A 288,358-nucleotide genomic window follows, 5' to 3' on the forward strand; every position below is an offset into this window, starting at 1 on the left:
GGGCCAATCACAACACAAATACGAGTGTTATGCTCAATATCTTTTTCAAGTCATATCTTTGATATCTCTGCAAAAGAGCAATAAGCAATAGTATAATCCCAAAGCTAACAAACGCAAGTTTCAGAGTTAGGGATCAGTAACCCAAAAAACGTATGTTGCGACTTAGCTAAAATAGTCCGATCTATTTTACAATTCGCACTGTTTGTCTGGACGTAAACGTGAAATGCCAAATTTTACGAAGTATTTAGATTCACCGAGGGTGTGTAGTACTTATCAAAGAACCGAGTTCAGCAAGTAACTGAGTCCACATTTCCACCACCCTTCCTGTCGTCATCTTCTTTTCCCTACAACGCATGAAACACGCCTCCCTCCTAAACCAGAAACTTCTTTAAATTCCCCATATTTTATTTTCTTCATATCAATTCATTTTTATGACCACAGCTATCTACAATTTCGCATCAATCTTGATTTGTTAATGCATCTGGAATTTACTAATTCACCCATTAACACAGTAAAGACAATTTTGAAGATTCGGAGGTAAATCGAGTTGGTCACAGAACTGAGGAAGCTAAGGCTTCATTCTTTGTGGTCCATGGAATCTTGCAGGCAATGTAACGCCGCACAGGATTGGAAAGGTATTGAATTGATCAGGACAGATGTGAATAAAAAAATTCTACCTTAATCGTTTTTGCTTCACTCTAGGGGTTGCTGCGATGGGGACATTTCCAATTTGACAAGGTTATGATGAATGACCGCCTCTGAGCAATAAAATACGTTAATCAATCAAAGCGGGCTTACTTTCTTGCGTATGACATTTATCAAAAATCAAAGTATCTAATGCCTCCCCAAATATTTCCAACTAGCATTAAACACATTCGAAACTTGCAAATTATTTCTAACCAATATTTGGCAATGCTTCCTAAGCAACACTACATTAAATTTAATTATTCCCGGAAAAATGTCTAAATCCGCAATATAAATATAGAAAAAAGTGGAATTAAAATCTCATCATGAACCACTAAGTATTATATCAGGTGGCTATCAGCAGAAATGTGTTCCAGTGGCTCAAATGGCTGACGAAAGTCCTTAGCGCCTAAGCGTCTGAAGGAGTGGCATATTCGCAACATGATTTCGCGACAATGATACAATGTTTCAATGTTAGTGGAAGGTCTTTACTCGGCCTCGTAGAATATATTCTAGATACTCTGCAGTTCTTGTGAAATATTGTTTCGCGTATCCAATGTTCGATAAAAAGCTCATGGTATGATATCTACATGTATACATGTATGGATATTTTCTGGTGATATCTACTGATAAAAGATATGACGGACACGCGCTAATATACAGTCATATTTGGGTTTAGTTAGGCAATAAAGTAAATATTATGATTTTTGGAGAAAGCTAAGTATGTTAACATTAGCTTAAGAAAGTGGTGGAATTAATGAATCAGGAATTAGGTGTGAATCTCCTAATAGGCGGTTATGCATAATCCAAAACAAGACAGTAAAGAAAATGTCATGCTACTTTGATAATTACACTTAACATCCGGCAGTATTTTAACTTCCATCTCGTCCATAGTCCGTGTCTCATGTTCTCTGCATCACTGGAAATAATTTCTGATATCTTGGAAATACCTGGGAATAGCTTAAAGAGCATATTCTCTCTCACGCAAAGGCACTATAAATGCATGAATATTTCCTTCAGGGGACATCTACGATCTTTAACGGGTTGCCCACGATATGGGGAGTGACATCCCCGAGGGGTCCGAGTAAATAGCTCTGACCGCCGAGCTGGTAATACAACTGCGTCCTAGGTAGTAGCCTTGAGAAAGCCTCGTGGTGACGAACAAACCGTGAATGACTGGTACACGTCGAGACTCACTGGAAGTCCTGGGAACCGTCGACAGCTCTCTGCCAAGTTGATGAGGTGATGTGAGCCTAACTCCGTCAAGGTGGCAGCCGTGACGGGTATCAGGATGTGGATAATCGCCAGCAAGTGTTACACGAGTCTAAAATATGGACACACATCTACAACTTGTTAAGGAGCCGAAAGAGGACAGCATGCTGTCAGGAATAAGCAATGACCTACAACGAAAGCGAGAATTCCGTTCCCTGTAACGTTCGCGGAACGTCTGGCGAAAGTATTGCGCATACTGCGGTTTCGGGATGGTGTTCAGTCTTCAGGAGGAAACCGGAAAGCGCTAGAACACGACCACCATGAGTCGCCTCCTACAAATTAACATACATCGGATTGAACCCACTCACAGGCTATTAGCACAGTTCTCTGCGATGTAAAAGCTGATCTAGTGCTTATCAACAAATAATAGCGGAAAAAGGATCCAGCTTTGTGGCACCTCGACTTATCTGGTTGCGCTCCCATCTGGGTTCGGCAGGCATTGTACTTCGGGCATTTGCACAAAGCCGAGGGAATGGTTTTGTCTGGATTCGTTGTTTAGCGGTAAAGTTTTTTAGCATTTACGACACAGGTTAGACGCCTTGGAGGACGCCATTTTGGACGCAGAGGGGAAAATCCTAGTAGGAGCTAACTTTGATGCCAGAACCCTTGAATAGGGCATGCCTTACCCCGGTGGACGGATAGCGAGACCACCAGTACATCGCGTTCGAAGTGGTTGATGCTATTTACCGGCGTGTACCAACCCGTCGCTCTCCCTGTGCATCGAGAGATTCGTCAAAGTTGTTGAAACAGGTAAACTCGGATGCTTCAAGGGTTGGTAACGTTGCAGCTGACACGATAGCCTATGTAATTTCTAGGTAATTTCTAAGTTCACGAGCGCGTGGGGAGGCGTGCGCCACAAAAACAAAATACAGATCAGGAGACTTTTCAACGCGAGAAATAAAAAAAATGCTCCCAGCTGGGGGAGCTTAGTCAGCGAATGATGACCCGTGAGGACTTGGCTATAAACTTGTCACTCAGAAAATCGCAATTCTGAGGAAATCTTACATACTTGGTACCCCCTAGATGAACCGCATTGTACAGGTATTATTCCCCAGGCATACCGTAAACATTGATGCCAACAGTCCGGAAGGCCTCGAGGACTGCCCCCTTTTCACTCAGAGAGAGCATGAAGACTCAGTTCTCGCCATGCAAAATGCCTTCCTAGTTTCCGATGGCGTTTCCTTGTAACCTTCCGTCAATGGCCAGACTTGCTGCTTGAGGCGTTCAACATTGGCCTACAGGAAGACATTTTTTCTTGTCGGTGGAAAGTGGTGAGGCTTACGCTAATCAGCAAAGGAAAAAGCGACCCTGAGCTGCCATCTGTATATTGACCGCTGTGTATGCTTCACACGGAAAAGTGCTCGAAAAGATCATGAAGAATCGGCTTGCTTAAGCGTGACTTATCCCCAAGGAAGTTAGGATTCAGAGCATGGAGATCTGCGGTTGATGCTGTTATGGAGACGAGCACACAGCCATCGATCGCAACAGATGGGGCTCCTTGTCTGAAAAGCCTTCAATTCACCTACGCCATCGCTCCATCTCAGGCAGGGTCTGCCTCGTCTTCTTTTTCTACCATAGATATTGCCCTTATAGACTTTCCGGGCTAGATCATCCTCATCCATAAGGATTAAGTGACCCGCCCACCGTAACCTAACGGTCCTAACGGTCATGGCATCGCTCATAGATTTCGTCATTATGTAGGCTATGGACTCGTCCATCCTCATGTAGAGGGCCAAAAATTCTTCGGAGGTTTCTTCTCTCGAACGCGGCCAATAGTTCTCAATTTTTCTTGCTAAGAACTCAAGTCTCCAAGGAATACATGAGGACTGGCAAGATCATTGTCTTGTACAGTAAGAGCTTTGACCCTATGGTGAGACGTTTTGAGCGGAACAGTTTTTGTAAGCTGAAATAGGCTCTGTTGGCTGACAACAACTGTGTGCGAATTTCATCATCATAGCTGTTATCGGTTGTGATTTTCGACCCTAGATAGGGGAAATTATCAACGGTCTCAAAGTTGTAGTCTCCTATCCTTATTCTTCCCGTTTGACCAGTGCGATTTGATGTTGTTGGTTAGTTCGTTTTCGGTGCTGACGTTGCCACCATATATTTTGTTTTGCCTTCATTGATGTGCAGCCCAAGATCTCGCACCGCCTGCTCGATCTAGATGAAGGCAGTTTGTACGTCCCGGGTCGTTCTTTCCATGATGTCGATATCGTCAGTATAGACCAGTAGTTGGGTGGAGCATCGTACCCCTCCCACCTCTTTCTCCAGGGCCAGGTTCAAGAGGACGCATGATAGGGCATCCCTTTGTCATAGACCGTTGTTGATGTCGAATGGTCTTGAGAGTGATCCTGCTGCTTTTATCTGGCCTCGCACATTGGTCAGGGTCAGCCTAGTCAGTCTTATCAATTTCGTCGGGATACCGAATTCTCTCATTAAAGTCAATCAATAGATGGTGCAACTGATGTCCATATTCCAACAGTTTCTCCATCTCTTGCCGCAGAGAGAAAATGTAATCTGAAAATCGTTCGTGTTCAATGTGTCAGCTTTTGGCACCAGACCATCGGGTTTCTTGCAGAGCACAGATATCAATGCGCCTTTTCCGAAGGGCTCTTGCGAGTTCTTCGGTCTTTCCAGTTATGGTACCAACATTTAGCGTCCACACACGTATTTGTTTTGTTCGTTTCGTCTCGAACTAACTTGCATACGTCTTGATGTCGTCCATGCGTCAAAAACCCTTGCCCATTTCTCGACAGATCCGGGGCCCGTCCTGCCGCGTCGACTGAGGTGGGCATCTTAGCATTTTTCCGAGACTTATGACTCAATCCGTTCATCTTGTTTGTAACGACATTGTGTGCATTTTCTTGGTTGGCCCGTCGCGGGACCTATCACCAAGAGAAATCAGGTAGGATTTAGCATAGTGGAATAACTCCAACTATACTCGATTGCTCTTTTCCCTGATTTCAGCATTTTATTTTTGTTTTACTGAGGGTAGTACAAAGTACGTTGCCTCAACTTTTTCACTGTAAGCTAGCCTCACTGACAAGAACTGTATGCCTGGGTATTAGCGGTGCTATCAATACGACATCTGACGCTACTCAATCTGCAACTCTTATATGTATGTACATATGTATTCAAAATACTGCAGTGAGAAAAGTCCTGAGTCTATGAAGAACAGTGGACGTGCAGGGCACAGAGCATTGAATCCAGTTCATGTGATACCTGCTGATTCTCCAATTTCTATACATCTGTTTGGAGCAGAAAAAACTGCGATAGTCTAGAACCATACATGACGGAATATATTGAGATCTTCTACATCGGTAGTTCAAAAACACAACAGGGCTCTGAAACAAGGGTTTAAGGGTTTACCTTTCGGATAAAAACGAACAATATACAATGGTCTTTCCATATATACGATCCTAAGAACGAAAACCTGAGTGATTGACGAGCGATCTGCAATATCAGTCAAGTTATTTCGAGCAGTTGAGCAGTCCGTTCATCATTATCAACGGCGTAACAACTAGTCTCCAGTCTAGACTTGCCTTAGTAACAAACTCTAGATATCCCGGTTTTAACAGAGATCCACCAATTCGATATCCCTAAAAACTGTGTGGAGTCACTTTTTTCTAGGACCAGGTTAACAAGAATATATGACACGGCATCCCCTTGTCTGAGCCTTTTGTTGATGATGAACGCTCTCGAGAGTGAGCCTACTACTTTTATCTGGTCTCGTACATTGGTCGGACCCAGCAGTTACTTGATCAGCTCAAAAATTATTCAGGAATATTAAACCAAATTGAACTCTAAGTCAATTTAATACAGTGAGACTACTCTACTCTACTCTCATTGTGGCGTAGAGAAAAAGATAAAATCTCGAATAACTTGGCAAAAGAGGGATGAATTCTCCCATGCCGGCAACGTAAAAGCAATTAAAGTATCAGTAGCGTTGGGGAATGCTGCTATTGAAAGCTGAAAACAGACTTTCCATTAAGAGAAATGTCAGAAACTAAACCCCAGTAGATACACTAAATCAAATAAATATAATGCAAACTTTGTTCTATCGGAAATCAGGAGGATATGTAAATGTATTGTTTATATTCAGAAAATAAATTGATACTTTTCCATCCTACAACATCCGCTAATGAAAATCCCCCACCCTATACATGAACACCCCTATAATTTGCATGAATCAGCAATTTTAAGTATTTCGCGACAAAAAATGATATGTTTCGTCAGCTTAGAAGTTGATAAAGCGGTTGGAAGGCTGGCCAGTTGGCAGTCAATGTATTTCAGAATGCGATCAACCAGCGTGCTTTAAACCTATGTAGATTACTCAGCATATATTCTACAATGCATCCGGACGCCGTCAATTATATTCGTACGAAAACAAACTTCCACAAAGGCTGTCTCAAGTTTGTTGTCATCAGGGCCATAGAGAGAAAATCGAAACCCGGGTGAAACTTAGGCCAAAAATGAGGCCTAGGGAGAAAACTATGCATATTATCCCTTTGCTTCATTGAAATTTCTATTCCCATCCCTACAGAACCCCCCTCTTACCACACCCCCTCCCCCCTAACTCCCGCCAGGTTTGCTTTTCATCAAACGCAACTGCTTCGACGACATGTCGACCTGATTCCTCACAGGATGCATGTCGCTGGCTCCACTATTTTTCCGCATGAAATTCTGTGGTTAGCTTCGACAACCATCCATTGCGGATATAATATCTTAACCGATAAATTAATGTACATTGGATTCAAATTGGTAAACTTACGCGTTGAACTGAAAAAGTAGATTGTCACGCTGCCCACTTGATCAGGCTAGCCTAGATGTTTCTCGACCACTCAAGATGGTGCATCCCAGGAGACCGTGATCACCCTCTGAATCATTCGTGATTATTGTTTATTGACTAAGGTTTTAACAAAGTACTTAGGACCGTACTAGTATCTCAGCCATCACAAGTCATTTTATGGCCGTAAAAGCCAAGTACATAGTAAACGCTGAGTGTTATCAACGCTACCATGAAAAGCATAAATATTGTCACGTAAACAATTTTCGTTGGGGAGAGTGCCAATACTTATGAAATCTGTTCCACCTGAAAATCGAATTTTACACTTACCCTGCCACGACATTTCCATGCACCTGCCACACTCATAACCACCCATTTATTTTTGGGCAGGTGCGAAAAAAACTCAAACCTAATGAAATAGATTTCACCTAAATTTTGGTACTTGATTTATGATTGTTAAATATAGACAAAGAACATCAATTTTTCGTGTCAGATTATCAAAACAAAATTTTATCGAAAGCTCCCTTTGGCACTCATTCCCCCGCATGACTTTTTGCAATATTTCGCCGTTGATTTATATTATTATTTTCCGCCCATCCGACCGCTCTTATGCCGTTTCATTTATCTTAACCAATCAAAATCGTACCGAGTCGTTATCGAAATGTCCGATTCATAAAATCAATTAAGCAAATTCAAAATGAAAAGATAGGAAAATTCATGCTTATCACACCCAAACATATGTTTCCGCAAAAAAAGTCGAGAGGGTGCCAGGTATACAATCAATTAAGGTGATATGTCTGCAGAAAATTGTTTGTAATGTGGCTGATTGGGTATTTGCCCAAGTTTAAGTAAATGGGTTAATGCAGGTGTAAGTATTGGGAAATTAGAGCGATCACACTAACGTACCCACGTCGTAGTCGTTGCTGGGGGTAAGCTGCTAATCCTAATCTAATCTGAAGAATTTATTGAACTTTTCAAACAACAAACCAAAGTCAATGCGCTGGAGGAAACTGCTTTCCCCACAGTGCAGTAGACAATAATCGCCAGACAGGATAAATTAGCCGTTTAGTGTGGAAAGCGTAATAAAAGTCAGTAATCCGGCAGATTACCATGTTCATGTACATAAGTGTGCATTGCAATTATATCCTATTAGTTGGTTTCTGCTGCCAGAAAATCGATATTCCGCATGTCAGATAGAAATACTATTTTATGACTCCCAAAAGACTATCCTTCTTTCAATACAATTCAAGCCAGCAGATTCACAAAGAAAGATAGCAAAGTGGGTAGGCTATGTCGGCAGATCCTGCTGGGAGATGGTTAAGGGAAGTTGGCAGATCTCCCATTGGGCCCGACACCAGGGGGCATATAAGAGCATACTTCTAAATTGGTAAATATGTGTACACAGCCACGTATTTGTAACTAGGGCGGAAAAGATACCCAAAACACAAACCTAAGATAGAAGAGGAGAGTAAGGGAGCACTTCGATCCCTCATGTGCCATGCGTGGGTCCACACCAGATCTTGAAAAACAAATCAAACACAGGGATTCGCGCGAACCAAACGAAATAAACAACACGCGAACGAAACCGGGAAATTAAATGAAATAAAACAAGTCGGAACCCTGGAAACTGGACGCTTCAGGTACGAAAGGCTTTGTGTATTTCACTTTCGGGTGAACCGTCAACTTTCACCTATTATAACTTTGTTAGTAATAGCGTGATTTGCACCAAACTTGGTGGGCTGTAACCTATATAACTGCGTGGTGCCAAAATGAACATAAAAGGGGTTCGCATTCAATTACTAAAAATTATAGTAGTATACTATTATTAACTTTATTTGAACAGATATCGGTGTGGAAGATATTTCGGAGCCTAGGCACTATATAGTGGCAGCCTCTTGATTTTTTTCAGATTTTTCGGTTGGGTACTTTCTGACAATAGGTCCGTTAAAGAAATGATCACTTTCGACCCCCGCACTCCCCACTTTCGGAAAGTACTAATCGAGACCTTTCATTTGATACCCCACATGACTATATTTGGTGAAAAAAAATGTACACCCCCCTTTGCCTGTATGGGGACCTCTCTTAAATTCGACATAAAAGGATGTAACTCACTGTATGCGTGAGCGCTTACAGTTCCCACATTTTTACCAAATTTGGTGTCAATCGTTACAACAGTCTCCGAGGAAAATGCGTATGACGGACAGCCAGACAACCAAATAGGGCCCTTAAGCTTACCGTGAAATCCAGACCGGACATGTTCGCTGAGTTGTTCTGTTCGCTGTTGTTGTCCGAGGGGATATTTCCAGCATCATGGAAGCAACAGAAGTTAGTGCTACTGCCTAAGGCTGACAAACCTCCAGTTAAGCCAACCTCCTGCAGACCTATTTGTTTTTGGACACTGTGGGGAAAATGCTGCAGCGAGTAATCTATAATAGACTACTCTCCGTTGTCTAGCGACAGGGAGGACTCTTAGACAGTATGGGTGTCCCACAGGGCTCAGTACTGGACCCACTGCTGTGGAACATCATGTACAATTTCTTTTTCTTCAGCCTTTGTCCCGTTCCACTGCAAGTGTGGCCCTGGCAAGGATGATGCCAAACGTGGGAGGGCCACGGCATGTTTCTAGGTTGAGGGTAGTGAGTTCGGTCCTGCTCTATGCAGCTCCAATTTGGGGAAAGGCGTTGCAGGTTACATTTAACACTAACAAACTGAGTTCAGTCTACAGAAAAACAGCCCTAAGGTTGTGCTCGGCATTTAGGACTGTCTCAGAGGATGCAGCATTCGTCATCTCTGAAATGATGCCCATTGACATCTTGGCAGATGAGATGACGAATATATACAATGCAGTCTATCTCTCTTTTATCGCAGACGAAGTACGCTGAAAGGGGGACATCTCTAAATAGATGGCAAGAGCATTGGGGACGCTCGGAAAAGGGTCGGTGGACACACAGGCTCATCCCTGCCATCAAGGAGTGATTGGAGAAACGGCACGGTGAGATTAATTATAATCTTACCCAGTTTCTCACGGGGCATGGAACCTATTCAGGTTTAAACTAGATACTTCACCCGATTGTTCAAACTGCGATGGAGTCCCAGAGGACCCAGAGCATGTATTCTTCCACAGTCCAAAGTTTGTGGAGGAAAGGAAGAACCTAGAGGAGAGTCTTAAAGAGGTACTCGTACTAGAAAAGCTGGTGCGAGGAATGTTAGCATGTCAGGAAAACTGGGATGCAATCAAATGCATGGTCGCATCTATCCAGAGCAAACTGCGAAAGGCAGAAGAGACTAGAAAAACGCGGTTACGTACGCCGCGCAGAGGCGAAAGGGGACGAAGTTATAATGAGCTGACTCCGCCCCGTGATGTAATACCGTATGGTGGTTCCACGGGGCTTGGAGGGAGTCGGGGGTGGTTTTAGTGGGTAAGAATCCCACACGCTGGCTGGCAAGATAAACAGACAATAAACCGATTTTAATAAGGTTTTGTTGTACACAAAACCTTAAAAAGACAGCTCGACCGCGCGCGTGGAGCCGTAAAATTCCGGATCCGAGCACCACGACCGAAAAAAAGATCCACAATGGATCACATCCTCAATCCATGTTTCCCCTGCCTCAGATGTCTTGTGAAGCGCGGCTTCTGAGGTTCCCATCCTTCTTTGACATCGTCAGGCCATGATTTTGGAGGATGTCCCTATTGAAAACGTTTTGCGGGATAAGGAGGAGGAGCAAAAAAGGGAGTCCTCAAACAAATAGAGCGCTTATTCCAATCCATGTTACCAGCGTATAATCATAATATAACCAACGAAAAAATGATATGGCAAAATAAAAATATTAATGAAATATGAAGTAAAAGGAAATATTAAAATAAAATTTCGGCAACAAAAAGAAAATGCAGGTAAATACTCATAACGAAGGAATCAAAGCAAAAGAATACAAAGGATTAAACACGTGTCGACGGACCACTTCGATGGAGCTTCAAAATTTGCGGGCGGGCCTTCGCGGTCAATTTAGCCATTTTTTAGGTCTTTTGGATAGCTCTTCCCTCTAGGTCGTCTCCGGCCACTCAGGATGTTCGTCTATCTATCGTAATCTCCATTAATGATTATAAGATGTTAAATAAGTGGGAGAAAGTTTCTCTCCAATTGGAACGGCCCGCCATTAAGTCGAAGCCGACTATGAGCTCCGTCAGTTCGAAAATTATTTGAAGAAGAGAATATGTAAAATAAAATTCTCTTTGAATCTATTTCCATTGTTTAAAAAGACTCATGACCTTTTCGTCCTGAATATAATTCAGACTCGGTTAGAGATGATGCAGTATCTAATGAGTACCTTCTGCCGTCAATCCCCATATTTGAATAAGATTGACGATTTACGTTATCTAACGAATGGTGCAAGTTATAAAACTAATAATATTGCCTTGAAAAAACAGACAAGAGATGCCTCCTTAGGAGCATGCGAGGACCAACTCCTCACGAAAAGGTGGGCTATAAAAGGTCGTTTGGAGTCAGGAACGCAAAGATGAAACTGTGCGAACTCCGCGAAACCGAATGACCACCTGGATCCAGTCGACGCCATCAACGAACTATTGTAGTTGAAGAAAATGGACGGTCCGACCGAAACTGACGATCTCTCTACACAAGCAGGTCATGCTGGCTACCCCCAGCAGATCAATTTTGAGTACTCGAAGTGAGCCTCAGTTAATTTGTCGGCCTTTCTCCGAGAAGAAGGCATCTACGTGGCATTAATACAGGAGCCTTGGATCGGAGGAGGCGAAATCATCAAAGAGCTCTAAGTTTATGGCCAAAACAACAAAACAGCAATTTATTAAGTTTGATCCTTCTTCTAACTAGCCGGCACACTCACAAACACATAAGCATCAAAGCCTGTTCGACCAGGTTGAACACGTGTTGCAAGCTTAATAGGTATTAGTTATTAGTGCTGTAGCCCTTTGACTGTTTATTCGTTATTGAGTTGACAAAATTAAGCCACGCTATGATGCATGTTAGTGTTTTTTAGTCGTTATCGTAGTTTATGATGATGACCAGGATGCATTAAAAGGTTTAGTATACAAAAAGAGAAGTTCCGAGAAAACAAAAAAAAACAGGACACATTGTAGAATCAAGGGTGGTTGAGGTCCGGAAAACCAAGATTTAGTATTCCTTCGGGTGAAATAAGAGGTTGTCTGCATCCTCCATCCGAAAGGCCCCCAGCCTAAACCAGAAAGCCGGTAGCAACTTGACGCACGAACACATAGAGCCTGGTCGATAATTTGAAGTTATCTGACACCGTGTGGATTAGGTACTTTTTCGCAACTCTACAAACCATTGTGAAACATTGGGGCGCCGAGGAGTAATTATCATCAATGGAAGAGAAAAGAACAAGGATGCAGGAAATGCCGTGCCGCGAAGAAACTGAAACTATATATGTATTTCAATCTGACTCTAGCCTCCTCAAAGAAATATAAAATGGCATCAATCATGCAAACATGTACTCAAAAAGATTTGTTGAAAGTTAAAAAACTTATTATATCGTCCACCCTTAACCCGAAACCGGGCATAGTCCTTAGACTTGAAAATTATGTGGTCGTCAGTTTCTCTAACCATGCAAGTGTTCTATATGTCCAAACCTTTTGAGAAAGACGGGGACGAGAAAACCCCTTGATTTGAGGCACTCCACCGCCCTACCATACGCAGCTGGGCTCTGGAAAGCAAAAATCTGGTGCAAAGGGGTGATTCTGGTCCGGCCCAAGCAATAGCAGTTTTTAGACCAATGCAAGGCATATGCTTTGGGGCAGCTCGGAACTAAACGAAAGAGGTGACTTGACCTTATTATCAAGACAAACCAATCGATGTGTAACAGGGCAGTACACCAACCTTCCATTTTCCAAGCTCGGAAGCTGTGACGGTTGGAAAAAGTTCCGTGATATCACCCTACTAATGACAACGCGACTTTCAGGATGGAAAACTGGAAAGTATCTCACCAGAGATCCTTTTCAGATCACAGTTGGATACTTTTCAATTTATATCTTTCTCTAGATCTGTCCAGCCTTTCCAGAGTTCCCAGGAAGATCGGCTGGAGAAAGTTTGGTCACCTTGTCAAGAAGAAATAATAATTTTGGCCCGACAGACAAACCAGAGTAAAAGGTAGGAGCTCTGTCAAAGGCATTGTGGAATAAAGATCTGTCCAACCTCAGAAAGCTGACTAGTAAGGCCTTCAAAATCTGCTACAGACAGAATTATTGGCAGGCATACAAGGACTGTCCATTTTGAAACTTGTGATTTTTCACTACTGATCATTTTGGGTCAAAGCTGTTGTTCTATTTATGACTCAATCCTTACCAGATAAGAGCTACTAGATTTCGATTTCAGCTGAAATTTAAATGGAAACAAACAGGTTGTGGAATTCGATTAAGTCAATGGTCAATGCCGTCAAACAGTTTACCACCCAAAAAGACCGGTTTTACCATTGTACTCGTATTACAAATATATTTATTCCGCATTCCACAGGTGAGACACCCAACTATGTCAATAAACAATCAATTCAATATTACTGGGAAGCGGCCAGCGGAAATAACATATTTACCTTCAAAAATGCAGTAAACATATTTTCATTACCTGGATATTCAAGTAGCGGAAAAGGTAGATTTATCTTAATAATTAATTCGGTGTGCACTTTAATCTATGACAAATCTATGCGTTTGTCTGTTCATATCTATCCATATTGCTCGATTGGTGTTTTCGACCAAAATCCAAGACCAAAGTTAAAAATTCTGGTGCAACTTTTATCATATCCACACAATTATATAAAGATAGTATTCAAAATATCACCGATCCCGTGACAGCCCAATGAATTCATGTGAAATCAGCACGATTTGTCATACTGCCCGCATTCCCAATCAAACAATAGGATCGCTTATCTGGTGTCAAAAAAACCTATGTCATTGCACGAAAAAGCTGTGCCAGGATAAGAACTGATCTGCAAATTGATACGTTTGCAATCGGGCACAGCGTCTGCACATTGTCATCGGTATTCCCTGCAATGTTAAGGTGTGAATAAGCTATATATCCACGTCTAGCAAACGCCCATAATCCCACGCGTTATCATTTGTTATTAACGAGGCAATTGAAAGTCTAGATGATGACGATAAGACCAAGGCAGTCGAGTGCTTGCTGCTACAATGTATGTTTCATTTCATTATCTCGTGACCACCTTTTTTCGTGTATTTTGATTGTTTATCCGATGTTTTCAGGTTGTTTGTTAACACGATTAAATCATTGCTAGAAAGTAGTTAATAAACTGCAAGGGAGGAGAATATGGCAGGAATTGGCATTTGGGTAACTCGTCCGGAATATGTTGCTATGTACGTCAAATCCGATAGCGTTATGTACTTTTAATTAAGGCTATTCATTTTGGGTGCCTTATAATTGCTCTTGCAATTATTGAAGCAAATTTTTGTAGCTCTTCTTGGTTCGATTTTATCAGATTCTTACCCTGCATAAAAATTCTTAAAAGAAATTTAGCTAATTCATTTTGTATCATAAAGATATTATATATATTCCGCATGTAATCTTATCAATATTGGAAACGGCAACTAATCAAATAATAAAATCGAATGTATTGCAGGAAAAATACTATGAATCACTTTAATAGCGACCATTTCAGTTGTTCTCTCGCTGACTGTAAAACCTGCAAGAAAAGAAAAGAATTCGTTGAAATATTACCATAATTGTTATAGCTTCAATTATAGATAAGACAATATGTATGTAATTTCGGTGGATTGTTGTGTAAACAAAGCATTCTTGAACCTTTGTGGAGATAAAAACGAGAAGCTTAATTGAAGATGAACAGTTCAAATCTGTCAAATTTAAAAAATAAGAAATTCTCAAATCAAGCATTCGATGGGGATTGAATGAGAGGAGCAAAGCAAAAACAGTTCATAGTTTACTGAGTCTACATTAATGTACAATGAGTTCTTGCGCCTCCACCCTCCAAACAATGTAAGGCCGAAAACGCCAACTAATTCTTCTTCTTATTTAATGGCGCGGCTAGCCAAATTGGCCCTTGGCCACCAGGGTAGACTCCTCCAACCATATGGAGACTTCCTCCAGCAATCTGGATCCTTTGATCGCGTCCTCCAGCAGCTTTTTTCCTGGCCTCATCCTTCCACCGTTTGCGTGGTCTTCCCACTGGGCGGCATCCTTCGGATGTGCCTTTGAATATCCTGTTGGGTATTGTTGTCGTTCATCCTTTCTACGTGACCGGCCCACTGCAATTTTCGTAGTTTTACCACCACCGATGGCTGCTGGGTCGTCATAAACCTGGTACATGTCATGGTTGCATCTAATTCGCCAGTCAACTCCATCTTTTACTGGTCCAAGCATTCGACGTAGAACTTTACGTTCGAATGTGTCGATGGACTTTCTAAAGTCTGCGTTCGAGTCCATGTCAGAGCCGTACAGTAGCACAGGCATTATGATTTTGTAAATTCGCAGCTTATTTTTCCTATACATCCTTTTACTTTACTTTTTACATTATCCGTAGGACTGAGTAGTATGATTTGTTGGCCATAATTACTCACCATCCTTACTATCCTTCGCTATGTTTACTCCTGAAATGAAATTGAAGTCACCCATTGTCAGATTTTGTCGCATTCGCGACTGTCTCCTTGATTGGATCAAGAATTTTGTTTTCTTCTCATTAATCCTTAAGCCGACTTCTTGCGCTGCTTCATTTAGTTGTAGGAATACTTCTTGGCGTTTCGAATTAAACGTGCCACGATGCTCATGTCGACAGAGAATCCCAGTATTTGCGAAGATTTGTAGAGCAATGTTCCCGTGGTACCTAACTCCAATTTCCGGATAACATATTCAAGAACTAGGTTGAAAAGCATCATCATCATCATCAACGACGCAACAACCGGTATCCGATTTTCTATCATAAATATTGCCCTTATAGACTTTCCGGGCTTGATCATCCTCATCCATACGAATTAAGTGACCCGCCCACCGTAACCTATTTAGTTGAATTTTATCCACAACCTGACGGTCTTGATATCGATCATAGATTTCATCGTTATGTAGGCTACGGAATCGTTCATCCTCATGTAGGCAAAAATTCTTCGGAGGATTCTTCTCTCGAACGCGGCCAAGAGTTCGCAATTTTTCTTGTTAAGAACCCAAGTCTTCGAGGAATACTGGCAAGATCATTGTCTTGTACAGTAAGAGCTTTGAACCTATGGTGAGACATTTCGAGCGGAACAGTTTTTGTAAGCTGAAATAAGCTCTGTTGGCTGCCAACAACCGTACGCATCGTAGCTGTTATCGGTTGTAATTTTCGACCCTAGATAGGAGAACGGTCTCAAAGTTGTAGTCTCCTATCTTTGTTCTTCCTGTTTGACCAGTACGGTTTGATGTTTTTGGTTGGTTGGTTTTTGGTGCTGACGTTGTCTTGTCTTTATTGATGTGCAGGCCAAAATCTCACGCCGGCTGCTCGATCTGGATGAAGGCAGTTTGTACGTCTCGGGTTGTTCTTCCCATGATGTCGACCATAGGGTGGACTTAAAGATCATCGTACCTCTTGCATTTACTTCAGCATCATGGATCACTTTCTCCATTGCAAGGTTAAAGAGGACGCATGATAGGGCATCCCCTCGTTGTAGACCTTTGTTGATGTAGAATGGTCTTAAGAGTGATCCTACTGCTTTTATCTGATCTCGTACTTTGGTCAGGGTCAGCCTAGTCAGTCTTATCAATTTCGTCGGTGAAATCGATGAAAAGATGGTGCAACTGATGTATTCCAACCGTTTTTATATCGCTTGCCGCAGAGAGAAAATCTTATTTGCCGCTGATTTACCTGGAGTGAAGCCTCTTTGGTATAGGAAAATAATGTTCTGAGCGTATAGGGTTATCCGACCTAGCAAGATAGCGGAGAATATCTTATAGAAGGTACTCAGCAACGTGATACCTCTATAATTGCTGCACTGCGTGATATCTCCCTTTTTATGTATGAGACAGATAATGCCTCTTTGACAGTCGTCAGGCATTGATTCGCAATCCCCCCCCCCCTTGTAGACAAGTTGATAAACCACATGGTGTAATTACTCACCATTGAAAAGCATGGGGCTTTAATCTGCAGTTCGTTTCAAAGCATTGCTTTAGTTCGCCAAGCACCTTTACATGGGATTCAGGCTTAGTCATCGGTAGTCCGGTCATTCGTGCCACTTTTTCTGGTAGGCGAAACCCGTGCATGATACGATATAGTACACTCGTTACAATATAACCCCAAACCCATGAAAGAACTGACAGCCTCTTTGATCCCGAACCTTCTTTACATTCCCTTCGCAACGCCAATAACAATAATAATAACTTAAAAACTTCGGAACAATCTACTCTTTTTTCCAGTGATCATGCCGAGATGAAAAAATTCAAACCCCCTTTTCTCATATATGGGGACTCTCCCCCCCCCCCCTCCCCTTTAAACTCAACGTAGGACGATGTTTCTCACCGCATGCATGGGGATTTACAATCCCCACCTTATCACCACATTTCATGTCAATAGCCGTGTTCCATTCAGCGTTCCCAAAGCCCGCTTCGACGAGCGCGGTGAGATGTCGTTCTATTTGCTTACGATTATTTCATGTGTACTTTCAAATGGCTCGGGTGTGAGGGCATTGCAGGCGTTTAACTAACATGACCTGTTCAAAATACTTTCTGCGAACTTAATTAAATGCAGCAGGAAGTTTTGAGTTGAAATTACAATCACTTCTATGATTTCGTCTCTCCCAGAACTACATAGCGGCCAATTTTCATTTAATATTTTTTTCCCAAGCAAAAGAACTATTACGACCACGAAAACTCAACGGCAGAAATGGGTCGTCACGACCGGAGTGTAATCGAAAAATTTTGAAATCTCTTCCAATATTAACGGCGATCAAAGAGAAAGTCCATGAAAGCTCAGTAAATAATAATTGTGAACGAGTCTATAAAAAGAATAATCCGGCCAAGACTCACCAAAAACAGAGCCCGGTTACGACAGAACTACCTTCCATGCAACTCGGAGCTAAAATAGTTCATTTGTTTGAATTCATCAAAGACAACATCATCAGGACACAGTTCATCAACAAGGAAGAGGCCTAAGAAAAAATCGAAACCTGCTATCCCAATAGTATTACAAGCGACCCAATTAACACCAAGTACTACAGCTACCAACTCCTGACCAAGTGAAAGAATGCAAGATAAAGAAGGGGACTCCTCAGAGAATTAACAGGCGTCTCAAAGAAAAAAGCATTCTGACTAGCCCAACAATGAAACTAAAAGTTCAGAAGAGAGAAAACATGTATCTCAAGGGGAAATGTCGGGTAACGAAACGACACTCAATGGGGAAAAACGATGGATGGACTAAAGTTGTAAGCAACAAGAGAACGAAGAAACCAAAGATGCGAATTCGCCCAGAAGCAATAGTACTTACGCGGCGATACTGAAAATGGACAAAACTGACTTCGATCTAAGAAACCTAGGCAAAAATGTCAGCAAAGTCCGAAGGACCCATAAAGGAGATCTCATGGTTTTATAGTCGCATTATATAATTCCCAAATATCACCCCCCAATATTCACTTCCAAGCCGAACAGCAAACACTTGAAAGTGATGACAGATGCAAAAGTCAATTTTAAGCAACAGATAGAGTATACTTGCGGAAAAGCATCTACCACGACGATCTGTGGAGTAGGTGCGGCACATTCCTTGAATACACGCAGTTTTTCCAAGTCATATGCTCTCCCTGGTTTCGCCAGTCTATTCCAAGCAGATGTCAATGGTTGGGGCATGATCTGAACCCCCAAGCGTAACATAGCCATCCTGACTGATAGCCAAGGGGCCAGCGGCGAGATCCTCCAGACTAGTGGGGCAACGCCGAAATGCGCTGAACAATCTGAGTGGCACCCTCCTTTCGGTTCCGGAACATGGAGAGGGATGAGTGGACTGACGGACTGGCCAGGCGGAGCTCTGCTTTTGGCAGTCCTTCGGCGAATACAGTCTTTGTCCCGCTGGCGACTGTCAAGAGTGGAATCTACTCGCACCGCTGACCTCAGATGGCGAAGGCTCACCACCTGTGCCAAGTCAAGAAGGATTTGGTTACGGACAATAGGTAAACCATTCCTTGGGGACCTCAGAGAGTTATTTAGCTACACGCCACAGCGGGGGTGGGCTCCTTGAAGCGTCCACTGATACCGACCTACCTACCTCCACCATGGGAATGGCTTTAACAGAGATGATGCCAAATGTAGGAGAGCCACAGCATACTTGCAGGCTGCTTATAGACATGGTGGTAAGTTCCATCTTGCTGTATGTAGTCCCAGTTTGGGGACAGGCGCTGCATGATTTAGATAACGCACATAAACTGAGTGCTATCTACAGAGGAGCAGCCCTAAAGGTGTGTTCTGCCTTTAGGTCCATTTCAGATGAGGCCGTGTCCTTTACCTCGGAAATAATTGGCATCTTGGCAAACGAGATGGTGAAAATATATAACGTCAGGTCTATCTCTCCCGATGGGACCAGTCAGAAAATGGTCGTTGTACTTACAGGTTGATCCTATTATCGAGGTTGAATTATAATTTCACCCAGTTTCTCACAGGTCACGGGAGGGTACCGTCAGTACATCTATAGGTTTAAATTGAACACCTCACTTGAGTGAGTCCAAACTACGATGAGTTTCCGGCGGCCTTAGCACACGTATTCTTGCATTGTCCAACATTCGTGGAAAAAAGAAGAAACCCAGAGGCACTTCTAGATGAAATGCTATTACCGGAAAATATTTTCCGGAAAATGTTAGCTTGTCAGGAAGACAATCAACTCCATGGTCGCAACAATCCAATCCATCCAATAATTCCACCCCGTAATGTACCATAATACCTACTGGTGGTACCACGGAGAAAGAGCAGTCGGAGGCGGTTTTAATGAAGAAAAATCCTACACTCTGATGTGTCCAGATTGTTTTCAAGATTTCCAACTCCTTACAAAAAAGGAAATAAACGGTAAACTGGTTTTAACAAGATTTTCTCCTGAAAAACAGCAATAACGACATCTACAAAAAGGCAATATAGACCCAGCGGCCCATCCTAAACAGTTCAAACTACGACTGTCACTAGAAAATGTTTGCATACAGTACAACGATAAATAGAGTGATTGAAGCCCTTTTCAATGGGGAATGAACGAACATTCTGGTAGCTACAGTAAAGAACTGATAGCAGAGAGACGTAATCAACAATCGGCAGCTCTTGACATTAATGAAAAACAGAATATGGAATCGAGTCGTAAATGGATTACAATAACGCACTCACAGGTGACAGTAAACATAAAAATGTACTTTAGGAACTAGAAATACTCACAATCACAACAATCGAGGAATAAGAATGAGACCATCAAAGATCAAAAAGAAGAAACTGAAAAAAGAGAGATTTACAAAATTTCTCGTTCAGAATGCAACACAATATACGTGGAACAGGAAAAAAGGTCAATACATAGAAGAGTCCCATAACCTACCGATGAATTACAGCGCAGAAATTCGGAGGTAACAAAGCGATTTGCAAAAAAAGGGCACAAAAAACATAGGAAAATCTAGTGATGATCAAAAAGATACAAGCCGAAGAAATGTGCGATCAAATTCTGACGGAGTTTGGGGAAAAGCGCTACATGTTTTAAGCAATGCACAGAAACTGAGTACAATTTGCAAAAGAACAGCCTTAAGGGTGTGTTCTGCCTTCAGCGCTGTCTCAGATGATGCAGCGTTCGTCATCTCGGGAATGATGCCGATTGACATCCTGGCAACCGAAATGATGAACATTTATAACACCAAGTACATCTCTCACTTATCGCAGGTGAAAAAAGCCGAAAGAGAGAGATCCATAAGCAGATGGCAACAGCGATGGGACCAGTCAAAAAGCGTCGTTGGACTTACAACTTGATCCCTTCCATCGGGAAGTGGCTGGAGAGAAAGTTAGGGGAGATCGATTATAATCTCACTTAGTTTCTCACCGGCCATGGAGGATACCGTCAATACCTGTACAGGTTTAAATTGGATACCTCGCCTAATTGTCCAAACTGCGACGGGGTCCCAGTATTCTTCCAATGTCCTAGGTTCGTTGAAGAAAGGAGGAACCTAGAGGAAACTCTAGGTGAAGTGTTATGACCGGAAAATTTTGTCCGGAGAATGGTAGCTTGTCAAGACGACTGAGATGCGATCAATTCCATGATCGCAGTAATCCAAGATAAACTGCGAAAAGCAGATGTGAGGAAGGTGCGGTTACGAACCCCGCGGGCAAACGGAAGGAGATCTAGCTAAAGTAAGCTAACTCCGCGCTGTGATGTAATACCTAAAGGTGGTTACACGAGGTAGGGGGGGAGTAGGGGGTGATTTTAGTGGGTAAAAATCAAACAAAACCCTAAAATTATTTCGCTCGAAACGCCTCACCATGGGCTCAGAGCTCTTACTGTACAAGACAATGATCTTGCCAGTCCTCAGGTATTCCTCGGGAACTTGGGTTCTTAGCATTTTTTCTAATTGCGAACTCCCGACCGCATTCGAGATAAGAATCCTCTGAAGAAGTTTTGGCCGGCTAAATAGGTCACAGTGGGTGATCATTTAATCCATATAAGTGAGGATCATCCAACCCTGTATCTATAGTAGAAAAAAAGACGTGGCAGATCCTGCCTTAGATGGAGCGATGGCGTAGGCCAGGACGCGCCATCGGAATGTCTGGAGACACAGACGTATTATTTGATTTATTTGAAACAGAAATCCAGACCTCTCCAGCAAACCCGAATTGATTGCTGCAACATTTCTACTTTATTAATATCAGCAACAGTTACGCCTCAATAATTTTTGCTAACAACATGCATTAGAACCAACTCTTTCGTATCAGAAAATATTATCGGAGAACATTTGCTTAGCTCATGTTCTAATATCGAATAAACAATCTTCACTTTTCTTTTGGTCTGAGATCACGAGTTGAGTCTATTTAGCAAAATAAACATAACAACAGCGATTTATATCACAGCTTGCATGACTTTCTTTTCAAATTATTTGAAATTGCAATTTAAAGCTCATTTGTACTCGATGATAATAATCACTAAAGCTGATATCGGTTCGTAATTTACCATAATCTACCACTTAAATGCCTCAGGAGCGGTTAATCCAGAAGTCTTGAAAAATGGTTCAGTCATATATCACCAACGAAGTAGAGCGAATAATATATTTCCTGGAAATAATATCTCAGGCAAAAAGCCGATTAGATATTTTTGAGCTTTGCATCGTAAAGCTGATACCAAAATAATCTGCACTAAAAAAAACTTTGAAGCCGAATTGCAAGATTTCAAAATAAAACGCACCAAACAAGAGAAAATAAGTAGAAAATAAAGTAGTTATGCAGGGATTATTAGAAAAAACAAAAAAAAACAAAGTGGTTCTGAGTGTTGGCCGACTATAAAAGACAATGAACAACGTCTTGCGGTGGTGGAGACCAAGATGTTACGTTGGACTAGTGGCGTCACACGTTTTGATCACATCCAAAATGAGGATATTCGCGGTCGTTATAGGGTTGCACCGATCGTGGAGAAGTTGCGAGACAGGCGTCCACGATGGTATGGTCACACAAGTCGTGTTAACGAGAATTCACTTGCCAAGATTGGTCTGAACATCGAAGTCGATGGTAAACGACCAAAAGACAGGCCGAAACAACGACGGCTTGATACGCTGGATGGGGATTTAAAAGTTTCGAGATTGCACCCAGATCAGCCATTCGATAGAGCCAAATGACGAAACCGATCACGACGAGCCGACCCTGCTTATGAACGGGAAAAAGGATGAAGAAAAAGAAAACGATTAGAAAAAACAAAGTGAGCACAGTTTATATATATATGTTCACTCCTTCTTATTGTAGATTATAGGACATCAATACAATCTGTTTTTCATACTGACATTCTTTGCCCCATTTGATTTAAGATGGGACCGTGGTTCAATTGAATGAATAATTCAACGAAGTCAATGAACCAGATTCAAACCCTAGGCAACGCGATCGAAAAGCCGACATTCAACGCTTTTGAGCTTTTTAGAAGTGAAGATGTATTTATTTTTCAAATTAAAGAGCAGATAAAATTATAAGGCATTATGGCTATTGCGGGAGTCCAGCGCTCCCTTGTTCAGCATATTTTACATTTTCTGAATAAGTATAGCTCTCAGCGAAGAGGTGCCGAACATTTTTATCCTGATTTGTATCGAAATGTTATAAAAGCACCAAAATAAGAAGTGGCAAAAATTTTATTGTGATCAACCACTAATTAGTTTTCCTATTCAAATTTGCAGCTGCTAAATGTTGGGGAAAAAACCCCAATCACAACGCGCCGCCATCAAAGCTAAGATACGAGTATGTGATTCATGAATGTAAAGTGTGTAATGTTCATGTATTCACTCTCATCGCATACCGTTGATGTAAGTAGGATATCACGGTTAAAAATCTGTGTGGGAATCTCCATGCTTGCTGCTTAAGGGCATTGTTACTTACAGACATCATTACGAAGTCGAACAAAGGAATCTATTCATTTATCTTCATTTTTTCAGCTTCTTGCTTTTGATAAGCTTGAATCTTGCGAAATCTCCAAGGCACTACATTTCTTACCGAAGGTTGATAACCGAACACTAAAAATTGTTCACCAGATATATATTTGCTGAATATCTTGAGATTTTATTCTATTGAGCGTGCGGAAGTTGCAGCATAAACTCAATGAGCTTCAATCGAAAAAATCAGAAAAGACAAAAAATTCAGTAATTTGGGAATATTTACCTGCGCAACTGTTTGCTCTCCAATTGGGATGTCGTCATTTCGTAGATCTACTCTTTTCACCACAGAAGACGGGTCAGCATCGAGAATAATTCTGTCAAAAAAGGGATAGAATTGAAATTTAATTCGTTAAGATATATACGATATTATATATTGCAACATTTATACAGTTTTCTAATAAGAGCGATAGTCTGTAGTAAAATAGAAAGTGAACAGTAATTTTTGCGGCGCGGATTGCTTTTAGTGAAGGTTATACCATATCTTATGCCATTTATAATTTAAACTGTATAACTTCAAGTTGGCTTTTTTACACTGTGAGACCCAATTCGATCAATTTTCAATCGCTTGATACATACACCGTATCAGGTGCTCAAGAATAATACCGACCACTTTAGCAGGTTCGCGTGGACAGCGGATGAAGTGAACGCTCCTACTGCGAAATAACGGCGAGGGCGGGTAGAACATCTTACCACCCCTTTTTGTACCAGAGATTCGTCGACCGTTTCCCGCAATTCGCGCACGTGACTGTGCAGCGGGTCGCAGACCAATATGGAACTGGTGACCGAGAGTCGATGGGGGCAGAGGGGGCGGCAGCAACAACACCACATCGCAATGCAGGCAGCAGTTTCAATACTCGCCGAAGCACTCTCCTTCATCGTCCGTCTGGAATCTCCGCTCCGGGCGAATTCCAAAAAGCACGTATAGAATTCTCGGAAACTGATCCTTTGCATAGACCAGGTATTCCGAAGCTCTATGCATCTCCAGCAACTCCGAGAATTCTATCTCAAATCAATGATGAGATCGCATCTCAACTGTATGCGTATATATCGCTGCTGCAACTACAATCACTTGTGTATTGTGGTGCAGTTACGGCTGTCACATTGCACGGTCAGAAGATTCGCTTTCGCGTTATTGGTTTGAGTGACCAAGGAAATCCACCATGGAAAATTCGTCTGGAACGTCAGCGGGACAAACTAAGGCAGGACATTGCTAGGCTCATTCAAATCAGTACTGGCAATGCCAGCAGACGGGTGAAAAATAAAGTGCAAAGGGTTTACAGGAACCATGCCACCCCCAGTGAAACACCCGTAGTTAAAATTCTGGACACACTAAAGTATACACTGTTGATCATATGGAGGCGGTTACAACGGTATAGCGAAAGTCACTCCAGACATGTTTAGAACACAACCTATGCGAAGAACCAGCGCAGTTTTTTTAGATCACTCAACGAATCCCAACAAAGCGTCCGGAGAGTACACTTTTCGGTGACGGAAGCGAAAGAATATTGGGATGGACTTTTGGGTTACCCGCCCCGCATGCTGAGTGAATCACTGCCGAAGGCACCCGCCATGCCACTATGCGGGTCATAAATTTTGCGGAACCGAAGAGAAAGTTCGCCGAGCGATGAGCAACTCGAAGATCTGAATGGGCCCTGGACTGGATCGGGTGCAGAATTTCTGGTATAAGAAATTTACCAGCATACTTTGTCGGTTGGCACACAGTATAAATTAGGTCATGAATCGCCTGGAGGAATTTCCACCTTTCCTCACTGCGGGAATTACCTACCTTGCCCCATAAAGGACACGTTGTAGGACTCCCCGGATACAAGACTGATTACTTGCTTACCAACCCTATACAAATTCATAACGTCCATTATTAGCGGAAGGGTCAATGCGCACTTCGAGACCAACGATTTGAGTCAAGGGGTTGCAAAGAGCAACTCGTTACCGACTAGGTAGTTGTAGGACAAGCAACTAGAGCCCAAAGAAGCCTCTTTAATTGCTATATCGATTATGCCAAGGCTTTCGATAGCGTCCCGCATACCTGGCTTATCGACGTCCTACATCTGTATCGCATTGATCTGAAACTAATAAAATTTTTGGCTAAAAGTATGGAAGGGTGGCATACCACCTTATCAGTGCATTCATTTGAAGGTGCCAATACCTCAGAGTCTATCCGTATACAGAGAGGCATCTTCCAGGGGGATTCGTTGAGTCCCCTCTAGTTTTGCATAGCACTAAACTCGCTTCCATGGCTACTGAATGATGCCAGCGGAAATGGTTTCACAATAAAATATGGCTTACGTGCTAAGTGCGAGCTGGCACTTGACAGACGTGCTTAGATGACAACAAGTTGTATGCTGGTACTGATGACCATCTTAGAAGTCTGTTCCGAATAGTAGACATGTACAGTCGTGATATTCGGATGGAGTTTGGATTAGACAAGTGCGGAATTCGAGCCATCCGCAAAGGTCATCACGAGCCCCATGCCGGACATAGCATTGGTGACCTCGACATCCAAACTATGACCGAGACAGACAAGTACCTAGAAATTCTGCAAGGAACTCATGCTCGAGTTGGTGATCTGAAGGATGCTCTGCTGTTTGAATTCCTACGACATGTAAAGCTGGTACTGAAATCGCATCTCTCGGGAAAGAATAAAATAGGCGCACTGAACTGGCTTATGCATTCTGAATATTGCCGTGGACGAAAACCGATTTGGAAAACGTCCAGCGATGGATACGGACTACTATGTGGAGCGGATAAACCTGCCCGCAACATCGGAAGTAGGGGCGTGGTTGATGTGGCGGCATAATATCACCGTCAAGTCGACTCGCTACGCGCTTATTTTTACAGCAAAGAGCTAGCGTATCTGGCTAGCTGTTTGTAAAGCAGACTGAGGGCTGACTCCACTTAACTTCAAGGATCGATCTTTCCATCCTCTGAATTTGATGAAGTCAGACCAAGAGCGGATCGACGATAGGAAGTCGAAGGCAATACACAGTAAACACGTGACTTGTCTTTGGCAACCATTTGTCGAACAGATGGCTTTGTGGTGAGGAGCTATTTGCTGAGACGGAGGAGTTCATGTATTGTTAGCTACAGGTATTGTATCTAAACTCCTCACAGCTGATGTCCTTGAACTTTCACACAGTCTGGTTCAAACCATGCAGAAGTACACCATTCTGCATACGTGCTCGATGTTGCGGGGAGTTCTTGATAGATTCTCTCACTAACATACCACCGGCCACCACCACCAGCGCCCTTTTTCTTTTAAATAGGTATGATGGTCCGAGCCTAAATGCTTGGCACTTAATGCTAGTATTAGGTAAAATTCCGCATCAACCGAGATTGTGACAACTCGGAAATAATAATCGGTGGCACAACAATCCATATTGGATCATATTGAAATATGTTAGAGCACTTCATTCAAGGCCGTAAAGTTACACTACAGGATTACAGTACCCTGTAGGAGACAACGAATTGGCTCATAAAGTCATTCACAGCTGAGTCGACTGGTATCCGACGTCAAATCACGATGTAAATCCCACTGCCACCAACGGATGTGTACTACACCCGTGCACTCAAGAAGGGAACAAGTTGTTCCCGAAATATCGATATATGCTGAATAAAATAATCACTACTAGCGACGGAGACGGTGCTACATTTTAATTCCTTAGATCTCCAGATATCTCGGTTTTGAGCCGAGGTCCACCAATTCGATATCCCTGAAAGCTGTCTGGCGTTCTGACCTACACCATCGCTCCATCTGAGCCAGGGTCTGCCACGACTTTTTTTTCTACCGTAGATTGTCCTTATAGGCGTTCCGGGTTGGATCATCCTCATCCATATGAATTAAGTTATCCGCCTACTGCAAACTTTCCAGCTGGATTTTAATCCATAAACAGACGGTGGCATTGCTCATTAATATCATGTAAAAACCCAGGTCTCCGAGGAATACATGAGGACTGGCAAGATCATTGTCTTGTACAGTAAGAGTTTTGTTCCTATGATGAGACGTTTCGAGCGGAAATTTTTGTAAGCTGAAATAGGCTCTGTCCCAATATAAGGCTGATGTAACAGCATTGCAAGAGATGCGTTGGAAAGGGACCGGTTTCCTGGACAAGAGCCACTACACCATATATTATAGTCTCCATCCGGTAAACCATGTGCTCGGAGTAGGTTTCTTAGTCAGCAAAAAAATGAAAGCTACTGTTATCGGCTTTGAAAACATAAGCGAAAAACTATGCACTCTGCGTTTGCGAGACAAATTTAGAAATATAAGCCTCATCAACGTTCACGCCCCTACACAGGAGACTGCTGAGTTGAAGAAGAATACTTTCTACGAGGCAGTTGAGCGGACGCTCGAAGCCTGGTGCAACTGATGACTATTTTCCAACAGTTTTCCATCGATTGCCGCAAAGAGAAAAACTGATATGTTGCTGATTTGCGTAGAGTGAAGCCTCTTTAGTATGGGCCAATAATGTTCTGGGCGTATGGGACTATCCGACCTAGCAAGATAGCGGAGAATATCTTATAATGGTACTCAGCAACGTGATACCTCTATAATTGCTGCACTGGCTGATATCCTTCTTTTTATGTATGGGACAAATAACGCCTTGTTGCCAGACGTCATGCATTGATTCACTGCCCACAGCTTGAACATTAGTTGATGAACCGCTTGGGGTAGTTGGTTGCCCCCATATTTAACCAGTTCGGCTGTAATTCCATCGGCTCCTGGCCACTTATGGCTTTTAAGCCAATGAATTGCACGGACTGATTCTTCTATACTTGGTGGTGGCAGTATTTGCATCGCTCCAATTTGCGCATTCTGTCGGAAATCAGAATTTTCTCTTCGTCTCGGCAGGATGACCACCGAATCCACAGACTTGTTCTCCCAGGCTTCCTTCTCTTCACTTCTCCGCTCGACAGAGTTCGCGTTGAGTCTCCGCGCGTGCCCGCATTCTTTGAGAATACAACATTCCTCAATATGTCTTCCGTTCCGTTGCTAGCTTACATTCATCGTCGAACCAGCCGATCCTTCTTTTCTTGCGGCTGGGGCCAAGTATGTTTGTGGCCGCATCAATGATAACGTTCTTCAGGCGATTATGAAGATCATTTGTTGATGCTTCATCTCCAGGACCTATGTTGACTACAGTTATTGCAGCATCCATTTCCTCTTTATAGGTGTTAGCTCTCAACTGATTGTGAGAGGGGATTCTAGGCGGTGTTGTTATTCGAGCACGGAACATTATAGACGATATAGTGATCCGAGTCTATATTGGCCCCCCTATATGTTCTGACATTCATCAGGGCTGAAAGGTGGTCGCATTCAATCAACACGTGATGAAAGTGGTCCCGTTTGGAGAGATCCAACCATTTCCTGCGACAGTGCTAATTGAATAATCCGCAGTCCGTTATCCTTCGTATCCTCATATAAGCTATGGGAGCCAATGCTTATGTTTTCAAAGCCGATAACAGTAGGTTTCATTTTTTAGCTAACTAAGAAACCTATTCCGAGCACATGGTTTACTGGATGGCCACTATAATATACAGTGTAGTGGCTCTTGTCCAGGAAACCGATCCCTGACTAATCCATTCGTTTTCGTTGCCGGGTTCGTCGTTGGGAAATCCATCCAGTATCTGAGGCTCCTTTTGTGGCTTCGTAACAAGTTATTTTCCGTGTAGAGTGGTCAGCCCTACCCAACCCCTAACCTGAAGGACCAGTTGGTACACGTTTTTACGGACAGGAGACTCGTCTTCATCCTTCTCCGTCTGCAGCTTTTTGTTAAGCAAGAACTCCAAGGTTTGGTAGTAGAGCTGTTGGTGTTGGTTCAGGAGGCGTTTCCCAGGTTTTATGCTCCATCGTGGGTACCAATCCACGTTTCGGCCTGGGACCTATACGACACTTTGGCGTTCATTGCATTACCTATAGTTGTAAGTTCACGTGAATCCTATGATGCTTTGGCGGAAAGAGAGACCACTTGTGCCCATTCTTGGAGTGTAGGTATGAGAACCGACCTCGTTTGAGGGAAGGATGGCTACTGTTTAAGCTTATGCAAACTCCTCGTCTTCCCCTCCTCCTGGAAACCACTTTCGGCCATCCTGCCCTCAATGCAGAACTAATGCAGCGGCTGATTCGTTGCCTATGACCTGGGCGAAACCGCCAGTGCTTATTTGGTAAAAAATTGGCCAAAAAGTGGAAGAAAGTTGCTTTCCAATTGGTGTGGTGCTTCATTTTGTACATAGAAGCGGACTCATGGTTCTCTCGGCAAAACGAACATCCAGCACTAAATACGATGACATACTTTACTCTGATTTGTCCAGAGAAAAACTGATCCCACAACGATGAAACGATGAACTTTGAAAAACTAAATATGGAGAAAGAAAAATTTTCTGCTCTCAACCTTTTATTATTGGGGAACTCTCTGCCCACCAGATAGTCTCATAGAGGACCTAATCAGACCGCGTGATGGTTGGTGGGGTAGGGCGTCAGCCTCTCAATCTCGTTTTGGGTTCGAATTCCAGTCGTTGCGAAATACTATGTTTGCCTCGCTGCTGTGAGTTTATTATTATACTTGCACAATACTAAGTGTGAAGATAATGAAACTGAAGCACAGTCTGAGTGTGAATGCCTAATTCACCACCAAAGAATGAACAGGAGACACTTATCAGTTTTGGGGAGATACTGGATCAAAATCCATTAACCACCAATAATCCCTAAGCTCCCGATGCAACATTACAGCATTCTTCTACTGTTCAAAAGATATTCGATAGGATACTCACCCGCCATCGCAAATCTCATCAAAGGCCAGCATGATGATCTCCAAATTCTCCATGACTGTCTTCTTCTCCACATTCTTCTTGAGGATCAAACTAATTGAATCGTACAAGCAGTTAAGCACCGACAGCAGGATCAACTCGTTCTCGTGGGTACTTCCCATCACGTAGAAGAACAAGTCAACATTACTCTTGTAAACAACGGTCAGACCGTCCAGCATGATAATTTCTGTGTTCGAACGGTGGGTCTTATTGAAGAGATTCTTTTCGAATGTTTTCTGCTCCTTCACTGTTGGCAGGATGTTTTTATCATAGTATTTCGCCAAAAGCCGATTGCCATCATTATCCATGATGCACATGCCTTTGATGATGAATAGTGTGGGTTCCTGGGGAGGGAATCAAACGAAAATTTAGGAGAACATTCATAAATGAATCACAAGTTGCTTTTCGAACTTAAATAATAAATATTTTTAGTAACTTCCGAGGAATTTACGTACCAATGTTGATCCGTCCATTCTCGCGATTTGTCACTAGTATCAATATGACATCTGACGTGTAACGCTTTGACGTTTCACTATTTTCTTCCATTCACAATTGTAATTGTATGTTTTAATACTAATCTACTACTAATATTGGATCTAGTACGCTTACCTTAGGGGAACCAAAATCCAGTTGAGATAAATTAAATCCCACTGAACCTTTTTCAATAAAAAATATTCCAATGGCGTGCTGATTTTGGAATGCGAGAAAACATTATAATTTTCAGACCAGACAATGAATGCAAATGTGTACCTTAAGTGAAAAGTACATTTTTCCACGTTTGGCCGTTAAGGGACTTTACACTCAGTTTTTTTTTACATTTTGCATTTTTGTCTGTAGAGGCAAATTAGTAAATTTTATTCAAGCCAAACAACCGGAATTGTGTTTGTGACACCACATTTTTGCTGATACTTTTTGTGATTGCGTGTCAAATTATTCTTCGATTTGCTTGATTCTTTTTTTCTAGACTTTTCTTAACTACATTTACTGCACTTAACAAAGTTTTACATTCCGAATGGTCATAAATATCTTCTCAAACTTTGAATGCGTTTATCTCGAAACTACGTTTGTCATAGCTTCTCCTCATTTTTCTCAGGAACTACGGAATCGATTTCAATAAATCTTTTATCAAAATGATTGTAATGCTTGTCATTACGACCATAACTAAGATTTCTGAGTTTTGTTGGCATTAAGTCCCTTTTTCGATGTTTCAGGTGAAAAATATCAGGAGGAATTTGAAATTGGATTAAGTCTCACACCAACAATAACCAGATACAATTTCCTTTTTTATTTTTATTTCATTCTTTACCTTTTAAATAAAAAAAGCCTCAAATTAATATGTTGTTCTATTTCCAGAAAATTTACTAATTACGTTCTAAGTGTGGAAAGTGCCCATAAGTATAAATGCACCAAAAGCAAACAAGTACTATTTTATAAAAGATGAATTCCATAATCACCTTGGATCAGGTGGATAAATGGTTCCCGACGAATTTAACGCTAAGGCAAAAATATCGCTATACCTTTGGGCTATTGAGGGAGAATAAAAACGACATAAATGAGGCTTAGTTGCATTTCTACGCAGCACGAAAATGCCTCGCTCGCCCCGCCCCAAAGAACGCAAAAAGGTCTCAAATACCCGACGAAACATTGAAATGCTCAAATAAATACCAAGACTCGCAAAGTGATGCGGCACCTCAGAGACGGCAATCCAGACAGTACCACACAGTGCTGTTGTTGCGGAAAGAGGCCCAATGGAAACGGCTGAAACAGATCAAATGGCTTCGAATATAAGCCGAGTGGGAGTGGACGTTGACGGTTCTTGCGAAATCCGAAGAGGAAAGACTTATTAAGAAATGCGCTGCAGTTGTAAGGCGCATGTGATCTGCAACGTTCTCCAGAAAAACGTCAGCAAAGGAGCTGGAGGAGCCCCTGGATCGAATCTCGTACTACAGGCAGATATGAATAGCAACAGAAAATAGGCGAAAAGCAGGAACAACTGCGCCCGCTGCAGAGAACACCGCAAACACCAAACGGATAGCACATAGTCCTTTGTTGAGGAAACTGGGGGGAAAACGAAAAGCGGAAGAGACATCTGAATGAGACTTTACTCAGGTGCTCTCCAGGGCTCAAAAGAAGAAGGCGAAGAGGGACAAAAAGCAACAACAAGGCGCATCAAACAAACTTCCGTCTAAAATTGAGACGGACAGAAAGGGTGGAGCACCAAAAGAAAAGGTGGGGAAATCAAGGCTCGTTTCACATGTATACGGTTCCATTCGGTTTCCGTTCTATTTATGTACCAAGTGGACATTGAGTTGAAACCGAAAATCCGTTTCACACTTGTCGACAACGACTGAAACTAAACCGAATGAAACCGTATATGTGTGAAACGAGCCGGAGGAAAACTATACGGCTAACTCTGCTTATTAAGTCGACGGAAGGTAAGACCTTTGTGGAAGTCCCGTCGAAATGTGTTATATCATCAAGCCTGAAGATAACGGAGCGGAAGTGTCTTTCATTTGGAAAAAGAAGCGTGGTGGAGTCCTAGTCGAATTAGGTCCGAGGACAACAGATAAAGGTACGTTCTGTGAAGCAATCAAAAGGTTACTGGGAGAAAATACTTTGGTTCCCACCGCTCTCTGGAAAACCCGAGACCTTGACTGCATCACAAAAAGAACGAAGTAAAAGATTCCATCAAGCACGAATGTTCGGTGGTAACCAATTCCCGGATTTGTATCACCTCTGCTAACTCGGGAAGCCAAAAACTCGCTGTGATGAATGTTGCTCAGCAATACGCGAGAAAGCTTTCCTAAGAATGGGAAAATTAGAATTGTTGGGTAATATGTAGGATATTCCGAGAATCCGGGCCACCTAAATCAAATGTTACATATTTTTAGATTACGGGCACACGTCTGTAACCGGCCGCTGGCTTGACACGAGAGCAACATGCCGCAGATGTGGCCAGGTAGGCTATGAAACGATTACCTAAAACGAAAAAGAAAGTTGCCTTTTGTGTAAGGATCGTAGCACATCTAATGAGAGCGTTAGGCACACTGTTGGCTCGGGGTGGTGTCCAGTCTTCAAAACAGAACTGGAAAGAACTAGGACGTGGCTAGCATGATCCACAAATTGCTTCACACATTAGGGTAACCCGGATGAAGTATTATTATTATTTACTTTCGTGTGATCAGTGTGATTCGATGTTGTTGGTTGGTTGGCATTCGATGCTGGCTTTGCCACTGTAAATTTCGTCTTGCCTTCAATGATGTGCAGCCTGCTCGATCTGGATGAAGGCAGTTTGTACGTCTCGGGCTGTTCTTCACATAATGTCGATATCGTCAGCATTTACCTCAACATCACGGATCATTTTTTTCAGGGCCAAGTAAAAGAGGACGCATGATAGAACAACGGCTTGTTTTAGATCATTGTTGATGTCGAATGGTCTTGAGAGTGATCCTACTGCCTTTATCTGGCCTCGCATATTTGGGGCTTAACCTAGTCAGTTTTATTAATTTCGTCGGGATACCAAATTCTCTCATGGTCGTGTACAGTTTTACCCTGACTATGCTATCAAAAGCGGACTTGAAGTCGATTTAAAGATGGTGCAATTAATGTCCATATTCTAACAGCCCACCCAGAAAATCTTATCTGTTGCTGATTTGCCTGGAGTGAAGCCTCTTTGGTATGGGCGAATGATGTTCTGGGCGTATGAGGCTATCCGACCTAGCAAGATAGCGGCGAATATCTTATGTATGGTATTCAGCAACGTGATATCTCTATAATTACTGCACTCTGTGATATCTCTTTTTTTCCTTATACTTTTGAAGTTCACAGACCTGTTAGTTCTCCCAGGCTTCCTTATTCCGTCTGTGAAGTCGCTTCTCCGCTCGCCGGAGTTCGTGATAAGTCTCCGCGCGTGCTTCATCTCCAGGACTGTTAACTGTGGTTATTACAACATCCAATTACTTCTTACAGGTGTTGCGGAGGGCTGTGTTGTGGATGGCTTCAGTGTTAACTCTCACATGATTGTCAGAGGGGATTCTGGGTGGTATTATTATTCGGGCTCGGCTCCCGTCTGGAGAGGCCCACGTATGTTTGTGGACCGCTTTCCGTGCAAACCAGGTACTGCCAACCACCATTTCGTGTGACACTACCAATTAAATAATCCGCAGTCCGTTGACATTTGTATTTTGATATAAACTATGGGAGCCAACGTATCGCCTAAACGTATCCGTCCCTCCATGGCTGTTAAAATCCCCCCCCCCCCCCCTACTTAAGTATGATTTCGATATCATATCTGGGACAGACTTCGAGGGTTCATTCTACTGCCTCATAGAAGGTATCCTTCTCCGACTGTTTCCTGTGTAGGCTTATATTTCTAAATTTGCCTCGCAAGCGCAGAGTGCATAGCCGTTCGCTTATGTCTTCAAAGCCGATAATAGCAGGTTTCATTTTTTGGCTAACTAAGAAACCTACTCCGAGCACATGGTTTACTGGATGACCGCTATAATATATGGTGTAGCAACTCTCCTCCCGGAAACCGGTCCCTGTCCAACGCATTTCTTGAAACTCTATTACATCAGCTCTATATAGGGACAGGGTATCGGCTAACTGCTTGGCAGCTGCATCTCTGTACAGGGAACGCATGTTCCATGAGAAAATGCGCAAATCGTTATTATGTTTTCGTTGCCGGGTTCGTCGTTGTAAAAGCCATCCAGTTCGAGGCTCCTACGTAACCCCCAACCTAGAGTCCTAGAGTCCCGTGGTGTTGGTTCAGCAGGCGCTTCCCAGGTTTTGTGCTCCATCGTGGGTATCAATCCACGTTTCGCCCTGGGACTTATACTACCCTTTGACCAGCCTGTCTAAAATCTGGAAATGCAATTATCTCGGCGCCAAGATCAAGTTCAGACAGTTCTGTGCTAGTATTCCTGTTAATCGAAAGGTACAACCCTTCAATTCTCCGAAGAAGTAAAGTTATTCTAAATTAAAATCTTTGGAAACAACATGCAGAAATAAAGATGAAACGACCTCTCACACCTATGGGCTGTGCAGACGAACTTTTGCCTCGACATGGGGACTCAAGCCTCATGTGGTAATATGGATATACGTTACTATCATTAGGCCGATGTTTGCTTATGCATCCGTAGTGTGGTGAGTTAAGGTGAGGCACAAAAATTTTCACTGTAAACTGTCGCACTGCAAAAACTGTGTGCCTGAGTATTACCGATGTCATGAGCACAACATCCGACGCAGCTCAATTTGCAGCCCCTGAATATATAACATATATTTAAAGCCCTACAATGAGAACAACTCATAGGCTCTGTGGGGAAGCAACGGACTTGAGTACCACATTGGAGAAATTATTGGAAAGAAATTCTTTCAGATTTGTGTAGTAGAACATATGAAGTTATCCTGACACGTAGAAAAAACTGGAACGAACTAGTGGAATACGTGACGGAACATACCTCTGAATAAAAACGATAAGTGGGCTTTTCCTCTGGGACAATATACAATGGGTGGTGGTGGGAAGTGTATACGATCCTAAAGGCAGGGTAATTGGAAAGAACCCATTACTGGCTGAATGCTTAGAAGCACGCAACCTACATTGAGAAAAACCGATAACCTCATTGAGGCTCATGCCATGCAATGAAAACCACACTCAGGATAACCGGTAGTGGATTGTCTGAAAACTACGTGGCCCAGAACAATGGCGGAAAAGTATCAGTAATTCAGTTCTATTAAAGACAACGAAATCAGTTATCTACGTTTTTAGTCCCCTCTAAACAAGGTGGAAATAAAGCGATTCCAATTTCAAATTACTTTAATACTTCCCCATATTCATTAGAAATTGAGATCAATACCTCTACGCAATTACAAATATGACAATTTCTATTTGATGTAAACAATAATATATAAAATCGGTTTATGGGAAATATGGATGCTATTTCAGTAAGCACAGGACGAAGAGGGAACCTCTCAGCAGTAACGGATACGGAGAGCACTTGCGTCTTGAGGAAGAAAGTCGAGGGAAGGAAACTTTTGAAGAAAAAATTAAAAGTAAGGGCCAATATGTTATGTATCTTCAAACGTCTTCATTTAGATTAGGGATATTTATGGTTAAAAAACATTGAGGGGATCTAGATAAAAAAGGGATGTGTTTTCTTTTTCTCATTCTACGGTTTTAAGAGTTTTGCCTGAAAGAAGATTATTCATTTTAATGCGAGGTACTTAACAGATGATATACCTAAATCTCCTCCTTTTTAATCTCTCTAGAATGCCGAGAAAGAGAATGATGATCTTCGTCAGATAATCGAAGAAAAAGACCAACAAATTGAAGATCTTAAAAGAAATGTGAGTTCCTTGAATGACATGATCAACTCTGTGAATGTAGAAAATCTCGGGAGAGGATCTTCGGTGGCCAGCACAAAAATTATGGAGCTTAGCAAGAAAAACCGGCAACTGGTAGCCGAACTTGAAGCTATCAAATCAAAGTATTCAAAATTAGATGCTAAGCATTCTAAACTAGAGAAAGAGTTAAAGCAGAGTACTCCCAAAATTGAATCAAAGGATTCACTCAAGAAGGTAGATTATCCTTAATTTTATTCCGAGGTTTATAATTTTTAAGCTCCCACCCTTGTAGGTTGCATGCTGTAATTCCGCTGGAAAACTAGATCTATTAACAGAGCAACTTACCTCAACAAAACAGAAACTCTTCGATACCCTGAATCAGAACACCGAACTCAAAAGCAGTCTCAAGCTGGCTCAAAAGTGCATCCAACAAGAAATCGGTGAAAACGTGAACCTCTCCATTTTGTCAGCATCAAATTCAACATGGCGAGGACGTGCCCAACAGATAATCTCCCTCCAAAATAAAGTAGCCGAGTTGAAAGAACGCATCGAAATAGCAGCACTAGGTGACGAGCCCATGAAGCAACAACTTAGAAAGTTCGAGGCCGCAAAGAAAGCAGAAATTGATGAATTGAACCAAAAAATCAATGAACTCAGTGCAACTATTGAGGACCAGAAGAAAAAGATTATTGCGTTGAAGACTCGTAATAAAAATCTTTGCGATGATGCCATGAATTATAAACTGAAGACCCTTAATTTGATGGAGAAGTCTGGATGTAGTGACAACTCCCTAACCGCACTTCAGGAGAAAATGAACATCCAGAAGTATCAGTACGAGAGTAAGCTGGAAGATTTGCGGAAGCAAATTGAAAACATTGAGGAACAGGTGAAACAAGCTGAATTCGAGCACTCGCAAACTAAAGCACAAACGCAGAATTTAGAAAATATTATTCAGGATAAAGATCGTGTCATTGACGAGCTCAATGAACTTATCAGACAGTTGGAAGAGGATTTGAAAGCTGTTTGTGGTGACTTTCTGTTTTCATGCCGTGAATTCAAGAAGGTAAGTTGTCCTAGGTCTAGGTCATGTTACCCCTTAACTTCCACCGAATGGTATAAATATATCATACTTCAGTCTCGTTGTCACTACATACATCGATTATCAGCCACCTAATTAGTGTTTCCTGGGTTCAAATTTGTGACGCCAAAATACCGAACAAATATACCGCATCGTATGGACATCTCGTCAGGGTCGGTGTCAACAGCTTAAAGTACCAAAGATTACCCACTATCTACTATGGAAGCGCTGAAAGCAGTGCTCTTTATAAAAATAAGAAAGTGCCAGGACTCAATGATACCCCAGTAGAGGTACACAAACTGATGTTTCACCGTCCGTTGGACCAACTACTTAACTCATTCAACTGCCAGAAAGTCTGCATACCAGCACCTCTATGTTTTTGACACAACTAGGAAGATGCTAGAAAGGCTTATTAGGAATAGGCTTTCTGAAGAGATCCATGTTGCCACGTACTTATTCCCAACGTAGTTCGGCTTTAGAGCTGGGAAATCTGCAGTTGATGCTGAGATCGTGGAGGTGGACATCGTAGATGCGGTTCACCTAATTGAAGCGTATAGCCGTCGATGTCGACGTGTAGTGCTCCTCGTAGCGCATTGTAAAATAGGCTCACACATTCGCCAGACAGTCTAGGAAATGCGCCAAGCTACTACTTGAGAATACTCAGGGATTGTTTGAGATGGCAGTCACTGTTCTATGAGATGCTGGGGAACCATAGGAGAATGGAGAAACGATAAAGACTAGCCCGAGGTACATCTTATACATAGATTTCTGGAACGCTCCCTACAAAAGACTTTGCATATTGGCTGGGCATCCCATGATTATGGAGTAAAAGCTAAATGTGCTTTGAATTGACACTTTACTCTTCTCATAAATGTATGCAGTCCGATAGGCTTTACGTCACGGAGCTGAAAGCTGACTCTCATAGCCAAGGATAGTATTGTAAGCGCCTTGCGCAAATACAGAGATAGGTGTTGTCTGTTCTACCTCAGAACCGGCTGTGGCGGTGATCGTGGGAGTGATAATCGTCTCTCTCATTGTCGAGGAACATAAGACAAGCATAAGGGAGAATATTGAAGACAAATGGTTGCTCATGAACAACAGCGATTTATATTAAAGGAGCGGTAATTCTATTGGGAAAAATGAGCCAAGAAGCACATGAACTGGGCGGCTCATCTCAAACTTGGGGCCGTAGTTGGACCGAAAACTTCTAAGCAAGGATGAAGGTTTTTAGTCTTACATACAAGGTCGGTAAAGCATGATTCCCTAATTGTTCTATAATGGGGTAGCGGACGAAACCGATTACACGTTTTTATGCGAAGCTTCGCTATGTGCTGTAGGATGGTGGGGAGTGCTGATAAATGGGTGCTAAACATCACGTTCGGATTATTTTTCTTGCGAAGAAAATAGGACTCAATTGGCGGAAAGATCGAATGGCTGGAGATTCTTTGAACCGGAAACTTCCCTTCCTCCTCTACCCTCCCGTTTGTGAAAAGGGTTCCTTAGCTTAAAAAAACGGGAAGTGCAGGAAAACTAGCGATTCGAGGCCTATTATCATATGATGAGGAGGTGAACAGTTAGTAGTCCGACGGATTACCGCTGCGAGAGTCTAACACTCAGTGCATAAACGCATTTACCCACCCTACCCCAAAAAAATGTTCTACTAGATTGCAACCCAAAAAAATACTTGAAAAGAAAAAAATGTTCGATGGGTAGGCTCTAAGTAAGTAGACTCCATGCTATCCCCAACTGACCATATTCATATGCCGAACAAAAATTGTCTACTTCTTATGAAGTCACAGCAAACTTTCCAGTTTAATATGTATGTATGTATGGAAACAAAGCTGCTTGCCCTTTCAAAAATATCCCTTAGATTTTTGGTTTGATCATGGGTAAATTCTTAGCTGCTTTTCTTCTTCTTCTTTTTCTTCTTTCTTTTTCTTCGTATTCCTTGGGTGATATGACCGGGGAAATATTATATATGACCCTTCTAATTGCGCCCAGATGGGTCATGCCCTTTTGGGTACTTACCGGTTTTTCGATAGTTTTACTGTTTACCCCACGTTTAGTAGTAAGGAGGATAAGAATAAGCTCTGTTAAAGCTAAGCTCCCCCAGGGAACGTCCTCATCATTCCCTCCCGAGTGATCGTGCCGACAGATATACATATGAACGGAAATCCGTGATAACCTCTTTAATGTAGCCCCTATTGAGCACATGTGATTCATTTCAGTTTCGCTGGATGGGTTTTCAGTGTTGAGTCGGCCGTGAAGTGAATGGATGAATTCCCAGATAACAATTGATCTTGATCTCGAGTATTATTTGTTTGGATACGAACTGTAGACTAACTAATCGACATCATTTGGAGCCGTGATACATGAATCTGGCTCTTGATTGGCAAGTTTAGTAAGTCAATGTTTACATCTGCTCGTTACCATATGGTAAAACACGCCCGATGATTCTGAATAGCCCCTCGCATAGTAGCTCCAATGGTTTTTCGACTCGATCGACCCTGACGAAAGTGGGCGAACTTTTTCAAAAACAAGGGACTCCGTTCGACCAAACCCTGCTTCTCAAGAAGCTCAGTTCGCATGGAATTCCCCCATCTGTTCTCTTCTGGTAGAGGTCTTTCTAAAGTCGTAGAGTGAGTAGGGTTCCCTTCAACATTTCCGTCTCAACGCCTTTTTTTTCTCCGGCCCCCCGGTTCTTTGGTCCATTTCTACTCTCTTTCTTCTTTCCTTACAGGAGTAGCTAACCTGGTTACTCCATTCAAACGATTTGAAATTATTTTCTATTGTTGACTCCCTTGTAGCACATAATCGCCTGTAATCGACATTTTGTCTCTTTGTTGCGCATAGAATAAGTTAGTGCTTAACGTTAGCGAATATTTCTCGTAGGTTTTTTTCCGTGGAATTCTCTTACTCGACACCTGTTTACTACTTGGATGGTCAACCTCATTTTTGTCGGGACTTTAAGCAGCAAACGTCGACTTAATCGTCAATATGGTAACATCCTCAACCAGCCTCGTTCCTTGGTCCTCTTGGCAGTTCAAGCTCATTAATTAATCAGTCATTCTGTAATTTAACAGTAATCGTCCTTGGTGCCCTGGGTAGATTCATTTTAATATCAACATGGTAAAGTCTGATTTGCCAAACCCGGCCCGGAGGAGGAGGGACGAGAGAATACAGATGGGAGAGGAGGGTTCACATCTCTAGCCCCGTTAAAAAATTACACTGGTCCCACTTCGAAAGTGATACGGCGCCCCAAGGAATGGGGCGGCTTTTTTCATTTCAAAGATGCCCCCTCTCCAACGCGCCTTACAAATCTCGGCGAGAATTGTCTTGCAAATATACCTGTGTACTAATGATACCCAGAGCACCCGCTCATATATCTAGAAGGCGATTGCTTCCCAGTAGGCAACTCAACTACTGGTGGAACAACGACATTGCAATTTTGCAAGGAGGCTTTACTAGAATCTTAGTGGAAGACCATTCGGTAGAGTAAAAAGAAATGCACAAACGAAATCCTTGCCGTTATAAACCCTTTGGAGTGGTAATGAAAAGGCTACGAAAATCACCTCCTAGAAAATAATTTTGCCATACATGCATACATGTCAAAAAGCAGCTAGTCACTTGCAAAAATGTTCCCGAATATTAACGGTCCGAAACATTGTCGGGGGTTGCTTCTAGCCGGAGTAGTGCGATCCATTCTGTTCCAGTGTGACCTGCATGGGCGCAGGCCCTTGCAAGCTCTCAGAAACTGATGAATTTGGTTTACTGGCTGATTGCTCTGAAGGTTTGCAGCGCTATTAGAACCACATTCGATGAAGCAGTACTGGCGGCGGCGGGCATGATTCCAGTCGACATTCTGGCGAAAAAAATGAATGTGATGTATCTAGCAAGAAATATGAAGGTCAGAGTCGTATGATCTCTGGCAAAGCAGATGGGACGAGTCTACGAAGAGCTACTGGACACACAGGCTTATTCGCGTCATAAGGGTGTAGCTTGAGCGTCAATATGGAGAGACTAGCAGTTCCTCAAGGGACACAGTGGTTGCTACAAGCAGTATCTGCATCGCTTTCGGCTGGATGATTCACCGAATTTTTCTAGGTGAGAGGAACAATCTGGACTAAACGCTCCGGCCCAGAGAATATAGTTGCGGAGATGCTGAGGTCGAAGGTGAATTAGCCCATGATCTCCTCCGCAATTATAAAAATGCAAAAGGAGTTGCTGAAGGAAGAAAGAAGGAGACAAGCAGAAAGAAGCAGAAGTATGAATGCCTAAATACAAACCCACTCCGCGAAGTAATACCAAAATTATCATTCCACAAGGCTGGGGTTGGAGAGAGCGGGATGATTTTTAGTGGGTACACGCGGCCCACTCTAACTCCGCCGTTCGCAAGGCGAGCTGGAGCTGATGAATCTTCCTAAGATTTTCCAACTTTGTGTACGAACAAAAAAGAACACTACAGTGACGTTAGATTCTATCTGCTTGGGACCCGCTGTTCTGGCAAAATAACAGAATAGGGTTATACAAAAGAGGACAAAAAGTTGAAGCCAAGTACAAGTGTACAATTTCCAATAATTTTGACGCAAGTTACAAATTGTTATTTCCAAAAGCTAAACTTAAAAAAATGTGTTTTTTTTAGAAAACGAGTAAAATTCAGGTAGTACCTTCCTTTCCCTTTGGTTATCTAACTTTGATGCTTGCCTAACAATATTTATTATTATATACTTTAAGGAAGAATTTGTTGCCATCTTAGATGCACTAGAACAGGAAAAACAAGCCTTGATGAAGCACATCTCTGAACTGAACCAACGGACCGATGAAGAACGAGAAAAAGTTGGTAATTTAACTGACCAACTTTCGAAACAAAGAGTTAAATATTGCCGTCTGGAAGCGAAGTATAGTAAGTAACGCAATTTCATGAAAAGCAAATAAGCAACCAACTTTTATTAACATTTTAGAGGAAATGCAGAAGGAGCAAGAGCTTCAACAGGACAAAAAGAAACGCAGTCAAAGAGCAGCAGACTATTCGCGAAGTTTGAGTGGAGGCATTTCGACGTTGATTTTTGAAAATTCGAACGGTTGCCTCATTGATACACCTGTCTCGGGTGATGGATTTGAGTTGCAGATTGAAGACTTGAAAAATAAGTAAACTAAGATTACTCTCACCTCTATTTAACTAGTCTCGTTGAATTGAAGCGAAGTACACAAGATGGTCATTCATACAACCTAAAACCATTATCATTACAATTCATGATATTGAGGTGAGACTACGCTAGGAGCATTTTACTGAAGAGATGATAGCCGGGTCTGGAGTTTTTTCCGGGTCTGAAATATAAATTTCAATGAAGAAATGAGATAATATGGGGTCCTGTTTTGCTGCTAAATTTTTATCCCGAGCCGAATTTTCTGTCTGCAACCCTATTTCCACCATTAATGAAAACAAGGCCGGAGTCTATTATCATCATCATCAACGGCGCAATAACCGGTATCTGGTCTAGGCCTGCTTAATAAGGAACTCCGGACACCTCGGTTTTGCGCCGAGGTCGACCAAATCGATATCCCTGTCTGGCGCCTTAACCTACGACATCGTTCCATCTCAGGCAGGGTCTGCCACGTCTTTTTTTTCTACCATAGATATTGCCCTAATAGACTTTTCGGGTGGGATCATCCTCATCCATACGGATTAAGTGACCCGTCCACCGCAACCTGTTCAGCCATGGTATCGCTCATAGATTTCATCGTTATGTAGGCTACGGAATCGTCTATCCTTATGTAGGAGGCCAACAATTGTGTGGAGCATTCTTCTCTCGAACGCGACCAAGAGTTCGCAATTTTTTGCTAAGAACCCAGGTTTCCGAGGAATACATAAGGACTAGCAAGATCAATGTCTTGTACAGTAAGAGCTTTTTTGCTCGACCTGGATGAAGGCTAGACTGTACATCTCGGGTTGTTCTTCCCATAATGTCAAGATCGTCAGCGTAGGCCAGTAGTTGGGGGGGACTTGAAGAGGGTGGTAGCTCTCGCTTTTACCTCTGCAGAGTCTATCCTATCCTATCGGTAGTCCTATCGGTAATATATATAAATACATACATACAAAGTCAATATTAATATTGACATCTAGTGTAAACATACACTCGCTCTCCCCCTGTTCCTATAGAGGGACATGAAATATTATTATGAAATATAACTACATCTCGTGTACTTCGTCTCATTCAAACTCGGTTTCATACCATTTTTTACATGTCCTGCATAATGTTCTCCTTCGTTTTCTCATTATTAGACTTGAGTTAGCCAACGAACGTATCACATTCCTAGAGGAAAAGTTCGCGCTTGTCACCAACGACTATAAAACTGACACAGAAACTTTCAATGAAATCATAAATTCCTCAAAGAACGCAATTCTGCAAATGATTTTAGAGAATCGTAGATCAAAATGTACCCTCAATGTATCCGACAGTTTGAAGGAGCAGCCCTGTCCACGGGACGATTTCCAGTCAGACTCCCTTGAAGGGTCGAACAACTGTTCACGTATATTCCCACAGGACAAAATTGATCAATGACAGTATTGCTCAGTCAAAAAATTTTACAAAAACACATTTCAAGAAAATCTGGAAAATAAAACAAATCACTTGTGGTACTCTTTGAATATATTTATTTTATTTTGTATAGGAAAATATGATTCGTAATTTACTTATTTTTACGGACAATACAGTAGAAAATTATAAATTACAAAGCTTCAGAATAAACCATGCATTTGTATAAATTTACTTTTTATGTTGAATCTTCCTAAATGATTATATCAAGAAGTGATAAATGGAATAATCGAAATAAAATAGTGAAAATTGTAAAAGGTATCTAAGGCACGATGTTTCGATTGATATCTTCAAATATTGCAGAGGATTTATCACTCCTAGAAATATAGTGAAATATCCATCAAGTTAGATCCTTTATAAATGAATCGGAATAGAGAAGCTACCAAATTGAGCAGTTTTCTTCCTTCCTACTTTTGTATTGTTCAAGAGCAACCTTAGTGATCGTCCATCTGAAAAAAGGGAACAAGCTAGGATGAAAATTTGACGGCACAAAATACAATGTCTATCGCTGTATCAAAGTTGCAGTCCAAAATGTTAAGAACTCATGAAAAAGGCCATGGGTGAGCTGAGTTTGACTTCTAAATGCAGAACTATCAGAAACCCTCAAGGGGACCCCCTCACAACAAGCACCCACTTTAATTAAAAGCGCTCGCCGAACCACTCAAATAAGTCCAAGGTAGAAAGCAACAGAGGAGAGAAGTGATAAATGATATTGCAGTAAGACTTCCAACATAAAAAATATGCAGAAGCTTTAAACAAGCAATACCGGAGCAGAATATCTTGAGCCCAAATCGGATTCGCAAAGGAAACAGAGACGGGAAGCAAGTTCAGAATCAGAAGAGCGCAAAAGAGAGAACTCCCCCCTGAAACTCCAAAAGAGGCATTGTGAAAGGACCTCAACTACCCAAATTTAGTATGTAGATACTTAGGAAAGGAAGTCACACCTTCCATAATGGGTGCATAGATTTTATTATCGATATTACTTTCGTAAGAAGTATTCTGATGACACATAATGACCTTCAACCTATTCTGTTTAGGCTTCAAAAATTGTTGAGGGGCGAAATTAAACAAAGGATGCCAATTGCTCCACTATACGAGGTCCCAAATGCCGCCTTGTGTTTGTTTTTCACGCGTTTTTACCTGCATCATCGCCGGTTCTCTATTATGTCATATAATATATAGTTATAAAACCCTCTTCCCAGTCAACCAGACCGAAGGGCGACCAACCTAAGGATGGGCTGAAGGCAACATTCACAAGCCCAACTGCATGCCGATATCATCCCTACTGAACTGAATGGTGATGTCCAGCAAGGAGCATACAATTTGATGTCGTCAATATGCCATGTTTGAGGCAAGGTGGGATAGCGAATCAAAGAGTCGTCATGGAAGATGCCACACCTAATTGGTGTCTCTCCTGATGTTTGTGAGGATATCGATAGCTTCGTGGTCCAATTCTTCATCACTGTTCTGAGGAGAAGAACGACATTCGGGTTGGTTTTGTACAAGCGGAACACTTGTGGTAACCACAAATGCGATATGGAGTCAAAGGCTGATTTATAATCGATGTAGGCTGTTGAGATATTTTGTTTTTGGTGCACACCTTTCCAGCTACTGTATTGACTATAAGCCGTTCTTTACAGCCTTGTAAGCCTTTTGCGCATCCCTTTTGTTCCCCAGCTATCAATTTATGAGCATCAAGATGTTTTGAGATGTTGGCGCACAGAACTGAAATGAAGACCTTGTAGATGATGGGAAGACAAGTAATTGGCCGACATTTTGAAGGTCAAGAGGCACCCTGTTCCTTGGGGATGAGAGAAGTTATCCCCTTAGTGAAAAATGTTGTAACTAAGTTAGAATCGGCAATCATCTGATTATCAACGGTCTCATAGTTGTATTCTCCTATCCTTATTCTTCCTGTTTGACCAGTGCGGTTTGATGTTGTTGGTTGGTTGGTTTTCGATGCTGACATTGCCACCATATACTTTGTCTTGCCTTCATATGCAGCCCAAGATCTCGCGCCGATTACTGCCTGCTCGATCTGGATGAAGGCAGTTTGTACGTCTCGGGTGGTTCTTCCCATGATGTCGATATCGTCAGCATAGGCCAGTAGTTGGGTGGACTTAAAGAGGATCGTATCTCTTGCATTTACCTCAGGATCATGGGCCAGGTTAAAGAGGACGTTGATAATTTGTCCTATCTAGGGTCGAAAATCACACCTGCTGGAATCACCATTGAATTCTCTAGGATGTTTTCGCAAACAAATCGAGCTACATTCTCCTCTTCTTATCAGTGATCCTACACCAAACCGACAAAATCATTCCCAGACCATTACGATATCACCGCCATGTTTTGCCGTTAAAAATTGATACTTAATGTCTTATCTTGTTTCCCACTGGTCATCTCAAATACAATCTTTAAAAAATTTAAGCTAAAAACAAAAGAGTTTCAAGACAATATTCTGCTGAAGGTCGTAACTGCAGCTCTCCAACTGCGGGACGTGTAGCGACTCCAACTTTTATCTGAAATCAAAAAGCTTTTAATTTTTTGTTATTAACATCTTTCCTAAGAATGTGAATCTAAATGCAGCTGGAAATAAACAAAATCAATTATTTCGATTTTCAGCACTTTTTTTCCCCACTAACAATGCAAAAAAGGCACATTAAAACATGATTTCATCCCAAATGTTGGTCCATATTCTTGATAATTTTGTAAAGAATCATACCTCCAAACTTCATAATGATTACTACTTTATTACTATTTTTTAATACTTTTCGAGCTCGAATTCCCGCGAATGTGGAAAATGTCGTTATGAGAAAAACACGTCTAAAAAAAATTGTTTGAAAAATCCCCTTTCGGATATGAAGTATTTTTACATACACTATTTACATACCGCTACCTGATTTCCTAAGGACATAAAGCGACTACCTCCTGAGCGGTGGACTCTAAGCCTGTCGCTCCCTTCTACTCCCCGAATTAAGATTTGAAATTGCATCGTATTCTGGGACAGCTAGGCTAACGATCTGTACAATAAAAAAAATCTATTTTGAAAACCTCCTAATGTGGTTTCCTCCCTTAACTGACGTTCAGTAAACAAATATAGTCATGTGGGATATCAAATGAAAGGTCTTAATTAGTACTTTTCGAAGCCGATCTAAGTTTAGAGATTTGTTAAAAATGCGGGGAGTGGGAGGGGTGGAAAGTGATGATTTCTTTAACAATGTCGATATCTGTTCAAATTAAGTTAATATTAGTATATTACCATATTTTTGGGAAAATTAAGTACAACCCCCCTTAAGTTTACCTCAGAGTTATAAAAGTTGGTAGTAGTATAAAATATAATATGAAGCATATTATCTCCAAGTTTGATCAAAATCATATTATTAGTAACAAAGGTTCAGTAGCTCAAAGTTGATTTTACCGTGTAAATTTACAACCCGAAGTACTAAATCTGACATGCTAAATGCATATTCTTAACAGACTACATACAAATGGGATAGTTCTACACTCAAATATACTCACACAAGAAGCAAACAAAACCTTTCATACCTGAAGCGCCCAGCTTCCCGTTTCCCGACTTGTTTGGAAATGAATCTGGCATCACAAAACCTACTTGCGAAACGAAACTGCATTCACATTATGCTGCTGGGAGGTTTCTACATTTATTCGACTTGCTGTTTTTTTTTATTTTTTTCTTGGTATTTGAATATAAAAATATTCACATCCTTTTCCTTATATCGAACTGAAAAGGAGATTTTATCATACTTCTTGCGGTAATGGGGATGAAGATGTTGCATTGCACTGGTGGCGTGACACGTTTTGATCACGTCTGAAATGAGAATATCGGCGATCGATATGGGTTTGCGCCGATCGTTTGAAAACTGCGAGAGAGGCGTCTTCGATGGTATGGTCACGTAATTCACGCTTACGAGAATTCACTTACCAATATTGGTCTGTACATTAAAGTCAATGGTAAGCAACCAAAAAGTCGGCCGAAACAACGGTGGTTTGATACGCTGGATGGGGATTTAAAGGCCTCGCAATTACATCCTGATCAGCCATTCGATAAAATAAAATAACGAAACCGATCACGACGAGCCGACCCCGCTTGTGAACGGGACAAAGACTGAAGAAAAAGAAAAAGATATGAGGAGCGATGAGTACACGACAGCTCCGTGTCATATAGTTAAAAATTCCATGGCTCTCTATTTTTTGGAAAGCGATTTAAATAAATCATTGGATGGAAACTCCTTTATAGATAATAGTCAACCTCATATGCTTCACACTCTGAGATTAATATTATTAGCAAATGCCAAGGATGTAGCCCTACATCAAATATAAAAAAAGGCTAGAGAGAATTAGATTCTTCATGAATGGAATTTTAATATTTCACTCGAATGTCAATTATTCTCGTTAATTATTGCGTCAGCATCTTATTTGTATGGCCTAGGCTGCTGTTAATTCGCACGAAATTGATAAGTTTGCTATAACTTTGACACTAATAGTTGAATTTTCATGAAACTTGGCATGTGTATGCACGAGACTGTTCTCTATGTCCGTGCAAAATTTAGTACACCTTACTTAAGGGGAGTTTTTCAGACAATTTCTAAAAGTTGATAATATACTATTAGTAAATTTATTTGAGCAGATACCGGAATGGGATATCTATAGAAGATTAGATTTCACATAAGTGTTTTAAACAAAACCTGCAATTCACTCCAAAACTAATATCAGTTTCGGAAAGTACAAATCGAGACCTTTCATTTGATACCCTACACGACCATATTCTATGAAAAAAATTGTTTGAATCCCCCCTTTGTATTGTATGGGGAGCCCTCCTTTAAACTCCACCCAAATTTATGCCACTCTCTGTATGCGTAGGATTTCATAGTTCCCATCTGCCCACCAAATTTCGTTCGGATCGGTTTAGCCGTTTTGGAGAAAGGTGCGTGTGACAGACAGACATTGAATCGATTTTAATAAGGTTTTGTTTTACACAAAACCTTAAAAAACGAATAAACATGAGAACGTTTTCTTTCACGTACCCATAGAAAGTTGTGAGGCCGCCTCATTTGCCAATCTGAGCGACCAGTATGAGTTTCTTGAAACGCCTTTTGGGTTCAATTCATCATCGTGTATGTACATCAAATCCGTGTTCCAGAACTTCATTGCCTAGATTATAAACGGATAACACCACCAACTTAGAAACAATTTTAAAGCGGCTCAAGTATGGCCCCTCCATACTTGAGTCATATCAAGCCATCGATAAAACAGCGTTCCGCACTGGCCCGCTGCACATTAAATAGCGGCGATTTCGTTAGAAGAAAAAGAATAAATGATCTCACTTACGCGATTACCAACCATTCTGAAAGTCGAAGAATCGTGGAAACAAGTTAGAAACACGATCCACAAAGCGGAACCCTCGATGTCAGCAAGGCAGGTAAGGGGTTCCCTAACAGAGATACTTGGAATGACAGTGTCCAAATGAAAATCCGTGAAAAAAAAACACCTCTACCATACGTTACAGGAGGATACACTGGAAAATTAGCAAATGGACAAGAATGTCACCCGGGAAGCAAAATAAGCGATTTTTTTTCGCAAAAGAATGTAAAAGATGACTGAACTATAGTCTCTCGGAAGGATCGGAGGATCACCTGAATCCCATCCCGAAGGGAAAAAAATCTTTCGACAGTTTCTACATCGACCATTGGGAACTATGGTTCAAACGAGGACCTACATCCATTCATTATGGCTATACCCGACCATATCGACTGACACGGCCGAGATCGTCGACAGATTACGGAAGCAGGCGGTCATTTATGACTAACCAAGCCGAAGTATATTGGGCCTAGGGACAGTTATTAGATCGAGTACGGTGGAAAAGAAAATATAGAACACCTTTTGATAACAAGTATAGTACCGCGAAGCAATGGCCAGGTAGAACGAGTAAATCACACAAACCCTATTATCTTTACCAAGCTATCAGTTAGAGAACTGGTACCAATACCAGTCATATTTTTCGATGAAAAAAATCTGAATGGTCCTGATGGTTTTCAAAGCTACTAGCATAACACCAGAAAGATTACGCTTTGTTTTACGGAGAAAAATGCAATGAAAAGTAGCGATTCAGGGCCTAGAAAACAACCTGGTGCCATTTTTATATGGATTTTTCAGAAGGACAACGCACGAATCCATATCAATCCTGAGACAAAAGCTTGGTTTTTGGTGCTCCCTGAGTCAACTAGAGAACCTATAAGTTATTCTTACACAGCAGTTTTATAAAGACAATCGCATATACATCATACGATATAATGGGATTACAGGATAAGTGACAGAAAATTGATGAACACCCTGTTAGTGACTTTCTCAAAAGTATGAAAATTTGCGATATAATTCTATAATTATTCTTATCACTAGCTTAGTTAATAATAAATGTAAATAACTTCATAAATATGAAACAAGAGCAATGTAAATATCGATTTAAAAAAAATGCGTTAACTTACAAAATTTGGCAAGAATGTACTCTTCCTTTTTCTTTTTCCTAATCATTTTTGCTGAACAAAAACAGTCTGCCATTGCCAAATACAATATTTAGAAAGTGAATTCATAGTAGCCTTATAATTATGAAACGCCCCTTGTAAAGTGCTTCAAAAAAACTAGACAAATGGTATGCCCAGTGCCATAGAGAGAAAATCCGGGTCCTGCGTAGGTAGAAACCCGGACCCGGGGTGGAAGTCCGTTTGGCTTGGGATAAAAGTTATGGTAGCCCAACTGTTATCAATTTTTTCTATTGAAATTTCTATCCCGGGCGCCCCAGAAAACTCCGAGGCCGGGGAATCCCCATTTTCCACCCCGCTCTCGTCAGGCCTGGTTGTGGCAGATGATTCCTCATGTTTTTTTTTCGATTTCTTAATCCTTTAGCTGCCACAGGCATTTTACTTTTAAAATTCTAAGATCCCTGATAGCTAAGGTATTGAAATAAACGCTGAATCGTGGTTAGGACAGCGGAGCAGTTTGGAAGTAATAAATTTCCCAAAGCAAACATTTTGTTTTTCTCTTCCAAAATGTTGCTGTTAACTGAATTTTTCTCGAATTTTAACATACACGCTGTACTAATTCCCTTACAAAAAATGTTTTTCAGTTTTACTGTGATAAAATTTCGTTATCACCATTTTATCTGTAGTACTTTATTTATATTAGTTATAATGGGTTAAATGGAAACCCACTCATTGAAGAAATACCCCGAATACCTGAATGACATAAAATAGGTAAAGACATTTCACAACTATTATGCGTGATAATCCACATGGTTGTTTTTCATTAACTTTGATTCATTGGAATACACCACAACACAACTCCTAACAATGTAATTGGATTTTAATTACTAGATTCCGTAAGAGCAATTGAAAAGGTTAAATTAGTAGAAAAAATTACCAAATTATTCGGCAGCCATTTTAAGTTAACTTACTAAGATCATCGTAACCTGAAACAAGCATAAGTCGGAAGCAATTTCAACAATAAAACACAAAAAAGTTCAATCTTACCATTTCAAGCCAAAGTGAAGGAGATTTTTGCGATTGGTTGCAAGGACGAATTAGGGAAAATCGTAACTTCACTAAAAATATTTTTTTACCCATGAAAAGAGGGCACATATTTATCGTAATACCCATCGGTGGGTTAAATCGTGAATTATATTATCAAAACCGATGGGAAGTAATTATTGGAGGCCAAGTTACAGGGCCTTATATTCTCCCAAACCGATCGACAGATGAATGGTCTTTTTTGCGGGAGATCTTGCTCGATTTGTTAGAAGGAGCAGGATGTGGTTTCACCACAATGGGGCACTTCCACACACAAGGATGTTACATTTGATCTTAACGAAGAATATGATGAACGGAGGATAAGACCTTATAGGCTTATACTGTGGTCTCCAAAATCGCCCGAATTATATCCACTGTGGGGATCCTGGAAAGGAATGGTTTGTAGGGAAACTCACAGGCCGTTAGAAGAAGCCTCTTCTAAGATTGCTAGTGTTACTGCAAACGTATCAAGAAGAAAGTTATCAAAAGCAATATGTAGTGTCCGCAAAAGAGCCTCCCATTGTCTACTAATGCAGGATGCGAATTTTTAAAATTTTTTCTTAAACATCCAGAATACATTTATCTTTGAATTTTCATTCATTATGATATCGGCTAGATTCTTTTTTAACCGTTAAGAACAAATTTCTTAATTTCCATGCAAAAAATTTAGCATTTTTTCCTGATGATTTACTTTTACAGGTTTGTAATTGTCACTAATTGAGTATTTACGATAAAATGATGTAGACATGATTTTATTATAATAGAATGAAAGGAAGATAGAATTTTTCCAAAAAAATAGTGCATTGAGTCCGTCAAATTTCGGAAAAAATGGATTAATCAACAAAATTTTGGAAGAGAAAAACACAATTTTTGCATTTTAAAATTTATTCCTTGCAAACGGCTCGCTTCATTCCTACAAATTGTCATTCATGTTTTAGAGCAAGGTTTAGTTACGATCCTGCGTTTATTTTAACACATAAGGATGATTGAGAATCACCTGGCATACCATTTGTCTGGTTGTTTTGAAACACCCTGTTTAATAAAACGAAAGTAATATAGGGTTGGAGAAAAAGAAATGTCGTATTTTGTCAATAGATGGGGACAGTTAAACATATCTTGTGTTGTATTTATCGCATCAGGTCATACTATACGGCGATTTGACGACAATCTGTGCTACAAGTGTCTCTTTGACAGTGTTGTGATCGTATGCACAGTAGATCTACTATAGGCAGTACCCACACTAAAATGACCCCACTTGCGAATGTGCTTGCAGAAGCTTATCTGTACACATCAGAGACGCTAAACAAGGAAAAGGCATAATCTTCGTCAAATCGTATTGGTAAGAGAGAGATCGGTAATTTTTTGCTATTCTGGTACTACAGCGTGCTCACGCATATAGCAAAAAGTTGTTTCACGTATTCACTTACACATAAGCAAAAACTTGCCGATCTCACCAATACATTGGCAAGTCCGGGCGGTATGTCAAACACAGCTGATCGGATTTTCGTTACATCTCGCTCATGCTCAAGGGCAAAACAATTTGAAATCATGCGTACTCGCACTGATTTCCCCCTTGAGGGGCAAGGGGGAGTGTGGTAGCTGTCTAGTATCTAACTGTGATCGTACGTTTCAGTCTCAAGTTATGGCGCGTCAAAGATGGAGTCCACCAAGCAAGAAATTCGTCATATTTTACGTTTTTACTACCTGAAAGGTAAAAGTGCAACGAAGGCGGCCGGAAAAATTTGTGAAGTTTATGGGACCGATACTGTAACGATTCGCACAGCACAGCGTTGGTTCGACCGATTTCGTTCTGGTGTAGCGGATGTGTTAAGATACACCCCGAACTGATAGGACAATCGTCGTGGAAACCGATTGACGGCCAGGAAGGTTTTGCTGTGTGTTTGGTGGGATTGGAAGGGAATCATCCACTATGAGCTGCTCAACTATGGCCAGACACTCAATTTGGTCCTCTACTGTGAGCAGCTCGACCGTTTGAAGCAGGTGATTGACCAGAAGCGGCCAGAACTGGTCAATAGGAATGGTGATGTGTTCCATCAAGACAACGCTCGGCCTCACACATCTTTAATGACCCGCCGGAGGTTACGGGAGCTCGGATGGGATGTCCCATCGTACCCACCGTATAGACCTGGCACCAAGTGATTACCATCTTTTTCGGTCCATGTAAAACGCTCTTGGTGCTACTAAGTTGGCCTCAAAAGAGGCTTGCGAAAACTGAGTTTTTTGCAAATAAGGAGGGGGGGTTTATAAGGGGGGATAATGAAGTTGCCTGCTAAATGGAAACAAGTTTGCGAACAAGACGGCGCATATTTGATTTAAATCAGATAATTCTAAGTATGTTAAACAGAGCGTCAAATTTCGATCACAAATATGACATTTCTTTTTCCCCAACCCAATACAGGAACTTCTTTTGTTAATCGACTTTAGTCCTTTGCCTAACGCTTTAATTTTTTATTTTAATGTAGAATAATGTAATGAAAAATTGAACTGAATCAACATTAATTCCTAAACCAGTTAGGCTTACAAAATTTCTGTGAACTTGCAGGTGATAGAACTAAAAATGTTGTATTAGTATTGATATTAGTCAAATCCATAACTAGAGTGAGTGGCGGAACTAACCGCAATTATCAAATTCAACGTTATAAAACATATTTTTTTAATTAAATTTAGTTGAAAGCTGTGTTTTAGTAATATGAAAGCATGCTTTAAGAGAAAGAATTTGTACCAATTTAAATATACCTTAACCTCCATTTTTATTAATTCACAAAACATATAGAAATAAAAACATTTGCAATAGCATGTAAAAATAAATCAGAACTCTTCTGTATATAATATAATCGGTATTAGCTAGTGATTTAAGGGATTTAGTAAAAATGAAAAATTAGTAAATATTTCGTTAATATAATAGAGAAATTTACATCATGCTTAGGTTTATATGTTATAAATTCCAATATTTTTAGCAATCTACTTATGATAACTAAATGAATAAGAAATCGTTTGAACAATAATATTACTTGTAACTTATTGAAATATAACAACAAATTGTTAGTTTTTGATTGTAGTGTAGATTAGGAAAATGCTCAATATTACTCAAGTTAGCACATAATACATTTCTCACTCAATATTAATGCACAACTTAATAAGCCAAAAAGGCTTTGCGTTTTCTCAAGCAATGATATCAGTCGTCGGATATTTTATAAACTACTCAATAATTTGGCCAATTACATCATAAGAATCGTTTAGAAATTGACAAAATGACAAAATTAGACATTTGTCTTTTAAAAATTGTTTATTATCCGAGAAGGCACATAAGTTACATATTTTCCTTTTTATACAATAATTGCAAATCTCTAAGTAGAAAACAAAAAAGTTTCAATTCGTTAAATTTAGTTAGATGTAAAAGCAATCGTGTGTTCTTGATTATTCTTAATTATTCCTGATTGATTTTCAAAAATAATAGGAAAGTAGTAAGGTAAATGTAAAACACATTTAAACTTTTGTGATCTCACATATTTTACAGTAGAATGGTAGGTAAGTAGGTAAAACTGGGTTGGAAAGTAGAAAAAGAAAAGAAACAGAGGGGAAAGGAAGCGTTTAAATAAACATAAGGGAAAAATAATAAAAGGATATTGGTGAATTTCATACTATCTAAGAGTTTCATATTCAACATAATAACAATAAACTAATAATTATTTTATTTTGAAAATAAAATTTATAACAAAAATGAAAGAAAGGTACTTAAAAAACATAAAATTATGTTCTCCCTTTCATGTATTTATTATTAATAAATTATACAGTTCATTATTTCATAATAACGTAATACAATATTCTTTTCGTTTAATTTCATTATCTTCACCTCGCATTCTCACTGCTCTTCTATTTAAACTTATCATTTATGTATAAGCTGCTGTTTTTCTCCCTAAATATGCCCTCTAAAACTATTGTGTGGACCATCTTTCAATTAAATGATCCAGTTAGGATCTTGCAGATTGTTCAATTTGAGGACTTTTACAGTTTGGATCTGTCAATGATTTAATTAGGTATTTATAATATGAATTTATTGGTTCTATAATATTTTTCATAGGGAATTGCGAAAAAAAATGCGAAAACTAAATCATAGCTGGCTGAAGGTAATTTGCGGGTAGCATTCCTGTTTTACCAGTTCGTTCTACTTTTCCAGTCATCCAGCCGGCATCGATTGGGTCAATTTCGAAAATCAAATCGCCTTCTTTAAAGCTAACTTCATCCATGTCTTGAGCTTGGTAGTCGTACAAGGCTCGGTAGACGCGCTGTAAAATAGAGAGAAATTAATGTTGAATAGGTTGTTGTTGTTTTACATAATTTCCATGGTGGGGGAGTGTTGATTTATTCGAGTCATACATGAGATTTTATTCACAATTTAAAGAATTCGTCATTCCCACTATGAAATATATGTTCATTTCGCTTTTACATGGATCTGAATACGACAAACGCGATCATAAGCCCAGTCGAGAAAATAAAGCAAATCGGAATACAGGGAGCTGATGCTTCAGTTATAAATGTTTCGTGTTCATCTCTTCCATTCGTATATAACTAAAAACCCAAAATATTCCTTCATATTTGTTTCAAACTACAAGATATACGTACATATTACAGACGACTAGATAGTCGAGATTCGTCGCGGGAATCAGAAAGAAACTATGATAGTCGTTGGATTGACTGAATTACCGATGCTGCAAAATACGAGCATGGAACACTACAACACAGTTTGTTTCACTGGCGGAGCGCATAAATTAACTCTGTGAGTTCATCAAGAAGAGGCGGAATATCCACCAAAATATCAGGGCTGTGATAAGTGGCATTAAGTTGCCCTATATTAGTGCGGTGGAGGAGAAAAACGCTTAGGCGTCCTGTGGCAAAGTCACACGTAGGTGACGCCTGCTCAACATAAGGTAGGTGGGAACGTGGGCAAACCGAGTAGGGACGGAATTAGTGAACCCCTTGATGGCCAGCGAGCGGCCAAGAATAAAAAGGCCTTTTCGTCGAAGAAAGCTGAGTCGGAGAAAGTTCCGCGTAGTTCTTCGACTACCGCCCCAACTTTGGCGAAACTCGAACAATGGACAAAGGTGGGCGCCAAAAAGCGGCAGAAGGAAAACAAGAAAATTCGGCCGGTAGTAATCATTATTTCCAAGAAAGGAGATATGTCTTACGCCGATACCCTTCGGAAAGTCAAAGCCGATCCGAAATTGACAAACCTGGACGGCAGTGTTAGTCGTGTCAAGCGCACGCAGAAGGGGGATCTAAAGCTGAAGCTAAACAAATCCAGCGAGAAGACAGCGGATAGTTTTCGCAGCCAGGTGGAGAAGGTGCTAGGTGAGCAAACTGAAGTAAAAGCTCGAAAGCAACAAATAGTAATCGAGTGTAAAGACCTAGACGACATCACGAGAGGATTTCTGTGAACAATTTAACCTTAGCGCAGTAGAAGAAAGCGCAATAAAGAAAATGAAGAAGGTGTATGGAGGTACACAGACTGCTATCATTACCTTGCCGGTTGAATCAGAGATTAAACTGCTTGCCGCGGGGCAGGTAAAAATAAGCGTGTGCCGACTAAAGAGGAAATATGCCTCGATTTTGGCCGCTTTGCACCAGCATGTACTATGAGAAAAAAGACAAATTTTATTTTTTATTTCGAGGGCCAGTTGTCCTCTTCCTCAGTGAGCTTTTGTCTAAACTGCTTGTCCTTAAATACCTAAATCCAGACTTAATTGTTAGTTAATTTTATTACTTAATTAATCCAAAAAGCAACTGTTGAGGTTTCCTAAATCACTGTTAATCCTTTTTTTTGTGGATGATGTATTAGTGAGCACGCTAGGCCGAGAAGGTGCAGGAAGTGGGGAGATGAGGGTCATCTTATCAAAGACTGCACGGGAGATCTGCGATGCATGTTGTGCAAAGAGAAAAAGGGAGTGGACGACCGGCACGTTGCAGGTGGTGGAAGGTGCCCGGCATTCAGAACGGAGCTGAATCGTAGGGCTAAATGTGGTTGATATAATTTAACCTCAACCACTACGATGTAACTTAAGACTTGCTGTCGCAAAGCATTCGAGAATCGACTGTGTACGTGGCGGTAATATGTGAACCTTACCGAAATTACGATAATACCGCGTGGATGAACCTTATCGAAATTACGGTAATGCTACATAGGTGAAAGGAAAACGCGGAAGCCATTCAAGGAACTATGGCATTCACGGGAGCCGGTTTTATAAGGCCAAAAGTCAACGTGTCCGGATAGCTGAGTGGTTAGAGCACAAGGATATCGAGCGGAAGGTCGCGGTTCAAATCTCACTGGTGGCAGTGGGATTTGTATCGTGGTTTGACGTCGAATACCAGACGACTCAGCTGTGAATGAGTACCTGAGTCAAATCACGGTCATAATCTCGGGCGAGCGCAATGCTGACCACATTGTCTCCTACAGTATACTGTAGTGTATCGTTTCGGTCTTGAATGAAGTGCTCTAACACACTTCGAGGCCCTGATCCAATATGGATTGCTGTGCCAACGATTATTATTATTATAAAAGTCAACGGCGTCCATATCTACAACTGTTATGCTCCTCCTAGTGTAACATTAGTGCAATCTGAGGAGATGCTAGACGACTCGGTGTTGAACGCTAGAGACCACAGCCCCAAAATCATTGAGGCATGCGACTCTACAATGCCGCGACGGAAGTTCCATTACAGTAGGAAACCAAACTACTGGTGGAACCAAGAAATCACGCTGTTGAGAGCATCCTGTCTGCGAGCGAGGGGGCTTTACCAAAGGACCAGAGGGAAGCTAGAACATCGGCAGTCGAGGAAATAATCCCGGGATCTTCGAAGTAGTCTTAAGAAGACTATACGGGAAAGAAGCGGAATTGCTACAAGCGATTGTACTTTGAGGCAAATACGAACTCATAGAGTACAGCGTACAAGGTTGTAATGAACAAGATTCGTTGACAAAAATCACCCCAAGTGATGTATCTGCGACTCTTATTCAAAATAACCGCAATCCTTTTCCCTCAACAGGATGAAAGTGGACCTCAACCAACGGTGCAATAGGATGTCTTCACAATCCGCCGAGGAGGAACTACGAGGGATTTGTGGACGAATTGGGGATAATGAGACTCCGGGATTGGATGGGGTTCCGTCAAAGTCGCATCGTTCATAGGCACATTTGAATCGTGCATGGAGGAAGGAGTGTTTCGCGCCCAGTAGAAAAGGCACATGTTGGTTCTGCTACCGAAGCCCCAAAAACCACCCGCTACACCCTCTTCATATCGTCCTAACTGTGTATGGGCAATATGTTGGAGAGGGTAATATACAACAGGCTGCTTCCCTTCGTGGAGCTAGCGGGTGGCCTATCGGAGCGGCAGTAGGGGTTTCGCAGAGCACGGTCCATTGTCAATGCAATATATAAGATGTGTGGTGGAGGTTGACTTAATCCATAGAACTAAAAGAAGGAATCCACATTGTAAATATAAAGACTTCATTCACATTTAAAGGATAACAAGGAAATCAAAAATGTATTATTCGTTATACAACACGTCCGCTCGTGCCAAGTGCTGATGTGTCGTAGTGGATACAGTGTTTAGAGAGTTTGGCTGTCGTAGCGGAAGGTCGCGGTTCAAATCTTACTGGTGGCAGGGTGCTCCATTGTATGGCTAAGAGTAAACTTCAGGAGAATGAAACAAAGTTCGCTCCTCGACAATGGAAAATGGGCGAAGTTAGGGACTACTCCCAACTACCGGACTACCATATGGACCTAAGAATACAGATGATTAATGAGATCATCAAAAAGCAGCATAGTCAACTGCCAGTCAATAAATCTCAGAAAATGATCGTACTTTCGCTTCCTTATTAATTTCATATCATTTACACCATTTTGATCCAAGGATCCTTGTGATGGACCCAGGTTTCGCCTTTTGTCATTATTTGATTAAGTACTGCTTCCTTATGCAACTTGGAAAATTTGAGAGTGAATGAGTTTCAATTTTGTTTGTACAGGGTGACTGGAGATAGACGATTTTTAAATGAAGAATAATAATAATAATCGTTGGCGCGGCAATCCATGTTGGATCAGGGCCTTGAAGTGTGTTAGAGCACTTCATTCAAGACCTTAACGGTACACTACAGGATTACAATACCCTGACGGAGGCAACGTGGTCAGCATTACGCTCACCCTAAATAAAGAATTAATGTATGTTCCCATTTTAGTGTAAGGGAGATTTATTTATGAAAAATAACATCGTCCAGGTGATATCCATTATGTACGACGCAAGACTAAAGTCCCTCCTCGAAATCCTCCATCACACGGACCATCATTTCTGCATTTCTGCAGGGATGGCACCAATTTCTTGAACGATTGCGTTTTTTAACTCTTCCAAATCTCGCGGTTTGTGGCTAGACACGACTCTTGAGGTCACGCACTGACAAGTCAGGTGATCTGGGAGGCCAAGGAACATCGCCAAATTGTGAATCTGTCCACAAACATGCGTCGAAAAATTGCCATTGAATCATTAGAAGTGTGAGATGTAGCAGCATCCTGTTGGAACCAAACATCTTTTAATTCACCCATCCACTTCTCCTAGCAATGGAAACATGTTCGCCTTATTTTCGAAAATATTTTTAATTTGAATGATCTTTGTAAGATATTCTCACTGTATCATATTTTATTCTTAAAGATATAATTAAGATGGATAAACCTTTAACAATTCTTTCTTTTTGCTAGAAAAATAAAGGATGAACAAACAGAACCTGAAGTTCTTATGATTAAGTCGATTTTATGACTCCATACCCCTCATTTTGAAAAATAATAATCGACTTATTTATATTCAAAATTGAATCGATTTTGGTAAATGAAGACCATCCATAAATTCCTTTGAAAATATGTAGTTCATCTTGTACATCCTATTTAAAAACAAAAAGTTTTCTTGTGAAGTGTGGTCAAATTTCTGGTGATTAATTTCTTCGTTTCGTTAATAGACTCAATGCACAAAGAATATCCATAATTTCGATGCAGATATTGTCAATAACTCCTAAATCCTTGCTTTTTGCCCAAATTGAACTTTTGCTGGTCTCGGTGTATAGTTCAGCTTGACACGCGTTATTAGACCCAAACTAGGGTCCTAGACAATGAATGGACAACCTGAGCTCCTAAACAATATTAAATATGGGGAATTGTAACAACATACCATATTAGCTTTTGATTGATGATTTTGTTGTGGTTGCTGTTGTTGCTGCTGCTGGGTTTGATGAATATGTGAATGCTGATGTCCTTGTCGGATTTGATTTTGTTGTTGATAATATTGATTTTGATTATTTGGTTCAGTTATTGAACCATAAACACCATTTGCCGGATCAATATCAGCAATGGAACCAACCCGTCGAGGATTAGTACTATTGTTAACTAAATGGAACAAAGAAAAAAAGTGGCAATCAAATAAAATTATCTTTCAGGGGGTTAGTAATAGTTCTTCATATTGTCATCATCACTAGATTTTAAATTACAAATTGTAACACGAACGTGTATAATCCATGAATATGAGGAAATATACATAACAGTAACAACAGAACAATAAAGGACATTTTTACTTTTAGCAATAAAATAGCAAGGAGCAACGATGAGAAAACATTGAGCTTCCATAGCAAAGACAAATACAGAAACATTAAAAACTTACCCGCACCGCGATCTGAACTATAAATCAAAGTTGCGCTTTGCCGGGGTGTGCTGGGAATGGATCTAGGGCCGTCTGTTAGGGGATCATAGTCTGCGATTTTTCCAATGCCGCTGTTACCACCCATTACCCCGATACCACTCAAAACACTACCATTACTACCCCCGCCGTTCGTGCTCGGGTTATAATGTGCGCTATTGTTTCCTTGATACATATAATTCGGTTGTGCGTTATTATATACACTGGGATTATTATTATTGTACGAATTCTGTGAAATCTGCGCGTTTGACGTGGGCCGGGCATAGTTTTCGTACTGATCGTAGTATTTCGCAGACGCATCCCTGGCAACTTCACCCCCGGATGGATGATGAGCGTTTTGTAAAATCGAGCTACGCATTTGCATGTAATTATTTTGTTGTTGTTGAACGTGTTGCTGTTGCTGATAGGCCGTTTGCTGCTGTTGTTGTGGCTGTGATGCATAATTTGGTTGTTGTGATGTAGCAGCCGCCGATTGTCGAATTGGTTGCTGTTGTGTTTGCTTCTGATAGGATTGCATTTGCTGCTGTTGCTGATGTACTATTTGTTGATTACTTTGCGGTTGCTGCATCATACCTGAATAACTTTGTGAATTATTTGGTGCAATTACTTGGCCAGCAGGCTGGAGATGTTGATGATGCTGTTGGGAGCTTAATGATGTTGATGTTTGTTGCGAGTGTTGTGGTTGTTGTTGTTGATGCATGTTTGTTTGATGATATTGATGATGGGTATGTGATGTTGCGGATGTAAGCTGTTGTTGCTGAGTTGGCTGATATTGTGATAATTGCTCGGCAGCTAATGCCTCTGAGAAGTACTCAGATTCATTGTCTAGATGGGCAATATTATGTTTTTTAGCTATTGTTCAGAATTTTTACAGTACTCATGACGAAATGAACAGACAACATCGCTCTCATCTTTGGCAAGATAACATAAAACTAACATGATATGCTCTTTATCGTATATATTACTCTAGGAGCAACTCACTTCATGAGTAAACAATTTGAATAAAAGAAAGCTGCCTTCTCTTTAAAGGGTTTTAGTGTTAAGTAAAACTCTTATGGATGATTTACAAAGATGTAAAAACAATGCCTCAACATTTCGCCGTGAGATGAAGGTATTTTGTGAAATGTGCAATAAAAGCGAAGCGCAGCTTATACCAAAAGCCCTCTTTTAACAACACAACAATACAATAGCTTCGAGTTTACATTATTGTTTAAGGATAAACGGACAAAAGTGAATAACACTTAGTTACGATGAATGATATAATACTAATTACTAAGTTATGTTTTACAAAATAACAATAACGCCTTTATCTGAATAGCATGAAGATAGTACATTCGGATTATTCCGAAGTCCCAAGATATGTTTGAAAGTTTTCAAGAAGAAATAAAAAATAAGGTTGATGCAGTGGATAATGCTTCAGGTTAAGGTTGCATAATTTGGCAAGTCCTCACACGACCTCCTCGCGGCAGTGTGTAGGCCTGGACTGGGAGTAGACTCGTCCATCTGATGAGGATCTGTTTGCCTACTAGTTATGTGTTAGGGGATCTGGCGAGAGGTAAGCCGAAGCAATAGCCCAGGGATTATTCTCTCTGCACGGAAGAAGGAGGTAACAGGACCCCAAACCAAGGTGAAACAGCATACGCCGAGGGCTTCGTGGGAGCTTGGTCTTGCGAACTCTGAATACCTTAGGCACCTTCAGTTTCAAATAAGAGGCTTACCCTGGTGGTTTTCCAGGGTGGACATTCTTCCCGGACTACTCGCGGAACCAAGGCATGAACTCAATTAACAAAAATAAAAAGCCGACGAGAGAAGAAGAGATAATAACGCATTAACTGAAAACATCAGCTAGGAGACAGTAGCCGTCAAGAACAGTACAATCGGTGCCAACCGTGACATCGCTGTGCTAAAACCAACCACAGTGACCTCAGGAAGCGAGACAGACAGATTTTCCAGTTTCCAGCTTGGAATTCACTGCCGTCAGCTGAGTATATCGAATGCCAGGCATAGTACCCCTAACCGTCGACGTCGGGGGCAAGAACTGATAAGAATGTCGATCACTGGAAACCAGCTAAGGAGCGAAGGTCCACTGGAGTCCTGTTCAAAAGCCAGTACCAGAAGGCCATGCGTTTTCTCAGCACGATTTCAAAGAATAATAGCGCGATGAAAAGAGCCTTGTTAAATACGAGGAGGTTGTTGAAGAATATAACAGCAAACGCCTGGCAGGCGAGCCGAATGAGAAGCCTACCGCTCTCAAATACAATTGATCCCAAGACGTGGTCGAATAAAAGCACTAGCGGAGCAGAATGTGCAAGGGCTCAGGCTCTAAACAACAACTAGCCGACGAGCCACAAACTGCGAAACTCTTCAGCGATGTCACCAGGAGTCACTTACGTGTAGCAATTCCATAAGCGGCATACTAGCGCCGGTGGTGTGGACCCGCGTTGAGGCCAGGCTGTCGGAAATTATTATCGAGCATCTCCTGTAACATACGGAATCAATCCTCTACTTTGATTCCCCTCAGGCGGTCCGTAGATCCCACGTTATAGCTTGCAAGGACCAATCTTCCAGGGACTTTTTCGGCTTGGGAGTCGCTAACATCAGCTACGTCTGGGAGGGCGTAAAGCTCATAGTTATCCCATACGACGACATTCCCAGGAGACCGGTCGCTCGCATCTGGTTGTAGAAGGTACGCATGGATAAGGGCAAGGAATTCCTGCGCCTTCAAAGCTTCATGACTGGGTAGTTATCAAGGAGGAGGAACCCTAGGCGAACAGCCAACCTTTCTTCCTCCGTATAAACGGAGAGTGCCTGGAGGCACTAAAAAAGGTAGAATTCAAAGTGCGGTTTGCAGTCAAGGGCGGAAAAGTGGATCCAGTCCAGAATTGACGGTCCAATCAGGACTAACGAACCCTCCTAAGAAGACATCGACATCGCACTAGTACAGTAGTGACCGAACCATCAAAGCGCTCCAAAGCAAATGTTTTGATTTATTCCACAGCACAAAAGAAGCTGACACGGATAGACCTAGAACATATATCCCCGTTAGGAAGAATATGCACGCTTTTGTGAGACCGGACTTGAGTTCCAGCGACTTAGTCATGGTTAAACTGGAACAGACGGGGGCAGAGAACGTGCATATTTCCTCGGCTTACATGGATCACGAACGATCAGCTCCCCAAGAGAACTGCAACATTTGACGGTCACCATAGCAGCAAAGAAGGCCAATCTGCTGATAGGTTGCGACGCCAATGCAAGGCATACGGTTGGTGGCAGCTTGGAAATCCAAGAAAGAGACGAGTCATTCTTTGATTTTACTATTAACACAAATCTATCGGTATGCAACAGGCGCAGTAGACCAACCATCCATTTTTCCAGCTCGGAGAATTGTGACCGTTGGGAAGAAATCCTTGATATCACCCTACTAACGCCTTTAAACTTGCGTGCCTTGCTAAATACTACAAAAGCAGCAGGAAAGGGTTCTGCCGTGGCTTGTCGAGATTTACCGGAGCTTTATCACTTTAGGATACGTACTACAGTCTTTGAGACGCGCACGAGTGGTTTTCATACCGAATACGAGCAGGGGTAGGCCGTAAGTCCACGAAGGACTTTCGACCAATTAGCCTAACCCTTTTCGTGTTGAAGCGCGGAAGCGGGGTCAGAGTGCCACCACTATGCCGACGACTTGGTTATATTAGTATCAGGGAGGTTTCCCTCCATTATGTGTGACATCATGGAAAGAGCGTTGGGAAAAATGTGCCTGTGGGCCGCAAGATGCGGATAAACGCATAAACCCAACCAAAACAGAACTGACACTACCAAGGCAAGGTTACCCGAATTCCACCTACCGCGGCTGAATGAACAAAGATTGGTGCTTTCCTCCAACGTAAAGTTTCTGGGTGTAATTCTGGACAGGAAGCTAAATTGGAGATTGAACATAGAGCTGTGCGTTAGCAAGGCCTATATAACCTTCTATCCCTGCAAGGGATTCTTTGCAAAGTGATGAGGTCTCCGGTCGAAGATAGTTCTCTGAATGTACACAGCTGTAGTGCGTCCCATCCTAACGTACGCCTCTATTGTATGGTGGCAGGTCTTGAACAGAAAGTACAATAGAACGAAGGTTAATAGGATTCAAAGAACCGCTATGTGCATCTGCAGTCCTGACTGGCAGATACTCTCAATATATTCCTGCACCTCCTCCCCCTATGCCTCCACATTAAATACGTTGTAGCGTGCAGTGTCGTCAGACTACGTGAGTCCGGATACTGGACAGCGGAACCATACGGCCATAGTTACATCCTCGTGAAATCTGAGCATTCCCCATGGACTACGCCACACATAGACTGAACTTCACAAGAAACTTTACTGTGAACTTTCCAACCAGCGCATAGACGTATTACAAGGCCGACGAATCAAAGATAGTGTGTGGAGTCGATGCGGGAATTTTCTCGAATATACACAGTGTATTCGAGTCGTAGGGTCTCCCAGATTTCGCCAGTGTATTACAAGCAAAAGTACTGGCGATACTAGAAACCTGTCGATGGTTGGGCCATGATTCGATCCCCAAGCGTAATATAGCCATTCTGGCCGACAGCAAAGCAGCTATTAAGGCCTTTGACTCAACGGCGACATCCCCTAGGCTGGTGGGGCAGTACAGAAACACACTGAATAGTCTGGGTGATATGCTCAAGGTTACAGGAGCATAGAAGGGAATGAACGGGCTGATAGACTGGCCAGGTGGGCTCTGCTCTTGACTAGTCCTTCGGCGGGTGCAGTCTGTGTCCCGTTGGCGATTATCAATGATGGAATCAAGGAAGGTTTGGCCCGACTAAAACAAAATCCGATCGCGCCTAAAATAAAACCCGCTCTTGTATCAGACGCCTGCAAATGCTTACAAAATTATGGCGATCTGCACGAGGCACTGGCCTATAGGGGCATACCTTACAATTCGCATTGCCGAAGCTGCGGAGAAGAGGCGGAAACCTTCAGGCACTTCTTTTGCGATTGCCCAGCTCTAGATAGAGTCAGGCTACGGGCACTAGGTAAACCATTCTTAAGAAGCTCAAGACTGATTGCAGGGTGGGAGAGCTGCTTTCCTTTGTGAATGGTGCAGGCGGGCTCTGAAGATCCGAGCCGATTGCACTCTGCCTTTTTGTCCTCATAACAGCAATCATGGTCTTAATTTGTGGCATCAAAACAGCGCACCACAGCGCTGATTAAAGCTCTCTGACTGCAAAGTTTGACTAAAATCTCACGTGGATGAACTGTTTGAAATTTCTACTACCGACATAAATGAATTATTCATTTCTAAACGTTTGCAACTTTCTTTGAACGAAAGAATTCTATCTACAATATGTTCACAAAATTTGCTTCGGTATCAAACTCTTTTTGCTCATATTACTATCACTTTAATCACATTTTAACCGGCGCCACATTTAAATAAAATTATCATAATTCCCCAAACTCACGTGATCGATAAGATATTAACTTGTGCACGACTATTTCGCTAGTTGCGTGGCCAATTTCCCAAAGAGCCCGGAGGTTATTTCGGCTACCGAATTGTTTTTACAAGTCAACAGACTCCAGAGTAATTTCACAGAAAAATGAATAACTTGAGAAAACATTACATGGCGCTAATTAACCAGCATCTGAAGTGGGCTGATATTATCCATGTTTGAAGCTTTCATTCAACCTCTATTTTACCCGAGGCGTTTTACAATTGTATAAATCCAAAGTCTGCTGCTTAAGGGAAAAATAAAATTTTAAATTTCATGAACGGAGAAAGTGACAAACTGGGAAGATTTTTGAACAAGAATTTGATTTATTGCTTGTGGGTAAATGCTTCTAACGATCTAAGGGAGTAGAGATGACTCGGTATAGCAAGCAAAATTAACTGAAGTGTTTATATATAAATTAACTCCGCCAACGACACTTGACTGAAAGTAGAAGATAGATCTGTTGAGAGTCATTTTGCAGTTTAAGTACGCACAATATAAAAAGTCACGACTCCGATAAATATTATCTCCATTAACTGACAAAGTATGTCGTGTGGTATCCAATAAATTTCGTTTTTAGATTTAGATTTCGAAACTTTACGCGGAGCTTACTTCTTGGTATAACAGAGCTCTATATTTGCATTTTAATGAGTGAATTCGCCCCATGAATGTATTGATTTGATACCAATCTCGGCTTAATACATGATTATTTTTATCTATTTTAGGAGATCAATTCGTGTATGCCTTGCGGATTTCACATATCTCCCAAATCTTATGTGGGGTAAATTTTGTCATGGCAACCAAAAAAATATTCGTCGGAAGAGAAACCTAGCCCAGTTTTAGGTAGGACAAATTCATGGAAAAGAAGAGAAATGTTTCACGTATATCCCATCTAGAAACTTTACGAGGTTCATCATTCAAGTAGGCAACTCAATTTCATTACAAACATTAACAACTGTAATTTTTCATTTTTTCTCAGCACCGCCTTTCCTACGGCAACCAAACATTACCATTTCAATTTCGCGAGTACTATCTTCATGTTTTCATCTATTACATTATTGTTAACCATGATACAATCAAAAGAGAAAAGGGAAATATTAAAATTTTTATTTGTACCTCTTGCTTCAACGACTTCAGCCGTTCCTCGTTGCTTTTCCATTGCAGCTTTTTTCTCCAATTCACCATGATAAGCCACATTCGAAATGATTTTTGTATTTTGTTTTATTCTCAACGTTTCGGGATCGTCGGCAACCTAGAATGTAAAAAATGTGCGATATATATAATTAAAGCCTCTACGGTTGTAATATACGATTATTCAATTTGAAAGTCGTCGCTCACCTGTGTGACTTTTCCTTTTTGCTTCTCAAATTCTTCGTGATATTTGACATTTGACTGAATTTTTGTATTTTCTGCTATTCGCTTAAGTTCTGGTGTGTCGGCGATTGCTGTTGCTTTTGCCTTTGGTATATGCCTAAAAGATGAATAGAAATAACATTTAAATAATATTCCACTTGCGCACTTGTGTATTGGGGCTTAAAAATACACTCAAAGTCTTCCCTGCTTGTCGTAAAACGCGACTAAAAGGGATAGAAATTTGTGGGCTAGCAACCTGCAAATTTGGAAACTTTTCTGATACCGAAATGTCAACAATGCCTCGGATAAGGACTGGGCTCACACCAAAGACCTTTGACTATCGAAAACAGACTATAATTGATTTCGCTCCTCGACAACGGTATCGAAAGTCCCCAGAATGCACGCTTTCTCCAATTTGAGTGAGAATTCCAACGATATAAGCTGAACCTTCTGGGCCTAAACGAAGTAAGATGATGGAATTCTGGAGAGTACTCCTCTCCTTCTTGCCACACTAACGGCAATTGGACTCTGGCAACGCTTTATTCAAACATGTGATGGAGGTCGGTGGTCATAATGACAATGGAGTAAGGTTTGTGGATTTCTACTCTGCTCTTTTTCGGGTGCTATTCGGGTCGTCGACCATGTCCCAAAGGGGTGTCACAAGATCTGGTTGACTGCGGAATCGTGGAAGTGGATAGATGAACGGAAAGAATTGATCGCTCTATTGGTCACTGCGAGTGATGGCGGACATGATGCGCTCGAAATTTGATACCTTTGGCGAAATGGTCTTGGATTTAGAAAGAGAGGCAGATAAAGTTGGACTGTAAATAAACACCACCAAAACCAAGCTTTTCAGTTTGATAGGTCACCGCACTCTCTCTAGCTGCATTAACGGGCAGAACATCGAAAGCGTTGATAAATTTGCACATCTAGGAAGCGTAGTTTCCGCAGACGGTGGCACTGAACTGGATGTCGATCGACGCATTAACAGCACTAAATCAGGTTTTGCCGCATTCTCTAAAATCGGAAAATGCAGTTATCTCAACACGAAGGTCAAGTTGAGACTGTTCCATGTTAGTGTTCCTTCTGTGTTGCTATATATCAATATCACCCGAATGCTCCAAGTCTTCGTCAACACTTGTCTGCGTCGGATCGTTGGAGTACGCTGCCCTATTATTATTAAAAACGAAGAATTTAGTCGCCGCATAGGCCTGGCACCCGTGGGTGATGTGATTGGAAGGCGAAAGTGGCATTGAATAGATCACAGATGAATGAGGGAGTGGGGACAATTCTAATGTTGGCTCCACTCTCCACTCTCCCAAGATGGGCGACGAGTGGGTCGTTCCAAGAGTACTTGGTGCAGAAAAGGGGAGGGGTGTAGGCGTCTCGCAAATTTCAGTTAACCACGAACGATGGCGTATAGGTGTAGTTGGTGCGCTATATCCCGCGAAGGGATAAATGGCAACCATACATAAGCATTTCTTATAATGGAATAATTCTGTGTTTCCTGTTATTTTTGTCATCATAAAAGTCACTTTCATCATCATCAACGGCGCAACAACCGGTATCCGGTCTAGGCCTGCCTTAATAAGGAACTCCAGACATCCCGGTTTTGCGCCGAGGTCCACCAATTCGATATCCCTAAAAGCTGTCTGGCGTCCTGGCCCACGCCATCGCTCCATCTTAGGCAGGGTCTGCCTCGTCTTCTTTTCCTACCATAGATATTGCCCTTATAGACTTTCCGGGTGGGATCATCTTCATCCATACGGATTAAGTGACCCGCCCACCGTAACCTATTGAGCCGGATTTTATCCACAACCGGACGGTCATGGTATCGCTCATAGATTTCGTCATTGTGTAGGCTACGGAATCGTCCATCCTCATGTAGGGGGCCAAAAATTCTTCGGAGGATTCTTCTCTCGAACGCGGCCAAGAGTTCGCAATTTTTCTTGCTAAGAACCCAAGTTTCCGAGGAATACATGAGGACTGGCAAGATCATAGTCTTGTACAGTAAGAGCTTTGACCCTATGGTGAGACGTTTCGAGCGGAACAGTCTTTGTAAGCTGAAGTAGGCTCTGTTGGCTGACAACAACCGTGCGCGGATTTCATCATCGTAGTTGTTATCGGTTGTGATTTTCGACCCTAGATAGGAGAAATTGTCAACGGTCTCAAAGTTGTATTCTCCTATCCTTATTCTTGTTCGTGCTTGTGTTTGACCAGTGCGGTTTGATGTTGTTGGTTGATTCGTCTTCGGTGCTGACGTTGCCACCATGTATTTTGTCTTGCCTTCATTGATGTGCAGCCCAAGATCTCGCGCCGCCTGCTCGATCTGGATGAAGGCAGTTTGAACGTCTCGGGTGGTTCTTCCCATGATGTCGATATCGTCAGCATAGGCCAGTAGTCACTTTCCTGAGCCATATTCCTGAAAATGCTATTGAACTTTAAAAACAGAATGGCTTTGCGGATTGTATTTCATTCCAAATCGGCAATACCAATTATCGGGAGTGCAAAATAAAGAAAATTAATTCTGACGACCGGCAAATTTGTATGAATTAACAACCGGAAATACGAATAATCGATGTACGATTTATCGGGATTCCACTATATTTTTATACATGACAGTCTTAATGTTTTTTATTTCTAACGATTTTAAAGAAAAAAAAAATTGACAATCTTCTTTTTCAACCTTTATTCCGTTCAGGAGCCGGGTCGGCTCGTCCTGATTGGTTGCGCCATTTTGCTCTGTTAAAGCCCTAAACTGGATGAAATCGGGATGTTTTCAAATCACCATCCAACGTATTAAGCCACCGTAGTTTCGGTCGGCGTTTTGGCCGTTTACTATCGACTTCTCACGAAATCGTCACCATTTAATGCGCCTCACGCTATTGGTAGCTTGACTAGCAAGACAGCAATCAGAAAATGGCTTTGCAGTCAGTGACGGTGACAACATGTCGACATCATATAGTATTCCCACTACAAAATGTAGGAAGATGAGACAATCGTTTGATGAATCATGTATTCACAAGTACAAAATCAATTTCCGCAAAATCGACCCCGATCGTCACCCTGATTACGTGCTCCAAACCCTTGGCCCCCATGGCACCTGTTGACATCTACGATAATCGATTACCTAAAAGATAACTTGATATGCACAAATGCGTGCGAGCACTTGTGCGTTCCAAGCGCAGTTCGCTATGACTCAAACCAGCCAGTTGGCGTTCCAACTTATAAAGTGCCGTTGCTGGGTTTGGAACGGCGCACAACTTCAGGTTCGGACCCAAGGACATCCGACCATGACAGATTTTTAATGTATTGGTGGCCGGCGAAAATTGCCGAAACAGGAAGGCGACAGGCACCACAATGACACAGTGCAGATCAACTAAAAGGAGACTCCACAGCGTGATAAACAAAATCATCGATACTGGCTTTGTTAAAACCATGTTCACCCGCCCGCTTTTTGCCATGAAAGGACTGGAAGAGGCAGCCCTATCTATGAAAAATTACAAGGCGCCAGGACCCGACGGTATACCGACAAAGATAGAAAAGCTCGTATTCCACAATCGGCCGAAGTGCTCGGCGCATCCAGCGCTTACCTGGAGGGGAGCATTTTTCCATGTCGCTAAAAAGTGACAAGCTGCCGTCTACACACCGACTATTCTGCATGCTTAAAGCAGCCAGGAGAGTGCTTGAAAAGGTCATAAGGAACAGCCTCGCTGACGCAATATGTGCTGCTGGGGACTTACTCAGTCTCGGGTTTAGAGCAGAGAGATCCACAGTAAATGTTGTAATGGAGGTTGTGGATGTCATTTATCGAACTGAGGCATACAGCTGTTGATGTCGACAAGTAGTGTTCTTCGTAAAGCTTAATGTCAGAAACACCTTCAATTTCATACGATGGGCAGATATCCTAGGTACGATAAAGAATTTATTCCATATGCTAAGGTACCCCTTGAAAATATGGCTCCCTGCTATATGAGCCAATGGAAGGGCAGAAGAGGATGGAAATCACGTCAGGAGAAGTACAGAGTTCCATCCCAGGGCCGGATCTCTATAACACTTCCTAAGATAGTCTGTTAATATGACATGACAGAAAAATTGCGCCTGGTTAATTATGCGGATGATATTCTGGCAGTTTTTACACGCACTGTTGAACAGGCGCAAAGCAAACTCGGCATTTTGATGCGGTAAATAAGAGGGCCGATGGCGGCTCATGATTGCAGCCTAGTGCTGGAGAAAACTGAGCCGTTATCTTGACTAACATAAAAAATGAAACTCGGACCTGCATCCCAAATCAATTGGCGAGATGATTATAGAGTCAAGACCAATAGTCAGCTTCTAAGCGGGCATGAAGACTTTCAGTATTAAATGCACAAAATTGGGAAGGCACGATTCCCAGACTGTTTTACAACGAGATAGTGGATGATGATAATGACATCTTTTTTCATGTGAACAGTAGGGTTGGTTTTCGTTAGCAACTTTACACAGATACATGATAGTTCTCTCCAGACAACAGTTGTTAGAAAGATGCTGACGAACGCTGACAAATGGACCCGTTTTGAGCATCATGTTCAAGATCTTATTGCGAAGAAGATTGAGAGCTCGACCGATGGAGGGACCGATGGCAAGGGGTTCTTTAAACTAACAATTCGCTTCCTCCAGTTCCCTCCCTTCGGCGAAAGAAATTCCTTGACTTGTACGCTTTCTGAGGCGGGTATGCGGGAGCATTAGCCTGAAATAATATCTCAAACGATTCCAGGCTAGTTCTTTGATGAAGGGGAGGTGTTTAGTTCAACGCTTGGTGGTTAAAGCACATTCATTTATCCTACAAAAAAAGAGAAAGAATATGGAAAAAATTGGAAATAAAACGTAAAAAAAAACGATGTAAACAGAAAACAAAATTTTAAACCCGGAAATTAGAACCACTTATTCTGATTTTCGACTGCATATGCTCTAACACACTTCAAGGCCCTGATTCGGATTGTCGTGCTAATAATTTTTATTATTCCCTTTACCCCGTGCCGTCGCCACGTATTCGAGGAGGGTGATCAGACCCGAGTCGGCAAGGGACTCATCTGAAGTGGCTCTGCCACGAAGCCTCACCGGAGGTTATCTGGTACCATGGGAACCGGGACAGTCCTCTGGGAGCATATGCTCCAGGAGAATTCCACTTGTATGAATGCTGAGCCTGCACTCAGTGTAAACCAGTACTGCTGTGCCAGTCATGGCGGGGCTCTGATTGTGGTCCCAAAATTAATCCATGTCCGAAGAGGACCGTGGGATTATGCCTTCACCGCAGGTACTCACGTTAAACCCCCAAGACTTTCATTCCCTTTACCCCGTATATTTCTATCGCTGATGAATATCTTCAAAAAATGGCCACTACCGAAAGTTGTGCTGTCGTAACTGGCTCTTAATTTTCAAAGGCTCTTTAATAATTTGTTTTGCTATCAATAGCCCCATCGATGCATATAATTTCTATTCTTCGCATATTTTTTTTGTCAATTAGATATGATACGGTGAGGAAGAGCTTCAACAAAATTCAGCAATGTGAGTGCAAACTTTGTAATTGTACAACGTAAAGCAACACCATTTTACCCAGCACATAATTCATTATAATGATATTTGACTAAGTTAAAGGCCGAAAATATGTAGATGTAAATTTCATGGTGGCTCATAGGTTATATAACTCAAGAATACCGAAACTAAACGGAAAGACATTAAAAACTCATTTTAAGTCCAACTCAAGCTGACTTTAAGTTCAACTTCAAATTAATTTTCGCTTTTCGCTCAAGTGAAAGTTCAAATGAACAATAAGCCATAATTTTTGGAATTATGCAATTTGATGTTTTTCCTGTCATACCCTGCCTACAATGAATAACCACTGCTGGAATGCAACACTTTGAGTAAGTTGTTTTGATTGCATATATATGCGTGCATACGGAAGAAATGGTGTACCTTCTGTCTTTTTGCAGTATAAATCAAGCTCCTCCTTCTAAGGTATATATGAAGAACATAGCGTTTTGCTGGCAATCGTTTTTTCCCAAATATTGACTGCTATTGGGTTTCGTAACCACAATAGTTTTTGTAAACAACCTATCTGTCCTGGCTCTAAGTTCACTGGGAGTAAAACCCATTCCTCTATATATGGCAAGCCATCGGACAATATTTGTTCAATTTTGAGCACTTAAACTTTACATTGTAAGACATGATCGAATAATCAATCTTCACTTAGACCAATATTTATTAAATGTTTAATCGATTTTAATGCAATGGAAAACGTGCACTTATTGACAGAGCTTAAATATTACAAATCATAGTTGGAGCCTCCCCAATTCTCTCTCATTGGATCGGTTCCAGTGGGCAACCGAAAGGCCTAAGCTCAGAACCTTGTGTAAAACGGATTTATCATAGGCTGGGCTCCAAAACTCTTTGAAACGATTCCATAAAACATTCTTACGTAATCGACGGCGCGCATACATTTAAATTTATTAATTGTTTGCCACACTTGAACAATTGAAGCAGAACGGCTGATTGTTTGGAACAAATGCTCATTTGATAACCATTCAGAAGAAGTTTAATTCGAATGTGTCTCCTACATGGTTGCGGCGAATGAGTCTCCTCAATGAATACTTCCGATTCTTGTTTATGGTCATATGTCTAGTTTAGTAGTTGTCACTGGATGTTGACGACATCACCATAATCGCTGCACGCATGTTTCATGTGGGAATGTGTAGCACAATTTATTTTCACTTGTGCAATCGTATTTGGTTGCATGGCGAGTTTAAACAATGCACTTTTTAGGAAATGTGGTAGCAATTCCAAGAATGGGCAGTAAAGTATAATAAAGCACTTAACAAGAGTAGGTGGCTCAGTCGACGAAACTTTCTCAGGTATTTTGCTCTAAAATGCCCATTAAAGGTAGGTAGGAAAATTATCTTTCTTTGTACAACGAAGAATATGAACACCTGCGCCATTGGCACTAAATAGTTTTCATTCATAGAAAATAAATATTAAAATGCGCTTAAAGTTCCCCCCAAGACTGCGTGAGACGTGTATACCCATTCTACACTGTTCTGTGCCATGTGTTCCTGAAGCGACCCAGCTTGAGGTAATGAATTCTACTGAATGGCGTAGCCAGCAATAAAGTTGTGGTCTTGCCTTAATGTGTGACCTATCCTCTGTCACTTCCGTTTTTTGATCAATACGTCCACAGGAAATTGGCTTGTGCACCGAGAACCTTTGAAATTATGTGTGTGTGCCAGTATATCCCCATGACAGGCCACAGACAAATGCTGATGAAGGCTTATAGCTTTTGAGTAACAGTGGTGGTCACTTGACGAAGGCGACATATCGACGCAGAATCTCCTCACTGCACCAATCATGAATCAGCCCTACCAAAATCCTCGTGGCTGATAAACTTTTGAGCGATATTACCGCGCAGGCATATAGGACCTCTACAAAGACAAAGATTAGTGATCCTGTCCCCACTGCACATCCTCCGACAGCAAAATAAGTTAATTTCGCCGTGCGATCTCTGAAAAACAAACAAAGCGCCGAACGCGGACCAAATTCCAAACGAGCTGTCAAAATCCGGTGGAACGGCTATAATAAGAACTATACACCAACTAATGCTGCGAATTTGGGAGGACGACTAACGCAGGAGCATCCACAAAAAGGAAGCTTAATCGCGTTTTCCAAACTAAAGATGGATTTCACCAGCCTGTTCGTCCTATAAAATACTGACGAAAATTCTGGAGAATAGAATAACACCATACCCCGATTGACTCATTGGTAAGTACATGGCGGTTTCATGCTGGGTCGCTCCACAACCGACCAGCCCTTTGCCGTTAAACTAATCCTGCAAAGGTACTATAAAGTACTATAATAATAATATAACGTTGACGTGCACCAAATCTTTGTCAACTTCAACTAGGCATACAACAACATAATGCTGCAATTAGGTATACCATCTATACTACTACGACTGACGAAAATGACTGTGGCAGACTCATAAGTCAGAATTCAGAACAGGTTGACTGATCGATTTGAAACACGTACTGGTTTGAAGCAGAACAGCGGACTGGTGCCGAAGCTCTTATATTTAGCACCCGAATACGATATTCGAGCATTGTATACCAACACTAGCAGGACTCTACTGATTAGGTTGACAATTGTTAGCGGTCGTAGATGATATCAACATCGTATATGTATCGAAAACTGCCCGACGCAGAGGAACTTTTACACTCTTGACACTGCTACAAAATACATTGGACTACGGATTAATGAGGACAAAACGAAAATAATGATGCAATCAAGAAGTAGGAAGCCAGCTCATTCGAGTATCAACGGAGGAGACCTCAACATCGAAATCGTAGACAACTTTATATATCTGCGTAGCAGCCTGTCAAAGGACGACAATGAGACTGACGAAGTCAAGCGACAGATACAGCTAGCGAATAAGACTTTCTCGATCCTTCCTATAATTAACTCGAAGCATGTGCACAGAAACACGAAGTTCCGCGTATACAAAACCCATCATACGACATGGGTGGAAAACCTGGATCCCAACCCTAGCCTCCAAAAATTTGTTAACACATTCGAAAGGAAAGTCCTTCGGCGAATGTTCGAAGCTAGCTGTTGACATCTCGAGTGACATCAAGTAGGACGTGGGAAGGAACAAAACTTCCTAGAAATTAGTCGGTACCTTCGATATTCAACCCATTAATACAAATAGGAAGGGTGTGATAACCAGCCAAACCAGAATGTACCGACTTATCTTCATTCCGATTGTGCTCGCCTCCTTCTCCCAATCCAGACCTATTTGAGCAAGCTCCATGACTCATGGAGAGAACACGAAACTGTCATCAGTGTAGTTAAGGTGTTTAAAGAAAAATGATATTGTCCATTGAACCCCTCCATATTCTACAGTCAAACCGAAATGAAGGATGCCACCAATAACGAGAAAAAAGGATTTGCAACAAAATGCGACTCGTCATATTTTACTCTGATAACAAAGTTTCTCTGAAATGCCTTTCTTACATAGAGGATTCCAGATGTACATTTTAATCGATGCCAGAAAAATTATTTTTCAAAATCATTGCAAACTCTTTGCAGAGCATTTACAATTGCTTGCTTGCTTTGCGTCAAGGCTAACATGGTGTGAGCCTCGCTCGAGAACTTGGAAATTCTCGCAAGAGAGCTACAATAGCCTCCGGGAGGCATCCGTCCTCATTGGGTCATGCCCACATGACTCGAGATCCTTGGGCAAGTTCTTCGCGTGACTAGCGGGTAGTGGTTTTCGCACTGCGTCCCTGGACAGATGCAACAATTCAGTGGTGGTGAGGTTCCGATTCGTTGTCCGGATGCCTAGGTACACTAGATTGTGAACGGCGTGAAATGCTTCCTTTGCTCTCGGGTCTGAGCTCTGGTAGTTCATACGAAGATAAGAAACTTTCTAAATTTGTACTGAGAGCTGAACTTGACGTTTTGAAGACTGTGGCACTTTTCTGCGCATCTTTGGTTACTGGAAAATCAACGGTGAGGATCTTAATCTCTGCATCACGAGGTAAACCGTCAGCAATTATGTTACTTCTTCCAGACACGTGTTGGATGTCAGAACTGAACTCGCGGATAAAGCTCAAGTGGCAAAGTTGGCGAAGGGACACTGTCGGAAGCTCGAAATTGCTTGCATTTCAACCGACTGCGGTAATCTGGTGTACGATGTGTAACCTACGATTGCGAGAATTTACACTTCTCATTGTTGGGTACTAGATCGGGCTCAGGAAGAGCTTGAAAAATGCACTCTAGGCGCTCTAAATGCCTGGATTCAGAGGAAACCGCGACCAGAAAGTCATCTAAATACATGCATACATCTCCAAAAGGTTTGCGTTAAATTGTACAGTCCAAAGGTCAACCTAGTGAACTCTAGGAGTCCGAAAAGTGTGTGATTTGACGAAATGCATTGAAGTCCAAAATCGAGAAAATACGGCAACTTGCGATAGAGTGCGCAAAATCGATAAATGGGGTATCGGTCTTGAATCATCTACCCATTTAGGTCTGTAATCACCACAAGGTCCCCATTCATCATTGGGGACTACGTGGAATGGTAAAGACCAAAAGCTGTCTGAATATGTTATTTACATAGCATGCTGATATCAAGGCCAGATAAAAGAGGGTTTGAGGCTATGTACTTTGTACGTTAGTAAAACAGAAACAAAATGCTGAGATCAGAGAAAGAGGTAAATAAAGTATAGTTGAAGTTGCTCCACTATGCTAAATCTCCCTTGGTGACATGTCCCGCAACAACCCGACCAATAAAACGCATTCAATGTCGTTAAAAACAAAAATGATCGTGTTGAGCCCAGAGCCACGCAGAGATACTAAGGCGTTCATCTTAGTCGACTCAGCAAGACAAGTCCCGGTACTGTCAAGAAATGGGCAGATGAAGCTCACCATTATATCAAGTGATCGCACGATAAACTTCGTTAACGCATACGCGCCACAGACAGGTCAACCTAATGCCGAGAAAGATACCTTGTAGTAATTTCTCGACAGAAGCACATGCATCGCGCCAATGGTTATATCGTCATTGCGGGCGATCTTACTGCTCATATGGGAGATGTCAAGCGAGAGTTTGGAGCACGCAATGAGGATGACAAACATATAATTAAAACTCGAGAAACGACCTTGTACTTGTCAATACATGGTTCATCTAACATCTCATAAGTTGAAAAAAAAGAACTAGGTTTTTTTCCTTATCCTGTAAATATTTTCATTTCTTCCCGCATACAATCGTTTCGGAGACCACGTGACTATATCCCCATAAGACGCCGACATTTTATTACCGTCTAAGAGCAAATCTTCACAAGTACTGCAGGCATTTAGAGTAACTCCATATGTCTGCGCCATTGAAGTTGGGGTAGTAATTAAAGAAAGGAAATCGGGGAAAACAGCAGGACTTAAATACATCGCATCTAAGCTTTGGAAAGTGAAGAACTGGTACCCAATACTACAGCTCAATTTTTTTCTTCAGCGGGTATAAGGGTAGAACACCATCTGATTGGCAAGAAAGCACCGTTCCAATATGGAAAAAGAAGGGTAATCCAGCAGAATGTTCAAATTTCCATCCAATCTGGTTGTTGTCCCATACTATCAAGACTTTTGAACGCATTCTTGATAACCGTATTCACGATCCGATCCAAAAAGTAACATTCGAAGTGTGACGGGCATATCAAAACCGCTCCGTGTCAATGTTCATCAAGGAAGCGTTCTCTCATGATTCCCTCTCTCTTGTTATGGACACTGTCATACGAGGCATCCAATGTCCAGCGCCCTTATACTATACATTGCTTTATGCAGATGATCATTTTCTAGGGTCTCATAGTAAAGCTGATCTAGAGCAACTTGTTCTAAAAATGAAATGAACGACTCGTGCAAGACGGTCTCAGATTGAATCTGAATAAAAGAGAATCCTAATGGTACAGGCACTATCACTATTAGTGGCAGAGACCTACCCGGAATTGTGCGATTTAAATGCACATCTCAGATCATTACTATTAGGTTGTTGCATATGAAATGGCCGATTTGGCAATCATGTGAAGTTAGTTGCGAATTAAACCACCACCAGTTGGCGCTGTTTGTGTCGGATAATGAAGTATAAATACTCCTACATTTAATCACGGAGTCATTTCAGTTTTGACCATCGTTGGGATAACAGGGAATAGAAAGGAAAAAAAGGATGGAAAAAAGCCAAGAACGCATACTTTTTCTGTATGAGTTCAAACTCGGTCATAAGGCAGCGGAGGCGATCAGGAACATTAACAGCGCATTTGGAGCTGATACGGTAAACGAACGAACCACACGGCGGTGGTTCGAAAAATTCCGGTCAGGTGACGTAAACCATCAAAGTAAGCCACGTGGACATCCAGGATCATCAATTGATAACGACGAGCTGCGTTTGCTAGTCGAATCAGTCAGTCTGTGAGAGACATTGCAGAGAAAGTGGACGTATACTATTTGACCGTCTCTTGGCACTTGCAACAACTTGGAAAGGTGAGAAAGCGCGACAAATTGGTTCCGCAAGCCCTTACGAAGCAAAACATGGCGCTTCGAATGGAAATTTGCAGTTCTTTACTCTCCCGCAACAGAAGCGATCCCTTTCTGCACAGAATAGGGACATGTGATGAAAGTCTTGGGGGTTTTACGTGAGTACCTGCCGTGTAGGCATAATCCCACGGTCCTCTTCGGACACGGATTGAATTTGTGACCACAATCAGAGCCCCGCCATGCAAGCACAGCGGTCCTGGTTTATACTGAGTGCAGGCTCAGCATTCATACCAGTGGATGCGAGGCCTATCTAACACCTCTGCCGCAACTAAGGGGTACGGTACCCGAGTTGGACAGCGCAACTCCACGCTTGAACTCCGAGGAGCTCTGCCCGCGATGTAGGCATTACCACAACCACCATGAAACTCCCACTAGGGGGCCAACCGCAAATAACCGGGCCGAGAACACATCCTCCAGGAATTCTCCCGGAGCATATGCTCTCAGAGGGCCGTCCCGGTTCCCATGGTACCAGATAACCTCCGGTGAGGCTTCGTGGCCGAAGCCACTTCAGATGAGTCCCTTGCAGACTCGGGTCTGATCGCCCTCCTCGAGTACGTGGGGACGGAACACCCCAACGGGTTAACTGGAATCAGCCCGAGGCGGAGAAGGACATGTGATGAAAAGTGGATATTACACGACAATCGTCACCAATCAGTACAATGGCTAGATGCTGATGAGTCACCGAAACATATGCCGAAACCGAGCCCCCTTTCGAAGAAGGTAATGGTGACTGTTTGGTGGTCTACAGCTTGAGTTATCCATTATTCTTTTTTGGCACCTGAAGAAACGATAAATGCACAGAAATACTGTGCCCAACTGGAGGAAATGCACCAAAAGTTGAGTATTCAACGATCGAAGTTGGTCAACAGAAATGGTATGATACTCTTTCACGACAAGGCACGACGTCATGTATCTATAGAATAACGGTTCAAAAGTTGAATGAATTGTAGTATGAGACTCTGCCTCATCTACCATATTCATCGGACCTTCCGGCAACCGGCTACCACCTTTTTAAGCATTTGGATCATTTGTGGCGGAATAACAATTGAGGAAAGAAGAGGTCATCAAAATTATCTTCAACGAGTTTATCAACTCTTGAAAATTGGACTTCTACGAAACTGGCATATATGCTCTTGTATCTCGCTGGGAGAAGTATTTTGAATCGACTGGCACCTATTTTGATTAATTAAACAATTTTTTGTAAGCTTTACAGTCGTTCCAAATTTTAGTACCAAATCGGCCATTTCATGTGCAACAACCTAATATCAAAAAATGGTGAACTACGTTATGAAATTGCATCACGCATTAGCGTATCCTTTTTTGTAATCGACGTATCAACGAACGTCTCAAATTCAAAATTAAGCGGAGTGTTGTCCGCACTGTAACTCTATGGTTCCAAATGTTGGCAAACTATAAAAGGCAATCAAAGGTGCCTCGCTGTAAGGTGTCTAATGAGGATTTACGTGAACGATATGGGGTTGCACTAATCGTGCAAAAAATGCGACAGAGGCGTTTTCAATGGTATGGTCACGTAATTCGCGCTAACGAGAGTTCACTTGTCAAAATTGGTTTGACCATCGAAGTCGATGAAAAACGATAAAAAGGCTGGCCGAAACAACGGTGATTGGATGATGATTTGAAAGCCTAACAACTGCATCCAAATCAAACACATGACCTTCTGAAAGGGACAAAGTCTGAAGAAGAAGAAATTGGAACCTTTTTGGTTTCAGATAAAAATTGGAGTTGTTACATGTCCTGCAATTGGAGAACTCTAGTTGTGACCTTGAGCGGAAATTAACGCACAACTTCTCTATTTTTTATTTAAATTATTCAGAAAATTTCGGAAAAATTGTTGAAAATATGACTAATAAGATGTTCAAATTTGATTGAATTCTAATTAATTCTTCACACTGAAAAAATATACGTGGAAACAAGCTTTCTAATGTAGTTTCCCCCTTTTAAGGCAATTAAGGCACCTTCTCCTTTGACCTAATCGGAAATGATCGACTGTCTACACAGTTTAACATCAGAGTCAAGCCGAGTCAAATTTACGAAATGCAAATGATGTTATGCCTGGCGGTTTCCGCATCAAGCTTTGCCCTGAGATTTCTAACAATTTGATGTATTCATCATTATCACTTATTAGCGCGGGGAGTTTCTTATGAAAATGTCAGGGTGATTTTTCTTTGATAGAAGCGTCTTGTAACCAAAACCATTACGAACCTATATGCTGTGAATTATGTGGATATGTAACTTTGAAGGTAGCAAATATACAGTCCCGTTGTCAAATTAAAATGTCAAAGAGGAATAAGAGGAATAATGATGCAACAATAAGGGTTCCTTGACTACGGTGTATGCAAAGGGAGCTAGAAATTGAGTTGCATGTACATAGAGGTAGTTCTCGATTAAATGTTAACAACGGAAGCAATCAAAAGTTGGCATATCTACTTGCTTGCCTTTCATTATGCTTTCGACCAAATAATCATCCACGTGTTTATCTAAGTGCTAACAAGTCTTGTTAGATTGATGAAGGGAACACGTGGTTCCAGAAATATCGGTATTTGCCAGAACAATAAATATCACTAGCGAATAGAAAAAAGCAAGTCTTAATTATTTCAAATAATCCACCTGTTGCCACTTTCGGTGACGCTGTCCCCAGGGCAGAGGTGAGGCAGCGTCTGATGAGTTGTCTTTGCCCTGGACGAAACCGTCAGTCTGTTCTCTTTTTGTCTGTTGAGTGCGATGCCACAAACGAGGGGTGTGGACCTAAAAACATGGGAGTAAGTTGTCCGGTCCAGCATCAGGTATATGTAGACTAAGGAGTCCTCATATCCCAACCAAAAATTTAGCTTTAGCCTAGCTTAGGCTCAAACTAATGGTGATTAAAAACTTGGATATAATTCGCACCCTTCTTGTGTGAAAGGAACGTTTTCCACTTGTTGCCACTTTCGGTCACGGTGCTCCCAGTGCAGAGGTGAGCCAACGTCTGATGAGTTGTCTCTTCCCTGGACGAAATCATCAGTCTTCTTCCTTTTTCAAATAATCAAGTCGATCTCGATTTACATATAAAAACTAATATAATTTGATTCATAATATAAAAACTAATTCAGCGTTCCTTATTGGCACTTAGTAGAGAAGGAGAATCATTCTTTCGAAATTTTCTCCCAGTCAAGATAACACTTATTTCTGAATCACCCCTTCCACATCCAAATGCCTATATCCCTAAATAAGCAATAGACCACCAGATCAACTCTGAAAGTGAATGAAATAATGCATTGTTTCAACTGGCCTTAATAAAACGAAACTATCTCTCATGTGATTGCTTGCCGCGCTCAAGTAACGCGATCTTTATAGAAAGTGATAGTGTAGCAAATGTGCATATATGTTAGATGAACATTACTTTCATTTGACACCGCATAAGTGTCGTTTGAATTGGTATTTAAATTGTAACATGTAATTTCCACATTACACATTACACTCAACAAATAGTTGTGCTACTCGTTGAACTCCATTCTCGGATTACGGCAAAGTTGCATTCGAGTAATTCCAGAGCGAACAGAAAAACACAGAGAAAAGCACAAATGGGAATGAATCGACGACAAATTCGTATCAAGTGACAATAATTATATGCACAAAGTATAATGCAGAAAAAAATTTAAATATCATTTAACTATGAAGTCATTGACATTATTTATGTATGCAGAAACCATCTCGGGGAATTGCTGGCAGATACATAGTGGACTTTAGTCATTTCTTTCACTAAGATGGACACCAAATGGGTATGGTAATGGGATTATATGACTATTTAAGTCTCATGGAGGAAATTAAAACTCAAAATTAAAATTTTGGAAGATGATGGGAAATTCGAATGTAAAATGGAAAACTTTTTAGAGTGGGAACTAAATTTAGATAAAAAAAGAAATCAATTTTAGAGGTCAATTAAGATAAATGTGTTTAACAGAAAGTTATAACAATAATTTCTCGCGATGATAATCTCACCGCGATTTACAGTAAAGATAAACAATATCGTTAAAAATGAATTTAGCTGATTATTTACTAAGAAAATTGGGCTTCAAAACGTAATCAAAATAGGCTGGAAACTTCCATATTATAGATTCAGTTATGTATTTCCTTGATAACTGAACGTACATCATATTTGTAAGATAAAGAACGCCCAAATCTTATTCTGGCCTTATGTTCATTTGCATAAAATCTTATTATATTTACTTTTTTCCAACCGCGGCAACTAACGGAGCAAAAGCTAAAGAAATTAAAAAAAAATTTAAAAGTTGTCTCAACTCAGTCAGAAATGACAAAAAAGTTAATGCAGAAAAAGCAGGAAATGCGACTATGAAGTATTCATAAAGTTTTTATGTATGAACCTATTTATGAGAACTCCAAAGAAAAATAACAAATTTTTTTCTCATACTACGCTAGGTTAAATAAATTCCACTCTTAACGCCACGCCTCTTCAAAGTTCTCACTTCTTACCGGAAGTAATTTGTATCTAGACCCTCGAAATAGCAAATTTTTTCGGCCCCGGTTTAGGTGTCGGTTTGAATAACCGAATCGGGTGATTAGGTTGAATGTGGAATAATTTTGAAGTGGAGTTTGAGCAATATTTATTAACCATTCCAGGATGTTTCTCCGCCATCGCTATCTCGAATTGTGTACAAGATTTGAGTTCAGCTATACTGGTCCGTCCGAATAAACAATTTTTGTAGTTAAAAGCACTATTGACATCGTAGAAAATCTGCTTTTTTCGCCGAAGGAGTTGTTCGGATAGCTTTGGAGATGTTCAAGAAAAGCAATGTTCACAATATTAAAGGAGTTTTGCTGCGAACTATAGTAATGATAGCCAAAGAAAGCACTTCCTGGAGAATATGCTGGATGAGGAAAAACATTCTTTCTTTTTCATGATGAAAAAGACATCTTTCCTATTGATTAGTTCCGGACATCCACCTTTAATTGATCGAACTGCAAACTACATTTACCCAAATAAATTGTTCCCTTGCCTGCTAGTAGCTTATTGTATAATATTCCTTTCCAATGCCACCAAATGCACAGCATAACCTTCTGTAGATGTGAACCATGCTTTGAAGTCATTTATGCAGGCTCACCTCGCCTGCTCCACGACCTTTTCGGTCGACGTTGTGGGTAATTATTCATTTCTCGTCGCCTGTTGCGATTCGTTTTCAAAATAGAATGTATTCGTTGCATTTATTTATATAAAGAATCATTCATAGAAATACGATATGTAAAATTTTTTAGATTTTATCGGTTTACTAACTGCCTGTGTGTCCTACGCACTCTAAAAATGGATACACTGATCGAAGCGAAATTTGGTGGACATTTGGGAACTATGAAATCCAACGCATTTTTTCACCTAATGTATCCGTGCAGGTCAAAGGGTAGTATAAGTCCCAGGACGAAACGTGGATTGCTACCCACAATGGAGCATAAAACCTGGCAAACGCCTGCTGAACCAACACCAACAGCTCTACTACCAAACCCTATCTCCACCTCCAAGTGGTGATCGCTGGGAGTTCTTTCTTCATGAAAAACTGCAAACGGAGAAGGATGAAGGCGAGTCTCCCGTGCCGAAAAATGAAACAAAATGTACCAACTGGTCCTCCAGGTTGGGGGTTGGGCAGGGCTGGCAACCCTGCACGGAAAACCGGAAAACCGGAACGAAATTGATAGACCAGTAGCTTACTCCAAACTACAATTTTATTTTATTATGTATATATATTTCGGGAGCAACTTACTCCCTTAATCAGTACAAAGCTACGATATTACGAAGCCACGAAAGGAACCTCGGACAGGATAGATTCCAGTAAGCCATATATACACGGCCATGAGAGAATTCGGTATCCCAACGAAAATGATAAGACTGACTAGGCTGACCCTGACCAATGTGCGAGGTCAGATAAAAGCAGCAGGATCACTCTCGAGATCATTCAACATCAACAACGGTCTAAGACAAGGGGATGCCCTATCATGCGTTCTCTTCAACCTGGCCTTTGAGAAATTGATTCGCGATGCCGATGTAAGTGCGAGAGACACCATCCTCTTCAAATCCACCCAACTACTGGCCTACGCTGACGATATCGACATCATGGGAAGAACAGCCCGAGATGTACAGTTTACCTTCATCCAAATCAAGCAGGCGGCGCGAGATCTTGGGCTGCATATTAATGAAGGCAGGACGAAGTACATGGTGGCAACGTCAGCGCCAAAACCAAAAGAACGAACAACATCGAATCGCACTGGTCAAATGAAAACAATGAAGATAGGAGACTACAACTTTGAGGACGTTGGAAATTTTTCCTATCTAAAATCTGCGTGCCCTATATCCGGAAACCGACCACCCCGACTCGGACAAGCGGTACAAAAGCCGAAAAAGAGAGAAAGCTAAACAAATGAAACATCGACTAAAATTATTTATTAGAAATAAGAAATACTATAATTTGGAAATAATGAATAATTTGGAAACCAGAAGCTTTGGACTTCCGATGTGGAAACTTTGATGGGTTATTCATGTAAGAATTTTATTTACTGGGTTGAGGGAGATGGTTTACAACTAGCAAAAGCGACCTCGTTGTATATATGGGGTCTTAATACTTGACTTACAATGTCTAAGGATGTATGTACGTCCGAGATTATTACCCTGATTTGACTCAGGTACTCATTCACAGCTGAGTCGACTGGTATCCGACGTCAAATCACGATACAAATTCCAGCAGTGAGATTTGAGCCGCAACCTTCCGTATGACAGCCTTGTGCTCTAACCACTGAGCTATCCGGACACGCTGTATACACCTGTCTGCCCTAAAATAAGATTTTAGATGCTACACACTTCAAGCAAAATGGTTTGCGTTTCTTCATCGCTTTGCACCTCCCGCTCTGTAAACGCACGTAACCCGGCTGCTGATTAGGTCCTTCGACAAAAATCCACTTCAGCTTTGAAGTTGCCTCGACAGAGTGAGCTGTTGTTTTTCTCTGTTTTGCCAAATCCGAATGTCGCCATGGTTTTTTATCCTTTTTTTGGCATTTTTAGTGGACAATCCTCTTCGAAAGCTGGGTTATTTTGATTGATTATAGTAATGGATTTGAAGCGCCTCCTAAAACTCGTAACTTGCATGAAAATCGCTTACAACTGAACCGTGGCGGTCCTTACTGGTTGCCACATAGCTATCCTTGTTCGGTGACGATGATAGCACAGTTGGAGGAGCACTCAGAAAATGTCGAGGAGTGACGTGAAATGTAGCATAACATAGGTGTCAATTGAATATCTGGGAAGTTCATGTGGTGTTTGGGGTTCGATTAGTTTAAATACTTCTAGATGAACTTCAAATCATTACTTTTCCTTGCGACAATCCTTAACAGAGATTTTCTGATTGTTGATTTATTTAACTTAAGCTGTTTCCAGAACGTATCATATCAGACTGTTGGTCTGTAAGCGCTGATCAAGTAGACTACGTACAGAAGGAGCAATGTGATGACGTATACATAGAGTAGGTAGGACATAGCTAACTGACGCGTGTGTCGATGATGCCTGGTCGGTTCCTTGTGGATGTTTGCCGGTCCCATGGATCAGATGCACGACACCAACAACAACAAAATGATGCTCAGAACTCTCCACGCGCAAGTGATTGAAAAACATCGAACATGTGCAATGCTTTCCTTCCACAATACAAATTCAAGCAATGTGCCAGAAGACAAATCGTGCTGATTTAAGTTGTTTTACAATTTCGTTGACCTAATTCCGATAGATATCGGAAGCCTAAATTTTCTTTCCGACAATGCAATTATCGAGTTAGCTGAAAAAGAGCCTCTCGACCACAATGCAGCACCCAAGTAGGAAAGATGTAGTCTTGATCTTTGCTATTATCACAGCGTAAAGTATGATAGTTTCATCGGCAATGAAAAAGAGAGGGGATGGGAGGATAATGCCACAAAGACGTTATTGACGCAAGTAACACAACTGAAGAAGCATATGTTAACTATAACTCGTGGTATCTTAGCGCTGTTTTATTAAATACTAAATGGAAATCAAAACAGGTTTGAAAAATTGCTTCCAGCCGTCAAATGTTAGATATTTCAAGAGCTGCTGGAGCTCAAGTGACGCAGTAAAGAGTGCAGATAATGTACACTCTATTGTTTTCGACTCCTCTCCTGCGGCTCGCCGAGAAACAACTCTTAAATTATGGTCAACATGGACAGGGTAATTTGATGCAAAGCATTAGTCAAAATGAAATTTTCAAATACACAAAGTATCTTGTTCTCCTTCAATTAACAAAAAAAACTATATATTCCTCTACTGCCCTTGACAAAACCATTCTCCATCGTACTTTCTTCTCCACGGATCCACAACTACTAGCATACAAAAAAAAAAACCATGAATGAATTTACAAGTTGTTTCTGTTGATCCAGGTTAGTCAGTTAAGTTGCCAGAGCATAGCATTCAATGACCTAAGATTGAAGCAATAATAAACCAGAGAATTGGAAGTCGGAAACGTCGAAATTACATACACGAGTACGTTGTACAGTAAAGTAAAGCCACACTGTGTCAATGAATACCGAAACCAATTCACCCAACACGAACCGACTAAAGACCGTTGGATGAATTGCAGATTCATACAATCTCTTTTTCGTACGGGTCGACGCTATTTTCAATTGAAATTTACAGACCATATAAGGTCATTTGCAGTAACACATTGTGCATTCTGAGAGAGGGTATACGACTGGTAAATGTTCCAACATTACCCAGCATAACGCACAAAAACCATTATGAAATATAGTTTTGGTTTTCGCGACTTTTAGATTCTATTTATGGATGTAACGTAGAATCTGAGCACATATGTGGTGCTGAGTTTGCGTTGTTGTAGTTTAATTGTTGTTTTGCAAGAGCTAAGAAATTTTGCTCACTATGGTAGGCATACTTCGTCTTCGCAACCATCTAAATAAATATGCGCACACAGCTCTTTTTAGATTTCATTTTTAAATTTAAAAGATTGTTGTAAAATGAGAACTGTGTCATTGTAGCGATCATTGATATGATATCTACGTTTAGAGCTTTGTTTGTTTACAAAGGTTGTAACGTGAGAATGTCCAGTCCGGAATAGATGCACAATTTTCTCATCACTAAATGTTTACGGTGCGATGGCCGAGGTGGTTGAGTGTTGACCTCTAGATCTAGTGCCCCGGGTTCAAATCCGTATTGTGTCCTGATTGCTTGTATTTGTCTTTGGCTTATTCTGCAGCTATAGGCTTATCATATGTACAGCACTGATAATGAACTAAAGCACAATTGATTGGAAGGAAAATAGGAGAACTTTTTCTCCACCAAGAAAATGATTACCGTATGCTAAAAAAAATTGAACAGGAGGCATACCGCACCTTATAAACAACTATACCCAAATGCATTCTACCTACTATAATACCTACAATTGCTGAATTAGCGTTATTCTCTCTTCTGAAGAAAAACATCTTTGACTGCAAAACTATCATTATCAATTCCCTAACGAGCAACAATTAGTCTAAAAACCCCTGGCGTTCACATAAATTTCGTATTGTAGCATAGAAAACGGCAGACAGATTGATATGTGCATATATAAGAAATAGATGAATTTCGAGAAGATTTGCATTTCATTTGCATTTCAATAGTGTAAGCTTCGAGGTACCAATCTGACCTACGCAAAGAATGAAGAAACTGAAGAACCATAAAATCTAGAATTTAGTTCGTTGATGATAATCTTAATTTCATAATTTTTAACTGTTCGTTTCTGAAATTCTATTCAGATGATAATATTTCCATTGTTCGGATAGACCTAATATAAAAACTGTGCATACGCTGACCCCAGCTAAATTGAGATTTCCCATAGGTACGAATTCTTACACTATTTCCACATCAGATCGTAGTTTTGATAAGCACTTGGAGTGACTGGGGTGCCTAAATCGGTCTCTAATCTAGATAACAAAACATGATCATCTGGTGGAGCATAAAACTTTACCCATCAAAAATCTAATGTGTCTAATTTTAGTCATTCCACTTTGATAAGTTTTTAAATTGAATGAAAAAAATGCATTTTGCAAAGGTCTTTGAAATATTTGGTAGAGAGTGCATGAAAACTTAATAGCCGAGCAACACCTGGATTTCTGATCAAATATTATACATATGGGAAACCCAGCAGAAGTTATTCAGTAGTAGAAATCATGGGGTCTAATACACCGCAAACTCTACTGAGATACTGAGTCCCCAGGGAGACGCGAGAAAAGGACCGAAAAGAATTTATTCGCGCGGCTGTCGACGATCACACACTTTCGAACCAGAGCCATAATAGGCAGTCCATACAACACTCGGAATCATAACCAACTATAAGTGCTCCATCAGTCATGATAACTGGTTTGCGGACGAAGATGCCAAACGTCAAATAGAGGAAGCGATCACTTTTACTCAAACTACCCCCATAACCAAGGGTTGCAATAAAATGGACCACTGTGACGGTGAGAAATGTCCTTTTTCTCGTGGCTCGTATAGGTGAATGTGTTTGCGCACGGAGTCTTAAGCTCTCGCAACGGTACACCGTCGCTCTACCAAATAAAAAAATTGCCGTCATCAGAGAACTAGCGTGAAACCGTTTAACACTTCACTTCGGGCTAGCCATCTCGCATTCCCAGCTTAGGGAGCCTTCAAGTCGGGAAATTTTTCTCACCCACAGGAGGGAAATCGTTGACTGAAAGAACCCCTTGTCAATCAGTCCCACCACCAGTCGAGTCCAATCTTCTTACAACAATAAGAACCAGAAAGTAATGCGCAACACGATCCCTTCAGTCAACAATCGTCATCATCTGTCTGATAACAATGTCTGTGTCTACATTAAGTTTTTGATGAATCCTATCCCACCCTCCACAAGAAAAACAAGTCGGAATACCGGAAGCTCGTGCTTCAGGTATAAAGGTTTTGTGTTCATCTTATGTAGGAAATTTCAACGCACATTTCTCTATCCGTATATAACTACAAATTCAACATAATCTTTCATATTTTTCCAAACTACGAAACATACGTACATATTACAGCCATAGATATTCCGCTCACCCTAAACAAACAAACTGTCAATTTCCGAATACTGTACATATATATGCACGTATATAAATGGATCGTACCCATATTTCCGATTTACTTCTTAGATCTATTTGAATTAGGCACTACCCGCAAAGTTCATTAGCACGCATATATTATATACCTACATACACATATGTCTGGTTGACAAATAACTAAAAAACTAAAACAAAATAATTCTCTGCGACCCAATTCAAAAGAACTCATTTCGTTGTGGTATTGACGAATTGATACGTCATGATGACGTCATGCAGGTTGTAGGGTGCACGGAATTCACAAAAAAATGTGGAGTTTCACCCCCTATAACTTTGTTAATAATAGTTGGATTTTCTTCAAACTTGACCAAACTGTGCATTATGTTCTTCATTACACGCATGCCAAATTTTTTACTTCTGGGATGAACATAAGGGGGGTGCCGGGTAAATATCTAAAATGTGGAAATATACTATTATTAACTTTATTTGTGCAGATATCGGAACCGGATATATTTTGAGGCCTAGATTTCGTAGAGATGCACCACTGTGATTTTTTTCAGATTTTTCGGTTAGATAGGTTCTGAGAACGAGACCTGTTACACTTTTTGGGGGTCATATTTTGAGCCCACACTCCCCTATGTTTCACCCTACATCAAATATTGAACCAGTTTCGAAAAGTACTAATTGAGACCTTTCATTTGATACCGCACACGGCTACATTCTGTGAAAAAAAAATTTGCACCCTCCATTCACATGTATGGGGAGCCCCCCCCTTAAACTTAACACAAAATGGCGCCACTTACTGCATGTAAAGGGAACACCAGATTACATACTCTCATCAATTTTCGTGACAATCGGTCCAGCCGTTTCCGAATAAATCGGGTGTGACAGACAGACAGACAGACAGACGGACAGACGGACAGACGGACAGACGGACAGACAGACACCGTCTCGATTCTAGTAAGATTTTGTTTCACACAAAACCTTAAAAATGTGATCGGCTTCGTCCACCACTCATTCGCAGAGCATACAGTCAGGGAATCGTGCTTTCGATTCAGCCAGGGATCTAAATTGCGTTGAGCCGCACAGTCCATCTGTCACTTTGCCAGAAGAGTTGTCATTCATTTAGTGAACGTTGCTGTTATTCACGAGCTACCGTTGAGAACATTATTGAGTCTTGTCCTTCACGCTTGTTGATGATTTACATTCTTTAGCAAGGAGGACAACGGGGATCAATCCCCCGATTACCATCACAGCCGATTCAAAGACAGTATGATAAGCAGAAAATACCCGCAATGTAGCGTCCCCGATTCTGTACTTGTGCAAAGCATTTACCATACATACACCTCCTTGCCAAGGGTATCAGCTCATACCTCCAAACCATAGAGCAGAACGGACTACATTGCACTCATAAGAGGACGTCCCCTGATATGTTAGGTGAAGGACCAATAACAGTCATCATTAGCCGATTTAAGACCAAAACTACTGTTGCAGTCTTGTCCACTGCTGCTTTGATTTCTTTGAACAAATTCACCTTCGAATGAAACGTTAACCCAAGGTAGTTAACCGTTGGTTTTGACTTTATAATCAACTCACCGATCGATATCGGACGAAGAGTCGGGATTCTCTTTATAATTCAAATGAATACTTTGGATTTTTCGTAAAGCTGCAGCCATGAGCAGTCATCATCCGCTTACTCGTAACAATAATATTGGTATATATATAGCCCGCGACTGTTTAATGTGCAATAAGTACCACATCGTCTGCTTGACCGACCAGGCGCGACTATTCTGCCATGTCCAGTCTTAGCAGACTATCTTAGAAAGCGTTCCAGAGGTCCGATCCTAGAATTAATCCCTGTGCTACCCCGACGTAATTTCCATCCTCCTCTAGATTAGATTTGATTACCGTCAGTGTTAATGACTTGCCATGAACTAAGTCCTCTAATTACCTCGGATTGGGATGGTGGATGTACTATAAACTTACTCGCGCAAGGATAAAATAGCGAACCACAGTTCATGTCCTTTGCTAACGATCCATTAGTGAACCACTAAATTCTAAAATCTTCAGCTTCTCCCAAGCCAATTGAAAAGTCCCAAAATCTGGTCGAAGCAGCAATGAATAAATAAGCCTAATTAGGACCTACCGCTCTATAACACTTAGGCTTTAATACCGGAGGAACGAGAAACTTAATCAACCAAATAAGCCGGACCTACCACCAAAGGAAAGAATGCTAAAAAAAGGATAACAACTTGCGGATGCAAATTTTAGGTATCAACTAAAAGCAACGATTCATTGAGTGACTGTAATGGGTAAGTATTTCCATGTGATGTTCACGTTCATCAATTTGGTAAGAAGTCCAGCGATAGCGAGTAGACCATAAACCAAATAAAGTGGTACAGACGGAAAACAAAACACTTTTTTCTTCATGTAGAAATGCCTAACTGAACAGGACCACCTTGCAGAAAACAACTTGGTTCTCCATCCCCTATAAATCCATTACGTCCATTATTAATATGATAGAAGTATGAAAGCGCTCCACGAGAGTAGCAAGAATCTATCCAATGAATTGAAGAGCTGTCACGTTGAATCAATGAGTTGCAAAAAGTATTTAATTATCGACCCGGTAGTTATAGGACAGGGAACTAGAGTCCAAAAAAATTCCTTTAGTTATTATGTTCAGTAGGTCAGAGTCTTTGATACCGTTCCGCCTGCCTGACTAATTGTTCTTCTACATTGGTACCGCATAGAAGGACGGTATACCACCCTATCAGTGCGTTCGTCTGTAGATAAAAACACCTCAAAAGCCACTCGAATGGGGAGAAGACTATTTCATTTTGTATAGTATTGAAACTCCCTTTCATGGCCCTGAACTCAGAATATTATCGCGGACGAAAACCGGTAAACATCCAGCGGCAGATACAGCGTGCTATGTTCAAATATATCATTCCTCGATAAAGCAAAAGGGCTTGCTTCATGATATCTCGAGTTAGGGGGTTGTTGTACAATATCACCGCCAAGTTGATTCACTGTGCGCTCATTTTTACAGTAAAGCGCAGATGCATCCTGCTATTTGCATAGCAAATTACGAGTTGACTCCAGTTAGCTTGAAGGATCCATCCTTTAATAATCCTAGTGGGTTGGCGAATAGAAGACGAAGACCAGCACCGTGAACAAGTGACTTTCTCTGGCAGCCCTCTCGATACTAAGGATCTCATTTCTGAGATGGAAGGATTCACTGGTGACATGTAAGACAGTATGCCTGTCACACCGCCTTATCGAAATCTCATTATCAAAAAGCGGGTCAAGAAAAATTGAAGAATGTATGGTTCCCCATTAGAAATGTTAGGCTACCTAATTCCTGCCACAAACAATTGTAATTGTTCTGCAACTTTCACACAGTTTGAAAAAGTCACTATTCTGCATACATACTTAATGTCCCGGGAATTCTTGATGAATTTTCCAAAAAACCAAACCTATGTATTACCAACCATACAAACAAAGCCTATTTATATTTTTTTCAAGTAGGTATGATTCATCATCATCATCAACGGCGCAACAACCGGTATCCGATCTAGGCCTGTCTTAATAAGGAACTCCAGATATCCCGGTTTTCAGCCGAGGTCCACCAATTCCGTATCCTTAAAGGCTGAAATCTCAGGCAGGGTCTGCCTCGTCTTATTCTTCTACCATAGATATTGCCCTTATAGTCTTTTCAGGTGGGATTATCGTCATCCATACGGATTAAGTGACCCGCCCATTGCAGCCTATTGATTCGGATTTTATCCACAACATGACTGTCATGGTATAGCTCATCGATTTCGTCGTTATGTAGGCTGCGGATGTATGATTGTTCGTGTAAAATCCAATATCAGCTGAAATTGTGATAATTTGAAACGAAAGATAGTATTTGGCAAAAAGCAAAAGCAAATCCTCGAATGTTGTTGAAAACATGAATCCCCGGCAAAGATAATTTTAAAAAATATTAGAATATTAAATATTAAGGAACTCTTTGAAGTTGCGTTTGGAATCCGACTGCAGGCTATGAAGAACTCCCTCATCGTTCTGGACCGGAGCAATTACCGACGATTCCGGGACAAAGCATCAGCACCGCGTCCATTTGGACGTCCGCATGTCGGCCGCGGCCAAGTAGCCTCGTCACGGGTTTTATCGCCGAAACCGCTCCGTTTCACCACCTTAAATTTATCTTCATTTTTCAATGAGTCTGTGTTTCAGTTTCATTATTATTACGCTTAAAGGTATGTGAATGGTGCAATGGTGAAACAAGCAAGGAAACGAATACAAACATCCATGACGATCAGATCCTCAACTAACTAATTGTGCCATCAAGGGCGAAAGTTCGTTTGTAAAACTATTGGGCCACACCTCAGAAGAATCGACTAACGGTAGATGATGCCATAAAGCTATTATTAAAAATTAAGGTACTCTCCGAGGAACTCAAAATTTTGTTGTGGGGCCAAATAGGGATAAGATAATGTCAAAATTACCAGTTACATTCGTATGTCAGGTTTCAGTGCATTAACAATATTGGTATAAATGTAATTAAGTGAAGCCTTAGGATGGCTGGGAGAAAAAATTATCATCGAGGGATCACTGAAGTTAAGCGTCCTTGAAAATGACTAGTCCTTAGATTGGGGACTACTTACAAACATTTTATGTTGAATTGTTTGGCTTTTATTTAATTCAATATAAATTACTATAGATTCAGATACGCAAGAATAGATAAAAATGCACGGATTAGAATAATAAATACAACAGTTCCTATTAATTTTCTGTTTGTATTTATTTTAATTGTGCAAGTGTGCAAGTAAACTGTACGAGTTTTTTTCGATGCAGATCCATAATTTCTTATATAAGAAAATGAGAAAACCTTTCAAACCTGAAGCACTTAGCTTTGCGTTTCTGACTTCTTTGGACTCTCCTTTTTAAAACAGGTGAGTACTCAGTTAATTTACAAGAAAAATTCGCCTGTAAAGTTCGACAAATTTCGCAGGCACTTTTATTTTAATTTTGGAATTATTTCATCAATTGTTAAAAAAGTAACATTGAACGTTCACCAAATGCAATGCACAAGTTATGCTGATAAAATCTCAACTTTGACTCTGGTCCGTCAGATTTTCATAAATTACCACGCTCTGCAGGTAAAAATATTTACACGTCCATTATAAACCAACTGGTAAAGAGATGAACAATGCAAATCAGCAAACACTGATAAGATTCACTTACAAAATCTGAAGTGCTAACCTCGATTGTAGACGTAATAATGGTTACGCAATGAAATTACTAAACTCAAGATGGAAGAATTCTTTCGTACTGAAAAAAGGGAAATTCGCGGTTAGATAGTGACTTTTATTGAACATGTTTGGTTTGATTTAATTTCGCGTATGACTAACCTTTTCGTAGCTAAAAATATGCATTTTATCAATGATTTCAGATAAACATTCCTATCTGTGTTTATTGATTTCTTGATTTTCCGCCAAATGTACATCGTTGGAGACATGAAAATGAATTTTGGGGGACTCGATTAAAAGGAATTTGTGACCTATTATATGTATTACATTTTTTATCAGAATTAGCAATAATTATTACTATCCTATTCGAGCACTATAATCTGAGTGATTATGAACTGCGCCTCTTTCGCACCCTATACACTCGTACTATACTTTAATTATTAAACGCGTACACAGAAGGTGCGTAGATTGAGGTGGTAGAAGCACAACTTCGCCATCTGCATTCCGTGTCCCAAGTTGGAAACCCAAGCCAGTCACGGTTATTTGTGAGAAGATAAATAAAAACTTGGCATTGCCAAAGAGCCGCTGCAAGTGAACTCAGGGAATCATCAATCAATATTTGCTTAATAAATTCACACACTTCCTGGGAGCATGGAGTTATTTGCTCCAATAGAGAAAAGGCACTACAACCAGTTGACGGTGCAATGATGCGCAGCAGTGGTGAAGCGTATGCGGTCGCAACGTCAGCAAAGGCGTCAAAAAACGGATTGATGGAACTGGAGGAAATATTGGACCGCATCCCCTTCCATAGGCAAACGAGGAAAGCAGCGGAAGACGATTGGGGAGCAGAAAAAGCCGCACTCTCCGCTAAGAACGCTGCTTGCGTCAACCGGGCCGCAGATAGCCTACTGCAAAGCGAAAAGAGGACGACGTGCCCGAAGGAGACTTTATCGAAGGAGTTTCCGGGGCACAAAAAAAGAAGGCGAAGAAAGAAAAAAAGAAACAACTGACTCCGCCGCCAGAAATACGTCTGTCCAAAGACAAGGAGGCTGCCAACCAAAAACCAGGAGCAGAAAAGATGAGGAAAAAAAAGGACCTCACCGTCGGCTTACTGAGCAGAGCAGAGAAGGCAAGACATTTGCAGAAGTTCTTAGTGAAATCCGAATGAATGTCCAGAGGTAACCAATGCCCGGGTAGGTATCACCTCTGTAAATGCTCGAGGCCAAAAGTTCGCTGTGGTGGAAGTCCCCTAACAATATGCGAGGAAACTCCTTAGCAGCGGGAGAATCAAAATCGGGTAGGTAGTAAGCAGGGTGCGAATGCGGATAGTCCCCACCAAGTGCTACAGGTGTCAGCAGCAGCTTGCAAGGGATCAGACAGGAGGACACCATGCCGGAGATGCGGCCAAGTGGGTCATCAACCGAAGACCTGCAATGAAAGCGAGAGCTGCGTTCTCTGCAGGGATCGTGGCGCATCTGGTGAGAGCGTCGCACACACTGCGGGCTCGGGACGGTGTCCGATCTTCAGGGCGGAATTGGAGAGTGCTAGGGTGCAAACGGTATGATCCGCTCACCAGTTGCTAGCACAATTCGCAGCGAAAGTAAATGCTGATCTAGTGCTGATTAGCGAGCAATACCGAAACAAGGACCCGTCATGGCATTTCGGCTTATCGAGCACCGCTGCGATCTGGGTTCGGGACGACGTTCGACTTCATGTTCTTGCCGAAGGCCGAGGGAACGGGTTTGTCTGGATCCGGTGTTTAGGGATAACGTCTTTAAGCGTTTACCTGACGCCGATCGAGACGATACCGGACTTTCGACGTCGGCTTGATGCTCTGGAGGACGCTGTTTCGAGCACGGAGGGGCGAATCCTGGTGGGCGGTGATTTTATTGCCAGGGCTCTTGAACGGGGCATGCCTCAGGCAGACTCCAGAGGGAAACGGATTCTGGGAATGGCGGCGAAAATCGGACTCGTAGACTTAAACACCGGATTCACGCCAACGTTTCGGCGGCCAGGCTGTGAAGGAAGCGTTTCTGACATCACTTTTACGTCGCAATCTCAGGCATCATCGGCGGACGGGTGGCGAGTCCTAGAAGACTTTTCGGCAAGTGATCACCAGTCCATCGCATTCGAAGTGATTGACGCTACTTGCCAAGGAGTGCGAAGCTATCTACCGCCGTAAGGGCGAGAACTTAAGAGAGGTGGTTGCCCGTGAAGAACGTCAAGGCACCCTTACCGAGTACCAACTTTCTTGGCAAAATGAACCAAGGGCAGATGGACTACGCGGCTCATCGACAAATTAGATCCGTGGTTGAACCGAACGCACGATGAGATTGATTATTTCCTCACCCAACTTCTGAGTGGGCATGGAGGTTTTCAGTCTTACTTGCACAGCATTAGGGAGGCGCGGTCCCCTAATTGTGTGTTCTGCAATAGAGTGGCGGATAATGCTCAACACACCTTTTACTCTTGTGAGAGGTGGGACGGCTTTCGTCAGCAGCTTTATGCAGACACAGGGGAGCTCTCTCCAGACAACATTGTCAGAGAGATGCTGAAGAGCGCTGGCAGCTGGAATCGTATTGCGCATTATGTTCGGGCTCTTATTATTGCGAAGAAAATTGAATTCGACCGGCGGAGGGATCGGACGATAAGGGGTTCCCTGAACTGACAACTGCCTTCCTCCCCTCCTCTCCCGTTGGTGAAAGAAATTCACTGACTTGAAGGCTCCCAAAGTCGGGAGAGCGGGAGGGCTAGCCCGAAGTAATGTGTCAAACGGTTCCAGGCTAGTTCTCTGATTACAGGGAGGTGTTTAGTTGGTAGTCCGAGAGCGTGCTGTTACGGGAGTAGAACACTCTGTACGTAACCCCATTCACCTACCCTATTCCCAAAAAAAAGTTATTGAGGGAGTAGAACGTCAGCCTCTCAATCTCGCTGCTCTGGAGGCGTTTGTGTTCGTCTCGCTGCTGAGCTATTATTTGCACAGCGTTAAGTGTGATGATACTGAAACAGAAGTACAGTCTGACTGTGTTAATGCCCCATACTCTTCCAAAGAATGAACAGGAACACTACTAAAGAAGAAAGTACAATGATCCACTAGGGGGGCAATGTAAAAAGTAAAATTTTCTTTTTAAAATCAGAACAGTGCAGTGACAGAGTTCAAAAATATTTCATGGTGGTAGAAGTCAGGTCGCTATGTCTCTCTACGAAAAGGATACATTTAAATAATTTTTCGAAGAAACCTCCCTTCTCATGTAGTAATTCTAAGTGCAGAGTATTTCTTTTTTTTTTCACCAGATATAAATATAGCTCTCTTTTCGTGAGTATTATTTTTTTAGCTTTAATAGTCCTCATTTCGTTAAATGGACTTACCTCTATTTCTAAATTGTGTTATGATAGTGTTCTCAATGCTGGTCACCGGCTGCAATGTCGTGAAAAAATACTTTAACCCAATTGTGGCTCTTTGACATGAATCTTCCGTCTGTACTGCATATGTAATCTTCTAGGAAGCCCCACTACTTTCTTCAATATCGAAATCAAAATTTCTATGTTCGAATCCAATTTTCACAAGATTTACGCGATAAAAGTTTCCATCATAAACTTCTGACATTGAATGAATATAATGAAATGAACTTCCTCTCAACGTTGTACTTCTGACCTTTATTTTCAAGCGACTCAAAACCTATTTATTATATATATACATGAACCCAATGTCGCGCGCTAAGCCTAACAGTTTCTTCCTAGCACGAGTATAAAATACTCGTATTACCAATGCTAAAAAAACTTTATTGATTTCTTTAATTAAAGTTTAATGTAACAAGTTTAATGTCCCAAAAATGGTGATAGAAGGAAACTTATCACTAGTGAAAACACCCCGAGGAAGAATAGTTTACGGATTCAGAAATTCTCTACCTAACAGCCAGTTACTTCTTTATGTTATCCGAATTGAGCTAAGAATGTCACTTTAAGATAATAGTTTCTGTGCATTTGGATTCCTCCAGAAATATTTGTTACATAAGTGTATAAACGTAAATTCAAATTACCGCTTGATCTGACAACGTCTTGAATTAGAAATATTCAAAGGGTGCACATTGACAGGTCTCAATGGAAAATTGACAACTAATGATAATGCGGAATTGTCAATTATTCTTGCATAGAAGCGGACTGTTTGTCCACTTTCAAAGTTGTATACATTTTTTTAAGGATTCCCAAGAATACTTCGGAGCAAACGGATAAGCAGCCAATCTTTACCACAAGATACGAAGACTGTAGTTTTACTATCAGTACAAAAGGCAACCAGCCCCGCTTAACTGGAAGCAGTGCGGTCTCATGAGGTTCGCTTACAAAAGCAAATGTTGACGACTCCCTCGTTGAGAAAAAAAATTAGGAAACCTGCCCTGGATTGTATGTTATGTAATTACGCATAGGAAGCTTCTCTATCCTCACTATTATAAGTCTTCGATGGTACGTAGCACTGCACAATGCGATGTTCATAAATATGGGTCGAAATATTGCCTTCAAAATCCTGTTTAAAACAGTTTCCCACATCATAAAATCCCATTGTGACGATTGACGAACCAGAAGGTATTCTATTGCTTATAGAAATCCATTATGAACTATTCCCGCCTAAACAAACGATCGATTCTAATCTCTAGGACATCAGTTTAGTAGACTAATCGAGCAGTTACGAAAAAGAACCAGATTTGACGAAATCTGGTCATATTCCTTTCCAATAACAATGCAAGACCACACACACCTTTGGTGATTCGATGAAAGACACTTTATCCCGAAAAAAACTAGAAGGCTTATGATAAACCAAACAGAGCTGCAAAAACCATGCTAAATATTGGTACATTCGGCTGATGTAAATATACCAGCAAGATTGAAAATGCGCGCCGAAAAAAAACCTGTCAAAACTTCTAGGGAAAGCAAATGAAGTTGGACTAACATAAACAAGGATAAGACGATGGTTATGGCACAGCTGAGACGCCAACTAGACAAAACATTTCACTGAACGATTATAACTCGAAATAGGACAGCTTCACATTTTTAGATGTGTCATTATTTGAATTTTTTCCAAGGGCATGATATAAAATTGAAAAGATCCAAAGGTCCGCTTCTAAACCTGGTGGCTTAGAAGCGGACCCTTGATCATCAGCTTGTCAACTTAGTGACCCCAAGTTCGAATCTCAATTTGCCATGGAAGTTACTGCCTCATTGAAAATAAACTGGAAGAAAAAAAGGCAAAAAGATAGAAACTGTGTAGATATCCTATACTCCAGAGAGGACAGGATCTGTTCTGAAAGTAGTAGAAGTTTTTTTCCACGCGAACGATCGGAAGAGAGGCGGAGGGGGATATTGGGAACGATGGGGAAAATCGATAGTCGGCTCTCGGTAGAGAGCATAACCTTTATACTGTGAACCCCAGTCAAAGTGATAAAACGGGCAAAGTGATTCACGAAATGATAAATAAGGTCTACTGCGATGCTGGCATGGGTAGATTTGGTGTTATTAAGCGGCACAAGTTGTTCCGAAAGTGTAGAAGACGACGAGCGCTCCGGAGGCCCTTCGACCAGCAAGACCGACAAAAATGTACCGCAAGTGAAAAATTTATTGAACAGCGATCATATGATGAGTGTCTGAATGACTTAAGCAACCTTCAAGCCTAAGTTTTTGAGATCTTGTCCGAGGAAGGTGTGTGCGAATGTCGTCAAAGAGGCAAAAAACCAACGGAAAAACGATCTGCCAAGATCTTCTTCATAATTCGAATGAGAACCCCGACTTTTTCGACAATATGATGCCCTAGACGTGGGTGGTTGAGTACGACCCAAAGAGAAAGCTACAAAACTCAGAATGGCACACCCTTTCTTCCTCCGTCTCGCACGAATCAGCAAATGCAAGCAAAAGTCTATGCTCGTCTACTTTTTTGATCGACATGGGGTTATCCACAAGGAGTTCGTACCACCCGGACAAATAGTTAATGCGATCTTTTACGTATAAGTCGTCGCAAAGCTGCGAAACGCATTGTCCGTGTCCATCCAGCCATCACCAATGACTGACGGCAGTACCATGACAACGCGAGCCGCACAGCGTTTCGGGTAGTGGAGTATCTTGCCCAGCACAAGGTGGTAAATCAAAGCCTTATTAAAATCGGCATACTGTCTGTCTGTCTGTCACACGTTGACGGAAACCAAACTGGCAACAAGTTTGGTAGAAAGGTGGGAACTGTGAAATCTCACGCAATGAGTTACATCACATCTACGTCGAATTTAAGGAGGGGTCCTTATACATGCAAATGGGGCGTATATTTTTTTTTTACCAAATATTGTCATGTGGGGTATAAAATGAAAGGTCTCGGTTAATACTTTCCGAAACGTGTTAGTTCTGACATTTGTTGGAAAGGTGGGGAATGCGGGGAGTCGAAAATGATTATTTTTTTCACAGACCCATTCTCAGAAACTACTCAACCCACAAATCTGGAAAATATCACGAGGCTGTCACTATATGGTGCCTAGGCTCCCAAATACCCTCCACACCAATATCTGTTCAAATAAAGTTAATAATAGTATATTACTATAATTTTGAATAACTGACTGCAAATAACGAGGTAGGTTATAACATAGAGCATGATCCTACAAAATTTGATGGAAATCACATTATTACTAACAAAGTTATAATAGCCTCAAAGCACAAAGCACAAATTCAAAACTTTGAATGTCAGTATCACGCGAAAGATGATTTTCTCACAAAATATGTGCTTATATTACGTGCTAGGTACTAATAGGAAAAATGGCCACTCAAATGTTTTTTATAAAAGTAAATACACAAAACCTGAAGCGTCCAGCTTCCGGTTTCTCAACTTGTTTCTATTCCCGAGAATAAAATCGACGCTCAACGGGAAGGTCGTGACGAGGAAGCGAAACAGCATTCCGATCTAGTCATTCCTAAAGACGTACAAAAACCAGAAAACTCGTTGGTAGCAGTGTGTCAATGCGCAAGGGTGCGACTTTAAAAAATTGTGATCGTTTGTACTGTTCTCATGAACAATTATTTTTTTTTTTTCTTAAATGAGTTCTCTTGCTTTTACAACAGACCATGAGTATATGTACATAGAACAAACGTATTCCATTTTATTTTGTAACTGCACACCTCCAGGGGGGTATTTGGAATACTTTCTTCACCATCGTTGGCAAAGAATTTCGATGACGACATCGAGGCTGATGATAATTTATTCTTTAGCCTGACGTCTAGTAATGTTGGGTGAAGATTGCGCTTCAACTCACATAAGTTAGGCAAATGATGGTGGATGGTTTAATGTCAAAAGCTGGCTTTGGTCTCACAATTGTGGTAACAGACCCCCTGAGGAACCAATCACTCAGGCGTTCTCATTGCCAGTAATGTTAGAATGCTTTGTAATCCACATCAAGAATGATACCTACATTCGAAAAAATTTAAGCAGCAACTGATTTCAGCTTCATTTCAACTGACATATGGCCATTTAGTGCTGATAAAGCGATTGCCCATCAGAGTAATTTGGAATGATGCTACGACACCAATTTTGTTACAGGCATTCTTCTGCTACCAAATGAATGATGTATATATTTCCGTCTGGAATATGATCCGAGGGGCCAAACCAATTCCACAATCCATTCTGAAAACACCCCCAAGCCTAATCTTCACGACTAACCCATGAATGAAGATGATTAAATCTTTAGTACCCGTGGTCATCTCACAACCATTCTTTTCTTTCAATGATTTGGACCGAGTATATCTTCTCAAAGACAAATCAAATTATATGATTCTTGAGTATCAGGGCTGATCAATTTTTCCCCAACATTTCCAAAGGGATAAATGATCGTAGGTGTATCCACTATAAACGGTTTTTTATTTTAACTCCAAATGACTGGAAGATATCTTCGAGAACGCAGGACGATGTAGTTCCCTCTTTTCAAAAGTTTGTTTCTGCCATCGATTACCAGAAAGCATATCAAATGAAAGAAGAAATTCTTCCTGTGTGCAGCCCCGGAGAAAACCTACCTCATTTGGGATCCGACCACGTTACGGATCTTCTCCATTCCGACATACATGACATGATATGACTTTCGATATCGATTACTTCCAAGTCTCCCGAGGAAAATGTAATACATGCGTATGCCAAATAGACATACGAGGTGTGGCTGTGGTGTGGATTTTTTATTTACCAAAGTTTTTATTTTTTTCAAACATCAATGTTATCCGTTTTGAGAATGAAGGGGGTCCTAAGTCCGCATCAACTTAATGCAGGACCGGACCAATTGAGGAGCAACTTACTCCTTCTTTTCTGGTCCACGGACCCCTCGCAGGGCTTGCACCCAAACTTTTTTAAAAAAAGTCAAGCGACGACGGCTTTACGGTTTCTTACCAGGGTTACGACATTGTTTTATATTTAGCAGCCACTATGAGAATACCCTATGTGATAGAACCCAAACTGGATTAAGGATTACTAGTGCCTGGTGCAGGAAGGCGGGTTTCGTATCAATCCAACCAAAAACCACCATAGTATCACTCACCAGGAAAAGTATTAGCTTGATCACCTGAGAGCCATAAGGTTACATGACATGGAGGTGAAAGAGAAACAGAGGTCAAATATTTGGGAATTGCATGTCGGAAAGCTAAAAGGACTGTGTTGACTTGTAGATACGTAGCAGGAAATGATGTAGTTGCATCCCGAAGATATTACTTGGGATATACACTGCAATAATAAGGCTAATGATTACCAAGAGGGCGGAAATCTGGGCAGAAAGAACAGAAACCAGCACACAAGCCAAGGAGTTACCCAAACTCCAAAGACTAGCTTGCGTGTGTATGAGTGGAGAAAAGAGGACATGCCCAACGACATCCCTGGAGGTCTTTCTGGGATTAACCCCTCTCCATCTGCACATACAGATGCAGACAAGGAGGGCAATCTTCAGGATGACTAGGAGTATCAGTGAGGCGGGGAGCTGCCTAAATCGTAGGAAGGTTGATATTCTTTCTAGGCGGTACTCCGACTTATTGATACCAAGAGATAACATGACAACGATATAAGTTGAAAAAAGAGAACTATGTTTTTTTACTTATCCTGTAAATATTTTTATTTACCGAGGATGCTCAGCGGGCATTGCCTAACTTGATCTGCAATTCTGTCCCTACTAGCTTGCGTGTGATGCGTGTCCCTACTATGTTAAACATTTTAGTAATCTTGCTCCTCGTTTGTTGATTCCTACGTCTTCACTCCTACATTTAGATATGTAGTTCTTATGAATAATTTACTAGAATATTTGACCTAATCGAAGGGGAAACAAGAAGAACACTAAAGAATCTTTTGAAATCTAAGTCGACTTGGTCCCATTTAAATCCAAATGGGAGTTGAAGTCGTCAAAAAATCACCTTCTATTGCTTTGGAAGATCTCATCCCCCTTCGTCTTTTCTTGAAACAATGAGAAGAGATTGGAAATACTTAATATAGCCAACTGACGTTTAATAGATTTATAGGAATCATAAAATTGTAAAAATTCAATTCAATATAAAAAGAAATATTGCAGTTGTTAATGTTATTAATTAATGATTCAGGTGTGAAGGCGGGATATGACAAAAGGAGGACGCGGATCTTTTGTGAGCTGTTAAAATGCGTATGTTGTCAATGCTAAAAAGTGAAGCCTAAGGACTAAATCGGATTTCGACGAGATTTCTCAGAAGGTAATGTATTTTGAAGTAGTTTCCATAAGGTAAAAAAAGATTTATTGTTACAGTATGTTTATCAACTGGCGCAGTCTATTGAAGATAGGCAGCATTATCAAAACGATCCTCTCATCTACATTCTGTGATGCTGCTCTCAAGTAATGTATTTTTTTATCTGAAGTAATACTTTAAGGATTTTATAATATCATTTAAATATATACTCTGCAAATAATTAATTTATAGTACCAATATTGTCACTTGAAAATCCATTTCCACACTTTCAGTACACTAACTACTACTGATCTACTGATCTTAAAATTCCTTAAATCTTATCTGCATAACCAACATGTGCGTAGAAAGCCGACACAATAAATATAGAAGTTGTTTCCATTATACGACCTTAACCCTTATTTTACATACTTACGCTTGCGCATAAAGTATATATGTCATTCAAATCTCACACTGAAACGAATTCGTTACAAATTACCCAGCGCTATCAGTCGGGACTTATGAACGCTTACTGAGCCGACAACGGCCTTATCTATTACGTAAAGGAAAAAATTGTCAATTACTGTTTATCAGAGCTCATACGCATATCATACTTTTCACTACTTTTATAAGCTCTTCATTAATCATACAGACTCGACAAAACGGTGCTATTGATCTTAATTCACAAATTTTTAATTGTAAATTTGCCTTCATAAATGGAGAATATTACTCAGATAAGATATATTCGGTATTAGATACAATGCTCTTAAAACATTTGGAATTAAACGGGAAATGCAAAGAAGCACTCGATTATTTTCTCATAAATAAGATTTATGCTATGCACTACTTCAAGTATTAACATTTATAATTTCCCAAAAATTCGTTGACTTTCTAATTTATTTTGAACGGATTTATAAATATTTAAAAATTATTATATAACTCAATTGACAGGAGAGGTTCATGTAATAAAATGATAACCCCACTATCACCAGTCAGGTTTTTCGTATCTTTTTACCACGCTCTCCCCAACGAGTTACACCGCAATAAGCAGAGTTAATCGTTAGGTTAGTATGCACGTACGTTACCTAGTGCACTATGTATTAATTGACGGTAGTGGAGCAATAAAGATTAAAGTGTGCTCCAATTTCTCTTGATAAGGTCGGTAGTATCTAATAAAAGAGAGAGAGCAGTTAGGGCAGGCTGGCACTAGTTGCTGATAAGCAATTATCATGGGGGATAATAATTGGAAACGATTTTACGCTTGGTTACATAGAGCATCTAATATTTTTTCTGTACTTGCGATTTGTTGTCGATTGTATCTAAAACAACGCAGATTGTAACTTTTTATAGATAATTCTAAGAACTTGACGGTGGAACATGTTTTTTCTTTCAGTTGTGATGTAATCAATCTGCGGACAACATGGAATTCGTGGAACCTTCTATTACAATTAAAGATTGAGTAACTGAATTATTACCGTCCTTTTTATGGTTAGCGAAGTAGGAAGTGAGGCATCGCCTCCGCCATAGCTGTAATCCGATAAACAATCGTGAATCATTTTACATTTATGAATATTTAGTTTTTCTAGTCTTGCGTGCTTTGCGGTAAACTCATCTAAACTGCAGTCATTGAACGATTTATTCCACGAAAACTTGTTACTTTCAATATTATACATTCATACATTTTTTTCTTTTTTACAATACAATTTGTACAAGTTGAGAATTTAAAATATATTAAATATTTATTGGGTTGGAAGCTAAAGTATTGCGGATTATTTGCGTAACTATTTTTTGGCAAAATAACAAAGTTGTTTGTAAACTACTGCTTCAGCTAATATTGCGAATTCAACAGCAACTGCTCATACAGAATTTCTAAAACACAATTGATAAATTAAAACGCAAATTACCCATTCCATATTTTCGAAAAAGAGTTGGATAATAATAGTCTCCGGGGTAATTGGAAAGGGGAGGAAATCTTTTCTGTAAGTCTAACAATCTACTAGTAGTAGTAGACGAGCTGTTCTAAACAAGTCGAAATATCGGAAGCTAGACGCTCCGGATATAAAGGCTCGGTGCTCATCTTGTATGACGAATTTTCTATATGCATTTTTCCATTCGTACATAGTTAAAAATTCCAAATATTCCTTGATATATCGAACTGTCCCGTTCATATGTGTTCACTTTGCCATATACATATGATGATGATGTCATACATGGCTTGGATTGGGACAAATTCACGTGAAATACAAAATGCTGTCCTTTTATAACTTTGTTATGAATAGTTGTGTTTCCGTCAAACTTTCTACAATTGTGTATTATCTTATCAGTTTTATTCTATTCTAATTTTGTACCTTTAAAAAGAACTTAAGGGGGTTTTCGAGTAAACTCCTAAAATATGGTTATATAGTATGGTATTATTAACTTTATTTGAGCAAATATCGGAATGCGATGTGTTTTGAGGTTTAGATTTTAGGTTCTCAGAACGCGAACTGATGCACATTTCAGGGCATACATTTTGACCCCCCGCTCCCCTGTGTTTCACCCAATATCAGAAATAAGGCCAGTTTAAAAACGTACGTATAATCAAGCCCTTAAACTTGATACCCCACACGACCATATTCTATCGAAAAAAAATGTACACAACCCTATCACATGTATAAGGTGCCCTTGGACTCAACAGAAAATGGTGCCACTTGCTACATGTAAAGAAATTCACAGAGCACACCCTCTTACCAAATTTCGTAGCAATAGCTGTTTCCGAATAAATCGGGTGTGACAGACAGACAGTGAATCGATTCTAATAAGATTTTGTTTGTTATTCGCCCAATGAACTTCAAATCAATAATCAATCCTCTGGGAAATGAATCAAAATCAAATTACATTTGGGCTTTAGATGCTCGAAATTGGATTGAAACTTACTGTGAAAATCAGACACGGAATAAGGATACCGGAAAGGATACGAATTGACCCACTGATGATCGAATTTGAATTGGAATAGATAACATGAAATCCAGAAGTTAGTATGAAGGTACGGCAATGTAAGATCGGTATTCTGGAATGCTCTGAAACAAAAATAACATTTACAGGCAATCAGATGAATGACAAATGTATTCTCTATTTCAGTGGAGCCTATTCAACCACGGTCACGAGGCTGTGGTTCTCAAGAATTGAGGCCCAGTTCCGATGACACAGAATCACCAGCGTCAAGTTTGACAAGCTAATGAACAAGTGCAACGTGTCGCTGCTAAGCCAAGTCGCCCGCATTTAAGCACGGTGTGGTGAAAATGAGAATCTCCACGGCTTCTGGTCGTACAGACGAAGAGCCCACCAGAGCTTACTCCACGGCCTCGAACTCGGCAATCAAACACCGTCTCAACTCGTACGACAAATGCAAGCCGCACCAAGGAAAAAAGTATCTGACACTGTCCGCAAAACATTGTGGCTTCAACGCCTCCCGACAAATACGCAGGCAATTCTGCTGGCAACACAAACCCCAGATTAATTAGGCGCCGCCATCGACCACATCGAAAATATAGATACGTCAGAAACCTGAAAAAAATGAAAAATCCTACTGACTCTCTGGCAGAAGAAGTTGCAGAGTTGTGCTCCGCTATTGAAAAAAAATGCCCAGAAAACGTAATGCATGCCCTATGCACTCGGCTCGGGGACCCGCTCGATATTAGAACTGTCATCAATCCCGTGGGGAAACGGCCACCGATCTTTTGGCGCAGCAGCAAAACAATGTGGATCGCCATACATGTTTTTCAGCGAATGGGAAACGAGCTCGGTCGCTGATAGTTTGTAATCGCAAAGTTGTCGCGGCCGATATTAGGCGCCGATTTCGTTTGAAATGGCGGCCTTTTGGTGGACCTACGGAATGCCCGTTTGCCGATCCAGCAACCGAATCGGGCTCAAAAGGCAACGTAGAAAAATTAGCGCTTCGATATCTACCGTCGCGACGGCAACATCCAGTTTCCACGTCATATTGAAAGAATTCCTGGTGGTCAAAAACCCGGTACTTTGCAAACGAAACAGTTACGACATTAAGCACCACATAATAATCACAGGCGCCCATGTTTACGATCGTCGCCGCCGCTTGCCTCCAAATAAGCTGGCTCGTCGACAATTAGAGTTTTTAATGCAAAGAGGTTGCTGTCGCCCGTCGTCCAGCCCCTGGATGAGGGCTCTTCATCTGGCGGTCCTGTGGAAATTATTGACGCCTTAACGCCACCCTTCCTGACCTTTACCCGCTCCGTCACATTCGGGACATCGCCGCAGAATTACATGAGAAGGAGATATTTTTTAAACTGGGCCTCGTTCAGACTTTTTGTCAGATCCTCCCTCCCTCAAAACCGGAGTTTTTTTATGAACAATAAATTTCTACCACCGATATTTAAAGGACACGACTCAATTGCAAGCAGCGTTGACCCAATATTTGAAGAACCCAAAGAAAGGCAACAAAACCTAGATCGACTGGAATCGAAAATCAGAAGTCTTCCAGGCCTGCAGAGATTCCCTTGCAGACGCCACAAAAAAAATTCAATCCATGCTATCTTGATTCCGGATGCGAGATTTAAACACTTTCACTTCGGGATAGTGGGGACCACAGGGATACTAGTACTGTCTAACGATAGAAAATAGGACCACGCGGTGGCCCGAAGCTGTCCCTTTGCGAGACCAATCGGCTCAATCGGTCGCAAAAGCGTTTTATAATCACCGGATTTCGTGTTTTAACTCACCTTAGATGATTACTACGGACCAGGGCACGCAATTTGAATCAGCCAGTTTCAGGATACTCGTTATGTTGCAAAAGAAATACTCTGCTTGAGTGGATTCACTTCTGACAATCTTGCTGGAATTGCGCAGCAACTACAGCGCACAGTTGTAGGTAGCCAACAGAGCTTATTTCAGATTACAAAAACCGTTCGGCCTGAAATGTTTCACCATTGGACCAAAGCCCTTACTGTGCAAGACAATAATTTGGCCAATCCTCATGTAATCCTGGAAGATTGCTTTAGATGGAACGATGGTCAAGTCCCCAGACAGCTTATGGACATCGAAGTGGTGGACATCGGTGCAAAACAGGGACTCCTGGAGTTCCTTATTAAAACAGGTCTAGACCGGATACCTTTTGTTGTGCCGTTGATGAAGATGACGATTAGTGACATCAAATCTAGGTTGGTTCAATACTGGAAAACCCGGTGAAGCCATAAATAGAAATCCTGTAATTCCATACAATCCGGATGCGGAGTAAAACAGTATTCCAACTTTAATGAAGTAGAGGGAGTCATACATAAACTAAGGCCGAACAAAGCGCTTGGAATCGGAAAGATTTTGGAAAAATCTTAAGATATATACATAAGCAAGCACCCAAGTGACTTCAGTCAGAAATTGTATTATATATCCGCAGTATTCATAAATAACATAAAAAAAATTGGTATAAGATATATGTCAATTGAATCATGAATAAATGTTGAGAATGTGATTTTCATTTTTGACGATAAACACCAAAGGAATACACTTGCTGGGGATGTTTATTTATTTGCGTTGAGAAAGATGTAAACAAAAATCGGTGCCTTTTGAAAAGTTGTAAACAATTCCGAATACAGAAGTAGATAACTTTTCCGGTAGAAACGGATTTTAACATGTTACTGACTACGATGACTAATAAAGCAACAATTTTTAAACAACATTCGACTTTACTTGACTTTTTCTTATCAACATAGTCTCCTTTAAAAGTGATACATTCATTCCAATGCTTATCAAACATTTCAATGCCGTTTTTTGTAAAAAGATTTATCTTTGGACCCGAAATACGCTACAGTTTTGGCAATCCCTTCGTCATTGGAGCCAAATCTCTTTCCGCATAGCATACTGTAAACAGAGAGTAGCTTCTGGAACGTACATTGAAGATTATGGAAGATGGCGAGGAAATTCAAAACACAATTCATGTAATTTAGCCATTGTTACAATCAACTTCACTGTTTTAGTTGGAAACAATGAAGTATCTTGGTGAAGGGTATACTCTTCTTCATTCTTCAGAAATTTTGATTCATTAACGAACGGTATTTGGGGATGAACCATTCTTTCAAACCCACGTGTGGGGCTGACCCAACACTTTCCTCTTGAAGAGAATAAAATGATGCGAGGAAACCAGAGCCCCCATCGGCGCCCTTGAACTTCCATCTCAGCAGAAAGCAATCAATAAGGATGCTTTTACGAGAAGACCGGTGCCTCACTGTTGACGAAATTGTTAAGGCAACATTGGATAATCAATGGTTAACTCAAATATCTGAGGGCAATGGTCTGTTCTTCTAACGAAGCCGTAACGTTGCCTAGTTGTGTAGTTACTCATGTCATGAGACATGGGTTCATCTCCGTACATCTGAGCGGAGAGGGTGCATCTACCGAAGAAAACAACAAGTCGAGAAACTGGAAGCTGGACGCTTCAAGTATGAAAAGTTTTGTGTATTTCTTTTATAAAACCATTTGAGTGGACATTTGTCCCATTAATAACTAGCACGTAATATATGCATATATTATGTGAGAATATCCACTTTCGCGCGATACTGACATTCAAAGTCCTGAATTTACGCAGACACGACACCTTTGAACTATTATAACTTTGTTAGTAATAGTGTGATTTCCACCAAACTTGGAAGGATCATCCTCTATGTTATAGCCTACATTACTGCTCGTGATTTTATGATGAGCTGAAGGGAGGTTTTGCAGTCAATTACTGAAAATTATAATAATATTATTAACTTAATTTTTTTGGTATATTAATATTATTAACTTGAACAGATATCGGTATGGAGGGCATTCCGGAGCCTACACCCTAAATAGTGGTAGTCTCTTGATTTTTTTCCCGATTTTTCGGTTGGGTAGTTTTTGAGAATGGATCCGTGAAAGGATTGATCAATTTCAACCCTCCCCATTCCCCACCTTTCCAACGAATGTCAAAACCAAGGCCGGCTTATGAAAGTACTAACCGATACCTTTCATTTGATTTACCACATGACTATATTTGATGAAAAAAAAATTACACCCCCATTTTGCATGCATGGGACCCCTCTTATGTTCAACGCAGAATGATGCCTGCGCGTCCACAGTTCTCACCTTTCCACCAAATTTGATGCCAATAGCTATAACTGTTTGCCAGAAAAATGCGTGTGCCAGACAGAGCGGCCGAAAACATACTTTCCCAAAGCGTATTCGAAAACAATGTCGATGCTGCAATTGTATCCGAACAATACGAGAATCTGCATAGCGCAGTATGGATAGCAGACAAAAACAGGCGGCAATATGGGCCTGCAGAAGTCAAGCTATAGAAGATCCGAAAAAATCATCCAGAGGACGGATTCACACTTGCCAAGATAGGAGGCATGTATATCTATAGCTGTTACGCAGCACCGAGCCTCACATTAGAGGAATTCACAACATTGCTCACAACAATCCTAAAGTAATAGTCGGTGACTTCAACGCATGTTCAGAAGAATGGGGTAGCAGAGAAACCATCGGAAGAGGACGAATATTGCTGGGGACATTCTCGTATTTGAACATTGGTACTTGCCAACTCTGGGGGAGCCAGGACATTTCGGAAGGGAGAATTTGAATCGATGGTAGAACTCACCTTCGTCAGTGATGCTCTAATCAAAGACTTGCAGTGGCGTGTCAGCGAGGAGTACACGCACAGCGATCATCAGGCCATCGTCTTCCAAACCTCGCAAAGGAATATTATAAAACCATTAAAAAGAATAACGATGGGCTTGGTAACCAAGAAATTTGACGCAGAAATGTTCAAGAAGGTGGTGGAAAGTAATGCGATGCCTCTATGCTTCAACCTAGCGCTTTCCGAAGACGAAATCGTAATTTCTGGTGGAATTCTGAAATTGAGGAATGCCGGAAAAAGTGCCGCATAGCAAGGAGACGCTCCCAGCGCAGAAGAAACCAACTTGAATTCGAGGAGCTACACGTTCAATACAAAAATGCGAGGAAAAATTGGAAGTACTGAAGCTGACTCATCTCATATCATCACTAAAAGGCAAGCGCTCCCCACGAATTACTTGTCACGAGTTGTTGCAGAAAATAGTGAATACTCTGTTCCCAGCAGATGTGAACTGTTCGAGTCTTCCTCCAGTACATGTAAATCCCGACGAACTTCCGATAGGGGTAAATGAGGTTTTAACGCAGCGAAAGAGTTGACTGAAAAAAAGATCCCAGGACCGAATGGAATCCCTAATATTGCCCTGAAAGTACCACCACCAATCAACATACAAGAATACAAGAAGGCAAATGCTGCGCAGTAACAACCCTCGACGTAAAAAATGGATTCAATACTGGAAAATGGCGAAAAATGATTGAGGCACTCGTCAAGCTACAGGCCCCAAAATACATTGTTGCTGAGTTTCTCCTTGGGAGAAGACTTTACTGTGACTCGGACCATGGGCCAAAAATATTCCCGACAACTTGCGGGATGCCACAGCGTTCGATCCTAGGTCCCTTACTGTGGCTAATTATGTATGATGAAGTGTTCACGCTACGCCTTCCGGACAACGTGACAACCATTGGCTTCGCCGATCATATCGGAACAACAGTAGTTGCAAAACATCAAGACAACAAGACGAGATCGAAATCTACGCAAGTGAAGCGATATGGGAGATCAATTCCTGGTTGAGAGATTCCGGCCTATCAGTTGCTGAACGTTAAAGAGAAATAGTTCCCATCAGCAAGGGAAGAAAGCACACAATCGTGAAAATCAAAGTTGGCAAACAAACAATTTATTGCCAACCATCGCCCAAATACTTGGGAGTAATGATTGACAGAAAGTTCAACTTCAAAAAACACATTGAGTTCGCTGCAACTAAAGCATCTTCCATCGCTGCAACGATTTCGAGTATACTACCGAACATTGGTAGGCCAAGACAAAGTGGACGTGTTCTGCTTTCTAAGGTAGTCAACTCCGTGTTACTGTACGCAGGTCCAGTCTGGGCAACTGTCCTGGATAACAAGTCAAACTGCAGAAAAGTGGGAATAGCGTATCGGCTAAGAGAAGCAGCATATACACTAGCAGGGATGCTTCCCGGCCGGCGACTCTACGACAAAACATATGCAGTTGGGTAGTCTAGGGTTGGACATACCGCATCATTCCGCATATTCGGAGATGGTTACAACGAAGTCACGTGGCTGAGAATGCGGAGCATGTCATATTTGACTGCCCCAGGTTTACCTCGCACCGAACAAGAATGGAAGCGGTCACAGACAGGCACCCAACACCCGAAGATATTATGGTGTTCATGCTGGAGTCAATAGATGCTTGGAACCAGGTTTTAAACAACCTGAAAGCTTGCAGCTTAGGCAGAAAGAATCACGACGAATACAAGAAATGGAGAGAACCATAATGAGCCCGCAGTTAAAAGCACATCCATGCCCGCGACTCAATACTTTATAGGAGTTCCGTGGGGAAAGTGGAATGAGAAGGAGGAGCCAGGAGTAGGTTTTGAAACTTCCCACCTTCCATCTTATAAAAGAACAATAATATTTGATTGATGCTCGCATATTTTCCGTTTCAAAACAAATAACAGTCGAACACTGGCCATTTTTTTCATTTCAAAGTTACACAAGTGACAAGCAAAAAAACAGATACAAACATCCATAACGCACAAAGATTCAAACTCGAAATATGAGATAGAGGGACTGACTTTCAACCAACTCTGGCCTAAGCCAATCCTGTTTTTTCTTCTGTTCTGACAACCCTTCAATAACGCCGCATCAAAATAATGTATGTATGTAATTCGCTCCTTGTTTTATCCACTACATTCTCTGTAAAAAAACATGAACCCCTTTCTGAATCATTGAGTATTTTTTGAGATGTTTTAATTCATGAGTGCAAGAAACATATTACACCTGTGATTAATTTTAAACATGTTTCTATTTGTTTATGCTCATAACACATCACCTACTGAATATACTCACGTTGGAGTTTCAATGTAAACAACATCCTTCGGGCCATACTAACTATCTATTTTTATCCAAGATAAATTAAACTTTCTTGTGTCTACGCTTTCACATTTTTTCTAATCATTCGATCATGAATTGGTCCAGGAAAATTATGGGAAAGCTGAATAAACAGCAAGAAATTTATATGTACTCTTAGACCATACATGCAGGGGGAAAAGCCGGTAGTGATCCAAACAATAAATTAATTATGAAATATTAAATTTAATAAAGAAGTCACGTACATGTATTAGCTGAAAATGGCGCGGGAAAGCTATTCATAATTTTACAGATATTCGAAGTGTATTTTTTCCATTGCTTATAACAATTATTAATGGAAAAATGTTAATTTGTTAAACTAGTGATTCATACTGTAAACATGTACGTTCGAAAGTTTTACGTGAGTTGAATACGAAGAAGCATATTCGAAGAAATTATGAATATGAAAATCAAAAGTTTGATTTGAATAATTGAGTTCTTATAAGGCAACTTGATATGTGACCTTTAATGAATAAAATATGGGGATACAATGGGAATGAAAGTAAATTGAAAAATCCCTGATAATTCTCAACAATTTTGTTCTGTTCTCTCTATTTCAATTAAATTCTCTTGCCAAAAACGGTTCATACGGCGACTTGTGGCTGGAGGTCACTTCAACCTTTTAAAGTTTTGCCTTGAAAATATTTCAGGACACATCCTTGATTTCAATAATGTGAAACCTAAGATTGCCACTGCTAAAAACCAGGTGTATTCTTGTCACCAAATGATCAGGAAAAATGGAATATGATCATTCTATTTCTGGATGGTTTTCTAACAGAACGGTACTTTGTATCCATGATGGTGTGATAGACAAACAGAAGATATCGAATCGGTTGTAATAAGGTTGTTTTACACAAACCCTTAAAAAAGGGCAATTAGAAGAAACTCGTCAGACTACCATGTCAAGAGGAGGTTCATCTCAGGCCAAACGTTCAGGATAAAGCTTCGCAAATAAAGGAATTTGTTCAGACTATCATGCCAAACAGGAACCCATTCCCGGACCCTCTTCACCACAAGGATTGGAAAGGAACATGGATAGTGCCCGAATCGCACTAACGCATTTAATGAATAGGGAATGGACTGAATGGAGGCAGTGTTCCTCCCGCTTGTGTTATTCAGATAAATAAACTATGTAAGTTCATGAATGTTGGGTAGAATACCAGTGTCCGGTCACCAAAATCCGTACACGTAAAGTCAGCAGAAACAGGAAAACTAACAAAAAAAAATTCGGCAAAAATGAACATGAGAAGAGAGGAAGGTCTACACCTTATATCCGTTGGAAAGCTAATCTAGCGATAGAGTGAGCCTTATTAGGAAAATGAAATAAATTCAATGAAAGAATACCGGATTGCTTCCGTCGAGATTTCGCGTTAAAGCAAGCTAAAGTTCTCACTTTCTCACTTCGAAAGGAAACGGTGATCAAAGGATGCAGGGACCTAGACCTACCAGTCAATACGGCTGACAGGCAAGACAATCTCAAAAATATCGAGGCAGTCCAAGGCAAAAGATACATCCAGTAACACCTTAACAGAGTGATGTGGGGAAAGATGTTAATCAAGAATTCCCGGTAGCTGATTTTGTAAAAGCAAAAATCAGCGACATCCATATCTACAACTGTTATGCTCCTTCTAGTGCAACAGTAGCGTAATACAAGGGGATGCTGGGCAGTTGAATATTGAACGGTAAAGAGTGCAGTTCCAAAATACTTGTTGACGATTTCAATGCGCCGGCCATGAGTAAGGAAGTTGGTTGATGAAAGACCAGGAAGCGAACCGACTCGAATCATTTGCGGATTTAGACAAGATTGGAATCGTGACCACTTTTTCGACATTGGGAGACAGTGGCACCGGACAACGGAAGGCATTCCCACAGCAAGAGGGCCAGAGTGCAAGGTTGGTCCATTGAGGATACTGGTGGCTTTCGAAATAAATGATGACTCCGCACAACACGTACCGAGCGAAGAAATTAAATGGAGGTCGCATCATCTGAAAGAAGATTCGATATAACCGAGCTATACGGAGAAGCAAAGGGGAGCTAAAGGAAACTGTATTTTCAGACAAATATGAACCTACAATCCTACAAAGAACGAGATAGGAAGGACAAAATTGTCTCTAGTGATCGGTCTACAGTATTATTTGAGATAATAACAGCCTCAAAGACGCGAAGATGAACACCGGAAATTCGTCTTGGAACACGTTGTAGAACACTCCGAGGTGTGGCGACGCAACAGCTGGCACTGTCGTTAATTCGATGATAAATCTGACGACAGCTTGGGAGCTTTCATGCTCTAGAGGCGCCGAGATGTGACAAGCCTTCCATGCATTGGTAGACGGCGGAAATTGTCGAACTCCGGAAGGGCTGCCATAAGCTCCGCCGTTTGATACAATGTTTAAACGACCGGAAGGAGGCACACAGCACAATGACAGAGTACAGATCACCTAAATTCAACGCGATAATTTGTTTATCTCGCTGATTGCAAAAAAATAGGGATAAGTGGACATTTGGTTATAAAGTAGTAACTGGAAAAATCGGAATTCTCAGATACGCCGCTCACTTAACGTCGCACAGATGGATCGCATTGTGCGGACACTATTCCCTGCATGCCCCGCGCGGGTTGATGACAGTAGCGCGGAAGGCGTCGAAGATTGCCCACTTTTCTCTATAAGAGTTAGGCGTCCGGATCTGATAGTATCTCGGCAAAGACATACTAAAGATTGCCTATTTTTATTTGCGAGATCGCATCAGTCTCTAGAAGATCAAAGTAATATAGAGATCACATCTGGGATAGGACCGATCCTAGGGCTGAACCTCTGGGATGTTTCTTACGATACTCTTATAAGGGTAGACATGCGAAGCGTCGCGCCAGTTATGCATATGATGTTGCGGACTTGTTGACGCACTGTTGAACAAGCACGGAGCAGACTTAGTATATTAATGCATCGGGTAAAACGATGAATAACTGCTTATGATTTCAGTCTTGCGCCGGAAAAAAAACCGAAAACGTCATCCTGACTAAACGGAGAATCCCGACCCTGTGCCCCATATCGTTTGACGAATCAATCGAGTCAAAACCAACCGTCAAGTACTTTAGATTGGCGTTCAACTCAAGATGATCTTTTTCGAGCAAATCAAAGCAGTAGCAGACAAGACTGCAGCTGGAGGGTCTGGCAAGAAAGTGTATCGGAAACGCCTTGCGCGAGTACTGCGACGGTGAGCTTTGCAGGTGGCATTTCTCTACTACACTCACTGAATGGTGATAACAGGAGTGATGCCTGTAGCCCGTTTTGCTAAGGAGTGCGAAGCCATATACAAGCGCATGGGAGAAGTGCCAAGCCAGGTAGTTGCTCGTGAAGAACGGCACCGTACACTAAATAAGTGACAACTCTCCTGGCAAAACGAGATAAGAGGCTGATAGACGGCATGACTCATTGACAAGTTATGTGCATGGTTGAATTGAAAACATAGTGAGGCTATTTACTTACCCAAATCTCCAGTCGGCATGGAGATTTTCAGTGTTACCTGCGCAAGACTGGGACGCTAACCACACCTTTTTTTCTTGTGGAAGTTGGAATGGGATTCGTCAACAGCTTTATTCGAACACATGGGAGCTTCCTCCAGACAGCATTGTCAGTGAGATTCTGAGGAACGTTCACAGATGGAGCCGTGTTGCACATTACCTTGGGGTTCTTGTTGGGAAGAAAATTGAGGTTGACCGGGTCCGGATGAACTAACAACTCCCTTCGTCTTCTTCCCTCCCGTTAGTGAAAGGAAGTCCCTGTTTTTAAGGGTCACTAAACCGGCAGAACTGGAGGACCAGCCCGAAGTAATGTATCAAACGATTCCAAGCTATTTCGTTTATGCCGAGTTGGTTGATCGACGGCATGCCGTTGCAGGAGTCCAACACTATGGGCATGCAATGTATTTATCAGCGTATATCAGCGAGATAGTATGAAATTCTTTTAGCGATTGAGATTAATTTTCTCTGCAAGTGATGCAACTGCCGATTTCCGAGAAGCCAGCAGAAAAAAATTACACAACAACTGGCACTAACGGTGGCACAATTCGTTACAAGCCGAGACAATTCTTATGAGACACGATAAATAGAGCAAGTAGAACTGAATCATCATACCGTGACAGCGTTACTGCGACTTTACAGGCGATCCCGCAGGGATATGTACACAGCAGATTGGAGATAGTTTTAGTGTATATGAACCCTGCAGACTGCTATAACCTGACGCAGTAACATCTTTGTAGAATCTTCAAAAATGGTATTAATATATTCATCACACAAAATAGAAAGCCTGTAATACGATAAACTAATAGAGAGATACAAGCGAGAAACAGATAGATCTCATAGAAGCAAGAGGGGAAAAATTGTTTTAAAACAAAATAAACGCCTCTACCACCAAACTTAGAAGGGAAATAACCATGAAGAAACTCAGTATTTAATATTCGTCACCGAGGTTTCTATAATGTAAATAATATCAGTCCAAGAAGAAACAGCTTGATTAAACCACTTCATGTTCTATTAAAGCACTTAAGTGAAATAATGGAATTTATTAGTTAAGGCGACCGGAAAGGCGCATTTAGCTAAACTTCTGTTCTAATGAAAACACCAGGAGGCTGACGGTTGAAATCATCTGGATAAGTCACTGCGATAAAAGTTGCTGTTCTGAAGATTGTAGATCACTCAGCCTCAAATATTCAGGAAATAGTATGGATTTATAAAATTATGTCACACCTAAACTTATAATCAAAGAATGATATGGATTCGTCCTCTCAATTTGTGCCCCAAAAATTAAACGGAACTTCTATTAAACTCGTATAAGTTACGGAGCGCCCCACAGGCATGGCTAGCACAATGAAAATTATAGAAAGATGAAAGGCATTTGAACGCTAAAATCTGCATCACTGATCACCATATCCTACAATTAAAGATCGAAAAATGTAGATCACAATACCAAGATTAATGAGCAAAATTCAAACCTGTCTGATAATATATTGTGTCTCATATAAAGAACATCCAGCAAGACTAAAAACTATTCAAAGTATCTAAAGATCTACTAAAACAAATGTACCTTTTCGCAATGACTTACTAATTAGTAAAGCCACGCCAAATTTTCAGTGTTTACGTCAGGAACGCCTGAGGGACCGGTGAGCAACTCACGTGTTTCCAGGCAGGTTTTAGATTGATGAAAAGTATCAATTTTTTTATATAATATGTTGCCTTTCCAAACCACAAGATACATATCCCCAATCAATGTTTCACCTTCAAATTATTTAATATATGAGTTGCTTTTAAAAATAATCAGACTAGCATAATGCCACTGCTGCACCTATGAATGCCCATGACGGTAAGTATACACTCATGTGTGTGGCATGCATGGATTTATGTACAAAGTATCATATCATGTAACCCATGACCACTCTCTCTCACACAATAGGCGAAAAAGGGCTTGTTCAGCGGAAATTTCGAAATTTCCAACATTGGTCTACAATCGTTTAACATTTAAATGCCAAAAAATCGTACACATAAAACCAATTTAGGGAAAAAAATTTAACATTGAAAGAGTTCATCGTGACGTATATAAATGTTAAGACACAATTTCAGTTTATATTGAATTTGGGCCTTAAAGCCGAATAGCGATTATACCACTTGAATGAAATGCTATCTTTGAAAGATTAATGCCGCCCATGGTTTTACAGTTTATTTTCTACTTTTCCATTTTAGTGTCGAAATTTATTTAGGTTTAAAGTATCTACAGCGGCAACAAAAGTACCAAACTTATCGGTCGCTAATCAAGTTTGTATTCGATGTGTGTCTAATTTAATTTGGTTTTGGCATCGTCTTCTTTGATAATTTCGTCAAGCGTTGCTTGGGGAGGTGTTATGCAACCACTTCAAATTAGGCTCAATTTATTGCTTTCACTGCTTCATGCATGAAGTCCAAATTTTGATAAAGACACTCCACTTTGTTTATGAGGACAACACTTGACCCTGAAATGTCCGAAATTTTTGCATTCAAAATGGGAAGACGTAAATCAATCTTAAAACCTTATAAATTTCTGCGAAAATTTAACGGCATGAATTGAATAAAATATACACAATGAATCGCAAAATTTTACCAAATTTCGAGGGATTTTAATTGAATTCTGTCGTAATCAGTTATTCATACGCAGTAAAACCAACATGACCTCTGAGTTCAATCATAGCTTGTCTGAATTTAAATTTTGTTCAGGACTCTTAACCCATGGAGCTGAGCAGATAATACACTATAAACTAGCAAATAACTCATAAGAAGCCCTCAATGTCCACGACATTTGCGACAATCATCACTTCGATGATAACCCAAAAGGGTCAGTAAACCCTGGCGCATTCGCACAGGCCTTAAGTCAGAAAAGAGTACGAATCTTTACTACTCACCACTCAATATCGGTTATAATTTCTTACTCTTATCTACTATCTCACCTTAAATTAGTATTTTATAATACCCTCCTACTTTGCAACCAACGCCAAATCTGCTTTGAAGGAATCTGTTGGGGTTCCAACTATAAATAGATTCAGGGTCAGACTCATTCAGAGATACAAACTTCTAAAATTAAATTGACAGTGCAATGACCGATTTGGCTGAGCGTAAACGTTTCAAATCACAATGAAAGTAAAAAGCACAAAACTTTCTACAAACAAACTTTTGAAATCCGCCTCGCTATAATTGATCATCCCTAAAAGAATTGCGATTCAACATCCTTGTGCCTCTCCCGGAACCAAGCGCCTAGTCTACCAAGACCGTTAGTGAATGGCTACGGATATATACTGAGGAGTGAAAAAACACCTTCCCTCATCCAGGGTGTTATGCAAACCGTGCCCATTGGATAGTTTGCAGTTGGGACTAACTGGCTGTTTTCGAACGGAGCGTAAATGCTACAAAGGACTACGGCACGGCGGAGGTCCTGAGTCCACTTTGGTCTATTGAGAAGACCACAACCAACAAAAGCCGATGCTCAAATAGCAGCAAAAGTACGTCTAAGGTCATTATATCAGACGTCAGGAAGGAGACAGGCCTCAATAGCGCCAGTGCTAAATAGTATCTGAAGGAAGGCCTGAAACCAGAAGAAGCCCTTAAAAAGGCTTAGGCCAGTCCGAAGCCTTCCACATTGGAGCAAAGAAAGCGGGGAGCAGCGAGGATAAGCCCGCAAGAGGGGAGTGCTCCTAAGAAATCCTAACTGAAGAGAGGGGAAACTCCACGTAGATCAGAAATGAAAACAGGAGCCAGAAGGCCCGGGCGATCAGGGGCATTCGACTGGCATTGCTGCCGAAAATATTACCGAAGCAAATACTCACTCGTGAGAAGAAGGAATTATTATAATATATCGAAGACCTTATCGTCAAGGGATGTGCTCGTGTTCACCAACTTCGACCAGGTCTTATACTGATTGACTGCGCGAAGAAGTAAACGTCCGAATGGCTTAGAATAATAGTCTGTAAATTGCCAGACTGAAAGTGAACAAAATTGCCGATATGTACTGGAGATGATATACCAGGGACACATGTGGTTACAGGCACCTCCCTAAAGCATCATTACTAGAGACGACGGAACTTATGGGCCTCCTAATTGCTCAAAATAATGATCTCCATACATGCAGGGCAAAGGCAAATTCCTCACGATCGGAGTAGATAACCGATCCCTGGAGGCAATCAAACTGCAAAACTGCCTTATCTACTATAGACTTGGCAACCTTCTTGTGAATGTGCACAAAGAAAACCCGAGAAAAGTTAGAGATCGGGTGGAAAACCTACTAAGATTCTCGAAGGAATCGCGGAAACGGTAGAGAATAAAAGGGCAGGACAAAGCAGGGAAGTAGACTTGCTGCCCAATAGGGAGAAGATGGGCAATCTATACTTGGATCTTCTAGGGCTGTAGGGCGGACAGCGATATGCAGGAAAGCACCATGTCGGAGGAAGAGGATGGCACTCCAACAGAACTTGGAGAAGAACTCCAAACTTGAATAAAGTCAGTGGTCAGCACTAAGATAGCCCAGGTAAACATCCATCATACAAAAGCTGCATCTGTAGTGATTGCAAGGGCAACTTCCAAAGACAACACTGGAACAGTGCTGGCTCAACAACCCTGGGTGTACAGGGGGAGATTCATGGTCTGCAAGGAAGAAGTATGCAGATAATTTAGGACTTCTCTTGCAAAAAGCCAAGAGCTTGCATCATTCTTAAACGCAATTTATAATATATCTGTCTGTTAGATTTCCTGATTGGAGAACTTGTAGCTGTCCAAGTTTCACTGAAGGCGGTTGTAGCATCGGGCTACTTCCCAGGAGATGATATTCAGCCACCACGGAAGTTAGTACCTAGAATGGTGAAGTCCTGCGAGGACAATACGCTACCACTTCCCCTCGGCTGCGAAGCCATCGCTCACCATGAAGAGGACACCACCGGAGTTAGTACCCAGAATAGTGAAGTCCTGCGAGGAAAATACGCTACCACTTCCCCTCGGCTGCGAAGCCATCGCTCACCATGAAGAGGCCAGCGCCTTGATTTTATCTTTAGCAGTAAGTTAGTAATATACAACATAGGAAACATCCGTAACCAGTACTAGACAAGTGGTAACTGGACATATTTGGAGGAACTAGGCGAATTGTAGGATATGAATGAGTCCTCTATGTCGGACCACAGAATAATCAAATTTGACATTGAAAGCAACTCCGGAATTGAAAGAGTAGGAAGATATCCCAGGAAAAGAGATTGGGACTCCTATAGAAGGCACCTCAGCAATAACATAGCGCGAGCTGGAAATGAAAACAGTGGTGGAAGACATCGCCAAAGCCATCATTGATTCGTATGAGGCTAGCTGCCTAGTTTGAGGCACCCCAGCCATCAAGGGATGTACCCGAACCTAGTCAGAATGAGAACAGAGGTGTGAAAACTCTTCAACCGGGTAAAACAAACCGAGGACTGGCCTAGGTACAAAAACGTATAGACGGCGTATAGACTAAGCAAAGCAATAGCGAAAGACAGAGCAATATTTTCTTTCTGAAGAAGAAAGTTGGGACAATTACCGAAAACCGTTGGACATTTGCTTCTCAGAACTCATTTTCCAGGGCACCCAACAGTGCCCAACAGTGGGCAGAAAGAGAAAAAAAGAAAACTTGAAACTAGGAAAAGAGATATATTCGGAAGCTAAGGTAAGATGAGCATTTAAACAACAGAAATCATCCGGAGTATATGGTATTTTCCCAGCAATACTCCAAAGACGGATAAGAATTACTAGTACCTGGTGCAGCAAGGCGGGGATCCGTGTAAATCCAGCTAAAGCGCGAAGCCTAAGCTTAATTACCCGAGAGCCATTAGGTTACATGGCATAGAAGTGAAACGTGAAGCAGAGGTCAAATACATTAGAATCCCGATAATTCGTATATCGGTTATTCGTATTTCCGGCCAATTCGTACAAATTTGCCAGTCCCCAGAGTTAATTTTCTTTACTTTGCACTCCCGATAATTGGTAATCCTGATATACCATACCAAATCGTCAGTCTCTTGACTATACGAAATATCGGGATTCTACTGTATTTGGGAATTATACTAAAAATGTCGGAAAGCTACGAGGGCTTACACTTACACACTTACAGGTCGACAGCATGAACAAAATAGGGATACGCCCCGAAGATACTACGCTGGATCGACACTGCAGTAGCCACCCCAATGACCTATGGGCAGTAATCTGAGCAGAAAGAATTGAACTCAGCAGAACAGGTTGGGAATACACAAACTTCAAAGAGTGGATTGCATAAGTTTCAATGGGGCAACGCGGACATACCCAACCGCATCCCTTGTGGAATTAACTGCTCTTCATCCTCATTCTGATCGTGATGAGTGATCTGAAACAATACCTTGCTCAGGCATGTGATGAGAAAACATGATAATGGTGGGAGGTTTGTGGATTTCTACAATTTCCACCGCCTCTGGATGGCATATTGTTCGAACAAAGAGTCTGCCATGAGGTCAGTGGGGTTTCAACTAATCGATTCCATACGAGCAATCAGATTAACGACTTTGCGATCAGCAGTAGATTTAGGAGTTTCCTTCTGGATCTGTGTAACAAAAGAAGCGTTGACATCGGGCTCGAAACGGATCACCATCTAATGGTCGCTTACCTTCGCTTGTGTGTTGCGTCCGCCACTACTCGCACTACGAACTCCGAGCTCCAAGTTCAATATAGACCACTTATATGATGATATGTGTTGCGTCCGCCACTACTCGCACTACGAGTTCCGAGCCTCAAGTTCAATATAGACCGCTTATATGATCCAGCTGTCGCTCGAAGTGGCAGAGCTATTTTACGAATCGGATAACAGATACAATCAGTATTGTGAGAATATCGACGAGCACTGGATCGCCATTAAAAATGCTTTTTTCTCGGGTGCTACACAGGTCGTCAGCCACGTCCCGAAGGGGTGTGAAAAGATCTGGTTGACTGCGGAATCGTGAAAGCGAATCCATGAACGGAAAGGTGTGACGAGCTCGAAGTACGATATGGAGCGAAATCTCGAAAAGTTCAACAACAAACGGGAATTTGCTATTGCGGAAGCGGAAGATGCCGCAATGATTTCATAAGTTTATACTGCATCATGCAAATCTTTCGACGGTCTTGTCAAGGACGCTAACGGTTGACTCTTCATCCACCATGGCAAGCAATTGAAGAGACGGAAAGAACATCCGGTTAAGTTCCTCCTCTTATCGATGAAATGACTAATCACCATAACATGCGGATACGGACTGCTCCCCCAAGCCAATGCCGTCAATGCACTCAAATGGGAGTAGCGCGGTCTCCCCGCAGAGTTATTTATTGCTGCCTCTGCAATTTCTGCAGATCTGATACTTCCATTCTTATGGAAATCTCGGGAATCCGAGACCTTTCCCATAGAGTGAAAGAATGGGACGATCGTTAAGATTCCAAAGAAAAGGACCCGTTTTGAGTGATAATTGGAGTGATATCCGCGTGCTGCCAGCCGTTACATCATCGTTGCGCCTGCTCTTTCTAGAAAAGTTTCGATTGTGTGAACGCTGATGACATATGATTGCTTGCTCACCGCGTCATGGACCTTGGCTAAATGGGTCCGAATTTGAAAAGAGAGGCAGGTAGAGCTGGATTGAAGATAGGCACCAACAAAATCAAGGTCTCACTCTGAACGATCAACGTACTCTCTCTCATTACTGTACAAAGCAACGAAAGCATTAATCAATTTATATATCTAGGAAGTTTGCTGGCTACGCCTTGCGGTGGGATTCATTCTTCCAAGATGGCGAACGAGTAGGTCGCCATAAGGGTACTTGGCGCAAAACAGCAGAGAAGGAGTGCTGGCGTCTTGGGAAGTCGTGGGGGAGCTGAAGCGTATTTCAGGTAACCGCGACCAATGGCACGTAGGTGTAATTGACGCGCAATACACCACCAAATGGTAAATGGCATCATATATATATGTTATACAGCAAAACCATCATGTCCGATATGAACGACAATTAAATCACGCTTGAACTCTATACCACACAATAGCAGGAGGAGTGGAGAGTGTGTAAAACAAAACCTTATTAAAATCGGTTTACTGTCTGTCTGTCCATCACACGCATTTTTCTCGGAGACTGTAGCAGTGATTGACACCAAATTTGGTGGAAAGGTGGGAACTGTGAACGCTCACGCATATAGTGAGATACATCCTGTTACGTCGAATATAAGGGGAGGTAAATTTTTATTTCACCAAATGAGGGTATCAAATCAAAGGTCTCGGCTAGTACTTTCCGAAGCTGGTCTTAGTTTTGACATTTGTTGTCATTTATTTAAGGGGGCCATTCTCAGAAAAAAATTAAGAGGCTGTCACTATATGGTGACTAGGCTCCGAAATACCTTCCATACTGATATCCCTTCAAATAAAGGTAATAATAGTATAGTTTTCAGAAATTGGCCCCAGAACCCCCTCAAGTTCATTCTAGCGGCAATGTAGGCTATATCATAGAGCGTGATCCTACCAAGTTTGGTGGAAATCGCCCTATTACTAACAAAGTGCCACTTCTTTGGAAATTCAAGATTTTGAATGTCAATATCACCCGAAAGTGGATATTCTCACCATAATATATGCATATATTATGTGTTACGTACAAATGGGACAAATTCACACTCAAATATCTTTATAAAGGAAATACACAAAGCCTTTCATACCTGAAGCGTCTGGCTTCCGGTTCCCCGACTTGTTGTTTGTTGCTCTAACTTTCTCCAAACCGAATGCTCAGCTGTTTAAGTGAAGCCTGTTTCTCGAGTTCCGCGTTTTTTATCATAGACGTGAAGGAGAAGCAACGTGTTTGCGTGAAATTCTGCGATCAATTGGCAAATTGTTCACGGAAACTTTTCAAATGCTGAAGCAAGCCTTTGATGATGAAGTGATGTTCTATCAACGGAAGATGACCCTCGTTCAGGAAGGCCTTCAACCTCAACTGACGACTTTTATGTGACCAAATTGAATGCCCTTGTGCGACATCTTATTTTGAGTCATGTCAGCAGATTTTGACCCAAAAATTGGAGATGAGAAGGGTTGCAGTTAAGTTCATTCCACGACTGATGACAGAGGATCAAGAGGAAGTTTGTCAGGAGCCAAAAGTTCAATGACAACTATTCCCCATCCCCCCTACTCTCCTGACATGGTTCCGTCTGACTTCTAGCTGTTCCAAAAACTCAAGTACCCAATGAAACGGTAGCAAGTTTCAAATGATAGAGGAAATCAAGGAAAAGCTGAATACCATCCACGAAGCAAATTTTTCCAGATGCATGGAACAGTGGAAACACCGATAGGAGAAGAGTATTCGTTCCCAAGGGGTGTATTTTGAAAGGAATAAATTAGAACAATTGTAAATAATTGTAATGAAGAGTTATTGAGGAAGTTCTGGAACTTTTTGATGAGACCTCGTATGTCCATACGAACGGTGGAACTTTCAGATATTTGGAGCAGCAATGAACTTTGGCTTTAATATATTCGAATGGTATATTCATTTTGCTGACAAAAATTTATACATGTATGTAAATCAGAATAAACCATGAACTTATCATTCTATTTCTAGCAAAGCTAACACCAATAAAGTAGAACTCTTTAACAGCTTCAACGTAGGAAAACGTGGTCGATGCAAAATTGTGTACAATTTTATAGTTTCCTCAAGTCATATTTCTCTGAGCAGATCAGATTAGAGAAAAAAACATGGAAATATCAATAAATCAATTTCCATATAACTATTGTGCACAAGCAATATATATGCACATAATAGTTATGTGGACATTTTATTTATTTCATTTTTGTTCAGAATTCCCACCAAGTGAAACGCCAACAACCTGGGAGAGATGTGCACTGAATATGTCTGCGGCTATATCGATTGAACTTAATTACATCCATCACCATGTTTAGTGGTATTTCGGTTTATTGTAGAGAATATTAGGTGAATTTATAGTCAATTTCAAGGTACCTCCAAATGCATGTTTTCAAAATTCGCATCGCATCAAGCTTTGATGCTGCTGGACCAGAGGAGGTCTAGGAGAGAGAGGTAGGCAGGCTCTTCTGAGAAATGCATACTCAACTAGAAAGTCCCTGAAAGAAAGAAATCAAAATGCTAATCTTGAGAGATCGTTTCAAAACTCGTTTGTCAATCGAGAAACCACCGAAGATATCTCATTTTCAACTAAGCACACTACAAAGCCAAGAAAGCATATGATTCAAGCCGGGGGATCAAATGCTAATTCTTTCATTAATAATCGTTCATTTGGTATGGATGTGAGCAAGCCCGAAGACTGCATCAAGACGAACGACGCACTCGAGTACAACTTAATCCGCGGCCTGTGGCAGTGCGCTTTCGATTTATAGCACAAGGCCAGCCTTTTTGTATTATTTGCCGTTTTTGTGGTAGTTATTGTTGTTGTTGGACTTTGCTTTTGCTGCTTTGCGATGTTTTTATTCCTCTTTCGTAGCTCATATTCGATCGATCGATTACACTTCTACGCTACTACTGCTCTCCACGGCACTCTCAAAGTTTGACCCCCTTTCTATGAAAAATGTGTCTATATGATATCAAACCATTTGCCATGTCGTCGTCATCGTCTTATTACTAAAGTTCAATTTCTTGGACTGATTTTCGGTGTACTTTTCGTATATTTTCTTTGTTTTCCAACGGTCAACGGTTTCTAATTATTTACACTACCGACAGTACTACAGTTAATAGAGCGCTATGGATTCATTGTAGACCCATTGCAAAAAGGAGGAGAAATTTGCTGTGTCAATAGAACGAACAAAAAATCAAAGAATCTACTTTTTTTCGTTTCTTCAGGTAGATCAGTTAGATTGGAAGGTGAGAATCGAAATGAACGGTAACAAAGTCCAGATTAATGCGGCAATTGTGCCACGGTGGGCTTAATTAAAGTGATTAAACTTACGCTTCGCAATACGGCAGCTTGTTGAATCCCTTGTATGTCTTCATGTTTAGTGCCATGCCGCATTCGTGGCATTTGAAACATGTTTTGTGCCATATCTGAAAGAAGACGAAAAGAAAATAAATTACAGTGAATAAGAGTAAAATTAGATGCAGATACACGAATTTTAGGAAGATTTATATAATTGATAAAAGCAGAGTTCAAATCGGTGGGGCATACGGAAATGTTAACACAAAACGTTCTGGTTCATGACAACTAATCACAACTGCCGGAGCTGTGAATTTGTTAATTACTGTTTTCATCGGCTCCGGATGGAATGAAGGAACAAGTAAAGATTTGAAGAAGCAAGGTCAGGAGAGTATGGGGTTGGACCTAAGACCTAAGTGTCAAGCTAAGTCGCAATTTTTCTCGAGTGTGAGTCAAACGGTGCAAGCCCCAACGTTGTCATAGTGTAATATGACACTACCTTCACTAAGGGTTGACTGTTTTCCTTCAACGCTGTTTCGAGACATAGAAAACTTCCACCGTTAGGGTTTCGTCCGTGGAAACAGTTTCCACTTAACAATCCTTGGAATATCCCATCAAACAGTCAATAAGACCTTACAACCATGGAATCCTTCGCTTGATGTTGATGGCGGTGTTACGTTTTTCTTCCTGCAAACGATTCTGCTGCATTTAACATTTTCATAAAGAACCCACTTGTCCTCTCCAGTGATCAAATAGGAGAGAAAACCACCTAATTTTTGGATATTCAGATGTCAAACGTAATTATTCAGCTGGTCTTCCTTGTTTTCGAAAGATAACTTATAGAGAACCCAAAAAATAAATTACAAAGCATAACCCAACCTCTCTGATGCTTCGACAACAGAATTAACTCCTCCTTCAAACACAATAAAAATCTTCGATATTCGTTTTTCCATCACGAAAACGTTAGAACTAATGCTGACATAACAGTTACAACGTACATAGTCGCCATAAATTTCACACAAAATTTCAACAAGCATCTGTCGCTCTGTATCTGACCCACCAACCGCAACCTATTGAGCCGCATTTTATCCACAACCAAACGGTTCTGGTATCACTCATAAATTTCATTGTTATATAGGATACGGAATCGTCCATCATGTAGGAGGCCAAATATTCTTCGGAAGATTCTTCTCTCGAACGCGGCCAAAAGTTCACAATTTTTCTTGCTAAGAACCCAAGCCTCCAAGGAATACATGAGATCTGTACGGTAAGAGCTTTGAACTTATGTGAACCATTTCGAGCGTAACCTGAAATAGGCTCTGTTGGCAGTCAACAACCGTGCGCGTCATATTGAAAAGGATTTATATCAGCTTCACGGATCACTCCTTCCAGAATCAGCCCAAAAAGGCTGCAAGATAGGACATCCATCCTTGTCCTAGTCCGTTGTGGATGGTGAACGATCTCGAGAATGATCCTTCCGTTTCTGCCTGGCGTCGCACATTGGTCAGGATCAGCCTAGTCAGTCGTATCAATTTAGTCGAGATACCGAATTCTCTCATGGCTGTGTACAGTACAGTTTGACCCTGGCTATCCTAGGCGGCCTTGAAGTCGATCAGGAGATGGTGTAACCGAAGTCCATATTCCAACAGTTTCTCGATCGCTTACCACAGAGAAAAAAATCTGATGTTGCTAATTTGCCTTTAATATGAGCCGATGATGTTCCGGGCTTGTCTGTCTATGATTCCTGCGCTGCCTGATATCCTTTTTTCTAAGGTTTGAATTAGGAGGTAGTTAGAGAGAGCTACTTCACAATATTTTGGGTCGGTGAATTCGTTGTTGCTATTATCGCTCTGACCTCCTTGCCTTCTTTATTTATTTTGAGGAGGCACTTGATTCTAGGCAGAGATGAGTTAGGCATTTTCAGTTCGACTGCTTCTTTAATAATGAGTTTACATTCAGCCAGAGCCTTTTCCACTCTTTTAACAGTCTGGCAGAGGGTCCTGATGACGTGAAATTTACTGATAAAAAAACCTTAACCTATAAAAAAATTCAAATTGTAAACGAAATTTCAGAAGATAAAACATCTAAGAAGGGGACAGTTGGTCCCCGAAATACGTGGTTGTATACATTGCCAAATACTGTCAATAAAAAGGAAAATATTCTCAAAGGCAAATCTTTCACTCTTTTCTAAGGTTTTGTGTAAAGCAAAAAAAATCGGTTTACTGTCTGTCAAACGTACTTTTCTTAGAAACGGGTACATCGATTTTCACCAATTTGGTGGGAAGGTGGGAATTGTGAACGCTCGCACATACAGGGAATAACATTATAATATGTGGATCTTAAGGGGCGATCTCCATACATTCAAAAGGGAAGTGTAAATTTTTTCCACCAAATATAGTCATGTGGGATTTCAAATGAAAGATTTCAATTAGTACTTTTCAATTTCTTTCACGGACCCGTTTTCAGAACCTAGTCAACCGAAAAATTGAAGCTGCCACTTTACCGTGCCTAGGCTCCAAAATAACCTCGATGCTGATATCTGTTTAAATAAAGTTAATAGTATAATATATTATAATAATTTTTGATAATTTATTGTCAAACCTTCTCAAGTTTACCTTAAAATTATGAAGCAGTAACATAGTTTATAATGTAAGGCATGATCCTATCAAATGGTGGAAATCCCACTATTACTAACAAATTTATAATAGGTCAAAATTGTAGCTTCAGTGCAAATTCAAAGACTGAGTGTCAGTATCACACTAAAATAAATATTCTTCTTAATATATGCGTATACATTACGTGCAATGGGGCAAATGTTCAACCAACAAAATTGTTTATATAAGAAATACATTCATTCAAGATTGAAACTATAGATTAACGCGCCTACCTTAGCGATCTCTTTCAAAAAAAAGCCTATCATGACGCGATGAGGCTAGCAGGTAGTAAAGAATCGCCTTTAAATGTGATAAATATTGCGGTTTGCGAAAATTCAATAAAAAAAACTGGCTTACACCATCGTTACATTTGCGGCAAGGTCTACTATGTATTCTTTTTCTACCATAAATACAGATTTCCCGGGCTGGATTACTTTCATTCATACATATGATCGCGATTTTTAGGCAACAGAATCGTACATTCTCCATTAGGGAACCAAACATTTTTCGGAGGATTCTCCTCTGGAATGCGACTAAGAGCTCGTAATCTTATAATACTTGTCAGGGAACTTAAAAATTTGATAAATACATGAGAAAATATTGTCTTATTCATAGTATAGCCATAAGTTCTGTCAGTCGATGCATATAGCGAGAAATGCTAGACCGCCGAAACTGGTATACACTGCGCACGGAGAGTACCTAACCAAACCCCACTTCCGTCAGACGATGAAGTTCGGTAACTACGAAAAAAGAATCACGATTATTGCGTTGCATCAATGTGGGAATACACCGAAAAAAATTCATAGTTTGTTAAAAAAGTTGCCGGTAAACGAACGATTCGTTTTTAGAACATTAGGTCGATACCGCGAAACAGCTGATGTGGTTGACAGGTCCGCGCTCCGTACGTCGCCCGAATGTTGTCTCTGCAAGCAGAAACGAATGTCGGCGGAAATGGGCGTTTCAACTCGAAGTATTATTCGTATTTTACGAAAAGATCTCGGTCTCGGTGCGTATCGGCGGTGCGTTGGCCATACTGAAGGAAATACAGCGAACTCGGTGGGCTGCTCTTTTGCAACGATTTCCCGGTAAAAAATATCACAAAATTATATTTTCTGATGAAAAAATGTTTATCATCTAGAAAAAGTTCAACCGACAAAATGATCGAGTATTGTTATTAAACCAAAGAAAATGCTCCGCGAGTCCAACGTCGTCACCGTCCGACTGCTGCCATGGTATGGTGGGGCGCCCCATATCACGGAGTAATTGATATTCATTTCTGCGAGGCCGGCGACAAAACCAATGCGAGCGTGTACGAAAAAATGTTAGAGTATGTAGTCGAGCCATTGGGTGAATTTCTATTCGCTGGAAAGCCGTGGTGCTTCCAGCAGGACTCGGCCCCGCTCACAAAGCCAAGATAATTCAGCAGTGGTTAGCGGCCCATGTTCCTGACTTCATAACCGCGGATGAATGGGCCCCAGGCAGCCCTCAGGGAATTCTCTGGACTACAGCGTTTGGGTTAAATTAGAGGAGACTACCTGCGATGGAACCTACACCGATTCGTAGAGTTTGAAGCCCAGCATCGTGCGTGCAGCTCGATAAATGCCGCTTCATAACCTACGTGAAGCGATCGATGCATGGCCTCACAGATCTTGGGCCTGTATAACTGCTAGCGGCGGCCATTTTGGATATTTTTTTTTGTTTGAAAGCTCTATGTTTGATTTGGCTTATTACTTCGTGAGAAATAAAGATTTGTTTGACTGACGGAAGCTATGACTATACTAGGTATAGTAGGAGGTTCGACGGTATGGTGAGACGTGTAGAGCTTCTATATAGGAAATATCTCGAACGATTAAAAGTTGTAGTCTACTATATTCATTATTTTCAAGTAACCAATGCGATTTGTGTACATTGTTATTAATGTACAAACAATTTGAATGAAGGCGGTTTGCACGTCTTGGGTTGTCCTTCCCAGAATGTGCATATTATCAGCATAGGTTAACAGTTGGGTGGATTTAAAAAGAACTTCGAGGTAGTGGACCATTTTTCTTATTTTTCTTCCATACTTGGTAACTGCAGCATTTGTTCATTGCCTTCAGTTGGCAAAACCTCCTACTCATCGATATTCTAGTATTGAGCAGTTCATCAGAATGCTCAAGCCATCGTTCGAATATGCCTATGCAATCGACTTCCCTCTTTGCCTCAGCAGGCAAACGATTGCTTTCGTTGTTTCGCGAATTTACAGATGTGATGGTTTTCCCCATCTTACTTCTCCTATTTGTGAAGTCGCCTACCCCTGCCCGTCCCCGCATTTTTTTATATTGCTGCATTGCCCGCTTATAAAGATTTTTTCACTAAGTTGACAGGTATATGCTCTAACAAGGTTGAGCGATGACTTTGAGTTAGCACTTCATCAGTTTATAATAGTTGAGAGTGGTCCCATCTAGAATCGTTTATCTAATATTTTCAAAACAGATAACGTCAGGTTTCATTTATATGACTGACTAAGCGATCTACTCCGAACACATAGTTTACTGGATATGCAAGTATTTAGTCGCTATTCTCCAAGAACATATCGCAGTTTCCTTGCCAAATCTATCGTGGCATATCAAGCCGAGTCTAAAAATCCTCTTGTGACTTCATGACAGACGGTGTTTTCTGGGAAGGATCGTCGAGCCCTATAACTACACAGTTTTTCTCGACTTTAGATGCGAGAGACTCCCTCTTATTCTCCTCCATTTGTAATTTTTTGTTAAGAATACTGTTGGCGATCTCCTCGTAGAAGTTAAGGTAAGATTTGACAGCAGAGATATTGGTGTTGGTTCAACAAAAGATTCCCCGATTTTGTGCTCCATCTTGGGTATCAATCTGCCCTTTCGCCCCCAAACCTATACTACCCTTTCATGTCCAATCTAATGTACTTCAAATATACATCTTATACACAACAGAGTCTACATTGACTACCATTATACGAGCGATGTTTGATTTATAAACATTTCAGGGCGAAGTGGCAAATGAAAGTCGACCCAGGAAATTGTTCAAACATATCTTTTTGACAATTAGGTGGTCCAATTACGATCGACTAAAAAAAATATTTAAAAATCAAAAACGAAAAGCGGTTTGATATGATAATGATTCAGACCCTATACGACCTCCCCGCGGTGTCCGCTGGAAGCTGCCTTAGGACGGGCGAAGAATGTCCAGCGCTGAACAACGAATAGGTTTATCGAGGCAACGAGAATGTTTTTGCATAGCGATCATGCTTTATTAGCAAGCGGATCTGGCGAGGAATGACCCGAAGCAACAACTCCGCGACCTTCTTCTCAGCATTATAAAAGCAAATCAAAGTCGAAAAGCATACGCCAAGAACTGCATGGCTAAAGGGGAACTTGGTTTCTAGAATGTTGACCCTAAGCATCTTAGGCATCTTCGGTTTTAATTGATACTGGCGGTGGCTAGCCAGACCGGGTGATGTCTCACTGGTGGCAGAAGGATTTGTATCCTGACTGGATGTTGGATAACAGTCGACTCAGCTGTGAACGAGTACCTGAGTCAAATCACACACAATTACCAATGGATGTTGACCACATTCAGGGTATCGTAATCTCGTAGTGTACCGTTAGGGTTTTCAATTAAGTGTTCTAATCCGTTTCAAGGCGCTGTTCCAATTGAATTGTCGCGTCAAGGATTATTATTATTATTTTTTTTTCTTTAATATCATATGCTGAATACATGTAAAATATGTAATCCAAGGCGGAGTCTGACAAAATTGTCGCCGATACTATTTATTGTTGTTTTGGGTGTCCTGCTTCATGCTGCCTTGTCATAGAGGATTTCAATGGACTATGACATCTTTCCTCAAACGCCAGGACTGTTTGCTTTCTCACCAAGTCATGGACCTTGACCAAATGACACTGAAATGGGAAAATATGCAGAATCGTACTGAAGACAAACACCAACAAAGCGAAGGTCCTGAGCTTGACGGGTCATTGTCTTCTTTCTATTTGCATTCATGGACAAAACATCAAAGGCATCAATAGTTATATCCACTTTGGCGGCATGGTTTTTGGTGATAGTGGCACCGAAGGTGATGTTACTCCGCGCATCAACAGCGCTAGATCCACCTTCGCTGTTTTGTCTCAAAGCTGGAGACGCAGATCGCTTAACATCAAAATCCAGTTAAGGTTATTCCCGTGCCAATATTCTCCCGATGCTGTTACATAAGAGCAGCACATGGAAAGTAACTGTCACTGTTATGCGAAGGCTTCAAGCCTTCCCATGTAGCATGGGGATATTTAGTCCGCCACAATCTTGAACGAAAGACTCCATTAGTCCAAGGGGCAGACACCGATAAATGTGTTAATGGCGGAAGTGGTAGTGGGATTTAAGAAAGGGCGACAAATCCATTGTTGGGAATCGACTATGCCAGAATGGCCGATCGCTCAAGAAAACTTGAATCGGCGAACCGAACCGTTGGCGCCTAGATGTGATTGACGCGCTGTGCCCCATTTAGGGGATGCCTGTTTACCTTCATATTTCGATAGCCAGACATTATAACGGAAAAATATATCTGTATCTAAAAGATGACCGCAACGATTTCATCGGAAAAATAACGAAAATATGATGAATAATCTAACTTTCTGATATTATGAATTTAAAAGCTGTAGAATACGATAACTGACGAAATTGCCTCTTCCCATTCAGAGTCTGCTCCGAAAGATACATAACAGAATTCCAAAACAAAGCTAAATAGTAACAGTTGTGTCGCTCTTTATATGAATAACCATCTGTGACCAACAAAGCTTCTTTTCCCTTCTTTATAGAGAAATTATTATATTATTTCCTCACCGTAGTAACTTTAAACCGGAAAAAACCTAAATTTTCAGTCATTACGCCAAATTTTCCTACAACCATTCAAAAATTTCAATTCATTAACAACTTCGAAACGTTAATTTAAATAAAATGCGCAATTTTTTCTACATTCTTCAACTTCTGCCAATCCATACTAACGAAGTGGTTTCTCATAATCTTATCAGGCTCTCCACGGTTACTTTGCAAAGAAATTCTGGCAAAAGCATTGTAAATTGATTTAACGTTATTTCAGCAGCTTTACGTAGACTTATATTGTGTTTGATACCGGTCTAAGGTAAATATTTATTACCGGTTTTTAACACGTCTATTTCCCCCCCAGCGAACCTTGTGGAAGAGCTCACCATGTCTCCTGAGTGTGTAATAGTATGGCAGAATGGATAGTATCTATTTTCGTGAAACGTGCAACTTTTATACGGTTTGCGGTAAACTATTGAACAGTCAGTCAAGAAAAGAAGGGGCTTGAGCGATTACACGGTTTTTAAGGGACCTTGGTTCAGTAATTTTGTAGTGTTATATAATATCCCAGCGAATTCTTTAAATTACAAATACTATCAAAGGTTTCTTAATTATGCTATTTTTTTAATTGTCTGAATTTTGATGTCGATTTGGTAAATATGCCTAAAATGCACCAAAAAAAATATTTCTAAAAAAAATACCATCTAAATTTATTGCAGAGATTTGTTGTATCTTATTTTGATAAATTCTTAATTTTTGCATTTGCGAAAGGGAAATTAATCTTATCTCAATAAAAATGGGTTTGCAGAAAAGTTAGATTGACCATGATTCTGTAGTATCTACATATAGTAGTACGCCGCAGATACTTCTTCCACAAACTGTTGAATCGTTGATGGACTCACTGCAGCAGATGCGATCGATAGATACACCATTCCCTTGCACTGCATAGAATGAAAGTATTCTACTAAAGTCGCTATTGGCCAACTTTCGCCAACATCAAAGCTTTCAACGGAAGCAGCAGAAATGTAGGTTCGAGCGATTATAAAATTCTTTGTGCTCAAATACACCATTCCAAAAGTACACTCTTAAAGAAAGCAATTCCAAGTGAACCCTTGCTCCTCAGCTCCATTGTTTGTAATTACTCTTCCATAGATGAATAACTGTTATTTTTATACAAATTTGAAACATTGAGCATGGTGTTTATCGCCTTTTCATTATATCTATTTTTAGCTAAATTGCGTTTAGCCTAAATTTTACGTTAACAAAACGAAAGATTCATTATGATAATTTACAATGAAACCTTTGACCGCAGTTGGGAGAATGTGAAGAAGATTAAATCGCACAAAAGATGCTGCTGTATTTTTTACTGGAGAGATATAATAGGTCACCTAGTTGCAGACTAAATAATAAAAAGTGTAAGTAGACATGAAAAAATATTTAAACTATTTATTTATTGTTCTCTTCTTATCGTATAAGGTGACTAAAAAAGATAGCAATTTGTGGACTAGCAAGCTGCATATTTCGAAACGACACTGGGTCGTCATCAACGCCTCGGATAAGGACCCCATGCCGAAAACTTTTGGATATCAAAAACGGACTATAATTGGTTTCTGAAATGTGAATACGCTCGTCGACAACAGTAGTGAGCAACCCCAGAATGCGCTCCAACTCGAGCGGGAATTTCAACGGTAGAAGCTGCACTAAGCGAAGATGGTGGGACTCTCTTGACCTGGGAGCCGATTTGTGACAGGCTCCTTTACCTGCAAGATTCGGGTCCAGGTTAAGGAGCATCACCACATAGTGGAAAAGGATGTTTTCTACAAGCAATTACAGTCTGTTACATAAGAGCGTGGTCACTGTTAAATAATAACAACAATTGATTTTTCGAAAATTCGCTAATTTATTGATAATTTGGTCGTCAATACTCAATGCAAATACCTCAGTAGCAAGTCCAATCTCCTGCATTGTTAATTATGGCCTGACACCGTCGGGGCATACTTTCCACTAGTTTTTCTGCATATTCTACCGGAAAAGACCTCCAAATTTTCCGAATTTGTCGAGAAAGTTGATCTAAATTACATGGCTTGCATCTGCGAAGCTGCATTTTCATCAGAGCCCACACATTTTCTATGGGATTTGCATCCGGTGACTGAGATGACCACTCTAAAGTGACAACTCCGTTTTGCGCCTTTCACTCGCTACACGCTCGACTCCGATGTTTCGGATCGTTGTCCTCTTGAAGGATCCAGCTTTCATTTTTCTTGATATATCATTGCTTAGCAGATGGTAACAAAGCCTTTTGATATATTTTATTCATTTTTTCGGCATTTAAATTCTCGGTAAATAAGAACAAAGTACCGAAACCTTTGTTTGAGAAGCACCCCCAAACATGGACCTTGACGGGGTGTTTAACAGTCCGTTGAAGCATCCTACTGGTGGAGGTTGTCCAGGCGTGTTTGATGCTCGAAAATGCCCAGAAGGAGGATTCATCAGAAAAAATTACGTTACTCCAATCGCGGTCCAAGTTTTCCTTCGCCCATTCCACTCCTTTTTCAACGTGTTTTGCACTCAACATTGGTTTTTCCAAAGTACTGCGATATTTCAGTTTATTGGCAAGCAAGTACCTGCGAATCGTTCCGTAAGATATGTCAACACCTTTTGCTTTCAATTTCACAGCAGCTCCACGTAAAGTCAAAGTTGGATCTTTCGAGAACAATGCGAGAATCTTTTTTTCGTCTTTTTTTGAGACTTTGCTTGCACTTCCACGATCAGGAAAATCATCAACGTTACCGACCTTTTTTTAGCGATTTATCCACTTGCTAACGAACTGCTTCGACTTTCCCATATATTTCGCAGCAGCAGTTTGCGTTACTGTGGGTTCTTTTTCATGCAAACAGAAAAATTGCCTCAAAACGAGAGGCGTAAACAGCACTCATTTCGGAAAACCACTCAATTGAAGACTAAATTTGACAGAGAGCTGACTTTTTACAAAAAGCATGAAGGACTGAGGTGCCCTCTATGTCATAGAAAAAGAAACAGGACGCTCTGATTTTTTATCTACGTGTAACAGTGACCACGCTCTTATGTAACAGACTGTACGCGCAGTTCAGAAGAGGTTTCCTAAAGCTGATATGGAGATCGTTATGGGTGATCTGAATGCCAAGATGGATTCTAACAACACCTTGCTCAGACATGCTATCGGGAAGCACGTATGGTTTGTTGATTTCTACACCTTCCACGCCTCGTACGAGCAATCAAATCGATCACTTCGCCATCAGTAGTAGATTTAGGGGTTGTCTCTTGGATGTGCGTAACAAGAGAGACGCTGACATCGGCGCCAAAATGTATTGTCATCTGATGGTCACTTACGGTCGCTTGCATGTTGCGTTCGCCACTTCTCGCAGGGGTGGAGAGCTGCGACCCTCTAAGTTCAAGATGGACCGCTTGTATGATTCAAATGTCACTCGATTGTGGGGAGCTATTGTACTGGACGGCAGATGTACTGAGCAATTTGCCTGACAAAATCGATGAGCTTTGGGCCGCCATCAAAATGCTCTTTTTCCGAGTGCTACACAGGTCGTCGGCCACGTCCCGAAAGGACGTCAAAAGATCTGGCCGACGACGAAATGGTGAAAGCGAACTGTTGAAAGCAAGAGATTGAATATTCTATTGAACGCTGCGGGTAATGACGGACGTGACGCGCTCGAGTTAGTAATGTGCACCACGACAAAAGAGAATTTGCCATTGTGCTAGCTAGGGAAGTGGAAGATACCGCAGATCAAACTGATTTCGCATGTGTATTCCGCATCACGAAAGAGCTTGAATGTGGTCGCCAATCTCTTGATGGTCCTGTGAAGGACATTAACGATCGACTCCCCATCAACGACAATAAGCAACTGAAGAGGTGAAAGAACACTTCCCATGGTTCTTCACCATTTCGCATCCGATGAAGTTTCGCCTCTTGTGGAAATGGCTGGTCATCGTAACGTGTTGTTCCTCCAAATAGAAGAGAAGTCAATCCGGCCATCAATGCGCGGTCTACGGAAATCTTGGGTATCAGAGATCTTTTCCAAATAGGGAGAGAAAGGGATGGTCTTTGAAATTATAAAGAAGGGCACCCGTTTTAAGTGTGATAATTGGAGGGATATCTGCTTGCTCCCTACCGTTGCAAAAATAATAGCCAAAATAATCCTGGAACTCATCAAAAAAACATCTCGAAAGCTTGAACGACAGAAAGCAGACTGATTTCCACTCCGAATCCTCCTGCATTGAACACGTCAACATCCTGTGGATAATTTTGAAACAGTGCGGAGAGTCTAGATCTTCGCTTCACTTGCTCTTCATTCATTTCGAGAAAGCGAGAAGATAGCGTGAACATGCAGTGTACCTGGCGTGCTGTACGTAGGAGGGGCACTCCGAAGAAACTATCAAAGCGAAATATGATGGCGCAAAACGTCACATACTGTATCGAGGTAAAATCTCAGAGAAATTCCGAGGTGGATATTACTTCTTCTTCTTATCAGTGATGTTCTTCATGCTGCCTTATTCGGTGACCTGGAGGAATTCAATGGAGGATGAGATTTTTCCTCAAACATCTACGCTGATGACATCTGCTTGCTCTCTCACCAGGTCATGGGCCTTGGCCAATGGCTCTGGATTTAGAAAGAGAAGCAAATAGAGTTGGACTTAAGAAAATTGAATACAAACTCAATACTGAAAATTCAAATCAATTTTTGAAAATTTTAACACAACATATAATTTGCAAAAAAATAATAACTTTGACTTATTATAACTTTGTTAGTAATAGTGCGATTTCCACCAAACTTGATAGGATCATGCTCCATATTATAACCTACATTACTGCTAGGATTAACTTAAGGGGGGTTTTGCAGCCAATTACTAAAAAATATAGTAACATACAATTATTAACTTTATTTGAAAGGATATCGGTATGTAAGGCATTTCGGAGCCTAGGCACCATACAATGGCAGCCTTGTAATTTTTTTTTCAGATTTTTCGGTTGGATAGTCTCTAAGAATGGGTCCGTTAAAGAAATGATAACCCCATCGGCCGCACTCCCCAACTTTGCAACAAATGTCAAAACTACCGGCTTCGGAAAGCACTAATGAAACCTTTCATTTGATACACCACATGACTGTGTTTGGTGAAATAACCCCCCTTTGAATGTATGGGGATCCCCCCTTTTAAATTCGGCGTAGAATAGTGTAACTCACTATATGCGTGAGCGTTGGCAGTTCCCACCTTAGTGGGAAGGTGGGTTTGGTGTTAATCGCTATATCCGTCTCCAATAAAAATGCGTGTGACGAATAGACAGACAGACCAGTAAACCAATTTTAACAAGGTTTTGTTTTAGACAAAACCTTAAAAACGATCTGGAAACCAATCGACACTACAGGGGCCAAGCTTATGATCGGGAGAAGTGGAAAACCCTACTAAATAAGCCGACCTCAGTACCAAGGTGGAAGAAAAAAAATAAAAAAATAAAGGCCTTTGAACCATTGAGATTTTTAGAGCAATGTCCCCGATAGTACCTCAAAAATCAAATACAATACAACAAGAGCTAATCCCAACAGCAAGCAAATTTGCTACACCCAATAGATTTTTGCCTTAGTTAAGTTGGTGGCAAAGGTTCGTGGCATCATCCTCAATAGCATATTAAAAATCAAGTGACCAGAAGGGTAGCTCCTTGTGATATTACTGGAAAATCAAAATGCTAAAGGTTTGGCGGAAACTGTGAGGCACATACGAATAGGAGGCATTTATAGATAAATATCAAAATAAATATTTGAAAAAAGGAAATATCCTGTATTTTCTATCTGGGATTAGTGGGTGCTAAGCAATCGAGTATAAGGTTAAAATGATAAATTGACCGACTTCTAAACAATGCGCTATTGCCTCAGATAATTGAAAATCAAAAGGAATCATAGTGATTTATTGAATGATCAAATATTATTGTTGGCTTCCTCAGTAATAAGTGCGTATTGCTAAACCAAAACATTAAGAAAAATAAATAATCATCGCGATTACTCTTCTTCGAAACAAATATAAATATTCACGTCAATCTTTGATTTTACCATTTTTTTCCCAGAAACACAAGAGACTACCAAACATTCCATAAATGTTTTCATTTTATCGAGATCTCATCAGTATAATCACAATAGACCGCGGTACCTTTAGAGCCATGAAATTAAACACAATCTCATAAATCTTTTATGAAATTAAAGCAATATATCCACCGGATCCGCACCATACTTTTTATAGGTAAAACTTTCCGGCCTGAGATTTTGTGACAACATATCTCGCACTTTCACTATCCAAACCCATGAAAGCCAATGAAGATATTTTTTATACATTTCTTTTGCCCACGTATATTTACCAACAAGATCTTAAAGATTCTTTGTGATAAATATATTTAAAAGGTATACATGTGAGCGGCTGGAATGCTTAGTGGCTTGATTGGTAAATCTGAACACGTATCTTGTGCGTATGTAAATTGAAATGAATTTCTAGGCGTCCTATTATTACGAGCATATTGTTGTCGGAGCTGCCGAAGCCCACATATTGATATCAATCGTTTATGCACGGCATTTATTCAAATTTCAAGCAAGGAAATTGTACGATACTGGGCTAACAGGTTACACACACCTCTTTTCATGTAAATACATTTTTTATCTGAAGTGGTACACTTGCACGCGCTTAATCGAAAATTTGGGATCAGCAGATTTGGCAATGTTCTGTAGAAAAAGATTTGCACCTCATTCTCATTGAAGACACTAAAGGAGAACGATAAAATGTAAATTTGTTAAGAATAAATAGAACATAATGAAGGAACAATGAGAAGGAAAAATCCTTCTTGTTGGTAAAACTCCCTCGTGCATATTTGACTAAATATTGACAAGAAAAAGATGGAGAGACTCAAAAATAGGATTCGAATCTATAAAGTATAATAAATGTACTCGACTTTGCTTATAAATCTACCGCTCTATCAAAATAATGTCAGCTCCTCTGACATACTCCAACTTGACAGTCTTAGATATTTAAATCTCTTATCTGAAGCGAATTTATCTGAATCTAAACAAATTTCTGGGAAATTCCGCAAAGATTCGTATTCAATTATAAAGCATTCACTGCTTCAAGTGGATTTTACCTGTTTTGAAAAACATCGTGTGGAACTCCACGGCGCCGGCCTACATTATTTTGATGTGACCTTGCTCCTAATAGAAAATCTGCATATTCGAGTAAAAAAAATTTGACATTGGAAAATGTTGCAATCTTAATGTGAAATTGTTTTAAATAATAAATACCGCACTAAGCAAGTGCGTACTTTCAATGCGCTTTTCGATGTCAAGTAGTGCATTTGCGTCATAATTGTTACACCTCAATCAAATTGTAAGCACTCTTGAATGTCTCAAAAATTATTCCAGCTCAATGAATAAGATATCTCAAAGGCCGCTATTGTGTCTACATTTCGAGAGGACACGAAAAGCCAATAGACTATCGACAATCATTGCTTTACCCAAATTGAAAAACAATTTTTTCCATCTGAAAACACTTCAGTTAAAAAAATACGCACATTTTGGGGAACCCCTTTCCCCAATAAATTGCTGTTCAAATAAAAAATAGATCTCCATTTATAAATCACAGCTTTTATTGTATTTTCACTTTTATAACACAAACCGACCGCCGCTTGTCGAACGCCTTCAGTCTCGACAAGGAGACCCACTTAGGTCCGCCTAGGATGTCGAGCGTAAACGGGTGCTCGTCTCGTTCCGGGACTCTAAAAGGGCTCTCGTATGGTGGTTACAGCTGCCTTCAAGGAGCGTCCACCCTAATGAGTACCTGTGTACACGTCTCGAGGTCCCTGGGGGTGTTGACTTCTGCTGTCGCGTACCGAGACGGTGGAGTTGGTCGCAGCTTCGAAATCGCGTCTCTAAGACACACCATTCCAGAGTCGCTTAGCCCTGCTCTGATATCCAGTCGGCGGGTAGGCGCAGATTCTCCCCATACACCATCTCCGCGGGGATAGCCGCAAACTCCTCTCGTTGGATTGTACGGAGGCCGAGAAGGACGAAAATACTGCGAACATGATGGACCATTGCGAGCCATTAAGGCGGCCTTCAGCGTCCGATGGCAACGTTCCAGCATACCAATGGACCCTGGATGAAACCAAGGAGCTTGTTTAACTCCACGAAAAAAATAGAAAAATAGAATTGCATTCTTTAGTCCGTGATGATTACGACTGGAACACCAACACCGTAATGTCAAAAAGAGGTATTGCTTCAGATCACCGCGTAAACCTGTCGATGATTGCCAGGCAATACTTGTATCCATGCGAGTCCCGCAAAGGATGATGTCGAGATGGATGATGTGGAAGCGCTTGGTTGACCTAGGGAAAACTCCTATTTCCTTTCGTATGTGCTTGTTGACCTTGTACTTCTGGCACGCGATGCACTATCTGGTTCACGTCCTTGTTAATGGAGAAGAGAAGAGCCAGAAGTATTTTTCGGTCACTAATCGGTTCGCTGTCCTGACGCCCGGGTACGCAAGATCTTGTATTGTGTAAAATACTTCCCTCCGAAAATCGGCGGGACTGAATGGCCTGGGTCCCTTATTTGAGGTCTCGCAGAGCAAATAAAGAGTTCGAGCCGAAAATAGGAAACTCCTTGAACTTGTATTTGGAGTTTGCCTTCAGGCCCTGAAACTCTGCGTCGTGTTTTTGTGCCTCGACGATTGCCGTGTAATCGGCCGCGGCGGGGACTGTGACCTACGAGATTCGACACAAAGCGTCTGCAACAACATTGTTTTCCAGACACGTGTTGGATATCAGAAGTAAGCTGGCTGATATAACTAAAGTGCCGAAGTTGGCGAAAGGACGCTTTGTCGGGCTTTTGTCTAAGCGTGAAAGTAAGGGGCTTGTGATCCGTGAATACGATGAGCAGCCTGCCCTCGAGGAAGAAACGGAAGTATTTTATGTAGCTCACGATCGTAGGCGCTGTAGTTGCGTTGAGCTGTTTTGAAAAGAAGCTCAACGGAAGAGCAGCGCCTACTGATATCTGAGGCATAGACGAACACAGCTAGGCGTGTATCAACAAGCTGTCTCAAACGCATGGGTGGCCTCAGCAAACCACACAACCTTGCGGGAGTCTTTGGTTTTGGACCCAGACAAGTAGGCGTTAAGGATCGCTTGATGATGAGCGGCCTTAGGCAAGAAACGACAATGGAAGTTTAACATGTCCAAAAACCTTTGCAGATCCTTCACCGTGGTTGGCAGGGGAAATCGCCTCAACCTTATCTGGGTCGGGTTGGATACCGCCAGGGATTATTAAGTGGCCGAGAAATTTTACCTGTCACTGGAGGAATCTACACTTTTCAAGACGTTTAAAAATGTAATGAGCGTAAGGGGGAGATCCATTCTCGGAGGAATCATAACCGTGGAAGATCGCTCTTCCTCGTCCAACACCTCCTTAGCGAACATACTCAGCCTCGACGTCAATCTGGCTTCTAGATATGACAATGACGGCAATATGGTCCTCTGGCCTGAGCCGCCGTGCTAGAAGTTCCCTAATGAGTGTCGCCTGTCGCTTGATAGGCGGAGTTCTCGAAGGTTGCCGAAGTCCAACGCTGCTTTGTTCGCGCCCCCCCGTAGGGTCGACGCCCAGGCCCTAGCTCCAGAGGCTTCTGGAAGGAATCATCTACGAGGTTAAGACTCAAAGACAAACACAATAAACAACTAGCACTTATGGTATACTACCAAGGATATGGCAGGAAACTCTACGTTACAAGGTGGGCCCTAACCGGGAACGTGCGAGCGTGTACGGAAATATGTTAGCGGATGTAGCCGAGCCATTGAGTGCATCTCTATTCGCTGGAGAGCCGTGGTGTTTCCAGCAGGAGTCGGCCCCCGCTCACAAAGCCAAAATAATTCAGCAGTGGTTAGCGGCGACTTTATAACCGCGGATGAATGAGCCTCAGGCAGGCCAGATTTGAATCCCCTGGACTACAGCCTTTGGACTAAGTTAGAGAAGACTGCCTGCGATCGAACTTACACCGATTTGGAGAGTTTAAAGGCCAGCATCGTGCGTGCAGCTCGAGAAATGCCGCTTCATACCGTGCGTGAAGCGATCAATGCATGGTCTCACAGATTTCGGACCTGTATATTTTGAATAATTTTTTTTTGTTTGAAAGCTCTATGTTTCCCTTTTCTAATGATGTATTTTTCCATTGATTTGGTTTATTACTTCGTGAGAAATAAAGATTTGCCTGACTGACACAACTTATGGCTATACTATGTATCGCCCTCTATGATTCTGAGTGTTGGCCGAATATAAAAGACAATCAACGGCGCTTCGCGGTAATGGAGACGAAAATGTTGCATTGAACTAGTGGCGTAATACGCCCTGATCATATTCGATTTGAGGATATCCGCAGTTGATCTGGGTTTGAATCGATCGTATGACCGTACCGATGGTATAGTCAGGTAATTCACGGTAACGAGAAGTCACTTGTCAAGATTGGTTTGAACATCGAAGTCGATGGGAAACGACCAAATGACGGTCGAAACAATGGTGCCTTGATACGCTCGATGCCGACTGCATTCACATCGAGCCTTCGACAAAGCCAATTGACGCTATCGATCAAAACGCGCCGTCTCCGCTTCTGAACGGAACAAAGGCTCAAGAAGAAGAAAGAAGACGGCTTTGCGATTCATATGAAACTGCACAGGATTCCCAGAACTTAGACGAAAATACAATGGGAAGGTTTTTTTATAGAAGAATCTGCAAACTCTCTGCCTCTGCAAGATGTTATCAGATTCGCAAAAGCCTCGAATAGGCGATTTTATAGAATAGTACGAAGGGCCTAATAAAAGGTCTGAGTGCTTGTAGCAGCGGTTCCTTTCGTTAAATCACCCTAACTTAACCATCAGGGAAAACTGGGGGAAAAGAACTGCATAATATTAGCGATGTTAAAAATGAGGGTTATCCACAAACTTTAGTGGATAAAAATCACGTGCATCGGCACAAATGATTCATTTCTTTCGAATTGAAATAATAAAAACTTGTTGTTTCTTTTTCGTTGGTGTGGATATTTATTCTTGCAAATATCGATATTTCGGGAACCACTTGTTCCCTTCATCAGTGCTAACAAGGTTGACCCTGACCAATGTGCGAGGCCAGATAAAAGCAGCAGGATCACTTTCAAGACCATTCAACATCAACAACGATCTACGACAAGGGGATGCCTTATCATGCTTCCCCTTTAACCTGGCTCTCGAGAAAGTGATCAGTGATGCTGAGGTAAATGCAAGAGGTACGATCCTCTTTAAGTCCACCCAACTACTGGCCTACGCTAACGATATCGACATTTTGGGAAGAACGACCCGAAACGTACAAACTGTCTTCATCCATATCGAAAACTAACCAATCAACAACATCAAACTACACTGGTCAAACGGGAAGAATAAAGATAGGAGAATACAACTTTGAGACCGTTGATAATTTCTCCTATCTAGGGTCGAAAATCACAAGCGATAACAGCTACGATGATGAAATCTGCGCACGGTTGTTGTCAGCCAACAGGGCCTATTTCAGCTTACAAAAACTGTTCCGCTCGAAACGTCTCACCTTAGGGTCAAAGCTCTTTCTGTACAAGACAAGGATCTTGCCAGTCCTCATGTATTCCTCGGAGACTTGGGTTCTTAGCAAGAATTGCGAACTCTTGGCCGCGTTCAAGAGAAGAATCCTCCGAAGAATTTTTAGCCCCCTATATGAGGATGGACCCTACATAACGACGAAATCTATGAGCGATACCATGACCGTCAGATTGTGGATAAAATCCGGCTCAATAGGTTACGGTGGGCGGGTCACTTAATCCGTATGGATGAGGATGATCCAGCCCGGAAAGTCTATAAGAGCAATATCTATGGTAGGAATAGAATACGAAGCAGGCCCTGCCGGAGATGGAGCGATGGAGTAGGTCAGGACGCCAGACAGCTTTTAGGGATATCGAATTGGTGAACCTCGGCGCAAAACCGGAATGTCAGTTGCTCCTTAATGCAGGCCTAGACCGGATACCGGATGTTGCGCCGTTGATGATGATAAAATTTAGATAAAATAATTCAAGGCATTTTAATTGAAGCGTCGAGATACTGATGAAATAGTCCCGAGATTTGCAAAACAAAACCTTCATGGAAATAATAAACCGCACACTTCTAATGCAATAGAATATCTGACTACATTATAAACTTTTTTTGAGGATATGAGGTTAAACGCCAAATCGTGAGTGAAATTGTAATTAAAGCTTCGTCATCTACAATGTGACTGGCAAGTGGATTTAGTGTGTGCATGTCATTACGAAATCACCGCCCCTAATGCTGCACCACTCGCTCCATTATCCAAATTGAATTTACGATCTGAATTGACATGTTTCCTCAGTTCGAATACTAAGTTCACTTTAGGTTGTAAAATGTGCAATTGAACGGGACCCGCATTCGAGAGTGATCCAAGGAGAGTGGATATGTGTAATTTAATAGTAATCAGCGTCACTTTGTTATGAAATTAGAAGCCAACCGCCGTTGTCTGCCGCTTTTAGCAGAGAGTCTAACACACAAGCCAAGGTTGCAACCGTATTTTTAGGGGGTAGGCATTGCCTGGGTGAATGTACGTACGTTTGAAAGGCATAGAGGCGATAGAGGATGTAAATGGATTATTGACCTCCAGGGGACAACGTTAAGTTGTGAATTTCACTCGACAGTTTCAACGTTGCTGCTGAGCCTCTAATCAGTTGATTTTCTGCTGGATTTTATCTCCTTGGGATATGTCTAAAATGCACATAGTTCGCTCAGCTCCAACATCATCCTGCATTGACCATAAGTGTCTCCGCAGCTTCTAACCAACATTCTAAATTTGGTCTGGCGGCGGATAAACAAAAATAAAACTGGTACCGGTCTGGAGCGAATGCCATTTCTATGACACTCTCGCTTATTCGTTCAGGGCCGCATTCCTCGAAACTGTATGAATCATTGAACACCAGCCCAAGAATCGCACAACAAGAATGCATGTGACTTCAGCATCGCCATTTCAGGTCAAACGAAGTGAAGATGGAAGCGCTGACTTGCTCCCATGACGGCAGCTTCAATTTCAATACTCCACTGATTCGATCATTCAGCGCAATTATTCAATTACTCATCGTTGTTTGTATTGACTCCATGTTAACTTTCAGTTGGGTTTATTATAACAAGTGTGGGGTCGTTAGAAATTGCTTTTGGTTGCAAAAAAAAACTGCAATCAGAAAGACCATGTTATGTGATTTTGACCAACTGATTGCATGTCAATGGAGACGGGGTGGCATCGTGGTGGGAACACGTAAGAAGTGATACATTTCTAACGAAAGTATCTGGAGGTAAACTGAGATTGCCAACCTGATATGCAAAACATCAAAGTTTTTGCTTGCGCAAGTTTGAATATTTCTCGGTAATTATCTCAAAACTGGTTCTGATGAGGAGAAGCATTTGAAAGGCATGAATTCCTCGAAACCAACTTCTACATCGAACAGATATCTCTACGCCAATAATATCTATCACTTGCCGGGGATATTTTCACGATTGCCAAATTAAGAACCCCATCCCCATCTGTACTACAGAACAAACTAATTTATCCGTTGCTCATAAAAACAATATCATCAAAGGCAATCAAAAAAGAGTTGCAATCCAATTGAACTTGGTCCCATTGCCCAACTGTGTTAAATTCCACATGACCCGTGTCGAGTATGCTCTCTGGCAGCAACATTCCAGCGTAATTCGTTGTGTTTGCAACTGAACTAATTAGAATCAGGAAATCCGAGTGCCATTAATTTTTTCAACATGTCTTTCTTCCTACGGAGCTACAAACTGGCGGTTAGTGCGGTTTGAAATGAATGAGAAAAGAGTGGGTTTTCGGCATTATATTTCGTCACCTACTTCAGGAAAAATTTTAAGTTGGGGAGAAAGAAGTTGTTCTAGCTGATGGGTTTGTTGTTTGGAGCGAAGACATGTTAAAGTAAAAGTCCTATTAATTAGTGTCGTAATCTCGTAATATAGCAATTTGTTACAACTAACGCCAGGTGACTAGAATATCCAACTTCAATCTATAAATCGTTTCTTCTTCTTCAGCCTTTGTCCCGTTCACAAGCGGGGTCGGCTCGTCGTGATCGGCTTCGCCATTTGGCTCTATCTAATGCCTGATCTGCGTGCATTCTCGAGGCTTTTAAATTCCCATCCCCCCGTATCAAGCCACAGTTGTTTAGGTCTACCTTTTGGTCGTTTACCATCGACTTCGATGTTCAGACCAATCTTGGCAAGTGAATTCTCGTTTGCACGAATTGCGTGACCATCGGATATCCTCATTTCGGATGTGATCTAAACGTGTCACGCCACTAGCCCAACGTAGCATCTTCGTCTCCATTACCGCAAGACACCGTTCATTGTCTTTTATAGTCGGCCAACATTCAGAACCATAAAGAGCGACTGGACGGACGATATTGCGGTAAATTTTAGATTTGAGACGTTCGTTGATACGTCGATCACAAAGAACACCAGTTGTGGAACGCCACTTCATCCAGGTTGCGTTAATACGTGAAGCAATTTCATAACGCAGTTCTCCATTGGCTGATAGCGTTGACCCGAGGTATTTAAATCGCTCAGTTCTGTGCAGATCACTGCCGTTGACAGTGCCTGTTTCATGGGGATCGGTCATCAAAAATTCAGTTTTGTTTCAATTCAATCTGAGACTGTGTTGCATCATTCCATTTTTGAACAAGTTGCTCGAAATCATTTTTGATATCAGATGCTAAGAAAACATCATTTGCATAAAGCAGTGTGTAGGGCACTGGACGTTGGATATCCCGTGTGACGGTGTCCATAACAAGAACAAAGAGGAGTGGTGAGAGGGCGCTTCATTGATGAACACCAACAGAGACACGAAGCGGTTTTGATACACCCGCCATACTTCGAAATTTACTTTTCGGATCGTGGTAGAGCAATTGAACCACGAGTTCTTCTGGCATTAAGTGTTGTCATAAAGCATACCAGATGAGTTCGTGTGGTACACGGTCAAACGCTTTCTCTAGATCCAGAAAGGCAATGTAAAGAGGGCGATGCTTCTCACGGTGTTTCTCCATGAGTAACCGCGCAGCGTGTATTGCGTCAGTAGTTCCGCAGTTCTTGACAAATCCGGCTTGATTCACGGTTATTTCAACGATTTCGCGAATACGGTTGTCAAGAATGCGTTCAAAAATCTTCATGGTATGGGAAAGTAACCATATCGGACGGTAATTTGAATAATCTGCTGGACTACCTTTCTTTTTCCATTTTCTAACAGTGGTACTTTCTTGCCAGTCAGATGGTGTTCTACCTTCTTGAATAACCCGATTAAAGAATTCACTGAGCCACAGTGTTGGGTCCCAGCTCTTCGCTTTCCAGAGCTCAGATGCGATGTCGTCAGGTCCTGTTGCTTTCCCCGATTTCATTTGTTTTATTGCCTCCTCGACTTCAGTTGCGCTGACTGATGGAACTCCTCCAAATGTCGGCAATGATTGTGGAAGTGGAGGATGAGCAAATTCTTCAGTTGAAATCTGCTCGAAGTATTCTCGCCATCTATCCGTTGCGGCTCGACGGTTGGTAAGCAAAGTACCGTTCTTGTCATTAACGCAACAGAAGTGTTCGATATCCTGTGATCTCTCTCGCCATCCCGAGTGTCAGTTTATCTGAAATGGTTCGCTCAGGTGACAGCGACCGCTTTCTTTGCTTCCCGGTTGGCATTCTTATAAATTTGCCAATTAGCAGGCGTTTTATCGTAGAGAAATTTTTGGTAGAGGCGTTTCTTTTCACGGATCTTCATTTCAACATCATCATTCCAAAGCCAAGTATCTCGGTTGATGCACCGCTTACCCGGCTTGGTGACCCCGAGGGTTGCAGAGGCCACTTTGTGGATCGTGTCTTTCATTTGGTTCCATGGTTCTTCCACATTCGTAATGGTCGGCAATCGTATGAGTGAGACCGTCTCTTCTTTCTTCTCACCAAATCGCCACCATTTAATGCGCGACGGGTCAGTGCGTTCCTCACGCTGTTTTATCGGTGACCTAATTCACAGAACGGCAATCAACGGCGGATGTTGAGGTGCGATGGTCTTATAGGGAACGACTTTGCAATCAGTGATAATGGTAAAATGTTGGCGTTTTATGAGAATATAGTCGATTTGCGTTTTACTGTTCCCACTATAAAATGTAGGAAGATGAGACAATCGTTTGATGAACCATGTATTCATAAGTACAAGGTCATGAGTGTCCGGAAAATCGATTATACGCTCGCCAACCTCATTGCGCACCCCGAACCCCTTTCCCCCATGGCACCTGTTACCGTCTGCCTTTTCACCCACATGACCATTAAAGTCGCCGGCAATGATTATATAATCGTCAGCAGGCATGTGACAAGTCTTTTCATCGAGAAGTTGCCAGAAGGCATCTTTCTCGGCATCAGGTCGACCTGTCTGTGGTGCATACGCGGTGAAGAAGTCGCAGAGCGCAGATATCAATGCGCCTTTTCCGAAGGGCTCTTGTGAGTTCCTCGGTCTTTCCAGTTTGGGTACCAACATTTAGCGGGCAGACACGTATTTGTTTTGTTCATTGTGTGCGGACTAACTTGCATACGTCCTGATGCCGTCCATGCGTCAAGAACCCTTGCCCATTTCTCGACAGGGCTGGGGCCCGTCTTGCCGCGTCGACTGAGGTGGACGTCCTAGCATTACTCCGAAACTTATGACTCTATCCGATCATCATGTTTGTAACGACATTGTATGCATTTTTTGGTCGGCCTGTCACGGTGCCTGTCACCAAGAGAGATCAGGTAGGATTTAGCATAGTGGAATAACTCCAACTATACTCTATTTATCTCTTTCCCTGATCTCAGCATTTTATTTTTGTTTTACTGAGGATAGTACAGAGTACGTTGCCTCAAACCCTCCTCCTTTACCTGGGCTTGGGACCAGCATACTATGTTAATAGCATAGTAGAGTGAGTAGATAGAGTACGATTCCCGAGATAGCAGTGTGGTGCAGCAGGGTTCGAAATATATTTCGAATGCTGTTAATTCAACTGACTGATGCCACCACCGGTGTTCTCCGTGGCGGAATAGGCCTTGATTTTTGAAATGTAAAAAAAAAATAATAATTCACGTTAAAAAGGGAGTTGACAATGAATTTTCAGTGAAGCTATAAGAATTATTGAAAATTGTCCTTAACATTAAGAGAGTCTCGCTAATTATTCCTTAACTTTATATTAATGAATTTATTTAAGCTGTGATTTCTAAAATGTCCAGGCTCCGAATCGAAAGCAGTTGCTAGCCAATATCTGAAGAATCTAGAACGTATAAAGATCAAAAGCGGAATGTCAGCCTTTCGGGTTTTTCCTTCGAGTTAGAAATTTGAATACATATCAACGAATGGAGTATATGAAAAATGAACGTTCTGGGTTCTTGGGCAATTAATTCAATTACCAAGATCTCCCTCTGAAAGTTCCATGAAAATATCAACTTCTATCTAAGCTATACCCGATAATGAAAATCCCACATGCTAAAAGATATACCATCACTCCTCCGTCATCAATCCAACGTAATAAAGGCGGAGCTATCATCTTTCAAGCGTCATATAACGGTGAAAATCTATTCAGGCGCAACCCGCTTAAGGCTTCGAGTAAAGCCCACAATTTTGCACCCCAGCCCAATTTTTCCTCTTACGACCTTGCTACCATCCAATCAAATCATAATTTAACTTCATGCAAAGCCTGCTGCCTTCACATCATATCAAAGCTCCAGATTATATAATACGAGGAACCGAACAGCAAAGCACAGCGGGAGCGATCATGACCTACAAAGAAGTTCCTACCAACAATGCAAACATTCCGGTGACCAAGATAACTGGTGGTCAAAGGGTAGTATAGGTCCCAGGGTGAAACATGGATTGATACCCACGATGCAGCATAAAACCTGGAAAACGTCTGCTGCACCAACACCAACAGCTCTACTACCAAACCCTATCTCCACCTCCACGTGATGACCGCTGGGGGCTCTTTCTTAACGAGCTGCAGACGGAGAAGGGTTAAGGCGAGTCTCCCGCGCCTAAAAACGGGACAAATTGTACCATCTGGTCCTCCAGGTTGAGGGTTGGGTAGGGCTGAAAACCCCACACGGAAACCAATTTGTTACGAAGCCACAACAGGAAGTACCTGCTTTGCGCGGAAAAAGGTCCCCCAACATACGGGACCACTTTCAACCAAATTGACCACGTGTTTATCGAACGCCGCCACCTCTCAGCTTTGATGATCACTATCTTGTTGGCATTGCGCTGCGAGCTCGAATAACAACACCACCCAGGACCCCCTTTGATAATCAGGTGAGTGTTAACACTGAAGCCATCCACAACACAGCCCTCCGCAACACCTATAAGAGGGAAATGGATGCCGCAATAACCGCAGTCAACAGAAATCCTGGAGATAAAGCATCAACAAACGATCTTCACAATCACCTGAAGAACGTTATCATAAATACGGTCACAAACATACTTGGTCCCAGCCGCAAAAGGAGTCAGAAAGGCTAGTTTGACGATGAATGTAAGCTAGGAACGGAACGGAAGAATGCTGCATACCGAGTAATGCTGCATTCTCAAAGAAAACGGGCACGCGCGGAGACTTATCACGAACTCTTGCGAGCGGAGAAGCGACTTCACAGACGGAAAAAGAAAGCCAGGAAGAACCAACAGGTCTGTGAACTCCAAAAGTACAGAGACCAAACGCGCAAGGCGCGGAAGTTTTACCAACAAGTCAGCAGGATGAAGCCTTACACACCTCGATATTCATCCTACCGAGACAAAGAGGAAAATCTGATTTTCGACAATATTTTGGTAAACTACTGAACAACCAAAACATGGGCGAGTTGCAGGTCCCGCCAACTGAAGACGACGGACAAATACTGCCACCACCAAGCATAGAAGAAACAGTCCGTGCAATTCATCGGCTTCAAAATCATAAGTCGCCAGGAGCCGATGGAATTACAGCCGAATTGGTTAAATATGGAGGCGACTAATTACACCAAATGGTTCATCAATTTGTGCTCAAGGTGTGGGACAGCGAATCAATGCCTGACGATTGGCAACGAAGCATTATATGTCTGATACGTAAAAAGGGAGATATCACACAGTGCAGCAATTATAGAGGTATTACGTTGCTAAGTACCATCTATAAGATATCCTCCTCTATCTTGCTAGGCCGGATAGCCCCATACGCCCAGGACATCATTGACCCATACCAAAGAGGCTTCACTCCAGGCAAATCAGCAGCAGATCAGATTTTCTCTCTGCGGCAAGCTATGGAAAAACTTTTGGAATATGGACATCAGTTGCACCATCTTTTCATCGACTTCAAGGCCACCTATGACAGCATAGCTTGGGTAAAACTGTACTGTACGCGGTCATGAGATCCCGACGAAATTGATAAGACTGACTAGGCTGATCCTGAACAATGTGCGAGATCAGATAAAAGCAGCAGGATCACTCTCAAGACCATTCGACATCAACAACGGTCTACGACAAGGGGATGCCCTATCATGCGTCCTCTTCAACCTGGCTCTGGAGAAAGCGATCCGTGATGCTGAGGTAAATGCAAGAGGTACGATCCTCTTTAAGTCCACCCAACTACTGGCCTATGCTGACGAAATCGACATAATGGGAAGAACCACCCGAGACGTCAAACTGCCTTCATCCAGATCGAGCAGGCGGCAATTGACGCGAGATCTTGGGCTGTACATCAATGAAGGGAAGACAAAATATATGGTGGCAACGCCAGCACCGAAAACTAACCAATCAACAACATCAAACTACACTGGTCAAACGGGAAGAATAAAGATAGGAGACTACAACTTTGAGGCCGTTGATAATTTCTCCTATCTAGGGTCGAAAATCACAAGCGATAACAGCTACGGTGATGAAATCTGCGCACGGTTGTTGTCAGCCAACAGGGCCTATTTCAGCTTAGAAAAACTGTTCCGCTCGAAACGTCTCACCTTAGGGTCAAAGCTCTTTCTGTACAAGACAATGATCTTGCCAGTCCTCATGTATTCCTCGGAGACTTGGGTTCTTAGCAAGAAAAATTGCGAACTCTTGGCCGCGTTCGAGAGAAGAATCCTCCGAAGAATTTTTGGCCCCCTACATGAGGATGGACGATTCCGTAGCCTATGTAACGACGAAATCTATGAACGATACCATGACCGTCCGGTTGTGGATAAAATGCGGCTCAATAGGTTACAGTGGGCGGGTCACTTAATCCGTATGGATGAGAATGATCCCACCCAGAAAGTCTATAAGGGCAACATCTATGGTAGAAAGAAAAGACGAGGCAGACCCTGCCTGAGATGAAGCGATGGCGTAGGCCAGGACGCCAGATAGCATTTAGGGATATCGAAATGGTGGACCTCGGCGCAAAACCGGGATGTCTGGAGTTCTTTATTAAGGCAGGCCTAGATCGGATACCGGTTGTTGCGCCGTTGATGATGATACCATCAGATCCCTGTAATTCCTGAAGACATTCCGAAAACGGCAATATGCACAACTTACGGACCCTCGAGTTCATTAAGATGACTTTTGAACTGTGCAACGCGGCGCAAACCTTTCAAATATTCATCCACTTTGTGCTGCTAAACCTCAACTTCTGTTTCGTGTATTTGGATGATTTTCTGGTCGGGTCTTCCTCTGAGTCGGAGCATTTAGAACACCTCGAGTACATTTCTCAACATCTTCAGGCTGGTCTAGTGCTTGAAAGTTGAAAAATGCAGATTCCTACAATCGCAGGTGAGATTCCTCGGCCACCTGATTACCCCCGAAGGCATCCAACCGGACCCAATCAAGATGCAAGCGATTTCGAGCTGTCCACCCCCGAAAACTATTAAGGATATCAGAAGGCTTGTTGTCTGGACCGAAAACCAAAGGCTGCCATCTAATTGTGTGGTTCCAAGGGCTATCCAGGCGTTTGAGACCACCAACCAACAGCTACACTTCTGGGATTCGCTCGGCAAGATGCACCCCTAGCCGTATTCGTCGATGTCTCAGTCATTGCCGTAGGCGCTACTCTTCATCAAAAAGTGAACCAAATCTGGCAGCCGTTTTCCAAACAGCTCAATCTCGACCAACGCGACTACAGCACTTATGATCGTGATTAGATACTTCCGGTATTCCCTTGAAGGCAGGCTATGCACATTGTTCGCGGACAATAGACCACTGACTTTTGCTTCAAAACAAAATCCGGACAAAGCGTGTCTGAAAAAGATAACGTGGTTGCTGATGCTTTGTCACGTGTTGCAGAGGTCGAAATTCCCGTCACCACTGCGGAACTGGTATACGGGGAGAACTTTAGACTCCCCAGCGAGCCTGTTCTCGACATCAGGTCGGGACTCAACGTTACCGGCCTGCTACGTCTGCTCAAGGACGCAATGCCAAAGCTGAAGCCACCACCAACCACGCGAAAATCGTGTCTGACGTGCCCAGGGATCTCGGCTCCTGTACACATGTTCTAATTAGGGTGGACGCTCCTCGAAAGCCGCTGCAGCCACCTTATGAGGGGCCCTTCGAAGTCCTCGAGCGAGGTCATTATAGCTTTTTCGTCGGGGGCAACGAATCTGATTGACTCGACTAAAGCCCTTCGTCCAGCAGGAGAACGCAAACATTACGACAGATACGCGATGCGTCCGTTTTGACTTGCAGCAGCGGAGTTGAAGCAGCCGTGCGTCTAGTTCCTCGCTGGAAACCCCCTTTGGTTTCAACTAAGGGTTGAATTTCCACTGTACATACTCTGAATAAGCTGGATCTTTATATATCCCAGGTTAGTTTAGGAGTCGGCAAGCTGTTTTAATTCGGAACGCTTGAATTTCACAGCATCAGTATAAGATAAGATCGACTGGGTTGTATTAAGCACAAGTCTATTCAGAGCGTTGAGAACAGTACTTGCGCTTAAATCGCCTATTAAAGCCCTTTCAGAGAGTGATCTTTGGCTCCCTTCAACACCCAGGGCACACCCGTTAATTGTGGTTGCTAATGAATTGGCAGAGCAACTATAACGTCCTAATATTTTTCATACATACATTTCAAAAATACACAACATTTATAAATGTCTACTAAAATGTGTATCATCAACGTTTATCAAAACCCTGAAGGAAACGTGCTAAGAAGGAATATAAAAAGGAAGGAGACAAGTCCAGCGTTGTTAGTATCAAAATAGCAAAACTTTATATACAACTAATTAGTATTATGGGCTTTTTGGCAGTAGTCTGCTTCGAAAGAACGCTCCAATTGGTAGACATCCGAAGAACTTAAAATTAAGGACGTAGTTCCGCCGTGGATCAAGATATCGTCAGTCGGAAAGATATTCTGTATGGTATCTTTCCGGAATTCGGAATGATAAGCATTTGGGGCAAATTGTTGTGGTAATTTTCAGTGCACGATGATTCAGAACTAGCATCGCGTCCAGGATGAACTCCAAAAGAATTATTCAATAAATGCTGAGGGTTTTCAACGCCAAGCTCTCTTCGCCTTCACATTCCGTGTAAAGTTTGCTGGATCATGTCCCAGCGGCCTCCCTCGCACCGATTGATTACTCTTTCCGCAACGTCTGTCACATTATCTCGAAAGATTAGAAGAAATAGTGCAAGTCAGCTCGTCGGAATTGATGTTCGCGGCAGACTCGTTTTCCTAGCGCATTCCGGACCAGATGCTAGTCAAGGGTATAGACCTTAACGAGTGAATTCCCCTCGATGCCCACAGTAACCCCCAAAGATACCGATAGCCAGCCCAGCGCAGAGCTGGCACTGCTAGACAATTCCCTGCGCTAAACAATTCGGTTCAACATCTTGGCATCGCCTCCATTCCATGGCATCGCTGAAGTATGTCATTGCGAGCCCGCGACGTTGGAAACTGCTTTGACGGCGAGCAAAACCTGGTTGACCTTGGCGTTACAGAAATTTTTCTTACAATCGATTGTCTTGGGCTCGAAGCAACCACATTGCAATGCGACCTGGGAACAGGTCAATATTTACGTTTACCACTTGTTTTTGACGTTTGGAAGGTACCCCCTGCCTTCCAGCAGGAACGAATTCCGGTTTCCTTGGTCGGGACTGGAAGTGCAAAGGACTCACGACCGGGGTCGGCAGACAACCAGTTGCAAGACGAAAACAAGGCAGTCCAGGGCCGCACTCGTCTCGGATGATGTGCGAAAGTGGGTAGCGGCGACGCATTTGGAGTTTCACCTACACACGGTCGCCATCCCACAGGTTCGCTGGCTGCACCGGCCCCCGCAGATCGACCCAGCCGTCCGCGGAGGCACTCAAGCGGGCCGGACCCAGTCCAGAGGAGCCTCCCCGCGGGCAGCAGATGCACGGCCCGACTCCGCGACGGACCTACCAATTGGAACTCGCCCGAGCAGACCCCCCAGCCGCAGTTCGGGGAAATGCAGGAAATGCACAAACCTTGTCCAGACACTTGAGCTCCTCGATCGGGTAGACCACCTTGCTGCACCGCGCGCACGTTTTATTCATCGCTGCTGCAGATTTCCACGCTCAACTCCGTGAACTTCGGGACACACACCACAACTCAATTTTTCCACACTGCCCTGGGCAATTTTCACAAAACACCGCACTCGCCGCTGCCGACTGCTTCCTGTTGTTTTCCACTGAATTCCGATTTCGACTCGCCGGGAGTGAATGCAAGCGAAGTGTTTGGCGTCGGAAGGGAAAAACCGAAATTTCTGAACAATTTGCACGGATCAGCGCGAGCGGACGGACGAAAACGAGCCAACGGCAGGCGCAGGACAATGACGGCGGATAAACAAAGTCCCACGTTTGAAAGCTCGAGAACGAATGAGGCGAGCGGCTCGGAACAGGAAAGAAAGAGATCAACAAGGCGGACGACACTGGAAAGTGGAATGCGACTGGAGCTGGAACTGGAGAGTTTTGTTCCGCTGGAGAATGGAAATGCGATGGAATGGATGTGGCGGGAAACTAATTTTAATTTTTTTAATAACAAAGGTCTACTTCTTGGTATTTCTTTAGAAGTCTTCGTTAGAAGTAATTTAATTATGGAAATATGTCGCGGTTGCTTGATTTGCGTTTTTATTTAGCGAACTTTGATTGGTTTGGCTGTTGGAAATTAGCGAGAAAATTTAATTTTCGTTTGGTTCATTTTCTATTTACTTATTCAATCATATATTGACTCACAGAGCAACAAGACAATTTTTTACAAATAGTATAATATTAGATAATAAAAGCTGACCAATTTTAGCCCCTTAGGGATCTACAGTGTCCCAAAAAAAGTATTGGTCTGATTACATTTTTCGTGATTAATATAGAATTTTCACAACTAAATAAATAAACAATGTTCAGTTCATATCCTTAATTTTTCTCTATTGTCTATTCTTTAGAAGTAAAATGAAAAATAAGCACTTCACTCCATTGTTATAAAGAAACACATGAAAACATAAAATAAACATCAGAACTATACACCAAAAAAAGTACATTGCGCTATGCTCTATTTTCGTTATTAATGATAGCTTGCAACCGACTTGGCGGTACCGCTCAGAGGTCGTCAACGACATTTTAAGGTCGTTTACGATACGGGGTGTAACGTCCCCGAGGTGCCGGAGTAAGTAGTTCTGACCCCCCGTACACAGGGAATCCCCGGAGCCGTCGACAGCTCTGTGTCGACGTCGATAGGGTGATGCGAGCCTAGCTCTGCCATGGTAGTAGTTGTGACGTGTATCAGGAGCCAACCCCTTCGGGGCCCTGGTCGGGTAGTGTGCATTGAACTGGTGTTAGTATAATAGATCACATTGCTCCGAGCAAACGCTGATTCGTCCGTGAATTCCGGGATCAGATAAGCGTAGGTCAAGCCTCAGAGAACTGGAGTAGGGGCTATGTCCCCGAGGGTACACCCGTTTCTGACTATTGCGGCCCGCTCTCTTGCACACGATGACCTGGTGAGTTTTCCATGGAGAATAAACCAAAACTAACAAAAAAACGACGAAATATCAGGAAAGGAGGAAGAACTGAGTGCGTTTATGCGCAGCACAAAAATGCGTCGTTCACCGCAGCGATAAGTGAAAGAGGCAGCGAGGGATGACATACCCGATGTCGGTGTCACATCGGGTATCGGGACGCCCAAATAAAGAGGAAGCCTTATCAAGTGGCGCAGCTGACGGTACGGGGAGGGCAACTACAATACCCTGTAGTGGCCCTGTTCTGAAAAAAAAGCCAGTCAGAATCGCTAGTCCTGAGCAAGTGGATTCGGACACGAAACGAGCGGAAGTACAATCGACCGTGAGGTAGTGAAGCGTATGCGGTCGGCATCGTTCCTCCAGAGGAACGTCAGCAAAGGCGTCAAAAACGGGCTGATGGAAGCAGTGGCGAAGCGTATGCAGCCGGCAATGTTCCTCTAGAGGAACGTCAACAAAGGCCCCGAAAACGGGCTGATGGAACTATTGGATCGCATCTCCCTGGAGTCGACCGTCCTAGCTGGAGCCGAAGAGGAAAGGCAGTGGTGAAGCGTATACGGTCGGCAACGATCCTCCAGAGAAACGTCAGCAAATGCGTCAAAAGCGGGCTGATGGAAGCAGTGGCGAAGCGTATGCAGCCGGCAACGTTCCTCTTGAGGAACATCAGCAGAGGCCCCGAAAACGGGCTGATGGAACTATTGGATCGCATCTCCCTGGAGTCGACCGTCCTAGCTGGAGCCGAAGAGGAAAGACTCATCAGGAAATGCGCGGCAGTGGTGAAGCGTATGCAATCGGCAACGTTCCTCCAGAGGAACGTCAGCAAATGCGTTAAAAACGGCCAGATGGAACTGGAGGAACTATTTGGATCGTATCTCCTTCTACAGGCGAACGTGGAGAGCAGCGGAAGCTGATTGGAAATCAGAAACAGCCGCATTCCCCGCAGAGAACGCTTCTTGCACCAAACAGACCGCAGCAGGACCCATTTACTGTGGTGGAGTCCTGAACCTTTTTGGAGTTTCCTAGAGTAGTCAAAACTTTGTATTTAGTGCTAGGTGTTTCGGGTCGTTATGTTAACTAAAAATGTAATCTGGAGATAGACCCATACTTCCACGCTTTTGTGAAGATAACATTTTTTGGAAATAATAATATAGGCTTTGTGGTATATATTCCCATCGAAAATGCGAAAGTCACTCATAAAACTCCATACCAGCTCCCACTCGAACACCTTGTCACGGTGGGCGAGCTTGTGGTAGTTTACTAATACACTAAGGGTGCCCAAAAACACATGAAGATGGAAACAAAAGATTATAACTCTCCAAATGGTAAGAAGTAGCAGAATCCATCCGCCACTTTGAGAAATCAAGTTGTGGCAAAGGCACGGATTTTGAAGCCCTCACCTAATTCATGTTCCCCACGCAGAAATCTGAGGAAGACAGGCTCTCCACTTCAATGGAAAGTCTACACCCGGTGCCTACGGCGCGGTCAGCCAAAAAGGATAGTACAGCAACTCTCTTAATTAGAGGAACTGGAAACCTGACTACGGCCATTTCGGTGACACTGTTGCCTAACTCTTCTAAAATACTGAAAAAATGAAAGCTGGTAATGTGGACGTAACTGGTCTAAAGCCGGTATATGGAAACGATCCATGCAGCCCGGAGTCCGTGAACCTGGGTAGGCTTCTAGCCAACAACAACGGAAGGCACTGCGAAAGACGACGAAGTTTCTTGGGAATAAGGACATGGACGTTGCTACACAACCAAGTGTGGCGATATCCAGAGAAATCGGACGCAAGAAAGCGGAACATTCGGCGGAAGGTGAGGACAAGCTGGTAACCCCGGTGAGATCCACACTGAACGCAGGAGTCTTTTCAGTTAGCCCACTAACTGAAATTAGACTGCACTTATGGTTACAAACATAAGAGTTAATCAAATCAACCTACAGCATACCAAACTTCTTCCTATCTACTGGCGACAAGCCTGGCAAAGTTGCAGGACTGTCCTTATATATTTCTGGTTCAAGAGCCATGGCTTCGTTTTAACAGAACCTGTGGTATTAGATCAGTCAAGTGGATTAGGATCTTCTTCGATGAAAGAGCCTCGAGACCAAGGACCTGCGTTCTGAAGCCAAAATTATTAGAGGCAACCATTCTGAGACAATTCTATTCCCAGGACCTTACTGCATAGTAGTCATAGTTGCGTCTGCCTACTTAGCCTATGAATCGTTTTGCCTTCCGCCGCCACAATAACTAAGGGATCTGGTAGTGTACGCAGAGCCAAGTGGTCTTGAAATTTTAATAAGTTGTGATGCGAACGCTCAACATATTTATTGGGGCAGTAGCAAATACAATCTTAGAGGAGGGAAGCTGTTCTGATGACCGCGAACGTAGGGTGTGCTTCTACGTTCGTGGGGCCAAGAAGAGGCGAAGTAATCGACCTAACAATTTGCACTTTGAAGCTGTTGGAGCTGATTAGAAACTGCTTGCTAAATGCTAGATGAAGTCTCACTCTCACCGTTACCTAGAATTTAGTCTGACTATTGCAAACAAGCAGCCTGTAATACAGAGACGGAATCCTAGGTAAACAGATTAGAAAAAGTTATATGAACTTCTTGGCGATAAAGTTGAGGACTCCTTTGGCAATAGAAGATCAATTGAAAACTCTGAATCACACACTTTTGGAGTGCTTTGAAGAGGCTTGTCCTATTTCCCAAGGCCAACGTGGTAAAACGGTTCCATGGTAGAACCGAGAACTGCAGAGACTCAGGAAATCAACCAAACGACTTCTAAATCGTGCTTGCAAAAGCCATAAAGATGAAGACTGGCTAAACTTCCAGAACTCACAGCGTGAATATAAGAAGCTCGTAAAACGTTCAAAACGACTAACACGAAGGTGTTGCAAGGGGAATTGGGACAATGCGAGAGCGGTTGTTACCAATGAAAAAGCGAGAACTGTTATGCTATCATTTGAACACTTCAAAGCACTTGGCATGAATGACATCTACCCAGTGATGCTAAAGGAGGCTATAGAGCACTTAGAGCAACTTCTAAGAAATATTTTTGGAGGATGTCTTACTCTGGGCTACGTGCCTTCCTCTTGGCAGAAGGTGAAGGTAGTCTTCATACCAAAGCCTGGAAAAGATGACTATTCAAATCCAAAGAATTTCAGGCAAATTCACTTAACATCATTTTCGCTGAAATATCTAGAGAGACTGGTTGAGCATCACAAATGAAATGAAAACCAACATGCTTACCAACGTGGAAAGTCCTATGAGCCTACTCTTCATTCTTTGGTTTCAGAGATGATGTAACTGTGGAGGGTGAGTACGCGATGGGGGTGTTCGTGGGCATTGAAGGGGCTTTTGACTGTGGGCTACGCTATGCTTACGCAGAGATTGTTGTGTACTGAAGTGGCTGTTGATCGCTACCTAACACCAGGAGCGACCGCCCTCAAAGAGGTGGGCTATCGACACTTCTGTAGAGTATGCTGATCAACTCACTACTATGCAAACTGCAAAATCTGCCAATAAACATTCAAGCTTGTGCGGATGACGTGGCTGTGCTGGCTATTGGTCAAGATATCGGAATGGTGTGTGGAAATACATAACGCACCGTTAATTTGATTGACAGCTGGTGTCTCAGGCATGGACTTTCACTAAACCCAAATAAAACCACAATGGTATTATTTACAAAAAGGAGGAAACTGAATGGTCTTTACCTTCCAGAGATGAGGGTACAACCCTTTAACTCTCCGAAGAAGTGAAATATCTGGGAGTTATTCTAGGCAAGAAGCTTCTTTGGAACAAACATGTAAAGATAAAGATGAAACGAGCTCTCAGAGCTTATGGGCTGTGTAGGCTGACATTTGCCTCGGCATAGGGGCTTAAGCCTCAAGGTAGGAATGTGAATATATGTTGCTATTATTAGGCCGAAGTTCGCTTATTCATCTGTAGTGTGGTGGATAGGGTGAAACAAAAGAGTTTTCGTTGTAAACTGGACACATTGCAAAGAACTGTATGCCTGGATATCACCGGTGCCATGAGCACGACACGCGGCGCAGCTCCGAATGCATTACTCAATTTGCAACCCTTGGATTTATTTATTCAGGTCTACGGGGAAACAATGGACGTGGGGGCACAGAGCATTGGAAGAGTCATTGGGAAAACTGAATCTAGTTTTCGCAATGCCTTCCGATCCTCGGATCCCCATGCATCTGTTTGGTAGAAGATATGATGTTATCCTGAAACGAAGAGAAAACTGGGACGAACCAGACGAATGCGTGTCAGGATATGCTAACGTCTTCTACACCGATGGCTCAAAAACAGAAAATGGTTCTGAAGCCGGAGTCTACCTCTCGAATAAAAATAAGAAGTGAGTTTTTCCTTTGGGACAATACACAACGGTCTTTCAGACTGAAGTGTATGCGATCCTGCAACCTGGATGATTGACGAGCGGTTGAAGGGTAGGCGCATCGCAATCTGTAACGATAATCAGGCTGCATTGAGTAGTACTTTGATCACTTCAAAAATCGTTCTGCAATGTAGAAACCGTTTGAACTCTGTTTCTAGATTCAATACGGTTGAATTACTCTGGGTACCCGGTCATTGTGATGTAGAGGGGAAATGAAATCTCAGATGCCTTAGCAAAAGAGGTTTCAACTTGCCCCATACCCGGACCGGAACCAGCAATTGGGGTATCGGTAGCATTGGCTGATGCTGCTATCAAAAACTGGGAACAAGCTTCCCATAATGACAGGTGGATCCTTAATGCTGCTAGACACACCAAACTGTTTCCTGTCAGAACCAAACAAACATACTGCAAAGTTCATCCTGTTGAAAAGCAGGAAGACTTGCAGAAGTATTGTGGGCGTTCTGACTGGCCATAATTCATTTGTTCAGAATAGAAATTATCCAAGTTGATACGTGTCCATCCTGTAATGAGGAAGTGGAATCCACGGAACATTTTCTATATGAATGCTTGCCTATGAACGCATCAGATATCAGATTTTTGGTGCTGATGTGCTCCATTAACGGAAATCCCGCGATATACTATATAAACGAATCCGGGATATTCCGTTAGACGGGGGAATCGAGTACAATGGACCACTAACGTCGGGGTGTTCAGAGGCTTTGCCTTTCATCATCATCAACGGCGCAACAACCGGTATCCGGTCTAGGCCTGCCTTAATAAGGAACTCCAGACATCCCGGTTTTGCGCCGAGGTCCACCAATTCGATATCCCTAAAAGCTGTCTGGCGTCCTGACCCACGCCATCGCTCCATCTTAGGCAGGGTCTGCCTCGTCTTCTTTTTCTACCATAGATATTGCCCTTATAGACTTTCCGGGCGGGACCATCCTCATCCATACGGATTAAGTGACCCGCCCACCGTAACCTATTGAGCCGGATTTTATCCACAACCGGACGGTCATGGTATCGCTCATAGATTTCGTCATTGTGTAGGCTACGGAATCGTCCATCCTCATGTAAGGGGCCAAAAATTCTTCGGAGGATTCTTCTCTCGAACGCGGCCAAGAGTTCGCAATTTTTCTTGCTAAGAACTCAAGTTTCGAGGAATACATGAGGACTGGCAAGATCATAGTCTTATACAGTAAGAACTTTGACCCTATGGTGAGACGTTTCGAGCGGAACAGTCTTTGTAAGCTGAAATAGGCTCTGTTGGCTGACAACAACCGTGCGCGGATTTCTTCATCGTAGTTGTTATCGGTTGTGATTTTCGACCCTAGATAGGAGAAATTGTCAACGGTCTCAAAGTTGTATTCTCCTATCCTTATTCTTCTTCGTGTTTGTGTTTGACCAGTGCGGTTTGATGTTGTTGGTTGATTCGTCTTCGGTGCTGACGTTGCCACCATATATTTTGTCTTGCCTTCATTGATGTGCAGCCCAAGATCTCGCGCCGCCTGCTCGATCTGGATGAAGGCAGTTTGTACATCTCGGGTCGTTCTTCCCATGATGTCGATATCGTCAGCATAGGCCAGTTGTTGGGTGGACTTGAAGAGGATCGTACCTCTTGCATTTACCTCAGCATCACGGATCACTTTCTCGAGGGCCAGGTTAAAGAGGACGCATGATAGCGCATCCCCTTGTCGTAGACCGTTGTTGATGTCGACTGGTTTTGAGAGTGATCCTGCTGCTTTTACCTGGCCTCGCACATTGGTCAGGGTCAGCCTAGTCAGTCTTATTAATTTCGTCGGGATACCGAATTCTCTCATGGCCGTGTACAGTTTTACCCTGGCTATGCTATCATAGGCGGCTTTAAAGTTGATGAACAGATGGTGCAACTGTTGTCCATATTCCAACAGTTTTTCCATCGCTTGCCGCAGAGAGAAAATCTGATCTGTTGCTGATTTGCCTGGAGTGAAGCCTCTTTGGTATGGGCCAATGATGTTCTGGGCGTATGGGGCTATCCGGCCTAGTAAGATAGTGGAGAATATCTTATAGATGGTACTCAGCAACGTGATACCTCTATAATTGCTGCACTGTGTGATATCTCCCTTTTTATGTATGAGACAGATAATGCCTCGTTGCCAATCGTCAGGCATTGATTCGCTGTTCCATACCTTGAGCACAAGTTGATGAACCACTTGGTGTAACTGGTCGCCTCCATATTTAACCAATTCGGCTGTAATTCCATCGGCTCCTGGCGACTTATGATTTTTTAGCCGATGAATTGCACGGACTGTTTCTCCTAAACTTGGTGGTGGCAGTATTTGTCCGTCGTCTTCAGTTGGCGCTACCTCCAACTCGCCGATGTTCTGGTTGTTCAGTAGCTCATCAAAGTACTCAACCCATCGCTCTAATATGCCCATTCTGTCGGAAATCAGATTTCCCTCTTTGTCTCGGCAGGATGAGCATCGAGGTGTATAAGGTTTCACCCTGCTGACTTGTTGGTAAAACTTCCGTGCCTGGTGCGGTTGCTCCCTGTACTTTTCTAGTTCATAGACTTGTTGGTTCTCCCAGGCTTCCTTTTTCCGTTTGTGAAGTCGCTTCTCCGCTCGACGGAGTTCGTGATAAGTCTCTGCGCGTGCCCGCGTTTTTTGAGGATGCAACATTACTCGGTATGCGGCATTCTTCCGTGCCGTTGCTAGCTTACATTCATCGTCAAACCAGCCGTTCCGACTCCTTTTGCGGCTGGGGCCAAGTGTGTTTGTGGCCGTATCCATGATAACGTTCTTCAGGTGATTGTGAAGATCATTTGTTGATACTTCATCTCCAGGTCCTCTGTTGACTGCGGTTATTGCGGCATCGATTTCCCTCTTATAGGTGTCGCGGAGGGTTGTGTTGTGGATGGCTTCAGTGTTCACTCTCACCTGATTGTCAGAGGGGATTCTAGGTGGTATTGTTATTCGAGCTCGGAGCACCATGCCAACGAGATAGTGATCCGAGTCTATATTGGCCCCCCTATATGTTCTGACATTCATCAAGGCTGAGAGGTGGCGGCGTTCGATCAACACGTGGTCAATTTGGTTGAAAGTGGTCCCGTCTGGAGAGGCCCACGTATGTTTGTGGACCGCTTTCCGCGCAAACCAGGTACTTCCAACAATCATTTCGTGTGACACTGCTAATTGAATAGTCCGCAGTCCGTTATCATTTGTTTTTTCGTGTAAGCTATGGGAGCCAACGTATCGCCTGAATACTGGCTCCTTCCCTACTTGGCTGTTAAAATCCCCAAGTATGATTTTGATATCATATCTGGGACAGGCTTCGAGGGCTCTTTCTACTGCCTCGTAGAAGGTATCCTTCTCCGACTCTGCAGTCTCCTCTGTAGGGGCGTGAACGTTTATGAGGCTTATATTTCTAAACTTGCCTCGCAAACGCAGAGTGCATAGCCGTTCGCTTATACTTTCAAAGCCGATAACAGCAGGTTTCATTTTTCGGCTGACTAAGAAACCTACTCCGAGCACATGGTTTACTGGATGACCGCTATAATATATGGTGTAGTGGCTCTTCTCCAGGAAACCGGTCCCTGTCCATCGCAACTCTTGCAACGCTGTTATATCAGCCCTATATTGGGACAGGGTATCGGCTAGCTGCTGGTCAGCTTCATCTCTGTACAGGGAGCGCACGTTCCATGAGAAAATGCGCAAATCTTTATTCCGTGTTCGTTGCCGGGTCCGTCGTTTTAAAATCCGTCCTGTCTGAGGCTCCTGTTGTGGCTTCGTAACGAGTTGTTTTCCGTGTAGGGTTGTCAGCCCTACCCAACCCCCAACCTGGAGGACCAGTTGGCACAATATATCCCGTTTTTAGGCGCGGGAGACTCGCCTTCATCCTTCTCCGTCTGCAGCTTTTCGTTAAGAAAGAGCTCCCAGCGGTCACCACGTGGAGGCGGAGATAGGGTTTGGTAGTAGAGTTGTTGGTATTGGTTCAGCAGGCATTTCCCAGGTTTTATGCTCCATCGTGGGTACCAATCCACGTTTCGCCCTGGGACCTATACTACACTTTACCTTTCCCCCACCTCAAACACACACACACACAACCCATACCAACAGTGATCCCCCTCCTTATTTTACTGTGGGATTTAGATTTATTGAATTTGCTATCATCTGTGGAAATGACTTTCTCCTAAAAAACTTCAAGGGATGAACCCTATACATTTTGCAAACTCAAACCTCTTTTTCTTGTTAATTTTGCTAAGGTATGGTTTCCTGCGAGTTGTACGTCCAGCACATCCAGCCTCACGATGAACATTCTGTATAGCAATCAGTTTCTAGGGGCAGTTACCTGAATCCATGTTTAATAATCGCGTCGCGTCTTCTTTCAGAATTTCGAAACTTTCCCAAGGGTCCAAGGTTGTCATTCGGTTTGCATGATGCGAGACCTCAAGATTTTCCCGTTGTATGGTATGGCTTTCTTCGACTATGTTCGCTGCAAGCGATGATCTTATGCACGCTTCCTTGATGCGCTCGTTGAATCTCGGCGTTATCAGGCGTTTAGTCTGTCCTATGTATATCTTATTACAGTCGCTGCACATTATTCGGTAGATGTCGCTTTTTCCCTTTGCTGCTAAAGGATTCTTGGCGATTCCCAGTAAATTCCGCAAGGGCGACGATCGACTTGAGCCTACAACTTCCAGTTGAAGCTTTTTTATCCGATTCCTGATGTTGTTGAATAGGTAGCAATAGGGGATACTTATCCGTCTTGTGATGGCTTTGTGTAGTGTTGTATAGGCATGCTTATTATATTGCTTGATTTTCCTTAGTGTCAAGCTTCCGGTTTCCCAACTTATCTTTAAGATGCCCTCTAGCGTGGCAGCAGAAAAACACGTTTTTTAGAAATGGGTGTGGTGGGTGGAAAAATTACTATGCACGCTCAAGATATTAATATTCGTAATTGTCTCGTATTTGTATTTGTATCTTTATCCATATTTGTATCTTTATCCATAAAATAGTTATCGTTCCGATGCTTGTAGTTCTTCTAAATAAAAATAAAGCTAGGTAGCTTAAGGTAGCTTAAGTACTGAGGAAGAGAGTAAGTAGCTTTCGAAATACGTATTTACTAACTATTAAAATATATTGTAGTAGGAGCAAGCTACCTAGTTTTATTTTTATCTTTATCCAGTTCTTCACAAAAAAATTTTAAAAAAAAAGCCAAAAAAAGGCCTTTACACGGGATGACCCCCTGAAATATTTCGATTCAACGCTATCAGCCAATGGAGAACTGCGGTGCGCCCCTCACAAAGGGAAATACAAAACCTCTTATACCTGAAGCTTGCAGTATTTACGGGCAGACCGACGGTCAACTTAGCCAATTTTCTTTTTTTGGGATAGCTCTTTCCCCTAGGTCGTCTCCGGCCACTCAGGATGGTAGTCTCATCATCGGCAACAGGATGTTTCATTACATTATTGCTGAAAAATTTCCAACAAGATTTTTACAAAACAATATAGAAACACATCAAAAAATGCAGTACTATTTTTTTACACAAATATTGTAAATATTTTAAATTTATTTTTTGACAACTCACTCCTGGCATTACTATTATTTTAATCGACTCAATAACAAGCACTTTTCGAAGTAAATGAAATTAGCACACCAAGTGCCAAGGTAAATAATTATAACGGAAGTTTTGTTAACGCCTTCTGTCTATACAACAGTTTCTTAAGAAGACAGCAGAAGAATGGAGGCAACAAGAAATATTAAACATATAAAGCTATATCCCGTAGTAGCATTACTATATTTTGGCTGCAACTGTACATAAAACATGTGGGTAAAATTAGCTTAAATAAAAGGTACTGTGTAGTACGTGTTTTTCATACACAATGTTTATCCATAAGATCTACATACAGTCGGCTCAGGATCACTATGCACAGAGTTCAGTTCAGACCGTTCGAATTATCCACCCCTTCATTGTTTGGAATCCGGAGCTAATCTTCCAGCAACAATTTCCCAAATAAAACAACAGCCCAGCCATCAGCTGTTGCAAAGCTCGCATTTCCAACCAACACAACCCACTTTCAACCCTCTCAGCACTCAGTTCACCACGAATGCAACGAACCCACCACCCACTGAAATAAGGGTGGAAAGCTCCTCCAATTATTACCCTAATGTCGGACTTTTACGAGACAGGGAGTTCCGTGTGCGAGTGAATTTTCCTTCCTTAGAAATCGTGAAAATTCAACATCTCGGTCCAGACAAAACGGGAAAATTCAAAAAGTTCCTTTGTGTGCAAGCGAAACTGAAGAATTCGCAAAGATCTCACCCCCGCATCGAGATTCGCGGATATCATTTGAGATTGTTCGGGTACAGACAAGGGAGTTTGCGAGTGCACGACAAAGTCCAGCCGCGTCGGCATAGGCGAGAGTTGGAATTCCACCCCGGGGCCACTCGCGAGACCGTCCAAATCCATATCCGCGGTCCGCAATGAGAACTTCTGTGCGGCCGTAGTTGTTGTTGTAGCTTAATCGGTTTAATCGAAAGTATCGCGAATCATGAGCTGAAAATTGCAGTCATCTCCACAGACACGGGCTCCGCTAAAATTAGAATGTCGCAAGTATCGTTCCAATCGTGGCGTTCGTCTACGGCGAGGGATCTCTAGTCGCCAACAAGTGGATTCAGTGCGTGAGTCGATGCGCGTCCCGCTCTATGAGGAAGGGCACGCTCCTGAAACTCTCTAGTGGAAGATCGCCGCAGGACGACAAGTCCTAGCCGAGGCCTGGCTGCTTGGGAAGTCGCCGTTCCCGTGTTCCGGCCGTTGCTCCGTCGCGTCCAGAGGCCAATTGTCCGCCCACACTGTCCACGCTGACCATTGTTCAACGAGACTTGAGCTGTGCGAAGATTCCCAGTGTTCCGTGCAAAACAATCATTTGGAGTTAATTTAATAAAATTAGTAACAATAAAACTCCAGCTCGCCGTCGCGTCATCAGTGGGAACGGTAGCTGCGCCGCATCGGTGGCCAGTTGGGGGTTGTTTCGCGCCGTGGTACGTCGGCCAGTGTCGTCGTGTTTCCGGCCACGGTTGCAGGAAGTACCGTCGCGTCTTGCTACCGGTACGGCTTCAGACCGCCATTGGGACAGAGTTGGAAAAATTGCAAAAGGGCGAGTGCGAATCTGAGTGTCCTCCGCAGCCAGGAGTCGCCAAGTGCGGAGTGCCAGCCGACGTGAAGGGAGCCCATGTCAGTCGGTCGTGGAAAAATCAATACTCCTTGAATACCGGCATTCTATTTTCATCGGCTTTGTCGTAAACTTGTAGATTTATTCGTTGGTGAGTGAACGAAGGGACGAATCAGAATGAAAACAATTTTAGCTGGGAACGACGCAGCGGTCCCCTCCCCGGACTCACTTGTGTGAAACCAATGGATTCGAGAACATCACGGGAAACTTTAAACAGCGTTGCTGCTCTGGTGAAGGATGCGTCCTGCGCTCCTTAATTTTATATAAGCAATAATCGGTGGATTCTGCTTTAAACCGGAGTCCCCGCAACTCTTCTGTGAATCAAATCTCCAGTTCAGTTCGCACAGTTCCTTGTTTTTCGAATTCTCCTTAGAATAGTTGGGATAAAGTGAAAATTCCAGTGTCCCCGCAACTCCATAGTGTCAGTGCGTAAACATCCATCGAATGTCCTTTTGGCTCGGGCGTGTATTTTAGCATTTGTGCATTTCGTTTGAAGATATAAAAAAAATAACCCAGCATTGTCCTTAGAATAGTGAATTTAGCAAATAATGTTTACCAGTGAAATATTCGAACAAGTTTCCTAAAGGATTCCAGAAGGGAATAGAATTTCCACGCCCAAAATCGTCGAGCAAGCCGAGCAGACATCAAGGAATAATTTGAAAACCATTGTTGTGCCCGTCATCATGCAAACTCTACGCAAGAAAACGAGTCCTTGCAAATGTAAGTTGAATATCTCTTCCTTTTCGTGTCCTTGTTTGTTGTTGCTCCTGTTTTTTACCTTTCGTGGCGTGTTCTCGCTGGAGTGCTGCTTGTTGTTGTGGCGAGCGCCTTTTAAAGCTGCACACGAACTTTCCATTGATTAAAGTTCTCTGCCTTGATATGATCTCATCCTTCCTATCCCCTTTCACGGTGACATTATTGCACAGGATTTTCTCGGCAAGTCGGAATGTGCCATGGGAAACTCCCATGCTGCAGCCGCACACATTACACATCGTGGGCAGATGAAGGATGCTTTGCGTGTTTTCATGATTTTCTTATGTTTTATTATAATGAGGTCATTCTTGGATCGGTTTGTCAGCAACGAGGTCTATTTACGGTCGCCCTTGTCTGTTGTATGCATAAATAGATGCTTGAACGCGGAATGGATTCAATTTTCTGCGGGAAATGATGTCAACTCATTAAGGTGAGTTTTCTATTATTGTATGAGCAGCATCCTGGCGAGTTCGTCGATGCACTCTCGGATATCCGGTTCGTTAAATATTCCTTTTTGTGTATTGATTGGTTCGCAGGACTACTCGTCTACTCGTTCTCCCTGTATTCGTGTATGTATGTTCCCTTTTCTATTGCAATGTTCATCACAATAATAATAGCTCGCTTGATTGAGGATGTTGAACATCCTGGACCAGCGTTTTTATTCGTTTTTTAGTGAGTCATCTCGTCTCAATAAGGATGTTCACTACCCTCTTCCCTTTTTAAGTATATCAATCTAGTTGGTAATCGTATTGCAAGGCATTTTAACTTTTTTTAAACATACTGTCTTCACTAATCAAGAAGGTATGTAGGCAGGTATCAGTGGCCGCCCCGAGGAACCCAATTAGCGCTGTGGTGCGCCGTTTTGATCCCATAAGCTCCTAAGACCGTGACTGCTGTTATAGAAGCAAGGATTCAGAGTCGAGCCGGTTCAGATCTTCAGAACCAACTCGAAGCATTCACGAGAAAAGTAGCTCTCCTACCCTGCAACTAAAAATTGTCTACCTAGTGTCCATAGCCTGAATTTAGCTAGAGCTGGGCAATCGCAATAGCGCCTGAGAGTTTCCCCCTCTTCTTCGCAGCTTCGGCAATGCGATTTGTAAGGTATGAGGAGTCTAGCGGCATGATCCCCTATAGGCGAGTGTCTCGTACAGACCGTCGTAATCTTGTATGCGTTTGCACGCGTCTGGCACAAGAGCTCTCGCGATCAGGTTTTGTTAAAAGCGGGAGCCAAATCCTTCTTGACTTGGCGCAGGTGGTAAACCTTCGCCATGTGAGTTCAGCGATTGCTAAGTAGTGCGAGTAGACTTCACCCTTGACTACCCCACCCTTGCCAGCGGGGCACAGATTGTACCCGTCGAAGGGCTGCCAAGAGCAGAGCCCCACCTGGCGAATCCGTCATCCTCCTCTATGTTCTTATGACCAGGAACCTAGAGGAGGGTGACCTTGAGCATGCCACCCAGACTGTTCAGCGTATTTCTGCACTGTCCCATTCGCTTGGCTGGGGGTCAAAATGGCTATGTTACGCTTGGGCTCGGATCATGCCCAAGCCATCAACAAGGTTGCAGTATCGCCAGTACTTCCGCTTGAAAACACTGGCGAAACCTAGGGGAACATACAACTCGGATACACTGTGTGAATTGGAGAAAACTCCCGCACCGACTCCACAGACCATCTTTGATGCGTCGGTGAAGAATACTGTCTCATAGCCTTGCAACACGCCGCCAGGTTTCCACCCTGCCCGGGTTGGAAAGTCCCAAAGCAAAGTTTCTCGTGAAGTTCAGCTTGCGTATCGTTCATGGGAAATTACCAGATTTCCCGAGGTATTTCATCTAGGATGTTACTATGGCCGTGGGGCTTCAGGTACTCATTCGCAGCTTAGTCGACTGGTATCCGACGTCAAATCACGATACAAATACCACACCACCAGTGAGATTTGAACCGCGACATTCCATACGAGAGCCTTGCGCTCTAACCACTCAGCGTTAGTACTAGTATTAGGTAAAATTCGACATTAGCCCAGATTATGCCAAAACGGCAAATAACCCTGGTTGTGAAAGCAGAACTGATGGATAGCTTCAGTGTGGATGCCTGTAGGTCACCGCAGTGCCCCTGGGAGTAAGTGAGCCAAGTGCCTATTGTGGTATTGCAAATTACTCACAGGAGAAGCCATCACGACACGTGGCAGTCAATTTAAGGTTCAATACGGATTACCAGTGGGAGTCGTCTGACTTCGTGATTGGGTCTTGCTCCCATAATTGACAGCATGGCATTGAAATTGCTAATCGTGGGGCGGTTCGACGTCTAAGTGATGATGATGACTAGAAGCGAGCATGGCTCAGGCTGCGCAGTAGTTTCGGCAGAATCTACTTCAGCAAGTTCACGTAGGCTGTGAATGAAATGGACTGAGGAAATGAACTTCTTTGTCATTCACTCCTACTACGGAATCACAACGACCAACAATACCCGCACGTGACTCTGCAGCGGTTTTCACACCAGCATCGTTTTATTACTCGTAGCGGCACAATCCCGCCCATCATCAGGGAGCGTGTTCGACCTGAGGTCATCGCGGAAATTGACGGAAAGTGTCGTTGAGAGCAGAACCGGCGGCATCAACAACACCTCGGCGCAACAGGTTCAGTACTCATCGAAATTCTCTTCTTCATCGCCACTGAGTTTAGGACTAATTCTAAAGAGCGTGTATAGAATTTTCTGAGATGCATCCGCATGATGGTCCTGGGGGTTTACCATGAGTAACTGCCATATGGGCATAATCCCACGGTCCTCTTCGGGCGCAAATTGACTTGGAGACCACAATCAGGGGTTCGCCGTGAATAATGCAACTCCCCCTTGGAGCCCAGGAGTAGCTCTAACCGCGATTTTAGCAAACCATCATCATGAAACAACCACAAGACCGTCAATTGCAAATATCGGGCCGAGAGCACATCTTCCAGGAATTCTCCTAGAGCAAATGCTCTCAGAGGACCATCCCGGACATCCCCCTCCTCCCACCAGATGAATCTGTTGCAGATTCGGGTCTTATTGCGCTTCTCGAGTAGGCAGGGACGGCACTCCCCAACAACGGCTTGAATACGTGGATACTACAGTTATGTCTCTGTGGTTTAACGTAAGTATCTGTCTAGTAGACTTAATCTCACGGTCTTCTTAAGACACGGATCGATTTTGTAACCATAATCAGAGCTCCGCTGAGACAAGCAAAACGGTACCAGTCTATACATACTGAGTGGCTCAGTCTATTCATACTGGTGATGCAAGACATACCTAAATTTCTACCAAACTATGGAGTATGGCACCCGTGTTGAAACGCCACCACGTTTAAGGCCCGAAGGTCTCTGTTCGCTTGAATGTAACCACAACCCCCATAGAGCTCCCACTAGGGGGCTAACCGCCACAACCGAACTGAACACACATGAGAAAGGCATTCCCCTGAAACATGTGAATTCAGGGGCTATTCCGGCTCCCATGATACTAGTATAGTCCTGGTAAGGTTTCGTGACCTGCTGCCACTTCAGACGGCTCCTCGTGCAGACTTGGGTCTGATCGCCCTAATAAGCCTTTGGAGCATTCGCCTACCGCATCACGGCTAGCAAACTAAAGTGAATACACCAATATGTAGGTTCTCTTCGATCACATGCTTTTGGTTTGACCTCATCGCTACCTCTGAGCACCGTCTCGATACTACAAAAGCATTCGCTTGTGTATTATGGTACAGTTGCGGGTACCAGGCTATCCTTCCAGAAGATCCACTTCATGTTACTGGATTGAGAGAACGAAGATCTTCCATGATAAACTCGTTTGGAACATCGGTGCGACTGATTCAGGCAGAATATTGTTATGGTGGCTCAAATTAACACTGAGAATGCCAGCAGACGGGTGAGAAATAACGTGCAAAATAGCTACCGAAACTATGCTATTCTCAGTGGAATACCTAAACAGAAACTTTCTATTGGATGAAGTCGATTACGACGGCATGGTGAAAGTTAAACCAGACTTTGAAAGGATCCACCATGCTAATATTTCAGGCATAAATTTGCGGATATTACCGAAAAGGAGGTTTGACAAGCTATTAAAAGCCCAAAGGACAGGATGGACCTTATCTTGGATCAGGTGCAAAATTTCTGGTACAGCAAGTTCACAGTCGGTAGGCACATAATATAAATCAAGTCGTTTGTCGGAGAGAGGAATTTCCACCTTTCTTCATTGCAAGAATGCAGAGCCCCGCAGGCACAAGACCGATTACTTGCTGACCAACCCTCTACAAGCTAATAACGTCCAGTATCAATGGAAGGGTTAGTGGGTACCTTGAAACTAAGAACACTAACAACAGTTGGATCAATGGGTTACAAAGCATAACTCATTATTGGCAGTTTTAAGATAGGCAATGGGCAGCAAAGGAAATCTGTTTAGTGACCATATTGGATATACCAGTTTTTTCGCAGTTAAATTTTTGATGAAAGTCATTGAATGGAGGCATATCTCCTAGTCTGAGGGCAATAACCCCTCGCTCTGTATGGTGTTAAACCTCTTTTCATGGCTATTAAAGAGGACATGGTTTCGGAATAAAATATGGCCTACATGCAAACCTGACGAAAAGGGATGGATATGCGGGGTCCCCCGGGCCTCGGGGGCCGGAACAGAAATTTCAATGAATACTAGGGGGCTCGGATAATTTCCACGCCCGACCCGAATAATTTTACCCCGAGCCCTGTTTTCTGCATAATTTTCTTTCCAGGCCCGAATCTTTTCTCTACGATTTTGCCTACGTGCTAAATGTTGTAGTTAGAAGACATGAAGTTGTATGCTGATAATAAAGATCATCTTAGAAGTCTATTGTGCATAGTTGACATATTTAGAAGTGATATTTGAATGGATTTTGATTTAAACAAATATCGAATCCAAGCTATCCGTCATCATGTCATTACGAAGGGGATGGCAGGCATAAAATTGGTGACCTATACATCCAAATTATGACTGAGTCAGACTTCTACAAGTACCTAGAATATCTGGAAGTTATTCATGCTCGAGTTGGTGATTTGAAGGCTATTCTGTTAGAATTCCTGTAACGTCTGAAGCTGGTGCTGAAATCGCACCTCTTGTGGAAGAACAAAGTAGCGCATTGTGTTCGCCATGATGAAAGGTGCTACTACCACTCTTAGAATATTCACTTTCGCGTGATACTGCCATTCAAAGTCTTAAAATTTGCACAGAAGCGGCAACTTTGACCTATTATAACTTTGTTAGTAATGGTGCAATTTTCACCAAACTTCGCCAGATCATATTCTATGTTATAGCCTATACTGCGATAATTTCATGATTCTAGGATGAACGTAAGCTATATTTTGCAGTTAATTACTAAAAATTATAGTATTATTAACTTTATTTAAACAAATATCAGATAACAGATATGTCCGGATAGCTGAGCGGTTAGAGCACAAGGCTGTTGTACGGAAGGCTGCGGTTCCAATCTCACTGGTGGCAGTGGGATTCGTATCGTGATTTGACATCGAACACCATCGTTTCTCTCTCCGTATAGACGCACTATTCTACAATGACTCATAAGGTGTTGATGCGGTCAGTGTTAGATTTATCGGTGATGGTAATTGGCTTTTGTCATGGTGCTACCGCGTGCTTCGCAGAGTTTTTCGCGATATCGCAGCTGGGACTTGCTATGGTTGCTTCGCGATATTTCTGTAACTAACTAGATCCTTTGACGCCCCTTTGGAGCGTGGCAGACGACTTGAATACTCTCAGGTAAAAGAGTGGAGTGCCACTTCATCCAGGTTGCGTCAATGCGTGAAGCAATTTCATTACACAGTTCTACATTGGCTGATAGCATTGATCCGAGATATTTAAATCGCTCAGTTCTGGGTAGGTTACTGCCATTGACAGAACTGAGCGATTTAGTCAATGTTATCAGGTAATGGAGAGCTGCGTTATGCTCCTCACATAGAGAAACACAAAACCTTTTATACCTGAAGTGTCAAGCTTTCGGTTTCCCGACTTGTTTTTTTCTCCGGTGGTGGAGATCTTCCAAAGACACTGGTACACATGTTCCAGAGTGTGGGATTTTTACCTACTAAAACCACCCCCTAACTCATGTCCTCTTCCCTGTGGAACCACCACAAAGTATTTCATCGCGGGGTGGACATGGCTCTAGCCTCTCCCTTCACCCATCGATTGCATTCGCAACCGCACCTTTCTGGCCTCCTCTACCTCTCTTAATCTGGACTGAATCCGCCCTACCATGTCGTTCACTGCATTTCAGCTCTCTTGGCATGCAAACATTTTTCCAATTATATTTTCCGGTGATAGTGTTCCTCCCAATGTCTCCTCTAGATTCTTACTTTCCTCAATGAATATAGGACATTGGAAGAAAATATGCTCCGGGTCCTCCGGAATACCGTTAAAGCTGGGACAGTTGGGTGAGCTGTCCAGTTTAAACCTATAGAGATATTTACGGTAACCGGCATGTTCCATGAGAAACTGCGGGTGATCATAGTTTATCTCACCATGCGTTCTCTGCGTCCACACCTTGATGCTGGGAATCAATCCGTGGGTCCATCGACCCTTTTTCGCCTGTTCTCACCGTTGCTGCCTCCTGCTTAGCGATTCCTCCCTTTCGGGGTTTTTCATTTGCCGATTAGAGGAAGAATCGGCTCCATTATAGATACGTGTTATCTCATCGGCGAAAATGTAGAGCGGCATCATTCCGGTTACTGCATAGGCCGCTTCGTCCGAGATGGTTCTATAACCACAGCACACTCTTAGGGCGGTCTTTCTATACTCCGCGCTCATCTTTTGAGCATTGCATGCGGTATGCAATGCAGTTGACTAAATTGACGCTGCTTAAACCAGTGTAGAACTCACCACTCTAGCTATAAGCAGTCTACGGGTGCATCGCGGACCTCCAGCATTTGGCATCATCCTTGCTAGGGCCATGCTAACATTGGACGCCTTGGTGCAAACATTTTCTTAGTGCTGCTTGAAATTCAGCCTCGCATCTATCATCACTGCAAGGTAATTAATTGCTGGCTTTGAAGTGATAGTGTGCTTCCCCATTCTGATACGCGCAAGGTTTCCTTACGCTGCTTCGTGATAAGCACCGCCTCTCCGCCGTGAGTGCAATACCTGCATCTTTCAGCCATTTCTTTATAGCAGTGATTGCTTCGGATGAATACAGTTCCACATCCGCCAGATCCTTTGCAACAACAACCACCGCTATGTCACCGGCGTAGCCCACTATTGTTATTTCGCTAGCAACTAGGACATTGAAGACATCATTATACATGATGTTCCACAATAGCGGTCCCAGCACAGAGTCCTGTGCAACACCGGCGGAGACAATGTATTCTTTGGTTCCATTGACTGTGTCGTATCAGAGCCTTTTATCTGTTAAGTGGCTGTCGACTAGTGCAGTTAAGTAACTTGGTACACCAATCACCGCCAATGACCTCCTTATAAGGTTTCAATTGGCAGAGTTGAACGTATTTTGCACGCCAAGGGTAACCAAAGCGCAATACTTGCTAGTGCCACCTGTGCATCTCATTTTCAGCTAAATCAATGACTAGTTTGGTGGCGCCGTCCGTTGATTTAGCCGTACGGGAGCCGAATTGTCGACTTGATAAGCCTCCCAGACTTTCTACAGCCGGGAGCAATCTGTTGTAGATTATTATCTCCAACATTTTCCCCATAGTGCCCCATAGGTTTAGGCAACAACATTAACCTTTGTTTTTTACATGTCTCAGGAAAGATCCCATCCGCCAAGCATGCTTCAGACAACTCTACGAATATGTCTGGCCTTGACTTGAAGGCCAGCTTAAGGACTTTGTTTTGTATGCCGTCGAAGCCTGGCGTATGTCTGGTCCGATGGCACGCCGACCGAAGATATGACAATTCACTATTCCTGTATGGCTTGGTCGCCGCATGCCCACAAGGCTGCTCCACCAGTTGGATCGGCTATTCATACATTATTGTCAGCGTTTCGCTTATTATAGCCACTTGCACCTCTGATTCATGGGTGGTCTGCGCGAGTAGATCGTTTGCGCGACGCTACAGTGATGAAGGTTGATTTGGACCAACTTAATTTTCTCGCTGCACTGAGCGCCTTTTTGAACTTCCGACAATACGCACGTTGTCCTTCCTTTCCATCAAATAACATGCATTTGGGATCCTTGTTACAATCCCGAGCAATTTGACCTGTTTCGCCACAACGTCTGCATCGGCTAGACCTATCAACCTCACTTGAGTGTGCACAAGATGTCCCAGATGTCCGTACGAGAGACACTTGAAGCATCTCTTCAATGAGATTTGCTCTCTAAGGCAACAAACGCAATACGAACCTTCCCGGCATCCAGCAGCTTGCGCGTTGTTTCTGCTGGCGGCCGGATGTCTGTCTGTCCGTCACACACATTTTCCTCGGAGACCGTTATAGCGATTGACACCAAATTTGCTGGAAAGCTGGGAACTGTGAACGCTCACGCATACAGTGAGTTACATACTTTTATGTTGGATTTAAGGGCGGTCCCCATATATGTAAAAGGGGTGTGTACATTTTTTTTCACCAAATATAGTGATGTGGGGTATCAAATTAAAGGTCTCTGTTAGTACTTTCTAAAGCCTGTCTTAGTTTTTACATTTGTTGGAAAGGTGGGGAGGGCGGGGGTCGAAAGGGATCATTTCTTTAGCGGACCCATTTTCAGAAACTACCCAACCGGCTGCCACTATATGGTACCTAGGCTCCATACCGATATCCTTTCAAATAAAGTTAATTATAGTATATTACTATCATTTTTAGTAATTGGCAGCAAAATCCAACTTCAGTTCATCCTACGGCCACGAAATTTTGAAGTAATGTAAACTATAACAGAGTGCATAGTTCTACCAAGTTTAGTGGGCCGCACTATTACTAACAAAGTTATAATAGGTCAAAGTAGTCGTTTCTTTGCAAATTCAAGACTATAAATGTCAATATCACCCGAAAGTGGATGCTCTCACATAATATACGCAATACACAAAACCTTTCATATCTAAAACGCCCAGCTTCCGGTTTCGTGAGTTGTTTAATATTGAAAACTAATGACATGAGGTGAACGCAGAGTTTTTCTACTAAGTGGATATCCTCACTAACTTTTTGTTTACTTTATCCAAACCTAGTTAGTCGATCAAACCCACTTTCCATTCTTAATGAAACGGGTCCCGTCAATAAAAATGTGCATCCAACGCCATCTAACGGTAACTAGAAGAATGGATTCCAGTAATTACCTCAGAAGACCTTCCATAAATTCTTGTTCAAAACAAATGGTGGCGAATTTCGGGTGTCATCTGCAAAGTAGTTCTTGTTTTTCCGCAGTGAGGACGCCGTAGTTTAACGGTAGTTTTTCGCTATTATTTGATAAATATGTGTAGTTGCTGAAATTCAATATTTATGCCGCCTCGTAGTTGTTTATACGCTGAAAATGAACACGGGTTAGGAGGAATTAAGCCGCATTCATCCGTTCCTTCCTAATAATGTCCTCAATTTTGTGTTTACTTTAGATCGCAACGATCCTGGCCGCTTCTTCGGCGATGGCGTCACATTCAAGGCCAAGTTGATTGGCATTCTCGAGGTAGGCGAAGCACGCGGCGACCGAATGTGCCAGGAGGCGCTTCAGGATTTGAAAATGGCGATCAGGGCGGCCGGCGAACACAAGCAGAGAATCACGATCCATGTTACAATCGACGGGTTGCGATTGCGCGACGAGAAAACGAGTGACTCTCTCTACCACCACCCCGTCCATAAGATATCCTTTATCGCGCAGGATATGACGGACTCGCGGGCATTTGGGTATATATTCGGTTCGCCGGACAGCGGGCATAGGTTCTTTGGAATAAAGACTGATAAGGCAGCGAGTCAGGTGAGAGGTTTTGTTTGTTTGCTGGTCTAATGGCTGTGACCGATTATCAATTATTTTACAGGTGGTTCTGGCGATGAGAGATCTGTTCCAGGTGGTGTTTGAGCTGAAGAAAAAGGAGATCGAAATGGCACGGCAGCAGATTCAGAGCAAGATCATCCACGAACACCAGCCCATCACGTTGAATGTTAAGAGCACCGGCACGGACCCATTAAATAGCGGCTACAATAAGAGTTCCAGTGAAACCACCAAGGCTAATGCAAAGGAGGTAACTTTTAAATGTTTGAATAGAATTGGAAAAATATTGGACGAGGTTTTGTGCAAGGTTTACAAATGATGGGAAAGTGCATCGTTGCAAATAGTGCTGAGTTCAAAGTGTTCCTCGAAAATTAAAGCGTTCGAAATTAAATGCTACTTTGTATCATGAAGCTGTAGTGACCGGTGACCATAATACCAGTTTAAATGGTGGTGAAGCCTTGTATGTTGGCTTAATCAGGCCAGTTATGTGCATCGAATTTGCATAAAACTTTTTGGTTACTTTAGCAATGTATTTGTCGTTGTGGTAATTTTCAACAGTATTCTTGCGGGTGCGACTGTTTAACCTTTGAAAATAATAATCCTTGTACGCCTATCCCTATTCTAACCGAGGGTGCGAGTGTCTCCACTCTGCCGGAGATCGGCATCTTAAAAAATGCTGTTGCGCCAGGTTGTAACCGCGCACCCCATTTTCTGTCTGTTTCTATACTGGCGGGGCCACTATGAAGTATGATAATGATGAGGGCGACATAGCTTCCCGAGTGCATTGGTAGATTTATAGGGTCACTGCTGTTGCAACTATCACGGTACAAGTCCCCTCTGTTTCCAGTATGTCTTCATCTATGATCCCGCCTTTCCTCCTTATGTACTTGGCTTTGAAATGGCAATTGCTAGTCTCTATTATGTTCTCGCCCAAAAACACTGGAACGTCTCCAATCTAATTGGCAAACTTAGAAAAATGCGAACCAGGAAGCAAGGAAGGCAATCGCTATTACTTGAGCGGTAGATTACAACGATCTGTATGATAAACTGGACACTGGGGACGGCGGGAGAGATATGTATCGACTTATCAAGAATTGACACCAACCTACACAGGATATCGGATTTCAACGAAACAATTTGCTCGTTCTCCAGTTTTACCAGCAATTCCAACCTATCAGCGCCACTCAAGGAGGCAATCCAACGAATGGAATCGGGGATAGCTGCTTTACCCGACGACATCGTATTTAAGCTCTAGAAAGTGAAGAGCTGGGATCCAATAATGTGGCTCAGTGAGTTTTTCAACCAGTTAGTGGGGAAGGTAGAACACCATATGTCGGGCAAGAAAGCCCCGCCATTCTCATACGGAAAAAAGGCATTTCAGCAGAATGTGAAAATTATCGTCCGATCCGGCTGCTGTCCCATTCGATAAAGATTTTTGAAGGGATTTTTGACAACCGTATTGGCAACCACGTTCAAATAACAGTGAATCGAGGAAGGTTGGTTCAGAATTGTGGAGCTACTGGCGCAATACACGCTGTGCGATCACTCATGAAGAATAGGATCGTCCTCTTTACATTACATTTTTGGACCTGGAGACTTGCTCGTGGGCTATATAAACTTATGTAGTATGCTCTGCGGCAACACCTACGTCAGAGAAATTCGTGCACGGGTTTAAATTTATTGCTCTACTATGATCCAAAAAGTAGAGTGCGAAGTGTAACGGGCATATCAAAACCGCTGTGTCTCTCTCGATGTTCATTAAGGAAGCACGCTCTTGTTATGGAGGTTGTCGCACAGGACATCTAACGTCCAATGCCTTATACACTGCTTTATGCAGATATCTTCCTGGCGTCTCATTGCAAAGCTGACATCGAGCAACTTATTCAAAAATGGAATGGTCGCCTCATGTAACACGGCCTCAGATAGAATCTAAATAAAACAGGAATTTTGACGACCTATTCCAATGTCCGGATAGCTCAGTGGTTAGAGCACTAGGCTGTCATACGGAAGGTCACGGTTCAAATCTCACTGGTGGCAGTGGAATTTGCATCGTGATTTGACGTCGGATACCAGTCGACTCAGCTGTGAATGAGTACCTGAGTCAAATCAGGGTAATAATCTCGGGCGAGCGCAATGCTGACCACATTGCCTCCTAGTGTACCGTTACGGTCTTGAATGAAGTGCTCTAACACACTTCAAGGCCCTGATCCAATATGGATTGTTGCGCCAACGATTATTATTATTATTATTCCAATGTAAAAAGCACAATCACTGACAGTGACCTGCCCAGAACTTAGCGATCTAAATATTTCGGATCAATGCACAACACATCAACAACTTGGATGAAGTGTGGTTTCACAATTGGCGTACAACGACTCAAACCTAAAATTTATCGTAGTGTCGTCCGCCCTCTGTGGTTCTGAGTATTGGCAGACTATAAAAAACAATGAACCGCGCCTCGTAGTAATTGAGATGATGTGCTAGACCAGTGGCGTAATATGCCATGATCACATTCGAAATGAGGATATCCGCGATCGATATAGGCGTCTTCGATGGTATGGTCATGCAATTCGCGCTGACAAGAACTTATTTGCCAAGATTGGTCCATGGTAGACGACCAAAAGGCCGGTCGAAACAGCGATGGCTTGATACGCTCGATGCTGATTTGAGAGCCTCGCGACTCTACCCAGATCACATTTTTCACGAGGCAAAGTGGCGCAACCAATCAAGACGAGCTGACCCCGCTTCGCTAAACGGGACAAAGGCTGAAGAAGAAGATGGCATTATAAAATCTCGGCCCATTGCAATTAACTTCGGTATACCGAAAAATTTCATTCTGGGCCCAGACTATTTTTACTCTTTATCAACGAAGTTCTCTCTCTTTTCAAGGCCCTGATTCAATATCGATTGTTGGGCCAATGATTATTATTGTTATTGAAATACGGCACCTCAGAGACTTTCCTCAGTTTTCGTTGTACACCCTCTCAATTTCCTGAGTTTTATCGACTCGCACTTTCTTCGGTAAAGTTTAGCCCACCCATTCAAAGCAAAACTTACGCCTTACGATGATTCAGTTGTTTGATGAGTTTCTTTTTAAGCTTTTCACATTGCTGCACACTGTAGCCTTATGGATTGTTGTTGGCCGAGCCTTCTTGGAGTTCGGAAGGTTAGAGAACCGCTGTCTTTTCGGTTTGCTTTAAAGGTGCGGCCTAACCTACCCTGCGCGATGTGGCGCGGCCACAAGCTGCACTGCCGGTCAAAATATCTTTATATGATTTTGTAGGCAGCAATACACACTTGAGCGGCGCTACGCGCGGCGACAATCAGCTAAGCAACGTGGTAGCATTGCGTGTCATTTCCATATAATTAAGTAAAAAGCTACGATTTTTCAGTTTTGGTTTATATTCACCCGTTAGTTTGCTGACACACTAGGGCAATATAGACATGTCGCGTCGCGGTAGTTGTGCTGAATGTCATGTCAGGTTGCGTAGCTTAAATGGGTTCGTACCTTTAGCTGCAGATGATCTTTTCCCTTCGGCCTTTTTATAGCCCGAGGGTTATGGTTTGCCCGGAGACAAATTTTTACTCGTCGATATGGCTATGGTCTCAACAGGTGCCCTGATTGACCTCAGGGTCAGTAATGCTATTAGGGAAAAGTTTCCGAATTGGATCGGTTATCAATTGAGTAAGTAGTGAATTTGAAGCTAGACTCAGGTCCTCCCATCGATCTGGGCATGTTTACTCTAAAGAGGGAGTGGATAGGGAGTGTATGTAGAGGAAATAGGTTTCTTCTTTCTTGTCCTGTTAGAGAATTGTTGTGATCTTATCTTACTGCCTTGCTTTGTGAGCGAGTCACTATCAAACAACCGCCCGCCCTAGCCTCACCCTCAGCACGCGGTTGTCATCGGATAATCTACTAAAGGCATTTGCATTGCCTACTGAAGATCCCGGCTTAAATCATACTACGACAATTTTTGTTGCAGCCTTAACATTCTGCTGATCTTGTCCTTCGCTTTTAACTATCCGCTTAGCGGCTTGTGGTCCCTTACAATCTTGAAGGATTTTACCCCATTTCATAGCCAGAAGTTCTCGCTCCATCCAGCTGTAATTTTTCACGGTCGCATTACGTGCCCTAGTAGCATACGCAATCGGTCTCCGCGACAGCAACCCTGGGAACACTGTATTCACTTTGGTTTGCTGGCCGGGATGCAGTAGGCGAATATTTCAAAGGCCCATTAGGGAAATCGGACCTAAGTCTGTACCGGGACTCATATGAAGTGGCAGTACGTCACGAAACCTTACCAGGGTTGTACTCATACCAAGGGAACCGGACAGCCCCTGAATTCATATGTCTCAGGAGAATCTCTGCTTCACGTGCGTTCAGCTCGGTTATAGCGGTTGACCTCCTAGTGGGAGTTTCACGAGGGCTGTGGTTACGTTCAAGCGAAACGAGACGGGTGTCGTACTCCTTAGTAGAGACTTACGTAGGTCTAGCATCCACCAGTATGAATAAACTGAGTCATGCACTCAGTATAGACTGGTACTGCTGTGCTCGTCTCAGCGGGGCTCTGATTATTGTCAAAAAGTCAATCCGTGCCTTAAGAATATTGGGGAATTAAGTCTACCGAGACAGGTACTCACGTTAAACCACAGAGACGTAACTTTCCTTGGGTCCAATACTATGACCCTACGGGCCCAATGCTATGACGCCTTCTAATATTTTGTTTATACCAGCCATTTCCATATCTGTACCGTTTTTTCCCACACTCTCTTCGTCAATATTTTCTACTGAATCCAACTAACTTCACCAACGAAGCTCGCTAATTTCGTTATCATCTTCTCAAACATTTTCAATTCTGTTTCTACAGATCACAAATTTTTTCGACCATTTCGACCCTTTGGCCTTGGATGCCCCTCCCTTGGATAGCCACTTGCTGGTCGACTTTCCCCGCTACTGCCAAAACACCGGAAGCACAACCAACATATTATGGCCCTCCCTATTATTCCATCATATCTGGAACTCTCTTCATCTTTACCACTTGCAAATTTCTCGTAAGCAGTGCCGAATTAAACATAGGGAAGGTTACAAGAACCCAAAGACTCTTTCTTCTCCATATAACCCACTAGTGCTAACCACATCTAATATGTCCTCACTGATAACACTGATTCCTTAATTAAATTACATGTCGCCCCTCTACCCCGTCTACAAGTAGTAACACTCATTCTCAGACCCTGGAGTGCGAACTTCAATGACAATCATCCAACTTCATCTTTTAAAATTCTTTTCTCAGAATTCCACGTTCTTTTTCTCACTTTCAAGGGCGGCGAATATTCGTTTCTTTTTAGCTCCAATTTCGCTAGATACTTTGGAAAGCAATTGGACGAGGCATGATCCCGCGCAACACAGAAATCACAGTAGTGTCCACTTTCGTCGCGATTTGGTTCGGAAAAATGAACCGTCCCCCTTATCTGCTGGGGATACCCCAAATTCCGTTGTTGAGTACAACGCGCCACCGTGTGCTCATACCTTTTCCATGGGGTGCAAAAAGGATTAACATTCCTCGTCCGAAATTCCCTCGCGCGAGTCGGGGGACTTCCTGCTCTACTAACCGATGCTGATTCAATCCCCTGTTGCCTGTGGTATCTGTCTACCCGGATCATTCCATGATTGGTACTGCGTTCGCGGAGCAAACTGCAGCCCGGATGAATTGTTGCCTCGCCGGGTGCCTGTCGCTTAAAAACAGATGGCCACCAATGTTTTTGTTCTGACCCGGTGTCATCGTATCCCAAAAATCTTTCGATCCATGCCCCATGCCCCTCTTTGAAAAACGCCGCTTTTGACTTCACCGCACTAAACGTCAATAAATGTCTGCCAATTAATTATGACCGCTTCCTATTCAAAAGCACTTCGCAGTCATACAGTCCTTTTCGAAATCTTTCTTTAAACCCTCATCCTCTTCAGGATATTTTCCGCTAATTACAGCCTGCGTCCGTAGAAAAGATAGATCATTCGCTGGGAATATTCCATCAACGGCGTGCTAATAGTTGAGTAACCGAGTCACCACACCTTTTGACACGTTATAACCTTTAACTGGATTGACCGCCAGAAGTTTTCAACGGGATTGAAGAAGCGGATCTCCCCTTCTAACATCATTTCCCGAGATGAGGTTAGAAATTCAATCTTTACCAGGTGAAAAATCGTCGAGGCAGACACGTCCAACATTCAAGGAGGTCACTTAAATCTCTCCCGGGTTGAAGTAAGGAACCAACATAAGGAACGAACATGGACATGTCTTTTTCCTGAGTGATTTCTAGCCCTATTCTAGCCATTATGACCTGAAGAAGAGGAGGGCTCCTCGGGGTCAGCTAACTTGACCTATAGGTTTTAACCATAACCGAACGATCCAATCATTCTCAGATATTCGGAACGTGATGGGGTCTCTAAACAGAGTTCAAAGACCTGTACATCAACGAAATTTAATCTCCTGACGCAGAGCTCATAGATTATATTTTAGAATTTCATGAATCAGTGCATAACAGCTCGAGATTCTAGTATTCATAAAAACTTTTCGCCTTTCTGGAAGATTTTTGTGATTAAAACAAAATTTTCAATTTTCCAAGGTTATTCATATATTTTCTTAGGCTTTATAAAAACGTTTTCTCGAAAATGATTTCGATATTTTCACATCTATCTGTTTTTCTTAGATGTCCCCCGAATCTGTGGCTGACTTGGTAGACCTAGAGCAAGAATTGAGTTCGATTCAACGAGGAATTACCCAAATGGAACGTATTACCCCCAACGAGCCATCAGCAACAACGAAAAGTGTAACTGAGGAGGATCCGTTTGGCGATTCTTTCACGGCGTTTCCTGTAACAGCTCAATCTAAAGGGCTTCGACAGCGAAACTTTTAATATTTTTCTCAATATTTACAGACGTATCAGCTTCTGCCACCCCCTGAATCGACAAGGTCCCGACATGCGAAAGGCAACAAACCCCTGGATAATACTCTGCAAGAAAATCCCAGTGGATCAAATTCAAATACTCAACATTTACAAGGTTTGGTAGGTGGTGTCAACGCATCTGGTTCATCTGCAATTACTTCCACTGATAGTTGGCTTGAAAAACAAGTTGATTTGTCATCTGTGAATTTTGATGCTCCGAAATCTCTAGAGATATCATCCGCGACTGTAGGTACCACTTCCGCTCCGAAACCGAATGCAACCGATGATATAACGCCACAAAAATCTAACGAAGATCAAAATAAATCGATACCTGGATCAACATCAACGAAAACTGCTACTCAGCAAGCAGCATCCGCAGCGCCGTTTATAGATGCATTTACAGATTTGGACCCATTGGGGACAGGCAAAAGTAAGCCCTACATAGATAAGAAGTACTTTTTCCATGAACTAAAGAATCCACCAAAGAAGGTGCTTAAAGATCTATCTCACAAGGATACATTTACAGCTACATTCCAAGAGAATGAACATGATCAAGATGTGTTTGATGTCATTCAGGATTCATTTGACCCATCCGGAAACGTGGACCATAGGTCGGGAGAATACGCCACAAAATCTCTCCCGGAGAAAAGTTTATTTCCAAAAGATGTCAATCCAATACACAGTGACAAACTTTTTAATATAGACCTCGACAGGTCCAGGGTGGAGGAACCGGTCATGATAAAGCGAGACACAGACCCGTTTTCTCCGACACGAAAGAAGAGCGATCCATTCCAAGAAGGTGATATCTTTACAAAGCTTGATCCGTTCGAATTTGAATTTAGCGGTAATAAGCAGACAATTTTACCTGAAACAAAAATAGTTTCGGAGGAAACGGTGAAGCCTAAAAAGGACATGAACATGTTTAACGGGCCTTTACAAGTGAATCTGCCGCCTGAAGGCTGGAACTCATCAAACATGGTTCAGAAGAAAATTGAACGTCAAACAAGCGAGTCACCTACATCTGGGAACCGTAACAGACCCAGTGTATTCAAGCAGAACACTGTTGACGTCATAAGCAGCATCAGTTCGAAGAAAATGCCTCATTTATTTGGCCAAAAGTTTTCGAAACGCGATTCGAACAGCATAAATATGCGTAGATTGCAGGAGAGCGATTCCTTAAGTGAAAATGAGGCTGCCCCTGAACCACCGCCGCGACCTGACTCCGCATCGCACATCGAGCCCCCACCTTTGCCCCCGAAAAAGCAATTTTCGGACATTGTTATTCGTCCGAGGATAACATCATCTTCGGCGATTCCTCCCCCAACGAGGTATGACTATGTTACTGCGAAAATCAAATCCTCAAGTCAACAAAACTCTGAGGCTCCGCCGATACCATTACCTTCGAGAAAAGTTGGAAGGACTGATTCTACTTTCCCTGGACCTGGTAGGCCAGGACGGAAACCCGGTGAAGAAGACGACTACCTGACGCCGATAACGTCGAATCCAGATGTGCCACCTCTCTTACCGCCACCACAAACTAAAGGACGTGGCCGAAGGTATGAATACCTTGACAATAAGACTGAACATGAAACGACAGCACGGAGCAGTGCGTCGCGTAATGAGCCCATACTACCTGATATTACACTCAGCCAGTTGCTCACGCTTGGCATTGATGAACTGGCAGCGAAACTCAATGTGCCGACATCTAAACTGAGCACGATGACACTTGTCGAACTAACAAGTTATTTGTCAAATTTCATAGAGAACTCGAAGCGGGCTCAGGAAGAAGCGAAGCGTGTTGAAGAGCCATCCGTTTTCAAGGTTAATTTCGATCAAAACCCTGATGCCACGTTCGTTGCAAAGTTCGATGATAATTTTGGAGAGGAGAGTGGAGCGCCGTTTGTAGCTAATTTCGCAGATTTTGAAACAAAGTCATCAGCAACCACGACGACAATAACAAGCGCTGCTCATCAAGTTCCGTCTGCAGATCGCTATGCAGTATTTAGGGAAATTATAGAACAAGAAAAACAAAGTGAAGATACAGAACATGTAGACTCGTCCGGGCAGGAAGATGAAATGGCAGGTGACATGCCTGCCGCAAACGAAATAACTCAAGTGCAACCAGACAATGGAGAGCCAAGCAATATAGTTCCTGTAACGAAAATCGATACAAAGATCACCGAAGCAATATCCCAAGCCAAAGATAGATACGCCGCCTTACGTGATATAATCCTAGTGGAAGACTTGTTCGAAAAACCTGTTCGGCAGGTGGATAGTTCGCAAAGTTCGACTTTATTGGAAGATGGTGAACGGGAACCTGATGTATTTGAGGACGCGGAGAGCGATAGAACTAGAAACGAACAAACCAGTCCTGAGAATAATATTTCTGGAGATGGGATGGAATCGGTGGAAGTGGGTTCCAAAGCATCTGAGAAGAGTAAACCAGATACTTCCTTCATGCATACTTTAACAGTGTCTAATACGGATGACCTGGAAATTGATGAATACATGCATCGCGCTATTTCAAATCTGTCATTGGAAAGTCGGGAGCGGCTCACTCCAGGGATGAACAAATCGCCAACCGTTACAGAGACTGGCACATCCCCGAAACCACCCTCACAAGCAAGCAAATCTCCCATTGCGTCACTAGCGCATGAAATAAAGTCGCAGTTTAATGATATGTCCACGTCTCCGATTCCTTTGCAAAAATCCCCAGCATCTAAATCTCCCGTGAACAAGTCTCCGCATTCGAAATCTCCTCTAAATAAGTCACCTATCCCGCAAGCAGTAACTAATCTTATGGAATCGAAAAAACGACCGGAATCGGGATCACTGAGTGATGTTATATGTGGTTCATCCCCGGAAGCTGATCGTGGATCGGGGACAGAGCATGCAAAGATGATACCTACAACGACCGAGCCGGCGTCAGGTGCTACTGAATCATGGGCTATATTTGAGAAAGCCGCTGATAAACAACAGTCTTCGAATGGGGGACCAACTGCAAAGTCACCTAAGATTCCCACGAGTAAGGATTTACCTGAGTCACCTTGTTCTTCTGATGGCAAGGACGAATGGAAGGGTGAGCAATATGTAAAGAAATGGCCAAAGGGCCAAACTTCATCGTCTTCACGAGATTTAAGCCCGTGGGATGACGAGACTTCCGATTATAAGAAACGACCACCAGATCGGACAGACAGGCACGGTTATTACATGCGTCATGCTCGTCGTATGAACTCATGTGATGATGACTACGAGTGAGTTTTGTATTCATTGTCTTTAATATTCGGTTTAAAATGTTATAATATTTCAGCTATGATGAAGAGGTTTCGAAAAGGCGAGAGAGGAGGGTTAAGAGTCACACGAGCCGAAGTAAGGAGAATTTTGAACCAGGTAAGTTGGTGCTGGTTTCATGAGTGCAAACTAAAATAATTAATTGCATTATCGCTTTTAGATTCTCAAAATTGGTATCATGCTAGTAGTCACCATCACTGGTCGCCACCTGAAGAAGATGACGCTCGAGCCCGGGGATTCGATCGCAACCTATTCGAATGCGGAACATACGGTCCTCTACTAAGGGACCATAAAATGGCACCACCTATGTCATCATACGATCGTCGCTATGAGAAACGCAAGTATTATCGGGAATATTGTCGCCCTGATTATGAGTTTGAATCTTACGGTGAATCGCCTGATGTAAAAGAACGTAAAATGATGTATTACGGCGAAAAGGGCAGAAGGGATTACGAAAATATGTACGAGGAATGCTTTGGGCGTGATGGTCGAGGATCAAAATCAAGAGATTTCTTCTATGATCGGGATCGGAAAAGTTTTGACCGTGATAGTGTGGAATCTTATGATAGTGCGAGTCGTCGGCAACGAAGCTTTGGAAGTGGTGACGTCTACGGAAGTTTAGATAGTCGTGAAGAGTTCAGAGAACGCTATATGGGAGGTGGTGAGAAGACTCGATCGCTGAGAAAGAGTATAAAAATGCGTAGCAACGAAGATTACGAGCCAGATTCTGAGAATGGTGATCATGTTCGCCGTGGTCCCACTGATACAAGAAGTCTGCAGAGACCTAGTCAGAATGCGAGAATTCGAAAAAGCAGTGGATCAAGTCACTGGGATGGCGAAGGTAATGAGTAGATTTGTCTATGTTCTGGAAAAGACTTGCCTGAAATGCTAACACCGTTAATGTTTAGATACTGTTCCAGCCCCAGTTCCTCAAGTTTCTAGTCAAAAGGGTTGGAAACGTCCGTCCAGTGCTTCAGAATCAGAACGACGTCTTGCCGAAAATCGACGCGTTCTTTGTCATACGTTATCAGGATCTGATGGCGAGAAGGATAGACGGTAAGTTATTTTTTCATTAGTTTGAATATTCACAATGAGATTGTGCGTTGCAAATCAGGTAGATCGCGATACATTTGTAACCTTGTCCTTGTTGAGTAAGTAACGCTCATTTAGATTGCAAAATATTTTGGAAGCTAAGATTTGATACAGCAATAAGCCGTGAAGATAAAAAGTAGCCGAGAAAAGGAAATGTTTAAACTCACTTAAATGGGGCATAATCTATATTTGAATAATTGATTGATTGAGGTACGAAGGAAGAGCGGAGGAAGGTTGCTAGGAATTTGCTTAAGACTATGATCGCGGAAAACATAATGGTATTAGGAAAGGTAAGATTAGCTAAAAATCAGCATTGGTGCAACAATGGGAGACCGCGATGTATCAAGTGGAACCCGAGTTTATATACGGTTGCTATTCAACTCTAAATTGGAACGTAGCACGTCAGCTATGCCTACACCTCTCCAACGCAAGAATATATAGTTGTTGGGAGACTAGCACATACTGTGCTCGTGCATAGAGAAGAAGTAAAGTAATTGACCTAACAATCTGCACTTTAATGGTGTTAGGTCTTACTGTCGGATCATCGATACCTAGAATTCATTCTAACTATTGTAGACGAACGTGAAAGTGTGCTCCTTAGGCGACTAGGACTCTTTGGCGCTAGAAGATGAATATGAAACTTTGAATCGTACACTTTAAGAGTGCTATAAAGTGGCTTGTCCTCCTTTCCGAGGCAAAGGCGATAAAACGGTTCCTCGGTGAAATGGAAAACTGCAAAAACTCAGCAAATCAACCAGATGATTTTCGGATCCAGCTTTTAAAAGCAATAAGAATGAAGGCTGGTTAAATTTCCGGAATTCATAGCGTGAATATAAGAGGCTCGTTAAGTGTTCGAAACGAGACTCCTTTATAGCGTGTTGTGAGGAACTGTAAGGCGAAAGAAAAACTTCAAAGCGGTGTAGCGCGGCTTCCGGAAAGCATCAGTCCTCACCAGAACGTAGGGTCATACTTCAAGTTCTGCATTGGTGTGGCGGAGGTGGCTTTAATTTGAGCACGGCCTCTTGCAGTAAGCGCAACAATCCGGTCTCTCTTGTCGATGACCGCTGGCAGCAAACTCTTCGCGAACGGCTGTACGGAGGCCAAGCAGAACGAAAGGCAAGGCCTTGGCCCAGGGCGGCTCGTCATGCGTCAAATGGCTGCCGTAAGTGTCCGATGCGGATCATATGAAGTTGTCCGCTGAATTCCAGGAATTTCCCGAGCTCCGAGAAAAGAATGGATTCAAATTGCATTCCCTGGTCTATGATGATGACGGCGGGAACACAAAGCATGGAATCCATTCTCGATAGAGGGCTTCAACACATGACTGTGCTGTTATGTTCTTCAAAGGCATTACCTCAGGCTATCGTGTAAACTGATCAATGATCGTGAGTCAATAATTGTAGTCGTGCGAGTCTCACAAAGTGAAGCGCCTTGTCGACCTAGGGAATACATCTACTTCCTTCCTAGCATGTCCAGTGAGTTTGGTATGCGATGCACTCTCTGGACCAAGACTTTACGTCCTTGTTCATGGAGTCCTTAAAAGGGATGAGTTGGCGGTTCCAACAAACCCTTCAACACGTAACTGTTGTAAGGGGAACTGAAACAATGCGATAGTGGTTGTTATCAATGACAAAGTGAGAGCTGCCATACTGCCCTTTGAACACTTCAAACCACCTGGCATGGATGGCATTTATCCAGCAATGCTAAACGAGGGTATAGAGCACCTAGAGCAACTGCTAAGAAATATTTTTGAAGGATGTTCTACTTTGAGCCTGCCTCTTGGCTTCAGGAAGATGACTATTCAAACCCAAAGAACTTCAGACAGATTAGCTTAACATCATTCTTGCTGAAAGGTTTAGAGAGTTTGGTTCAGCGTCATATTTTTGGGAAGGCGCTAAGGTCGCACCCGCTCTGGGTCTTTTCTGCATTTTTTGGTTTCAAAGATAGAGGACGCAACTCTGGAAGACGAGTATGCGATGGAGGTGTCATGTTCAAAACTTGAAAACGTCATGCCGCGACGATACTTTAATTAAATGGAACTACGATATGTTAACGCAGAGATTGCTTTGTGCTGAAGTGGGTGCTGACCGTTATCTAGCAGCAGAAGCAACGAAAGGCTGCCCTCAAGGTATGCTATCACGTGTGCTACTCCATATAAGTATATTGATCGACATTAAACTATGTGCTTAGATTTATGTGCAAACAACGTACGTGGTGCACAGAGCTTTGGAAGAGTTATTGAGAATTAAATTCAGTTCTTATAAGCCATCCGATTCTCGGGTCTCTTTTCATCTGTTCGATAGAAGTTATGAAGTTATCATGATGTGTATAGAAAACCGGTAAGTCCCAGAGGAATGCGTGGTGGGATATACGGGAGCTTTCTACACGGATGGCTCAAAAGCAATAGGGTTCTCCAGTCCGGAATCTACTTCTCAACTAAAAACGGGAAGTGAGCTTCGCTTTTGAGACAATATGCACCGGGTTGTCAGGCTGAAGTGTATACAATCCTTAGGGCGACGACCTGGGTAATTGACGAGTGGTTGAAGGGCAGTCGCATCGCAATTTGCAGTGGTAGCCAGGCCGCACTTAGGGCGTTGGATGTGCGGCGACGTTCCGAGGTAGATGGTTAGCCCCGATCATTGATTTGACATACTGCAGCTCCTCTTTGTTGAAAGAGATAGTTGGAAGGTTGAAAGGTTGGCTTTAGAAGGTGCTTTCGAAGGAAATTTTCGTTACAGCTTTAGAAGGAGGTAACGGTTCGGCGGAAATAGTAATGGAAATGGTGATTCAATTGTGTGAGCATATAAAGAAGGCAACAAAAAGCGAACTATTGGTGTATCCAGGAAATTTCGATCTTGAGATTATTGTGTCCGAAGAAGACACTTTGTAAAAGGCAAGAGGGAAGTCGGAACAATGGGGTCTGGAGGAGGAATACCGATGCTAGTACGAACCTATGGGGTGCTATGGGATTGTAATAACAAGATACCCTTAGATGGACAAGTCCCCTGATTGTCACGAATGTGCTGCTACACCTGTAGATCCGGAGCATCCTGCATTCCATTGTTCGAGGAGGAGAACTCTCAAAGTTGAGATCGAACCCCACAACCTTGTACAGGAAATGAGTTGTTAGTGTTAGAGTTACGATCCAAAAGGAATTCCAAGAACTGGAAGGAAAAGCGCGTCGGACGCGTTAAGCGTGCTGGCATGGACCAGAGGTCTCCCCGCGAGGTAATTCTTCACGGTCGTCCCGTGAAGGATTTCCATGACTTTCCATCTAAAAAAAAGATGCATTTCGAGATTTTATATAAACCAGTGAAAAGGGACCTATCGCTGTTAATGAAAGCGTCGAGCCACATCTACTTAGCTGCCATCGTCGGCAGAAACAAACTCTTCCAAAATTACAAATCATCAGGAAGAGTGCGATGATCGATAAAACTTCGAATTTTAATTTTGTTGATGTTTATCTTTAGTCTGGCTCTACGTGCCCTCACCATATCTAGAGCCATGTGGCGAAGGCCCATTACTGGTTGAGGCAGCAGTCGAGGTGTTGGAGAAAAGGTGACATTGTTGATTGCATCCTTCCCTTCGGGCAGTATGAAGTATGTACTCGATAATCAGAAAAAAAGTATCGGCGGGATTCTTTTCGATTTCAAATTCCTTTCAGATTTTACCTCGATGCTGATAATAGTTACTCATTTCTTTTTCCGGAATGCTGTTCTTGCGTAGAGCATTTCAAATGCACTCCCCATTGATGATATCGAAAGCCTTCTAGAAATCAAAGAAAAGTAAGTGGAGCAGGGTCAGTAGTCAGGGGTACAGCTGGATCTAGAGTGGAAATTAATTTTCTCTCGGTCGATTAAGATTTCCGTGTTCCAGGACTTTAATTAGTGTCTTTTCGGCGCGGGAAGCACCCAAATATCCCTTTGGTTGTCACACTCAAGACGGATGGGAATCTTAAGTCATCCCCTTTTTCAGCTTACTGGAACGGATTTCAGATTCTCAGACGCGGGCAAAAGGACAACTTCACAGGAAAACCGCGAAGGCCGGCGGCTTTATTTCGCCTGAGCGAGTTCATGGCAAAAATAATTTTGCTTCTGTTTGGAGTAGTCCATATCCATATAGAGTTCCAGCCGCAAATGGTGAAATTTCGTCAGATATTATACGATTGAGAATCTTGGTGAAGCGCTCCTTCCACTTTCCACGGTTAACCTGCTTCACAGGATCATCGAAACACTAACGCCCTATCGTGTTTATATCCATTCAGGATAACCCTTGCTAATATTGGTCTAAACAGTGAAGTCGTTTTTCCCCTCACAAGAGGTCGTGGTAAACTTCCGCCCGTATCTCACCAGGCGTGTTCCTTCGTGCGGATAGGGGAATGCTCGTCGGATGTGATATATGAATGCACACGTCGGCATCCGGGGATATGTGTGTATAGCAAGAAATAAAACCGAACATAGAGAAGAAAAAAAGTTACAATCCATGGTTTCGGAAACCTAGTGCCGGGGGTTGTGGGGAGACTCAATATCCAACGCCCGTAGTGCCTCAGTAATGGAAACCTTGGCTACTGTGATTTCTAATGTTACAAATGCACGGGAGGGACTTGAACGGGTTCCCTCGACGGAACCGTTAAGAATAAGTGTGATTCTTCACAGATCTCCACCCATACGGGCCAAAGACCCTGCGATTGAACGAGCCATACCATCAGTGAGGCATGTGTTGCGGGTGGGCACGCAAAGCAAGAAATGTTGATGTCTAAACACCCGTGCGATGTGAGATACACCAACCAATCGGGGCTACCTTTATCACATCGGGTAACAAAATCATAGAGCCCTATGAATTCGGTAAGGAGAGGGCCATGCTAAGAGGCATCAGGTTGACGTACGGTAAGGTCCAAGATGAAAGAGGAGTGAAGGCGTTGGGCGAGTAAGTGAGTTCAAGTGATTCCCATTCAAAACAAGAGAGAGAAACTAGAAACGAGGCTGTGCGAACAGTTAAGCAAACAACAGCAGCGAAATCGTAAGATAAAAATAGGTGACCAGCTTCCAAGCCGCAATTTTGGAGATGACGAGTGGACTTCACGAGAAGGATGTGGAAACCTGGAGAAAATTGGCACCTCGAAAAGCAGAGAATGGGCGAAGATAAGCCCGGAGGTCATCATTTGCAAACGAGGTGGAAGGGCTTCTTAGGAGAGTGAAAGGAGACTCCGAACCCACTGATTTGGGAGGTAATGTTAGCCGATTTAGACGGTTCTTGAAAGAGGAACTTATGTTGGAATTCAAAAATCCAAGCACGTAATTTGGACAAATTCTTGAGGCAAATTAGAAATTCCTTAGGATAGAAGCGGGAATATAGAGCTAAAAGAAAAGTTTGAATGAAAGTTGGAAGTGGAACGCAATCCACGATCATCAGCTTACCTCTAGAGATAGCAATCAAATTGATGGTTGCGGGAAGAGTAGGAATAGGCCGGGTTATGTGTCGGCTTAGAGAGAAGCTGGCAATGATGCAGTGCATTAGATGTCTTGACTTCCATCACATTGGGAAGGCTTGCTCTCTTTCGAATGACGGAGTGGAAGGCCATATCATATAAGGACTGGGAAACTGACCCAAATTCTTGGAAGGAAGACGTGGACCATTGGGACATTGCAGGTGTCCGGAATGCAAGAGAACTCTTAAAGCTAATCGTAGATGAGGTTGTTATAAATAAAGGTCAATCACCCTCAAACGGTGCAGAATCTACTCTCGCTATTAATACGTGGGAAAAATGTGGCCGTTTGGGGGATTGCGGAGAAGAAGGCCTCCAGGAAATAATGGAACATTCGGAGGATTGATTCATCAGAGTAAAAATTAAAAAGTTTCATATTTAGTTGCTGTTCCTTCCAGCGCCTCCCTTGCCAAATGTCGGCATCTCATAACTGTCGGAGGAAGGAGTCTGGAGCCTTCAGCGGAAACGACCTACATATACCCTGTTTTATCTAGCAGAATTGTTTGGAAACCCACTGAAGACTATACCAGGCAATTTGTGCATGGGAATCAAGGGCGAATCGAGCTCGAAAGAAAGATTCCGCAGAATGATTGGTGGATGGTGAATGTTTTCGAAGGGGACACGTTTTCCGCTGTGTTCAAGACCTTTATATCATCGGCCAAAGAACAGGTCATCTAGATCGTCGAATGGCCAGAAGGTCACTGCTCCCAAATAGGCAACCCAATTACTCGATGAACAACGGAATTGCAACTTTGCGTACTGCATGTTTTCGGGCAAGGACGCTTTATCAAAGGGTTGGGGGAAAGACCGGTAGCGTCAGATGAAGTAACTAACTATTAAAGGTTAAAAGAAGTTTAGACGAACAAAAAATTGTTCCAAATAGTTGTTGACATTAGACCTCATAAATGGGCGCTGGCTGATATAGAGAACTACCTCTCAGAGAGGATTCTCTGGTAAGGTACGAATGTTGGCACCAAAGAGTACATCATTACAGCGGAGGTCTAACCACAGGGCTGCCATGTATAATGGAGCGCCTATTTTTCTCGTGTCAGAAGAGGCTACGGTTGTCTGCTTTGCCGATCTGGAGGTCTACACGACGGAGACAGTGATAGAAGTAACGAAAAATGTTACCGAATGTTGGAGGGCCGAAACCCTAGGGATTGCTTCTAACCGGACTCGTGCGATCCATTCTGCTTTATGCGTCGCCTGTGTGGGCAGAGGCACTTGTATCAGATAAATTTGGATTACCGGCTGATGGCTCTGAGAGTTTGCAGAACCTCTTAGAACCATATCCGATGAGGTAGTGCTGGTAGTGACGGCCATGACCCCAGTCGGCATTCTGGCGCAACAAATGAGTTTTCTGTATCATGCAATACGTATGGAGGGGAACATAGACTAACTAACTCTGCGTGGCCTGCAGCAATTGGCAGTCTCAGGATTTCATACAAATTCTCAATTCGATATTATCGTAGTTCCCATATTCTGTGTTGAAATTCGCAGCAGATTCGTTCAAATAAATGTCGCAGGCGTTAACAATTTGATCGTTGTAAGGAGAATTCATTCTTTTTTTTGTAATTTTAGGTTTCGGCGACGGTCTCGTACACGAGGTAAAGATGAACCACCTCGACAGCAACAGACTTTTGGTACATACCGTCACCCTCCACCGCCACCTTCACATCACGACGAAATCTATGATTATATGGACTACGATGAATACGGAATGCCAGTTGACGAAGATAAATTTGAACGATTAAATCGTCGACGGCAAGACATGCATCAGCGAATGATGGAAGCAGATCACTCACAGCGCCGGAAAAAAGGTGAGAAGTTCAATTTTGATAACGATATGGACGATACTATGGTGACACCAAAATATGGGGGCGGTGTTAAGAAAGATGCATCATTTTATTCGGAAAAGGATCAACGACATACACATAAATTTGATGTTTTCGATGAAACTCCACCGCCACCAATACCAAAAGGAGGCAAATGTGGTCGCCGCGCTTTCGATTTTGATGATTTTGAAGAAACTCCGCGTTCGAACGCGAGTAGTAGTAAATTCAACTTTGAGGAGCATGGCTTTGAAAGTGATTTCAATTCACCGCCCCCATCATCGACGGGCGTTTCGTCGGCTGCCACAAAATCTTCGTTCCGGTTTTCAAATGATTTCTCTGAGAAAGAGCACAAACAAAATGCAAGCCTCGGTAATTTTGAATCGGAAATTAATCAACCAACACCAATGCAGAAACTTCGGTTCGACGATAATATAACAATTTCAAAATTTGACAATGATCAATCAGCACCAATATCCTCGGTAGGCGCTTTCGAGGATGATTTCTCTAAAGCAGAATTTGTTTTAGAGAATGAGGACCGTTGGACATCGGAACTACCAAAGAGAAATAATAATTCTCGTTTCTTACCAAAACAACGTCAGCAACAAGATCAAATAAAAAAATCAGAATCGGTTAATATATTCGGTCGTAAATCGGAAGATCCTTTTGAAGATGATGATTTTTTCAAGTCGTCATCTTCACCACCATCGGGCGAGAAAGATCCAAATAAGAATGATGCAAGTGGTGCTAATGGTGGCGATAAGAAAATGCAACAATCCACAGACAATGGCTTTAATTGGGATAGTAACTTTGCTAAATTCGATGAAAATATGTGATTTGTTGAAAATGTAGATAATTCAAGCGAATCTAGAATGAAATTTTCAATTGCAATGGATTTATGGTCAAACGATAAAATACCATTCACACCACTTACGTCATCGTCGTTACATTCAAATTTTGTGCTAACACGCCAATTTAGTTTAGTGAAATTCGTTATGAAAAGTTTTCTGTTACGATATCAGATACGATATAAAGTTCTGTAAATGTTTCTTAGGATATAGACGTATTTATAAGGTTTTACTTTATATTGATATTTATTTACAACCTAATTTATTTAATATTTTAATTAAGCACAAAATAATATATTTGGTGCATGTATTTAGAATGATTTAAGGTAAGTGATTTGTATCTATGTACATCTTACTTTGTATCTAATTCCGGGGCTTAGACAAGTTGGATAGAAGGTACCTTTTCGCAGTCACGAAAATTAAGGCGGATAATTTCAAATTGCGGGTCGAATAGTGCTTGCTTTGTTAGTCAATTCATTAAGTGTTCGTGATAAATCGTCTAATTGAAAAAGGGTATCAGAACTACCGATGCCAAGGAGTAATGAGAGGCTAAGACATCATTTGAACGCATAGTTTTGCAAGTCGACATATAAAAAACGTTAGGAATGAATACCAAATTCAAATTTCGGCAAAGTTGGCACGTATTGGATTGGGCCCTCGTGGAGCTCTTATCTTACCGATGAATTCTCGTTCAAAGTGCAAACAGTATGTATCTGATGAATATTAGCAGGTGTAAGGCATTTATCTAATACCATTGCGATGTGACTCTCCTAAGTAAGGTACAGGTTGCATTTCTTCCTGAAAATAATTAAATCTGGCGACCCAGTCTCGCATTATTCGTTCAAGCGTCTCAATACATGTGATTTGAATCGTCATTCGTGATATACTCGTATTTGGGTGTTGTCTCTATCTAAAGAACTTAACTTGCATGTGGTTTATTACTGTAATCCGTTTTTATTTCTCTGATTAAGATTCAAAATTCCAAAATTGTAGATTCTTTTCCAAAAAATGTATAATGCAATATTGTTGAAAAAGGCAATTTCGCCGGATGATTTAGTAATTGAAAATTTGTATGAAACAATTGGGCAATTTATATAATATATAATTTCTGTGAACTCCCAGCTGATGCATAACTGTGTTTCATATCATTATGATTTTTCGATGTTTATCCTGTTCTCTGAATGTTTTTCGTTTATTTGGTTTGCCGGAAAAGTTATTAGATATAACTTCGTGAAGGGCTGTTTAGACCAAAACTAGCAAACGAATTTTAACCCTTGTTATGATTTCTTCTACTCTTTTTCGATTCTTCTGCATTTTGTAGTTCTAGGACGACCCATTCGTTGGACTTATTACAAGGTTTGCTATCTACTCATGATCCATAAGAAGAACTGCGTTATTTAAGAAAAGTATTTGAAAATATTTTTCAAGGTCGATGCTGAAACATTTGTTTTAAGTGACCTGACAACGTTGAAGGCTGCCGGTGTTATTTTTTCTTTCGTTGGTAATGTTGATTCTTAAGTTATCGTGGCTCGATCGAGGCTGGATGCCATGGATGAACCTTTTTTTAGGTTCTTGATTCCAATTCTTTATTACTTATTACTACTGGTTTGCTAAGTAATTAAAAATAAAAATAAAAAATAAGAAGTTAATTTTAACACGCGCCTGTCTGCTGTCAAGGCTGGAGGCAGAAGAGGCTGATTCGTCTCCATGCGGTTCTTTCTGCCCCCAACCAACGACACGTTCTTACCGCTAGCTCTCCACTCCCGTGGCGAGTTCTAAAGGCGTGGAGAGTTCCCCGCGCCATCTATCCGTCGTGTCCGCAACATTCGAAATATGCTGCGTCACACTTTCACCATACAGTATACTGCTGCAAATAGTCTTAGCTCCACTCTTATTGTTGATCACTTTTCAGGAACCCGTGGACCAAATTTAATGAAATTTACAGAATATTGAAATCGTTAAGGAAGAAGTATGTTGTTAAGCTGGACGTGAGTCCTGCTTGACGGATACGTTCTTGTGCCGACGTGGGGAGAATTGATAGGGCTATGATGTTAGTCGTCATTACTGAAACACGGGTGCTTTCATAGGCAATACGGTGCGTCGATGGTCTCGCACGACCTGTTGACGTAGTCCGAGTAGATCGTCCCGAGGTAGAGTAAGGAGGGACTGCTTGAGAAACATTCTCCGATGACGGTTGCAGGTCGGCTTCCGCGAACGCTGGCTTGAGTCTCTCGGTAGACATGTTAACTCGGCGTCCGTTCACGTCGACTTCGTAAAGGATGTCCGACAGACGCTGAAGGACTTTATGTGGTCCTGAGTAGCGGCGACAGAGGCTTCCGTGCGGCATCCACGCAGAAAGACGGTGAGTGCATGTATTAAGCTTTTTATTCACGAAGGTTCTTTGTCGATTTCGGTGGGTCGTCGGTACTGCGCGACAACGAGGAATTCTCCCTGGGAGCGATGGGGTAGTTCCGTAGAGGATCTCCGCGCATGAAGCGTCCAGGTCCTCCTTGCAGGTAGTAGGAAGTCCCAAAAGGACGGTGGGCAGTATGTCTGGCCAGCCAGGGTTTTGTCCGTGGCACATAAATGCGGCCTTAAGGGGCGTAAACATCCAAGAGACACATTGGAGACGATCTCGTTGTCTGAACCGCAGCGTTTGCGTATCAGCTTCAGGAATGTGGTGTTGTCATGAAGCAGGTTCCGTAGTTCCAGGGATTGCTCATGGGGCAACTTATCTTCGCTGACGAAGGCAGGCATTTCGTTGGTTTCGATACGGGAGAGTGCATCTGCTTCGTTGCTTTAGTCAGGAATGAATCGAAAGTCCGTTGTAAACTGAGATATGTAGCTGAGGTGTCGCTGTTGTCGCGGCGAAGGTTTGTCAGCTGACTGAGCAAACGCGTATCTCTGGTCTATTTACACAAAGAACTCAAACTCCTCTAGATAGTGACGGAAGTGAGGGACGCCGCTATAAATCGCCAACAACTCGCGGTTGTACTCGCATTATTTTGCTTCCGGGGGGAAGAGTTTATTCTTATAAAAAGCTAACAGCAGCTACTGTTAATTTTGTTGTTGCTCCTGGACTGCGCCGACTGCGACATCAGAGGCGTTGGCCTGGAAATGCACGAGTAGTACGGCGTCGATTAGGCTGTTTTTGCATCGTTCGAAGGCATTCTCGGCTTCCACGCGATGACGGTTTTGTCTCCCTTCTTGGTCTTTGCGCAGTATTTGTTAAGCGGGGCTTGGAGGGTAGCGGTGTTGTGGACGTCGATAAAAGTTAATGGTCCCGAGGAATCATCGGAGGTCCCTGGCGGTGGCCGGTTTCTTGAATTTGCGGATTGTATCTACCCGAGACGTAGGTGCCAAGGAACCTTTTTTGCTAATAACATGCCCGAGATACTCCAGCTCGTTCACACCGAAAACACAGGAAACGTTGATGACGATGCTAAACTTCGTGAGACGTTGGAAAATCAGGCGCAAATATTCCATGTGCTCTTGGTTCGACCCTGATGCAACCAATAAGTCGTGCATATAGCAAAAGGAACAGTCCAGTCCTTGCAAGACTTCGTCCATACAACGTTGAAAGGTTTGCGTGGCGTTAGGGGGACTGAAGGTCATCGCCGTATACTTAAACAGACCGGGCGGTGTAGTGACCGCCGTTTTGGGACACCGCTTTTGGCGACGGGTATTTGATGGAAGTAAAGGCCTGGAAGTCGATTTTGGAAAACAGAATCGATATGTCGCATTGGGTATTTGTCCGGGGTGGTCATGCCGTTGAGGCGGCGGTATTTTCCGCGCGGGCGACAGGAACCGTCTTTCTTTGGCACGAGGTGTAGAGGACTTGCCCAGGGACTTTTGGAAGGTCTGAAGCAACCATTGGCTATTATGAACTGGAACTCCTCTTTCGAAACTTTCAACTTTCCAGGGTTAAGCTTGCGAGGGCGATCTGATACCGGTTGGCTGACGGTCTTGATGCAGTGCCGTGTGTTGTGAGTAGGGACAGCTGTGCTTAACACAGGGTTCGTAAGCCCTGGGAAATTCTTCAATTACGCTGAGTATGGGGGGTTCCTGCTGACAGTTGATACAGTCTGGTGGACAAGTTGACCGATCTTACCGAATGCGGAGGCGTGTGTGGCAAGGTCCAAGAGTTTCTAGCTTTTTATTTCGACGAGGATAGGGTGCGACATTTTGGCGTTGCAAAACTGCCAGCGGAACGAACCCGTGAGGCCTAGCGGAAGGGTGAGGATTTTACGATTTTACATTCTGATGCGGGTTCCGTTGGCTGCAAACAACTTCTACGAGGACGACTTCTGGGCATTACGTCCGAAGGAGGCTCGAACGATGGAAACATCTGGGTCATAGACCTCCAGGCGATTCCTCAAGGAGCCACCCACCGTGGGTGGCCCCGTCCCCACGTGACGCCAAACCGTCTATGAAAATCGCAAACTTGGTTGCAAATCACAATTTCATGCTAGGGGAGCACTTGCCGTGAGGAGCCGCACGTGCTATAATTTGACGAGCTGCCCTGGCGAGAACGCGCGCTGATGCGGCTCAGTTCCAACCGGCGTCTCTAAAATGTCCGCCACGTGGCCAGAATTGACATATCTAACTCGGCTGCAACTCTGTCGAATCTCGCTGCGTCGCTCGTAATACGGTTGTTTCGGAATTGCGCCGCGACGTGTATGAGCCACAGATCTACCTTGCTTTACCAAAAGGGGGGTAGCTTGACCGTACTTGCATTTACCTCAGCGGCTATGGCGCTTGAGGCAGCGGAGGCCTGGCCTTCTTCGGCGTCGTATAAATGCAAATCGTTATCTTAGCGGGGTCAACAATCTGCTCTCGTTTTTAGGTATGGCATACGTCAATGATGAAAAATTCAGTACATGAAAACAAGCAAGAACAACGGGTTTATTTAAGCGAAAAGGAATTCAACAAGTTTAACGAATTGTACGTTAGGTGTTAATGCGCTATGGCTGCTTCAGTTCCACTGGTCGATACGTGCGACGTTGACAAACATCTCGCGCATCTGGTGCTGAGCAAGGCAACCTCTGGTCGGCACAGTATCAAATGAAAGGTCTCGGTTAGTACTTTTCGAAGCGAGTTTTGACGTTTGTTATAAAGCCGGAGAATGCGGGGGTCGGAAGTGATGATTTCTTTAATGGACCCATTTTCAGAAACTACCCAATCGAAAAATTTGAAAACAATCACGAAGCTGCTTCTATACGGTTCTCAGGCCTCAAAATAATCACCTGTTTGGGAGTCTTCTAATAGGGCGCAGATCGCACCCAAGTCCAGCCCAGTATTAAACTCGGCGCGCTTAATTCTTGGGAGCGATGGAGTCCTGGCCCTTTATCCTTCGCTGTCGAGTAAAGCTGTGGAAAGGATAAAAAGTGAAAAAAAGTTAAGGTCTTACCAATTACTTTGGAAATTCCAGCGGTTTCAATAAATGAACAAAAACTCCTCTCTTCTTTCACTGACACTTTATTGATCTTTTAATACTATACTAATTTTGCTTTTATTACACCAACTTTCTAACTAGCCCAGATACTCGACCGCTCGTTTAATCTCGATTACTCCGTAGACTCCTAAAACTGCTAAAAACAACTCCAATAAACTCCGAACTCCAATAAAACTGAATTTATTCCGGAAACCCATTTCCGCCTCGCTGCAGCTTAAATACCCTCGGTCACCAAGTCAATTCGCAACAACCCGGAACTTACATTATTGCTCAGGTCAAGAAGCTTTGTTTGTAAGTTCCAATCAAACAAAAAACAGTATACACAACAGTCAGCCGATAGGCGATGTCGCCAGAATATAGTCATGTGCTATGGTGCCGGTGACGACATAGCTCAGTAGCAAGCCGGAACACGGAATCGCTTGCAAGTTGCACATTAGCACATGTGCATGTTGCACATTAGCACATGGACAAGGTGACTATTGTTTGTTGTGAAATTTGACCATTCAGCAACGTACGCTGACCTTGCAGCAGTCACTGCCGGTGATTGCTGACTATGTTGATGCGGACTTAGGTGATCGATAGCTTGTGGGAAATCGCTCAAACACTCCATTTTGATATCTGCTCAAATTAAGTTAATAATAGTATATACTATGTTTTTGGGAAATTGACTAGAAGCTTCCCTTAAGTTTATCCTAGAGTTATCAAAATTTGCAGTAATATAGATTATGAAGCATGATATCCCCAGGTTTGATCAAAATCGTACTATTACTGATAAAGTTACAGTAGCTCAAAGTTATTTTTCCGTGTAAATTTACTGCAACCCAAAATACTAAATATCAATGTCACACTAAAGTGAGTCGTTTGATATGCTACACATACATATTCCGGGGTACGTCCAAATGGGATAGTTTTACACTACATGGTTTTAACGGATAGGTGAATACTAGTACTTCGCGCAAATTGGTCTACATATCGGAACCATTTCTCAGGATGCTCCATGGCCAGCTTTTTTAATGCTTGCACAATGCTGGCAATGATTCGTTCAACTTGCCGGTTTCCACGCGCTACTCCGACGGTGGTTAGTACATGTAGTACGTTTTTCAGGTCGTAAAATTCTTTAAACGCTTCCGAGATAAAAGCTGCTTTATGATCACTGATCAACCGTCGGAGGTTTCCAAAGCTCCTTTGGATCTCAGCAAATTTCCCCGAAACTTCGTTGGTAGACAACGTTTTCATTGAAAACGATCAAGTGAATTTCGAAAATGCATCCACAACGGCAATAATGTAGCGATACGTCTTGTGGCATTCATTGGTCCCAAATTGTCTATGTGAAGAGAATCTAATGGCTAATCACCCTTATCTAGACGAGGCGGCATACCTTCTTGCCTTCCAGGTTTGCAAGTGTCCAGAATACACCGCACACAGTTCTGGATGCAGCTATCCATCTTCTTCCTTAGATTTTTGATATGGTATTCGTTCTCGACTTGAAATAGAGTCTTGAACTCCAACGTAACTCTGCTCGTACACCGCTCGAAGTACTTCTGATTCTATCACTCTTGGTACATATAGCAACTCTCTTCCATTGACCGCCTTAAACAGCAATGACCTCTTTAACAAGTAGTCATCGCAATCGGATAGAATTCCAGCACTTTTATAACAGCTCCGAAAATCGAATCCTTTTCCTGTGTTTGCTCTATGGCCACGAAAGCCTCTTGCATCAAGTATATTACTTCAGGTGTTTCGGCGATATCCTAAACGGCCTCTTCCAATGGGCTACCCTGCTTGGGCGTTGGCCAAGCTCGCGCACTAGCTCCTGGATTTTTAATTAGAGGACCGTGGTTGCTCTCGTTCCGGGCTGCCGAAACTTAACTTCGGAACGATGGGGTAATCAAAAACTACTGGAACAGAAAAGGCTAAAAGGTTAGGAATTATACTTACGTAGATTGACTTGGATTTAGTTAAAAAAAAACACTCGCGTTTCCACTTCTACAAACCTTTTATTTCTACAACACAATATTCTACTTTTTTTCTTTTTTACAATTTCACTAATTAATTCTATAAGTGAGTTCAAGATATTATCGCGCGAAATAAAGTGTTCCCGGTTAGAACACTTTATTTCTGTTCAGAGGCTTTTTGACTACTAAAAATTAAGGGGGGGGGTGAGGTCAAATCGTACAAAAAAAGCCATGTTTTTGTGATTTTTTTTCTAACGACACAGTTAAAATTTATTTACTCAACCAATGGTACATTAAAGTATGACATTCGAAGAATGTTTCATCAAATTTTTACAAAGAAATATTAAAAAATACGGCAATGGCAGCAATTGTTCGGACGTGTCTCGAAAAAAAGTTGAATTGCGGTGCCCCTCATAACTTGGTGCTGGATCATCTGAAATCAAAAAATCAAAGTTCATTCGTTAGATAATAGTTTTCCCCAGGTAACGCTGTCGAGTTTTTTTTTTTCCCAAATTCCTTCGGCGACATTGATTGGTGTGGTAGTTGGATGAGAGGTGCTTGTAGTTTCTATTGCTGCGACTGGAATTTGTTGTATCGTCGGATTTTTCACTTCTGCCATGGACCGTTCTCCTCGGTTCTCATGGCATGATGTGGTTGGCGTGATCGTTTGGTGAGTTGGGTTGATGAGGGCTATGGTGCTTTTTGTCAGTGACGAACTGAACAGAGCGACGAGCCGGTCGTACCGACTCATCATTTCCTTGAGGGAGGTCCTCAGTTCTTGGACCTGCCTCCGTAGAGTGGCGACTTCGTCCTCGTCGTCGTCCGACTCGCGAGCCACGTCCGACTCGCTCTCTTCTGGGGCGGATTCCCGACTGCCTTCGGGACTAGATGGGGTTTCGCCTTCGCTATCTTCGTAGGGGTGAACCCTTTTGGGTTCAGGATCCATCCCGTGGGGCGACAGTGACCTGTCGACCACCTGGCGCTTGGACATTGCGGAACACAATAACACTTCGTTCACTAACTGGTTTACTCGCGGAGCACTTTAATGAACACGTCCGATCCGCTCGGACGCTTGACACCGACTGTCGTGCTTCGCTTCGTAACGGGACACACAAACTATTACACTTTCTTGAACGTTCCTTTGTGAACGAGAAGAATCAAATTTCAGTTAATTTAAAACAATAATACTACACTTTTATTTTCCCGAACGTTCCTTCGTAAACGAGAAAAACAAACCACGCTCTGCTACCATGTTAAGCAAAATGAGGTGGTGGTAAAAAAAGACGGCAAGACTTTGACGTACTACACATCTTTTATTACTATTGCTGTATAGAGTGCTGGTTCAAGCTTATATATAAGTACATATGTTACAATATTCAGTAGTAGAAAGAAGTGAGACATCTAGTGTATGCATGTAGAACTTTTAGATCATTAATTTTCTTATATATCCCAATCGGTTCAATATCAGATTTATAAGTTAATTTTAATGTGGATTTTATCAGATACCAATTGTCCGGCTCTGATAAATTTATAATGGCATCTTTAGCCTCACTTTGTATTTTCTCGTAAAATATAATCTGCGTTGCCTCCTTTCTTAACTCCTCATCAACTAAAGTATATAAATAATATTCCACAGTACTCACAAAATTTTTACGTCTCCTTTTCCGTGAAGGTACTTGAATACCTTGTCTCCTTCAGGACTCGAACCCTGATCGTCACGTGGTGGTTGACTTGCTGAATCTGCTGTTGATAATTTTGCTCCCGTAAATTTACCTCTGCCAAAAAGTTGGCCATCCGCTCAATCTGTGCATTTATTTCTAATAGCTGCTGCTGTAACTCTCCTATCTGTTGTTCCATTCTTCCACTTTCCTCGATTTCTTGGATCTACCAATCTCTCGAATCGCCGATTTCTTCTCTCGTTCACTCACTTTACTTTTACTTTGCACTTTTTGCTTTATTTGACACCCAATTCTTCTAAAATTCTGGATATCTTGTTTTGGACTATGCAATGCCACTTTTTCACTGATTTTATTTAAAATACTGGTGTTTTTGGTTTTAGCTGACTCACCAATTTTCGAGGTCAGAAGGGAATCTTCTTAAGATTTTGCTTTGGGCAATGCAATTCTCGTTTTATTATTTTCCTGAGTTCCCTGAAGGTATCAGGGTTCAGTTCTATGAGGCGTTTGTGGAGGTGGTTAGTGTAAAGAGTTAAAATTCTGTCGCGGATTGGCCTGTCAAGGGAAAGGATTTCTTCACGGGAAGGAGAGGATTGCGGAGAGTATCTATTTCTAAATAGCCCTCCGCTTTGGGTACGTTTGTATTTGATATCCTCAAGGGTATCATTGGGGAGAGAAATTAGGTTGCGGTAGTTAAGGGAATGAGAAGGTATCAGTTCATCATATACTTGCTGAATTGCTTCAGTGTATTTGACGAATTGTCCAATCTACAGTATCGTTGGAAACTGTTTCATTGGAAGGGAGGAGGAGAGGATCAAGTTTGGATTTAAGTATACGATTAATGAGTTTCCAGTTCGCCTTCTGGAAGTCAGGGACTACAGTTGTAGAGGGTCGGGCTGCTCTATTGGGGAGTGAAATCTCTAGGACCACGGCATCGTGGCCACTGATACCGGGGACTGTTTCTAGGAAAGGATAAGTATTGGGATTGGGTTTGAGGGTAAGATTGCTGCTGATTAGGAAGTGATCAAGGGTTCTTGTTCGACCGTACATCGAACCATGACGGGTGCATGGCGTTGAGGCCTCCACCAATAATTACGAGCCAGACCTTGTTTGCTCTCGGTTGTGTTGCACAGAAGAATAGGATAGAACGAATGTCGTGGGTATCAAAGGATTGATCGGGACAGTAGACAGCAGCAACGAAAACCAGGGAAGATTGGGTTTCAAAGGAAATAAGGGTAACTCCAACAGATTTGATAGAGCTATTGGGTGGAGGGAACAATTGTTTGGCAAGGAATTTGTTGGAAATAAGGATGGCCGTTCCACCACAGGTGTCTCGGCCTTGAGGGTTGGACTGAGAACGGTCAGTTCTGAAAAGGTTGAAATTTAGGAAAATGGGACTATGCTTATAGTGCAGCCTGGTTTCACACAGGAGCACTATGTGGGGATTATGCTCGCCAAGAAATAGTTCTAATTGGTGCCTGCGGGCACGGCCGATTATCAAGTTGATGTTCAACTCAATGACCTTAACGTCCATTGTTGGACGTTTGATTTGCTCGAAGCGCACCAAGGTATGCTGAATGGCCTTGATGCTAGCGATCTGTTGCTCTGAGAACGAGGAGTCGAAGTTGACCAGCCACAGATCTAGCTGGAAGTTCATGGTCTTCGCCCAAGTTATGACGAAGGGCTTGACGCTCATTACGCTGGATGCTCCTTGCGCCTTCAGTTCTTCCATAATCTCAACTGGTGAGAAGGAAGCGTCGAGACCTCTGAGGATGAGGCTTGTCGTTTTTTCTGAGTGAAGGGTGTAGGTGAAGAACTTGTTCTTGTTCTCCACCAGGATTTTCTTTGCTGTAGAATAGTTCTCAGGCGTTTTGGTAAGGATTTGGTGTGAGTTACCTGATTTTTTAATCAGGTAATTGTTGGATAGGTCCCTCCAACGAGGTAATGGTCGCCCGAAGCCCCAGAATTAGTTTCTCCTGGGACTTGTTCTTGTCTAAGGCCTCCGTCAGCTTCCTCAGGAGGCGTTTGTTTTGTTTTCTTAAGGAAACCACATCCCGGATTTCTTCAGCGGAGATCGGGGCATTCTTCATCGTTTTGTCGGAGCCCTGCGAGAAATCGGACTCGCAGTCCGACGATGCTGTTGTGTCCTTCCGTTCAGAGAGGGCGTCTTTCGGGAGAGGGCTAGTATTATTTTTTCTCCGCTTGTTCCCCTTCACAAGCGTGAATTCGCCCTCGGACGGGTGCGGCGTAACTGTATTCCTCCTATTCGCCTGATAGGCACCTTTTGTGCACTTTTTCCGGAACACTTTTGTTTTTCTACTTGTTTTTGAACTTTTCCCTGACCTCGGCTTAATTTTGCCGGGCAGTAACACGGAGTGGGATTCTGGTGTATCCCACTTCACTCGCACACACGGATCTTTGTTCTTGCTCGCATACACAATATCATCACTCTACGACTTAGAGAGAGAGAGAGGTTGGCAGATCATGTTTCCTTTTTTTGCAAATTTGGAAAAGGAATGAAGTACAGAATAATGCTGACTATGCGCCTAGCATTGTTGGGTATAGCATTTCGGTCACATTGTGGATCAACGTGTTGTGGTCTACCGTGGGAATATGTGTAACTAGCATCACCACGTCGTTCGCTTCAAATGTGCTGAAGTCTTTGTCGATATCCACTAGTTTTTCTTGAAATAGTCGACAGTTTTCCTGGAGCCACTCTTCTTTCTGTAGTTTCGCTGCGAATTCTCGATGAGCTCCGCCAAGCACCGTTGTTCCTCAAGAACCTTCGATGTTTCCATTTCATAGTGTAATCGGTGTCCGGAATTTGCACAGTCCCCCAAACAAAATGAAAACGAGTTTTAATTGATGCTGGAGTCGCAGAAACGAGGAGTCGCAGTCAGACATGCCAATTGGGATAAATATTCCAATTTTCGATGCTGGTTGGATCCTTCTCAACGAACCAATGATCGACGGCAATCTTGTATTGCAGTCGATATAGTGGCTTCAGCTTATTGTAACTGGGTTAAACTTGTTGTTTGATTGGAAATTCCAAATATCACACAACCGCTCCAGTTGGTGATATGGCGGAAAAGGATTCTGATATCCTCAATGGCTGTGGAGGAATATCAGATCTTGGGGAAAGCTAGGGGTTGAAGAGCAATTATCAAAACGCACGGTTACTGATTGACTGCAATGTTTATTTGAATACATTGCTAAATATTACGAATATTACTGTGAGGATAGGTGTTTAATAAATATGAATGCAGTTAAATGAGCTTAAAACCTATTGAAAATTACTTTCTTTTTGGTTTTGGTATACTTCTAATTGTGATGTTTTAGTTGCTTATATAATTTATTATATCATTATTAAGCATTTATTTGCTAATTGATGGATATAAACTTAAATCAATTAAATCTAATTGTGCAATCATTAATTCAGTTTATTTTCGGTTCATGCAAAGCAAACAGTTGACTATTATAAATTCGTTTATATTTTTTGCTAATTATTTATAATAACCATGCACGAGCAGCAGTTGGCTGTAGACTTCAATAAATTCATAATATATCAAAATAGTTGGCAAAGGCCTACTACTCTTTTTAATCGGCCTCGTGGCGAGTTCGAATATGCCACGCAGAACACCGGTGGTGGCATCTGTCAGTCGAATTAACAACATTCGAAACAAATTTCGAATGTTGCTAACCCTGCTGCGCCACAATGTAATTATTTGAACAGTTGCTTGTATATATCGATACTATCTCTTCACTATTTATTGATAAAGCAATGTAATATCTAATTTATTCATTGCCACTTTCGCCTTCTAATCAATTCGTCCACTGGTATCTGACCCGTATGCCGACGTAGTTCTTCATGTTAGAAATTGTTTCTAGTCAAAGTACTTGATGATACGTTATAGAACGCTAATTACGTGTTCGGTACGGTTTTTAAATGTAATGCTATTCTTTAAGTCACCTATGTTTGACCCTTCCGTGTTTACACATTGGTTTGAAAGTGTTCTTGTACACAACACAATAACATTTGTTTATTATTATAAATTTTCTTGCTGGCGGCAAATCGACACCTGCTGTTGCGCTACGAATTGATGACACGGAAGAAAGTCATGTCGAGGCCAAATATACCATTTGGTAAGTAACATGCTGATGTAATGGCGGAAAAGAATCTCGCGATGTCCAAACAGGCTATTGGCTTAGCATGTGATGTAACGACGGAAGAGGTTAAATGCGCAGGCAGACTGGGTTTCATGGGGCTAGCTCCAAAGAGGCGGCTGCTGGAGAAAATCCGGCGAAATCGCTTAAACATCAGGAAACCGGCTCAGCGATTCTACATGTAATGCTCTACTTCAAAATCACCGCCAAACATCACCCATCTTAAGGCTGCCAGTTGTAAATTCTTCTTCTTTATTGTTTGCTGAAATGCATTGCAATTGGTAACTAACTTGAAATGAATCTCCAGTAAGTAGTGTCTGAATTTTTTGAAGGCCAAATAAACTGCCTTGACTGCCAGGTACTACCTGTGAACGTTCTCATGAGTATTGGCGTTTTTTGCACTACTTCAATAGTACACGGGGTGTAACTGCTGATCTTCACTTCCCTGGGACAGCGCAGCTCAAAATCATCTAGCTGAGGCGTGCGTATACAGTTCCGTTTCGGCTCCTCGTTGATAAATTTGTAAAATAGGGCGACTGGTAATGGCAGCTTTCGACTGTGCTACTGAATTAATTTGCGACGACTCCATGCGAAATGGCACCCGCTTCTTTAAAAGGTTTGACAATGGACGGGCAATAGACTCCCCGCCTTGTTTTCACTAATGACGGAAATCATTTCTATGATGCAATCTAACAAAACTCTCAAAGGCCACTGTTTCACTGTATTTTTCAAATTATCAGCATTTTAAATTTCAATCAAATTCAAATGTGCTGAAAAGTTTTACTGTGTTCCTTTCTGCACATATAATTCCGCGAACCCCGGTGAGGGTTTTTTTCGATGTCCCGAAAGCAAATATTGGTAAGAAGCGCATCGCCAACGCCCGACTGTTTCCAGTTTCTTTGGAGTCAGGTTGAAATTTTGGGGATCATTTCAATGTGAGTTAACATTTTTTAAACTTTAATTCCAAAGTTAATTGATAATATATGATTGCGTTAGAATTTTGTGTCACTATTATTCAAATTCAAATCAAGTCACAAGGGAAGAGATACGGCAGAATATTGAACTGGCCCAAGTTTCGAATCCCGCTCAGTGTAAATCCTTTTTTTTACGGCCTGGGCCCAGGTAAAAATGTCAGAATTTGCTATATAGCTTGTCACCATTACTACCGAGACGTAAGGTAAATTGAAGGATTGTCCTTTCACCTAACAATTATTCACTTTTCTGTTAAAAACTGATTGATTACAAACAGTAAAGCATACGCTTTCACGTAGATAAGATTCAAATTGCTCGGGGTCTATTACAGGTATCCAATTAACCCCAGGAAGGACGTATAGCTTTCGTATTTGTCGGCAACGGAATTTTTATTATGACCCGGATGACCTGCTCGCTTGGCTTGACGGCTCCACCTTCACCCAATATCCCAAAGTGTCAACCTGGCGCTGTAAGCATCGGTACTTTTTCCACTTGATCCGGAGCCCCTGCTTCGTACATACCGCACGCAGTTTAAGCGGCGTAATCTCTCTTCATCCTTGATTACAATGACAACATCATCCACGTAGGTTATCACGAGCCCTTCGTGGACGAATGAATATAAGTTGATGAGCCGCAAGAACACAGTGGGCGAGTTACAAAATCCGAATGGCGTCTACATGAATCCAAAATGCCCCTCGTTTTTGATAAAACCCATATATCCAATACTTGCTTTGTCGACCGCTACATGGAAGAATCCGTTTTCCAAATCTATCACAATTTATCGAAGACATCCTAGTGGCATATCATCTTTCTTCTTTACGATAACTACTCTACTAGTGTACGGCGCTGTTGATGGTCGAATTACTTCATCCGCCATTCGTTGGCATGTTCATTGAAGTCTTGCCTACTGGCGGGATGTACAATTGCATTTTATCTTTCAGCTCGATATGCATCTTAAACAGTAACTCCACTCCAATTTGCGCTCGTATGATTCGATTAACTCTTGCACGTCATTTTGATATTCTCGCGAACTGACTCTAGCGATAAATCGTTGTCTTCCAACGTAATAATGGACGTAACAACTATTTCGTCACACAACAGGTTTTTAATTCGACTTTGCCCTTTCCAATTATTATGCCAATCATGTTATCAATACTCATGGCTTCATCAGGCACGGTATAGAACCATACTGGCGTCTTTACTTTATCAACGGATAGTGTCAACCTGGAACTCGACCATGAAAAGTCTTCTATGTAGTGGCGGATGGCATATAGTGTTTAAACGGCCGAGAGACGATATGCACTATAAAGACAGGGTACGGATCAGTTAAAAGGAGATTCAGTAGCGTTTAGTATTGTTTACTGTCATTTTGGTTTGATTGGATTTCAATCGCCAAACTTTCGCAATTGATAATCGCGAATCCTGCCGCGCCACAAGCGTAATATTGTTGTTGCGCCGGCAGAGGCGAATTCACCACGGCGATGCGCTCATGGTTCGTGCCTCCTGTGTTTTTCTTTTCATTTAAATAAAATCAAACAAAACAAATTCTATGTCCACTTTTTCTTTGATACGAAATAAAGTTGCCGCACCTGCGAACTAATCGAGAGTGAGTTAGTCCGTTGTCATGTCTGGCCTCAGCCTCCACCAGTCAGACCGTCAGCTGTGTCCGCCGTTCAATGCGTCGGCAGAGGCGAATTCACTACGACGATGCGCTCGTTCGTGCCTTCAATGTGTCGCTGTAATGTAATGCAAAATGTAATCTTTATAAATTAAATTCATTATTAAAGTATGGTGTTGCATCACCTTAGCACCAACACGGCCGCCATGGCTGTCAACCAGCCAAACTCCCCTATGTGTACCAAACGTTTTAGCTGGCTCTGATTTTCACTTGGTTTTGAACTGGGCGCATTGGCGATTAGCTCGCGACGCGATGGTGGAGACGACTACGGCGATGGTGAAGACTGCGCTGGGCTGCGGACCTATATTAGGTTTCCCCTGTGTCGCTGCAGGTCCGGAACGATGAAGCCCTCACACTCAGGCTCTGTCTGCTTTGATTTAGGATATGCGCACTTGACAAGCACTCGTCGTTTGGAAATTAAAATTCGGGGTCACCACTTTAGGTATTCACCTATTATTTCTATTTCAATTCAAATACTATTAATTTTATTTCAATTTAAATACTATTAATTCTATTTCAACTTTAAATTTTTGTATAAGGAAACGTATTTTGGACTGTTCGCGGTCACAGCTGGAGGCAGAAGACCAATTCGTCTCTATGCGGTCCTTGTGCCCCCAAAGAACGGCATATTCTCACCGCTAGCTCTCCACTCCCGTGGCGAGTTCTAAAAACGTGGAGAGTTTCGGTGCGCCATCTATCCGCTCGTATTCGTAACATTCGAAATACATTTCGAATGCGGCGAATCCTGCCGCGCCACAGGAGCCCAATGGCATGGTGACCCTGCGGCAGCCCAACCTAACCTAATTATCAAATATAACGGGGGGAACCCTGAACACATGGGAGGATTGACCCTTTCTCGGAGAGGTTTAGAGAGAAAAAGACCTCAGTTCAAAAGATTATAATAATTAGTGAGTTATTATTCAAAATTCTTTTCTTTTTTCCTTATATAAGTTAAAAAACCATCACAAAATTAATTTATTGGAACAATTAATGTGTCCTTACAATTCGGGAGTTCACTACAGACTAACTACAAATTGAATTTCAAATCTAAAAGAAGATCTTCGCGCTATTCGATTATGCATTTCTGCATTTTACGTAATTACCTCGATGACCTGCTGATGCATTTCCATAACATATCAATGACCGCGCCCGCAATACTTGTATCTGCTTATATAGGTGCTCGTGTAGTTTTTTTCTGCTGCTTATTGATTTCTTGTATTCTGACGTTTTTATATATAGCTTACAAACGTCGTTTTTTCTCTTAAAGCTAGTAGTAGAGTAATGATTTTTGTTGCCGCTTAACTCTACACATTTGGCTAGGTCACAACGGTCTTATTTTTGTTTTTTGTTTGACATCGATTTTACAGAGGAGTTTTTAACTTTATTAAATAATTTGTGTGACTGTGACTGTTTGCTCGTTAGAGGCAGAAGAGAGTCTCTCACTTCATGTGTTTCTTTTCTGCCCCTAACTCATGGCACACTTTTCTCTCCGGTCCTCCACTCCCGTGGCGAGCTCCGCAAAGTGGATAGATCCGCGCCATCTATTCGTTCGCATTCGCGCCACAAGTTGATGAAAATTATCTTGTGCCAATTTTATTTCAAAATAATTGTGCCTCTGCCCATCCAATCCTTCGGAAACAAAATAGTGTTCCTGTATGGCGTTCAGCGCATCAATCTGCTTCTGGTTCCGAACCCTTTCTATCTAGGAAGGTGGTAAAAACAAAGTTGTTTTTACCAAAATGGACTATCAAACGTTGTCCGAACCTTTCTTCTTTCTTGCTGCAGCTATCACTAGCTTTCATTTCTCTTCTAATCTAATGAAGTTACACCCGACGGTGGAGAATGGAGAAATTGCCTCCTACCTATCCGAACTCGTGGCATATTTTTTCCTAGAAATAGGACCCGACATCACCATGACAGCCAGAACTGCTTGTTAAATATCTCCTGGAATAGTTAATACAATATATATTATTTCCCCTAAACCCATCGCACAATATCTTTATCAGCAGATTTGTAGAAAAAAAACGAAAATTACACTAACGCAAATTCACTATTGCGACATTCCCAAAATTACAAAGACACACCAGCAATAACACTGCAGTACGTCCACCCCCATCGAGAGTCATTTTAAAAGTGTTGGAGTTTAGTTCAGCTGTTCATCAGCCGTCAGTCGGTTAACCGGTCTCGGTTCCGCTTATTTTGTGCCCAATGCATTTTCTGTCGATCACCGATCATACAATATTTAAACATTGTATTCTCATGCGCCCAAGCGAGTCGCTTTATCACATGTTTTTCAGTCAACAGAGGCTTCGTCATTGTGTTGCGCCATTTCAGATAATGAGTACAAAGATGGGTTCGGATAGTTTCCTAGGATGTATCTAAACCTTTTTCCATTCATTTTGCTTGTCCTTGCCGCAGTGTTAAAGCAGGATTCCGCGAAAACAGATTCACTATTATTTTTTCATCTTTTTTGTTCACTTTTCTTATCGAGCCACGTTCTGGTAAATCATTGACATTTTAAGTCACTTTATATCGCTGTATCCACTTCTGTGGATATTTTTATAGAGAATTTTACTCTAAGTTTATCGGTTAGTTTGGTTATTGTGTTTAATTCCTCGGATACCGCGTATTTGGCTTTGCCGGTTATCCGGGTTTTCACAACCTTTGTGTTCTACTGGTGTGAGTTCGTTTAATAGTCAAACTGACTCAATGAAGGATTCTGTTTCCTCTGGGTTTCCGTCAAAGTATTTGACTAAAGCTGTGGCTGTTTTAATGTCGAAAACCATGTTCCCTAATTGTTGTTTGTCTAATAGTGAAAGTATTTCTGCAGAAAGTTGCTGTATTTCTTTGTAAACTCTCTTTATTAGAGTTGCTGTTTTAACGTCTGTTCGTATATTCTGTTCAGTCGACTTTGCGTCTATTAGTGTTTGTTCAATTAATTCGCGTTTTTCGCGTATAGTTTTTTCATTATAAGGACGATTTACAATTTTCCGTAGATTTATTAGTGTAATTTGAAGTTTCTCTTTTAGAGATTCTAATTTGTCCATTTAGAAAAAGCAAAGAATAACATTTTCAGACATCTTCCTTTATATTGTTATATTGTTGGCTAGTTGGCCAGTATTTTCTACGTTCTTTCAATCGTGTGGTACAAATACTAACATTATTTGGAACAAAAAAAAATCATTTTTTATTTATTACTACTACTATTAATACATTTATTAAACTAATACTAATTGGGAACAAACATTTTTTTTTTTATAATTTTACTGATTAACGTTATTATATATTTTTTTTAAGTGCATTTTTTTTTAAGTAATTTATTTCTTTTTTAACACTGATTATAAGATATTTATATTTGTTCTTCTCCTCTGGTGTGGCTGCAATTTGCTCTAAACGTTTGTATTTTGTGAACTGCCGCGGGAGTTCTCTTCTTCGTCCTCCTTTAGCGCTGACAGATACGTTATTTGGTTGTCGTTTCGTTCGTTTCCTATATTCCTCTATTGTAAGGCGTCGAGGTTCCGCAAGTTTGTGATCAACCGCAGTTGTCGGGGTTGATTCTGACGGCTTCCAGCGCGGTGGTTGCTCTCCAACTTTGTATAGCGCTATGCCTCCGGTGTTTCGCTCTGGTTTTTTGAGCAATCGCCAGGATTTCTGGTAAAGCTGGTCGAACTTTTTTCCAATGTCGTTCATTTGCCGTCAGTTTTAGAGGCACGACCTCGATCTTCAAACTTGCACAATAGTAGAAACGATAGTAGGCAGAAGTCTTTAGACTGTCACGTATGTAAGAAGTCTTTAGACTGTCACGGTCGCCATGTGATGTTGCCACCTTATGTGATGTTGCCAGTCCACTTGATAGTTCCTCTTTAACTTACTTTTCTTTTAAATGCAATGAGTTTATGGATAGTCGGAGCAGCTAAATGCCAAACTCCAGACTAACCGGCTATGGGAGCAGCAATTGCCTGAACTCCACAATAATTTAACCACGTTGTGTGAATTTTGGGAGCAGCAATTGCCTGGACTCCACAGAATAAAACACGTTGTGATTATGTTTGATAGTTCTAACGAACTATATATTTTCAATTCATATTTCCTATTTTATACAAATTTTACCTATACTTAGTAGGCCTGTACATATGAATTTACAGTATTTTAGAGAAAATATTACGTAGTAGGCAATGATAATGTGGATAAGTTTACAGTATTTTACATTCTTATATATTTAGCAGCCGCTGATTGCGACATTTTGGGACCTTTCGGGTGGATGCAAAGGAACACAGCCTCGAAGCGCGACGCGTACTTAGCACTCATGGCGTTTAACGTGATTCTCTTTCAAAAGATCAACGACAACTGAATCTTTGTTGACAATGCATCAAGGACAAAGCTTCCCTCTATCGGCTCGCGAAGGAATTAAAGCGAAATCTTCCATTACCTGTCGGTGAAGTCGACCACACTCTTACTTGACAGACTGTAATTTGACATTTTATTTCATTTCAAACATTGTTTTGATCGAGACAATGAAATGTGTTTTACTATTATCGATTTTTTTTTAAACAAAATCAAAGAGTTTTGGGGAACCGTTTCCCCAATTAAATGAAAGATGAATTGCTTCAACATTTAACACAATCTTTATTAAAATGATCTTAAATAACTTAATGTAATAATAACTAGTTTCCCCAAGCCAGATATATATAGAATTTATCAATACTAAGCATCCAAAATTTAATTTGATTTGTCTTCAAGCTGAACTAAGTTGGTCGACGGACGAGAAATAAAGTGATGACAAATGTCATTCTTGACATTTGCCACTCCAGTCCCATGTCAGGCCGTCAGTTGTTTTTACGGCCATTGAATACAGTGGTAGAGGCAAATTCACACGGGCGCTCAGGTTCGCGCCTCCGATATGCCGCCACAGAGCTAAAAAGCTCATTATCAATAGTTTTTTAGTTTAGTCAACAGGACTGCTTGTACCTTAGCTTCACTAGATACGATTAAAGATAAAATCCAGCAATTTCTGAGTGGATCTCCGGCACTATTTATAGTTATTCCTTAAGGAAATGTGTAATGTGTGTGGCTATATCAACTTCGAGCATTTTGTTTCTTGTGGTTAGTTCATGTGGAACCCATTGATTGAGTTTTTCCACTTTTCCAATTTCTTTGAGGGGTCGACTAATGGTTGATTTTGATACATTGAAGGTCTCAGCAAGACATTTTAAAGTTATCGATATATTCCGCTCAACTTCTGCTCGCAGTTCGTCGTCATCAACACTGCTACCTTGTTGACCACGTGAACTCGAAACTTATTTTGAATTTTACCAAACACGTCTGGTTAGCAGGGAAGCACTTTTAAGTCCGGCAGGAAATCAGATATTTAGTATGAAACTGACTGATAGCAACCAACAGCCAATAGATTAATACTGTTTAGTCTGATAGAGGTAGTATTGTATGCTGGAATCGCTTACTTACAAGTATAGCAACACTACCTCCAGTGGAATGCTTTCTATCGCTCTTATGTATCACATATAGTGGATGAGATAACTTATTGGACTCTTTCAGCCAAGTTTCATTTATTATGCATATATCGATTTTGCTATCAGACAATAAAGAAACGGTTTCAATTTCCTTGTTCCGAATGTTTTGAGCATTCCATACAATTACGTTAATTTGATCAATACTAGACATATACGAATTTTTGTAACAATCTCAACTAAAGTGCTACATGGTATTGTCCTTCTTTCTATAATACAATTTCTGAGCTTCCTTATAAACTCAGTAGCTAAAGCAAGAAGGTCACTTGGACAGAATGGTTGGTTTCTTGTCCAAGCTAGGTGTATTTTCGTGCTATTTTTTTTGCAGTGTTCAATGTTTTAGCCTCGCTACACCTCATCCTACTGGTGGTGTAACTAGCGCTGTTGATAGTAGTGGTGGGAAATATGACTCTTTTTCGGTGAGTCGACTCATTTTGATTCATTCACTTAGCTGAGTCAGCTCAAAAAAGTGCCTCAAAAGAGTTATCATTATTTTCATCAAATATACAAGGCTGGATGCGCAGGGGTTATATACAAGTTAATACATTTCTATCTTTGCTCCAGTAAACGCACTCCTGAAGTCAGCACTTATCTGTAATTCACACCATAAACTCAAGAAGCGCATTCTTCAATTGCCAGAGTAATATTTGTCAATTCTAGCTACATACAATCATGTGATCCACATCCATACTCCAAAGACTATAAAATTCAAGCGAATTTGCCTAGAAATCTTTTCCGACGATTGAATTTCCTGAGCATCAAATTTACCTAAAAGGCAATATTTATTTGAGGAACGAATTATTTAATGCACACCTGTGCAGTTCCGCTGAGTAGAAACATTTTAATTTACCAGCGAAATTGTAATTAGTTGCATTCAAACCGTGAATAAAAACGATTCAAAGATTCCACTACTTACATAGCTCCTGTTTGGGAGTCATCTAATAGGGCTCAGATCGCACCCAAGTCCAGCCCAGTATTAAACTCGGCGCGCTTGATTCTTGGGAGTGATGGAGTCCTGGCCTTTTATTCCTCGCTGTCGAGTAAAGCTGTGGAAAGGATAAAAAGTGACAAAGTTAAGGTCTTACCAATTGTTTTGGAAGTTCCAGCGGTTTCAATAAATGAACAAACACTCCTCTCTTCTTTCACTAACACTTTATTGATCTTTTAATACTATACTAATTTTGTTTTATTACACCAACTTTCTAACTAGCCTAGATACTCGACCGCTCGTTGAATCTCGATTACTCCATTACTCCGTAGACTCCTAAAACTGCTAAAAACAACTCCAATAAACTCCGAACTCCGATAAAACTCAATAAAACTCCAATCTATTTCCGCCTCGCTGCAGTTTGGTATTGTTTGTTGTGAAATTTGACCATTCAGCAACGCACGCTGACCTTGCAGCAATCACTGCCGGTGATTGCTGACGATGTTGATGCGGACTTAGGCGATCGATGGCTTGTGGGAAATCGCTCAAACAACTCCTGTTTACCGCAATAACATGCATGTATTACATATTATCTCATCTTGTTCACTAAAACGTGATAATCCCATGCGCAAAATTGATTTGTCGTTGTAATTACGTTTTCAACTTGCTAAAATGTCGCTCATATGTAATATTAGGTGTCGAATCTGTAATGGTTAGAGTGGAAATAGGAGGATCAGGTCGATCATCCTGAGTGGCCGATAGCGACCTAGAGGGTAGAGCTATCCCAGAAATCTAAACAAATTGGCTAAGTTGACCGTGAAGGTCCGCCCACAAAGATTGAAGCTCCATCAAAGTGCTCGGTCGACACGTTCTTGCACACCTCTGTGCTTGCCAGGTTCGGGAATGTGGGGGGGTCTTTTGAGCGCTTTGATCCCTCACGCTTCATTACTACAAAACAACGTGTCTATTCCGATGCGTGGGTCCGCATCGGATTCCAAAATAGACATTAATAAGGACTTCGCGACGGCCTATCGAATGATAATCAGAACGCGAACTAAAATTGGAAAATAGAAAAGAAAAAAAAAACGGCTCGACCGCGCGAGTAACGAATAGCGAGCTTGCGCTATTCAAAACGATAAATTTTTAGAAAGTCTCTTCCGCGAGACTTATTATTCGAAATGCCACTTTATTAGTTTAAAAGCACTTTATTGTTAACATTGAGTAACACTGGTATTCTTACTTAATACTATATCCCGGAACTAAATATAACTGAAAATTAACCCGACTTGACTTTTACTATAAGAACTCACAAAACCGTGAAGTGGACTAGTCACGTCCGAGGTATGAAGACCAAAGAACCAAAACTAATACTGTCTAATGTTGGGGTGAGTTCTACATTTATAGTGTTCCGGACAAAGGATGCAAAATGCTGATAATGCATTTTGTATATTTTGTAATACGATATTTTAATCACGCGATGATCTTCATTCGATCTAGTTTGTTTATATTATGTAGATCGAATGAATTCATTTATTGTTCGAGTGATGATAAAGTAGTGATGACTCATTGTATTAAAGATACGAATTGGAAATTGGAAAAGATAAGGTTATGAGTCATATGATATTAAACGGATCGATGTTTACATTAGTTGAGGGATGTTTACATATGAACTTAGGTTAGTGTTTACATTGGTTGAGGATGTTTATATATGTACTTATATTACTGATGATATGGACTGATGTCATCATCTGGACTGTTGGTGAAGATGACCTTGGGGTTAGGTACAAGTGTACTAGGTGTACTTATGTTAATGGGTGTAAGGTCCTGTGTAACTCGCGCGTGGAGCCGTAAGTCTTCGGACCCGAGTGCCGCGATCAAGGAGGGGAAAATTCACGACGGATCACAGTCCCAATTATTGCCTCTTCTACCTCAGATTTTGAATGAGGCGCGACCCCTGAGGTTCCCACCCTTCCTTGACATCCTCAGGTCAGTTTATCATTTTGAGGATGTCCCTATTTAGAAGTTCCGCGGGAGAAAGGAGGAAAAGAGAGGGAGGAAGTCCTCAAATTACAATAGAATTACTCAACCGTAATTATATTATCATTCAAACAAAAGAGAATGAAAACAAATTTATAAACATAAATAATAAAAATAAAAATAAAAAAAAATAGTTAAATTAAATGCAAGAATTATATAGAAGGAGAAAACAAAAAAATATGTATTGAAAACAAAAAGAAAATAGAAAAAAAGACTTATCCAGGTCGTCACTCCGACCTCAGGATGATTCTGGTGTACAAATTCTAAAATATTTTATAAAAACAATTATAAGAATTTGTAATGATTTGAGTGGAAATAGGAAGATCAGGTCGATCATCCTGAGTGGTCGATAACGACCTAGAGGGCAGAGCTATCCCAGAAATTATAATTTGTTGTTTGTGGCAAATCGACACTTGCTGTTGTGTTGCGAAGTGATGACACGGAAGAGAGTCATGTCGAGGCCAAATACACCATTTGGTAGGTAACATGCTGATGCAATGACGGAAAAGAATCTCGCTATGTCCAAACAGGCCATTTGCATAGCATGTGATGTAACGACGGAAGAATGCGCAAGCAGATTTGTTTTCATTGGACTGGCTCGAAAGATGCGGCTGCTGGAGAAAATTTGGCCAAATCGCTTAAACACCTCTTATGTTGTTGTTTATACGGTGGGATTATTGTGGTACATAAATGAATGGAGGAAGGATACATATAGGGGACGGTGGTGTTATTGGTCGATGGAGTAGACGAGGCCCGGGCGATGTCTATCGTATGGTTGTCTGGCGGGCGCGAGCTTGAACGAACATCGGGCTCCGCAGTTAATGCAGGATGGGTTTTCTTCCAGCTTCTTCGGGCATTGTTGTGAATCGTGTGGGGTGTTGCATTTAACGCAACGGTAACGGAGGCATGCAGTTCGATGCTGCATGCCCAATGCGCTGGCAGTTTTGGCATTGCGTGATCTCGTGTAGTTGAACTGCCTCAAATTTGACGATGCAGTGAAACATCGCCCTGGCTTTCGTGAGAGTGGATTGCTGAAATTTCAGCAAAAAGGTTACTAGGAAAAGGTGGAGGGGTTTTGCGTTTCGTCGGGATGAGCTGGTCTCGTATTGACGGGCGCTGATGGCTTCGGGGATGCCGAGGCAAAGTAGCTCCTTGAGAATTTCCTCATGGGAGTACGTGAAATCTAGTCTCCGTAGGACTAGGTTGATGGATTTGAGGCGGGACGGAGTATACGTAAAGAAGGGGTGGTTACCTTTTTTGAGTATACTATATAGATTCATAATCTGCCTGGGATGTGGCGAGGACGTGGGTGGCGTGGACTGAGGTTTTCTTCAGCGAAATGTTGTTTGGGATGGTGGACAGGATTTTGGTGGTAATGGTTTTCGTGGTTGTGGGGTTTGCCCGGATTATTAGCGGAGGGAATTTTTCCTCAATCACCTTTTGTGTGTTTGATCTGGATATTTGAGCAGCTTCTGTTGTGGTTGTTGTTATCGGGGTGTGGGTGGTTGGTTGTTCTAGCTGTCGGGCTGGATGTTCAGCGACTTTCGTTGATCCTGTAGTTGGTTGAGATGAGGGTGTAGCTGCTGTTGTTGGGGCTGATTTCTGTTGTAAAGTTGGTTTAGAATTTTGCACTTCTGCCATGAACCGTTCTCCTCGGTTCTCATGGCATGGTGTAGTCGACGTGTTGGGTTGGTGAGGGCGATGGTGGATTCGGTTAATGACGAGCTGAATAGCGAGTTGTACCGACTCATTTCCTTCAGGGAGATCCTCATCTCTTGGACCTGTCTCCGTAGAGGGGCGACTTAGTCTTCATCTTCGTTGGAGGTTTCGCGAGCCATGTCGGAATGGCTGTCTTCGGGGGCTGATTCCCGACTGCCTTCGGCAACTCCTTGATTGCCTCAGGAATTCGTAGTGAACTAAAAATGCCACATTATTTCGTGTTATTTTGTAGAGCCATTTTCGAACTCGGTAATTCTACTAGTGTAAGATTACTTAATTCATTTTCTACTACACTTCTTTAATATTAATTACGGGTTTAATAAATTTTCTATTTTTACGCTTTGAATAAAGCCTATGCATAAGGTAGAGAGGAATGGAATAGGAAAAAAAGAAAGGAAATACATGTGTAAGCTGTAGATCCACAAAATCACCGGTTCTAAGTCACTGTGTTCGTTCTAAATCGGTTTGTTGGTTCTCGATGTTCACTCGATGTAACAATGCGATGACCCGGTTCGAGTTTCCTTTCCGTTATTCTATTAGGTTCCGATATTCACTCGAAATCAATATAATAACCTTTCATCGAAAACACGAAACACTTTTACTTAAATCGGATCTTTAGAACTTAGAGCCGACCGTCACGAATACTGACTGCGCCAATAATAACCAAAAAATGACTGACGGTTTCGTCCAGGGCAGAGGCAACTCTTCAAACGCTGCCTCACCTCTGCCCTGAGAGCAGCGTGACCGAAAGTGCCAAAACGCTCTCTTATATCATCTCAAAAACACGACAAGGTTGCGAATTATATTGGACTAAACCGTCAGTTGTTTTAGTCTAAGCTAGACTAAAGCTGGGTAGTTGTTTAGGATATGCGGGATCCACATCCACATGATGGTTGTCCGGACCAAATGAGGAGCAACTTAGTCCCACGTTTTATAGTCTATGAATCCCTAGTTTGGGGCATAGCACCCAAGCACTTGCAAGTTTGTCGTGTATTCAACTGTATTTCAAGAGATTCTAACAGCAACTGCATACAATTTCGAAATCCTAATTCCGGTTATTTATTATTTGTAAACTTTTTAAATTTCAAATAAAAATAAAAGAAAATTATTCAGCATTTAAGAAATTGGAAATGGAGATTGGCACAGATCTGGGGTAATGTTTCGCTAACGTTATTAAGGATCTCGATGGTATTCTAAGGAAACAAACGATAAATTTTTGAAAGATATTCTGTTAACAAAATCAGGGAAAATATACTAGAGTCCTAAACTTAAGGGTGTGACAGCCTAAAAAAGGAGACTGCTGCAGTGATTCCGGCCTGCTCCGTGGATGAAACTTAAAAAAAAAAGTTCTCGTTAAACTAGAAGGTATTGTTCGTACAATGACCTACAGTCCAAAAAAAATCAAAAATTGACAAAATGGCGGCGTTTTTAAAAAAAAACTGGAATTTTATCCAATATTTTGGTTGTTTTTGGCCTGTCAAAGTTCGATTTTCGGTCAAATAAAAAAACTGGTAGGTCACGGTATGGAGAACTATGATACATGCATAAAATGAGAAAACGCCGTTTGAAGGTAAAATAATCGTTTTCACTGTTATAAATGGATTAAAATCATATTTACAGCTAATCTGCTATTCCAGGCCCATATAATTCACTTTCCTCTTCTTCAAAAAATGCTTCTTGAGCTGAACAAGCTCTTCTTCGAGATGATCGACCCTCTTTTGAAGAAGCCCGATGGCGATGATCATCGATTCGTTGTCTCGTCTCGCCCTCAAGAGCCGCATAATCTCTTGCTACAGGTGCAGCTATAACTCCCATTACATTAAATATTTTCAAAATTGATGAATAACCGTCATTAAATATTGAAGTTAGAAAATTATTTGACAATTCGATAGTTTTAAGGCCATTGTGAAGGTGCTTTGGTGAAAAGTGCCAAAGTAAATCGTTGTAGCTTTCATTATTGCTTTGAGGATTACTGCCTTTACATCTATCAAGCAATTCATATCGAGATAAGCCTTCATAAATAGGTTTTAGAGCTTCTTTAACTTTTGGATCCAGTTAAAATTTTAGTATGCTATTTTTTGAAGTATACTCCATCGAAATACATATGAATAAATCGGTTCTTTAAGGTTTTGTTTCACACAAAATCGGTTTAATGTCTATCTGTCCGTCTGTCACACCCGATTTACTCGGAAACTGCTGAACCGACTGTCAAGAAATGTGGTGAGAATATGTAGCCTATGTGCTCCTTTACATGCAGCGAGTGGCGGGATGTTGTATTAAGTTTGAAAGGGTAGAAAGGCCCCATGCGAAAGGAGGGTGTACAGTTTTTTTCACAGAATATGGTCATGTCGGGTATCAAATGAAGGGCTCGAATAGTACTTTCTTAAACTGGTCTTATTTCTGATATTGGATATAACATGGGGGAGATGGCGCTCAAAATGTGTGTCCCAAAAAGTGAAACAGGTCTCATTTTTAGAACCTATCCAATCGAAAAATCTGAAAAAAATCACAGCAATGTACCTATATGAAATCGAGGTTTCAAAATACATCCCATTCTGATATCTGCACAAATAAAGTTAATAATAGTATATTATTATGTTTTAGAAATTTACCAGAAAACTCCCCTTAAGTTCATTTCAGAAATACAAAATTGACAACAGCATAGGCGATAATATAGGACAGAATTCTGAACAGTTTGAAAGCAATCCAACTATGATATTATTAACAAAGTTATAGAAGGTCAAAGTTTTGCATTTCAAATAAATTTATTGCACTCTAAGATGTGTATGACGTCATTGTCATATAAAGTTAACGTACATGAACGGCGGGTTCATGGGGACATTTTAGTTTTGTGGCTTTTTTTTAGTTATTTGACTTCAGTGTTCCGTAACTATTCGGTAAAAAAGACTGGGTAGAAAAGACAAGCTCTCGAGCTATCACTCTTCATTTATATGTATATTCTAAGACAAAGGATGCAAAATGCTGATAATGCATTTTGCATATTCAGTAATTTGATATCTATGTTCGATTCTGCAATTCTGCTTACTAACATATGCAGTTTTGTTTATCGTTCTGATCGATTTGGATTGATGATTCATACTAAGCTTGAGATAAGGTGATGAGTCATTCTATGAAAGCTAAGATTCTAGTATGAGTTATGTTTACATCGATATGGAGGATGTTTACATTTGTATTGAGTTTCAATGTGATTTTAATATTCTAATATTATGATGAATATTAATATGCTCTGATATCGTTAATGGGTTTGACATGTTCAAGGTTAGTATTGATATTGGGTGTAACTCGGGTAGTAGCCAATATAATAGACATATGTGCACCTGGCTGCTGGCGGTTTTTAATTTACGTATACGCTTTTGTGCACGGAGTAAAGTGGAAATGCCCGAAGGTACGTTAGATCAATGTATCAATGCGGTAATAGACAATGTTTGATTATTTAAAATGAACCCAATATTTATGTTGTTGATATATATGTATGTAAGTTTCGAGATCAGAAACTTAACCACGAGATTGATTGAGGTTATAAAATCAAACAACGTAAGATGTAGTTTCTGAAAACTAAATTTACAATTATTTACGGAATCTTACTTTATAAACATAACAATTTATCACCTACCTAAATCAATATGTTTGGGAGTATCAAAATATGGCACAGGTCATCCCAAGTCCAGCCTAGTATTTTACTAGGCGCGCTTATTCCTTTGGGAATTACGATCTCCTGTCCCTTGCTGCTGAGTTTAGATGATTACTGTGGAAATAATTGTTCACTCTAACACCGGGGGGAGCTTCGTTTTTGATGAAGGAAACAACACTCTTATGCACATTTACCACTTTTTATTAACTTTTATTTATGCTTACGTGCTAGCAAAGCCCTATAATTTAATTAACCTACTTTGGTCTTTATCCAATTTTATTTGTTTTAATTAAATTAATGCACGGAAAGCAAATAATCTAATTTCGGTATAATCCACAAGGAAATAATATTTTAGTATTTAAGAAACAGCAAAGAGATAAAACTTAATTCACGATTTTACTTTATGTATTTTTGAAACAGCAAAAGAGATATTTGAAATTCACGATCGCGCTGAAGTGTTCCGTGCCGCGGTTGGATCAGAAGAGACCGACTTATTTCCATGCGGTCCTTACTGTCCCAACCAACGGCATTTTTTTACCGCTGGCTCTCCACTCCCCCGGTGCGTTCTGAAAACGCGTGAGTGGAGAGTTTCCGCGTTCAGCGCCATCTACCCGTCCGCATCCGCAACATCCGAAATAAATTTCGAATGCTGCAGATCCTGCCGCACCACATCACTCCGCCCCCAGACGAAACCTAGGGGTTTCGGCGACGGATCCCCGAACTTCGTTCGCCGTTAATCCACAAAGCGGACACGACGTTGCCTCGGGGCGCACACGGGTTTCAGCCTGGACAAAGAGACCGCCTTTTTGTGACCACCGATCTCGAGCTGGAAGAAATGTTCTCCCCGCTCGAGAACGCGGTACGGGCCCTCATATGGAGGCTGCAGCGGCTTCCGGACGGCATCCGTCCTGATCAGCACGTGCGTGCATGTGTCCAGTTCCTTGGGCGAACAAGCAGGTATGGACGAGTGTCGAGTGGGTGGTGGCGCTTTGATGCGTCGGAGATTGTCCCTCAGCAGACGCACCAACCCCGACTCCGTGAGACCCGATCTCTTGTCGAAGACCGGATCGCTTGGGAGTCTTGGGTTCTCCCCGTAAACCAGCTCCGCGGGGCTGGCAGCAAATTCCTCTCGGCGGGTTGTACGAAGGCCGAGAAGGACGAGAGGCAAGACTTGAGTCCAGGACGGGTCGTCGCGTGCCATAATGGCGGCTTTCAGCGTCCGGTGCCAACGTTCTAGCATCCCATTGGACTGCGGGTGGTATGCAGTAGTCCGCTGGCGTTTAAAACCCAGGAGTTTGCCTAACTCGGAGAAAAGGGTGGACTCAAATTGCATTCCCTGGTCAGTGATGATCACTGCAGGGACGCCAAAGCGAGGTATCCACTCTCGGCAGAGGGCTTCGGCACAAGATTGCGCCGTAATGTCCTTCAGAAGTATTGCCTCAGGCCACCGCGTGAACCTGTCGATGATTGTGAGGCAATACTTGTAACCGTGCGAGTCTCGCAAAGGCCCTATTATGTCGAGGTGTATGGTGTGGAAACGCTTGGTAGTGCGGGGGAATGAGCCCACTTCTTTCCTTACATGCCTGGAGACTTTACACTTCTGGCATGCGATGCACTCTCTGGCCCAGGAATTGATATCCTTGTTCATGGAGGGCCAGAAGTATTTTCCGGTGACTAACCGGTTTGTTGTCCTGATGCCGGGGTGCGCCAAGTCGTGAACTGCGTGGAACACTTCCTTGCGAAATGTGGCCGGAATGTATGGCCGAGGTCCCTTTTCCGAGTCTTCGCAGCAGAGCGAGAGGTTTGAGCCGAAGATGGGCAACTCCCGAAATTTGTATTTGGGGTTGGACTTGAGGCTCTGAAGTGCTGCGTCATCCACTTGCGCCTTGGCAATAGCCGAGAAATCGAGTGAGGCGGGGATGTTAACTTCGGAGACACGAGACAAAGCGTCAGCAACAATGTTGTCCTTCCCGGACACGTGCTGGATGTCTGACGTGAACTGGCTTATGAAGCTCAGGTGTCGAAGCTGACGAGGGGACGCTTTGTCGGGCTTCTGTTTCAAAGCGAACGTGAGAGGCTTATGGTCCGTGAACACTGTGAACGGCCTGCCTTCTAGGGAGAAACGGAAGTATTTGATGGACAGGTATGCGGCGAGCAGTTCGCGATCGTAGGTGCTGTAGTTCCGTTGAGCGGGATTCAACTGCTTCGAGAAGAAGCTCAACGGCTGCCAAACTTGGTCCACCTTTTGGTGAAGGGCAGCACCTACTGCGATGTCAGAGGCATCAACAAAAACGGCTAGGGGTGCATCTTGATGAGGAAATGCCAAAAGTGTAGCATCAGCCAGTTGCTGTCTGGATTTATTGAACGCGCAGACAGCCTCTTCAGACCACACAATCTCTCGCGTGTCTTTTGTTTTGGGGCCAGACAAGTACGCGTTCAAAACGGACTGGTGATGGGCGGCCTTGGGCAGGAAACGACGGTAAAAGTTTAGCATGCCCAAGAACCTCCTCAACTCCCTCACTGTTTTTGGACGCGGGAAGCTTGTGATTGCTTGCACCTTGTCTGGGTCGGGCTGTATTCCTTCAGAGGAAATGGAGTGGCCGAGGAATCTCACCTGTTTTTGAAGGAATTTGCACTTCTCAACGTTTAAGACTAAACCGGCCTCAAGGAGACGTTGAAAAATGCACTCGAGATGGGCTAAGTGCTCAGACTCAGTAGAAGAAGCGACCAAAACATCATCCAAATAGACGAAACAGAAATCGAGGTTTCGCAGGACTGAGTGAATGAACCTTTGAAAGGTTTGCGCCGCATTGCACAATCCGAAAGTCATTCGGGTGAACTCGAAGAGTCCAAAGGGTGTGCATATTGCCGTCTTTGGAATGTCTTCAGGAGCTACTGGGATTTGGTGGTATGCCTTGGCTAAGTCCAAGGTCGAAAAGATGCGGCAATTCGCGAGGTGATGCGCAAAGTCGTGGATGAGTGGAATCGGATATCGGTCAGGAACAGTCTGTGCGTTTAGCCTTCTGTAATCCCCACAGGGACGCCATTCGCCATTTGGCTTAGGGACCATATGTAAAGGGGAAGACCAACAGCTGTTTGAGGGCCTGCAGATACCCTGTTGAACAAGTTGTTCAAATTCTTTCCGCGCGATAGCCAGTTTCTGGGGTGGTAGAGGACGCACCTTTGAGAAAATCGGGGAACCAGTAGTATTTATGTGGTGCTGCACATTGTGCTTTACTGGTTTCGAGAGACTACATTCGGTAGTTATCTGGCTGAACTTTTGGAGGAGTGTCCGAACACGAGAGTCGGAGATGTCTTCCAAAAGAACGGAAAGGTTATTGTCAGCGTGAGATACCATTTGGCCCGACGAATTTAGTTTGGTTGTGGGGTCTATAAGGGACTTATGTTGCAAGTCCACCAGCAACCCATAGTGACACAAGAAGTCTGCGCCTAATATGGGGAAGCTGACATCCGCCAGGATGAAACGCCACGGAAACGTCCTACGCAAGCCAAGACTCACGTCCACTTGCCTGTACCCGTATGTATTGATGCGGGAGGAATTTGCTGCCGCCAGTTTGAGGGGTTGTGGATATAGTCGATGATGCTGGGGTACGGGAAGAACCGAAACCTCCGCACCCGTATCGACGAGGTAGTTGCGCCTGCTGAGGGGGTCGAAAATAGTTAGGCGACGTGGCGCTGCGCTCTGGGTGGCCGTCGCCAAGACCCCCCGCGGACCTAGTTTTTTGTGGTAGGCGCGAATTTGCAAGGTAGCGTACATCTTGTCGCTTTATCTCCGAAGTTACGATGATACCAGCAAATACCCTGGTCCGCAGGCTATCTTGACGACCTGCTACCCGAACGCCCTTTTCGTGTGGCAGACCGTGAGCGAGCTCGCGGCCTGGCACTCGAACGCTGAGCGTCCAACGTCGCCCGCATCTCGGCCACGCTGGCAGTTAAGGCCGCGATCTCGCGCCGTAAGTCGCCGACCTCATCCGACGGTGGTTGAACGGCCGCTATGGTTGGGCGAACGTACACCTCCTGTACTTGATCGGCCGTTGCTGCCAGTTCCTCCAAGGAACCGGAGACGCAGGCTAGGATCGCCTGGGTGCCCTCCGGGAGCCGACGCAGCCAGAGCGACTTGATCAGGTCGTCGCCGATCTTGCTCCCACCCAATTGCCTCATTTCACGAAGCAATTGGCTGGGAGTTCGATCGCCCAACGTTAAACCCGCCAGCAAGTGGTCTAATTTTGCCGACTCGCTTGCCGACAGGCGCCTGATCAACTCGCTCTTGAGCTGAGCATACGATGCCGACTTCACTACGTCGGACACCAGAAGTATGGACTCTTCGTCCAGACCGACCACCGCGTAGTTGAAACGGGTCGCGTCCGATGTGATGCCGGACATTTGGAACTGTGCTTCCAAATGCACGAACCACAGCTCGGGGTTTCGACGCCAAAACGGAGGAACGCGTACGGCGAGGGCGGTCACTTGTGGATCCGATGGGCCTGCCGCGTCTTTATTTTCAAACGACATTTTTCCTACCGAGAAGTACGAGATTGTGATGCAGACGCGGTGAGTTTATACTGAAACGCGGTGAAATTTACACAGACACGGCAGGCCGTACCCACAAATGCACGCACGAACCGAGAAAAACGACGACCGAAGCGGACGCTCTCCAGCGCAGACCAAAAACACCGGGAAAACAGAGAACCCGCGATTCGAAACACCTCAACGCCGTCTCTTGCAGCGGCTTTAATTTTATTGATTTTCCCTTTTTTTTTTTTTTATATTTATAATATTTAAATTAATTTGTTGTAACAATGTATGCACGAAATCACTTAATTTAGCAAATGACTTAATTGTCCGCTGTGGTGGCGGTGGCTACGGCGTCTGCAGCGGCTACGACGTCTGCGGTGGCAACGATGGTGGCTATGTCTGAAGAAGACGAGGAAGACGATGATGATGATGATGAAAGTGTTGGCGGTCAGGTTGTTAGAGATGTCACGACTGCTGCTGATGTAGAATTCTGTTGCTCTGGATACTTCGGCGGCTTCCAAAAGTGTAGTTCCTGTGGAAGAGACCGACTTATTTCCATGCGGTCCTTACTGTCCCAACCAACGGCATTTTTTTACCGCTGGCTCTCCACTCCCCCGGTGCGTTCTGAAAACGCGTGAGTGGAGAGTTTCCGCGTTCAGCGCCATCTACCCGTCCGCATCCGCAACATCCGAAATAAATTTCGAATGCTGCAGATCCTGCCGCACCACACTACTCCTAATACTATTCACTCTGCAATTCCTCTGCTACTCCACCTATTAACTCACTCCTCTGCAACTCAATTACTCCCCAGCTACTCCAACTACTAACTCACGTGATCAATAAAAAAACTCCAATGATTTCCGCCTCGCTGCAACTTAAGTAGCCTCAGTCGCCAAGACCACTTGCAGCAATCCGGAACTTAAACAATTGTCCAGGTCACGTATTGTCGCTCAAACACAATAAAATTAATTTTCCAAAGTTATCAACAATCAAATCAATCTTATGAGTGAGGCTGTACTCCTTTTATGTATCTATTGAAATATTTCTCAATACTTATGTTTATTTCTTTTCCTCAATTATTCTTTTACAAACGTCATTCACTGTTTTATTTAAATAAACACATTATCCTTACTATTCGAAACGCGGACGTCTGCGTGCGCCGCCGGTCGTGGTGCAAGAGAGCGATTTTCTTTTTTCGGTTGCGGACCAACAGAATTTTCACCGTTGGTTCGCCGCCCTCGTGGCGAGTTCGAATCAGCCACGGAGAGCACCGGCGGCGTCATCTACCTGTTCGCATTAACAACATTCGAAATAAATTTGGAATGTTGTTAACCCTGCTGCGCCACACTCCCTTCTCCGCTGAGAAGTGCGACTAAGTTTTTGCGCTAGCATTTAAACTTACATGTACATATGAGTATCTTAGAGTTTAGAAGAATATTGCGGAATATGTTGTATTCTTAGCTATGTATGAATGAAAAATCAAATCAAATCAAAAGTCCACAAAAAAAATCAGCATTTTATGATTAGAAGAGCGCCCTCTGGTGTTTCTCGAATTTGACATAGGACATACAACTAAAATTAATAACACTGGAGGTTATGAAAAAAATATATTTTATTGATCTTTATGATCCTAATACTAGTACAGTTCCAGCTAGACTGATTATTTCTAATACTTAATGCTGTCTTAACACCTACGATGCTCGCTCCATTGTTTACTTTTCCCATGATCTATTGTTTTGTGCATCTGTTATGCAGATGCACCTGCAATATTGTTATGCTGTTAAATTCAATAATGTAACCTGTCAATAAATTTTACATTTGTGTTACCAAAGGTTTGATTTAATATCTGGATTGTACAGTTATTGATGTTGATTAAATAGTTACCATTTAGGTGTATGTCTCTGTCGTCACAATAATTAACAATATTAGTTTGTTTAAGATTCTTACAGATTATAGTGTTATCATCAACCTTCACAATTTCTGTTCCAGTATTTTCTACAAGTACGCAATTATTTCTTGTAATACAATTACTCAAAGGTTTCAACTCCCTTTCATAATTCAAGTTTTCATCATAAACATATTTTGTTCCATTTATTTCTATAAAATACTGATCTTCTAACATTGCTTGTATCATAAATTATTCGTAGTGGGTAACGATGTAATTAATTTGTACTCTTCAATTTTGTAAGAATTTGGAATTTTAAGGGCCAAAATTATTGTGTTTTCCTTATACTTCAGTAGTCCGGTTCGTACGTACGTTTTTGAGTTTATAAAAGTCCAGTTTAGTCGTCAAAATTTCGGTTGCTGTTAGCATACTAGGGTGAATCAATCCATGTTTCATCATTGCTATGTTGTCAATAATCTGATTTAACTTCTCTTCCAAAATTCGGAGTTTTAAAATTTGGTCTGTTTTCAGTTGGTTTTTTACTAATAATTTTTCGTTTTCTGTGAGTTGTTGAAAGGTTTTACTAATTGCGTTTCGGTCTGACTCTATCAAATTTGTAAGGTATTTAATCGAGTTATTAAAATGAGAATTGAGTTCAATTTGTTTATTAAGGCTTTGAATTGCGTTTTCAGAATTCTCTTCTATTAGCTGGATATGTTCTGCTATTTCCTGTCTATCGTCATCATTCATGGTCCCAAAAAGCCATTTGTAAACGGTGCCTACCGCATTAAATAACCCTCGTTTCATCCTTTGATTGGGATGAGGTTCAATAGCACTAATTTTTGCGTATATGTTCGCCAGTTCCCTACTTATCAATGTATCGTTTTCTATCCTTAGCCTGCTAATGTTGTCTTTTAGTGAGTCTGCTGTCTGTTTGATTTCGTCAGTATTAATCACGTGTAAAATTGTTTTAGTGTCCTTAATTATTTCCGTCTGTCCCATGTAAATTGTGGTAAATCCATTACGCGTTTGAATTTCTGTTACTGTCAGGGTTGCGTCTATCTGTGGTGTTGCTAATAGTAGAAGTTGTAGTGCAACTACCCAAACTGAGGTCATCACTTTGAGTTGCGTTATTCTTCTCGAAAGATCCTTGTAGTTCGTAGATGGTCGAAAATGTTGTTTGAGTAAATTTCTAGCCGACTCCCAGTTTTCCGGACGATTATTTAACAAGAGTTCCTTTGCCGCTCCTGTAATTTTTATGTTATAAATTGCCTGCCAGGCTTCTTCCCGTGATTCCTCATCGATAGCACTAAGATGACCACCAACGGTTGTTAAAGACTGCGTCAGCTGCTTCCTGTCTCCCGCAAACTCTTTTATGTAGGCAATTTGTTTTATTATTGTTTCTGTTCGATTTGGCCGTTGCAGATTAGCTAAATTCTTCAAAGCTGCTATCAATCGTTGCGCTAATACGTTATCCATTTCGGCTTGAATGATGCGTCGATGGTAAATAGCTAGTCTGTCTCTACGTTGAGTTTTGAGGTGAGTCTATTTCCCTGTACTTTTATATTAGGTTTTTTTTTTTTTCTTGCTAGGATTCCAAACCAGCCTCAAAGACGGATTTATGCTTGTTACTCCGCCTCCTAGCTTTGTATTTATTTCAGTTAATATATATTTTTTTTTTTTTTTTAATTGATTAAACGAATCGCGACGCTTGATTTTTTTAGTTAAAACAACTTTGTTTCTAAAAAATTGCGCCGGTTCTTGAACGAATTTAAAGCACGTAACTTCGTGTATCACTGGATCCTGCTCGATACATGGATCCTACCGACTGCGCCACTAAAATTAATAACACTGGAGGTTATTAATAAAAATATATTTTATTGATCTTTATGATCCTAATACTAGTACAGTTCCAGCTAGACTGATTATTTCTAATACTTAATGCTATCTTAACACCTACGATGCTCGCTCCATTGTTTACTTTTCCCATTATCTATTGTTTTGTGCATCTGTTATGCAGATGCACCTGCAATATTGTTATGCTGTTAAATTCAATAATGTTTATGATTCTATTAAAATGATTCATGTTCACAATGTTTGGCTTAATAATTCTCATGGGAATTAACTGTGAATGGAAGATAAGCTTGGCGACCCAAGCGGATATTTAACCTTTATAACATTCTAAATAAATTTCGAATGTTGTTAACCCTGCTGCGTTACACTCCCTTCTTCGCGGAGAAGTGCGACTAAGTTTTTGCGCTAGCATTTAAACTTACATGTACATATGTGTACCTTAGAGTTTAGAAGAATATTGCGGAATATTTTGTATTCTTAGCTATGTACGAATGAAAAATCAAATCAAGTCGAAAATTCACAAAAAACTCAGCATTTTATGATTAGGAGAGCTGGGGGGGGGGGGGAGTATTGAAATAAATAAGGCTGAGGAACCAAAAAGTATGAAAAATACATACGTGCATCTACTTTGAAGTTTTTCTCCTTTTGTAAGCAGCCTTCGGTGTTTCTCGAATTTGGCATAGGACATACATACGAGGGCTCCATTTTCTCGCGTATCTGTTCTCCATTTGGGCAATCTGTTGTCCGAAACAGCTCCAGAATTTTCCGGGAAAAACCTCAGGTGAGAGTGGGGAAAATGAACTGACATATTGCAACCTAAAGCCTTGTAAGATTTAAGTAACTCATCAATTCGTTGTTGGTAGCCGTTTGATTTTTTGTTTGCAAGAAAATTGCGCCAAATAAAGATGAAAAATTCGCAGGCTCTTTTCTTGACAAACTGTTGAATCTGAGGTCCTACAAATACGCCTTCTTTGATTTTGGCATCACTTATATGCGGAAATTGTTGCTTGAGGTATAAGAATCCTTTACCTTTCTTATTTAGAGCCTCAACAAATTGTTTAAAAAGGCTCAGCTTAATGTAAACTGGAGGTATAATGATTTTCCTTTTATATACTCGTACTAAGGCGTCAAAAGCGATGTTTTAATACCAGTAATATCATTCACGCGCAAAGGCTAGTCTTTTCGGACATAATGTTGATGTTTAGCACGGCTGTTCACGCAATCCAGGTAATATTGCTACTACTTTGAAGTCAGCACAAATACTCCATTGATGATGATTGTAATTAATTTTTTCCAGAATTGTTTTCAGATTCTCGTATGTTTCTTTCATATGAGTTCTGTAGGCAACAGGGATCGATGGTAAATCATTTCCATTATTGAGTACAACCGCTTTCAAACTAGGTTTTGAAGAATCAATGAAAAGTCTTCAGTTTTCAGATACATATGGTATTTTTAGTTCAGACATTAGTCCTGTAATGTAAATTGAATTGAATTGTGATTCGCTGCTGCGTCGGCGACGACCGTGGCTGCGGCGGCGAGCGTACGGGTCGTGTTCACGGGGTCACCACTTTGTAGAAATCACTTATTTCTGCAATGATACATTATTTAATAGTTATTTACACAATGAAATCAACTATAAAAAACTGTACTATAAAAAATTCAATTTCTAAGTGTTAAAATGATTACCCGTGCGCACTTGCCGGTGGTTGGAACAGAAGAGACCGGCTTATCTCCATGCGGTCTTTTCCTGTCCCAACCAACGGCACCTTTTCACCGCTAGTCCTCCACATCCGTGGCGAGCTCTAAATAGTGAAGAGTTCGGCGCGCCATCTATCTGCTTGCATTCGCAACATTCGAAATAAATTTCGAATGCTGCGAATCCTGCCGTGCCACATCCTTTCTTGTTTTTTCAAACTGGGCATTTCTTTTTTTGCCTTTTTTGACAGATTTTTGTAATTTTCTTTTCTTTGATAATCTTTCTTTCCAATTATGTATATTTTTGGAGTTTCTTGCCTGGTATTCTTCAGTTGAAATTGGCCTGGGGCCTGGAAGTTCGATCCTTTAGCTCCTGCTCAAGACTCATCTAAAGTATACTTCTCTATTTTACCTTTTCTTTGATTGAAAGAGCTGAAAAGTTCATTATCAATGAAGTACCTTAGCTAATAAGCCAACGGTACAACGGTGCGATTATTTATTATTTGTGCATTTTTTAAATCTAAAATAAAAGTAAAAGAAGAAGAAAGAATTTGACAAAAAAGTATCTTACGCCACTGCTGACCTGTTCACGGTTACAAAATTTCTGCATTTGTGCAACCCGAGTGGAGAAGAAGAAGAGGGAAAAGCTATCCCAAAAACCTAAAAAAATGGCGAAATTGACCGTGAAGTTCCGCCCGCAAATACTGAAGCTTCATCAGAGCGCTCAGTCAACACGTGCCTGCACGCCTCTCTGCTAGCCAGGCTCGGGAATGTGGGGTACTCAACGGCGCTCGGGAAACAAATTCCCAAAGGCGCCCATTTGCCTTTAATAGCATAGAATTGATCTGAACAAAAATATTAGAGACCAATCTCCAAGTCACTATTGTTCCGCTTTCGTCGGACTGTTTGCGTATTTTTCACCATCCCAACTTTCAGATCTTATCCAAAAACGATTCCAACTGGAGGCTCTCGTCCTTGGTTCGCCTCACGCCGTTGCTTACGGGCACCTTTTCCCTCCTCCTCCCTCATTTTCTTTGTTTACCACTCACGACTCCTTGTCAAACGAAACACAAGACACCCTTGTATCTGGCTGGCGCATTACCTAAATTCTTCTTTCCCGAAACGAATAATATACTTAAGGCCAGAATTCAAAGGTTTCTCAACCATTCCAAATCTCTAATTTTCCCTCGGACATACTTTTGAAGGGCCCAACTCTTAGAACGACCAAATTGTTATTTACGATTGTGAAAATGGAGCTCAGTCGTGAACAGTGAATTCGAAGAAATACGGGGTTGACCTGATACATTTCACGCACACACAACACAGCAATTCATAGTCAGACAAAAGTGCATCTGGAGTGAATTATGTGGCTTGCATGCGGGGGTTCCATGCAGATAAACCAGTCAGTGGTCATGCAACGTTATAACAAGCATTTTTCGCTACTTCTACATTTGGGGTCTCTCTGTCTGCTTCACAAACTTCACGCAAACTTGGCACATATCTCTGACTAGCTCGGACAATTTAAACCGACAATTTCCGATACTTTTTTTTTTTGACGTAACCTACAGTCTGCAAAATTCGTTTTCGAACACCTCAATTCGGACATTCTCAGTTTTCTATCTCACATTATTTAATATTTCTAAAATAAAAGTCTCTAATTATTATATATTGATAAAGGAATGTTTATTCAAAAAAAAAAAATCCAAAGATAGAAACTCGAACTTTACTATTATACTTATTTTTATTCATTAGTCAAAACAGCGTGCACTTTCTATGACGGTTGAAGTAGAAGAGATCGGTTGGTTTTCCAACCAACAGAACTTGCTCACCGCTCTTGGGGCGAGTTCGAATAAGCCACAGAGAGCGCCGGCGGCGTCATCTATCCGCTCGCATTAGCAACATTCGAAATAAATTTCGAATGTTGTTAACCCTGCTGCGCCTCACTTTTCCAGGGTTTTCACATCCGTGCGATTATGAAGATATCTACATGGTTCATGAAAAAAATTACTTGCTATTCTTTGCTTTCTGATTTTGGTGAAGATTTTGAGGCATTGACGAATACGGCTAGGGGTGCATTTTGCTGAGGGAATGCCAAAAGTGTAGCATTTACCAGCTGTTGCTTGGTGGTCTCAAACGCCTCAGCAGCCTCTGGGAACCAAACAATTAAACGGGAGTTTTTGGCTTTCGGTACAGACAAAAAGACGTTAAGGGTCGACTGATGGTGGGCGGCCCTGGGCAAGAAACCACGATAGAAGTTTAACGTGTCCAAGAACCTTCTGAGATCCTTAACAGTTGTTGGAAGCGAGAAGCTCGAAATTGCTTGCACCTTGACTGGGTCCCGTTGGATGCCTTCAGGGGTAATCAGGTGACTGAGGAATCTCATCTGCGACTGTAGAAATTTGCAGTTTTCATTTCGTAGCACAGAGCGGGTGACATGCACAGTGTAAAAGTCATCCTAGTGAACTCGAAGAGTCCAAAAGGTGTGCATATTGCCGTTTTCTGAATGTCTTCTGGAGCTACAAGGATTTGATAGTATGCCTTGACTAAGTCCGAGGTTGAGAAAATACGGCAGTTTGCGATAGAGTGCGGAAAATCGTGGATGAGTGGGATGGGATATCGACATGGAATCGCATTTAGAAGTCTGAAGTCACCACAAGGTCTCCATTCACCATTGGATTTAGGGACTATGTGAAGTGGCGAAGACGGTCTGCGGATCGACGAAGAATTTGCTGCCGTGAGTTTTTATGATTGCGCTATTAAATTATTATGCTGGGATATGGGAAGTTGCATCGCCTCAAGAGTGGTGTTGGATTTCGTTGCCGAAGGCCCCGACGACCCACTAGCCGATCGCCCATTTTGGGAGGCGGATTTAGACCTTGGTCTAGTCGTACTCTCCGAAGGTAATACACCGATGGCCTCTGCCAAATCAGAGACGGTGGCTGTTAATGCTGCCACCATCTGCTGCAGCTGAGCCGCCTGGCCTAAGTTGTCGCGGGACACTTCATCAACTATGGGTCGGGCGTGGATCTCATGATTTTTGTCCGCGATGACGGCTAACGTATCCATAGACCCCGAATCCACACATGTCAGATTGGCCTGTGTGCTCTCTGGAAGTCTCTGCAGCCAGAAAGATTGTAGTAGTTCAGCGCGACTTTGTCATCACCCAACTGCTTCGCAGTAGTTGGCTTAGCGCACGGTCACCTAGCGTTAGCTCTGTTAATAAGTGGTTAAGTTTAGCTGATGGACTTACTGACAGGCGTTTTACGAGCTGCTCCTTTAATTGTCTATAAGAGGAGTTCTTCAGGACGTCGGAGACAATCTCAACTGCCTCCTCGACTAGCCCGACCAGCGCGTAATTAAAACGAACGGCATCCGCAATGACGCCGGCCAAAGTCAACTGGCCCTTGAGTTGGAGGAACCATGCCAGGCTCCTACGCCAAAATGACGACACCCTCACGGCCGCGGTAGTTACTGGGGACATCGTTTGCGGAAACGAACAATCGAAGAGAGAAAACGCGCAAGTGAAATGAGCGGAATTTTAGAACAAAGATAAGAGCGGAGGAGAAGAAAACGGTCTTGCGCCGTCTCATGTGGCGTTCTCTTTTTTTATGCTAACTAAAAGAGGCAGTGCCGACTCTTGCGGCTTGGCGTTTTCTTACTTTACAAAAGGAATTTACAAAAATTTTTCTAATTGAATAATAATAAAAATAATATGAAATCTGCAACTCTAGCCGTAAACTCGTATGTCACTCTCTCCCTCACTCCTGTAGATAAATACGTCGCGGATACTTACGTACTTTTGTCAGCACTTCTACGAGTCCACTCGAAGAAGTCACTTCCCATCGCTTCCAATTCTTCGACCATATTTTGAAGAGTTACTGACTTTTTTTGTTCACTTTTTACCAATCGGGATCCTCTGTTAATGCTTCTTCCTCCGTAATTTCGTTGGATAAGTGAATCCACAAGCTAATGATTGGTATTTCTCTAAGTTGTAGCACTTTTTATATGATTTTATTTGGGCAGCCGGCCCAGTTGAAATAATAACACAATTTAATTATATCAATAACACTTTATTAAATAACTTCACAATCTTCAATGACAATCTGAAGTAGTGAATAACTAACTGAACTGAATTGAATAACCCGATGACGATTGAACAACTGACCTACTGGCCAACAGTCCTGTCTGGAATTCTTCTTCATATACGAGTATTCTTGCTTGATTCTGTTCATTAGTTTCTTATCAATTTATTCCCACGATCAGAAGATCGATTGAATTTGAGCGGATGCGATTAAGATAAACAAATGCAGATACGAAATGCGCTTTGGTTGCAATTTGGGATATTAATGTCTGGAGAGGCCGGATCGTTTATATAAGGTTTTTAATTAAGAATATGATGGTGATTTGATCAGCTCCAGACTTTTCATCAAAGTAGGAAGATAATAACTCCAATGATAACGGATTATTATCTTTGGGAAAGGTTTGAGGAAAAAATAAATTTATTACAATTTTATCGTATCGATGTTTATTCTCTCTCTACTCTTTATTACTACTTTACAAGGTATTTATGCATTCAATTTCAATTCTAAAATTACTGCATGGGAATCAAAATGTGCATATTTTACAAATTAGTGCATGGGAATTAAAAAATGCATATTTCCAATATTCCAAAGTAGATCAATAATCTTTTTACTCAAATCGATACATATTTTTTCATATCAGTTGATGTGTTTCGTGAATGAACTTTCTCTTTTGCTTGCTTATGGTCAGTCATCTGAAAGTTTTTTCATGAATGTCGGCGGTAGTTCAGTGCGTCGGCAGAGACAAATTCACCACGGCGATGCATTCGTAGTTCATGCTGAAACGGTGCGGGTTCAGTGGAGCAACCCGACCACGTGATTCCGTCAATGGAGTCATTGGGCTTAGTTGGCCCTTTTTGTGAAGCGTCCGCTTGTATTTCGAAGACCTTTTGCTTCGACAGGGGGACTCACTTGGACCCACCCCGAACGTTGAACTTTAAGGAGTGCCTCCGTCGCTCCAGGACTCTAAAGGGGCTCTCGTACGATGCTTGCAGCGGCCTCTGAGCAGCGTCCATTCGAATGAGGACCTGCGAGCATGTCTCGAGGTTCCTGGTTGTGTCCACTTAGGGTGTGGCGTGTTGAGAAGATAGAGTCGGCCGCAGCTTCGAAACCGTGTCCCTGAGCAGGCGCAGTATGCCGGAGTCCCTTAACCCTGTTCTGATGTCTAGCAGAGGGTCGGCGGCGAGTCGCAGATGCACCCCGTACACCATCCCCGCGGGGCTGGCCGTGAACTCCTCTCGGTGAGTTGTACGAATGCCGAGGAGGACGAAAGGCAAGAACTGCGACCACGACGAATCGTTGCGAGCCATTAAGGCGGCTTTAGTGTCCGGTGCCAACGTTCTAGCATCCAATTGGACTGCGGATGGTATGCAGTACTCCTGTGCCGCTTGAAATCAAGGAGATTGCCTAACTCCTAGAAAATAGTAAATTCCAACTGCATTCCCTGGCCCGTGATGATTACTACTGTCGACAGAGGACCTAGGCACATGATTATCCCGTAATGTCAGCCAGAGGTATTGCTTCAGGCCATCGCATAAACCCGTTGATGATTGTGAGATAATACTTGTATTTGCGCGAGTTTCGCAAGGGGAAAATGATGTCGTGGTGGATGGTGTGAGAGCGCTTGGTTGATCGAGGGAATACGCCTACTCCTTTTCTTACGTGCTTGTTGATTTTGAACTTCTATCACGCAATGCACTGTCTCGCCCAAGAAATTACGTTTAAGTTTGGTCCTTTTCTGTGGGACCACTTTCACAGGTTGGGTCGGTACATTTAAGAAGCTACTTTCGTTGATATTCCCGATTTGGTGTTCTGGCAATTGCGTTTCCTCCAAAATAGCTTTCAAATTAGCGAAAAGGTCATCAACCTTTGCTCTGGAAAATCCTTTCGTTGCAAGCTGGTTGATTGTGGCTTCCGCAATGATATGTTGGGATGGCGGCCCTTGAAGCTGTAATAGCAATCCCTGGTCGCTTTACCAGCTTCCCATATTCGTAAGCCAAGTTACGAATATCATTTATGGATAGACCATAATTCATTTGCGCACATTTCACAATGTACGACACCAGTTCGTTTTCCTCAGGCGAATCAAATATCTAAATCGGAAGAAATGACCAATTAAACATGGACGGATTATACAAGAACGAAGAAAAAAGAGATTGTAGTTTATAATTAGGAAAATCACCGGCTTTCCACCAAGAAATGTCATGATAAAGTGGAGGGAATCAACTTCTTTCAATCTTTCATTAGCCAAACGAAGTGAAATCGGATGATCAGCTTTCACCAATTTAATTGCTGCCCAAAATAACAAAAACGTGACGCACAATCAAAACTTTTAGCTTGGAAAATTTCACTTGTTTCTCGCACAGCAAAACAGCTTGCATTTTATCCCGTGTGTTTTCTATTACAGACAAGAAGAGGGAGGGAACACGCTCGCCGGCATCGTGCCAGGTCGCCAGTTGTGTCGGTGGCAATTCAGTGTGTCTGGTGGAGGTGAATTCACCGCCGGCAATGCAGTCGATGGTTTTTGCCTCCGATGTGCCGCCACAGTACAATTAGTCAATTAAGTTTTTTTTAACCTAGGATTCCCTTTTTTGCCTTTTTTAGGAGATCTATGTACTTTGCTCCATTTATTAATTTTTACAATTATTTCAATTTTATCCTTTGTAATGAACTTAAAATGGATAGGAGGATCAGATGATCAACCTAAGTGGCCGACAACGACCCAGAGGGCAGAGCTATCCCGAAAACCTAAAAAAAAATTGGCGAAATTGACCGTGAAGGTCCACCCGCAAAGATTGAAGCTTCATCGAAGTGCTCGATCGACACGTTCTTGCACGCCTCTGTGCTAGCCAGGCTCGGGAATATGAGGGGGGGGGGGGGGAGGAGAGGGGTTTGAGCGCTTTGATCCCTCACGCTTCCTTCCTACCAAATCAACGTGTTGTCTATTTTAAAATCCGGTGCCGGCCCACGTATTGGATTAGACGCGTTAATTTTGTAGTAATGAATTTATTTTCCATAATTTAGACATTGGAACAATAAACTAAATATGCAATAACGGTGGGAAATGATGTATTTGATTATTTTAAAAATAGTCAAAAATGGTGATCGGGATATTCACCAAACTAGGCGTATGTTCTACAGTCTTTACCCTCATAGCATTACATCTGAGTGTTTGGGAGTATCAAAATATGGCACAGGTCATTCCAAGTCCAGCCTAGTATTTTACTAGGCGCGCTTATTCCTTTGGGAATGACGATCTCCTGTCCCTCGCTGCTGCGCAGCTACTCCAACTACTAACTCACGCGATCAATAAAAAACTCCAATGATTTCCGCCTCGCTGCAACTTAAATAGCTTCAGTCACCAAAACCACTTGCAGCAATCTGGAACTTAAACAATTGTCCAGGTCAAATATTGTTTGTTGTTTGGTTAATCCAATCAAGTTTCATGAATATTAAGTTACAATATATACATATATTTTATTTGATTAGCAAATTCCATTTTGTAATTAACCTGACGGTTGACGGGAGACTCCGTAATATTTTTCTCTCCTTTTTTTACATCGCTCTGCCGCTTACTTATCGAGAGCGCTCTCCACTTGTGTGGCGAGTACTAAAAAATGTGTGGAGAGCGCCGGTGGCGTCATCTGACCGCTCACATTCGCAACATTCGAAATAAATACATAGTTTGATAGCAAGCCGAAACACGGAATCGCTTGCAAAGTTGTACATTTGCACATGGACAAGGTTACTAATGTTTGTTGTGTAATTTGAGCATTCTGCGACGTACGCTGTCCTTGTAGCAATTACTGCCGGTGATTGCTAACGATGTTGACGCGGACTTAGGCGGTCGATGGCTTGTAGGAAATCGCTCAAACACTACTGATGCACGAAATTAGTTTGAATTTAAGGATTTTCAGATCTGCACGAATTTGCCTCTAAAGAATGACAAATGAAATTTCTTTCTTGCATTTCGAATTATATTTGTTTTCTCAAAATGATAAGGTTTGTTATGATTCAACTGTAAAATTACGCATAAATGAATGCGGCAAGTTTTGGTGAAAAACACTAGCAACTCGTGAACGGTTGTGAACTGATTGTCAATTTCAATTATTTTTTTACCATTTTTTCTAACCAGATATCAAGGCCTACTCCACCACGGAGAACACCGGTGGTGGCATCTGTCAGTCGAATTAACAACATTCGAAATAAATTTCGGATGTTGTTAACCTTCCTTCGCCACAACATCATTACGAAGGTAAATAGCAATCCCTCTTTGGAAAGAGAAAAGAGGCGCTAAGTGCTAACCAAGGAGCTGGCAGCTGACCTTAGTTTGACTTAATGCAAAATAGTCATGCGTCATAATTCTATTAGAAAGTAAGTAGGAATAAAAATAGACTACAACGACAAATGCATAGAATGACTGCAACGTACTCAGATTGTGTATGCTGCGGCCACCTATGGGGCTGCATCGGTCAAAAAGAACAAGTAGTAAATTCATGTTGAAAAACCTTGCAATCGTCTTGTGATTGCATTTTTCGAGGAAATACGATGTGGATGAATTTTCGAATATTGGTTAGTGTTTCATTGTATACTTCTTATAAGTATGATTTTTCCAAAAAACTTAAAATTTGGGTTGTTAATTTTATTTATCGGCTTATCAGCTCTGACTAATGTTCGGCACAAATCAAAGTAAAATGGTGACTCAGTATTTGATGTTGCAGCAAAGGAAGAAGCTGTGATCAATGTTCTATTGTGAAGACTCCATCAGCCAGTCCAATTTTCGAACTAAAATTTCGTTCATTTTAAGTATTACTTTTTAGTGAATTTATTTATACTTGAGTTTTGAAATTCAATATATTTAACTTCCAAAGATGAGTATTAAGTATTTATTTATTTTGAATTTAAGTCACGAGCGAACCGAAGTGTATAGCGCCGCGGTTGGAAACAGAAGAGACCGACTTATTTCCATGCGGTCCTTACTGTCCCAACCAACGGCATTTTTTTACCGCTGGTTCTCCACTCCCCTGGTGCGTTCTGAAAACGAGTGAGTGGAGAGTTTCTGAGTTCAGCGCCATCTACCCGTCCGCATCCGCAACATCCGAAATAAATTTCGAATGCTGCAGATCCTGCCGCGCCACATCACTCCGCCCCCAGACGAAACCTGGGGGGTTTCGGCGACGGATCCCCGAACTTCGTTCGCCGTTAATCCACAAAGCGGACACGACGTTGCTTCGGGGCGCACACGGGTTTCAGCCTGGACAAAGAGACCGCCTTTTTGTGACCACCGATCTCGAGCTGGAAGAAATGTTCTCCCCTCTCGAGAACGCGGTACGGGCCCTCATATGGAGGCTGCAGCGGCTTCCGGACGGCATCCGTCCTGATCAGCACGTGCGTGCACGTGTCCAGTTCCTTGGGCAAACAAGCAGGTATGGACGAGTGTCGAGTGGGTGGTGGCGCTTTGATGCGTCGGAGATTGTCCCTCAGCAGACGCACCAACCCCGACTCCGTGAGACCCGATCTCTTGTCGAAGACCGGATCGCTTGGGAGTCTTGGGTTCTCCCCGTAAACCAGCTCCGCGGGGCTGGCAGCAAATTCCTCTCGGCGGGTTGTACGAAGGCCGAGAAGGACGAGAGGCAAGACTTGAGTCCAGGACGGGTCGTCGCGTGCCATAATGGCGGCTTTCAGCGTCCGGTGCCAACGTTCTAGCATCCCATTGGACTGCGGGTGGTATGCAGTAGTCCGCTGGCGTTTAAAACCCAGGAGTTTGCCTAACTCGGAGAAAAGGGTGGACTCAAATTGCATTCCCTGGTCAGTGATGATCACTGCAGGGACGCCAAAGCGAGGTATCCACTCTCGGCAGAGGGCTTCGGCACAAGATTGCGCCGTAATGTCCTTCAGAAGTATTGCCTCAGGCCACCGCGTGAACCTGTCGATGATTGTGAGGCAATACTTGTAACCGTGCGAGTCTCGCAAAGGCCCTATTATGTCGAGGTGTATGGTGTGGAAACGCTTGGTAGTGCGGGGGAATGAGCCCACTTCTTTCCTTACATGCCTGGAGACTTTACACTTCTGGCATGCGATGCACTCTCTGGCCCAGGAATTGATATCCTTGTTCATGGAGGGCCAGAAGTATTTTCCGGTGACTAACCGGTTTGTTGTCCTGATGCCGGGGTGCGCCAAGTCGTGAACTGCGTGGAACACTTCCTTGCGAAATGTGGCCGGAATGTATGGCCGAGGTCCCTTTTCCGAGTCTTCGCAGCAGAGCGAGAGGTTTGAGCCGAAGATGGGCAACTCCCGAAATTTGTATTTGGGGTTGGACTTGAGGCTCTGAAGGGCTGCGTCATCCACTTGCGCCTTGGCAATAGCCGAGAAATCGAGTGAGGCGGGGATGTTAACTTCGGAGACACGAGACAAAGCGTCAGCAACAATGTTGTCCTTCCCGGACACGTGCTGGATGTCTGACGTGAACTGGCTTATGAAGCTCAGGTGTCGAAGCTGACGAGGGGACGCTTTGTCGGGCTTCTGTTTCAAAGCGAACGTGAGAGGCTTATGGTCCGTGAACACTGTGAACGGCCTGCCTTCTAGGGAGAAACGGAAGTATTTGATGGACAGGTATGCGGCGAGCAGTTCGCGATCGTAGGTGCTGTAGTTCCGTTGAGCGGGATTCAACTGCTTCGAGAAGAAGCTCAACGGCTGCCAAACTTGGTCCACCTTTTGGTGAAGGGCAGCACCTACTGCGATGTCAGAGGCATCAACAAAAACGGCTAGGGGTGCATCTTGATGAGGAAATGCCAAAAGTGTAGCGTCAGCCAGTTGCTGTCTGGATTTATTGAACGCGCAGACAGCCTCTTCAGACCACACAATCTCTCGTGTGTCTTTTGTTTTGGGGCCAGACAAGTACGCGTTCAAAACGGACTGGTGATGGGCGGCCTTGGGCAGGAAACGACGGTAAAAGTTTAGCATGCCCAAGAACCTCCTCAACTCCCTCACTGTTTTTGGACGCGGGAAGCTTGTGATTGCTTGCACCTTGTCTGGGTCGGGCTGTATTCCTTCAGAGGAAATGGAGTGGCCGAGGAATCTCACCTGTTTTTGAAGGAATTTGCACTTCTCAACGTTTAAGACTAAACCGGCCTCAAGGAGACGTTGAAAAATGCACTCGAGATGGGCTAAGTGCTCAGACTCAGTAGAAGAAGCGACCAAAACATCATCCAAATAGACGAAACAGAAATCGAGGTTTCGCAGGACTGAGTGAATGAACCTTTGAAAGGTTTGCGCCGCATTGCACAATCCGAAAGTCATTCGGGTGAACTCGAAGAGTCCAAAGGGTGTGCATATTGCCGTCTTTGGAATGTCTTCAGGAGCTACTGGGATTTGGTGGTATGCCTTGGCTAAGTCCAAGGTCGAAAAGATGCGGCAATTCGCGAGGTGATGCGCAAAGTCGTGGATGAGTGGAATCGGATATCGGTCAGGAACAGTCTGTGCGTTTAGCCTTCTGTAATCCCCACAGGGACGCCATTCGCCATTTGGCTTAGGGACCATATGTAAAGGGGAAGACCAACAGCTGTTTGAGGGCCTGCAGATACCCTGTTGAACAAGTTGTTCAAATTCTTTCCGCGCGATAGCCAGTTTCTGGGGTGGTAGAGGACGCACCTTTGAGAAAATCGGGGAACCAGTAGTATTTATGTGGTGCTGCACATTGTGCTTTACTGGTTTCGAGAGACTACACTCGGTAGTTATCTGGCTGAACTTTTGGAGGAGTGTCCGAACACGAGAGTCGGAGATGTCTTCCAAAAGAACGGAAAGGTTATTGTCAGCGTGAGATACCATTTGGCCCGACGAATTTAGTTTGGTTGTGGGGTCTATAAGGGACTTATGTTGCAAGTCCACCAGCAACCCATAGTGACACAAGAAGTCTGCGCCTAATATGGGGAAGCTGACATCCGCCAGGATGAAACGCCACGGAAACGTCCTACGCAAGCCAAGACTCACGTCCACTTGCCTGTACCCGTATGTATTGATGCGGGAGGAATTTGCTGCCGCCAGTTTGAGGGGTTGTGGGTATAGTCGATGATGCTGGGGTACGGGAAGAACCGAAACCTCCGCACCCGTGTCGACGAGGTAGTTGCGCCTGCTGAGGGGGTCGAAAATAGTTAGGCGACGTGGCGCTGCGCTCTGGGTGGCCGTCGCCAAGACCCCCCGCGGACCTAGTTTTTTGCGGTAGGCGCGAATTTGCAAGGTAGCGTACATCTTGTCGCTTTATCTCCGAACTTACGATGATACCAGCAAATACCCTGGTCCGCAGGCTGTCTTGACGACCTGCTACCCGAACGCCCTTTTCGTGTGGCAGACCGTGAGCGAGCTCGCGGCCTGGCACTCGAACGCTGAGCGTCCAACGTCGCCCGCATCTCGGCCACGCTGGCAGTTAAGGCCGCGATCTCGCGCCGTAAGTCGCTGACCTCATCCGACGGTGGTTGAACGGCCGCTATGGTTGGGCGAACGTACACCTCCTGTACCTGATCGGCCGTTGCTGCTAGTTCCTCCAAGGAACCGGAGACGCAGGCTAGGATCGCCTGGGTGCCCTCCGGGAGCCGACGCAGCCAGAGCGACCTGATCAGGTCGTCGCCAATCTTGCTCCCACCCAATTGCCTCATTTCGCGAAGCAATTGGCTGGGAGTTCGATCACCCAACGTTAAACCCGCCAGCAAGTGATCTAATTTTGCCGACTCGCTTGCCGACAGGCGCCTGATCAACTCGCTCTTGAGCTGCACGTACGATGCCGACTTCACTACGTCGGACACCAGAAGTATGGACTCTTCGTCCAGGCAGACCACCGCGTAGTTGAAACGGGTCGCGTCCGATGTGATGTCGGACATTTGGAACTGCGCTTCCAAATGCACGAACCACAGCTCGGGGTTCCGCCGCCAAAACGGAGGAACGCGTACGGCGAGGGCGGTCACTTGTGGGTCCGATGGGCCTGCCGCGTCTTTATTGTCAAACGACATTTTTCCTACCGAGAAGTACGAGATTGTGATGCAGACGCGGTGAGTTTATACTGAAACGCGGTGAAATTTACACCGACACGGCAGGCCGTACCCACAAATGCACGCACGAACCGAGAAAAACGACGACCGAAGCGGACGCTCTCCAGCGCAGACCAAAAACACCAAGAAAACGGAGAACTCGCGATGCTAAACACCTCAACGCCGTCTCTTGCAGCGGCTTTAATTTTATTATCACTTTTTAACTTTTTAATATAATGAACAATTAGTGCGAATAGTGCACAACTAATGCTACAATTGAATTTGGATATAAAATGATTACAGAGATGAGATAATATGAGATAATGAGATAATAATATATATAATAATTTCAAGCCGAGCTGGGGTCCTCCTCGACGGCGGCGCTGGTTCAAATTCGTCGGGCTGTAGCTGCGGCGTTGGCGGTGCTGGGGACGTCCGTTTGCTGCTGTTGTTGAAGAAGGTTGCGTGTTCAAATCACGTCGGGGTCACCACTTAAGTATTACTTTTTAGTGAATTTATTTATACTTGAGTTTTGAAATTCAATATATTTAACTTCCAAAGATGAGTATTAAGTATTTATTTATTTTGAATTTAAGTCACGAGCGAACCGAAGTGTATAGCGCCGCGGTTGGAAACAGAAGAGACCGACTTATTTCCATGCGGTCCTTACTGTCCCAACCAACGGCATTTTTTTACCGCTGGTTCTCCACTCCCCTGGTGCGTTCTGAAAACGAGTGAGTGGAGAGTTTCTGAGTTCAGCGCCATCTACCCGTCCGCATCCGCAACATCCGAAATAAATTTCGAATGCTGCAGATCCTGCCGCGCCACACATTCTTTATTTTGCATTTTCTATTATAGTTCGACCGGGGTCATTCCATGGATATTTTTAGCATATGTAGAAACTGTACCACACTTATCTCTTCTAATCGCGGAATCTCTCGGTAACTATGCTTGACTGAAACCAAGAATTGCTTCTTTTTTGCTGCTGAAATATCGACTTTTCTGCCCATACTGTCAATTACACGATTTTACTACAACTTGAAGAAAACGCATATTCTCTAAGTCATTTACCATTGTGGCGGCAATTCAGTGTTCTTCAGTACAGATCCTCCCGCTTTATCGATTTTTGAAACTTTTCTTTGAATGGGATTCTACATTATGTACCTGCCGTCTAGTCCCCCTGTCAGGCTTTCAGCTGTGTCGGAGGCAGTTCAGTGTCGGCAGAGGCGAATTCACAGCAGTGATGCGCTCGTGGTTCGTGCTTCCGATGTGCTGCTACATCATGAAAACTGTTAAAATATATTGATTTAATTATTAATCATCAGAAAAAAAAATTACTATGCTAACTAGATATTCCAAAAGTTTAAAAGGAAAGTAACGGAGGTTGACCATGTCTTTCCGAAAACATCTAAGTGTAGCTCCACTGAAGTGTCTCGTTGAGACTTGCTTGCAGGTTCTGTAGTAGCCAGACGCGGGAATAGTGTTGGGGGAAGGGGGGCGGGATGTCTTTGGACTTTTCAGTCCTTGTAGTCTAGTCTGTAGTCCTTGGTCTGGTCTACTAGGTTGAAGTAAAGTAATGCCTTCAGTGGTTTTTAAAGATACCACTTTGGAGGGATAGGAGAGGTCACTTTAAATACAGATGTCAATACCTTCCCCAGAAATCCTCTTTTGTAGATGCCTCATAGGCATTCGGTCCAGTCTGCATTATTAAGCAGGAGCAATGCTCTCAATGTATCTTGTAGAAAACCATTACACTAGATGATGAGTTAGTTAATTTCACTAAAAAAATTAACGTGTCTATTCTGAGGCGTGGGTCCGCACCGGATTTCAAAATAGACAACACAAGGAATTCGCGACGGCCCAACGAATAACAACCAGAACGCGAGCTAAAATTGAAACATAAAAAACTCGACCGCGCGCGTGGAGCCGTAAGTCTCCGGACCCGGGTGCCGCGATCGAGAGTGAAGATCCACGACGGATCGCAATCCCGATCAACACGTTCCGCACAAAGTCTATAAGGCCGTTCCCGGTGCCAATTAAAGACAAACTTCTTTTTCTTCAACACGTTCCGCATGAAATCTATAAGGCTGTTCCCGGTGCTAATCGAAGACAAAACTTCTTTTCTTCAACTCGTTCCGCACAAAGTCTATCCCCTCCTCCACTATTTTCTATCTCCTCCGCTAGTCCAGCTGTTCCCAAGCATCGCTTCCCTTGCCGCTACGTTGCCTTGAACTCTGTTAAGTTCATGTTGCGGATGCGGCAAATCATTCCCCTCTGCCAAGATTGATTCGCCCGAATGCATTCAATAATGTGCAATCTGCGGCGAACATTAGGGTAATTGCATTATATGGGAATGTTTACTTTCCCATGCAATGAAGATGTGTTCAACTTCAGGTGTGATTATTAAGAATTACAAGACAAACAGTTGATAAGATTGTGGGAAGATTTTGTTGGAAAGGATCCCACTATGTACTGTTAAAAGTAGCAACACTAGGATAGGGAACTTGACACGCAACCTACATACACCAAGAATCACTTTGGTTACAATCGAATTTCTCACGGTTTTCAATGGTTCGAATAGACAGCCCATGTCCCACAAACAGTGGCATACTTTGAATTGCACAAGCAGTGACAGACTTTAAATTGTTTGAAGACAAGATGCTTAACCAACTTATGGCAGCGGGCTGTTTGACTTAACGCTTCATTATCCAAACACATATTCCCTGTCATGTCAAGAACGGAATCTATATATATCCTGATGGTCCTTCAGCGAAGTTTCAAGGGTAAAGTTAACCTGCAATCTCAAATTACCTCGGATAACTTTGACTTGACGAAGCTTTTCGGTGGTGTATCCAGAAAAAAGCCTCCAGTAATTTTTCAACCAGCAGTTGTTTCGCAAAACGGATTTTTCACCGTTGGTTTTCCACTCTCGTTGCGAGTTCGAATATGCCACGGAGAGCGTCGGTAGTGGCATCTGTCCGTCGCATTAACAACACTTTACCGGCGAAATATTATGTTTTTTGTAACAGAATCAGCTGTCCAGTTTTTACGTTCGAAGCCTCGTGTTACGATGAGAGTCCAACGTTGCATCACCTCGGTACCAACCCGGTTACCCAGGCTGTCAACTAACAGAATTAGCCTAACAGGTTTACCAGTCGTGAACACCGGCTGCGCTAGTTAAAATATGGAACCGGATGGCATGAGGGAGAACACGGTACGGGCCTTCGTATGGAGGCTGCAGCAGCTTCCGGACGGCATCCGTCCTAACCAGGACGTGCGTGCACGAGTCCAGCTCCTTGGAAGCGCAGTCAGGTGCGGACGAGTGTCGGGTGGGAGGTGTGGCTTTAATTCGGTGAAGGTTGTCCCTCAGCAGGGGCAGCAAGCCCGGATTTGTAAGACTCGATCTCCTGTCGAAGACCGGATCACCTGGGAGTCTTGGGTTCTCCTCGTATATCAGCTCCGCGGGGCTAGCAGCAAATTCCTCTCGGCGGGTTGTTCGTAGGCAAATAGGACGAGTGGTAAGACTTGAGTCCAGGACGGATCATCGTGGGCCATAATGGCGGCTTTCAGCGTCCGGTGCCAATGTTCTAGCATCCGATTGGATTGCGGGTGGTATGCCGCAGTCCACTGGCGTTTGAATCCCAGGAGTTTGCCTAACTCCGAGAAAAGGGTGGACTTCAGGGGGTCATCCCGTGTGAAAGCCGTTTTTTTTGCCTTTTTTTGGAAAATTATTTTGGAGGACTGGATAAAAATAGAAACTTGATTTTTTCACCATATGTTTATTGATATCTCTTGATTGATAGCTTGAGATCGTGGCTAGTTTTCGGAATACGTGTCAATTTATGCACCCATCTCCAAAAAAAGGTGTTTTTCTGCTGTCACGCTGGAGGACGCTGTGTTCATCTGAGGAAAAAAAACTAAACGGCATTTTAATGTGGACAATATTCCACGGTCCGGTTTTTTTACGGCTTTTTTTATGAATGAAAAAAACCGACCCGTCCGATTGCAATTATCCTAGTTTGCGGACCGTAGAAATATTTATTAAAGAAGTCGTGAAAATTTTAAAGAATTTGGTTGGATAGATTTTGAGCTATGGTGGCAGCCGATTTTCAAGATGCAATTTCGAGAAAAACGCATTTGAAAATTTAAATGTGATTATCAACAGTAAAATTTTAACTCACCATTAATCTGCTATACCTGGTCCATAGAGAGCACCCTCCGTTTCTTCAAAAAAGTCTTGTAAGGCCGATTGTTGCTCTCTGGTTTCAATTCTGGCTCTTTTAGAGAGGTCAGTCGATCGTCGTTCGGACCGCCAAATTCGCGCTTCATTACGGCGGTCGGCATAAATCTGACATATGTGACCAACTTGACATCCCATTATCACTAGGATTTTGAGAATGCCATTGAAAATAATTACAGCCAGAAAAGTGGCTATTTCTACGACCTTGGCCCAAGGAGAGCATCGGTGGTGTCATCTGTCGGTTGCATTAACAACGTTCGAAATAAATTTTGAATGTTGCTAACCCTGCTGCGCCACACCCGGACGCTAGCAGTTTAGCGCGATGAGGGCCCGGGTTCTTGGTTCTCAAATATTATCTTCCTGTCATGACATAGATTTTCTCACGTGTCTTATATCCGTCTCGATTTCAAATAGAATCAATAGAATCGAATTAGTAATGGATATAGGTAATAAGATTTACCTATATCCATAAATCCAGATAAAATGAACTTAATATTCCAATTTCTTACAAAAAAGAGGCCGAATTCGCCTGATACCTCCTAACAAGTGAGGGGACACAATCACAAAGAAAAAAACCTAACGTGCGCGGGATGGCCGGGGAACGGTTAGCTCTGAGCTGACTGATGGCCGGTTCTTTATGAGCCTGTTCCTTGGGACCAGTCTCCTTTGTATATGAGGGCCCATATGAAGTGCTGAACAGAGGCGAGCACTTCTTTAGGCGGCAGGTCAGCATGGCGCTTTCCTTCATTGATTCCAACATATGCAAGATGGTACCGACAGAACACTCGCCGCCGTCCACTAACGACACTGTGATTTTAGGAACCCAAACTACTACTCCGTGCCAGATTCTCGTCAAGTTGTCAAGGCAGATTCCGGATTAAGTAATTCAGACGTAGCCAGTGGAAATTAAGCAGCAACTGAAGAGAAAACGCGGACCGAACGCATCGAGGTTTGGCAACAAATCATCAAAGAAATAGAGAAATACCGCGACAGAGACAACTGTTTGCCATGAGGATTCCCCACGAATACATCGTCAACAGCAAACACAACTCCAACATCAGCAGCATCTTTACCATTGCCAGCAGCACTCGTTTGTGGAGGATTAAAGGCAGGAAACGGAAACTGTCACAATCCCCGCCATCCACTGGAGTTTTGCACAGTAACAATAGCGGCAGTGCTCTACATACGGCGGTGAATCCACCGTCGATTGTGCTCCAGCAGCAACAAATTTATAAGCAGAAACAACAATATCAGCAAGTTAAGTTTTAGTGTTTTTCACTTTACTCACGAAATATTCGCACGGGTAAAAGCTTATTTATTTTTTTCAACTTTTGGGTTTCTAACAAGGAAAAACGTGTCCCTCACTTTGAGAGTCGAAGCAGAAGAGACCGGTTGATTTTTCCCGAGGCCCGTTTGATCCAACCAACGGAACTTTCATCGCTGGCTTTCCCCTCTCATGGCGAGTTCGAATAAACCACAGAGAGTACCGGCGGCGTCATCTATGTTGTTAACCCTGCTGCGCCACAAAGTCATTCAAGGGACTTGTAGATTTCCATTTAGTGCAGGCTAATAAGGGTTTTGAGGCACTCGGAGTGCTCCTACAATATTTTGTCTACGACATCACAACGAACTTTTAGGCCTTTCATAACAACAGCAAAAGATCGGTAGACAATTGTAACGCAATAGCGACTAACGCATCAAGGAAATTTAAATCATTTATGAGTCATGAAAACTCAATTACAAACATTCATATTTTTTTAAAAATTCAATGCAGAAAAACTTTTATTTAACTCTTTTTCATCGATCACTCTACATAGTTTTACTTCCACGATTTCCAAGAGATGGGTCAATCACAACATTATCGTCATTGTTCTGTAATAGTTTCGATGCGGGCGTACTGGTATTCGTAGTAGATTGCTTAAATCTATGTCGGTTTCCAGTAATCTTGGTTTTTTTTGTTATTGATAGATGTTTGGGAACATCATGAGTTCCTTTTTAAGATTTTGTATGAAACGAAACCTTATTAGAATCGAGTCGATGTCCGTCTTTTTTTTTCATTGTTGGAAAGTGGAAAGGTTCAAAACCTACTGCTGGCTCCTGCGATGCAGTTATGTGAGACTCCTATTCACTAAAACCACCTCCTTCTTCCACTCTCCCCACGGGGCTGCTATAAAGCATTTCATCGCGGGGCTGGGTCAATTCTTAACTGCGGCTCATTATTGTTCTCTCCCGTTCTTGTTTTCTTCGCAGTTCCCTATGCCTTAGCTGTTGAAGAAGCAATTTCAGCTCAATTAAAACTTGATTCCAAGCCTTCGTTGACGTCAACATAAACTTCATTATATTGTTTGGGAAGTCTCCTAATAGAGTGTGGTTCGCACCCAAGTCCAGCCAAGTATCCAACTTGGCGCGCTTATCCCTTGGGAGCGATGGAGTCCTGCTTCTTTTATCCCTCGCTGTCAAGTGAGGCTGTGGAAAGAACTAAGTTAGGGTCTTACCAAATTGTTTCTGAAGTTCCAGCGACTCCAACAAAAACACAAACACTCTTTTCGGGTTTCTTGAATACTTTATTTAATTTATCACCAACTTTCTACCTATCCTAGCTATTGTTCCAAACTTAAATAACCAAAAAATCTCCGCTCCAAGAGAACTCCAACTCGAATCCAACAGAACTTCCGACCCGACCCGACTCCAACGCGTTTGACTTCCCCACGACTAGACTTCCACACGTATGACTCCAACCACGGCTCCACTCCAACACACCTGACTCCCATACGTTTCCGTGTTGCTGCAGTTTAAATACGTAAAGTCCATTAGCAGCAACCCGGAACTTAAGTTTGTTTGAAAAAGTCCAATCAAAACAAAAACTGCACAAACACAACAGTCAACCGTTGGCCGATGTCGTCAGAATATTCCCATATGTTATGGTGCTGCTGACGACATCGTTCAGTAGCAAGCCGGAACACGGAATCGCTTGCATTTTGCACATTAGCACATGTGCATGTTGTACGTTAGCACATGGGCAAGGTTGCTGTTGTTTATTGTGATATTTGATCAGTCAGCAACGTACGCTGACCTTGCAGCAATCACTACCGATGATTGCTGACGCTGTTGATGTGGACTTACGCGATCGATTGCTTGTGGAAAATCGCTTAAACAATATTTTCAGGTGTTAAACGCCTGTCTGCGATCGCCTCCAGCCTAGTTCGGTGCGCTATAAACCTTGGGCACTCAAATACAACATGCCCCGTATTCTTAGCCAGATTGCCACATCTTGGGCAGCATCGTGACTCATCGTGTCCAAATCGATGTAGATAAGCCCGATAACCTCCATGTCCACTTAAAAACTGTGTTAGCTCGTAGCTTCGTTCCCCGTGGCTCCTTTCAATCCTCCTTGGAATGATACGGTAGGTCCAGCGGCCAGTTTGCGCCTCTTTCCATCTCTTTTGTCATTTTGCAATGGATTCCCGCCGTGCTAGTTACCGTCGTAGTACAATAGACTCCCCGATTGCATACATTTTGTTGTAGAGACGCCGACCTTCATCCGCCAAAATACCTATGGGGATTGCTATATATACTGCTTCTCCTGATGTTGTTCGATAAGCACTGCATACCCGGAGTGTACTTAGTCGATACGCCATTCCTAGTTTTCCACAGTTTGATTTGTTTTCCAGAACAGTTGTCCAAACTGGAGCTGTGCAGATTAGCACGGAACTAACTACCCTTGAAATAAAACGATGTCGACTTTGTCTTGGTCCACCAATGTTCGATAGTATCATCGAGATCGTTACAGCGATGGAAGACGCTTTAGTTGCGGCGCACTCAATGTGTTTTTTAAAGTTGAGCCTTTTGTCAATCATTACTCCCAAATATTTAAGCGACTGTTGGGAGTAAATTGTTTGTTCACCATCTTTAATTTTCACGGTTGTGTCCTTCCTTCGTTTGCTGATTAGCACTAGTTCTGTTTTATGTTCAGCAAGTGATAGACCGGACTTTTTCAAGCAGGATTTGATCTACCATATCGCTTCATTTGCATAGATCTCGATCTCTTCTAAGCCTTTTGCAACTACTGTTACCCCGATATCGTCCGCAAAGCCAATGGTTGTCACGCCGTTAGGAAGACGTAGCGTCAACACTCCATCGTACATAATTAACCACAGTAAGGGACCTAAGACAGACCCCTGTAGTACGCCGCACGGCATCGGGAGTATTGCAAACCAGGCCAGTCACCATATTGATTGCATCGACGGTTGATCTCCCTTTACGAAACCCGAATTGCTTGTCGTAATCGGTGGGGAGCGTTTGCCTTTCAGTGATGACATTACCGACGTGTAGGCGCTACCCCATGGATCAGAGTCAGCTTCAGTACACATCCGCTTCAAATGTTCGGATTTGCTCTTCATGATAGCTACTTACAATTTTTTCTTCGTATTTTTGTATTGCATATGTAGTTCAACGAATTCAGGTTGATTTCTTCTGCGCTGGGAGCATCTTTCTGAATTCCATCAGAAATTGAGATTTCGTCTTCGGAAAGCGCTACGCTGAGGCATAGAGGCATCGCATGCCCGCTGCAATTACCGCTACCTGTAAAACTTTCTTGTGCCCTTCCCTATAATAATGTGTCATAAAAAGTGTCTCCTTCAACATTTCTGCATCGAATTTGTTAGTTACCTAGCTCATCGTTATTCTTTTTAGTGGCTTCATATAATTCCCATGCGAGATTTGCAAGAAGATAGTCTGATGATCGCTGTGTGTGCACTCTTCGCTGACATGCCACTGCAAGTCTTTAAATAAGGGTATCACTTACGAAACTGTTTGTCACACCCGATTTATTCGGAAATGACTGGACTTGTTGTTGCAAAAATCGGTGAGAGCGTGTTGTTCCCTTTATATATAGCGAGTGATGCCATTTTGTGTTAAATTTAAGGGGGACTATACATGTGAATGGAGGGGGGGGGGACGCAAATGAAAGGGCTAAATTAGTACTTTTCGAAACTGGTCCCATATTTTATATTGGGTGAAACGTAGGAGAGTGAGGGCTCAAAATATGACCCCCGAGAAGTGTAACAGGTCTGGCTTTCAGAACTATCCAACTGAAAAATCCGCAAAAAGTCAGAGTGGTGTATCTAAACGAAATCTAGACCTCGAAATACATCCCGTTCCGATATCTGCATAAATAAAGTTGATAATAGTATATTAGCATATTTTAGAAATTTAACCGGAAATCCCCTTTAAGTTCAGGTTAGCACCACACTTGCACTTGCATAAGGGATAACGCAATGCATAATTTTGGAAAATTTGAAGGAAATCCTACTATCATTAACAAAGTTATAGAAGGTGAAACTTTTACATTTTGTGTGAATTTCTTGCGTTCTAAAACGTATATGACGTCATCATAACATATCAATTCGTCAATACTACAACAAAGTGAGCTCACGTGAATGGGACTTAGGCTAATGACTTAGTCGTGTCTGGCCAGTCCGCCCCGATTAGAGAGGTTTTTCCATTTTATGATCTTTTGTTGCACTTTTGTCAAATAACAATTCGGTACGTGGTTTTTTTCCGCGCAGATTAAATTTTATTTTTGATTTTCTTTCGTTTGCGGTCAGCAGTCGACTGTTAGCCTTCGCTTCTTGGATGAATTGAACGTTATAAGTATGCGAATCTAAAGGCAAAATAACCCCAAACAGTTTTGTACGACGTGGAACGTCTCTGATTGATTGATAACCAATATATTCGTGCACTGCGGTGATGCAAGGGATATAAATTTAAGTGATATTACCTTCAAATGTAATATCACATCATCATCACCGAGTCCGATCTGAATATAGCAACATCCCCTTAGCATCACAAAATTACCGCATCAGTACCCAGTAGGGAAGTGATGGTGATATTACTTTTGTGATAAGTAATGTTTTGTAATGTCCGTGCCGGTGTGACATCACATTACAAAACATCACTGACGGGTGCAACACATTGTGTTGTACTCGAAATTTCCGAAGAACCGTCAAAGAAACAAACAACATTTAGATAAGACAACGGTGTAATGACTGATGATCATCGTTTAATTTTTAAAATCATTAATTTCTGATAACTTCAATTTGTGTTAGCGAAGTAACATTTGGATCAGACTTTGCCGCGAGAATTATAGTTTTAATTGTACTGTTTTTTTTCTAAAAAAAGAAACAAACTTAAATTTCTTACGAGTCTATTCCGAAGCCCTTCCGCTATCACAATCCAATCTGGTAGTTCTAGGGCGAGCCAGTCGTCGGCCATCTTGGGATAGTGGATTTCATTGCATGGCATAGCTAGTAATGAAGTTGCCTCCATTAGAATGTGACCTATTCATTGCCATTTCTGAATCTCTAGTACGTACGCTTACGTTCTTCTTCGTGCGATGTTATTGCCGACCAGCATCACAGAGAAACCCAACTTGATGTTGGTGTTAAGGTAGTTGCATTTCCAGATTTTGGATAAAATAGCAAAAGTGGATTTAGGCCTGTTAATGTGTCGAAAAACTTAAATTTCACAGATAACGAGCACAATTCGTCTATTTGTTTCGTGATTGGCTTTTATCAACGGGCCTGCATTAATTTCGGCCCAAGTGTAAATATATATTGAAATATTATTATCTCCTTTTTATAATTTGCCTTAGATTATATGGATTATATGGAAAACTCCTATAAATTCAATGATTCTATAACCAAAGTGTATTGAGAATTACATCTTCACTGCTCGTAGTTGACAACTCAGTTGTGTGCAGCGATTGTATTCAATCCTCTCTTTTGTTTTATTTATGAACTCTGATTACCATAAATCGATTGCTATAGAAATTACGTGTTTCAAGGAGTAGTCTGCTCCTCCTTCGCTCCAGAATTCGTACTTGCTTCATAGCAGGCTCGCCTTATATTCAGGAGTCATTCGGTTGAGGCGGGCAGCTCTTCAAGTTCTGCAGGCTGGTGTTCCGTAAATAACAACGTCAAGTTAGAATGAGTTCTCGTTTCAATGAAGCACTCTAAAGGGGCCCTCGTCTGGTGGTTGCAGCGTCCTTATCTGGGCATCCACCCTGATAAGGACCTGATCACACTTCTCGAGATTCCTAGAGGTGTTGACCTCCAATGCCGCTTGCCGGAACGGTGGAGTCGGCTGCATCTTCAAAACCGCGTCCTTGACCAGACGCAGCATTTATTTATTAATATGATTTTATTTCCAATCGTCAAACTCAACTCTAACAACTCAACTGCTCGTTACATGTCTTTTTCGTGTCGCTCTCTGGATTTTTACCAACATTCGATCCAGCGGGGCTCCAATTGATGTTGCTTCTCTGGCCAATTTTAAATGGGGGCTATATGCCTTTAAGTTTTGTTTTGCTTGTTGCGCGTAGAGACCGGAGATTGTGATATTCAGGGCCTGTAGTTCCATGCGTTTCTTGACCTCCCGGGTTATACTACGATTAGATTTTATATGGATTTGATGGGATTTTGGTATTATATTATTATAAAATCTCCGTCTTTTTTATAAGAAAGTACATCCAGTATAAATCGGCTTCTGTTGCTCAACTCATAGAGTCTAATTCACTACCCTAAACACTTGTTCAAACGAGAATTATGAACCATTCAATTGAATGATAAGAAATAAGTGCATCCGAAGCGTCATAAATCAATAATGAAATGTATGAAGTATCAAATGCACATCTGTTTGAATATTCAAGGATAAGGAACATCATAATATACCACAGAACATATCTTTACATTCCAAATAAGGTAAATGCATTTTAAGAAAAGAATATGAGCGAACAAAAAAGAAGAAAACTAAGACATTATTGTAATTAACTTGTAGCGACCGGGTAATTAAAAGTTTTGCACTTTAATTTTACATAGTGGCAATCTAATCTCCATTTCCAATCCTACCCAAAAAACACCCCATACCATATACGACGATGCCACAACAATGGCTTCCTAGATAATGATAGCAATAAGAACTGGAAGAATCATTGAGAATGTAATTAATCGAACGCATCAAATCATATCATCATTCATCATATGATATGAACGTCTCAAGCGTTCGCAGCACATTAAAATCGCTCGAAAGCTTTCCAAATGACCAAGCACACACCGGACCGATTCGCAACCGATTCACATTTAGAGGCCACGCCCACAAAATATCAAAACATTTTGATGTTCGTGCAACCATTGATGCAACCGTTGCCCCAACCTGAGTTTGTATGGAAAATTTCTCCACAGACGTGCAACCGACAACTTGGTCACCAACTTGGTTTGCCGTTTGTGGGCGCTTTTAGAGCGGCCTTCAGCGTCCGTTTCCAAAGTTACAGCATACCATTGGACTGTGGATGGTATGCAGTAGTCCTATGCCGTTTAAAGTCAATGAGCTCTCCTAACTCCGCAAAAAGAGTAGATTCGAATTGTATTCCCTGGTCCGTGATGATAACGACTGGAACACCAAAGCGTGGAATCCACTCTCGACAGAAGGCCTCGTCACATGATTGTGCCGTAATGTCAGGCAAAGGTATTGCTTTAGGCCACCGCGTAAATCTGTCGATGATTGTAAGGCAATACTTGAATCCGTGCGAATCTCGCAAAGGGCCGATGATGTCGAGATGGATGTTGGGATGGTGTGAAAGCGCTTGGTTGATCGAGGGAACACACCTACTTCTTTTCAAACTTGCTTGTTGATCTTGCATTTCTGGCACGCGATACACTGTCTGGCGCAAGAATTTACGTCCTCGTTCATGGACGGATAGAAATATTTTTCAGTGACTAACCAGTTCATCGTCCTGATGCCTGGGTGCGCAACATCATGTATACCGGGGAATACTTCCCTGCGAACATCGGCCGAAATAAATGGCCTGGGCCCTTATTTGACGTCTCACAGAGTAAATAAGAGTTTCAGTCGAAAATAGAAAACTCATTGAATTTATATTTGGAATTTACCTTCATGCTCTGCCGATAATGCTCTGCCGCATAATCGACCGCGGCGGGAACTGTGTCCTCCGAAATTCGAGACAAAGCGTCTGCAACATTTTCTTTACCAAACATATGTTGGATATCAGAACTAATTGGCTGATATAACTCAAGTGCTTAAGTTGGCGAGGGCATATTTTGCCGGGCTTTTGTCTAAACGCGAATGTAAGCGGCTTGTGGTCTGTGAACGGCCTACCCTCAAGGGAGAAGCGGAAGTATTTTATAGCGAGGTGCGCGGCGAGTAGTTCACGATTGTAGGCGCTGTAGTTGCATTGAGCTGTTTTGAAAAGAAGCCCAATGGTTACCAGATTTGATTCACCCGTTGGTGAAGAGAGGTGCCTATCGCTGTATCTGAGGCATCGACAAACATAGCTAGGGAAGCATCTGGCTGAGAAAATGCCAGTAATGTTGCATCAACAAGCTGTTGTTTGACCGACTCAAACGCATGGACGGCCTAAACAAACCATGTAACCTTCTGATATTAGGACAAGTCGATGACTTGCAAAAAATCGGTTATTATCATTTCCCGCTAGAACTTTTTCGTGAAAAACTGTTAAAATAACTGCACGGGTTGGGGAATGAAACTGTATTTGCGAAAAAAACTGTTGGGAGTCGCCACTTTAGGGGATCTATTTTATCCAATAATCAAAGAGCACTGTTTTTTTCTACATTTACTTTGATTTTATAATACCAAAATTTCTATTCAAGATATAATTACTCAATATCACAATTTTCTATTCAATTAACTAAACAAAGTTAGCACTTGGCCTCCTCACTGGTCGGCGGACAAGAAAAGAGTGTTTGGAGATTTGATCAGTAGGTGGGTCCGCTTCAAACTCTTTTACTTGATCAAAGTGATAAGATAATATTACCTGTTCGAGAAGGTTTGAGGAAGATAAATTTTCATATAAAAGCTATGCTGATATGCATGTTTCACTAATGGGTTATGATAAATTGTGATTCCCGAAGTATCACTTTTTTTTTGTATATTAACCGGTTAGTAGCACACCTTGCCTATGGTCAGTCATGAGAAAGTTTTTTCATGCATAGATTAAAATATTTTATGTGACTAATGATATTCCTCGTTAAATTTGTTGATAGTTTTTTAATTACACGAATTTCATTACACATCCTAATTAATTTAAAGCTAATCATATTTGCTATATCTTAGCAATATCGGCTGTTAAGATAAATCTTAACAGTGTTTATAAATTCGTTGACAATTTTGTGGACAAATGTCATACCTGACATTTGTCCTCCAGCCGATGCTAGGCCATCTGTTGGACTTACTGCAGCCATTATTACAGCGGCGGAGGCGAATCAACAATGGCGCCCAAGTTCACGCCTCCGATGCACCGCCACAAGCCAAAGGATTCAAAATGCTGCCGATGCATTTCTTCATTAATCTGAACTTTTTCTAGATTCGATTTATGCACACTATGCAGTTTTATCCTTTGTTCGAATGATGAGTCGTACAGATAAGTCGATGAGTCGTCCTGTAATTCTATCGATATTGTTTACATAGTTGGAAGATGTTTACATTAATATTGTGTTGCAAAGGTATATTATGTTACATACGAGGGTTGTTCAATAAGTCTTTAGAATAAAATGTAAAAACAATTTTTTTGAGTAAAATCTCCTTGGAGCTCTATTCACTTGGTCAATCGTTTTTCTAGTTTTTTTTTAATCCTTCAGAAAAGTGTGTTTTCGGAAGTTCCTCAAAATAAGCACTTACAGAGGCAATGACGTCTTCGTTGTCCGTAAATCTCTGTCCACCGAGCCACTTTTTCAAGTTTGGAAATAAGAAAAAGTCACTGGGGGCTAAATCTGGTGAATACGGTGGGTATTCGACCAATTCAAAGTTTAATTCTTCAATTTTAGCCATTGAAACGAAGCACGTGTGAACTGGGGCGTTGTGATGAAAAAGATTTTTTTTTTCGACAAATGTGGTGATTTTTTTTTTTAATTTCTTCTTTCAGCTGCCCTAATAATGATACATAATACTCACCAGTAATTGTTTTACGCTTTTCCAAATAGTCAATAAGGATAATTCTACGGGCATCCCAAAAACTGTAGCCATAACCTTACCAGCTGGATTTACGATCTTCGCCTTCTTTGGAGCTGGTTCACCCGTGCCGATCCACTGTTTTGACTGTTCCTTCGTCTCAGGAGTGTAGTGGTGTATCCACAGTCACAAACCGACGAAAAAATTCCTCAGGATTCCGACTTATGCGCGCCAAAAGAGCCTCAGAGGTGACCACTCTATTTCGTTTATTCTCAGCTGAGAGCAAACGCGGCACCCATCTTGCTGATAGCTTTCTCATACCTAATTTTTCATGTATAATTGAAAAAACTGTACCCATTGATATCCCTGTGGCCACAGCTAACTCGCGCACTTTTAATCTTCTATCCTTCAACACCATATCGTGGATTTTATTGATGATTTCGGGAGTAGTCACTTCTAAGGACCTTCCTGAACGTGGTTCGCCACTTGTTGATTTACGACCACGCTTAAATTCACTTACCCAATTATAAAGCGTTGCCAAGGCGGGGGCAGATGTGTCATGAACCGAGTCTAATTCATTTTTTATCTCATATGGAATTAAGCCCTTTACATGAAAATGTTTTATTACCGCTCTGAATTCGTTTTTTTCCATTTTTTTTAACAAGCAACTTTTTTTTTAATTGATTATAAAAACATGTAAACTCAGAAGATGTGGACTGTGACTGCACTATATATCTAGTCGGGAGTGGCGCTGACTAAAAACAGATGATTTAGGGCGATTCGCGCGCCATCCGTTGGTCATTCTAAGGACTTATTGAACTACCCTCGTATAATGCAAACAATGTTATTACATTATAGAATGAAATACATTTGTCTTATAGGATATACTTATTATAATTCAATGATTCAGTTAGTATTATTACAAAGATCTAATTTCAATTATTACAATGTTTGAATCTAATGTTCCTGCTAGGGATTGGTTAAATATTGAGGAGGCTGACGTGGGCTTCACATGTAACTTATTAAGTTTATTATTGTCCTCAATAATATTTATTTTATTTATTCAATTTCTGTTTTTTTTTATTTTATTATTCTGAAATTTGATCTTGCTATTGTTTCTTTTGCAGTAAAAATGAATTATTAGGTATTCTATGATAACTACAATTAATACTGTTATAATTGATCCCATTGGTATAGTATTTCTTGATTGTATATATTTAATTTCTTTTAAATTCTCATTGTCTGCAGGTTTAATATTCTCAATATTTTGTACTTTAATATATCCAGTTAAGTTTTTAATTGAAATTTGTTGGAACTCTTTAATTTCATTACAATATACTTTTCCAAGGTTTTTATTTTACTTTGTTTATGTCGTACTATATAATGTTTATACAAGTGATAGGTTTTTTCATTACAATTGAAGACCCTTGGGGAAAAACCAACTTTGTCCAGAAAATAGATGTTGCCAAGAATTGAAAAAACGAGTTTCTTATTCCATATTTTTTGCTCTAATGGTCATTTGTTTATTTGTTTTGTGTTTTTCGGTACATGAACGTTTAGACCATGGATGTTTAGTTTATTAACTAAAAATGATACTAATTTGCAGCAATACTAAATCCTTTGCAAACAATTTAAGGACTTAGTTGGATTTTCCCCGTGAATTACCTTTAAAGTCTTACTTCTCTTGAAACATTCTTCAATTTTTTTTCTCTTATATTTATTACAAATTGGATTAAAATTTTAACGAAAGGCACCGCATGCACTTTAAATAGAGTAAAACTGAAAATTCATCTTTAATGTAAAAATTGACATTATATATAAAAAAACTTTATATGAAAAGTTAATTAAAAAATGACGAAATAAAGCAAAAATGTTAAGTAGTGTTACACATAAAATAAAAAAAAAATGTTATTATTTTTCATTGTCCTGTGCATGTGGCTCTTCTCATTCTTCGAAATAATCTCATCGTATTATTTTTAGGAAACTGTTCAAGAAGCTCTGCGAAAAATTTTTTAACTTCTCCATTTTCACAAAGATTTGCAAGGTGTTGTTCACAATATACTATACTTCAATAGAAGACTTTTGTGTGTGCGTGGTTCAGTGGCTTTATCACCAACTATTAGTCTCCTACGTGAAAGAAAATTAATGAGCCAGACAGTAAGATCATGAAAGTCCTGGAGGTTTAACGTGAGTACCTGCCGTGAAGGCAGGAAGGCTCCAGGAATTATCCTGGAGCATATACTCTCAGAGGGCCATCCCGATTCCCATCGTACCAGATAACTTCCGGTGAGGCTTCGTGGCAGAGCCACTTCAGATGAGTCCCTTGCAGACTCGGGTCTGATCGCCCTCCTCGAGTACGTGGGGACGGAACTCCCCAACGGGTTAACTGGAATCAGCCCGAGGCGGAGAACCGCAACGGAACCTTTCACCAGCTAACTACCGCTCTGCGTACAATACAACACAAAAGGACATCACTAACAGCACTAACACCAAACACACAGGACTGGTGGCTAACCACCGCGGCCACTAGGCCATTCGCCCATCAGTTGCAAGCGGAGCAGCGTCGAGAAGCTCCCTCCTTCGTCGGAAGGCAGCACGCGCGAACGCATTAGCGCATTTAAGTGTCCCACAGCTAGCAAGGCACTGGCTAACATAGTAGGTACCGTTCAATACGTGAACGCCCATGTCGTCTAGATTGCGGATGTCACTGTACGCTGGACAGACACAGGGAACATGTAGCCAGTCTTCCGAGTCAGCCCCACATAAAACACAACCCTGACTGGAGGCAAGGTTGCGCTTGAAGAGGAACTCATTCAAGCTACCATGCCCAGTCTGGAGGAAGCCCATCTCAAGCCCAAAGTCCACGACGGAACTTCCTCTGGCAGACACATGTCTGACGTACTTATATGTGACCCGACCTTTCCCACATTCATCCCATCTAAGCTGCCACTTAGATGTTACACTCTCGTCTAACAACTTTTTGACCGCAAGCGGCCCTAACCCATCCACCTGGTTGCAACTAACTAAATCTGTTTGCAGCAAAGGTACGCCCCTCCTGATCCTGTAGGCAGTGGCACGCCGGACTACCTCCTGTAGTGATATCATTCCAAACGATAAATTTAATTCATTAATAATACGAAACCCAAAAGACTATTTACCCGACCTCACAAATTTTCAATTAAAGTTACGCAAACAATAGCAATCAGTCATTAGCCGACCCATATTTCCTCATAAGTCACTAGAGTTCACTTTGTATCTACCGCCGAACAAAACACATGAAATAAGACCCACTTGAGTCACAACACTCCAGATCAAGAGGAGGAACACCCAACAATACCTGCATGGCGTCGGTCGAGACCGTACGACACACTGGAAGACACGCTGACAAAGCCACTCGCTGACAAGCGTAGAGCAGCTTCCTGCCCCTTACCGTCAGCGCCAAGTCACACAACATAGGGACCCATACGTAAAACATACAAGGAAGAGCCCCACATAAATGGATCTAGCAGCTCTCCTGCTTAGACCCTCACTCCCTCATCACTCGCCTCAACATACACACCAATTTAGTCAATCGTAGCCTGAGCTCGCGCAGGTGCGCGACCAAAGACATGCGTTCCGCGATCGTGACTTCCAAGTAGGTCACTTTCTGCCGGATCTTTCAACTTTACGCAAGGCGGACGACGTAGGATGCCTTTAAGCATCATCGCAACCGCCTTCTCCGTTGAAATCGCGACGGCGACTTTACTGGACCACGCGTTAACGATGCGCATGTATTCGGCAGCCTGCTGCTCGAGCTCAAGACGTGTGCTCCCCTCGACAAGAATGAGGAGATCATCCGCGTAGGCATGCTCTTCTCCCATGGAAGTAGCTCTTCCACAGAGTCACACTCACAAATTTTTGACAACACAGACGTCCAACTTAGGTAGTCAAATGCGCCTTTGAAATCAACAAAGATTCCAAGGACGTACTTGCGAGGACAACGGACAACAAAATTCTTAACATGCATCAAGGCGTCGTCGGTGGACCTACCAGTGCGGAAGCCATACTGCCTGTCAGACGTCAGATGGGATGATTTCACCCCCAGTCGTTGGACCATAATCCTCTCCAGAACCTTGCCAAGGGCCGGGAGAAGAGATATCGCCCTATACGACCGAGGACTACTCTTATCCTTCTCTGGCGACACCTCGCCTATAGGCGAGCCTAAACTGGTCAACATCAACAAAAGGATGAACATCACTATCACGACGCGCCTTTTGGAATCTTTTCTTCAGGCGACGGACCTCCCTCCGTTTATTACGAAGGGCATTCGTCCACCACGTGACCTGCTTCCGAGCCCTCCGTTCGGGTTTCGTCAGCATGTCATCATTCACGCTACACATTCACTCATTCAGTAACGCCACCTTTTCATCCACAGACAATTGAACAAACTCAGAGAGGGGTGAGCGGCCGGCTAACTCCTCCATCCGAGCGACATATTCACCCCAGTTACACTCACGCGTATTCCAACGCACCGGCATAAGCGTGGGAGAAACATTCACATTCGCATCCCTATTGACCAGCACGACCTCAATAGGAGTGTGATCACTAACACTGCATCCATCCAACAATTTCCAAGACTGGACAAACGCCTTTGCTGCAAAATTAATACATGTAAAATCAATATCACTTACGCCCCTGGAGCTTTGAAACGTGTAAACATTTGACGGAACATTCAGACAGAACAAATCGTGCTTAATTAACACTTCGGACAATACCTCCCTCCTACGTATAGCACGGTGGCAAGATGTGCGCAAGGCAATCTTGCTGTGCCACATAGGGGAGACCGCATTCGCGTCTATTCCCAGGATGAATGGCGTTCCACGAATACGCGGAACCACCTCATCCAGGTACGCGATATACAGCTCCAGGTTGTCCATACTCAAGCAGTACCACCGTCCTAAAGGCCCCGTGATTGAGACACATACGTCCCACTCATTAGTGAGTATCATTTACGACAACGGCCGTCTTGGCCGATCCCCTAGCAGTGAACACCCGCATGTCGCCAGGTGAGCCTCTGACGCAGTCATTGACTGCCCAGGGTTCCTGCAACATAGCCACGCTAATGCTATTCTCGCGCATGTGCTGGCCGAGATCATGCATCACGGCAGCCGCTCTGGCGCAGTTCAGCTGCAGCAGTTTGAGCGACATGAAGCGAGTTATGGGTTATACATTAACCCTTCTTAAAAAAAACAAAAATTTTAAGTTTTAATGATTTATTCGGGCAGCGTTCCTGCCAAAATCCCGATTACAACTTCAACTTGTTAATTTCTATTTCTGACTTTTATACATTTGATTTTATGCTTACTTCGAAAATGCACATCCGGCATGTGCTAGAAAGATATCTGATACAATGAACTTGCCGGAAAAATGCATTTTATTACGAATTTGTGAAAAGTGCAATTTGGAATAAATTTATGTTTACTTAAGGTGAAAATATAAATTGTATGTAAATGTAGGATGTTGATGGTTGTTATGGGGACATAACTCGCGCGTTAGCTCTAGCCACCCGTGCAGTATATGGGGCACATAATTGACCGGAGCATATGCCCGGCCGGAAGTCCCCGGAACGCACAGTTCCTACAGTGCACGTCGTTACTACACGAGGAGGCTATATGGCCGCTCTGTGAGCAACTAGCGCACACATGATCCTTCGCCTTGCAGTCTGCGACCCTATGGTCGAACCCAAGGCAAAGGAAACAAGCTGGAACCATGCCATGTTATCTAGCGCGATAGCTAAACCACTTGACATAGACACGCTCAGCGGCGGTCAATCTATCTATAACTGCTGGAGTACCCTCCAACACAGCATTACTAACTGCCTCTGGACCCGCACGAATCGGACGGCTCACTATTTTTGCTTCTTTGCGGAATCGCTCCGCAGACATCTCCTCCACGAGATGGTTCTCGTGGATCTGCTGCATCAGCTCATCAGCAGTGAACGTCATATATAATGACCCTCGGCCCAAGTTTCTGGGTCACAGCCACGTCCAGGCCGTGTTCTGAGAACTTGGGGTTCTCCACCACCTTTTTCCGTTCCTTCTCGGAGGGAACCCTAAGGGCCACTCCTCCAGATTTCAACGGGTTCACGGTGTGAACCCGCACTCCGAACGCAGAAGCCACCTCTCTCATGACCACTTGGGCAACCTCTTTCGGAGAAGCCTCCTTATTCCGGCTCCTTACAACCACCGACCAGGTCTCCGCCGGATTGGGAACAGCCGGTAGACTACTGGCGGTAGCCGCCACCCTAACACCAGCGGCAGCTGGCACCGTCACGGTCGGGACCACCTGACTGCCCTTCGCAGCCATGAGCCCCTCGACCTTCCCGCTATACTTTAATATAACCTCATTGGTGACTGCACCAATGACCTTCCGCGAGGCACCACTTTCCATCACAATGCTGACTAGCTTGCCAGCAACCTAACTACACTCCGCCATCTCTTCAACCTCCTCCTTGGCATCTTCCACCTTGGGGCGGTTCGCCTTCCTATTCTTCTCTGCCTTCGCCTTCTCAACCTTGCCCTGTTGGGCTCCATGACTGCCACCACTCGTCCCGCAATCCGAGGCGACGGCACTCTCAGCTGAACTGGAGTGCTCCGCAGCGCCCTTCTTCTTCCGCTGCATATCCGCCAGGATCTTCCTCACCGAACTCTCAAGATCCGTCTTCTTATTGGCCCGTTTCACAGTCTCCTCCTCATCGGAACTATTACTACTAGTATACTTACCTGTTGGCTCCTTCCGAGCCGACTTGCGTCGTAAACAACTCGCACTAATCACCGCACAACCCAATGTACCGTAAAGGGTCACTTTAATCACTTGTTTACAATGTCGTAAACAAGGCGCACAAGCACTAATTACACCACCAAATATATATTCCGCAGAAAAACACTGATCGAAATGGAATTTCGGGACACTCGAAAGAACACGTCCGCACTCTACGACTGATAGACGACGAGTCAGACAGTAAGATCAGTCGGAACTAGAAAGTCATTAAGGATATTTTCCAGGATGGGGAGGTCAACTCTTTGGTAGGCGTTCCTAATGTCGAAAGAGACGGCTTGAACATATTCGCCCTTGTCCTTGGCTAAATGTAACCTCGCGGTATTTCTAGCGATTAAATTGTTTGAAATCAAGGGGACAAGTGGTTCCTGAAATATCGGTATTTGCAAGGCTAATGTGTTGGGTTGGCTGAGTGGTTAGAGCACAAGGCTGTCGTATGGAAGGTCGCGGTTCAAATCTCACTGGTGGCAGTGGAATTTGTATCGTGATTTGACGTCGAATACCAGTCGACTCAGTTGTGAATGAGTACCTGAGTCAAATTAGGTTAATATTCTCGGGCGAGCGCACTGCTGACCACATTGCCTCCTATAGGGTACTCCAATCTTGTAGTGTATCGTTATGGTTTTAAATTATTGGATTGGATTGTTGCGCCAACGATTATTAATAAATATTACTAGCGAAAAGGAAAGGCAAGTCTTAATTATTTGAAATAATCTTGTAAATACCCATATTTCGGGAACCACTTGTTCCCTTCATCAATGCTAACAAGTCTGGTCTTAACTGGGTTTATTAACTACTTATATATCATTCTAAATCTACAATACTATTCTAATCAATTGTATTGCTAGATTAGTTTTTAAAGACTTATATCCTGAAAAACAAGAAATATTCAATTATATTTTAAAGACTTATTTGTATATGCTGAAAGGAGAGTTTTTTAAATAAGGGGAATAGCAATTACCTAGATCTGAATTCAATCTAGTGTCTGCCGGCTGTTTCCTAATAAAAAAGCTTTCACAGGCGTCCAGCTGGTTAATTTTTCTTACCTACTTTAGTACTTTCAGATCGTCGGTGCTTATTTTATGGCCGCATATATTTGGCCACCATAGATTTTGAGATTTTTGGGTTTTTGGGAGTATTGATAGCCACATCTGCTCCCTTCATGTGCTCCCCAAATCTAGCGTTTACCAGCCTTTTCGTCAGTCCGATATACATCTTTGGGCAATTTGAGCAAACGATTTTATAAATACCGCTCATCTCATCTGCCGTGTTTCGGTTCTTTTCTTTAGCAAACTGAGATTTTAGCTGGTAGATACAACTTGATCATACCAGTTATATGTCGAATCTTCTCAATGTGCGTTGTATATGCTTTGACAGATTTAAAAAGGTGACTCTTGATCTTTTTAATGAGGTAGAAGTTGATTGTTGGCGTTGGCGTTCTATCCTTTATGTTTCCGGATTATCGTATCTTTGGCGGTGCTGTTGTACCCGTTCTTTCTTGCAGTGTCCATAACGTATTGTTTTTCGATCTTGAAGTCTTCCTCTGTAAGTGGGGTTGTCAAAAGGCGGTGGATCACCGTGCTATAGGCTGCCAATTTATGCTGGTAACTATGGAACGAAGTGACCGGGATTGTCCACTGGGTGCTGGTGGACTTCCTGTAAATAGAATAAAAGTTGTGACGTTTGATTAATATATCTATGAAACGCAATTGATTATTAACTTCAATCTCATATTCAGCATATTGTTGATACTTGTTTCTGGGATCATTGCCAAAATGTCATCCACATACCTCAACCATATATTTGGCAGTGATCCATCCTGCTTCATTTTCTGCGCTAGTGATGCCATAATGATTTCACTTAGGAGTGGAGAGAGATGGTCGCCATCGCAACACCTGGAATATTTTCACCAAAATGTGGCAACTTTACTAATCACTTTTTTCCGTTTCCATTTACATCATTTCCTGACTGCCTTCATTCTTGAATCTGAAAAACAATTTTTGCATAAAAACTTAGTGTTATCTGCTCCCTCTGTTCAACATTGGCTTTCACCCTTCACTCTAAAGTTACTAACTCTTAGCATCTTCCTATCTGTATATTCGTTCTAAACCCGGCTTTAAAACTTCTTAGTTTATCACTACTTTATTATCAATTTACGTCAAAGCGAAGTTAATTTGCGTCTTTCGAATTTTCCGCGACCTGACTGACAAAGTGTCAGTTTTCGATTTATTTGTCGCGCATGAGAAGGTTGAGGTAGTGCGAGAACCCAATTCGAGATGATTTTTCTGCCCGGCTTGGACTAAACTATAAAGGGTCGAATAGCAATCCAACAAGTCCGCTTAAGCCTAAGTGCAGCTCTACAGAAATGTCCGTCTACATGTGCTTGCATACCGCTGTGTTAGCTAGTTTGAAAGGATGATGTTGGGCCTTCATACTTCTGTCCTTCAATATCATTCAAGAAAGTTTTTCTTAATTTGATTCTTCCCACCTTGTTTGTATGAATTTTTGCATACCTGGTGTTTCAATGGTGCTGGTTAGTGTCCGCTGGTCTCACGGCTTACGATTCATCTTCCCGTTTCATTAGCACTATTGTGTGGCGTCCTTATAATTTTCATTCCTAATTCATGTAACCCCTCGTTTCAAAGTTTCATTTTCAAATGTTAAATAGGAATTGCAAAATTCCGATTTCTCAACCTTTAGTCAAAGAAATATAGTCCCCATAATCTGCGATTCATATGAGAATTTTACAGTGGACAAATAATCAAAACAATTTTCTTGACTTCTTCTTCTAGTTTAATAGTGTGGAGTAGAACGCTGAACACCGCGTACTTGCGATTCCGAAAACATTTTCGACTCATCTTGGAGTTCATTAGACTCGATGATTATAGAATCTTAGTTGACGAGCTGAAATAATATGTAAAACCGGACAGCACGTGCTAGAGTTAAACCTCCTAGACTAGGGATGGGGTGACGATACGGCTATCTTTCTAGTTTCGACCTCAACGCCACGATCCCAATTCGACACCCACAAAGTCAACAAACGCGACAAAGAAATTTAATATTCTATATTTTATTATATATTAAAGTATGAATTTTAATATAAATTAAATACAAAGGGATTTCTCCTTCTCCTCGTTTCTTGTTATGTTATGGCCATCGCGATTCACACTTGCGTGCGTCCGACACGCAAGTTGTCGGTTCCGCAACAATTTGAAGGGTCCTAAATTTGAGCTAACTCTTCAGCAAACATTTAAAAGATGGAGCTCCTGGGCTTCGGATGAACAAGTGAATGGACAAGGTCCATTCTACTTCTTTCTATAATACATTCTCCACCCAGGCACCTTGGCAATAGTTTCAACGGGCTATGTAGAGGAATCCGCTGAAGAGCCCTGTTTTTAGATGATTTCAAACTGCATGTGGCTGATGTGCAGTGCCTCCGCTATCTCGACTTTTCCAATGACTGGATGGGTCGGCCAGAGTGAGGTGCATTTTTGACGTTCGAATTTCCGTAATGAAATCGAACAAACCACTACGGGGTCCGGCGTTTATTTACACCTTCCCACCGTACACTTCACACATTTCTCGGCATGCTTTTGCAGTAGTTTCATCTTCTTTATTGTAAAAAAGAATCACATAGCATATTTCTTCAGATATCTGACTCATTTTTAAATCAATATAACTTTTTGCACGAGCGACGAATTGCAGATTTGTCTGCACTAAAAATGCAGCCTGGAATGCCGCTTTTCATACGCATGTCAGTTTGACACAACTGGATTAGTGTTGCAGATGTGACTAAAAATATCTACGTTTTATCAGCTATCCAACGAGGTATAACAATCTAGGGTTTTATTTAAACTCATAGAAAAAACTTAGCTTCTGGTAGATGCGATATTATTTTGCTTTCTGTTTCCTACTCGAATTGGCTTTGTTTCTGGACTGATTCTTCTAATTGTGACTACTGTGCTTGTTTACTAGACTCCAATTTGTGCTTGTGATACGGAACTGTTGAAGATGACAACCTACAGCAACGAGGAATATGCTGATATATTGATTTGCTGCGGATACTGCAATTGTGTGTCCGCACAAGCTCGCAATGAATACATAACACGTTATCATGACCGTCGAGTGCCGGATGTGAGCGTGCTCGACGGAGTTTATCGTAGACTTCCTGAAACTGAAACTGTTTCAAGATGACGTACAGAGTTGGGAAGACCACGTATAATATCATTGACGACGACGAAGAACAAGATATGTTAGATAGTGGAATGGTTTAGATTAGATTTAACCATTTCCATTAATATTGTTGCCTGTGAGCAGAGACTCTCTCAATGGAAGGTGTGGTTTACAGTACATACAGCGGGCCTATACCCATACCATATACATATTTGCACAGAAGAAAGTATGTTTATACAGGAGAAAACTGAAATTATCGTTTTCTTAGCACACAATTGTGAATTCGAAGAGGCAATCAATTGACATCAAATTATGTGTGTATGAAACACATGACGTTTTAACTTGTTTGCTGATTTTTGTGGCTTGCTTTGAGTCAAATTTTCTTTGAAAGTCTTGTAGTAAACAACGCATGGCCCCTTTGTGGCTTTTTGGCTGAGTTGTTGAGATGTTATAAGTGCCTACTCATCCAAGGTTCTTTGAGTTTCTTTCCTAAATCGGGCAATCGAAATTTTTTTCTCAGCACATTGTACATAAATTAGGCCATGACGGCTTCACGGTTTCTTACCAGGGCAGGAGCAAATCGACAGACGCTGCCTCACCTCTGTCCTGGGAGCAGCGTGACCGAAGCGACTCGCAGATGTTGAGTGCTCCTTTATATATTATAATTCCCCTCTGCCCTGGTAAGGAACCGTAAAGCCGCCATTGCCTAATTTTTGAAAAGTTTGGGTGCTAAGCCCTAAGCGAGTCCGTGGACCAAAAAAAAGAGGGAGTGAGTTGCTCCCTATTTGACCCGGTCTAGCATTAGGTTCATGCGGACCTAGAGGCTTTTAAATTCCCATCCAGCGTATCAAGCCACCATTGTTTCGGCCTGGTTTTTGGTCGTTTACCATCGACTTCGATGTTCAGACCAATCTTGGCAAGTGAATTCTCGTTAACACAAATTGCGTGGCCATACTATCGAAGACGCCTCTCTCGCAACTTTTCCACGATCGGTGCAACACCATAACGATCGCGGATATCCTCATTTCGGATGTGATCAAATCGTGTGACGCCACTAGTCCAACGTAACATCTTCGTCTCCATTACCGCAAGACGTCGTTCATTGTCTTTTATAGTCGGCCAACACTCACGAAGCGGTTTTGATACACCCGCCATACTTCGAACTTTACTTTTCGGATCGTGGTAGAGCAATTGAACCCAGCGTACGAGTTCTTCTGGCACTAAGTGTTGTCGTAAAGCATACCAGATGAGTTTGGGTGGCACACGGTCAAACGCTTTCTCTAGATCCAGAAATGCAATGTAAAGAGGGCGAAGCTTCTCACGATGTTTCTCCGTGAATAACCGTGCAGCGTGTATTGCGTCAGTAGTTCCATAGTTTTTGACAAATCCGGCTTTATTCACGGTTATTTTAACGATTTCGCGAATACGGTTGTCAAGAATGCGTTCAAAAATCTTCATGGTATAGGAAAGTAACCAGATCGGACGGTAATTTGAACATTCTGCTAGATTATCTTTCTTTTTCCATATTGGAACAGTAGTACTTTTTTGCCAGTCAGATGGTGTTTAAAGAATTCACTGAGCCACAGTGTCGGGTCTCAGCTCTTCGCTTTCCAGAGCTCAGATGCGATGTCGTCAGATCCTGTGGCTTTTCCCGATTTCATTCGTTTTATTGCCTCCTCGACTTCAGTTGCGCTGACAGTGAGTCCTTGACGGTTTTACGTGGGTGCCTGTCGTGGAGATTTAATCCCAGGGTCTTCTTAAGACACGGATTGATTTTGTGACCACAATCAGAGCCCCGCTGTGACAAACAACAACAGTACCAGTCTATACCAAGTGCATGGCTTAGCATTCGCACTGGTGGATACAAGACCTACCTAAATCTATATCGAACTAAGGAGTACGGCACCCGTATTGAACCGCAACACCACGCCGAGGCCCAAAGGTCTCTTCTCGCTTGAGCATAACCAATAACCCCCATGAAGCTCCCACTAGGGGGCCAAACGCAAATAGCCGAGCTGTACTCACATACAACGGGGGTTCACCCGAAGTATGAGAGTCCAATAAGTAAGTAAGTAAGATACTGCTCTCCATTCACAATTTCAGCTCACTATTAATCGAACCAAACAATGTGGTCTTTGGATGTAATGGGCTACTTGATGACTGACACTAATAATGACAATTTTGCTTATTAACAAAGGCGTTCAACCAAAAATGTGCCTCATAAGAGAAGTTGACTTTCCGGTGAAAATGTTGAAGCTTTCATCACCCCTGCGAACTGACGACGTAAACGGTGGTCATTTGGCTTGGAATTGAAGTTTCAAGCACAACATACGCCGTTTTCGGAATATATTTGTTCCCCGTCACATGAGAAATCGCACGGGAGACTGAAAACCAATTTCTTATTATTTTACTTTGCTTCCAATCATGGAATAAAACAGCTGCTTCCAGTTTTGACCACTGTATATTTTTCTCACTTTCCCTAACTAATATGCATTAATTTTCCCTAATTACTTTCCTTAACTACTAAATAACACTGTTGGTCTTCAGAGATCGACGTTTCCGCTTGAAATCTCTCCAGTCGAGAACTCTGGTTGCGAACTACTCCACTTGCGCCGCTCGAATCTATGGCTTTTCATGTTGCTAAATTCCCGGAGACCTTGACTTGTCCGGAAGCTTAGTGGTGAAAAGTTACTATTAGTAAATACGCCGCCGTACAAGTTTTGGTCTAAAACGGAGGGAGTATTAAAAAAAAAGACAAAACACAAAAAGGTTCACTTTCAAATCTAACTTTATTTTATAACACAAGATATTCACTGTTACAACAGAACTATCGTCTGCGCAAAACGTAGGATTTATACCAGGGATCTTCTTGGACAAGTCGACGGATAAGACGGTCCGAAACATTAAGCTCCCTCGCAAAGGTCCTCGCCAATGATCGTTTGCACTTTTTGAATAAATTGTGCAGATCGGACAGTGTTAGAACGTCGCACGTGTTTTTTTTGCGTTTTGCAACAGATTCTGTATCGCCGCCTGATGCTTCCAATTCACGACGAACCTTATGAACGAATGAATGGGCGCACTTAAGAAAATTAGAGATTTCTAAATCGGTGTGATTTGCACATATAGCGACGATAACCGCATGTTTTTTCATTTCTTGAGTTAAGTTGTAGTCCTCCATGTCTTGCCTGAAAAAGAGCAAAAAGAAAAATAATAGTTTCGCATTCTGTTGTTGGCGTAACTGCTCAAATGCTGCTGCTAACTGTTTTATCTGCTCTTCTTCTGTTGCAGTTGCTGCTGTAATATTGCAATTTGTTGGTCCATATTCTCTGATGTTATTCATCTCTCGTTATGGACACTGCTCCTTTGTATCTTTCTCCGTAGTTGCTCCACGTCTAGGCAATTCTCAACAAACAATTCCATTTCTAGTCAGCTTACCTTGTTTTTGCTGCTGTAAGTTCGATTCAATTGCTTACTTTCAGTTTCTATTCACTTTCACTTAACCGTGATTGTTTCCTGTTTGAGTTTCTGATTTTTGTCTGTTTTTTGATTTATTATTATTTATTTGTTTCTAAGATTTTAGGTTCCTGGCAGTCTCACCAGTCATTTTAAAGGTTATCCTTCACGGCGTCCCGAATCACGATTTATTAATTTTTGTTTAATTACTATTAACCTTCACGATTAATAGTTTGAAGTTTTTATCTTCACGTTTTTCCTTCGGGCGTTACGTGAAGTTTACCGACTGCGCCAGTTTTGATCTAAAGCGGGGAGGAGTACTAAAAAAATACAAAACACAAAAAGGTTCACTTTCAAATCTAACTTTATAACACAAGATAATCACTGTTACAACAGAAGTTAGGGATTTCAACGTTTAATTCACGGTTTGACTTTCCGACGGGCAGCGTTACCGCGTCCGAGGCTAATACAGAACAACTGGGCGCGGGAAGTTACATGTACACTTTTATGGAAACTGCAATTTTGCTGATTTAGTGATTTACCGGAAACTAATGAAAAAG

At 42.3% G+C, this 288,358-nt stretch overlaps 4 protein-coding genes across 8 annotated transcripts; 2 read left to right on the top strand and 2 right to left on the bottom strand.

The window, feature by feature from the left end:
• Nucleotides 1-14,263: 14,263 nt before the first annotated feature.
• LOC119650072 (coatomer subunit zeta-1) lies at nucleotides 14,264-30,786 on the bottom strand. The gene is made up of 4 exons (XM_038052570.1): nucleotides 30,626-30,786; nucleotides 30,135-30,514; nucleotides 23,572-23,662; nucleotides 14,264-14,425 (listed from the first exon to the last, which is right to left on the bottom strand). The coding sequence occupies exons 1-4, from the start codon at nucleotides 30,641-30,643 to the stop codon at nucleotides 14,378-14,380; spliced, it is 537 nt and encodes a 178-aa protein (XP_037908498.1). The 5' UTR covers nucleotides 30,644-30,786; the 3' UTR covers nucleotides 14,264-14,377.
• Nucleotides 30,787-36,098: 5,312 nt separating this feature from the next.
• Nucleotides 36,099-44,153, top strand: LOC119648582 (coiled-coil domain-containing protein 13). Its single transcript, XM_038050351.1, has 6 exons — nucleotides 36,099-36,221; nucleotides 36,438-36,746; nucleotides 36,805-37,575; nucleotides 42,325-42,493; nucleotides 42,552-42,738; nucleotides 43,874-44,153. Exons 1-6 carry the CDS (start codon nucleotides 36,099-36,101, stop codon nucleotides 44,151-44,153), a joined length of 1,839 nt encoding a protein of 612 aa, XP_037906279.1.
• Nucleotides 44,154-54,509: 10,356 nt separating this feature from the next.
• On the bottom strand, nucleotides 54,510-162,794 carry LOC119648042 (LIM and SH3 domain protein Lasp). Of its 3 annotated transcripts, none has more exons than XM_038049477.1 (7): nucleotides 161,996-162,794; nucleotides 131,000-131,094; nucleotides 68,342-68,474; nucleotides 68,120-68,255; nucleotides 61,476-62,336; nucleotides 60,990-61,204; nucleotides 54,510-56,070 (listed from the first exon to the last, which is right to left on the bottom strand). In XM_038049477.1, exons 1-7 carry the CDS (start codon nucleotides 162,062-162,064, stop codon nucleotides 55,891-55,893), a joined length of 1,689 nt encoding a protein of 562 aa, XP_037905405.1. In that variant the 5' UTR covers nucleotides 162,065-162,794; the 3' UTR covers nucleotides 54,510-55,890. The 3 variants fall into 3 exon arrangements, with proteins under 3 accessions (XP_037905405.1, XP_037905406.1, XP_037905407.1); XM_038049478.1 differs by having other exon boundaries at nucleotides 61,476-62,084; nucleotides 161,996-162,064; XM_038049479.1 differs by lacking the exon at nucleotides 61,476-62,336 and having other exon boundaries at nucleotides 55,891-56,070; nucleotides 161,996-162,064.
• Nucleotides 162,795-173,957: 11,163 nt separating this feature from the next.
• LOC119647834 (protein disabled) lies at nucleotides 173,958-206,433 on the top strand. Of its 3 annotated transcripts, XM_038049080.1 has the most exons (10): nucleotides 173,959-175,854; nucleotides 185,440-185,798; nucleotides 185,860-186,063; nucleotides 192,519-192,683; nucleotides 192,747-193,185; nucleotides 193,282-196,009; nucleotides 196,066-196,145; nucleotides 196,207-196,887; nucleotides 196,955-197,102; nucleotides 204,205-206,433. In XM_038049080.1, the coding sequence occupies exons 1-10, from the start codon at nucleotides 175,818-175,820 to the stop codon at nucleotides 205,289-205,291; spliced, it is 5,928 nt and encodes a 1,975-aa protein (XP_037905008.1). In that variant the 5' UTR covers nucleotides 173,959-175,817; the 3' UTR covers nucleotides 205,292-206,433. The 3 variants fall into 3 exon arrangements, with proteins under 3 accessions (XP_037905006.1, XP_037905008.1, XP_037905007.1); XM_038049078.1 differs by having other exon boundaries at nucleotides 173,958-175,854; nucleotides 192,747-196,009; XM_038049079.1 differs by lacking the exon at nucleotides 173,959-175,854 and adding an exon at nucleotides 185,214-185,370 and having other exon boundaries at nucleotides 192,747-196,009.
• The last annotated feature ends 81,925 nt before the right edge of the window (nucleotides 206,434-288,358 follow it).

Source organism: Hermetia illucens, chromosome 2 (assembly GCF_905115235.1).
Source record: "Hermetia illucens chromosome 2, iHerIll2.2.curated.20191125, whole genome shotgun sequence".
In the NCBI taxonomy this organism is placed as follows: Eukaryota; Metazoa; Arthropoda; class Insecta; order Diptera; family Stratiomyidae; genus Hermetia; species Hermetia illucens.

Coding starts and splice junctions, on each gene's coding strand:
- LOC119648042 (XM_038049477.1), bottom strand. CDS start 162,064: ATGAATAAAACGTGCGCGCGGTGCAGCAAGGTGGTCTACCCGATCGAG. Junction 131,095..161,995: donor AGCTCAAGTGTCTGGACAAG/GTTTGTGCATTT, acceptor GTCTTCTTTCAG/ATATGGCACAAAACATGTTT. Junction 61,205..61,475: donor TAGTTCAGATCGCGGTGCGG/GTAAGTTTTTAA, acceptor TGTTCCATTTAG/TTAACAATAGTACTAATCCT.
- LOC119648582 (XM_038050351.1), top strand. CDS start 36,099: ATGGATGCTATTTCAGTAAGCACAGGACGAAGAGGGAACCTCTCAGCA. Junction 36,222..36,437: donor TTTTGAAGAAAAAATTAAAA/GTAAGGGCCAAT, acceptor TAATCTCTCTAG/AATGCCGAGAAAGAGAATGA. Junction 42,494..42,551: donor CCGTCTGGAAGCGAAGTATA/GTAAGTAACGCA, acceptor TTAACATTTTAG/AGGAAATGCAGAAGGAGCAA.
- LOC119650072 (XM_038052570.1), bottom strand. Junction 23,663..30,134: donor GATGAGATTTGCGATGGCGG/GTGAGTATCCTA, acceptor CTTTTTTGACAG/AATTATTCTCGATGCTGACC. Junction 14,426..23,571: donor GAGAGCAAACAGTTGCGCAG/GTAAATATTCCC, acceptor CTTTTCTTGCAG/GTTTTACAGTCAGCGAGAGA.
- LOC119647834 (XM_038049078.1), top strand. CDS start 175,818: ATGCAAACTCTACGCAAGAAAACGAGTCCTTGCAAAT. Junction 186,064..192,518: donor CCAAGGCTAATGCAAAGGAG/GTAACTTTTAAA, acceptor TGTTTTTCTTAG/ATGTCCCCCGAATCTGTGGC. Junction 196,010..196,065: donor TCATGTGATGATGACTACGA/GTGAGTTTTGTA, acceptor ATAATATTTCAG/CTATGATGAAGAGGTTTCGA.